A 206,323-nucleotide genomic window follows, 5' to 3' on the forward strand; every position below is an offset into this window, starting at 1 on the left:
AAATTTGGTATTGAAATATTTATGCAAGTTTTTCTTTTCCTGATGTGTGTAAACATTATTTTTGGCTGACTCTGTATAATGTGTTTCTGACAGGTCACCAGGCAACATCTTTTTATAATAATGACAAACATACCTGCATTCTACAGGAGTGATTTTCCTCGTGCAGGTAAAGATGTGTGAGGAGCTTAGAGATGACAGGAGCAGGAGTCATCCTCACTAATTCAGCTTCCACCTAGAAACAGAAAGACCACAAACAAACACAGTGATATACTCTCAAACGTTCAACCTCACAGCCTCAAAATATCTGTTTAGGAAGTGTTGTGTTTCTAAATTCTGCTGAAAGCATTGACAGACATTCTCTTACAAGGTTGTGTAAAAAGCAGCCTGTCCTCTGAGCTACTGAGAAATCTTCCTGAACAAAGTTTCTATGTGTAAATCAGCTCAACAAAAACTAAAGCCTCAGTCAGAGATAACAGGTATCACAAATTATAAACAACTTTCTTTGTTAATTCAGACTTTCTGCTTCAACCTCACAGAAAAAGGGGAGTTTAACTCGTCAGGTGACTGAAAATGAACGGCTTGTGCAGTTCTAGATCCAAAAGTAGGATGTTTCAACTCATGTTTTACTACAAATACATGCAGCAATAAATAAATACAATGGCTGGGTGTTAGTTTATTCACTATTAATGTCATTTTATATACTGGATTGAACTTGAGCAGTGGAAGAGAGAAGGAATTTAATGAAATTATGGAGATTCAGAGAGGTAATGTTGCGCAATGTTAAGTTAAGCGTGGTTTAATTCAAACCAGCTGAATGTTAAACTTCAGTGCAGCTCAACGGGTTTCAGTTAACCTTAAAGTAAAATAACTTTTTTAAAAGCTAAAATACACAGCAGAGAAATACAGGTTGAGAAGGTCATTCTAATAATGAGGACAGCTGTGGCAGCAACTAACACAGGTGTTCAGCGGTAAGTTAGCCACCTGTGTTTATTAGCCCGCTAGCTAACTTAGCCGCTTAGCTAGCTAACGCGTCCGGACCAACTGCTCAAACACGACAAAACACAACTCTTCACAAGTCGCTGACTTAACGTACAACAAAACAACGCTACGGGTTAGAAGTATTTATCTTCTTACCGTGTTTTACTCCAAAAACAAGATCAACAGCAGCCAGACATGCTACCAGACGTTCCGACCATAGATATACATAGACTAGATGCGCTAGCGCGCTGTCTTCTCTATTATCTATGGTCTGACCAATCGCTGCTCTCTGGCTCCGCCCTTTGAGAATCTTGTTGTCGTTTGGCTCCACACTTGCTGATGACCACTTCCGGTCTCAGAAAATGAAAAAACGGACATTTTTTCGTTTCTGTCTCTTACTGATTTTACTTTTTTGTTATTCTAAATATAAAACGATAATCAAAGCATTTAAAAAAATCGTATATCCCTTTTTGATCATGAAAAGGAAAAACGCCTTGTATTTCAATTTTAATTTTTGTATTTTAAAACGAAAATCAAATAACCACTCGTTTATTGTTTTTCAATACCCGTTGTTTCAGAACGCTCCGGGCCAGAGGCGCTCCCTACAGCTGGCTGGAAAACTGAGAAGGAACCTGACAGCTTACCTTCTCTGCCACATTTCCTGCCCAAAAGGAGGCCAGGTGTCCAGCCACCTCTGTCAGAATATGTGGACAGCCCTTCTCCATCAGACCTGTCCAAGTACTTGGACCAGGAGACCATCAAAATACTGTTTCTGATTCAACTCAGTAAAAACGATTTTCTTTTATTTTCAAATGCACTTTTTATGGTCTGACCATGGATTTGTACATAAAATATGTGTGTTCATAAGTATCTGGCACACTTAGAAATTTGACTGCACTATTGTAAATAATTTGTTTTGATATTGATGTTGTCTCTTTGCAAATTTTGCAGTTTTGTTTATTTTCGGTTTTTTTTACAGGTTACAAAGTTGACCATATCTCAAAAAGCAAATTATGTACAGACTACAAATAAATTTCCTGTGGTTCCAAAGGATATTGTGCAACTTTTTTACATTTACAAATTTGAGGGATACAACTATGTAGTTTCTGTATTTTGAAATATATGTGAAAAAAACAAAAACGATTTTCATTTTTTTAAGGTTTATTGCACTTTTAAGCAATTTTTTGTAGTAGTTAAGACATAAGTCAATACATATTATTAAAATTTGGGATATCAGGGTTATTTTGATGTAACGCAAATAAAAATACTCCAAAAAATGGCACTACAGCATGTAAAAATGTCAAAATATGTCCTGGCGGATTTGCACAATGGTGGGTCTTAAAGGGTTAACTGCTGATGATCACATGATTAAGATCCTACTACAAATTGACTGTGATTTATTAGTTGGAAATCATACAAGGAACAATTGATTAAACTGTGGGGTGTTTCTGAGTCCCATCAATTCCTGCTGTCCGCTACATATTTAGGTCATGTATGGAGCAAACCCCACCCAGACAATGGTGAAGCTCCTGATGTTTCACAAAGCCTTTATTTACGTTCAGCCGTCAGCATTATTTTGAACATAAATTCACCTTTCTGTCCTTCACTCCTTTCTTCAGGAAACAGCGTAAGAGCTTTTCCCCATTCCAGCTAGGTGCTTCTAAGTTTAGACACATCCTTTTTAGACAGCAACAGCGTGGAACCGTTTTCTTTCATCTTTACGTGAATTTTTGGACTTTTCGGCAGCGTGTTCGTCATGTCAAGAAACTGCTTCTTAGATAAACACTTCCTGTGCAGCTGGAATGGTTACAAAATAAAAGCCCATAGCATTAAAAATACGCCTTCAAAATAGAAGCCTGGAGGGAATGGTTATTTTAACACTAGCAAAACACAGGCTTGCCAAAAGTGATGAACTGATCAGCAGACCTTTATGAGTGATTTACACGTGATTCAGTATAAATACATAACATGCACATGCATAACACACGCCTGTGCTCAGCAAGGTCTTTTTGTATTAAAGAGTTCATCCATCTGAAATGATACGTCAACTGAGCAGCCTTGGTGGAGTACTGTGCTCCCTGAATGCTTTTCTAGTTGTGCATGGAACGTGTGTCCCACAACCATCCTGTTAGCATAACCTTTTTAGTTGGTAGAAGAAGAAGAAAACAGTGAATCACATGAAATGCTGGAATTAACATCATCAGTTTTCTAAAAGAATGTAGAGAAAAGCTATGTCCTCTTTTCTATTTTATTATTTTTATAACATTATCAGCCTTGATTGAATGTCTCACTCTACCTCATATTATCAGAATAAGACAAATTCTTTTACTTTTTTCCATCAGTCAGTTTGTCCTCTTAGTCAGCAGTAACATCTAAATATCTACCTTCTACTGCTGAGAAAAAGCTAACATTAGCATGGATTAACAATCCTGTTACTGTGATTAGAGTAGGGTTAGCAAACAATAAATAAAACATGGAATAAAAATGGTACCATTGATGTGTAAGCTGAGCCAATCAAGCCTTTGATAGTTTATTACCTATTATTGATGAATATAGAGCAGAAAATTGGAAAAGAGAAGGTTTATTTTTCAGAAAATTTGGAGCCCAAATGTCCTCTAATTCTGGAATTACTCTTAAACTAGCAATAATTTCTTTATTAACAGCAATTCAGATGCTGTTCGACAGTGTTTGATGGTTCGATTTAGTAGTTATTCTTGATTCAGCTGCATAAACAAACCCCCAGTGTGCTGCTTCTTGACTCGTAACAGCCTGTTATACCTTAATAATGGAGCTCCTTTGTCCTCCTCCTTGCTGCTTTCATCATGGCTTTGAAGGTGTGCGATCCCATCCCCAACAATCGAACTCAGTGAGGTAGCTTCAGGCTTAGCTTCAGGTCTAAGTCTGGGTTTTAACATCGCCATGGTAACTGATGCTCCAGACATTGAAACACCTCCTACTGTCCAGTCAGTTCAATCTGAAAACATCAACAGCATCACCGTTCCCGAAGAGCCCGTGAAGCTCAGACAGTGAGAGGAGAAGATATGAGTTTCTTGAGCTGCGAGCGATTTCACAGCCATTTAATTATTCTATCGGCCGCTGTAGAGTGATACAATCCTCAAACAGAAACTGATTAAAACACTAGAGCCTCACAGCAGAGTTGACTGTAAATGATTCGCAGTAGGTCAATCCTCCAGTTTGAATCATGCTTTTATATTTGTTCTCTACTTTCTCTGAAGAACACTGAACACCACCGAGGCCGCAGCTCAAAGAACAAGGCTGAAACTGTTTTACACACTATAAAAATGAGATTGAATGTGAGATTCCTAAGTTTATCCTCTACATCACCATGAAAATAGTTTTTATTAGACATTGCATCTATAAGTTTGTCATGCAATCTTGTGATGCATGGGGGAGAGTGGGGTAAAAGAAGACAGTTTTTACTTGAGGTGTCGTTACAGTGGAGGCATGACAGTAATGTCTACAAATAGAACATATACATATGCTTCAGGATGTGGGGCATCCCTGGGAACAATTGGTTTGGATCTAAAATACTTTTTCAAAAATCTGACTATGCAAAAAAAATTATTTTTTTTGGCTCAACATGCCGCCAACAAGGGACAAATTGAGCCTTTGGAATAAATATGTCCAGGTAAATTGTGCCATCAATTATGTTGTAGTCAAATTGAAAATTGTATACCTCATATAATGCTATATTCAAGACAAATTCAACACCAAATGATCCCTTAAAAATTGTATTTAAACACGAAATGTACAATTTTAAAGGGCAGTTTCCTTCAATAAGGCCCAAGGAGGAAAACTTTTGGAACAAATTCAGGTTCAAAATGAACAAAGGTGGGCAATTAATCAACATATAGCTGTAGAATTACAATAATGTAGTAATTTACCTGTAATCATAGGCGGGAGCCATTAACTCTACTAACCCCACTGCAATCATTTTGAATTTTCTAATTGTTTTTAAAATATGGCTTTCCAAAAAAAGTGTTTTCTTGTCTCAATGTGTCCCCAACAAGGGGTACATTGAGCCTTTGGAGAACGTATGTCAGGGTAAATTGTGCCATCAATTATGTTGAAGTAAAATTGAAAATTGTATACCTCACATAAATGCTATATTAAAGACAAATTCAACACCAGATGACCTCTTAAAAATTGTATTTAAAGATAAAATGTACAACTTTAAAAGGCAGTTTCCTTCAATAAGGCCCAAGGATGACGAATTTTGGAACAAAATCATGTTTACTGTCATTTTTACAAAAGTGGAGAATTAATCAACATATAGCTGTATAATTACAATAATGTAATTATTTACCAGTAATCATAGGTGGGAGCATTAACTCTACTAACCCCACTGCCAATATTTTGAATTTTCTAATTCTTTTGAAAACACGGCTTTCCAAAAAAAAGTGTTTTCTTGTCTCAATGTGTCTCCAAAAGGGGTAAATTGAGCCTTCGAAGAAAATATGTCAGGGTAAACTGTGCCATTGATTATGTCAAAGTAACTTTGAAAATTTTATACCTCATATAACGTAAGATCCGTCTCCATTTGTTCATCCAAGACCATGTGGGCATATCTTGTTCTCTCCAACTCTGTTCTGGTTACTTACCGTATTTTCGCGACCATAAGGCGCACCGTATTAAAAGGCGCAGTCTCAGTTCCGGGTGCTATTTCTGTATTTAACACATACATAAGACGCACCGGATCATAGAGCGCGTGCAGGTAAAACATACCTGTACTAGCTTAAAACATGCATGCTAGCGTGTGTTTTAAAAAAGGTAGCGGAAGCAAAACTGAGTTCAGTTGTACTTTATTGAAGTATTTAGCAATGTTTTCACGTTGTTTTTTGATCAATCCTCATTCACAAATCCATCAAAGTCCTCATCTTCTGTATCCGAAATGAACAGCTGGGCTAGTTCTCCATGGAACATGCCAGGTTCCCGCTCGTCATTGTCAGAGTCAGTCTCGTTGCCGTGCGGCTCCTCATAAATGATGCCGGCTTTTGCGAGAGCTCGAACAACAGTGCAAGCAGACACGTTAGCCCAAGCATCCGCAATCCATTCACAAATTGTGGCGTAACTCGCCCGGCGCTGCCTCCCAGTCTTAGTAAAACTGTGTTCGCCATCTGTCATCCATCGCTCCCACGCCGTTCGCAACTTCACTTTGAACGCCCTGTTTACACCGATGTCCAGCGGTTGGAGTTCCTTCGTCAAGCCTCCCGGAATGATAGCAAGCTCCGAGTTCATTTGCTGCACTTGGTTTTTCACAGCGGCTGTGAGATGGACGCGCATGGAGTCACAGATCAACAGGGACGGTGACGCCAAACCCATGTTGTTTTGCATAATGCACATACCGGCACTATATACCAACTGGGGGCGTGCCTTTAGCGTCTTCTTTCACGCCCACACTTCCCCCTTTAACGTTCTCATGCTGTCCTCTGTCACGTCCGCCTTTTCTCTATATAAGCAGCGTGTCGGCAGGAAATGCTCTCAGTCAGTCAAGCGGAGCTCATCAAAGTCACACAATAACATTTACAGATGTTGGAACTCGGTGCACACATAAGGCGCACCGCGTTATAAGGCGCTCCGTCCATTTTGGAGGAAATGTAAGACTTTTAAGTGCGCCTTATGGTCGCGAAAATACGGTATTGTTTTTTTTAATTAGTTTTTTTGTCCATGAATCCCTTTAAAGTTGTTCTGTCGATCTTCATCTGCCGTCTGACGTATGGACTTCCCATTCTTTTGTCTCCTACAGCTCTCTTCAAATCCCTAAGAGAAGCTGCCTCAGTCTGTCTTCCACTGGCCTCAAAATGTCACATCATTTTGGTTATAAAATGTAAAAATTTGATATAGAATTACAGTACTGTATTTTATTATTTACCAGTAATCAACTTAACCTCAACCTTCTGGCTCAACTAACCCCACTGTACCCGGAGAAAACTCACGCATGTACAGGGAGAACATGTAAACTCCATGCAGAAAGATCCCGGGAAAGCCGGGACGCGAACCAGGGATCTTCTCGCTGCAAGGCGAAAGTGCTAACCACTGAGCCACTGTGCAGCTCTTATTGGGAACTTACCAAATAGCCTAAATCTAAAATCAGAAAAATGCTGAAAAATTGTTCCAAACCCTAATTCAAATAGAGCCTTTGTGTTAATGGATCAGTGACTGAACGCTGAATGGATCCATGTTCTGCACCCAGGACGTCCACTTGTTGTGTTAATTGCTTTTCTGTCATGTTATTGCCACATTGTGATGAACACAGTTAACCAGTGAATCGAATGCTGTGTTTATTAGCTGCCGCTTCCTCAGAAGGGCGGCGCTTGACCTTTAGTGACCTCGATCCAGCTTGTTTACCCGGGAGGTGAAAGGTCAGAGGTCACAGGCTGTGAAAACACACACCTGCAGCTTCAAGATCTTCACACGACAGAAACGAGTTATATGACTGTTACCAAATGAACTCAGACCAGACTGAAGTTATTTTCACAACAAAATTTATTAGAAGAATAGTGGTTTTGAAAAGAAGGTTCTAGCATCCAGTGAATACTACCTTACACAACATTACAGCTGAAATGTGTGGCAAAAATGGCAATTTTCTTTTTTTAAATTTTTTACCAAATTGAATATAACATAACCAGTAAAATATTTTACACATGCACAAAGACAGATCTAATCAGCGTCGCCTGATGTTCAATGCAAAATGAAGTAAAAAAAAAAAAACTTTAGGAAATCAAGTCATCATCTTTCATCTTTTTGTCAAAAAAAAAAAAAATCACAGACATTATGAGACAATTCATTATTCATTAGCCCAAACAGAAAATCCGATTTTGCATTCAAAACAGGGAGAGAGAGAAAGGGAAAAATAAAACAGTGTCAATCAAACTAAAATCGATTATTGTGATCCTTGTTAAGTGCTCATTTACATGGACATCAATAATATAAGCCTAGAAGAATAAAAGTCCAACTCACAAGGTACAAAATAAGAACGAAAACAAAAAATATTGTACATAAATAAAACTACAATATGAGAAAAATATTTTTTAAATTATACAATTTTTTTGTCAAACTGTAAACAGTAGATATTGAAAAATGAGGTCCATTGGGGTATTTGGAGAACCTGTGTATAAGTGTGTACGCATGTGTGTGTGTGTGTGCGTGTGTTTATATGTGTTTGTGAGAGGTACAGTCCAAGTGGGACCAAACCATGAAAGGGGGCTTGAGCGTCCTGAGCATCGGCACAGCGCCCCCTAGGGCCCGCTGGACTGAAGGAATGAGGTATATCGTCAAACCCAAAAACAAAATCTCAGTGGAAACGAGGAAAAAGCCCAGCAGGCCCTGCCGCGGGGCGTCCAGCCACCCGTTAAGAACCGAGGTGAGATTACAAACGTTAGAAACCTCAGCAGGACAAAAACTGAGACCAAAGAAGAGGCTTGTTGTTCTATCCAAACTAGAGTCCAAACCCCTGAACAACACTTCCTGCATCTACCCAAGTATCGTAAGCTGTTTCCAAACCAGTCAGAGCTATCGCTATCACAACAAAATCAGGTTACTACCAAAACCAACATCAGGAATGTCAAAAGTAATCTTAAGAGCTCTTACAACATGAAATACAACTTATCTGTTTAACATAGTTCTCACCAAACATCACTGATGTGATTGTTGTAAGAGGTACAAAATGTAGGCAAAATTCATTAAACACTCCTGTCATCCAGACCAGCTCAATAAATAATTGCTTTTGCATGACTGTGAAAAAACAGACTCTAAAGTTTACAGGAGACGGCGTCGGCCAAGCTGCGTGCAACAACACAAACTCTGAGCAATGTACAGCAGAGGCTTCAGCCAATCACAGCAGAGAGAAGTGGCTGCCTAAAAAGTGAAAGAACAAATGAGAACAATCTGCTCCAGAGGTCTTTCAGCTCCGCTTCGACTCGCTTCGTTCCTCAACAGCTCTGCAGGCCTGCAGAGCAAAAGCCATGGCACTTTATACAAGTCAGAGAGAGAACCGTGGTCCTGAACTGAGAAGATCGACATTCATAGCATACCAAAAGTATCCAGAGATCAAAAGAACTGAGAAGAGACAGCTAAAGGATAGAAAACGTAATAGTAGTAATTCCATGAGTAGAACACCAAACTAAACTCTGAGGGTGAGAAAAACTGCTTCTGATTACTTAAAATTTTGGCTGTAATTGGTCTTTATAGGAACAGGTTAATGAAAAGAAACCATAGTTAAGGTTGATCACTGCTAGGCCTCGGTGTGGATTAAGTACCTGAATAAGAGTGAGAGCAGTGTTGAGGGTCCCTGAGGGTGTCTGGGTAATGAAATTTGGGTCTGTAAGGCGCCAGAGAAAGGCATGTTTTCTACAGACAGCCAGGATACGTTCAGAGATGCAGTTCTTCCAACTGTTCCGTTGAGTTACCATAAGAGCACAAGTAGATTAATGTTCCTAAAAGCAGGTCTGAGGCTAAAACATGGTAGAAGAACTGGAGAAAATCAAAAAAGAGCAAGCTTTTCACATTGTTTCTTACACAGCCACACACACACACACTCATACGCACTTTTTTTGTTTTTAGTTTACACAAGGAAAAAAATGATTGCAAAAGAGCTTTAGCCAAAAACCACTACGAAAGCTGCTGCAGTGACAAACAAACACCTTAGGTGCTCCTCCTTCTCAGGAAAGGGATTTTTTTCTTAGGGGCAATATTTTATATTCAAAACATCAGAATCTGTCCTGTGGACAACATCCAACAAAAGCGCTTTTGGATTAACCAGCCTCTTCAAACCAAAGGACTGATACAGGGGTATGTACACCAGCATGCAAAATATCAAGGGGGTCAACGTTCGTGAAACCGTCCGTCACTCCCGGCAAAGTACAAGGGAGATGCACTTTCTAACGACTTCACCGTTTGCCGGGTTCTACGGAGAACCTGGACAGGATCCATACTCCTCCATTTCCTTCATTTGAAACAGTCTTTACTTTTCTAGACATAAAAACACACAAAGCGTTCCTCCTCAGTGCCTTCAGCATACAGTTCCACCTCACCTGTGAAAAAGACAGGTGAGGGTTGATGGGTAAAGCGATTCTATATACAACCATCCTGAAGACACCCCTCCCAGCAGCCCTTAAACCCCCCCAAAATGTGACTTTCACGTCTGAGTCATCTTCATAAATATACTGTCTTTACAGTGTCCGCTTTAGAAAACAAAAACAAACACCCACCCAACCACCCCGACCCCCCAGTTTCACAGAATCAGGCTTGTAAAGACTACAATTACACAAGATCCTAGTTTCACTACTTCTTCTGTTAACGAAAAAACTTAAGTCGCCCTGCCCCCTTTGCCCTATGCTACATCATGGGGAAATAACAAGCAAGAACGGAGTAAGAAAACGAACACCAAAAGCGACAGAGTGGGAGTGATTTCACCTAACATACTGCACTGGACTTCTGTATTGTTTCCCTGAATCATCAATGGAAAAGGCTCATCCTCTTCCTTTTCAAGATAAAAGTATATGACATTAGAGATTTTTATATACATATGCATTTGTGTTTGTGTCTGTGTGGGGCTTGTATAGGTATATCTATGTGCACATATAGAGCATTTTTTTAAATTCTTAAATATGTATAGTTAAATTAGAGGTTTGTTGTGTTTGCGTTTTTTTTTACATTCAGTTTTCAACAAAGATAAAGAGTAGATAAGGAGATAGAGAGGTATGTAAAAGGAACGGGGAGGGGAATGTGTGGTTTCAAGTGTTCCACATGTTGGCCGTCATTCTTTCAGCAAACCCACTTTTGATGAACTTATGCAAAGAAAAATATTCCGTGAATCTTTCGCAAGCTGTTGAGAAATATGAAATATCAGTGTCGAGCTGTCTTTAAAAACAACCGAGGAATGCTGTGTGGGCTGCAGAAGCTTTGGGACCAAGAATGTTCACGAATCAAAAGACAGAACACATACGTAAAAAGCTATGGAACCTCCACTGCAGCTACGCACTGCATGGAAAAGAGGAAACAAAGCAAGAGGGGGAAACGAAGAGAGAAAGGGCAGGTGATGAGTGTCGATGGACATGATCTGACAATATATGGAAGTTGTCAAGGTTACATGGATTTCTTTTCTGAGGTATTCTGTGTTGTAAGTTTTTTTCTTCTTTACATTTTTGCACACCAAAAAACACCAAGATGGAAAATGTAATCAAAGACTGAAAGAAAGAACAAACACTTAGCGTCACTTTCCCATGCGCAGATTCAGTCAAAGCGCTCGACTCATTTTTTAAGCGAGCGGCTTTCCTTAATTTTGACATGTGGGAAGGCAACAGTCCAAGTCTTGTAGGTTAGATCTCCAGAGGACTAACGAGGTGGGTCATTAAGCGAGCTCTGCATGAGCCTCCCCTGCTAAGAGTTATTCAGATTTACAATCCTTGCTGTTTATAAAGCACTGAAAAAGTATTTGGCTGAAAATAATGTACAGAATCAGTCAAAAATAATAAAGAAGGCTTCTGAAATACCCTTTTAAGTGATGTTCTTGCTTTCATGAGTCAGCCAGGTGACTGCGAGGTCTTCCACAAAAAAGTTTGCTGTTTCTGCAGACAGAACTGTAATCTTCTGTACAGTTTAAGAACATTTATCTCACCTGCCAAACTTCCTGTCTGAGGACTGAACTCCAATATCCGCTCAGCAAGTGCCGGTCTGTCTGACCCGACTATCGATCACACTCATGAGCCGGTGTTGCTCTTCAGCTCGACTATAAATACACCGGCTGGTGTGGTTATCTGCAATGTAGTGTAGACTTCACAACTCAAAGGTAACAGAGAAGGTACGCGGTCGTCAAAGACACCATAATTCAGAAGACATCATAACTCATAAAGACGGAAAAACAGAAGCTACAAGAGAATCACAGAAATACACTGACAATTTCAACAAAAACACGACCCTGCTCATTAGCTGATTTTTTTCTTGTTTTTCTATTTTTTCAACACAGAAACCAAAAGTCAAGCCCGAGCCCGTTACTTTGAACCATCAACACAGGAGATCAGAGACATCATACAAAATTAATGGCCAAACCTATAAAATATTGAGCTTCTTTTGTGGGCAGAGTTCATGAAATTTATACCAAAAGCTGAAATATTAACCAACTCCCTAACATACTGTATGTGGTGAGTCGGTGTGTTTTTCTCCTTGTAGAAAGACTCAGTATTGCAGAGGATAATGTCCCTCCCTTGTTGCTGAAAGAACGCGAAGCCCTGCCTTAAATAATCTGCACGTTCCTCATCAGAGGAGAGCACGGCAAAGCCTCTGTGAAAAGATAACAGAAAGGTAAAAAAAAGAAGAGGGAGGATTCTGATGAGAGGTGAAGGACCTGGGGCTGCACAGGAGCACCCCATCTCTCCTGGGATAAATGAGGGCCTGCCAGCCCACGGTGCTCACGCTCCACTGACCAGAGACGCTGAGAGGATGACACATAGTTGAGGGGCAAAGGTGAAGGGAAGGGAAGCACGGGGTTTTATGACTTTTCATCTAAGAAAGGGACAATAAAATCAAACAGCGTTAAAAGAAGTGTGGAGAGGGATGCGAGGCCCCTACCCGGGCGGATGCTCCGGCATGTCCGGAAGCTCCACATTTTTGAGTGACAGAACAATCAAGATGTGACACATTTTCTGAGAGGAAAAACAAGAAGAAGAGACCGCAACAGTCAGCGCACAATCAGAGGGTACTGTCTTCGAGAACTGCCAGTGGGACTCCTGAGGCCTGATAAATCATCTCTGCAGCATTTAACTCTCATCAAAATGCCCAGGGATGGTACAAAATGATTCTAATGGTGGAAATAGAATATGCTTTAGTTTGTCGAACCAACATTGTGCAACTGAGTGACTTGTCAGCACATGAAAAGATCCCTACAGGCGAGTCCTCGTGACAGACTGAGGTAGCAGAAATAACAGAGACCGTGTCAGAGACAAGCAAAGAGAAGGACAAATATATGCTCTCAGATGCTCTTGTATGGATACAGAAGAGAGCAAGATGTAGAAAGAGGTACAAATCTGCTAGAAGTGTGTGGAGACGGGGGAAAAGGAGAGCAGACATTCTGTGGTAAATATTTGTTGTGAGTTTGGCCGTATTTCCTTTGAATCAGAAATATACCGGACAAAACCTGAAGAATTAGCAGCGGCGTCTGCACCTTAAGACTGATCTGAATCAGTTCTGTTGGGTTATCCGAACTGAACGCTTTGCTTTGTGCAAGCGCAGGAGATGAACCAGCGTTAGCAAGAGCTGGCTTTGAGTTCAGAGGAGCAGAGAGCAGCTGGTCCATGTAGGTGGCTCTAAAAGGCCAGACACACCTCCACATGGGAACAATGCTGCAAGATTGTCATGGCAACACACAAGGGCACCTCACGTTTCCTTCACGTCGTCCTCGCTTGGATCTTCAAAAGTTCTTTCTCCAACCTGCAATATTTTTGTCCCTAAAAATCTCTTTGTCTCTCTGAGCAGACGTTCAGATCTACAGCAGCACCTTTTAATCAGACGCTGCCTGCCAAGGTAACGCTCGGCGGTGAAGCGAATTTCAGCATTGTTCCATTAAAAGCCCGGTGTTTAACTGTGGCGTGGGGGTGGGGATGGCGACCTTCAGCGGCCTTTATTCTTCTCTACTTCAGTTAGATTTCATCCTCGCACTCCCATCCACCTCCTCAGACCGGCACGTCTATCCGACCGTCTGTCTGGCTGCCATCTGTAAGGAGGCTCTCTGACGAGGCGGAGGGGTGAGACGAACGCCGGCACCGCGGGCTTGTCGGAGGCGAGAACAGCCAGTGTGGGAAAATGTCTGCCTGCGAGCCTTTCACAGTGCAACATAATCACGGAAAGGTGGGGGGGGGGCTGGGGGAATTTAAGCTGACAAATTTGACCTGAATCTCGCAAGACATTTTGCTTTCGACGGAAGAATGCTCCATAGTTTCACCTGGGTGGTTAGATTAGACATGACTGAGAAACCCACCCTGAAAGATTCGATTTAAAGATTCTGATTAGAGGCTTCAAAAGGCACTCTTGATCCCCTGGTTGAGGAATAAATATGTAATCACTTATTGTTCAGTTTGAATGTAAGACGTTAGTTAAGAGCCAAGGCTGTGATTTGAAAACACATCCAGCTCTATGGAATTACGCAAAGTCCGGCTGTGAATATGCACATTATTTTCAGTACAGCGTTAGTGAAGAATGCCTTAACTCTTAGATGCATAAGTGGGTTGTTTTCTGAAAATATCTTTGTAATGAAAAATCTTTATCGTTTCATATTCCAGCTATTCCTATAAATACATGTTTTTGATATCATTCATATCATTCAATTTACATTTTTAAGTTACATTTTATACTTTTAAGGAAATTGTAATATTTGTATTAATACCCCAAGCTCTTTATCACTGATAGTATCATACAAGAGGGATGGAGAGCAGCAACAGCTGGAGGAAAAGAGTGGAAAAATGTCCACAAAATGGATGCTGACATTCTTCTATTGCAGTTCTGTATAATATTCTTCTTTTTCAATCATTAAAATGTTCAAAATCTGCTATAAAATGAAAAATAAACATATTTCAAACATGAAATCATCCTTATGTGGACATAAGTATAATATGAACAATAATACAAATTATTGTTCTTAACCACAATGACAATAATGGCATAAAACAACCCCTCGTGCATCTAGGGGTTAAAAGGCTATTTCAAGGTGCAATAATGAAAATCATCATCTAGTTTCTGCGCTCTCTCATCTTTCCTTATTGTGACGTAACATTATGGCTCAAACTGTCGACTGTTATCGAGGAAATGTTCCTTCTTGGAGTGTTAATTTTAGTAAATTAGTAGGTTTTGACTAAAAGGGAGTGCAGGTTGATTTGATTGCTGCAGATCGGCATCGTTCTGGAGGCGTGTCTGGCCAGTAAGGTTCCATACTCAGCTCTGCTCTCAAAGCCAGACTGCTACTGAGTGACTGCTTGTCACATCTTCACAAATGCTTTGACATTTATGAAACTTGTCATCGCACTCCACGACAGAGGAGATGCACATTTTAACAGATCCGTTAGCGCCGCTTTGACAAATGTGTGGAGAAAGAAAAACAAAACACAGTACAGCAAAGCTTTCCATACACAAGGAGAATTGTAACCGTAAGTCAACGTGCTGATAATTATTCTTTAAAACTGCACTTTAAGTCAGGTAGATGTTGTTGTAAGAGACAGACATGTTTCTTGGATATGTAGCTCGATATGCAGTTAAAAGAAAAATCCACCTTAAAACAAACCAGACAGTTTCTCAGGCACCACCTACTGAAAAAACTGATAACTGGTGATGTTCTTTGCATTCGTGCGGCTTGTTTTTTTTTTTTTTGTCGGCTTGTTGTGTTGATTGCATCTTTAAACGGAGAATCCAACCCTGACGCCACGATGGTCAATGTAGGAGCTATTCTTTCTTGCTTTTATTCTGTGTTTTCTCAAAAATCGAATGTGAGGCTTAATTTTTTAGAAAAATCTAGAAAAAAGTCCTTTAAAACATAAATATGAGTTACAGGATTTCTTGTCAAAAGGACACGGCATCCTTCGAGGTTGTGCTTTTTTATCAGGCAGACGAAATGCTTAACTACAGGTGTCCAACTTTTTCCCCATTTTGCTCAAAACACAGAGGCTTGTAACAGCATGTGCCACTTTTGATTTTCCACATCCAAACAAAAATGAAGGCTCATGATTGTGTTATGTTTGTGCGTCTCCGCCCACAGTTAACGCGGCTGAATACAATGAATTCATGCCCGTACCCCAGGGGTTGTCAAACGGAGGTCTGGGAACAGAGGGCAGTCACTTACAGCAGCAGAAAATAGACAAGGCAGTTTGAGGGAAAACTTCTAAAGAAAAAAAAAGGGAGAGAAACTTGAGGCAAGCAGGAATGCAAAGAGCATCACAGCCTGGTGGCTTACAACACAACAACAGTAGGGTGGATTTTTCCTTTAACAGAAAGATCAGGAGGTTGATATTAAAAAAAAGAAGAAGAAAAAGCCTGAGACAAAACAAAGTGGTTTTCACAGAGGCAGTGCCTGCAGTGTCCCAGTGTGCCAGATCAAAATCAGCCAGCAGGGCTGATGTTCTGCAGGCTGTGGACAAAACACACCCACCTGCTTCTAAAAGAGACACGGCAGACTCCAGCTTCATAATTATACATATAATCCGCCCACACAAAGCGTGGCTACCTGATGAGGAGGGAGAGTGTGTGTTGCTGTCGGTGTCTCTATCGGTGTGTGTGCGTTTCTGCTCTTCCACGGCTGTATGTGCTAGAGAGAATACAGCATTGTATTCATGGAAACCTGGCTTCTGGCTTTAAAGAATTTTTTTGTTTATACGAAAACAAAGAAAAATAAGATGCCATCAGAATAACAACAGTACGAACAACCACAACGAGAAACGACAATTATTCAAAATCTGCTTCTGTCAGTTAACATCTAAAAATCTGGAAACGAGCTGTACTAAAAATCCTGATTCTTCCTGTGTGTGTGTTTCTAATATACAATCAGCTGCTTTGAAGTGGTCGGACCTGAGGTATAAATGACAACCAGATATGCAGCGTGACAGAATAAGAAACAGAAGAAACCTCCCTGCAGAGAGGAGCATGGCAATCACATACATTATGGTTCTTTCTTTCCTGGCGAGCTCGCCGCATCACACGCCATCCTCTAACAAAATGGTGCATCATGCGGCGTCTACTAAATGAGGTTACAGTAGTTGCTGTTCGACATTTTTTTTCTTTTCATCACGTTTTTGACAGTCTTTCGCTCAGAAGAAAAACAAAAGAAAAAAAACAAATCAAATAGAAACCAACCTGAAAAGCAGAGAAATTGATTGGCTTACCTGAAGATGCAAAAAAAACAGTAAAATAAATACATACATATTCATATAGCTTTTTTCATTTTCATCATATTAAGGTACATTTTCCTGTGCGTGCCGTGTTTTTTGGGGAATGCAGTGTAAAAAGTTTCAGATAGAATATTTTTCTTTTAAAAGACGACTGATAAAGGAAGGTTAACTTGTCCACCTGTCCCCCAATCTCCCCTCTGGGTCTCTGATTTCTCTTGGTGTGAGAAATAAAAAAAATCCCCCTGTCAAGTTTCAAACTGGAGTTGTGTTACACTTAAAAGCAAACAATAAACCACGAAAAAGAAAGGAATAAAACCCCTCAGTGAACAAAACTCATTGTTCTTTCTCAGACCAGGGTGGGACCAACATGACTTAGTGCCTCCAGGGTGAAACCAGACGACTGAATCCTAAAATGTTTCGACTTTTAGAGGGAGAAATGAGAAGTTTTCAGTCCTTTCATGCAACCCCAACCACTGCTAAAACACACGGATCGCTGTGAGATCCCTGTGGCTCTTTCTTTTTTGTCAATCTGTCGCTCTAACACCTCTACAAGGTTTGGTTGCAAAAAAAAATACCTGAAAAGTGGTAGGGTGGCAAATATTGGTCAGTCAGACACTTGAAGCGTCTCCCACCTCCCTGTGCAAGAGGAAGGCAAAACAAAGAAAAGAAAAACAAAAACATAATAAAAGAAAAGAAACAGTAGAGGATACTATGTTTCCCAGAGTATCAGCTATCCCTTTGCCAAGCTCCCAGGTAAGGGATACATAAAAGTAGGAGGCACGGAAAGGAGTCAGAGTACTGAGAATGAGGTATAACACTTGGTCTCTGCCGACCAAGCTGACCTGTACTTCTTTTATATATATATATATATATATATATATATATATATATATATATATATATATATATATATATATATATATATATATATATATATATATATATAGTAAAGGTAGTTAAGTCTGCGCCATTTTCCGACTGACAAATATTGCTGCCCTCCCCATTGGCTCGATCCTGAGACATTTACAGTACTGAAGGCTACTGTTGCATGCCCGCGTCAGAAAGCGACTGCGTTTCCAATGCAAGCAGCATAAAGTGAAACTAAAATCAAAAGAATAAAAACAACAGTCTGTTAAAAACGATGCAACAGTGTCATCTTTTTTGCAGATCACTGTTCTGGTTTTGTGAGTTTGAGAGATTCATTTCATTTCACTACATTCATTACTTCAGTGTTTGTTATTTCATATATATATATATATGTATATGTATATGTATATAAATAGATATACGCTGTTCTCTTAAGTATATAATATAGTATGAGGTTGCTTTAGAAACAGCAGTGAGACTCAGTTGAAGGAGGAGGACTTTTTTGGACAGGGGGAGCCGTTAACCATATGAATAGAAACCATCAATAAAACCCAAGAAAAAATCAAATGAAATGAAATAAATATACACCTTAAATGGCATGCACCTCAGCAGATAAGAGCAGACTGAAAATGGGTCTTTTGAAAAATTTACTTGGATTTTTTTTCTTTTTTTTTCTTAGAAAGGAACAAGAAATATAGCTTACAGCAAAAGCCAAATGTGCAGTAAGGGTTAAAGAAAGAATGGAGAGAAAAGTTTTTCTAGATAATTTAGAGATCTGTGTACAATATTCACAAATTGTTTGGCCCTCGAGGAATGGCCCCTCTCAGGGGCATTCAGTGTAAGTGCTGTCGGAGTTTATCCATGCAAACCTGCGCATCAAATGCCAATTGCATTATTTCTCTACATATATTTTCTTTTTTTATTTATAGCACAAATCCATGCTTTACATGCATTACATGAAAGAAGCTAACAGGCAGATTGCCATAGGTTCGTTTTGTTGGTTTTCTTCAAGGAGGGGACACTGTGAATCGTGTGTTGTCCGACTCTTATTCACAGCAGGCTAAGTGAGCAGCTATCATGCCTTTTATCAGAGGCGTAACAAGTGCTTTACTCTCAACACTGGGACTTCGATCCTGTTTTAACTATCAGATCTGTGCATTGTCTTTCGCTGGGTCCTAATTGATGCACACAACAACCTCTTAGACACTTCAAATGCTCGGCATTGTCAAAGTGTTGGACGCATTTCATGCATATTGACTCCTGGTAATATCTTGTTCCACGAGTCTGTTCTAGAGCTTTTTCATTTGGCTGTGCATGCCAAAACAATCAAGGCAAGGGAGCTTCAAAGCTTAGACCAATAACCACAGTGGGGGGAAGATAAGATTGTATGCAACAGCCAGTCAGTGATTCTAATTTTAATTAGATTGTGATTAATTCATAACTTAGTGTGATATTTAGCATCTGTGGTGCAAGACTAGTGGTGTGGAAATATTCAACATTATATATCGTATTGGCCCAACCCCAAAATCAGCCAAATAAGTGGTGCATGCCATTTTTAACAGAATAATCCAAAATAAAAAAAAGAAAACAAATCAAATAAATAAAATGTACAATACATTTCAAAAGGAGTGAATCATCATCATTTCATCTGAGCAGAGAGTTACAATTCTTGTGTTAAAATCTCACAGACTGGGTGAGCACCAGGCAGTGTTAGGAGCGAAGAGCAACATTTAGCGGCGAGGGGAGGGAAAACAACGAGACGACACTACACAAAACTGAACTTGTTCAAGCTGTCAACCTTTTTTTTTTAAATCTTTTTTCTTTTTTTTTCTTTTTTTTAAATCGTGGAGGTAATTGAGAGGAAAAAAAAGAGTAGTTTGGGTCCAAGCTGCACCTTTCTGAAAGTCTTCACACACTAAAGCTTATTTATTCCATCTCTCTGCCCTCCTCGTCGCTCCATATCCCCCAGAGAAGAGCTACACTACAGGCGTAACCTCAAACTTTCTTTCTCTCTTGTTTTTTTTCTCTTATTTTTGAAAAGTGCTATTTTCAAAGTTTAGCGCCATAAGTTAAATCCACAAACCCAACTTCGGTGTTTTCTGGTCTTTTTCATGATTTTTTTAGCAGGTCTATCTGCCGTTTTAAATCATGTGGCCATCCCACAGACAAGCATTACTGAGAGGCGTGGCTGTCCTCTGCTCTGTTTACTATAGGTCCAACAGGAAATTACCATATTTGTAACCCACATCTTCTGTCTCAGTCACCCTGAGTTAATGAGGAGAAAAACAGAACACCCCGAATCATGAATTGGCTTTTACATAGTCAGTCATAATAACTTATAATATATTAAAATCTGCCTTTCCCTAACCTATCATCTACCCCACCCCACTGCATATTTCCCACCCGCCACCCTAAAATTAACACCCCACTATAAATGCACATCATTGTAGTAAACTGCCTTTGAAACTGTCTTTGAAGTTTGAGGGAGAAGAATATCTTTAAAACTCATCACCTAAGCCGCTTCTACTTAGCTTGATTAGAAAAGGAAAAGAAAAACTCATCAGCATTATGTTATTAGCTAAGACAAGCTAAAATTCATTAGCTCAGGCTAGCTAAAGCCTTTCATAGGAGCTAGATAATGAACTGGATAGCAGCACAGTTTCACATTCTGATCCTAAAAGGCCTTCATCCAGCAAAGATCACCGTGAGGGGAGCTCACTTCGGTCATCGTTCAGAGGTTAACCTGCAGGTGGCTCCGGCTTTCCAGGATCAGCAGTGAGAGAATGATGGAGGTCCATGAGGTAGCATTCTGCCCTAAAAACAGCTGATTCATAGTCAGATTACCCCTCAACTTGTCCCTTGGCAAAAAAGAGGGCTAATGAGCCTCCTGCGTCTGAATATGAATCAGCGTGTGCAGGCGATGTGCACCTCTGACCTGTTGCAAGGTTGTGACTGGGCTTCAGTGACAGACCATAATAAGTGCATGATGCATGGGCAACAATGCCGAGGTAACCTGGTCTGCGAGCGCCAGACCCAAAGTGTCGTGCAAAAGAAAGCAAAAACAAATCAAACGAAAAGATAGAGGAGAAGAAGTCGATTATAGAAGTCAGTAGTGTCCACGAAACTCACAAACATGCATCCCTGAATGACTTTTGTGTGTCTTTTCTCGTTCAAAAAAAGGACGGGTTAATGTTGCTTTCGTCCGCACAGAGATTAGCAGAGTACTTTAAGGAGGAAAGAAAAAGTTTGCAGTTAAAGCGTCATGGCTACCTGGCAATAAGAGAATGGGTTTGATTCAGAACCCTCGTGAGGAATATCAATGGTATGATTAAACCTTACAGTTGGTTTCAAATGTAATAGACAGTTCACTTACCAATTTTCAGCTAGTACTCCGCGAGAGAGGGGAGTGGTAAAGGGACGAATTTGTCAGTTTTTTTAGGGAGTTAATTTCTCAAACATTTTTTTCCCCAAATCAGAATTGTCCAAAGCCCAAACTGCATTCATAAGCAGCAACGCTTCTGGGTATCAAGTTCAGAAAAGAGGGGAGATTGGGTTTTTGGGCTGGGGATTATCAGCATGCTTAAGGTAATTTCATTAATTGTCATTTAACTAATGTCATTAGCTGCATTTGTTAAGCCCCTGGATATAAAAGCTGAACAAATGCTTGTACAGCGTCGCTCAAGTGACGCCCGTTAAAAAACGTCCGATTAGTTGTTTCTCTCCAGTTTGTTTAAAGAATCCTCCTCATATTATCCCTGCATTTGTGCTCACCCAGATACTGCAAAGTAAATTGGCACAAATAAAGCCCCATCCATTTTCAAATTACTTAAGTCATTTGACTGAGGTTTACATGTGTAAGCCGTTTAGTCGATCGGTTTGAAATTGTCTTCAATCTCTTCTTTTACATTGTCCTGGAGCTCAGCAGCTGCTAGCGGCGGGCCGTCATCTCGTGGAGTAGCAGTAGGCGTGTTCTCCGACTCGGTGGGAAAATCCTGGCCTCCTGCTTCCATCTTCATCATCAGCTTGAGCTTCTTCTTTGGGGGATTCTTCAGTGTTCCCATGCGCTCCTTGACCTTGTACTCCAGGGTGCTGTGAGGGATCCCATACATGTTCTGTGCCTTGGACACGCTCATCTTCCCACTCATCACTACAGCTATGGCCTCCTCCAGGATCTCGCTGTTGTACTGGCGATAGCGGCCCCTCTTCTTCCTGGGTTGCTTGGAATTTGGGTCCCCCTCCACGTCGGAGATGGAGTACGCTGGCCCGGAACTGGAGTGGTCCAAGTCGGAGCTCCAGTAGTCGGCTGCCCCGTCCAGCAGGCTTCCAAGGCTCCCCCCTCGGCGGTTCTGCTTGGGCAGGATGGCTCTCAGCTTCCGGCTCAGGGTGTTCTCCCCGTGGCCACCACCTCCAACCCCCATGGCCCCATAGCCGTACAGCTCAGAGGCATGGGAATCCCAGGAGAGATCCATGCCCCGAACCTGAGGGATCTTGAGGTCAACAGGAGGCGAGTGGCCCTGGTCTCTCTTGCCGTCATTGTGGTGATGTTGGACCTTTGAGACCTGATTGTGATGGTGATGGTGGAGGGAACTCTTATAGGAGAAGGCTCCGTGGTGGTTGTGGTGGTGATTCTCCAGGAATGTTGGCAGATCTTTGAGGTCGCTCAGAGCTCCACTGGCCTGCTTTAGCTTCATGAGGCTTTCAAGGTGGGCCTTGCTTCCCCAGAAAGAGGAAGAGCCCTTCTGGCCAAGCAAGGAGTGGGACTGCCCGTGGTTGAGCAAGCCAGCTGACTCGAGATTAGCCAATGAGAGGGCAGCGGGCTGGCTCAAAAGGCGGTGCTTCTGGCTGAGGAGCTCCTCCTTGATACGCAGCGAGCGGGCCAGTGGGGGCTTGAAGGAGTTGGAGTAGTTCTCTCTCAGTCCGTCCTGCAAACTTCTCTGCAGCAGGCCGTCCTCCTCCTCCACCTCTGACAGGTTGTGTTCCACTTTGAGGGAACGCCTGAGTGGAGAACAAAAAGACAATTGATGAAATTCTCTAAAAAAAACTCAGATTTTTGAGACAGAGGTCTGGTATATGAAGCATTTTCTGAACTGAGATTGGAGTCTGTAATACACTACCCTTCAAAAGTTTGGGGTCACCCAGACAATTTCATGTTTTCCATGAAAACTCACACTTTTATTCATGTGTTAACATAATTGCACAAGGGTTTTCTAATCATCAATTAGCCTTTCAACACCATTAGCTAACACAATGTAGCATTAGAACACAGGAGTGATGGTTGCTGGAAATGTTCCTCTGTACCTCTATGGAGATATTCCATTAAAAATCAGCTGTTTCCAGCTAGAATAGTCATTTACCACATTAACAGTGTCTAGACTGTATTTCTGATTCATTTAATGTTATCTTCACTGAAAAAAACTGCTTTTCTTTCAAAAACAAGAACATTTCTAAGTGACCTCAAACTTTTGAACAGCAGTGTATGTTGCTCAAAGGTAAGTGACTTTTTATTATCCTAGATGAGGAAGAAAAAATGCCAAATTATTAGTGATAGTCATGAAAAAAGACAAAAAACATAACCAAACAACAAGTACATTACATTTGTGAAATAGTCCGAGGGAAACTATAGACCTCCAGTCTGTCTTTTTATTACTATGTTTGGTTTTCAAATAAATGATTTTTTACAGTGATGTCTGAAAAACTGAGAGACTGCTTCTGGAAAGATGTGTAACCATTGCCCAAGATGTAAAACAATAAAACCATGTCCATTTTCCCTTTATCTGGGTAGTCTCAAAACTGTTGAGAACTAACAGATACAGTATGCCTGACACAATATGCAGTAAATGAGAGAATACTATAGTTTGCGACATGCATGAATTGATTTCCAACACACCCAGAGAGTAAATAAAGCTGTGAATTCCCACACAGACATGCTTAGTGAACCACATCTCAGAAGTATCTTGTGGATCAGCCTTTCCTTTTATGCAAGCAGAACATTTGTAACCTTACAGTTTCACAAAACAGCCCTTTGTTATAAACTTTGTTTGCAGCAACTCTTGTTACATTCAAATTGACGAAGTAGAAGGATGTCAGGAGTTACTGGGTTTTAAGGGGGAAAAAAATCTTGTATTAGCTGGCTTATTGTTGTTATACGCAGACAAAGCCAATTTCCTAAGTTTTCAACTTCTTCTTTTCTTTGAAAACAAAGGCTATATAAATGTTGAAGTCAAATTGATCAGCCAAAGATTCCCTTTCCATTCCAAAGTTGAGCTCGAAGTCGATTTCTTGTTTGATTTCTTCGTGAAGTTGGAAGAGTTGTTTGATATTGATGGTAGCGTCTTCCTCCTCTGGTGCAGTATATCTTGGCTACACTCTGTTTCTGTATTTATGCGATGGATAAAGGATGGAGCTAGCTACCCTTTGCAGAGACAACGCATCAAAACTCTCAGCTAGATCTTTGAAATATCAACTATGGACTGAAAAGGTCAACAAATCAGAAGCAAACATGCTAAATTGTTTTACACTGAGGTGATACTTTTGGCGTGAAGTGCTGCAGTGATCAGAAAACTCTTTGTTGCACAGTTTGCACACGACCACACTTTTATCCAAGCTGCTATCTGGAAGCTTTTTAAAAGAAAACTTTCCGTCCAACAAGCTCAATTCGGTCTCGTCTTTCATCACCAGACTTTCTTGTGTGCTGACATCACTCACTGCATCCTGTGAATCTTGTTCGTGTCTGGAAAACACACTTTAGGTGCATTACCGCCACCTACTGAGCTGGAGTGTGCATCAGTGTTACTGGTGGGCCAGAAATTAGGGAACTGAAAAAGGTACCATTAAATGTGCTATTTTTTTTAATGCTTTATTTTTTCTGTAATTAATTGAATTAGCGTGCCCTAGCTTTATTATAACTGGGAGAAATTCTGGCCAAATGTACAACACCTTACTGTCCCATATGTGAGGAACAAAATGCACTTTCAAATTACAATGTTCTTTTTAATGTTGACTTGTCTTTTTGTGTGTAATTGTGTGTCTTGCGTGGTTGTCCTTTCAAGCTGCTTGTATGCTCTTTTTAATTGCCCCTTGGGGACAAATAAAGTTTTTTGTATTGAATTGAATTGATTTGAATAAACTAATACCAAAATGAACAATCATTCTGAAAAGACACTCTAACCACAACAACATATTGTCTGCTGACGCGCTCCACAGGACGCAGCCCAGCAGGAAAACCTTGGTGAGACATTTCCACAGCAGGAATAAAGGCAAAATTAGAAACGGCACCTTTATCCCCTCAGGTTGGAACTCAGTCTCCTTCCGAAGGTCCCAAAGCCCCGAGGCCCCTAAGGCCCCGAGCCTCACTCCCAGTGAGGCTTCTACTGATCAGGTCATGTAATATTAACTACAGTTCCACCCCCACTAACACCAATTCATCTTCCACAACCAGACAATCCCCAAAGAACACCGCAGGTTGGTCTGCATTACAGGTTAGTGGCCTTCAATTTAAGAAATATTTCTTACTGGGTTTGTATGAAAACCTCAAAGAAAACTTTCCTTTAATATGTCCATCCAATTTAGAATCACCAATTAAAAAAACACTGAGAATGTTTTTAGATTGTGGGAGGAAGCCAGAGTACCCGGAGAAAATATGCAAACTCCATGCAGAAAAATCCTAAGAAGGCCGGGACACGAACCGAGGGTCTTCTAGCTACGAGGCAAAAGTGCTAACCACCAATCCACTGTGCAGCCCTCTTTAGTATATACGTTACTTGAAGATTTTTCTCTTTTACTGGGTTTTCTAATCATAAGTATTGCTTTCATTTATTCTGCTGTATATAAGACTGCAGCTGTGTATCAGAATATTATCTTCTGGTTTGAAGCAACAGTCTAAATGTTGTTTCCGAGGATTTTCCCAAAATAACAAGAATACAGCTTTTGACTAAATCCACTGAGGAAGTCAAAGCTAAACGGTCAAAATACAAAAATGAAACAAAATTCAATATTTCCCACAAAGCATCTGAGCGCAGACACTGTTGCTCAGGGATCAAACAGCCAGACGCTGAAACAATCTTTGAGTCTGTCTCATTGTGAATCCACGTCCGTCATGTACATTTCTTTGCTCTTTTTGTTGTAAAAAATCAACGCTCGCATCGACTCTTCAGATCCACCACTGCTGTCTGCTGCAGCCTCCCTGATGACGGTATGCTTACTGTAACAGAACGCTCTATCAGAGTGTCGACTCCAAAGCCTCTCATTAACCCTGTATTGTTTCAGTGAGCTCCAGACAGCCCACTGTGATAATCTGTCTTAAAGCTCCTACTGAGGACTCCCCATATCGCAGAGCCACTTGCACCATAGCTCAGTAGAGTACGTTACATTGGGGAGTCACGTTGTTTCCCTCCAGGTTCTTCTCCCATTTTCCATCCACCAACTTGACAAGCCATTTCATGTAATTATGAACCTATGAGAGCGTTTTCTTTAAAGAGCCTTACCTCTGTTGCTATAGTTACTTAGCAATAGCTATATTGACTGCAACAGTATGAGTGGAGGCATGTAAACGTATGTTTCCCGACCAGTGCTTGCTGGTGGGAAGATGTACTGTTTCTTTTCATTTCATTCAGTACAACCTAATCTAGCCAACGTGGCGCGATTAAAAAAATGCAATTTAAAAAAAAAAAACAAAAAACAAAACTACATTTATCTGAACCCCTCACTAGGTAAACAGATTAACAGTTGGCTTTATAAAAAATTCAATATGTTAAGATACAAACCGCAAGAGGAGCTCGGCCGGTGAATACCACACATTACTTTTGTTCAGTGTCTGAAATCTACAGTGTTGGTGATTTGATTATTTTTGGTACCAATTAAAGAATTAGGAAGTTTAGTTTTTTCCATGAATACTGGTCCTAAATAGTGACATGCAATATATGGAATTTCAAGTCTGATGACAACCGATATTTATGTTTGTTGTGGCAATTACTTACAATATTCATCTTACAAATGCAAAAATGTTTCCCCCCAACATCTGAATAGTCCATGGAATAAATAAATAAATTGGGCCGTAAAGATTTCAGGTTTTCACTACACAATTATTGTGGCCACAAGAAATTACAGTAAGAACATTATCATGATAATTAGAGAATTAAAAAAAAAAATAATAATAATAATAATAATAATGCTAGCAGTCAAATTCATCTTTAACTTTATTTATTGTGTGTCAAAATATGAGTTTAGAAAAGTGTAGACAGAGCCTATGACTGTGTTGGATTATTTATGATATTATCTTATGTATTATTAGTATTCACATGATATCTACACTACCGTTCAAAAGTTTGGGGTCACTTAGCAATGTCCTTATTTTTGAACGGAAAGCATTTTTTTCCAAAGAAGATAACATTAAATGAATCAGAAATCCAGTCTAGACATTGTTAATGTGGTAAATGACTATTCTAGCTGGAAACGGATGATTTTTAATGGAATATCTATATAGAGGTACAGAGGAACATTTCCAGCAACCAACCCTTAGAAAACCCTTGTGCAATTATGTTAGTGCATGAATAAAAGTGTGAGTTTTCATGGAAAACATGAAATTGTCTGGGTGACCTCAAACTTTTGAACGGTAGTGTATGTGTGCATTATGCAGTGCCGTGAAAAAGTATTTGCCCCCTTCTCAAATTAACAATTTTTTTTGCATATTTTTCCCTCTTTAAAGTTTAAATTCACCAAACACATGTAAATATCAGACAAAGATAACCCAAGTAAACACAAAATCAGTGTTTAAATGATGAAAACAAACTATTCAAATGTACCTGGCCCTGTGTGAAAAAGTAATTGCTCCCTAAACCTATTAACTGGTTGGGCCACCCTCAGCAGCAACAACTGATATCAAACATTTTCTATGAGTGGCAATGAGTCTTTCACGTCTCTGTGGAGAGATTCTGGCCTACTCTTCTTTCTTTGGAAAACATGAAATTGCTTGGGTGACCCCAAACTTTTGAACATTAGTGTTGATAATATTCAGGCTGAAGCCACAATGTTCCCGCTGTGCTATGCTCATCCAGTAGTAGCTATGGTGAGATATCCTTTGACATTCTTGTTTACCAGGTATTACTCAGTACTAAGGCTTTGACTATATTTCCTTGTGGACATGCACATGGACAGCTGTGGACACGTCGTTGTCTACCTTCTAGACACACATTTTACATTGTGTACAGATATCTAGAAAGAGTTATTAGTGGACCTGGGCAGATGATGAAAGATACATCATATGGACTCCAGTGGACCGTTGCATACTCACTTGCCACCACTGCTGCATAATATTCACTCTTTTAGTAATTTGGGGCTGAAAATTAGTGCTGTCAGTCCGTGAAATACTATCTACTGTGATTAAAAGTGGGGAGCTGTTCACAGTTAGACTACAGGCCATCACATTTTGTTCTGACTTCTTGTTGTATACAGTTCATGTAGCCGCCGTCACTAAGGATATCACCCTCTTTTGATTGTAAAGAGTGACTGAGAATCGGTGTTCATGAAAGACTCTCTGTGTAGCTGTGTGCTGCTTTGATGTGACGGTGAAGAACAAACTAGTGGAAATTAAAAAATATGAAAAGGAAAATCTAAATTAAATGGAATAAAGCTCATTTTTGCCGCTTCTCCATATTAAACAAGGTGTTCAGATGTATTATTAAAGACTCTCTCACAGCACATGAATGCATCAGAGCAATAAGGCTTCAAATCTAAAGCGGCAAATGTGAGAAAGCATGTGAATCCAGCAGTAAGATCCTTGAATGCTGTCATAAAACATGCATGAAGTAAAGATTAACAGTAAATCCACCGTAGAAGTTAAACGACTGCAGAGATGGATACACTACATTTGTCATCATTCTTACCTCTGCTTCATTTCACTTTAGGGTTGAACAATTTGGGAAAAATATCTAATTGAAGTTTCCTTTTTGGTATACATTTTAAAGTTAGGGTTAGAGTTAGGCTATTCACCGTGGGATAGATTCAAAACTTGTCAAAAGTGTTACTGTCACACAACTTTTAAAACCACTGACACAAGCGAGAGTTTAAACCCCGGGTCAGATGTGCATAAGATAGATCTTAAACTGCAGTGTTTGTGATTTGATAGTAACGGTTTCACTCAGTGAGCTGTTCAGGGATAGTTCATTAAGCTGTGTATAGATGCCAGAAAAGCGGTTCCAGATGTTTGTATTAATAATTTCTATGATTTTCATGTTAATGAAGTTTTATTTTCTGCACCCTGTCAGTGTAAAGGTTTTATAAGCTTTGTATGGATTTCATCACAACTGTGTGGAAGAGGTGATATAATGCAGCCAATGGAGATAGCGTGAGCACATCCAGTACTATATTTAGTGTTACAGTTCAAGTGTTGACTTACAGTGAATAGACTAAAGTAATGCAAAGGTCTGCAGGTCTTGAAGGGGCCGGGCCCATTCCCAGATCCTCATGGTTGTCCTCGAGCGAGGACTGCCGACGCCTCCTACCTCTCATATCGGAATTATTGGTTCCACTCTGCTGATCAATACCTGAGCTATCACGAGTCTCACGGCGAGGTCGTACATATGTTTGCGTACAGGTATTTATAACCCTCGTCTGCCCCTCGGTGAGGCTTCAACACACGACGGAGGCTTAGTCTTTTCAGAAAACCAATCTGTGTCAGTGCCTTTATTGACAATCTTCCGCGCTGCATCCCGTTAATTTATTGATGAACATACTCTGCCTTGAAGTCATGTTTGAATCAGTAGCCATCGTGCTCACTTCTCGCATCAAGAGGGAATAAAAAATCGACGCTAATTGCGCCTGCCATTTTCAGGAATTCTTTTGATCTGCAGGTCAGATATGGATTGGGAGAGGTTTGATTCACAGATCATATGTGGGCATAGAAACCTTCACCCACCATGTCAGCAGCGCCTCTTTGATCCTGCAGTGAATACACCTCCAACTGCTCCTGAACTGAGATTTGGCGTTGACATTATAGTTCGCAGAAGTCTCAAAGGGCCACAGTGTTCTTGGTGGAAGCTAATGATACCAGGAGACAAAGCTAGCAGTATTTACAACACTTAGTTGGACTGAAACAGCCAGAAAAAAAGAGTTATCGAAAGAGCAACAGCAGCCACATGGACCTGGCATTTACCCAGTGGCTTTAAAGGATATTTCTTGTTTATTGCACTTTGAGCTTTCCTTTTATTGTTTGGACCTATTTTAAAGATCAGGTTGCAATTTTTGGTCCAACTTTCTGCCGACATGCAATTTTCCTGTATAGTGAGAAATTGGTACCCACATTTAAGATGTAGTCACTTCAGTTTGCACTGCTTCCTTAAAAACTGTCTGTGTTTGTTTCTACCTTGTTGTTGGAAATTTGTTTAATTTAGTGGTGGGACGCAATTACAAAAAAATCTAATTTGTAGTTAATTAATTGCTGTTAATTGCATTTTTGTCAAATAGAAACATTTGACACGATAAGAATAGTTTTTCAATTCAAATAAATGTTGGTTAAAATTGATGAATAGACATATACGTGCACTTAAACAACAAAAATGTTTACGTTTCGTTTATATTTATCTGCATTTTTCGTCTGTCTACTACATTCACAGATTACTACAAACTCAATGTGTAATTATAGCGGTTATAATCAACACTTTAAGACTTTTTGTAAACTCAAGCACTTTCAATATCTTCAACAGTGGTTTATTATGGGATGGCTGCACCGTTAGCCAGTAAAAAGCATTGTCGCAGCTAACATTAGCTCTGGTGCTAACAGCATGAGCTTGACATTTCTAAGTGACCCCAAACTCCTGAACGGTGGCGAACATGTCAGAGTACATCCATCACACACTTCGAAGGTTTTTGTAAACAATCTCTTCAGCCGATTAAATCTGTCTGTGATGATTGTTGTCTCAGCCTGCGAAATCAGTGTTTGTTAGAATTTAAAAAGAGAAGTCTGACTGTGGTTTGGCATGAGGATACAGATCTGAATCTGTCATCTTCACCTCAAGGCCACATTTCTACACAGACTTTAGAGTCAATGCGCACCAACGAGTTCTCTCTGGGAAATGCACCACAGACACACAACACTGCTTCACCCCCTCCAGTGCCGCTCTGCTAACAGAGGTCAACTGGTCTAATCCTGTTTTCTTACCCTTTGACCCCCGGTGCAGCGGTATAACCGGGTTTAGGGCCGCCTGTGCTGTGGTTCTTCTTGGTGGAGAGGTCCAGGACGCCGTCTGAGGATAAATACGTAAGAAAAAAGACAAAACTTTAAGATTAGATAAGATTAACACAACACAATTAATATTCTAAAGGAATGGTGTCAAACATGTGGCCCGCGGGCCAAAACCGGCCCTCCAGAGGGTCCAATCCAGCCCTTGGGACGACTTTGTAAAGTGTAAAAATGACAGAGAAAACATTAACTGGAGGTTATATATTTGGAAAACTATAAATTTAAAACAATTTCTAGATCATGACAAGTTGTTTTGATCATGAAGTAAAATACGAGTTTGTTCATTGTTCTTTTGTTACTTTGTGTCTCATTTTTGTAATATTTTGTCTTTTTGTTTTGTTTTTTTGTCTGACTTGTCATTTGTCTCATGTTCTTGTCATTTGTGTTTCCTTTTTGTCTCACTTGTGTTTTTTGTCTTATTTTTGTCATTTTGTGTTCCCCTTTATTCGTTGTTTTGAGCATTGTTTTTGTCGTTTTGTGTCTTTTGTTCATTTTTTTGTCATTTTGTGTCTCGTTTTTGTCATATTTTGTCTTGTTTTTGTTATTTTTTGTCGCTTTGCAACTTTTTTGTCAAATTTTTGGCCTCTTTTTTGTTTTGTGTCATGTCTCATTTTTTGTCATTTTGTTTCTCTTTTTTGTCGCTTTGTGTCATGTTTTTGTAATATTTTGTCCTGTTTTTTGTCTTTTTTTGGTCTGACTTCTGTCATTTTGATCATACAGTAAAATACTATATCACCCAGTCCCAGATACCTGTGACTAAAAGTTTTGTGTCTTTGTAGGCACTTTGTGATCTGTAAGTCTTACATGCCAGTCAGCCACAACATGAAAACCATTGACAGGTGAAGTGAATTATATTGATCACCTTGTTAACATGCAAGGTGATGCTGGGAAACCTTGGGTCCTGACATTCATGTGGATGTTACTGTGACATGTACCATTCAAATAAACACTGTTTTAGACCCAACAACGGCAGCAGCCTCCCCCAGCAGGACAATGCACCCCGTCACACTGCAAAAACTGCTCCAGAATGACAAACAGGTCAAAGAGGGGACCCAGCCTCCAATCGCCCTCAGTCCTAATCGAATCGAGCATCTACAGGATGTGTCAGAAGAAGTCTCATCTAAGGAGGCCCCTTGCTGCAACCCACAGGACCTGAGAGATTTGCTGCCCACATCCTGGTGAACGACACCACAGGGTACCCCCACAGTCCTACGTCCACGCTCTGATGGTTCAGAGCAGATTTGGTGGCACAAAGAGGGCCTACACAACAATATGCAGGAGGCTTTCATGTTGCGGTGTACTGGTGCATTTCTGTGTTTGCATTTCATGGGAAGACAGGATGTTTGTATGTATCTTTAATGTCAAAAACAGATCCACATGCAAATGTTTCTGTAATATTTAGAGGAACCTGAATCCGTCGGGAATCTCTATCACACAGACAGAACAGCAGAAAATCAGAGAAAAACTGCTGATACTGACAAATTTCAAACTAGAAAACCATTCAGAGAATGCAGTGCTCCACCAAGGCTGCTCTTTCCCCCATATGGCATTGTCAGAAATGCAACATTTTATTATTATTTTTTTAAGAAATGCAGCATTTGTTTATTGTTTATTGATGATCAGAAATCACTGCAACATAGAATGTGACCATTTAATATAGATGTACCCACAAACTAAATGACCTTGCACTGAGCACAGGCGTGTTTTATGCATGTGTACGTTATGTACGGATACCGAATCCATGACCTAAATATGTAGCAGGCGGCGGCACTGATGGGACTCGGAAACACCTCCACAATTTAATCAATTGTTCCTTGTATCATTTCTGACTGATAAGTACCGAGGAAGTCCACAGTGGTGGATTTGTAGTAGGATCAGAATCATGTGATCATCAGCAGGCAGCTGATGTAGTGTTCACTTGTTGTCATGGTTACAGTGACGTCATGCTGCTATCTCCCAATGATACAGAAATCTTTAACAAATCCATGGATCCAGACTATAAGCTGCATCACTGCCAAAATCTAATCACTTAGTCCTTGTGTCATTTCTGACCTTCCCTGAAAATTTCATTCAAATCTGTTGGTCCATTTTTGAGTAATGTTGCTAACAGACACATAAATGCCGATCATCACGTAACTCCGCCGTTCCTTGGCAGAGTAGCAAATCTTAAATTCAGTGCAAAAAAGACAGTTTGTGTGTTTAGCTGAATGAAGCGCAGTCCGTTTTTGAGTAATATTGTGAACATACAGACATACAGACAGACAGACAAAAGTATGCTGGTCATCACATAACTCCTTCCTTGGCAGAGTAATTCATTTCCCAGTTATGTATCACTGCATCAACAGTTTTTCTGTTAACATCTTATCTCATTTTAGATGTCATTTAACTTTCAGGATGTTTTTGCTTTCAGCACATTATGCATCTTCAGTCCACCCGGACTCCTCTGATTTCCACCAGACATGTTTAATGCCTTCCTATACAATGTTCTGGATTGCAATCAAAATTTTATTCACATGAGGAGGAAGGTAGTTGCCCTGGCAACCATACCATATCCCTGAGTGAGTGCGACAAATCGCTCGGTTTAAATTTGGTTCAGTGTGTTGAGTATTCTGTTGATGCCGTACGTCAATTAATTTGCAAAGAAAGTTGCTGTTTGGAATAGTTTTTAATACTCCTCATTAGTGAGAAGTGTTTGTGTGAGTTACATGAGAGGCAGCTGATGCTCCGTCACTCAGACTGCTTTGTAAAATTTGCCTCCACAGACCACTGCTGTCAATCTGCTTGTGCTGCTTATTAGCAAAATCAATTGGACACTGTATAAACACCGTTGGAAAATGCTTATGCATGTGTGCTAATAAAATGACTTCTGTAGTTAGAGAAAAAAGAGATATTCTGCATGCTTCAAAACAGGTGGCCTCTCTGGGACATTTTGGCAACAAAGTCTTGAAAATATGGCAACACACTGTGTGGAAAAACACAGTTCGTTTGTGAATACGTTTATCTGGAAAATGAGGTCGCCACACAAACATAGAGAGAAAAAAAATCCATCATCTAAAGTGGGAACATTAAGTTGATGAACATTTGGGTAAACTGGTCTGTTTTGTATGTTTTCATGATTTTTCCATGACTAAAAATCTGCACGATTCCAGGTTTTTAGAACAAGCAGGAACATCGAGAGAGCAAGACACTGAGCGGGGCAAAATGAATGTCAATAAGAAAGAAAGAAAGAAAGAAAGAAAGAAAGAAAGAAAGAAAGAAAGAAAGAAAGAAAGAAATCGCTACAAATACAATTCAACAATTTCATTTAACAGACGGTTTTATCCAAAGCGATGGCCATCTGATGTTAGATACAAATCTCACTGAGCTGCCTCAAAAAGTTGCCAACTTTTAACGGCCAGCTAGTTTGATACTTAAATAACTGGTCTGAAACATGAAAGCCTGTTAAATGTGAATATCTTCTGGTTTATTTTTCCTCCTCTATGACAGTTAAACTGAATCTCAGACAAAACAAGACATTTGAGGACACTGTCTTTGGGAAGCACTGATCAACATTTTTTATTAAATTTTTTTTTAAACCATTTTCTAGCATTTTATTGACCAAGCAGCTTACCAGTTAAGAATAAATCTATTCTACAGCCTTGTCTTAAGGTTACATTTTAACACTGAAATACAGTGGACACGGACAAATTCACTAACAGCGCACATAATCCCTAAAGTACTGCTAACCTTTTGACCCCTCTAACCCTCCTAACCACATATAGACTCAGGGCGCGCTACCGCCTCGCTAATCTTCAGAGACTTTTTATTGTTTAATCGGACAAAAAAGGAAACATTAGGTGATATTAATAGGAAAACCAGAGTCCTTGTATGGTACATTGGATGCAGGAAAATGATTAATCTGGCCACGTGAATTGGAGTATTTGCATCTATATACAGTGCCATGAAAAACAATTTGCCCCCTTCTCAAATTCTTATTTCTTTTAGTATTTCCCCCATTTAAATGTTTAAGACCATCAAACAAAATTGAGTATTAGACAAAGATAACCAAAGTGAACACAAAATGCAGTTTTTAAATGATGATTTAATGTTTGAAGGGAAAAAAAGCTATCCAAACCTACCTGGCCTTTTGTGAAAAAGTAATTGCCCCCCTTGGTAAATCATGAACTAACTGTGGCTAATCACATTTTTTGGAAAGCCAGTTCAATTTAACTGACCACACCTAAGCCTGATTACCTCCAGACCTGTTCAATCAAGAAATCGCTTAAATAGAACCTGTCTGACTAAATGAAGTCAGCCAAAAGATCTCAGAAAGCTGCAACAAAATGATCCAAAGATATTCAAGAATACATGAGAAATAAAGTCGTTTACATCTATCAGTCTGGAAAGAGTTACAAATCCATTTCTGAAGCTTTAGGACTCCAGAGAACCACAGTGATAGCCAAATGGAGAAACCATGGAACAGTGGAGAACCTTCCCAGGAGTGGACCAACGACCAAAATTACCCCAAGAGCACAGCAATGACTCATCCAGGAGATCACAGAGGAACACAGGACAACATCTAAAGAACTGAAGGCCTCCTTTGTCTCCATGAAGGTCAGTGTTCATGACTCAACAATAAGGAAGGGACTTGGCAGAAATGGATCCATGGCAGAGTTCCAAGGCCAAAACCACTGCTGACCAAAAACAACATAAAGGCTCGTCAAACATCTGAATGATCCCCAAGACTTTTGAGAGAATATTCTACGGGCTGACGAGACGCAAGTTGAACTTTTTGGAAGGTGTGTATCTCATTACATCTGGATAAAGAACATCCTAGCAACAGTCCAACATGGTGGTGTTAGTGTGATGATCTGGGGCTGCTTTGCTGCTTCAGGACCTGGACGACTTGCTATGATTGATGGAACCATGAATTATGCTCTCTACCAGAAAATCCTAAAGGAGAACGTTCGACCATCAGTTCATGACCTCAATGTGAAGTGCACTTGGGTTCTGCAGCAGGACAACGATCCAAAACACACCAGCAAGTTGACTTCTGAACGGTTTTGGAGTGGCCTTGTCAAAGTCTGGACTTGAATCTAATTGAAATGCTGGCATGACCTTCAAAAGGCCATTGATGCTGGAAATCCCTCCAGTGTTGCTGAATTAAAACAATTCTGCAAAGAAGAGTGGACCAAAATATCTCCACAGAGATGTGAAAGACTCATTGCCACTTATAGAAAACACTTGATCTCAGTTGTTGCTGTTGAGGGTGGCCCAACCAGTTATTAGGCTTAGGGGGCAATCACTTTTTCACATAGGGTCAGGTAGCTTTGAATAGTTTTTTCCCCTTAATAAATAAAATCATCATTTAAAAAATGCATTTTGTGTTACTTGAATTATCTTCGTCTAATATTTACATTTGTTTGATGATCTTAAACCTTAAAGTGGAGAAATTTGCAAAAAAAATAAGAATTTTAGAAGGGGGCAAATACTTTTTTCAGCCCATATGTATGCATTTTAGTTCCAAAACAAAACGTACCCAAGTCACAAAATGCCCAGAGATAACAACCATGATCAATTACACACAACAAGTTCCACTAATGAGGTCCTTCTCTGAGCTAATTGACATTTTAATTATCATCCACATCTATGTTAGCACGCTTTGTTTTCACAGAATACACTGGAGCTGGTAATAAGAGCTCCCCACATTACTGCACTAAAAAAAATGTTCCCTCATCAACATGCATATTTATGCAGCAGCATGCCCTCAGTTCTAATCAAATCATGACCCGCAACTCATATTTGCACGATATCATTGGAGCGGTCAGTCAGGTCAAGTTGAGTTATTGTGTTCGCAGTAATATATGTGCACAGACAGACGCCGAAATCCTCCATAATACTGCATACTAAGACTGCAGTAAACCACTGGAAAACATGCTGCTGACTGCGGTCGTGACACATGTGGAACCTAAAAAAATGTAAAAACAACAACAACAAAACACTAAATCTGCCAAAAAAATGTTTAAAAAACCCATACTACCTCTATCTATATTTTCAGTTCAATTGTGTTTCTTGGCTGTTTTGTTGTAACCAGAGCACAGCAGAAGCAGACTGATTTGTTTCAGAGGATTCAAAATGTGAGCCCCTTTCTTTAAATCAGGGGTGTCAAACATGCAGCCTGCGGGCCAAAACCGGCCCTCCAGAGGGTCCAATCTGGGACGACTTTGTAAAGTGTAAAAATTACAGAGAAGACATTAACTGCAAATTGTAAATTTCTAAAACTATAAATTTAAAATAATTTCTAGGCCATGACAAGTTGTTCTGATCATAAAGTAAAATACTAGATTGCTCATTGTTGTTTTGTCATTTTGTCTTATTTTTCTATTTTGTCTCGTTTTTGTTGCTTTTTGTCATGTTTTTTGTTAGATTTTTGTCATTTATCTCATGTTTTTGTCATTTTGTGTTTCTTTTTTTTGCTTGTGTTTTTTGTCTTATTTTTGTCATTTTGTGTTTTGCTTTATTCATTGTTTTTTGTCTTGCTTGTGTCGTTTGTCTATTTTCTTGTTGCTTTGTGTCTCATTTTTGTAACATTTTGTCTTGTTTGTGTTGTTTTTGAATTTCCCTTGGGATTAGTATCTATCTATCTATCTATCTATCTATCTATCTATCTATCTATCTATCTATCTATCTATCTATCTATCTATCTATCTATCTATCTATCTATCTATCTATCTATCTATCTTTATTGTCTGACTTTTTGTCATTTGTCTCATGCTTTTTTTATTTTGTCTCATTTTTGTCATGTTTTTTGTTGTTTTTTTATAGTTTTTTGTCTGACTTTTGTTGTTTGTCTTATGTTTTTCTCATCATGTTTCTCATTTTTGTCATTTTGTGCTTTGTTTTTGTCTCGCTTGTGTTTTTGTCTTATTTTTGTCATTTTGTGTTTCACTTTATTCGCTGGCTTTTGTCTCATCTTTGTTGTTGTGTGTCTTTTTTCTCGTCTGACTTTTGTCGTTTTGATCATAAAGTAAAATACTATATTATTCAGTTCCAGATACCTGTAACTACATGTTTTGTGCCTTTGTAGACACTCTGTGATCTGTAGGCTGTAATGTGTAAATGATAAACTGAGGAATAATGTTGTTGAAATTGAATTTATTTTTCTTCAGAAACTTCAGGTTGTTCATAATGTTTTGTACAAAGATAATTCCTTAAATGTGAAAATGTTTTGCACTAAAATGAAGGGAAACATTTGGAGTTGTGGTTATGTATAGGTTATTATGTTCTCATTTTACTGGTCACTTGAGATCAAACTGGGCTGAATGTGGACCCTGAACTAAGATGAGTCTGACATCCCTGCTTTAAACTAAACAAACCCGTCATCTGCTTTGTAGAATGATCCTCGCTGCTAAGAGCTCGGGATGATGATCAGTAACCACACGGCTCTGGCAAAACATTGATTAGTGAAACAATAAGAATGCGCTTTTTTCCCTCCGCTGAAATTACATTTACTGTGTAATTTAAACAAGTGCAGTTGTGTGTATATTATCCAGCTTTGAGGATAATCTGAAACAGAATTCCACTAAAAGGTGTTCCTGTGTGTGTGTGTGTGTATGTGTGTGTGTGTGTGTGTGTGTGTGAGTGTGAGTGTGTGTGTGTGTGTGTGTGAGAGAGAGAGAGAGAGAGAGAGAGAGAGAGAGAGAGAGAGAGAGAGAGAGAGATAATGTGTGAGCATGAGGTGGATGTAAATGCCTACATCTTTTTTGTTAAAATTAAGGAGGCTTACTGTAAGCAGATTCCAAAAAGCTGGTATTAAAGCGGGCGAGTGGTCACACTGTGGTTGAGGGTTGAGCTGTGGCTTCAACCCTGCAGCCTGTTCAGTGATCACAAATGTAGACCCCCTGCTGGTTTGGTTTGATTAAGAGATACTTAGCCCAGAGCTACATGTCAGAGCTGCTCAGTCTGGGAGATGATGACTTTAGAATGATCTGTTCGTTAGAAAAATGAGGAGGAATTTGAGTCAGTGTTACAGTGAAATAGTTACACATAGGAGTTATATGTCTGTTAATAAAATGTCAAGGTCAACAAAATGAGATTTTTCTCATCTTATGTGTACACTACCGTTCAAAAGTTTGGGGTCACCCAGACAATTTCATGTTTTCTATAAAAACTTACACTTTTATTCATGTACTAACATAATTGCACAAGGGTTTTCTAATCATCAATTAGTCTTTCAACACCATTAGCTAACACAATGTAGCATTAGAACACAGGAGTGATGGTTGCTGGAAATGTTCCTCTGTACCTCTATGTAGATATTCCATTAAAAATCTGCTGTTTCCAGCTAGAATAGTCATTTACCACATTAACAATGTCTAGACTGGATTTCTGATTCATTTAATGTTATCTTCACTGAAAAATACTGCTTTTCTTTCAAAAATAAGAACATTTCTAAGTGACCCCAAACTTTTGAATGGTAGTGTAAGTTTGAATGTCGTTAATATTATCTGTTGTTTACTGTTTTTAATGTGACTATGCTGCTGCCCTCTTGGCCAGGTCTTCCTCATAAAGGAGATCCCTCATCTCAATGGGGCTAACCTGGTTAAATAAATGCTACATAAAATTAAAAAGCACCTCTTCATGTTGTGTCAACACTCGGAGTAGATTCATTTAAAGCTGTTTGTTTTTGTTGTTGTTGCTGTTTTTAAAACAAAAAATTCAGTTTGTGAAAGAGCAGGGTAAAATAAACGAGATAAAACTCAACTTACGAAACACTTACTGAGCCACTGTACATACTGGACACTTTACATTCTAAATGTTATCCGTTACATCTGCAAACTATCTGCTCCTATTTATATCATTGCGCATTAAAACACATCCTCATTTTCACATTATGTTCATCTGCACAATTCTATATCACTCTGTATATTATTGTTTATATTGTTATTTTTTTCTTTTCTATTTTATTTGAATCTATTTTATTTTATTTTATTTTATGTTACCTTCACTTTATACCTGACCCAATATTCTGTGTCGTCTTGTCGTTGTCCACCCCCTTGTTGTTAAATACCCAGATGCTGTAACAACAGAAGTGATTTCTGCCACAAACTGTTCAAGGTTTCATCCGTTGGAAACGATACAACGACTGAGCAGCCTTGTTGGAGTACTGCGCTCTCTGGGTGCTTTTCTTGTTATAAATGGCTGCATTGGCATTACGTCCTCTAACACGGATTTCATTTGCACAGTAGTTGCATTCACTGGAACAATAGTGTTTCAGACTATCAGAAATAAGGTGTTGAGGTTTCAAACGTAGCTGTGACCCCCCTTTGTCTTTACACTGTCTCACTGTGCAGAATGTCTGTGGGCATGAAAAGCTAGAGCCATGACATCCTTCAGTCACTTTAGAGCAGAGGTGTTGAACTCATTCTAGTTCAGGAGCCACATACGACACAATCTGATCTCAAGTGGGCCGACCAGTAAAACAGAGCATAATAACCCATAAATAACCACAACATAGAAACTTTCCCATTGTTTTAGTGCAAAAAAGTACATTCTGAAAATGTTCACATTTAATGAACAACCTGAAATTTCTTCAGAAGAATAAGTGCGATTTCAACAGCATGATGCCTCGGTTTATAATTTACACATTAAAACTTACAGATCACACAGGATCTATAAAGTAACAAAACATTCAGTCACAAAGGTTCAGTGCTGCAGTATATTGTCCACATCTGGAATGAAGAGGGGGTTGTAAATGCACACAGGGTATAAGAATGATACTAATCTACTGGGTAGGTTTTCTGTGGTGCAGATGAGGATGAATCTGGGTTGCCAATGAAATCACAATGTGAGAGATGACCTCATTTTTGACAGTTTGGTCAATATTTGTGCAAAACAGCTGTCCCTGAAACAGGAAATGCTCTTTTAAGATGCATTTTTACATAGAATTTTTTGCACAAAGTTACTTTTGTAATGTTGAATATGATCTTTTTTAAAAAATCCCCCTAAGGTATTTTAATTTATGATCAAAACCACTTGTCAAGATCTAGAAATTATTTTAAATTTACATTCATTTCCACATCTGTGTAGTAATCCTGACCACCTGTACAGTAAGAACATTAAATTATCCCCCTGCCTTGTAAACGTATAAAATTTATACATAAAAAATACATAAAAGTTGTGGCAGAGCAGCGGACAAACTTTATAAAGCAGCTACGTTTATTGAAACATTGCACTTAATGTCTTCTGCGTAATTTCTGCACTTTTACAAAGTCGTCCCTCGGGCTGGACTGGACCCTCTGGAGGGCCAGTTCTGACCCACGGGCCGCATGTTTAACAACCCTGCTTTAGAGTTATGACTGTGTGAAAGTTAGAAGTTTAGCTGAAGTTCAAAATAAAAGCTGGTTTTGATTAATGAGATTTTAGATTGAGAGACAGACAGTGTGTGTGTGTGTGTGTGTGTGCGTGCGTGTGTCTGTGTGTGTGTGTGTGTGTCTGTGTGTGTGTGTGTGTGTGTGTGTGTGTGTGCGTGCGTGTGTCTGTGTGTGTGTGTGTGTCTGTGTGTGTGTGCGTGTGTGTGTCTGTGTGTGTGTGTGTGTCTGTGTGTGTGTGCGTGTGTGTGTCTGTGTGTGTGATGCTGCTCTCACCCTGCTGGCTGGGCTCTGGATCAGCCTGGTTCTTTTTAACGGTGAGGTCCAGCGGGCCGTCCTGGTCGGCCATGAGAAGCTTGCTGAGGACAGGATTCTGTGCAGAGGCAGCAGCTGTGCCTCCTCCTCCTCCACCATTACTGGCTCCCGTACCGTTGCTGCTCTGGGTGCAGGGGGGTGCTGAGGCGGCAGCAGCGGAGGTGGGGCTGAAGCCGAGCCCCGGGATTGGGGATGGAGAGGAGGAGGCAGACGATGGAGGGGAGCTTGGCGCAGGCAGGGGCCCTGGCGAGGAGCTCGGGGCCGGGGCCAGAGCCACCGCTCTTGGCAGGCTTTGGTCCTTCATGGTGCCGTTGGGCAGGGGCGGGTCGTCCTGAGTAGTTTTTGAGGTATATTCGGCAGCGAACTGGCGGATCATTCGCTGCATGATCTCACGAGCCACTAGAGGAATGTGAGGGTCTGAGAAACTTGGGAGGTCTAGAGGGAAACAAAACAGAGGAGCAAACATATCAGTAACCCGTACTCCAGGAATTTGTTCCGATGTTGGCATGTTTAGCGGCTTATTTATCCCATTTCATCCTGAAAATGTAATCCTGATGCTATGCTGAAATAATCCAAAAATCGCCCAGAAGTGGCGCTTAATCCTGCCTATTGACCATGTTGAAAGCACCATGATATCAGCGTCTACAGCAGATTATTGCTGCCGTTCTTCAGCCGGGGCCACGGCCTTTCCTTCACATTCCCAGGACTCTTAATTTTTCCTTTCTTATACTGTTCAAAATGAGTTTACATCATTGTATGCACTTGAGTAGAGACAGCCCCTAGAACTGAAGGGGGAAATTTAACACACTGAGACTCCTGGTTCTTTTCTCCAAGTGTCATCTGTGTATCTCCAGCTGCACCAATGGCTCAAAGTTGGAGAAAGAGATGCTGCTGTATTCTCTGGATCAAGCTGAGTTGAAAGTGCTGTGTGATATCAGTTTTCACAATGTCATTTTTTTAAAGTAAACAAACAAACAAACAAACACATTTTGTCTGATCTTAATCACTCTCATCATCCTCAGACCAAATCTCACAGCAGCCATCAGGGAGTTTTAATTTTCCAAAGCAGAAGCCAACAGCTTATCGCGATGACCACATTCATGTGGTGGCTTTAATGCATTTGATGGGATTTGCAGTGGTTCTAAACACTGTTAAAAATGAAAGACACCTGCTCACCTGCAGTCCAAAGACGTGAACTCGATGTGTGTCAGGCAAACAGCCAAAAGTAAACATGACCTCATGTATTACTTACATGCAGTCTTTGCTCAGTTGACATACATCTTGCTGTTGGCGCTCACAGCCGTGATTTTAACATGATCAGATCAGGTTGCCATGGTGACAGGGCCCTGCTGAACTGCTTGACCCCTTGGCTGCTGCTTGTAGCTATTTCATAACTGCATACCTGTGACTTGTACAGACTAATACCCCCTGTTTTTAAATTTCTCCAAATAACTGTCTGAATATTAATAATTTAGATGATGAAAGTGATCACTTCTCTAAATAAAGTAACAATATGTTCAACACAGAAATAAAGGAATAAACAAGTGGAATGGAGAGAAAACAAGGCAGCAAGGAGGAAAAATAGTACAGTCAAAATAATTTCAGTCTCTAGACGTAGTTTAGTCGGGACTAAAGGTATGAGAACACTGGTGTTTTTACAATATTTTCACACAGTTACTGCAGAGCCGTCATTACTCCTTTAGTCGGAGCACAAAATGTAATGAAAAAAGAAACCAGGTCATGAAACCATCAGAACCGGTGCAAATTAGTTGACAAAACTAAGACACTATTTTAAACAAGTGGAAAAAAAATAGAGGTAGAAATGGTACAGAGTTTAGAACAGCTACACACCGAGAAAGCAGAAAATAGCGGCGTCTATCTGCTGTATATTCTATATTCTGGTGCCTTGACCTTGTTCAAAATGCAGGATAAAGGGACACACACAGGATACTGTAGAGGGCAGAATGTATGTGGTTTTGGATTATGTCAGCACAGCTTCAGGATTACATTTTTTGGGCTAATGTATTGTTTGAAGGATTTAGGGATTGCTTCAGTGACGTGCAATCAAAGTATCCAAATAATACAGCTACAGGTTCTAAAGAGATAAGTGCAGCTGACTTATCTGGGCCACTGCCAGATTAATGCATGAATAACAAATGAGTGTTGTCATTGTGGTTGTTTTGCTCAGGACGTATTAAACAATGAGATCAATGATCAGTGTTTGTTATGGGTTTGTTTTTCACAGCAGGGGATAAGAGAAACTTTGGTTATGACGTCTGGTTTTTTTTTTTTGCCTCCTGGTACTTGTTGCAATTTGAAGTTGTTATTTTTTGTAGTGTACATATTGTTGAATAGTACATGAAGCAGCATTTTAGGTTTAGTAAGATGCTATACATACCAAAACTATGTGGTATGACAAAAGGATATGGCAGTATCTTACAGTATAGTACAGTACAGTGTGGTATAGTGTAATACAATACGCAAATGTCAAATGCTGCAACTAAAAAAAAAAAACCCTTTCTGAAATACAAGAGATTTTAGGTGATGTCGAGGCTCCAGCTCATAGTTATCTTTATTATCAATTCATTTTCTGTTCAGGGTAATTGTTTAGTCTTTAAAATATCTGAAATGTGAAAAAAGTATACCAGAAGCCCCAGGCTGTGTCTTCAAACTGCTGACTTTGTCCAGCTAGCAGCACAAAATGTCAAGATTTTAAATTTAAGATGGTATTAGGCATTACTAAAGAAGCTGGAAACACAAAGGATTCGTAATTTTTGATTGATATTTACAATTATAACAAAATTGTCTATGATTTCTTTTTATCAATGGGCTGTTTGAATCGTTATGTATTAGCACTGCAGTGTGGTATTTTGCATATGGGGGGAGTGAGCTCTTTTAAATCACTGACATTTTAATCTTTTATCTGCACTGTTTGTTCTGTGGGCTGCACAGTAGCTGGGTGGTTAGCACTGTTGTCTTGCAGCTAGAAGATCCCCAGTTTGTGTCCCCGAACTTCTTGGGATCTTTCTGCATGGAGTTTGCATGTTCTCCCTTCAGCATCCAAAAACATACTGAGGTTAACTGGTGATTCTAAACTGTCAGTAGGTGAGAATGTGAGTGTGATTGTTTGTCTCTATATATGTAGCCCTGTGATAAACTGGTGACCTGTCCAGAGTGTCCCCTGTCTTCAGTCAGCTGGGATAGACTCCAGCTCCCGTGACCCTAATGAGGATTAAACTGTATAGATAATGGACGGATGGATGATTGTTTTGGTAATAATTTTAATGCAAATCAATCTTTTTGCTGCATTCATACTTTCTATTTTGTTGTTTTTATTGAATTCATACTCAGCTTTTATTTTATTCTAAATTGTATGTTTTAATTCTTTCCTTTTGTTTCTATGTAAAGCACACTAAGCTACTCCTGTGTATGAAATGCGCTACACAAATAAAAATGCCTTGTTTTCAGTTCTAGAGGCTGTCATAGACTTCGCTGCTTGGCTCACAGATATGTGTTTCTGATCATTTTTATTATACACTGAAAATAGCCAATGTTATTAAAACAAAATTAGAGGATTGAAACCGCCGTGACAATGAACACAAAAATGTCAAACATGAATAATAACCAGAATCATAAAAGGAAGAGAAACGGTGCTGTTTGTTCTATAAGGTGTTTTAAAGATGGCAGCTCCTTTGAACACTGATAGAATAAAATCCTGATATTCAATAACAACATGACACTGGTAAGAGTTTGTTTTAAGAGTGTTTAGGAACACGACTACTGAACAACAATATATATTTTGCACTTTTTGGAAGATAAAAATGTCAAACCTGCCATGTAGTCAAGTACATATAGTGATCAAAGAGGCTGAACAATGAACTCAGTGTGGAACCAGAACAGATAAACTTTTCATTTCTAGCTATGATATTCTCTATCATCAGTGTGACTCTGTGAGCCTCGGGCTGCTGTAAACCTGCGCCACAGCCCTGCATGTAGGCGTTGTTGTGATGTCGCCTAATCCTCTGTTAATGTTATTTGACTTCTGAGCACCTGAACATTGCACTGTGTAATCCCAGCTACTGATATGATCTTGTTGACATGGCATATCTGAGCTTACATCGAGTTATTCTAGCATGTAGACACACTGTGTGGCATTTTCCCCACCCAGCCAGAACCGAACAAACCTTCAATGCTCAGAAAACCCAGGAAGCACGTCAGTTAGCTGAAAATGTGACCTAATTATACGGCTCCGTGTTGACAGGTGCAGGCTGTCACTTTGGGATTTCTCCCGGGGAAATCCCAGCAGGCAGTGACAATATGCGCTGTTTTTGCCAGGAAACGGTGGTTGTGTAACACTACAGGCTCGTGCGGAGACACACAAAAGGTCTCGCTTTGCTGCAACAAAGCAGAGTAATCTGGCAGCTGTGTGTTATTTTAATTTTTGGGAAGGGGTGTGGGGGAGAGTTTCCTTGAGCAGTTTATGAAATATGTCATCCACTGTCAGAGAGGAAGCTTCCTGAGGCATGACGTTAGTGTGTTCTTATGTCTTTGTGCATGATTGTTGTGTATATAATGATGCGAAGAAGCTTTCCTTCAGATCAATGTTACTAAAACAAAGGAGATCTGCATTGATTTTAGATGGTCCCCCCCAGCTCCTCAGTGCAGTGTGCTCCATGACGAGCCAGTGGAACTGGTATCTAATTACACTACCCAGCAAAAAAAAACATCGCACACTCTAATATTTTGTTGGACTGCCTTTAGCTTTGAGTATGGCACACATTCACTGTGGCATCGTTTCCATGAGCTTCTGCAATGTCACAGCATTTATTTCTGTCCAGAGTTGCATTAGTTTTCGACCAAGATCATATATTGATGATGGGAGAGTCAGACAAAGTCTTCTCCGGCACATCCTAAAGATTGTCAGTGGGGCTGAGGTCTGGACTCTGTGGAGGACAATCCATGTGTGAAAATGACGTCTCATGATCCCTGATCCACTCATTCACAATGTGAGCCCCATGAATCCTGGCATCATCATCTTGGAACATGTCCATGTCATCAGGGAAGAAAAACTCCATTGATGGAAAGACCTGGTCATTCAGTATATTCAGGTAGTCAGCTGACCTCATTCTTTGGGAACATAACATTGCTGAACCTGACCAACCCCAGATCATAACCCTAAACCCCCACAGGCTGGTAGACACTAGCCATGATGAGTGCATCACTTCATCCTCCTCTCTTCTTACCCTGATGCCCCCATCACTTTGGAACAGGGTAAATCTGGACTCATCAGACCCCATGACCTTCTTTCATTGCTCCAGAGTCCAATCTTTATGCTACCTAACAAATTGAAGCCCTTTTTTCTGATTAGCCTCACTGATCAGTGGTTTTCTTAGAGCTACACAGCTGTTTAGTCCCAATCCTGTGAGTTCCCTTCACATTGTGTGTGTGGAAATGCTCTTACTTTCACTATTAAACATAGCTGTGAGTTCTACTGTGGTTTGTTCCGACTACATTTGTTCCTTGAAGATGATGGTTCACCACTATCCTTCAGGTTTTAAAATGCGTTGGACGGTTCTTAACCTGTTTTTAGTAGCTTCAGAAATCTCCTTAGTTGTTTTCTTTGCTTGATGCAGGCCAATAATTTGACCCTTCTGAGACAGATTAACATCCTTTCCATGACCACAGGACATGTCTTCCAACATGGCTGTTTAAGAAATGAGAAGCTCCTCACTGCATCAGCTAGGATTAAATAAGTTGTTCCAGCTGAAACATATTCATCAGGGCAGTAATTATCCAATGGAAGGCTCCTACCTATTTGCTTAGTTAAATCCAGGTGGCAAATTTTTTTTTTGGTCAGGCAGTGTGTAAGTATCTGGGTACTGTAAACGACAGTAAACTAAAGCTGGACATAAATAGTGAATTGCTGGTTAGAAAACGTCAGCAACGTTTATTCTGTCTGAGAAAACTTGCCAAGTTCCAGATTGATAGGGACCTGATGAAGCTCTTCTCCAGTTCCTTTATCCAGCCAATCATTTCCTTTTCCATCCTATGCTGGTATGGTTCCCTTAGCAACAAGAACTCCCTAGGGAGGATAGTAGAAGTACCCTTTAAAGTAGCTGGGGTGTGTTGTAACAATCTTAAAGACATTTTTAATACACAAGTTAAAAAGAAAGCTCAGTCTATTCTTATGGATGCTACTCGTCCTCTTCATCAGGAGTACAAGTTGCTCCCCTCCGGCCTTCGTTTGGCCGTACATCAGGCCACAAAAAACAGGTATAAGTTCTCCTTTGTGCCTACCTCCATCTGAGCTATAAACTCCGAGAAGAGGAGGAGGTAACATACTGTGATTTTGCTGCTGTACTTTATTCTGTCTTGCTGCTGCTGACTAAGCGACTGTTTGCACTGATCTAGACCTGACTGAATGACCAAGAATGCTGCTGATGTCCCTGTCTATCTTAGGTTTTGTGTGATATTTTATTGCTTTGATTGTGTTTTTACTGTTTTTTAAATTTTTTTTGAAACATTTTTTAAAACAGTTTTCATTTTTAGCTTATTTTGAATGCTTGTGTAACTGCTGCATAACAAATCACCCTCCAAGGGACAAATAATAAAGCTGAAGTTGAAATTGTATGGGTTCATATACAGATGCTCTCTCACACATCAGCCCAAAATCTCCCGTAGGTGTCCAGTTAGGTTCTAGTGACTATTTAGGACACAGCATGAGATCTACATCATTTTCATCCTCATCAGTGACCCTTCTGCCCTATGGATGATGTCATCCTGGAGGAGACCACTCCCATCAGAACAGAAATGCTCCATCACTAGGTAAAGTATTGATAAAGCCTGGATTATATCCCCTTGCACATGTGCAGACAGACACCATGGACGGCTAGTTGTTGCTATTATACTTTCTAGTTTGGTTCGAGTCTCCTGGAGGACTCTGTTCCATTTATGTGCAGTAGGTTGGGATCTACACTACTGTCAAACACTACTGTGCTTGCAGCATAGTCGCTGCGCAGACACAAATTTGGGACTGTGTTGTAGGCAGTTTCAAAAGTTATTTATTGGTGTCCTCAAGCAGGTGAAAAGAAATTAACTGTCAAATTTCTGAGGGACATTTTGTGACCTTCTAGCAGGGGAAAGAAGGTTCACTGTTACTGAAACTACAGATTTATACAAGCTGCTGGTGTGCTTAAAACTAATGATTACTTTCATTACTGATTAGTCCTGTGCAATCTATAGTCATTTAGCCTATAGATTGTCAGAAAATACTGTAAAAATATATCCTAGTACATGAGAGGATGACAGAAACTAAAAAAATATTTAGGTTAAAATGTATATATATATATATATATATATATATATATATATATATATATATATATATATATATATATATATATATATATATATATCTTCTTCTCCAGTTATCATTTTTATACTGATCAAATAACTGACAAATCAACTAATTGTTTCAGGTTCAACAAGCAATAGTTGCTGCCAGGGTATGACTGCTGAACCTTTTCCATTATTTTGGTGTAAATTAGACATGCTTGTATTATTAAACATGGCTGTATTGAATTTTGTGGCTATGAGTGCTTGATTTGAGTTTAATATATTTGAGTGAAAAGCAAGAAACACAAAAGGGCTCATCCATATTCAGGTCTCATCAAAGAAATGTCCACAAATCAAGAAGTTCACTCATTTCCTGTTGAGTGGAATCTGTGATAATAGACTGCTGACGTTACTTGATGACTCCGGCCTGCTGGTGGACATGCACTCCAGTGTTTGTGTGCCTGACCACCTGATGACAAGTCTGTTACTGTATGAACGGCTGTGTGAGTGCATGTTTGTGTAAGCGCGTGTGTGTCATCATGCCTCTGCCTGTGTGACTGTTTATCTGTCTATTTATAGCAGCTCTGCAGGCAGCACTGCCTGTGTGAGTGAAGCCAGATTGATTAGGGCCGGGCATTGATTGGACAAACATCTGCTTCCTTCCTCCTGGAAAAAACACAACAGTTACTCTCACCAGGCTCAGTTCAACTCTGGCACAAAATATGTGGCTGCATCAGAACAGATGACAACACATTCTCAGTTTAAAGAGGACTATGGCTACTCAGCAAATATTGGGACATTGAGTAGATATTGATTTGGTGTAAACTACCGGTCAAAAGTTTGGGGTCACTTAGAAATGTCCTTGTTTTCGAAAGAAAAGCATTTTTTTTTTCAAAGATAACATTAAATGAATCATAAATCCAGTCTAGACATTGTTAATGTGGTAAATGACTGTTCTAGCTGGAAACAATTGATTTTTAATGGAATATCTACATAGTGGTAACCTATCAATTCATTTTCTGTTTAGGGTAATTGTTTAGTCTTTAACACCATAAAATGTCAAGATATTTAATTTAAGGTGGTATTAGGCAGGGTAAAGAAGCTGGAAACACAAAGCATTTATAATTTTTGATTGATATTTATAATCATAACAAAACTGTCCATGATTTCTTTTTGTCAATGGACTGTTTGATGTGTTAAGTATCAGCACTGCAGTGTGGTATTTTGCATATGTAGACTATGGTGTGCAAATACACTAACGTTCAAAAGTTTGGGGTCACTTAGAAATGTCCTTATTTTTACCCATTTCCAGCAACCATTACTCCTGTGTTCTAATGCTACATTGTGTTAGCTAAAGGTGTTGAAAGGATGATTGATGATTAGAAAACCCTTATGCAATTATGTTAGTACATGAATAAAAGTGTGAGTTTTCATGGAAAACATGAAATTGTCTGGGTGACCCCAAACTTTTGAGCAGTAAAGTCAATAATATTAAGGCTGAAGCCACCATGTTCCCATTGTGCTACACTCATCTAGTGGTAGCTTTGGTGAGATAGCCTTTGACATTCTTGTTTATCAGGTATTACTCAGTACTAAGGCCTTGATTGTGTTCCCTTGAGGACATGCACATGGACAGCTGTGGACACGTACGTGAATACATGAATAGAAGTGTGAGTTTTCATGGAAAATATGAAATTGCCTGGGTGACCCCAAACTTTTGAACCGTAGTGCATGTACCTAAGCTGAGAGTTCAAGTTCACTTTATATTCTCTCGTGGGAGAAATTTGCCATGGAAAAAAGCAAGCTGCACTGCAACACATAGGCCAGAACACATACTACTAAAACGCATAAAATATGTAGACATATAAAAAAAAGAGAGCATGTAAATATAAGGGTCAGTATAAAAGTTAAAGGTACAGTTAGTGATCTGACCCAATATAGTTTAGCATGTGCACTGAAAAAAGAAAAGATGCATATTCATGGTCACATTTGAGGCATTATATCAATATTCTTGAGTTAAACTAAATCTGTGGGGAGAACTGTAAGTCAGATTCCACCCCAAAAGATTCTAAGATGATCGTACCACTCTGTTTCTGCTGCTGTTCCCACTTCATTACTGGTTAATGTAAAATGCAGTACTACCTGTGTACCAGTGTGGGAATGTCGCCACATACAACAGACTTAAAACTCTGGCATATTGTAAAATACGGAGATTTACCTGGTAGTGATAAACTTAATCAGCACATTCACTATTTTATCTGTGATAAATCTAATTGTTGTCTGACTGAGAATAAACATTATTTAGACTTTGAAATGTTAAATATTTGAGACCCGTCAATTGCATTTACTCCTCAAAAAGCTGTGTTCTCTCTGCAATTCAGTTTGTGCTACGACTCTTTTTAGAAAATGTCCATTTTTTTCGGAGGATAACTGAAACTTGTAAATTCATCACAGCGAGGCAGGCGCCTACACATGGACGGCTTACATTCCAATGCATCTGCCTCTGGCTCAAGGTCATTGAACTGACTCTAATATTTTAGCAAAGTCAACAGTCATGACCAGATCTCCAAAGAAGGATACACATAATGTACTGTGGCATAGGTGCTTCACCGTGAGTTAAATGTCGCTTGAGTCAGAGCACAAATGTGGATGAGGTCAACAACAAAAACTCTCATATAGATGATAAGTAGTGAGAAGATCTTGCAAAACTCCTTCACTCCAAAAAGATATGAAGTGTCACAATACATGGAAATGCATGACTAGTGACCAGTGCGTAACTAGTTAATGCTGCTGCTTTCATGTTTGTCTTGCCATGACTGGTATTGTGGTACTTTTGGTTAGGGCTTTCTGGATTTTTAAAGACTCCAATCTCCAAAAAATTAACTGTACTAGTTTTCCCTATCATGTAAAATAACCTTCTACAGAGTTTCCCACATGGCCTCTCATAGGAATCATGCCACTGTTAGTACGGGTCGGAAAAGTGGGTCGGCCTCTATGGCCCAGATCTCAACCAGTTTAGGGTCTACCTGCAAGGCAGAAATGTCTTTGTTCCAGTTGTGAAACTCTGCCAAAGTTACATGTTGTGTCTCTCAGGGTTCAATCCCTGGCCCCCTTTTTCTATCCCAACTGTAAAAGTTGCCTTATTATGCAGATGACACACAACTTCACACACCACTCCCTAATCCATCCTGTATAATTAATTTCATTGCAGTTATGGAGTTGTGCGTGATGAATGGTTTTCAACAAGGGAGTGAAGGTAAAACATTTATTTCAGTTCCCAAAATGGGCTACAATAAAGATACGTTTAGGTTGTTTAAAAAAGAGCAATAAGAAAGATTTCAACATGCACTACTGTTCAAAAGTTTGGTATCACCTAGACATGTCCTTATTTTTGAAAGAAAAGCATTTTTTCCCCTGAAGATAACATTAAAAGAATCAGAAATCCAGTCTAGCCATTGTTAATGTGGTAAATGACTTCTCTAGCTGGAAATTTTTAATGGAATATCTACATAGGGGTACAGAGGACCATTTCCAGCAACCATCACTCCTGTGTTCTAGGCTAATTGATGATTAGAAAACCCTCGTGCAATTATGTTAACACATGAATAAAAGTGTGAGTTTTCCTGGAAAACATGAAGTTGTCTGGGTGATGTTTGCATGTTGCATTACCAAACATTTCTGATTTTGAAATAGACCTCTGGAATGTGGTATGTTCTTCCCATTGTCAAAGAGCTGCTCAAATGTAATCTCTTCTGAATTTGTTGGGTTTCTCTCTATAATATCACCTGAACTTAACTGAATAAACGGAATTGAATTACCTTTTCTGTGGAAAACAGCATTGAGGAAGTCTTGGGCCTGTCTCTCCAGCCGGCTGATCCGAGACTGCTCCTGTTTGAAGTCTTCACACTCCGACAGCACGTGGCTGCCTCTACCGTTCTCTACACTGTGGTCCTGCACAGATAAACACAATGTGACTGAGTGGAGGTCTGGTATGTCAAAGAATGTCACTTTTCCACAATTATCACATAGCAGACAGCACCACTAGTTGTTTTTCACGATGATTGCCCAGCAGTAGATGTCCATGGTTCCCCCGCTGTTCTGTGAGTCAACAGATGTGTTGTGCCGACCTCTTTATTCATTGGCTTGAAAATGATAGACTCTGCCAAGTCTATAAATACGCAAAATAGATTTTTTTGGCACATGTTGTGGCAGTATTACACTCTCCTCTGTATCTTGGCAAGAATTAGGCCTAGATTTCACTGGCTTAAATCAAAATGAGTAAACTGTAGGGCTGCAAAGTTTTTGGAGATGACATTTCAACGGTCTAAAGCCAAAAAAATCCTAATTTAGTGTATTCTGTGCTGATTGGTGATCACAACTAAAATTTAAAGATGAATTGTAATTGTATTTATTATTTAGGAGTGTTGGGTGCGATTTCTGTGTGTTTTAGTTGTCAGTACCTTCATTTTCAGACCCTCAACATTACTGCCACTTAGCTTTGTCTGATCTCTAACCTCACAAACTGCTGTGACATCCCACTTCAGGAATGGGAAGGTATAAAAATGTGGCTGTGGTTAATAGCCAGCTGTGTGGAGAATCACATAAATTCTTGTTAAAGTATAACAAACCGGCCAAAACCAGTAAAATGGCAAATGAAACGCTACAATACTACAATTTCATTTAGCAGACGCTTGAATCCAAAGCGACATACATCTGAGAGTAGACACAACACAGGCAAGGATCTAGTCAGGAGAAAACAACCTGGATCAGAGTCAAAAAACAAGTTGAAGAGTCATAATAGGACCATGGTGTCTACAGGCAGTGCAGGCATAATAGGAATTTTAGAATATTAGAGAGCCTGGACCAGGAGTTGTGCTGAATGTTCAGACACAAAGGCTCTGATCCTCCTGATATTGTACAGGGAGAATCGACACGACCGACCAACAGAGGCCACGTGAGCCTTGAAGGTTAGTTGGTAGAAGGAATGTAAAAAGCATAAAATGGATGTATGCCTTCCCAATAAAGGCTAATTCTGATGAAACACTAAGTTGTAGCATTGATGGCAGACAAAGCTTCAAATGTGGATGTTGCTGCAAATTCTAAAACAAGATGCTTCATACAAACCTTCAACAAGGTTTGTACAATCAGTACAGTTTCAAACGGACAGTGTTTCACTCCAACCAAATGTGAAATATGGTCACATTTGCCCTTCTAGTGTTGAATAATGAGAAGCTGACCTTTGACCTTCTGGATATAAAATGTCATCACTTCATAATTTTATCCTTTTAGACATTTGTGTGAAATTTTCTCTGTAATAAAGTATGAATTCTTGACTTATGACCAAAAAGACCTTTGACTGCCAAAATCTAATCGGTGCGTCCTCGAGACCAAGCGAACGTGGGCACTTGATGTAATAAAATTCCCCTCAAGGCATTCTTGATATATCATTTTCATAAGAATACGATGGACATGAAGTCAAAGTGGCCTTGACATTTGACTGCCAAAATCTAATCACTTCATCCTCAAGTCCAACTGAACATTCATGACAAATTTAAAGACATTCCCTCAAGGCGTGTCTGAGATACAGAGCTCATGAGAATGGGAAGGACAACCTAAAAAGATGATCCGGAAGCAGAACCAACCAGAGCTACACTACCGGTCAAAGGCTTTACAACGCCCCAATTTGTCCAGTTTTTTATTGAAATGCAAGTAGTTTTAGTCCAATGAATAGCTTGAAATGGTACACAGGTAAGTGGTGAACTGCCAGAGGTTAAAAAAAGGTAAGGTTACCCAAAACTGAAAAATAATGTACATTTCAGGATTATACAAAAAGGCTTTTTTCAGGGAACAAGAAATGGGTTAACAACTTAAAGCTGTTCTGCAGCAATGGAAGTTGATCAAGCCTTGAAAGTTGGTGCTACCAAATCCTACAGGTGTCCCAACTTTTCATGATCACTTCCAACCCCTTCTGTCTGCATAAAGTAGTGTTGGAACACACCGTGACACCAAACCCTCCAGAGCATTATTTGAACAGTATTGTACTGCAGAAAGTAGTGTGTTGCAATAAAAATGGTGAGGAAAAGGCAATTAACAATACAAGAGAGACAGACCATCATAACACTTAAAAATGTAAGTCTTTCCTACAGAGAAATTAGAAAGTCAAGGTATCAGTGAGTACAGTTTTCTGCACCATCAAAAGGCTCAGAAACTGGAGGAAACTCTGACAGGAAGACGTCTGGAAGACCCAAAGCCACAACAGAATCAGAAGACAAGTTTCTGAGAGTCAACAGCTTGGTGATAGGAGGCTCACAGGACAACAGCTTCAAGCACAGCTTAATAGTGGTCATAGTGAGAAGTCTCAGTTTCAGCTGTGAAGAGAAGACTTGGAGTTGCAGGTTTGACAGGTGGAGTTGCCTGGCCCATGAAACACTGCCAATGGACTACTGAAGACTGGAAGAAGGTTTATGGACTGATGAATCAAAATCTGAAATCTTTGATTCATCACAGGATTTTTGTACATCGTCGAGTAGGAGAAAGGATGGTTCCTCAGTGTGTGACATCAACTGTCAAACATGGAGGAGGAAGTGTGATGGTCTGGGGCTGTTTTACTGGATCCAGGGTTGGTGATTGTACAGAGTGAGAGGAACCCTGAACCAAAACATCTACCACAGCATTCTGCAGCACCATGCAGTATCCTCTGGTATGTTCCTAGTTGGTGAGGGGTTCATCCTACAGCAAGATAATGACCCAAAACATAAGTCCAAGCTATGCCAGAACTACCTTAGGAAGAGAGAACAAGATGGTAAACTTGAAAACATGGAGTGTTCAGCACAGTCTCCAGACTTTAACCCCATGGAGCTGGTTTGGGATGAACTGGACAGAAGACTGAAAGCAAAGCATGAGAGTTGGGAAGAACTTTCTAAAGAATATTTGATTTCCATTGTGGAAAGAATGCCACAAGTGTGTTCAGCTGTTATATCTGTCAAAGGTGGCTACTTTGATGAGTCAAAAGTTTATGGATGTTGTTTTTAACATCATTTGTTTATTTGGTCTATGCTTTCATTTCAGAGTACAATGAGACATTAACATGCATGCATGTCAGCTGTAGCGAGTGCATTGCTGATGTCTTTACAACAGTAGGGCATCTGAGTGTGTGTTTATGAGTCTGGGTGGGACAAAGCAACACAGATAAGAGTGCATTTTTAAAGCCATCTCTCCCTCTTTCTGTCTTAACCTCTCAGTGCTCTCCTTCTGCTGGCGGTTTGCATGGCTTCAGATCAATGAATCAATGGTCTCCACCCACTGAAGCTCCTCTGGCATTTTACAAACAACAGTGAGTGGAGAGAGCATTCAAAACCTGAAAAGATTAACAAAAAGTGAAAGCTCGATTCAAGAGAGAAGAGGGCTCTAATTAAGGCCTCTGCAAATTTGAATGGGATTTTTTCACTCTCGACAAAATAGCTGACCATTCAGAAAAGGCTGCTGAAAAAAAAGATTTCCTGTAATCCCTGCTAAGATTTGATTGACCCAAAAATGTTCCTGGGTCATGTTTAATCGTACAAAAGTGTCAGAAAACAAAAAAACCCCAATAACCATTGTTTATATCTCATCGTTAACTCCATTATTAACAATTTCTATCAGTATTAAGTGCAGTGTTCTTTAGCTCTCGCAGATCATGGACCAGTGAGGATAATTCACTCATTTTTCATTAAAAAAAAGCATGTTAAAACTTATTTTACTGTGTATTGGTAAGACGTACATATAAAATACAATTGTTTCACATGGCATTGGTTTTTTAAAAATTTTATTTTACATTTTGAATGAGTTTCTTTTTATGGAGTTGTTAAATAACACCTCTTCTGTTCAGGGTGCAAACATGTGAAATGAACCAATTTTATTTCCTATGCTGATTACACTTATTAAGCCGAGCAGAAGAAGTTTCAATCCGCAAAAATACTTTGAATGCATTTTTTTTTTAGATTTTTTATTTTAAAATGAGTCAATTTGACCCGCAACATAACAGGAGGTTTAATTGATTTTGTGCTGTTCTCAATTTAGATTTTTGTTGTTGATTTTCTGTTCTGATCTGCGATTCCTGTATTACATGCACTAACGAGCTCTGACAAAAACCACTGTTAGCATGACTTTGTGAGCATGAGGAGGGGCAGACAGAGAGAAGCAGATGGGGGTTGATGGAGGAGGGTGGCGGTGAAGCGAGGATGTTTTTAGGAGACAGATGGCTGACCTCAGAGGTCCAACCGGGGTCAAGACGAAAAACAAGCGACAATCAATGACTGAGGGAAGGACACCCCCCTCCCAACTTCCTTCCCTACCTGCTTTCATACTGGTTTCACAAACTTGATGTTAAAATAGCTGTTAATGGTAAACATCCCCAAAACCATTTTACTCACCCAGTGACTTACAATTAGATAAAGCTGGGGTGCCAAACATGCGGCCCGCAGGCCAAAACAGGCCCTCCAGAGGGTCCAATCCGGCCCGTAGGACTATTTTTTAAAGTGTAAAAATTACACAGAAGACATTAACTGCAGATTGTAAATTTGCAAAGCTATAATTTTTAAATAATTTCTAGACCACGACAAGTTGTTTTGATCATAAAGTAAAATACTAGATTGCTCATTGTTCTTTTGTCGTTTTGTGCCTCATTTTTGTAATATTTTGTCTTTTTTGTTGGTTTCTTGTCTTTTTTTTTGTCTGACTTGTCGTTTTGTTTCTCGTTTTTTTCATTTTGTGTTTCCTTTTTGTCTTGCTTGTGTTTTTTGTCTTATTTGTCATTTTCTTTCACTTTTTCATTGTTTATTGTCTTGTTTTTGTCGTTTTGTGTCTTTTTTTGTCTCATATGTGCCCTTTGTCCATTTTTTTTGTCGCTTTGTGTCTCGTTTTTGTCATATTTTGGCCCGTTTTTGTTGGTTTTTTTGTCTGACTTGTCGTTTGTCTCATGTTTTAGTTGTTTTGTTTCTAGTTTTTGCCATTTTGTGTTTCCTCTTTGTCTCACTTGTGATTTTGGTCAATTTTCTGTCGCTTTGTGTCACATTTCTGTGATATTTTGTCTTGTTTTTGTTTTTTTTGGTCTCACCTTTGTCGTTCTGATCATAAAGTAAAATATTATATTGTTCGGTTCCAGATACCTGTGACTAAATGTTTTGTGCCTTTATAGACACACTGTGATCTGTAAGTTTTAATGTGTAAATGATAAACTGAGGCTTAATGTTGTTGAAATTGAAATTATTTTTCTCAATAAATTACAGGCTGTTCATGATGTTTTGTAAAAAGATAATTTCTTAAATGTAGATATTTTCTGAATGTACTTTTTTGCACTAAAACAAAAGAAAGTTGTGGTTATTTATAGGTTACTGTGCTGTGATTTTACTGGTCCCATCCACTTGAGATCAAATTGAGCTGAATGTGGCCTTTGAACTAAAATGATTTTGACACCACTGCTATAAACTACTATGCTGTGAAATTTCAACAATTTTAACTGAAGGAATGATGGGTTTGTTGGATCTCTATATATTTTTTTCCGACTGATTATTCTTATGGCATTTTTCTGCAAAAGGGAAAACTGATTGGAAGTTTGTCTTATAGGCATTTCCCCCAAACTTCAACACAGTAGGTGAGATATGGAACAATCAGAGAATTATAGAACATTTACAATGCTTTGTTATTCAACAAATCCTTTACTTTGTATAATACAGCAATTGTTGTATTACAACTCTGATCCATCCTTTATTACAGATTCCCGTTCAAAATAGCATTGGTGTTTTCTCTTGGCTTTCAAAGAAAGAATTTGTCTCCTGATCCACACAGTAGTGTTAAAACCGACCATTATGGGAATAGAGAGTGGGGGTGATGCCAACAAGTGACCCTGCCTGGAATCATATAGGGACCGTTAAACACCCCTCAATCTTTGTCTTCTTTATTTTTCAGTGAATTGAAGGCCTGTGACACTGAGGCATGAATGCTTTCTTTACAACAGAATAGGAAGAAGCAAGTACAATAGAAATCTATGTGCATATGTACAAATGGGTGACAAATTAAAGGAAACCCTGAATAGATGAGTAGAGAAACACATTGAATGCAGACGCTTACACAGGTAAACTGCACTTTAGCATTTAGCGATAACCAAACATGATCTGTGTATAAAAACGCTGCAGTTGATTCTGAATTTGTATCAAGGTGGTGGAAGCTTCTGTCACAAAGACTGCTCAACTGAGTAGAATAGGAGGGTCAGTCCAGAGTTGGAGGACATTTGGGCTTCAAACTCTTTGAAAAATAAACCTTCTCTTTTACAATTTTCTACTCCATATTCATCAATAATAGGTAATAAACTATCAAAGACTGGATTGGCTCAGCTTACACATCAGTGGCACCATTTTTATTCCATGGTTTATTTGTTGTTTGCTAACCCTACTCTAATCACATTAACAGGGTTGTTAATCCATGCTAATGTTAGCTTTTTCTCAGGAGTAGAAGCTAGATATTTAGCTGTTACTGCTGATAAAGAGGACAAACTTACTGATGGAAAACAGTCAAGAAAAAAGTAAAAAGAAATAGTCTTTTCCTGATAATATGAGGTAGAGTGAGACATTCAATCAAGGCTGACAATGTTATGGAAAATATGAAAAATAGAAGAGAGGACATAACTTTGCTCTACCCATTCTTTAGGAAAACTGATGATGTTAATTCCAGTGTATTATGTGATTCACTGTTTTCCTCTTCTTCTACCAGCTAAACAGTTTATACTAACAGGGTTGTTGTGGGACACATGTTCCATGCATAATAATTATTATTTAAAATATTATGTTAACAAAATGTTCCCACAATTATAAGAGACATCAATGAAAAAAATAATAGTAAAAAAAGAAGATTTAAATTTAATTTTAACAGTTTTATTTTAGATTCAGTTTGGTCATCTGGGGGGTGGGACAAGAGAAAAATGTCATTTTTAGAACTCCAGACTTATTTGGTATTTTTAAAAATATTTTCAAACATTCTTTTCTCCTAGTTATTTTTAGATTTGGTCTCAGGACCAGTACCTTTACACAACAACTGCATGTTTAAATATTAAGTACAGGGATTATTTGAAATTTGATGAGTGGGACATAAAATGTCCTCCAATTCTGAAATGACCCAGGAACAGTGACTAAAGTGAAATCTGCATCGGGTGTACGTACTGCAAAGATATCGGTAAGTAGGGTTGGTGCCAGAAGGCCTGAAGAAATCTGAACTCTTGACGTCTAAAGTGATTGGATCCATTGGCTCTGCAATGCTTTAGGGGGTATTTTGCTGACAAGGTTCGGAGCCACTTGTTCACACTGCAAATCAGTACAAAGCGGTTCTGTGTGATCACTTGGAGAGCACTGAATCTGTTCTGGCAGACTGTGGTAACACTTTATTAACCCTTAGATGCATCAGTGGGTCAAAAGTGACCCGGTGAGGTCGGTTTTTTGCAATATCTTTGCAATGAGAAGTTTTTATCATTTCATATTCCAGCTTTTCCTCAAAAACATGTTTTTGATATTCCATTTAAATTTTTAAGTTGCCTTTTATACTTTTAAAGAAATTGTAATGTTTGTACTACCACCCCAAGCTTGTTATCACTGATAATATCATATCAGAGAGTAGCATGGAGAGCTGGATGGAGAGCAGCAACAGCTGGAGGAAAAGAGTGGAAAAATGTCAACAAAATGGACGCTGACATTCTTCTGTTGCTGGTTTTGTGTAATATTCTTCTTTTTCAATTAACAAAATGTTCAAAATCTGTTATAAAGTGAAAAAATAAACATATTTCAACCATGAAATCATTCTTGTGTGGACAAAAATATCATACAAACAAATAATACAAATTATTATTCTCAACCAAAATGACAAAAATGGCAGAAAAACACATTGATTCTCATTTCTGACCCACTTGTATCTCAGGGTTATGGTACTTTGTGTTGGTTTCTCCTTTGTCATCCATCTTTAAACAGTAATCAGATAAACACATTATTATTCTTCTCTGAACACCTTTTAGCCGATGAGGAGCTGTGAGGAGGCACCGTCCGCTCTGCTGCTGTGGGAGTCTCACTAATTTACACTCATGTCACCATCCTTCTCCTCCTGCCACATACATGCACTCACTCACACACAAAGACTCACCTCCAAATCATTATGTCACGTTCCTTTCATAAGCTAAATTGGGGTCAAGACCATGATGGTTTTACAACACAAATAACATGCGGTGCAGCGGGAGGAGGACAGGTTACGATGCGACGCTTTCAATGGGAAGCTCAAAAATGGCAGCAGACAAAAACGGAGAACATGTGGACAAAGAAAAGGAGCTGATTCACAAAAGCAATGTAAGTACACATTAAAAGACCTAATGGAAACACACATTAAGCATATTTTCTTTAGCAATGTTTTAGAAAATTGGTGAAACGTTCTTATCGTGTCCTCGTTTAATCTAAAAGGCATACAGAGCACTGGAGTGCAAGCACTGAATATGTTTTTAGGCTTTAGGCATAGTACATGTTCATCTTTTTATTTTATTCAAGGTCTTTCTAATTGTAAGCCTTGATGAAAATGTCTTCCAAACGCTGCAGGGTTCATATTTAAACTCTACGTCTGAGAGGTTTGAAGGTGAAAACTTCTCATGGTCAGTCTTTGCAAAACTTTCATTTAGTTTGAAGTTTGACCATCTGAGAAATGTGTTTATTTGCTTTAGGAGAGTTAGATGAGAAAATGGACAGCTTGGCTTTAGCCTAGCTTAGCACACCAGAAGCATGTGGAATATATTAGCCCATGGTTTGGGTGCCTGTTCACATACAGTGCCAGCTTTGAGTACTGTCCAGTCTTTTCAGTGGAAATTGACAAGTGTTTTTGCTCCAACTTATATTTCTGAAGTAAATTTTGATTACACTACATCATGGCTATGGAATATTGACACCACTGGTTGTTTTGATGGCGTCTGTCAGCCTCGCTTTCACGATGCAATTGTATTTGCCACTGGGTATGAAATCTCCTGGGAAACTGAAGGCTCAATTCATAGTTAAACATGAACAAACAGCAACAGCAAAGACTCTATTCAAAGAAAGAAAAGACGTCCATTTGTCAGAGAAGGCAAAGACGGAGTGACGGAAACCAAGGTGAACATTGGACAGACATTCATTAATGGAGAAACTCGAGGAGATGATTATTTTGACTCAAAGAAGTTGTCAGTTGCCACTTTAACCTGAGCTAAATACCTGCCAGTTTGATCTCCAAAACATTTTTTTGACAAAATTTTACTTTATGTTTAAAGCATCTGATTTTCTAGACTAGACTAAAAACCACCATCATGTAAAACCATTCTTACTGTAAAAATAATAATAATAATAATAATAATAATAATAATAATAATAATAATAATAATAATAATAATAATAATAATAATAATAATAATAATAATAATAATAATAATAATAATAATAATAACTAGAAAAGCACTGAGAGAGCACAGTACTCCGCCAAGGCTGTTCATTCCCCCATATGACATTGTCAGAAATGCAGCTTTTTTGCTCCACCAAGGAACGCGCTGGAGTTATGTGATGATCGGTGTACGTTTGTCCTTCCGTCTGTTTGTCTGTCTATCAGCAACATTACTCAGAAACAGACTAACGGATTTGGATGAAATTTTCAGGGAAGGTCAGAAATGACACAAGGCCCAAGTGATTAGATTTTGGCAGTGATGTGGTTTATAGTCTCGATCCAAAGATTTGTTAAAGATTTCTGTATCATTGTGAGATAGTGACATGGCGTCACTGTAACTATGACAACAAGAGAACACTACGTCAGCTGCATGCTGGCGATCACATGATTGCGATCCTACTACAAATCCACCGCTGTGGACTTATCGGGACTTATCTGTCGGAAATGATACGACTGAGCAGCCTTGGTGGAATACTGCGCTCTCTGAGTGCTTTTCTTGTTTTTAGAAATGCAGCATTTGTTCTTTAGTTATTGATGATCAGAAATCACGGTAACATAGAATGTGTCCATTTAATATAGATGTACCCACAAACAAAATGACCTTGTGTTGAGTACAGGTGTGTGTTATGCATGTGTACGTTATGTACGGATACCGAATCGCATGAACTAAATATGTGGCAGGTAGTGGGAATTAATAGGACTCAGGAACACCCCCACAATTTAATCAATTGTTCCTTGTATCATATCAGATGGATAAGTCCCCATAAGTCCGCAGCGGTAGACTTGTAGTAGGATAACAATCATAATCATCATAATCGTCAGCAGGCAGCTGACGTAGTGTTTACTTGTTGTCATGGTTACAGTGACGCCATGCCGCTATCTCGCAATGATGCAGAAATCTTCAACACATCCGTGGATCCAGATTATAAGCCGCATCACTGCCAAAATATAATCAGTTGGTCCTTGTGTCATTTCTGACCTTCCCTGAAAATTTCATCCAAATCCGGTGGTCCATTTTTGAGTAATGTTGCGCACAGACAAACAGACGGAAGGACAAACATACGGCGATCGTAACATAACTCCGCCGTGTTCCTTGGTGGAATAATAATAATTATATTCAAAATAATATTTTTTTTCTTTGGCACCTTCCAAAACACATTTGGGGAAACAAAAACGTAGTTGAACTTGAGATTTAGCAAACTCCACATAAATGAGGTCCAGTGATTCAGGACTCAAAAGTGACAACACCCAACAGTTTCTGACTTCTGACAAAATAATCACACTGGCAAATGAAAAAAAAAATGTCGCAGTGCCTCCTACCTTGACTTTCTCACGTCTTAAGCAGCAGAAGAGACAGTTTTCATCAAAGGACCAGTCAGACACTTCTTCTGGCTCGCAGTCTGGATCAGAGAGGAAGAAAAAAAAAACCTATCAGGTTAAATAATGACAAACTTCTGCTCCCATAAACCTCAGTATCTCCCAACCTGATTCATTCACTCATTCTACCAGTCAACAGACATTTCAGGTCAGCTAAGTGGGAAGCAAACTTTTATCCAGATTTTTTCCTGTTGTTTTCTACTTGAGCTCACATATAGCCTTTTGTTTGCACTACGTGTTTGTTTTGCATTAATGTAGAATAAATATCCAGGTAAAGGGTGAATCTTCAAAACAGCTGTGCATGAGGAGTGCATGAATCAGTGGAGGAATCCCAGCACAGCGTCTGTTTTCATTCAACACCCAGCCAAGCCTGCAGAGACTGACAGCTGAGGGACCTCAACCCACAACAACGACAGCATAAAAATGATTCATTTTTAATTACAGCCAATGATTAAATTTCCACGATGACTGACTTCATATGTCAAGTATGCTGTGTAAAAACGAACCACACCTGTGATTGACAGATAAACTCAATCCGCTATCGAGTTTATCGTTGCCGAAACGCTGCGGGAACACCTGTGTGAGGGTGCATCTAAATATGTATGTTTCTGGGGTATTCATGCCCTAAAGCCCTATTTGCACAGAACTAATTACCATCTTTCAAGGCAACATTTTCTAAAACATGTTTAGTGAAGTTGTTCAGTGGCGTCTCCGTGGTTCATTTGGCTGCCCGTCATGAGGATCCAGCTCTTTTGACTCCAAAAAGCCCTGGCTTTAAAAGTATTTAACTCAACTCTGAATTCACATTTGAAAGTTATATGTGCAGAATGCAAGATTTTGAGCATGAATATAGCATTAATACAACAGCAAACAACTACCTGCAGTGTAGAGAGACAGTGGAGAATGAGTGTGTTATCAGAGTATCTATGTTCTATGTTTTGGCAGTGAGTCCAGTCGTGTGTGCATGTTAGTGCACGTGAGTTCCTCCCTTTAAAACTACTGTCTTTCCTTGAGCTGACAAACAGACTGATGGTGACCTCCCACGTCGCACTGGAAAAGCAAAAGTGAGGTCGGAAGGATTCAATCGACGCCCTAAAAGCCAAAGATTTTAAAAACTAATTCTTTTTTTAATCCACCAAGGAGCGCGGTGGAGTTATGTGATGATCGGTGTCGGTTTGTCCATCTGTCTGTCTGTCTGTTTGTCTGTTAGCAACATCAATCAAAAACGGACTAACAGATTTGGATGAAATTTTCAGGGAAGGCCAGAAATGACACAAGGACCAAGTGATTCGATTTTGCCAGTGATACGGCTTATAGTCTGGATCCATGGATTTGTTCAAGATGTCTGTATCATTATGGCATGGCATCACTGTAACTATGACAACAAGTGAACACTACATCTGCTGCCTGCTGACAACCACATGATTGTGATCCTCATACAATTCCACCACTGCAGACTTATCAGGACTTATTCGTCTGAAATGATACAAGGAACAATTGATTAAATTGTTTCCAAGTGCCAATTCCCATCGCCCGCTACATATTTAGGTCATGTGATTCGGTATCCGTACATAACGTACACATGCATAACACACGTCTGTGCTCAACACAAGCTCATTTTGTATGTGGGTACAGCAGGTCCTCAGTTTATGACCTCCTCAACCTACAGCATTTTGTGGTTATGTCGCCATCTCCCATAAATTTATTACGAATGTACGGCGTTTGTGATGTTAAAACTAATTTTGTGTGGGAACTAGTTGGCGAGCGGAGCAGACGAATATGTCATCATGGGCTGCTATATGAGGAAGATGGCTTTATGTACATTGCCATATGGTGCTACATTCGGTTTCTTTCATCTGTGTCGTTTTTTCGAAACTGGAAACTTGAATTGTACAGTGTTTTTATGTCCTAGATTATGATTTTCCCACTGTGTTAGCGTAGGTGAGCGACATAGGTACTTATGTCCATATGTGACTTATGGCGAAAATCGCGTAAATAATAAACAAATGCTGCATTTCTGACAATGCTATATGGGGGAATAACCAGCCTTGGCGGAGTATTGGACTCTGAGTGCTTTGCTTGTTTTTTATTATGTCATTCAACTAGCCTATGCACACTTGTTTCATTTCAGCTGAGTATGAGAGTCTCTGGTGCTGCTCTGTTACTCCTTCTCCAGCTGGTGCTCTAGTATATCCAGGTGGTTCTGAAAATGCACAGAGAACCTTTAATGAAAACTAACTTAAGTCTTCTGCATAATTTAGCAAACTACTGCCAAGCTAAACCATGTTTTCTAACAAGTTAAACCAGTTGAAAATATATTTAGATTAAATGTGTATAGCATCTCCACCCCTCCTTTACAAGATAAAGTGGTTTATAGACAATGGATGGAAGTAGATGGACCCGGTGTGATCTAAAGTATCCTTCTCTTATTGCTCCCAATCTTTTACCTTGGGGTCTGGATTCAAGCAGCTTAGCCGTCAGCTTTGATTGTGGCCATTTCTATCATCAGAATAGAAAACCTTAGACCACTGAGGACTACTTTTACTTAATGATTTTCTTTCAGATTACATAATGGACCAAAACTATGTCCAAAACCATCTTTTTTTTAGAGCTTATTAAAGACGGAATGCTTCTAGGCAACAAAGAGAATAGAAAAACACAATCTTAACTTGTGATTTTATGATTTAGTTACATTATTGTTTTGCGGTAGAGAAATGTTCTTTCTTCACACTTGATGTTGACAGTATAATCCATCACATGACCGTGACCCTGCTCCATCATATGACCATGATGGATTTCACAGCCCAAGGAAGTTTAAAAACTCTGCTAACTGATTTTCATATGGCACATCGACAAATAGGAACAATGACTGCTGGAATCTTTGAAGCATGCACTGAGCAAAATATGCAATTTGAAGTTAAAGAATAACCAACTACCAGGCTGAAAGAAACATGGTTGCAGGTTTTGAGTCTCTTTCACCTCCCAGCAGTCACCCTGAGTAAACATTTACATCACCGCAGCAAGGTTGGAAGTTAAACCACTAAAGGTCAGCAGTAAATACATGATAAGCCTATCATTAGGTTCTTATGGAACTTGACATGGAAACTAAGTCCCAAATCATGGGCCAGAGTCTAAGATTTGTTCAAATATCCAAAAAGCTTCTTTGAAGATCTTCAAAAAATCACCAGGAGTAGTCAGCATTCAAAGGCAGAAAATCCAGGAGTAGTTCTTAGCAGTGATGACATCACAAGAAGATACTGAAGACACTGAGCTGTGTATCATCTTTTACGCTGTAAGATTAGGTGGGTCATTCCAGAATTGGAGGACATTTTACATCCCACCCACCAAATTTGAAATAATCCATGTACAAAATACAGCAGAAAACTAAAACATGCAGTTGCTGTGTAAGTGTACTTGTCCTGAGACCCCCCCTAAAAAAAAACTAGGAGAAAAGAATGTTTGAAAATATTTTTTAAAATACCAAATAAGTCTGGAGTTCCCCCTAAAATGCCATTTTTCTCTTGTCCCACCCCCCTATTTTAATCTCAAATAAAACAGGGAATAAAAATGGTACCACTGATGTGTAAACTGAGCCAATCAAGCCTTTGATAGTTTACTACATATTATTGATGAATATGAAGCAGAAAATTGTTAAAAAGAAGGTTTATTTTTCAAAAAAATTTTGAAGCCCAAATGTCCTCCAGTTCTGGAATGACCCATGTCATGTTTTACAGAGAACATCCCCAGACATGCTTCTCTCTGCTTCAGCCCCTCTGCACATTGGACCCCTATTATTTTGTGACATATTCCATGCGTATTATACCATTATGTATTGTTAAGTTCCTTATGTTTACACCGTTATGTTTTGACTACTCTATATTTCATTTTTCTACAAAGCATGTGATTTGTCTTCACACTAAAAATACATGTCTTACTTTATGATCTTCCAGCTGTGTGTCCTCCACAGACACCATCCCTTCAAAACATCAGGCATGACTAGAATATTCATCACTATGTATTTTATACACGTTTTAACTCTATTCTTCAGTCTCATAGCATTTGCCAGAATTACATCAAGAATATTATATTTAACTAAAACTGAAAAAAACAACAGTATATTCCTGTGGGAACACTGTCATCTCTTTGCAATTATTATAAAGAAGGTCTGTTGGTGTCACTGGACTCCTGTTTTTCTTTGTGTGTGTGAGTGTGTGTGCAGGTCACATGCGTGGCTTTCCCAGTCACAGTTCAGTTTTGTCTCATTTTCCTGTGAGACACGGAAGCAGGCTTTGTTACCGCGCTCCCCTTTCTCATTCTATCTGTGCTTCCTGCAGTAATGAAAAAGCCAGAGGTGAGCTGTGCTTGAACCCTGTGGTTGTGTCACTAGCAATGTCCCCATGAAGGCGCCAATTAGCTGCCGTCCCACTGGGAGCCTGACCCCCCACCCTCACACCTGACAAGAGGTGTGTGTGTGTGTGTGTGTGTGTGTGTGTGTGTGTGTGTGTGTGTGTGTGTGTGTGCAAGTTTGTGAACGTGACGGAGACATCAACACCGTTTGTGTGTGTGGTCCTGCTTGACAATCAGTTTGTTTACATGCACTTAAATATGTATTAATCAGTGTACTGTTTCTGCTTTTTACAAAACATCATGAACAACCTGAAATTTCTTAAGAAAAATAAGTTCAATTTCAACAACATTATGCCTCAGTTCATCATTTACGCATTACGACTTCCAGATCAGAGTGTCTACAAAGACACACAACATTTAGTCACAGGTATCTGGAACTGAATGATATAGTATTTTACTTTATGATCAAAAGGACAAAAGTCAGAAAAAAAAGACAAAAAAATACAAAAACAAGACAAAAATTACAAAAGTGAGAAACAAAATGACAAAAAATGAAACAAAAAAGTTACAAAGCAACAAACAATGGACAAACGACAAAAACGAGACAAAAGATTACATAAATGACAAAAATGAGACAAAAAATGACAAAAGCCAGCAACAAAACGACAAAAAATCACCACCAGTGAGACAAAAAAAAACACAAAACAACAAACTGATACACAAAACAATGAAAAAATGAGACAAAAAAACAACAAAAATTAGACACAAAACGACAAAAGCACAATGAGCAATATAGTATTTTAATTTATGATAAAAACTTGTCATGGTCTAGAAATTATTTTAAATTTACAGTTTTACAAATTTGTAATTTGCAGTTAATGTCTTCTCTGTAATTTTTACACTTTACAAAGTCACCCCACGGACCATATTGGACCCTCTGGAGGGCCGGTTTTGGCCCGTGGGCCGCATGTTTGACACCCCTGCTGGATGCGCAGGGTGAAAACATGAAAAGTAAAACAGTGTATATCTGGCTTTGTACTGTACTTTGCATTCGGTATCACTAAAACCAGAGACCCCTCACACCCAGGACACTCTCTTTTCTCCCCTCTCCCCTCAGGAAGACGCTACAGGACACTTGGAGTCAAAACCAACACACTCAGAAACAGCTTTTATCCACAAGCTGTCAAATGTCTTCTCCCTCCCCCCGAATGTGCAATATTTATGCTTAATTACAATATTTATGGTTGTGTAGGGTATTCATATTATGTGCAATAATCATGTGCAAAGCAGGTCTCTAACCACACAGCTTCTTGTCCATATTTGCTCTTTTGTATATTTTTCGGCTGTATGTATTTTTAGTCTGTGTTTCATATTGCTTCATGTAGTTCATTTTTTAATGCTGCTAATACGGAGAGTGATAAACTGATTTTCACTGTTTTTGCAACAATTCTTAGACTTATTCTATTCTATTTAATTTTATAAGGAAGTGGTTCATTAATATAAGCGTTAATGATGTGTAGCTAACTAATGGACAGCTGTGTATGAGGGTCCCTGTAAATTTACACTACAAAAATTGTGACTTTACAATTTCTGACCTAATAGTTTAACCCTCCCATTACCTTCAAATTTACTAACCTCTTTTATCCTTGGGGTCAGTTTGACTCCAGCAGTTTAAACCTCCAGAAAATCATTATAATTAAAATTGTTCCCCAACTTTATGTGTCAGTGCAACCAAAGTTTCAATTTCAATAAAAAACCCCACCCACTCCCCTTATACATCCAGACTATCAGAAATCTGCAGATCACAATAAAATCAAACTGACTGACCTAAAATTGGAGAGAGAGATTTTTTTGGTGTTTCAATGGCTTTATATTATTGCAAAGAACAGACTTTTGTTCTCTATAACATATAATGAAAAACTATTTCTGTTCAATTTGACTCCAGGAAAAACGAACACAATTTCAAAATGTTTGTTGCATGTTTTAGTGACCTCAATATCATCCAAAACAACCAAAACTAAACTGTGTAAAATGTTGATATTTCTTCTATGTTTTCTAGCTAAAAGCCTCAAAGAACTCTGATGCTACAACATGTGTACAGGACACTGAAAACATATCATCACATTAATTTTATATTTACCCAGTTGTCCCCATTAAGTTAGGAAAAGTCATTAAATATGAAGAAAAAACAGATGTCAATTGTTTATTTAGAGATGTTAAACATTGACTGGGGTCAAACTGAGCCCAAAGATAATAGGAGGGTTAATAAAGACGGACTGACGGATAGCCAGCATATGTCCTTTCTCTAAACAGCATCACAAGGACTCTTGGGAATGCAGCTTATTGCTAAAGCAGGAGGACGACGGCCCTTTGAGGCAAAGTCATTTATGGGGTTTGTTTTTCCTTCAAAGCCCCAAATGTAACCTCTACGTTGCACTCTTATGAAATCTAGCGATTTAAGTGTGTGTTTTGTGAGTGAAGTTCATTGGGGCCAGCTCTACTTGAAGAGGGTTTATACGTGTGCGCCTATGGGAAAAAGTGTAATGCATGAGTGAAAATGACGTAGAAGGGCCTGAAATATTCTAAAAATGCCTTAAGTTGGTGGGGGATGGGTCACATGACTCCCGGCTGCCATGTTGACCTTGTTTCTCCGAGAGAGAGAGAGCGTTTGGTGACTTCCTTTGCACTGGGCTCTGGGGATCTTTGCTGCCTAAAGAACACATACTGTAATCCCTCTCAGTGCTGTGCGTTGCAAAATGACCTGCACACAAATACACTGGTGTTCAAAGGAAGCCCCTCAAAACTGTAAATGTGATCCATATGTAAATATGCGGCAATATTTTGCATCAGATGGCTCACAGAAGTGATGATGTAACATTGCATCAACACTCATCGCTTGCATCGGGGAATTTTCATTTAGATCTCTATTTAAATGACAAACTGGAATATCAGATAGCATTTCAGCCGCAAACTGTTAGACAAAGGTTGCAAATACTGAATTTGGAATGTCGTGTCAAATAGCTCAAATGTGCTGTATGATTCTGAACATTAATATAGCATACAAAAAGCATTAATTCAGCATGTATTGTACTCTGAGCTTCTCTGTTCTGTGTTAATGGCAGTGCAGGTAGTGCATGTGAGTCCCTCCATTTCAAACTGTTGGCTGTCCTTAAACAGAATTATCGTAATCGCAATGTGGAAGAAAAAAACAAATCTTAAAAACATTTTCTTAACCCGTATTTACAATTATGCTTTTTTCTTCAGACGAAAGAAATACATTTTTGAGTCCCTGAACAGCTTCGATCGGATTCTTGCAGCCTTGCTGGTCAGCAAATCCAAGCGTGTCCACCTGAGAGTGTATCTGGGCCTGTGGATGTGACGAGGACTGGGCTGTGATCGCATATGTAAAGTTGCAGCCAGATTGGAGCATGTACAGGCTAGTTAGACAACATTTCCTGTTTCATGACGAAACATCAAATTTCTGGGGCTGCCATTTCCACGTACTCGGACTTCCTGTTGGGTTTCGGCCATTTGTGCAAGAGGCTTTTTGTGCGTCCTGATGTGTTATGTACTCCCAAATTTCGTAGCTGTAGGTGAAACGTGGTTCGGGGGCTGAATTTTCATAATACTGCAGGGGCCACAAATGTGCAATTCCCCTATCTGTTTCACTCTACCTCATATGTTTTCACAGGACCAGACTGGAGCAGAACAGATTCGAGCAGATTAAAGGAGGGACAGGTCAAGTGGAGATCACGCTGAACTAGTGAGAACAAATTAATACGGCCAGTTAGTATGTTTTACAAATCAAAGGTGGGCCACTTAGTATACGGAGATGCAACATGCGTTTGTACAGAACTGCCTTAGTGAGGAATACTTTGAAAAACAAATTTTAATTGGTTATTCTACAGTTCAACCATCATAGCTTCATGGACGTCTTCGTATATGTCCTCGGTTGATCTACAGTTTATGCCAGGTTAAAGTGAGGCTTTTGTGATGTGAAAGTTAGAGACTCTTTAAACTTCTGTCTTTGTGTTACTGTCGGCTCAGCAGGGAAACACTGTAGCAACACAAAGAGAATGTTTTACTCAGTTAGCTCTAGTTTGAGATGATGCCAATTTTAATTGACTGACTCAGAATGCTGAGGCCTCACATTAAAACCACATCAACAATTAAATATAATTAATCTCTGACAGCTGTTATGAACATAAAGAGTGATTGCAGCACCTTTAAACTATTGTTTCAAGGCTTGAAAAACAGTGCGAACACATGCAGGTCCATGGTTCAGAAGCATCTAGATCAGGGGTGTCAAATTCATCTCAGTTCAGGGGCCACATTCAGCCCAATTTCATCTCAAGTGACCAGTAAAATCAGAGCACAATAACCTATAAATAACAACTACTTTTTTTTCCTTTGTTTTAGTGCAAAAAAGTACATTCTGAAAATGTTCACATTTAAGGAAATCATGAACAACCTGAAATTTCTTAAGGAAAATAAGTTCAATTTCAACAACATTACACCTCAGTTTATAATTTACACATTAAAACTTCTAGATCACAGAGTGTCTACAAAGACACAAAACATTTAGTCATCTGGAACTGAATGATATAATATTTTACTTTATGATCAAAACGACAAAAGTCAGACAAAAAACAACAAAAACAAGACACAAAGTGACAACAAAATGGACAAACAACACAAGTGAGACAAAAAAAACAATGAATAAAACAAAACACGAAATGATTAAAAAAAGACAAAAAAACTGAAAGGAAACACAAAACGACAAAAATGAGAAAAAACACAAAAAGGTGAGACAAACAAAAGTCAGTCAAAAAACAACAAAAACAAGACAAAATACTACAAAAATGAGACACAAAGCGGCAAAAAAATGGACAAACAACACAAGCGACACAAAAAAAGACACAAAATGACAAAAATGAGACAAAAAACAACGAATAAAGCGAAACAAAATGATAAGGCAAAAAACACAAGCGAGACAAAAAGGAAACACAAAATGACAAAAACATGAGACAAACAACAGAAGTCATACAAAAAGACAAAAAACAACAAAAAGAGAAAATATTACAAAAATGAGACAAAAGACAACAAAATGAGACAGAAAACAACAAAATGAGACAGAAAACAAAAATATGAGACAAACGACAAAAATCAGACAAGAGACAAAGAACAACAAAAACAAGGCAAAATATTACAAAAATGAGACACAAAACGATAAGAACGAGAAACAAAATGACAAAAACATGAGACAAACAACAATAGTCAGACAAAAAAACATGACAAAACACGTTTGACACCCCTGCTCTCCAGTATGCTGTTGACTTGTACCATTAGCTGACGTCGCCAGACAGACTGGTTGTACTGGAGGCCGGTTTCTGTTGGTCATGCTTTGACTGTGAATGCCGTTTATCACTTCAACAGAATCACTGCATCTCTGCTGATCGGTCAGAGAGGCAGTGAAAAAGACGCTCTGCTGCCGGTTTGCGTCCTTCTCCGGCTCTGTTTAGCGCCATCTGTCAGGTTTTGGCATTAATTAAAGATGACCACTGTATGAATTAAACATATTGTTTTGTATTGTAAGCAATTTTGCAGCTGTGACAATTCTGTAGGCAGAGAATGCCTTTAAATCAATGGGGAGATGCCGGCTTGCTCATTGTCATGCTGCTATTTCCATTGAAAATCAATACCGTCTCACACACTGAATAAACACCAAGCTAAAATGAGAACCGAGCTCTGGTTGTGTGTGTTTATTTTACACGCAGCAAAAGGCAATCCACAAAACAACATTTCAGACCTCATAAGCAACAGTATTAGCAAAAAAATGTTGCCTTGATATGGATTTGTCTAATTTAACTCGTGTTGTTTGTTTCATTTCAGTTTCATGTCGCTGCTGTTTAATTAACTGTAAATAACTTCGTAAATTTGTTGTGGGAGTAAAGATTTTTCTGTTCGTACACAATTGATTTGTTTGTTTGTGTGTTTCTGCGTGTTTACCTTGAAACAGAGTGATATCTTTGACTAGTCCCGGCCCAAACAAGCCTTCCAAGATGCTCTCAAAGCCTGCGAGAAAGAGAAGAGACGTGACGTTAACGCCAGCCCCCACGTTTTACCATCAAAACAACAAATGGCAGCAATTAAAACACTGACACACACGATGGAGTGGCCCCAACGTTTGTTTTCAAAATGCAATATTTGCACAAGGAGACCGTTTTCAATCATTTTTCAACCCTAATTTTATCTTTTGATTGGAGGAACATGATGACAAAGTGCTTTTCCCACAGGGTATGTCTCTGCTGATACACAGTCTCCGCTAGCAATAAAGAACAGAAAGCAAAAAAGCAGAAAAAAATCCCACAAAACAGCAAACATGTGGTATATTAATAATTGTAAACTTGCACGATTTTCTATTTTTTGCAAACTGCAAAAAATAACCAATAGCACAAGAAACAAAGGTGTGTTTTTTCAGCACAAAGAGGCTGAAAAAACACCAAAATATCTACAAAAGATGAGGTTCAGTGAGCACTTATTATATATGTACACACATTATGCACACACACACACACACACACACACACACACACACACACACACCGAGTCGTCTTTTTTCCCAGCCCTTAAAGCAAATGAGTGCTTTATGTCTAATACACCAAGCTAATGTTACTCACTTTTTATTAACTGTAAATACCCTCGATCTGCTGTTGCCTGGCAACAGCACACAGGGAAACATAAATACATATTGTAATTTTCAACCTGACCCCCTCCCTTCTTTCTTTCTTTCTCTCTCTCCCTCCCCACCCCTCCACCCATCCTCCATTAAATGGAAATGGAGGCAGACGGAGAGAAACGGAGACAAAGACGAGTGCACAAATACATAGTTACCAGAGTGCACGCACACACATATAGATATATGTATCGTTAATAGTCTAGTTAATAGGAAGGATGATATTTTACTGTTAATGTTCTTGTTTATAGAGAAGCTGTTGCTTCCTTCACATTATGCTGCAGTCTTGTGTTTTTATCATGATGTTTGAACGCATCATTTTGTTTGGTTTTTTTCATTTCAGTCCTCAAACATAACATTGTGCCAAGTTAAAAGTACTTGTTAATCACCATACACTCTTGAATTTATTAACACTACAACTTCTACGGTAAACCATCCAGCAGGTTTGCTAGTTTTAACCATTTTGCCGCCTGGGTTCCTGTGTTCTACTGGTATAGCCAATATTGTTCTTCTTTGTCAAATGGTATCCATATCCCTTATCCACCTTCTTGAAATGTTATTAGGTTATTTCTTCCAATTTTGGTTGTGATTTCTATGGGTTTTTAATTTAAAATTTTTTTTTTTGACAGGGATTGTGAGCAATGACAAACAAATTAAATCAAGAGCAAAGAAAATGGATACTAAAGCAGAATTGGAAGTGTGAAAATGCAGAGCAAAGGAGCCTTTAACACTCCCCCACCTTCACACCAGGAAATTTATCGCATAGGAAATAAATTTGAAAGCACAGGTTTGGTGGTTGATTTACCGAAAATCCCACCTATTAAGTGTAAGCCTAACCCTAAATATATATATATATATATATATATATATATATATATATATATATATATATATATATATATATATATATATATATCGCTGTATAAGTGGAGTCAGCACTGAAGGTGAATGTCTGAGAGCGCATACGTTCCATTGCAAGAGAGATTGATAAACTGTATGAAAGTTTATCTCTGGTGTAAAACCATTACAGTCAGTCTCATTTCAACAGCAAAACCACCAACATTACAAGCAACCGTGATAGTTATTCCAGGTTTCAGTCCCACAATTAGTTACTGAATAAATGTGGTCGGTGTGAATCTGTAGTATTTTGTTTTAATGTGACATTTATTATGTTTTGCTGTGATGGCTACAGGATATGAGACAATTAGGATCCATTAGAAGTAAGATGATGACACACGTTCTCATCTGTACTTGAGCACATTGTTTTGAAACTATGAATGCTAACTGTGAGCTTTAATCTGATGCTGTTTAACCTCATGGTTACATTCCATTCTACTCATTTGGCAGATGGTTTTTATTTTTATATCTAAAACAATTGACCACATTTGTTCAGTTTAGCATAAAAATTTGCTTCAGTGTGTTTGTTTCAAACATCACTGAGCACATTCCTGATTATGGGCTTAAACGTGCAGAAATGCCAGTATTTGTGTCACATTGCCTTGACAAAAAGTGTGTAAGATGGTGTGTGTGTGAGAGACAGAGAAATCCCTCATTAGCAGCCCTTTAGTCTTTTAGCTTGTGTTGGCCCAGCGCCAGAAATAAATGAAGTTGTTTTATCCTTTAAATTCCAGCATGGCCTGTCATGTGGTGATGGTATGATACGCACGTCAACACACACACTCACACACACACACACACACGCACTCACACACACACACACACACACACACACAGGGTGGGTTCATCACAGGCAAAATGCTGCTGGAGTCAATTTTTTGAAACAGTGGAGAAAACTGCCTGGTGAATATGGAGCTGTAGCACTGAATGATAAATCCTCCAAACGTTTAATGCAGGGGTGTCCAACATGTGACTGGTGGACCAAAACCGGCCCTCCAGAGGGTCTAATCCGGCCCAAGTGCCGACTTTGTAAAGAGTAAAAATTACAGAGAAGACGCTAACTGCAAATTGTAAATTTGTAAAACTATAAATTTTAATAAATTATTTGTGGACCATGACAAAGAAAAATACTAAAATGTTCATTGTTCTTTTGTTGTTTTGTGTCTTGTTTTGGTAATATTTTGTCTTGTTTTTGTTGTTTATTGTCTTTTTTGCGTGACTTTTGTCGTTTTGTTTCTCATTTTTGTCATTTTGTGTTTCCTTTTTCTCACTTGTGTTTTTGTCTTATTTTTGTCACTTTGTGTTTTGCTTTATTGGTTGTTTTTTGTCTCGTTTTTGTCGTTTTGTGTCTTTGTTGGCTCACTTCCGTCGTTTGTCCATTTTTTCATCACTAATTTGTTTTGTCTCTTTCTTGTTATGTTCTGTGTTGTTTGTCTCATTTTTTGTCATTTTGGTTCTCACTTTGCTGTTTTGTGTCTCATTCTTGTCACTTTGTGTTTGATTTTTGTAATATTTTGTCTTGTTTTTTGTCTTTTTTTGTCTGACTTTTATTGTTTTGATCATAAAGTAAAATACTATATCATTCAGTTCCAGATACATGTGACCAAATGTTGTGTCCCTTTGTAGACACTGTGATCTGGAAGTTGTAATGTGTAAATGATAAACTGAGGCACCATGCTGCTGAAATTGAGCTTATTTTTCTAAAGAAATTTCAGGTTGTACATGCTTTTTTGTAAAAAGATAGTTCCTTAAATGTGAACATTTTCAGAATGTACATTTGTTGCACTAAAACAAAGGAAAGATTTGGAGTTGTTGTTATTTCTAGGTTATTATGCTCTGATTTTACTGGTCCAGATCACTTGAGATCAAATGAATGTAACCCCTGAACTAAGATGAATTTGACACTCCTGATATGTTGCAAATAGACAATATTTAAAATTTAAAGATGAATCTATTTGTCACAGTTTTAAATGCTAACGAAAGTAGAGATGCACATCTCTTCTTTTTTGAAGCAGGTGAAAAAGAATCCATCACTCCTACATTAAACCCATTCCAACATTTTCCCTCCTCTTTTCTCACTTTCTCAAATTTAGTACTGCATATGGTGGAAAAACATCCCCCCACCACCCACCACCCACCACCACCCACAAACATCACTAAGTTCCCTTAAATCTGCACAAAATGCAAAATTCATGTGGCCTACAAAGGCGGCTTTGATAACAAAAAAAATGGAAGCTTCAAAGAATTTTCAAAAGGTTCATTTTTTTTCTTCCTCTCCAGCTGCCTGTATGCACAGAAATACAGCTCTGCTTTCAAGTCAGGGGGGGAAATAATTAGGGTTGGAGCGCTGCAGCGTGAGAAATCGTCCCTGGAAGTAGGAGTTACACGGAGCCGGCGCTATTTGGGCCATGAGATGGTGAGGGGTTTTACATTTTGAAGGGACCAATGCATGTCAAGCGGCGGCCTGTGGAAAGTAGACGATGACTCCCCCACAAGGCCGAAGCTGTGATTGGACAGATGAGATCGGGGGATGTGATTGGACAAATGAGATTAGGGAATGTGATTGGCTAGATGAGATAACGGCGACAAAGTCTCCTGAGCCACGGGCAAAAAGCTCCAGAAATGTAGGTCAGCTAGCGAGCACACTGTAGGCCCAAAAGCATTTACACATGACATGGTAGAGAGAGACCACACACACACACACACACACACACACACACACACACACAATATGGCATCTGGGATTTTGTCAGTGTGTAATGCAAAAACACATGTGAACATACACTCTCTTTCGCACACACAAACACACAGAATTGTCCCCAATCTCTGAAACCTCCATTGTGTCACTTCATTTCACTTCACAGAGTCCAGCAGCGCTGCCGAGAGCAGTGTGACACAAACTTAAGACACACACACACACACAAAAGTGCACAAGAAACACACACAAATACATGCATGGAGGGAATCACAAGACATCGAGCTAATCCATGTGCACCAGAAAGGAAAAAACGCCAACCAATAACTCCCAAGTATGTGAATGTATAAAAAGGCACAATGGAGCCTTGTTGATGGAGAAACCACTGCAGATGTGAGGATCTGACACAGGGATGGGATTCATGTTAACATCTATTATGTAGTTTTGAAACTATCGCTCTTATCTAACCACCTTCAGGCAATAAAAGTAACAATCAAGGTCAATTTTGACAGTCATGGCACCTGCCGGCAGTAAGTGCTCACAAGTCAGATCAATTTTACATCACAGAATAACTCATTTCGCTCGACATAAACTAAATGTACTCTCCATCATGGTAAACACAGACCATAACTTGTTGTCTTTAACTGAAATGTCAATCTACCTAACACATATGAAACATACACTACCGATCAAAAGTTTGGGGGTCACTTAAAAATTTCCTTATTTTTGAGAGAAAAGCATTTTTTTTTTCAATGAAAATAACATTAAATGAACCGGAAATACATTCTAGACATTGCTAATGTGGTGAATGACTATTCTAGCTGGAAACGGCTGAAAAGCGAGAATCAAAACGACAAAAAAACAGACTAACAACACAATCAAGACAAAAAAAGTACAAAAACGACAAAAACGACACGAAACAATGAATAAAACAAAACACAAAATGACAAAAATAAGACAAAAAACACAAGCCAGATGAAGAGGAAACACAAAACAACAAAAATTAGAAACAAAGTGACAAAAACATGAGACAAATGACAAAAAAAGGCAAAAAAAATAACAAAAACAAGACACACAAAGAGAAAAGAACAATGAGCAATCTAGGATTTTACTTTATGATAAAACAACTTGTCATGGTCTCGAAATTATTTTAAATTTATAGTTTTACAAATTTACAATCTGCGGTTTATGTCTTCTCTGTAATTTTTGCATTTTACGAAGTCGTCCTGTGGGCCGGATTGAACCCTGTGGAGGGCTGGTTTTGGCCCACGGGCCTCATGTTTGACACCCTTGATCTAGGGTTAGGACATTGTTAATGTGGTAAATGACTGTTCTAGCTGGAAACGGCTGATTTTTAATGGAATATCTACATAGAGGTACAGAGGAACATTTCCAGCAACCATCACTCCTGTGTTCTAATGCTACATTGTGTTAGCTAATGGTGTTGAAAGGCTAATTGATGATTAGAAAACCCTTGTGCAATTATGTTAGCACATGAATAAAAGTGTAGGTTTTCATGGAAAACATGAAAGTGTCTGGATGACCCCAAACTTAGTGTATATCAGTTCCAAATATTGGTTATTGACCTTTCTTGATTGGCAATTATCAATATCCACATCGGCTCTGTAACAAACATATCATTGATCCCCAGCCCGAACGAGATATTGGATTGATTGAATTCCTCTAGCTTTAGATAAGGGTTCTCTGTATCGATTTGCTGTAACCCTGAAACTGATACTCAGACTTCTGGACCCACTTCTCACGTCTCACTGGAGCCTCTGTTTCACTTTCACTCCTCCTTCCTCTGTGGCTGTTTGGATCAACTATAAGCACATTTGATTTTTCGTAATGGTCAGACCTTAAAATCTAGTTCTGACAGACTATAAGCCTGCCCTGCCCCAACCCCGTACCCCTGGTAGGGTTAATTAAGTATTGATTTGATCAGGACCGAGCAAGGGGCCCCGCTCTAAAGGCTTTGGTCATACTGAATTATTAATGCTCATGCAGCTCTATTTATAGCTGATGTCCAGTGGTCACAAGAAAGCCAAACATTGGTTCCTCTGTGCTGCTACTCTGGGTCCCTGTTTTCCTTCCCTCTCCCTCCTCCCTGCTCATTCTCAGATTGATTCCCTCAGCGTCGGGTTCCTGCTGGAAATGGGAGTGATGCTGCTTCTCGACAAGCATGCTCTCGATGAATTTTTGAGCAGCTCATTTGCTCTCAACAGACACCAAAGCGGCGCTGCAACATCACTGGGAGTGTTTTATTTTTTCATCCTTTAATGTTTCAGAGCTCAATTTCCCCAGTGCCGTGTTCACACTGAGACAGATAAGTCTAGCTTTCCCTGAACATTTCTGAAAAGCTCTCCTCCTTCCACACACACTGCAAGAAAACTAATAAATCTCTTCTGGTTAATATGCAGTCAAGTTGTCATCTTCTTTCAATCCAGTCAGAAAGCTGAATGAGGATGAAATTTAATCAGCATTTGGAAATCCCTCCTCTAGAAGGCAAATCAAAACAGTATATTTTGCTGCAACGCACAATGTTATAAGAGAAACTTTTGTCACATTCATTTGTCTGGTGCTAAACCTACAGCCAAACGACACACAAACACAGACCTCACACAAAAATAAATAAACAGAAAAAAAATCTTGCCTCATAAGCAGCAAACACCAAATAGTTACCAAGTAGTTAGCATTAGAGGTTAGCATTAGTAGTTAGCATTCCAAAACCGGCCCTCCAGAGGGTCCAGTCCGGCCCACAGGACGACTTTGTAAGGTGTAAAAATTACACAGAAGACATTAACCGTAAATTGTAAATTTGTAAAACTGTAAATTTAAAATAATTCCTAGACCCTGGCGAGTTGCTTTGATTATAAAGTAAAATACTACATTCCTCTTTTGTGTCTTGTTTTTGTCATTTGTTCTTTTTTGTCGCTTTGTAACTTTTTGTTCTAATTTTTTGTCGCTTTTTTGTTTTGTTTCATGTCGTTTGTCTCACTTTTTGTCATTTTGTGTCTCATTTTTGTCACTTTGTGTCTCATTTTTGTAATATTTTGTCTTGGTTTTGTTGTTTTTTTCTGTTTTTTTGTCTGCCTTTTGTCATTTTGATCATAAAGTAAAATATTAAAATCTAATTTTATGGTATCGCAGGTATTAGTTCCAGATACCTGCGACTAAATGTTTTGTGTCTTTATAGACACTCTGTGATCTGGAAGTTGTAATGCGCAAATGATAAACTGAGGCATAATGTTTTTGAAATTGATTTCATTTTTCTTAAGAAATTTCAGGTTGTTCATGATGTTTTGAAAACAGATAATTCCTTAAACGTGAAAATTTTTGCACTAAAACAAAGGAAAGATTTGGAGTTGTGGTTACTTAAAGGTTATTATGCTCTAATTTTACTGGTCCGGCCCACTTGACATCAAATGAATGTGGCCCCTGAACTAAAATCAGTTTGACACCCCTGATGTAGAGCATAAAAAAGAAAGCTGCAAGAACTACCAAGATGGAAGAAGCCTTGTACAAAAATCAGAACCTGAACTTTATCTGATCAATGCGGCAGCAGACCTCTGATCTCCGTGATATAGCAGCTCTAATTAACTGCAACAGTTTCCACAGAGGCTCGCGTTTGCACGTAAAAATAACATCCTGTGCGACATTATTCTGGGTAATTCTTTGCACTTTGACCTGATTGTAACGTCCACACAGCAAAACATATAATCCACTCCGGTGACAATGAGAGACACAGTGAGGGGACACGGAGACGTCACATGACAAGTCAACAAGCAGAAACACTGGGGCAGGAATCCACTGGCAGACAAATCTATTTTTTCCACATATGTTCCATATTTCCTGTGATTTGGATTCAGCTCACAGGGACTATACGGCATGCCTAATACAGCGATGTCTCAGAATGATATTTATAGTTAAACTTGTAGTGGATCTTTGTTGTGTCTCTGAGAATGTTTCTCTGCATGATTATCGTTATTGGGGGGCCATTTTGACACACCACTCACAGGAGGATAAAGAGTCCTGATATGTCCTAACATCCACATGATATGAAGTTTTAGATGTGTGTCTTTTCTTCATCTGCTCTTATGGATTAGTTATTCATACCGGCCACAAACCATAAAAACGAAGCGTCATTCATTGGGCGCTCAGACTGAAATGGTGGTCAAAGTAAACAAAAGTGAAACATGTGGGTCATTCCAGAACTGGAGGACATTTGGGCTTCAAAATTTTTGAAAAATAAACTTTCTCTTTACAGTTTTCTGCTCCATATTCATCAATAATAGGTAATAAACTATCAAAGGCTTGATTGGCTCAGCTTACACATCAATGGTACCATTTTTATTCCATGTTTTATTTATTGTTTGCTAACCCTACTCTAATCACAGTAACAGGGTTGCTAATCCATGCTAATGTGATCTTTTTCTCAGCAGTAGAAGCTAGATATTTAGCTGTTACTGCTGACCAAGAGGACAAACTGACTGATGGAAAACAGTCAAAAGAATTAGTCTGATCCTGATAATATGAGGTAGAGTGAAACATTCAATGAAGGCTGACAATGTGATGAAAATATGAAAAATAGAAGAGAGGACATAGCTTTGCTCTATCCATTCTTTTGGAAAATTAATAGATGATGTTAATTTCAGCATTTCCTGTGATTCTGTGTTTTCTTCTTCTTCTACCAGCTAAAAAAGTTATGCTAACAGGGCTCCATGCATAATAATTTTTATTTAAAATATTATGTTGATTAAAAAAATGCTTCCACAATTACAAGAGACATCAATGAACAAAATAATACCCCCCAAAAAGGAGATTTAAGTTTCATTTTAACAGTTTTTTTTTTTTTTTTTTGATTCAATTTGGTCATCAAGGGGGTGGGACAAGGGAAAAATGGCATTTTAGGGGGAACTCCAGACTTATTTGGTATTTTAAAAAGTATTTTCAAACATTCTTTCCTCTCAGTTTTTTTAGGTTTGTCTCAGGACAAGTACATTTACACAACAACTGCATGTTTTAGTATTTTGTACATGTATTAATGAAAAATTTGATGGTTGGGATGTAAAATGTCTTTTAATTCTGGAATGACCTAGATAGCACCCAAAGAGAACCAGATTTGGGGGAACAGATAGAAACATCTGGCAGAGTATTGGATTTAGGTTGACATTAAAACCAAATTGAAAGCATTGAAAGCATTGTGACTGATGTTGAATTGATTTTCATCTATAACTGACACTGAATCAATATTGATTCAACTATTAGACAGAAAGTAAATCTAACCTCCATTTCAACTGATTAAATCATAAAACTGTGGTAAATCTATATTAAATAGCCACATTCCATGTTGCCGTGATTTCTGATCATCAATAACTAATAAACAAATATGTTGCAGCTCAAATTATTGATGTTTTTCTTTATTTTCCAAAAAATACACAGATTACCAACTGTATATGAAAGATGGATGCAGCCTCCATGTCTGAAAAGTGAAGCCTTAAACCTGCATTCTTTCAAACAGGCAGCAGGAGGCGACTCCTCTGGTTCCAAATATATAGAAGTCTATGAGAAAACTACCCAACTTGTAACTAGATTTGTTGCCTCAATAAACATCTTCCCATTGAGTTTATGGTCTCTGTCACTAGTATGTCTATTTCGATACAGCATGATGTTTATTTGGTAAAGTATGGCGCCATTTAGAGCACAGTTATGCTCATAAGTTTACATACCCTGGCAAAATTTGTGAAATATGGTCAATTTTTTGTGGGAAATGTGTTTGCTCATGGAAAAACCTTCCTTTCATTTAGGTTTAAAGTTATTTACTGTCACACATCTGCTCTGATCGTTCATGTTTTCATTAAAGGATGGTACATATTTTACTAATTCTGCCAGGGTATGTAGACTTATGAGTAAAACTGTCTAATGCAGGCTGTTTTTAGGGCTACCTTATGATTGACAGGCAGCTAATGTATGTGTGGTATCCTCGAGTTCTCAGTCCGATCCACCCCTCACTCGCTCGTTAGCATCGGTTTCAAAAGAGCAAAATGGTGGCCGCCAAATGTCAAGCTTGAGGCTTCAAAGTGGTAGTCCACAAACCGGTGGGTGACGGTGCCACGCATCCGTCTATTACATACACTCCAAGCCTCAGAAGCAATTCTGTCCATTCTTTGTAATTGCCTGTTAAAGCCAATTCTAAAAGCTTCTCTCTCGTCTTCGAGGGACTTTTTAGTTTCCATGCAAGGTTCATGACAATGTTCTCATGTCGCCTCAAGGAACAGCTGTCTGGCTTGACTGGATGATGCCTGAATGACTGCTGCTGCAAAGAAATAAAATTCAGTTTGACCTTGCCCACAGTGCCTCGATGGAGATCGAGTGTCTGATTTCAAGGCTGCAGAGGACAGACGAGCAAAAAAGGATGCTTTAATGAGGCACTGCAGGAAGGGAATATCATAGTTTGCCTCTAAAAACATGTACGTTTGGTATCGCAGTCATCTGCATGTCTGACAATGTATCAGCTGTTCTGGTATCTCAGACTGTTTGGTTTTGATTATCTACATGAGTGTGAAAGCAAGGAACACCAGGCTAAAAAACTGTTTCTATCCACAGGCCATCAGGCTACTAACTCACTGACTCACCTGCAATATCTATAAAAAGCAATATTTCACACCTATCTCCTGCCTTTGCACATATCAACGCCTGCTCACATATGACAGTATTGTATTGTTTACATATGACAGTATTGCACATGATGCTAACATCTGCACAAAGAATTTATTTTTTACAATTTTTATTTATTTTATCTTATTTATATTATATTCTTTTTATTTTATTTGTTATTTCAGTTGTGTGAAGGGAGCTCACAAAATAAGAATCTCATTACTCAGGGTAACCACCATGTTCCTGCTGTGTTTATGACAATAAAGTTATTGAATCTTGAATCTATTGTGCATGCAGCATTTTGGATGACATTTAAAAAAAAAAAAAGTAAATCCTTGGAAGATGTGGAAACTTTAATGTAGGTTTACTGATAGTTGGAATATTAGAACGAAGGGCATTTTTTTCTTTAACAGTCTATCTTAGTATTCAGTTTTTTTTATACAGCACAGATTCACAACATATATCATCTCACAGCATTTAAAATAGTAAAGCACAGACCTGACCAGTATCTTGATAAGCTTAGTCTAAACCAGGCGTGTCAAACATGTGGACCGCGGGCCAAAACCGGCCCTCCAGAGGGTCCAATCCGGCCCGACTTTGTAAAGTGTAAAAATCACAGAGAAGACATTAACTGCAAATTGTAAATTTGTAAAACTATAAATTTAAAATAATTTCTAAATCATGACAAGCTGTTTTGATCATAAAGTAAAATACTAGATTGTTCACTGTTCTTTTGTCGTTTTGTGCCTTGTTCTTGTAATATTTTGTCGTTTTTGTTGTTTTTTGTCTTTTCTTGTCTGACTTGTTTTTACTCATGTTTTTGTCATTTTGTTTCTCGTTTTTGTCATTTTGTGTTTCCTTTTTGTCTTGCTTGTGTTGTTTGTCTATTTTTTGGTCGTTCTGTTTCTCGCTTTGGTCACTTTTTTCCTTGTTTGTGTCATTTATGTAATTTTTGTCTTGTTTTTGTCATTTGTCCATTTTCTTGTCGCTTCATAGCTTTTTTTGTCAAATTTTTTGTCTCTTTTTTGTTTTGTTTCATGCCATTTGTCTAATTTTTGTCATTTTGTTTCTCGTGTTTGTCATTTTGTGTCTCATTTTTGTAATATTTTGTCTTTTTTGTCTGACTAAGTTGTAATGTGTAAATGATGAACTGAGGAATAATGTTGTTGAAATTGAACTCATTTCAGGTTGTTCATGATGTTTTGTAAAAAGACAATTCCTTAAATGTGAAGTTTTTTGCACTAAAACAAAGGAAAAAATTGGAGTTGTGGTTATTTATAGGTTATTATGCTCTGGTGGGGCCCACTGGAGACCAAATTGCGCTGAATGTGGCCCCTAAACTAAAATGAGTTTGACACCCCTGATTTAAACCAAGGTTTGTGTAAACTTAAATCATCAAAAATGAGATTTTGAATGTGGAGGCAGGGATTGTTTGAAGGATTTAATGCAAGTTTGGACAATTTTGCTCTGTTCCAACTACTTCTATCTTTTCAAATCTTTCTTTTCTATTTGTTTTACACCATGAAGCTGCGGTTTAAAAAGAGCAGTGCTGCATTTTTGTACACACGTAAGATTCCTGGAAAGTGAGCAGTCATTTAAAAAACCTGAAAACACAAAGCCACGTAGAACAGAGAGTGAGCAGTGATTCACAAACATCACAGCGGAGGAAAGATCAACTAAATCCTTTTTTCTCTGCAGGAAAACAAACTTCAGTGAAACAGTTGAAACATTTTTTTGTGTGACTGTGCGAGAACAAAAACAAATATAAAAGCTTGTTTACGAAGAGTCACAACCACCTCTGGCATGGAATGTGTGCACATGCATATATGTATGTGCATGTGTGCATGTTTGCGTACGTGTGGGCGTTTGTCCTGGAGACTGAAGAGGAAAAATGAATAAAGCAAATATGTGCATGATTGGCCAAAGGCGTGGTAAAACACAGAGAGACTCAAACAAACAGCAGGAAACGAATCAAAAAAAAAAAACAAACGCACAACCTAAACACGCTGTGTCGATTCAATCTGATGGCTTCTCGGCAAACCAAATCCCTAATCTCATCTCATCTCTGAGTCTCTGAAGTATCCGCTGATGAGCTCAAAGGAGGCTGATGTGTGCTGGCAGCTATTCCTGTGACTAACACACCAGCGGTGCACTCGCATGGCGCACACACACGCCTGTTAATGCAGCAGAAACACTGGAAAAAGCAATCAAAATTGGGCGGCGTCTCGAAAGAAGGCAAATCAATACGACAACGGCCACCATCACGGCACGGATCGGACCGCCAGGTTTGGAGGGTTTACTTACTATCTCGCTGTAATTTCAACATCTGAACACACGCTCATGGCTTGGGGAAGGCATGGAGGAGGAAGAAAAACTAGGTCGAGCACTCTGATTGGTTGACAAATCAACCCTTAACCTCGAACAAGGAACGACTGGATGTGTGCAACACATTACTCTTTTCAGGCACGCAGGGCGCACAAGCAAGGCTGGAAATACAATCGATTGGTCAAGGCAAATTTGGGCCCGTTTCCCCCATAATGCACCGGGGCAGGCTTGGCTGGGTGTGGTGAGGCTGCTCTAAATCTGCACTCGCTCCTCTGTTTCTGCAGCCAAGCAAACGTCTCAGTGGGAGGAAAAGAAAAAAGAATCATCCCAATTACTCGTCCAACTATCTAATTATTTCATTATGTGATGGAGAGCAGGAAGGAGGATGAAGATGTGTCTCTGCGCTTCCTTTCACCCTCTGTGCTCCACTCCTGGTGACGACACCTGGAAATATTTAATATTACCTCTGAGCTCTGCTTCCAGTCAGAGCGGCGCAGAGGTTTACAGCTACTTTCTTCCACTTTAGCACTTCGTTTCACCTCCAATACAAACACCCCTCGCATTTCTGCCCTCCCAGTTTAGCAAGTTTTCCCTCTCGGCTCCCCGTTAGATTGAGGAGAAAGTGAGAGGAGAAGGTGGTGCAGGCATGTGGAAGTGCAAACAAGAAGCTAATTGGGAACAATTAAAAGGGAGATGGGGCTGTTTGTGTAAATGAAGGAGTACGTAGGGCAGGGGAGGGGCGGGTAGCGGTGGTTAGCCAAGTATTAAAGAATGGGAGTGGTACTGTTTGTATTCTTTTATTTTCTGCCAATTACCTTGCTTAAGTGCTAAACAGTAGGGGTGCGATGGAGCAAAAGAGAACAGATGGTTGAATGCAGGCCGGACTGATGCTGAACTGGAAAGCTGCCTTCCTTTCTGAGTTCCTGTGTGAAATAACAGCACTGAGGCGCCAACAAATGAGAATCTATCATTTAGTAAAATCATTCTGCTCAAACTGAGAGTTTAATGTGAAGACAAGTACAGTAGAAACACACTGGAGCCTCAACGCCCCGTCTGAAGGTGTTGCTGTGCAGAAAGTTCATGCAGAATTTCTTTAACTGATTCGTTCATTAATGCACTGACTTGAAAAGCGCAATTGTTCAGATTATTTTAAATAGACAATATCAATGAGTTCTTACTGTTAATACAGAACCTGGAAATACTCTCACTACCCAAGAAAAACCTGTTTCATTACGCTAAAGGCAGATGAAAAATCAAGCAAATTAAACTTCATTGTGTTTAGGAGCTGCACGTATAAGTTATCAGATAATTGTAGTGCTACAGAGGTCATCATGTTTTACTTAAAGACAGATGCTGGAGATCAGAATTGTTCTGACGACGGGTGGCTTAAAGCCTGTCCAGCGAAGGAACAATGGAGTCAAAGGAAAATCTGAACTTCTGAGTTAGAGCATCAAGCAACATCTCTCCTGCCACAGTTTTAGCCTCAAGTCTACAACAAATTCTCATGGATTTAAAAGAGGAATATGGAGTAAAGGCCAAGCAGTTATCAGCCTGCTCAACTATTACATAAAATATTCAACTTTTTTTTTCTGTATTTTTTTCAAATCTTATAAAAGAAATAAATTTAAAAACTCTGGCGGGACTTTGCATGACATAATTCTGTGGGGGTCATGCAAAGACCCGCCCACAGAGCTACCTCATTGGTTCCACATCACAACTAATAGCCAATCAACACGTGTGTGTGTGTGTGTGTGTGTATACTTTGGAATATATATATTTTAAATTATTTCAAAACTGTAATATAAATACATATTTTTTTTCGCTATTTTTTTCTATATTTAACCCCTGGGTTTTAATCGTTAAACAACATTAAAAAATGCATTTAAATTAAGTTTTGTGTTGCAGTTTGTGCGAAAATCTGACACCCAGATTTAACTTTTTGCTGTTGATCACTTCCAAACACCAGTAATCACTGTCTGCCCTGTAAATAATCCCATCGGTCCAGCCCTAATATGGAGCTCCTGCCTTTCAGCTGCTGTGTCATTAATGTATTCCCGTGTCCTTGTTTTGAGATGCACTTTGTGATGAAAAAAATTTAAAGAACTAAATAATTAAGAGTGACTTGTGACTTGACAAGACGAGGTGTAAAATGGGTCAGTGTCTCGGTTCTGTTTACTGTGGCTTCCTATAGGATGTCTGAACAAGAACAACACGCCGACGCATGAACTCTGTCACAACACACCCTGAAGATGAAATAATAATGAAAGCATGCACCACATTCCGCTTTAAAGAAAGTAATTACATTAAATGAAATTACATTTCTGAAGTAGATTTGGACCTTTGATCCAACTCAATGACAAACTATGCAGCCTTCTCTCCTTCCCCATTAAAAGGACAAGAGTCTCTCATTTCTATGGCCAACACATGCTCCTCTTCACGCAACTGTATAGATCTTTCACGACGCTACAAGGTCGCCAAAAAAAAAAGAACGGAGAAAATAAAAGGAAAAATTGCAGAAAATGGATGTCACAGAAAGCCAACAATAAAACAAGAAATGAATTGCAAATTTTTCAAGATGCCAGGAGAGCTTTGGAACATTTTATCTTGCTCATCAACCTCTCTTCAAATTCTTTTCAGACAAAACCACAAATTATTTACAGTTTAAATGAGAAAAATCTAAATTGTTAGCCAGCAGCAGAGGGGGCAGATAAAAGAAAGTTGTGAAGTTTTAAACTGGGACTGAGACCTTGCCTTTTAAACACCATCTTCCTCCAACAAGCACTCAGAATCATTTCTAAATGGCTGCGATTTGCATTTGAGTGGAAACAGAAGCCTTTCAGGTTGAAGAGGGTGACAAACAGCCCAGCCTCTGGCCTTGAAATTCCCTCTTTTGTTCTGTATTTGTCTGACATTGTTGCCCTCGTAATGAACGTCAACCAACCTTTAGCCGACCACAAACACATCACCCACATCCACCTGCTCATTCACCCACAGAATCCAGTAGGGACTTTTGTGACCCCAATGGTAATACAATTATATCTTTGAGCATCAATACCATCAGGTTCTGTTGTGTGATCATTTATTACATTTCCATCACATGTAGCATGAGAACAGCAGAAAGTAGGTAAGACTACTATGTTCTCCGAGAGTTGGCATAGCAACCGATGAAGACCAGCCTCAATCGACTTTTAAAGCCGAACAACAGAAAATGATTATGGCTCGTCTAATTTGCTCTAATTAATGATGATTAGTATCGGGTAAGATAACTGTTTACGTCAAGAACGTGCAGGAAAAAGATGAACTATTAGCTGAGATCTTTTAAAGATGGAGGCGTTCCCTGAGGTCTTTGTTAACGGGGCATTCAACGAGGGAGTCGATCAATCCTACAAGCAGGTGGTTGAGAGGACGTTGCTTAGGTTGCAGGTGTACACTATCAGTCAAAAGTTTAGGGTCACCCAGACAATTTCATGTTTTTCATGAAAACTCACTTATATTCATGTACTAACATAATTGCACAAGGGTTTTCTGATCATCAGTTAGTCTTTCAACACCATTAGCTAACACAATGTAGCATTAGAACACAGGAGTGATGGTTGCTGGAAATGTTCCTCTGTACCCCTATGGAGATATTCCATTAAAAATCAGCCGTTTCCAGCTAGAATAAAAATAAGGACATTTCGAAGTGACCCCAAACTACTGAAAGGGAGTGTATGTAGACTGTGAAGCCTGGAGAACTGCCTCACCTCCACCAGGGGAGGACTAATGTGCCTCAGAAGGTCTGCATGCAGAGGCTTCATTATCAAGGGATGTCTCAGGCTGTTTATGAACCAGAGAGGGATTACACTTGGGGTTTGTTCATGCAACCCAACTTTGAGTTTTTGTTGTGTGCTTACATGGTGGTTTATGTCCGATACATTGAATTGAAACTATTAAACATTCATTTTAGATCAGGTTCCACAATCAGTCCAATTTCATCTCAAGTGACCAGTAAAATCAGAGCACAATAACCTATAAATAACCACATCTCCAATTTTTTTCCTTTATTCTAGTGCAAAAAAGGTACATTCTGAAAAATTTTATGATCAAAATGGCAAAAGAGACAAAAAATGACAAAAAAACAACAAAAACAAGACAAAATATTACAAAATGAGGCACGAAGCAATAAAAAATGGATAAACAACACAAAAAATAATGAATAAAGGGAAAAACAAAATGATAAAAATGAGACAAAAAAATGCAAGTGAGACAAAAAGGAAGCACAAAATGCCAAAAATGGGAAACAAAACGACAAGAACATGAGACAAACGACAAAAATCTGACCAAAAAAGACAAGACAGAATATTATAAAAATGAGGCACAAAATGACAAAAGAACCTAGTATTTTACTTTATGATCAAAACAACTTGTCATGGTCTAGAAATTATTTTAAATTTATAGTTTTATAAGTTTATAATTTGCAGTTAATGTCTTCTCTGTAATTTTTACACTTTACTAAGCCGTCACATGGACCAGATTGGATCCTCTGGAGAGCCGGTTTTGGCCCACGGGTCACATGTTTGACTCCCCTGACGTACATGGTGGTTTATATCCGATGCAATTAAGGGAAACTATCAAACACTCTATCGAACTATTTTCTTATTCTTCATATGGTTGATATTTAATTGCCCAGGCCTATGATACCGCGTGCATCAGTTTCACAGACGCTCTCAGAGCAGATCACGGAAGTGTTTTAGCCTCAGATCTGATGAGGCGACCGTCTCAGGCTGTGAATCCTGGTTCATCACCGGAAGCTTTGTGTGAGCAGCGCTCATGCTGCCGCGTGGCAAAGTTTCAGCATCGAAAGCAACACGATGGGAAAGTTCTGCTGCCGTGGCACACGAGTCAACAATCACATGCTGAATCTCCTTGTTAACATCAAAGAGCTGTGAAACTGAGGTCTTTGTCTGCTTCATTATCTCCTCATACGGAGCCTCTGAGCCCAATCTTCCACTGGTAATTACTATCAAGTTCTTTGCGAGGGGAGGTGGAGATTTGATGATCTAAATTACCATTTTTTTTCAAGAGGGTAAAGCATAATGGCTCTACTGTTTAACAAAGAAAAAAGGCAAACATCCACAGCACAAATGAGGCGCTCTACCAAATGAGAAACATCCGGACTCAGATGGAAGGCAAACGAGGGTGACATCTAATCTTGTTAGCTGAGCTGGAGTCGGTGGAGTGTGCTGCTGTGTCCTGCAGCATTCTTAACTTCAACATCATTACGTGCTTCTCAAACACAGTCAGACATTTTCAGCGCTAACCTGGCTGTAGTTTATATGAAAACCGCAGTGGAACTAACTACTGTGCAACAGGTCAGAGATCATCCTTCACCTGTAGGTTTACAGGTTTCCCAGGTTTCCCAGGCTTACAGTGGGGTGGATTGAGACGAGAATGGAGGTTTTTCAAGGCTAAAATCACCTTCACCATCAGTTCCTTTGGTACTTTCTGTAACTAGAAAAGCACAGTACTCCCCCAAGGCTGCTCATTCCCCCATATGGCATCGTCAGAAATGCAGCATTTTTTAATTTATTAGTTATTGATGATGAGGAATCACAGCAACATAGAATGTGGCCATTTCACACAGATGTACGCACAAACAAAATGATGTTGCCCTGAGCACAGGTGTGTGTTATGCATGTGTACGTTATGAACGGATACCGAAGCATGTGACCTAAATATGTAGCAGGCGGTGGGAATTGATGGGACTCAGAAACACCCCCACAATTTAATCAACTGTTCCTTGTATCATTTCCAATGGATAAGTCCTGATAAGTCTGCAGCGGTGGATTTGTAGTAGGATCACAGTAATGTGATCATCAGCAGGCAGCTGATGTAGTGTTCACTTGTTGTCATGGTTACAGTGATGCTATCTTGCAATGAGACAGAAATCTTTCACAAATCCGTGGATACAGACTATAAGTCACATCACTGCCAATATCTAATCACTTGGTCCTTGTGTCATTTCTGACCTTCCCTGAAAATTTCATTGAATCTGTTTGTCCATTTTTGAATAATGCTGCTGACAGACAGACAGACAGACAAACCAGTGACGATCGTCACATAACTCTACCGCGTTCCTTGGCGGAATAATAATCAATGTTAAAAATGACATTATTCTTAAAGACGAATGGAACATCTTCGAATATTCAAACAATATTTGAAAACCTAAAGATAAAGACACACAGCAGCAAATTCTGACAAGTTAGAAGCTGAAATTATGAAATGTTTGGCATTCACACTTAAACTGTGGCCAACTGACTTTCTGCTCATCCATCAGGTGTTTCAGCTCTACGTTTATTGTCAAGCAGCTTTATGAAGTTCTCAGCATGCAGCCACAATTGATCTGTTGTTTTAGTTTCATTGTATTTGCCTGTAAAACCAACTATTGACCAGTTTTCATTCAATCTTGCTGTGTAGACTCCAATTTCTTTGACCCCACACCATGACTGGGCCCAGAAACATCACACTAAATGAAATATCATCACACTCAATTTTGCACACAGGACGCCTTCCAGTTTCAAACAAAGGTTGCAATTTCAAGGCGTGAGTATTACAACAACACTCATCCGTTAAATCTTTTGACTTTTCCCACTCGGACTTTTCCCAGAATTTCAAATCAGCGACGTTCTGGTCACATGTCTGCCGCTCTAAAAAAAATATTACGCTTGAAATCCTCATTAAACATGTGGATGTCATATTCCAGAGACTCATCAAAGATCTGGAACTAAAGAAGGAAACTGATTTTCACCACATGATACCATCCTAGGATCGTTTCTCACACATACTTATGTTTCCAAAGCAGCAAAAAGGGTTTCTGTTTTCTGCACAAAATCGCCCTATGGTGAAAACAGCACACAGCATATACAATATAAATAAGAAAAACAGAGGATAATAAGAACACAAATTTAAGAATATGTACATGATGGAATGAATTGCACTTGTTTTATTGCACCTGACAGTTGGCTACTTGCCATTATTTGAGTGATTACAGATCGCCTGAATGTTTAAGAGGTATTCCAGAAATAGAGAACATTTGGGCTTCAAAATTTTTTCGATTTGAAAAATACACATTCCCTTTTACAGTTTTCTGCTCCATATTCATCAATAATAGGTAATAAACTATCAAAGGCTTGATTGGCTCAGCTTACACATCAATGTTACCATTTTTATTCCATGTTTTATTTGTTGTTTGCTAACCCTGCTCTAATCACAGTAACAGGGTTGCTAATCCATGCTAATGTTAGCTTTTTCTCAGCAGTAGAAGCTAGATATTTAGCTGTTACTGCTGACCAAGAGGACAAACTGACTGATGGAAAACAGTCAGAAGAATTTGTCTTCTCCTGATAATATGAGGTAGAGTGAGACATTAAATTAAGGCTGAGAATGTTATGAAAATCTGAAAAATAGAAGAGAGTACATAGCTTTGCTCTATCCATTCTTTAGGAAAACTGATGATGTAAACGACAAAAACAAGACATAAAATGGTAAAAACAAGACAAAATGATAAAAAAAGATAGAAAATGACAAAAATGAGACAAAACGACAAAAACAAGACAAAGTGAAAAAAATACACAAAATGACAAAAACAAAATAAAACGACATAAATGAAACAGCTAACGACAAAAACAAGACACAAAAGACAAAAATAGGACATTTAAATTTAATTTTCACAGTTTTATTTGAGATTCAATTTGGTCATCAGGGGGGTGGGACAAAAGAAAAATGGCATTTTAGGAGGAACTCCAGACTTATTTGGTATTTTTAAAAAGATTTTCAACCATTCTTTTCTCCTAGTTTTTTTATTTTTTTTTTTTTAAATTTGGTCTCAGGATAAGTAAATTTACACAACAGCTGCATGTTTTAGTATTCTGTACATGGATTATTTGCAGTGTTGATGGGTGTAAAATGTCCTCCAGTTCTGGAATGAGCCTCATAATCTGCAGATCGGTTTCGGCGTCCACAGAGCTGCGACTCAAACACACGCTGCATTAAACACTGTTTGATTTGTTGTGATTTTGTGCAGCAGAAGCATCAGGCTGCATTACTGTGTTAAACAATCTCATCTGGTCCCGACTTGGCCTAGATTTCTCTTGAATTAAAACTCACTCTGACCAGAGGGAGGATGAGCGAGAGAGGGTGAGGAGGAGGAGGAAGGTGAAAGAGAGACAGATTTGGAGTGACATCATCGTGCTTAGCGAACAGCTGAGCTACTGGAGAGCAGAAAATCCAATTTGTGCAGGCAGGACCCCGGCCACCTACCGCACCGAGGGGGGCTTTTCAGCTCCGTCACCCTCCGCCACACCCTTCCCCTCCCCCTGCTCCACCCCTCTATCCAAACACAGCAGCGGAGGGGTGGGGTGGGGTTTTTTTTTTTTTTTTTTTTAAAGCTTTTAATGCTGGTGATTAAAGCCGGAGGCGAGGTTCGAGGTTCTAGGCTAAGCACCGAATAAATGTGTGTGTTTTTTTTCCAAAGGCAGAGCAGAGCTGAGGCGACAGATGTGGGACGACTGCTGTCCGGAGCAGCTGTGATCACTTTAATCTCTTCTGGATGCATCTTATTCCAGCCGTCCAAAAAAAAAAAAAAAAAAAAAAACCCTGAAGAATTTTTTACGGAGCTCTTCTGTTCTGTTGGGATGAAACAAAAGCTCCAGTTGAACCTGAACAAAGAAAACGACTCCATGCTGCTCATTTCTGCAATCATCTCACATCTTAGACCTCTTTTAATAGTTTAATAGACGTGTGACGCAATAATAAAACCTTCCTAAGACTGTATTACTTAAACCAGGGGTGTCAAACATGAGGCCCACGGTTTTGTGCTTTTGTCAGTTTTTGTCTCGTTTTTCTCATTTTTTTTGTTGCTTTGTAACTTTTTTGTCAAATTTCTTGTCTCTTTTTTGTTTTGTTTCATGTTGTTTGTCTCACTTTTTGTTGTTTTGCTTCTCATTTTTGTAATATTTCCTCTGGTTTTTGTTGTTTTTTGTCTTTTTTTGTCTGACTTGTCGTTTGTCTCATGTTTTGTTGTTTCGTCTGTCGTCGTTTTGTGTTTCCTTTTTGTCTCACTTGTGTTTTTTGTCTTATTTTTATCATTTTGTGTTTTGCTTTATTCGTTGTTTTTTGTCTCGTTTTTGTCATTTTGTGTCTTTTTGTCTTGCTTGTGTCGTTTGTCTAGTTTTTTTGTCGCATTGTAATTTTATTGTCTAATTTTTGTCTCTTTTTTCCTTTTATTTCGTGGTGTTTGTCTCCTTTTTTCTATTTTATTTCTCGCTTTTGTCATTTTGTGTCTCATTTTTGACATTTTTTGCCTCGTTTTTGTAATATTTTCTTTGGTGTTTGTTGTCTGACTTTTGTCGTTTGTCCATTTTTGTCGCTTAGTGTCTCGTTTTTGTAATATTTTGTCTTGTTTTTGTTGTTTTTTTGGTCTTTTTTGTCTGACTTTTGTCATTTGTCCATTTTTTGTCGCTTAGTGTCTCGTTTTTGTAATTTTTTGTCTTTTTTTTGTTGTTTTTTTTGTCTTTTTTGTCTGACTTTTGTCGTTTTGATCATAAAGTAAAATACTACATCATTCAGTTCCAGATACCTGTGACTAAACGTTTTGTGCCTTCATAGATACTCTGTGGTCTGTGAGTTGTAATGTGTAAATGATAAACTGAGGCAGAATGTTGTTGAAATGTGTTTTTCTTAAGAAATTTCAGGTTGTTTATGATGTTTTGTAAAATAATAATTCATTAAATATGAACATTTTCAGAACGTAGAGCCACGAACAGTTTGCTTTGGTGACGCGGCGGGGCATCGACAGCTTTTAGAACCAAACTGAAGCTGAATCTTAATGTGTGAACCCCCCATCCTGTGTCTCATTGTTCAACACCACTACAGCATTATTGTGTGGCCGACATTAACCCGCTGCACCTCCTCCTGTTTCCGTTTTTTTCCACATTCTTCTCTTCTTATTTGGTTTTATTATCACGTAAAAATCCAGGGCTCATTAAAAAAAAAACTTTAAAAATCCAGTTGTTTAGGGTGGTTTTGGCCTGCTTTCGGTCAGGTTTAAGGCCCGATAGCTCAATAAACCTCTTTAGTCGGCCCCCTCTTGACCCGCCAGGGCACGTGGGAAAATTCCTTCTGAGATTTAAAGGTTGGATGAGACAAAAGAAATCAAGAGGGCTCTGCACACACATTCAGATAGCCACTACCGCGGGGCTTATGTGATCACTGTGGTGTTATATTTACTGAGCATGTGTGAGGGTTAAAGAGAGAATCACACACCGAGGAGGATGAATTGAAGGCGACCTTCAGCTACCTGGACAATAACACAAGAAGCCGAGAAAAAACACACATTTCTTTCTCCTTCGATTGGCTCATATTTTCCTTCATTCCTACTATACCGTCTCTGTCCACATTCTTTGGCTATTTATTAATTTCACCGCCATTAATACTCTTAAGTCAACTTTATCCCCGTTTTAACTGTTTATTTCTTGCTTTTTAAGGCACACTTTCTTTTCTTTGCTTGATTTTGTTTATTTTGTTTAACACGATGCCTTCGATTGTCTCCCTCCTCCCTCTCGTAACACCCTTTTTATTTCCGTTGATTTATTTTAATTGCTTCCCATCTCTCCTGACTCAAACCTCCCTAATCCGTCTTCCTTTAATCTCCAGTTGGTTGACATCTACTTTTTTTGCTTTTATTAACCTTCCTGTTCGGTCAAATTGACCCATTTTAAAATAAAAAAAAATCTTTAAAAAATAGTTAAAAGTATTTTTTCAGAATGAAACTTCTTCTGCTCAGCTTAACAAATAATAAAACAGGACAGTTTTGAAGTTTCTTCGATCTCATACATATATCCAGTGTGTGTTTTCTATCTTGTTTTCTCTCTTATTAAGTTGACACCTCTGTGGCAGGAATAACTGGAACAATAGAAGACAGGGATAGGGACAAAACATGACTGAGCATTGTGTAAGAAAAAGACACATTTCCTCTGTTGACTGCATAATTCTGGCTGTTAAAAGACACAAATATATTGGTGTGAACTGGACATTTATCAGTGAAACGTCTGTCTGCAAAGCTTAACCACAAACAAATTAAGACGTTTAGTCAGAATATGTAGATATGCAGCAGTTTCCAGAACTATTTGGCTAATTTCATGACCTAATATCGCCTGAAAAGCTAAATACTGGACCTTAACCGTCCAAACTGACCCATTTGACAGTAAAAAAACCTTTTAAAAAAAGTTGAAAGTATTTTTTCCAAATGAAATTTCTTCTACTTGGCTTAACAAGTGTCATCAACATATAAAATGGTTAATTTTGCATATTTGCAGTCTGAACAGAGGAGGGGTCTTATGTTAATTTATCAACTCTAGAATAAAATACAAATTTTAAAAATATTGTGTAAAACTATTGTATTTTATATGTAGGTATTTCCAATGCACATTCAAAAAAATCTTTAACATGTTTTTTTAAAATGAAAAACGACTGAATTCTTCTCATTGAACCATGATCTATGAGAGGTAAAGAACTCCATTGCACTAAAAATTGATAGAAATGGTTAATAATGGTGTTAACAATGCAATGTTTATTGGGATTTTTTGGTATCTGGATAATTAAACATGACCCAGGAACATTTTTTACTGAACCTAACAGGAGGGTTTAATCTTCATTTGTTCACATTTTCACATTTCGCTCAGTTTAATTCCACTTAATTTGATGCTTCTCTCCAATATAACGAGTATTATTTGTATTTTTACACACAAACACCTACACACACACACACACACGCACGCACACGCACAGGGATGAACAGCTTGTTTAAGTAACAAAAGAATATTAGTCACAGCTCTTAAGGATCCACACCAACATCTCACTGAAGCTTTGCACGGTGGCAGAAGGTTTTCTCTGACATCTTCCTTAAAAATCATCAACAACCAACAGTTTTTTTTTCCTTCATATGCATCAACTATGAATTCGACAAAAGCTAAAAACTACCAAGACAAGGACTGCTGCATTATGTTTGCTTCTGTAACACATGAAAATTGTTGTGTGGATGAAAAAGTGACGAAGTGAAATCTTCATTTTTGGCCTTTGGTTTGTGAAAGCCCTCACTGTAAAAACAGAAAATACAACCGCAGCTGTTAAGACAAAAAGACTGACGACATATCTACACACTGGAGCAAATAGTTCTGGCCTATTGGGCATTGTAGAAAGAAGCTACATGAGAAAAAATACTTAAATGCATAATTAGCTCCAACAAAAGCAATTTGCATCTTTTCTAAGTTGTATTAAAATAATAGCAACTAAGACAGCCCATTAAAATACTTAAGAAAATGCATTCATTTATATGGATAATACAAAAACATGACTTATTGTGTCAATCTATTAACGGCTTCGTCCATAAAAATGCCTGAAAGTGGCAACTTCTAAAGCTTAAAATAGATAAAAAGTTGAAAGATGACCTGTAATAGAAAAGAAAAAGGAAACAACCGGAGGAAAACAGAGAATTTTTTATGTTTTTTTTTGTGCAGAAAAAAACAAATAAAGTGCACCTGTGCTGTACTTAAAAAGGTGAATTATTCCATTACATGCAGACGGTGCTGCCTCTATGTTTTTTAACCTAAATACCTCACCTAAGTCTAGTTTATTTTATGATCATTGGAATTTAATGTGATCATCACAGCTGATTAATGTTCTGCAAAGTGACTATTTGTTAGAGCTGTAAAAATACATAGTAATAATAGTATTTTGTAGTAAAATAAGACGATTTGTTGGATTATCGGATCTACAACACGCATTTTTTTTCACATTTCTCTTTTTATTCCAACAATAATTTCACACGACAACAATAAATTAGAGTTAAGGTACAAAGAAGGTCAGTAAATGAAAAGACGATCCATAGCTGGGTCAAGTTTAACATCGAAATTAAAATGATTCTAAGCTAATCTCATAATGGCAAATGTGAACTTGGGAAGACAGTGCTGAAGGCCGGCTTTTATTGCTTTTCATGTCACTCTATAAATGCCTCATTTCTGCTCTTGAATAGCCTCTGAAATGCCAACGTTGTGTTCTAACTCCTGTCTGACGTGGAGTTCTTTACCAGCTCAGTGTTTGCTGCAGCACGCTCACAATCTAATAAGTCCAACTGCCATTATATCACTTTATATTTGGAAAAAGAAGCCTTATTTCTTTATTAAGACACAAGCTGAAAAAGAGAAAACCGCCCCACTGTGACGTTTCCTCCCCCTCCTGCCATAAACACACAGTGTCGGCTTTTACTGGGCCTCATGCTGACTGGCTGATTATTGACTCTCTCGCTATCTCTAAATATATATATATATGTATATGTATATGTATATGTATATATATATATATATATATATATATATATATATATATATATATATATATATATATATATATATATATATATATACATATACATATACATATACATATACATATACATATGTATATGTATATGTATACGTATACGTATACGTATACGTATACGTATACGTATACGTATACGTATATATACATATACATATACATATACATATACATATACATATATATATATATATATATATATATATATAAAAATATAATTTTTTTTTTTTTTTTTTTTTAATTTATTTATTTATGAGAGTCTGTGAGAGCCACTTGCCTCAACTGACAAGCAGGGATAAGAGTGAAACCCACAGAAGCCATTATGGTGTTAACTCCAAAAAACCTGCCAAACATAAACGGAGGCAGATTAACGTAAAGAGTCATCAACATCCCACTAAGCCAGCCTTATCTGAAAAGTACACTTCTAAATAAAACACACAAATACACCATGCTCACACATTTGTTGCTCAGCTGATGTCGAATGTCAGAGACTCTCACGTAAAAGTAAAATAATAATAATAAATAATAATAAATAAAACCTTGCCTGTAAGCAATTAAAATGTAAGTGAAATCTGTTTTTTTTTTTTTAAATCAATGTTGTGTAAAACTATTGTATTTTATATGTAGGTCTTTCCAATGCACATCAAAAAAAAAGTTTTAACATGTATTTTTTATGAAAAACGAGTGAATTCTCCTCATTGAAACATGATCTATGAGAGGTAAAGAACTCCACTGCACTGAATATTGATAGAAATGGTTAATAATGGAGTTAACAATGACATATAAACAATGTTTATTGGGATTTTGATCTGTCCAACAAAGAGTTCAAGACCTAATTAGTGAAAAAATACTCTAATTACACTACAGGAACAAAGAAATGTTGATAATTTCTTTCAGAAACCTTTTTGTTGAACCCAGTAGGAGGGTTATTATTATTATTACTATTGTAATTATTATTAAATATATCCAGACAGTAGCATGAAATTACTAATTATTGCACTCAAGAAAACTGTTGAATCTTTGCAAAAGACCATCCATTCTTTATCTATACACCACTTAACCCTCTCAAGGCTACACATAGAGACAAACAATCACAATCACATTCACACCAACAGACAATTTTGAATTACCAATTAACCTCAGCATGTTTTTGGACTGTGGGAGGAGAAAACCCACGCATGCACAGGAAGAACAAACTCCAAATGGCATCTATGCTCAGAGTATTGACTGGTTGAATTACTGCACAGCTATGAGTGAAACTATTGTACTATTAAGTCATGTATTGCACAGTTGGAGATATAAATAATAAATGTTGAGGTTATGCAGCTGCAGACAGGGGCGAGGTAAATCTAGTGGACCAGACTATTAACTGGAGTGTCTGACGCTCAGGGAGGAGGAGAAAAGTTTGATGGCCGCAGGCAGAAATGACCTGCTGTGAGTCTGAATACACTCCTGAGCTCGACCAGAAATTTAACTGTTTAATTAACCAGCAGCTAGAAGATCCCTGGTTCACGTCCCGGCCTTCCCCGGATCTTTCTGCATTGAGTTTGCTTTCCTTGACCAGTGTATTTCTGGCGATGAGAGGAAGTTCAGTGTGAAGCTGTTTGGAAGAGCGTTTCTCGAGAAATGTAAAAGAAAGAAACATCCAATGACAGTCCTTGTTTGTATAGCGGTAAGTCATCCACGCTGAGGTAGCTCAACTGGTTGAGCAGGCAACCCATTAACAAGCGCTAGTGTCCCCGACGCAGTGGCCTGGGTTCGATTACCGCTCACTGCCCTTTGCTGCAAATCTTCCCTCCATTCTTCTCCCCTACTTTCCTGTCTGCCTCTCTACTAGCCCGTCAAATAAAGCCAAAAAAATTAGGCAAAAAAAAGTCATCTACGTATTATGATAATTAGTGGTTATGACAACAGCACAAAGATGAGAACATCCATTGTGTATGTTTGAACAACTGGCTAAAATCAGAGTTTATGCTGCCACTGCGCCCAAAGCCCAGCACTTTAAGTCAATTTGTTGCTACATGCTACCTTAGCACTACCCAATGTGAAGCTGTTCTAGATGCCATCATCACAGTGTAAAATCAGCGCATTATAAATGCAGTACTTTCTAAGAAACAAAGCCAAATGCAGTTCAAACTACTGAGTGGTCTTGAGTGATATTAATTGCTTGCTAATATTTGCATTCTTGTTACTGCACCAAGAACGTGGCAGAGTTATGTGATGATCGCCATTGGTTTGTCTGTCTGTCTGTCTGTCTGTCTGTCTGTCTGTCTGTCTGTCTGTCTGTCTGTCTGTCTGTCTGTCTGTCTGTCTGTCTGTTAGTAACATTACTCAAAAACAGACTAACAGATTTGGATGAAATTCTCAGGGAAGGTCAGAAATGACACAAGGACCAAGTGATTAGATTTTGGCAGTGATGCAGCTTATAGTCTGGATCCACAGATTTGTTAAAGATTTCTGTATCATTGCGAGATAGCGGCACGGCGTCACTGTAACCATGACAACAAGTGAACACTACGTCAGCTGTCTGCTAATGATCACATGATTATGATCCTACTACAAATCCACCGCTGCAGACTTATCAGGACTTATTCGTCAGAAATGATACAAGGGACAACTGATTAAATTGTGGGGGTGTTTCTGAGTCCCTTCAATTTCCACCACCAGCTCCATATTTAGGTCACACGATTCAGTATCTGTACATAACGTACACATGCATAACACACGCCTGTGCGTTGGATGGATTTCATCCATCGGAAATGCGCTCTCGGAATGCTTTTCTTGTTTATTTTTTGACAAGATATTGACTAATTAATAATTTTACCAAGCTAAAGCTGTATTTTATACTGTACTCAAGAATTTCAAACAATAAATTCATCTAAAATTCAACAAAACCACCTTGTCTACCTTGCCTGTCATACCAAATTTTGGACCCGATAACTGATAAATGCTTCAATGTCTGATATTCAGAACATTGAGTTTGTAAAGGAAATAAAGCATAGAAGTAATGACTCCATTTCATGGGATCTTTAAATATAGCACTGAAACCATCAGTTGGCTCAATGGTTAGCTCTAAAATCAATCTCTATTCATTTTTGTTTAACCCTTTGAGTTCACTACCTAAGTAACCCAAGAGAGATGTTGTAGTATCTTGCCAAAATACATGAATTGTACAATACACAAACATTTCTTACTTGGTCAAAACTTGCGTTGAGACAACTGTATTCACAACTAGCCATGTAAAATTTGTGCTTTAAACATTTTAAATGCTGTACAAAGCAAAAAAAAAAAAAAAAAACCCGCAATGATCTGTAAAATCAAATTTGTTGGCGCTGATTCGGCGTGTAGCAATCACCAGTGGAAATAAAAGAAGGTAACACGAGAAACACTCCTGTTCTGTGTGTGGATTGAATGTTTATCTGCAGTAATGTTGGGTTTTTTTGGCACAAAAAGGTTTCATCACATAATTTCATTTGAAATCGACTAAACAGATTAGACTCCTTGACTGCAGTTTGATATGATTACGTGTGAAACAGCAGTTTGTTATTCAGGAATTACAGAGCCCCGGCTGCACTCGTTCAACAAACACAATTAGATCTTCTCTGTGAGTTTGTGTACATTCTTGGCACAACCTTAAATCTTATTCAGTGCAATAATGTATTTGGTATTACTTCATTTGGGCCCATATGCGCTGCATTAATGGTATCTGCACCACTTTCAATGATGGATGCTACCTGCTAAGGTCATCATGGAATTATATTTCATACCTCTGCTTGTTAAAACCGTTCTGGATTGCAGGATTGCAAAAAAAATAAGCAACATATTCGACCTTATCAAAAAAAAATGCCTGCAAGAACTGAGTTTTTCATCCAGGGTTTCAAGTGCAAAGAGCATCTACTAAAATGTTAGAGAAAAACAAAGCTTCTAATGCAGGGGTGTCAAACTCATTTTAGTTCAGGGCAAGAGAAGAATATAGTGTTTCACTTTATGATCAAAACGACAAAAGTAAGACAAAAAAGACAAAAAAGAACAAAAACAGGACAAAATATGATAAAAATGAGACACATAATGACAAAAATAAGAGAAAAAATGACAAAAAATTAGACAAGACGAAACAAAACAAAAAAAGAGAAAAAAAATTAGACAAAAAAGCTAGAAAGCAACAAAAAATGGAAAAACAACACAAACGAGACAAAAAAGACACAAAATGCCAAAAACGAGACAAAAAATGACAAAAGAGAGAAATAAAACAACATTAAATAGACAAACAACACAAGTGAGACAAGAAAACCACAAAACTACAAAAACAATACACAAAACAACGAATAAAGCAAAACACAAACTGACAAAATAGAAACCCAAAACAACACAAACATGAGACAAACGGCAAAAGCCAGGCAAAAAAAAAGACAAAAAACAACAAAAACAAGACAAAATATTACAAAAATGAGACACAAAATGACAAAAGAACGATGAACAATCTAGTATTTCACTTTATGATAAAACAACTTGTCATGGTCTAGAAATTATTTTAAATTTACAGTTTTACCAATTTCCAATTTGCAGTTAATATCTTCTCTGTAATTTTTACACTTTACAAAGTTGTTGTTGGGCCAGACTGGACCCTCTGGAGTTCTGGTTTTGGCCTGCGGGCCGCATGTTTGACACCCCTATAAAATTCAAACACACACTTGTGCATGAGAGGAAATAAAACCAACAGCTGGCTGTGCTTGAATCAAAACGTGACAAGAAGCTTTTTCTTCACACAGAATCTGTCCTTGGCTTTTCTTTTTTTTTTTAACCCTTTACACAGTCGTGAGGTCAGAGGTTGAACACTTCACACCAACCTATCAGCCCCAAGAACCGAACCTATGGCACCATGTGAGCTCTAATGACTTCAGTTCGACCTTTACCGGAGCCTTTCCTAAAAGCGTTTCACAGCAGAAGAGAAGGCTGAATATCATCCGTACATCAGCATCAGTCAACAAGGACAAGTGGAAGGGAGAAGCAGAGCCAGAGTGACCAGAAAATATTACGAGGAAAAGACACAAGTAGCAGGAGTTAAAGGTTAGTTTGTCTGTTTCCACACCTCTACTGGTATCTGTCCACTGTGGCATGTTTACTGGTCAACATTTATGTCACCTTAACACTGAGCAACTTAAATGGAATTAGGTTTTGTGCTCCTCAAAGGAACTGTTTTTAAATGCATAAAACGCAACTTCACTGTCCGGACTCAGGGAGTTTCTTCCAAAACCTACAAAATTTGTTGACAGTAGGGGTATAACGGTACATGTACAGACACAACCGTTCGAAAGTTTAGGGTCACTTAGAAATTTCCTTATTTTTGACAGAAAAGCATTTTTTTTTTTCCAATGGAGATAACATTAAATGAATCAGAAAAGTGTATTTTAGCCCAAACCATGATCTTTCCCTTTTCCCTGAATCTATAAAGCAGGTTTGGTGCCTAAACCAAACCAGATGGTTTGAAGTAGTGGTGGGACGCAATGAAAAAAATTAATTAATTAGAGGCTTTTAAAATAATTATTAAAGATGAATAATTTTTCTGTTAAATAGAAATATTTGAAACAATACAGTTTTTCAATTCAAATAAATTTTGGTCGACGACTGAATCAATGAATAGACATACACACGACATTTTTTAAAAAATGATGATAACATTAAATTAGTCAGAAATTAGTCACAGGTATCTGTAACTGATTTTTGCTTTATGATTAAATCGACTAAAATTTTTCAAAAAAAGACAAAAAAACAACAAAAACAAGACACAAAATGACAAAAATGAGACAAAAAACACTGAGGAAAGTGAAATACAAAATGATAAAAACAAGAAAAAACACAAGCGAGACAAAGAGGGAACACAAAACGACCAAAACGAGAAACAAAACGACAAAAACATGAAGACAAAATTCAGACAAAAAAAAGACAAAAAAACTAAAACAGGACAAAATGTGACAAAAACAGGGCACAAGGCAACAAAAGAACAATGAACAATCTAGTATTTTACTTTATGATTGAAACAACTCGTCATGGTCTAGAAATTATTTTAAATTTATAGTTTTACAAATTTATAATTTGCAGTTAATGTCTTCTTTGTAATTTTTACACTATTCAAAGTCATCCCACAGGCCAGATTGGACCCTCTGGAGGCCGGTTTAGGCCCGCGGGCCGCATGTTTGACACCCCCGATTTAGATGGTGCCGAAGTGATAACAAACGTCTTCGAGGCTTAGGTGTTTTTATAGCAGCAAATGCTCTTTTGTCAAGAACAAAGGTTTTAAATACATGCGTAAAGTAACAGTCGAAAGAAAATATCTTTCATGCAAAGTGTCTCAAAAACTGGGTAAAAAAACGAGATGAAAAAAAGCATGGAGTCTAATGCTAACTCTGGGCCCGTCCATGATCAGCTCCCTTTAGTTAAGATCCCAAAGATTCTTTGCGCATGCTGACAGACAAAGAAACAGCCCTGAAAACACACCTTCTGGAGCTGGATGTTGATTAAATGTGTGTGAGGTGATGCACAAAACCTGTAGAAATATGTTCATTTGGTGGAATGGGGGAGTCCCGAGAATTCATAGATCAGTCAGATTAAACATTGCATAACTTCAAAGCAGACACTGGCAGATATAGAATCCATCTAGAATCTGTACGGCAGCTTCCTTAAAGAGATAAAGTACGACGCGGATGAGTTCAGGTGTCCACATTCAAAACGCTGAAATGTTTAAATGAAGCCAGAAAAGCAACTCGACTGATGAGTTTATAGCCGAGAACAGCTGTTTGCTCTTCTAAATGCACACAAACACACACGAATAAAGAGTTCAGCATCAGCCAGATGTTGGAATTAGTTGAAATCTGGGTGAGTTAAAGAGGTCAGGAGGCCTACAGCCCGTTGAACAAAGACGTGTTTTGGGCTTTGGCATATTTGTTTGTGCTAAACGTGTATTCTGTGTGTCTGCAGTGTGTGTGTGTGTGTGTGTGTGTGTGTGTGTGTGTGTGTGTGTGTGTGTGTGCGCGAGCTTCTTGTTATCATATGATTTCCACATGAAGTCGTGCTGCTTACAGTTTGACAGACAAAAGAAGCGATTCATAGACGGCTGGGCATATAAGGAAAAAGATGTATGGATTTAATAAGAGAAATTCCCCTAAAACACACACGAGGCTTGTATAACTGTTATAATTGGAACTTGTCTTTCCACGCATCATCGACCTTCTGCTTGAGAATTACCAAACAACCATACATACATAGCGGGAGTCCTGTTTTGTGCGCTTGGAGGTTTTTTTTTTTTTTCAAAGTAAGAAATCTCAGCAGCAAGTCTCCAGCGGTTTAACTTCTCACCTTGCTGCACAGGGTGTCAATACACCGATATCACGGTGGGGTGTGGTTACAAGTGCAACACAACACTCAGCCTGCTATCATGCTACACATTAAGCTTCACAGAAAAGGAATGTTAGGAAAATGCTTCCAGTCCCTTAAGGCACAGTTTGAAGTTGAGATGTAAGTTGGGAGCGTTGATTATACGACGACGCTGTTGGAACACTTCTACCTGCAGGAATCCAGCGGTAACACTCATGTTGGGAGTGGAACGGCTGCAGGAACCGAATGCGACATTTCAGAGCAGACAATGAGCTGAGAAACGTTAACGCACGGCTGGCTGTTTTCATGGATGAAATCAGATTTTTGTGCTTCAATGTGTCCAGAGGTGGAACAAAAAGCTGTCAGCTCACGATCACGCACAAGGACAAACAGATGTCTGTGTGTTTCAGAGCTTCAATTTTTGTTTTCAACCTTTCTTACAAAAATCTGTGACATCTTGTTGCATTTATTTACTTGGTATTTGTAGCAGTTGACAGATAAATGAACATTGAGAACATGGCGACGGATCTGTAATGCACACTTAATTAAGAACTAAAATTTACAGATTTATAATGAGTGAACTTAAGGGCATCCGTTACAAATTTAGCATCTAAAGTAGAGCTGCGACTTCAACAGCTTAATTTTGCTCAATGAATTTCAGAAAAAAATTAGAATTAGAAAAGCACTGAGAGCATAGTACTCCACCAAGGCTGTTCATTCCCCCATATGGCACTGTCAAAAATGCAGCATTTTTTTTGTAGAAATGTAGCATTTGTTTATTAGTTACTAATGATCAGAAATCATGGCAACATAGAATGTGTCCATTTAATATAGATGTACCCACAAACAAAATGACCTTGCGCTGAGCACAGGTGTGTGTAATGCATGTGTACGTTATGTACAGATACCGAATCGCGTGACCTAAATATGTAGCGGGCGGCGGGAATTGATGGGACTCAGAAACACCCCCACAATTTAATCAATTGTTCCTTGGCATGGTTACAGTGACGCTACCTCGCAATGATCTGTGGATCCAGACTATAAGCTGCATCGCTCCCAAAATCTAATCACTTGGTCCTTGTGTCATTTTTGACCTTCCCTGAAAATTTCATCCAAATCTGTTAGCTTGTTTTTGAGTAACGTTGCTAACAGACAGACAGACAGACAAAGCAGCACTGATCGTCACATAATTCTGCCACATTCCTTGGTGGAGTAATAAAGAGTAAAGACTTGTACATGAGAAAAAGCACTGTAAAGCTAAAAAGAAGGTCCAAAATAACATCAAAAAACTGCCAGAAAGATTACATATTTGCTGTTTGACCTAGAACCTAAAAATTGCATTTACAGAGATAGACATGATTCAACACTCGAATGAATTAATTGGACCATTTCAGAGTAATGTTCCTAAAAGACAGACAAACCAATGCCGATCGTCACATAACTCCGCCGCATTCCATGGAGGAGTAAAAAAGAGTCATTTTCGAGACGAGCACTAGGAGAAAATGTTCTACATTTTTCATGAGCGAATAAAAACCAAACAAAGTGTTGAAGACAGGGACAGGACTAATGAAGTAAGTTACATTCAGTGACCTGCAGCAACAGTGCAGCTTCTGATTAGCGAAGGTCTGCTCGGCCAAACAAAACATCTTTTGTTGAATGGATTTGTCCCAAGGACCTGCTGTTAATAAGAGGCACCTTACATTCACAGTGTGTCTGTCAGTAATGTGTCCTGATGTTCTTGGAAGAAACAGATTTTAATATGAAAAGAAGCAGCAACAAAACAGCCGAGACAAACTGTGCACTAGACGGTAAACAGCACTTCAGTGCACCATCGTCTGAAAGGCTCTGCAGTGGAGTGAACCGCAGTAACAGTAACTAATGCTAATTCATTGATTTTAAGTCAAACGCGCAATTTAACCCAATTTAATTACCATCTCACAAAAGCAGCAATTTAGAATGTATGTTAAGCAGCCCAGAGTTTATGTTGTATTCTGACTTTATTTAGCTTGATTGTTGAAGGTGGTCTTGTTAAAGATCCATCACGTGTAAGAAATCTCATTAACTATAATTCTTTTCCCTCCACAGATTAAATATGTCATTGTCGAAAGAAGAAAAAGTTGAACTGGTACTTCTCAGTGGACATGAAGGATGGACACATGGAAAGACGGTGTTAGGGTTAGTAGGGTTCGGGTTAGGGAAGTGATTTTCTTTAGGGCTAGCATGAATTTTAGCCACCACTAATCCTTTAGTTTCGGCTGATACACTTGGTTGTCCAGATCAGAGTTTGTCCATGACACTGCCCGTTTCTTTAAACTTTTCAATCACCTTCGCCACTGTGGAAAAGCCAAGTGGAATCCTCAAATTCATTGCTATCTTTCGACATGTCGATCTTTCACGTACACTGGTAAGTACCAGTTCAACTCTTTCTTCTTTCAAATTTAATGCACATCATCCAAGGAGGATTCCAACGGGCAGTGTCATGGACAAACCCCACTCTGGAGACCAAATGTATCAGAAGAAACTAAAGGATTGGTCATAGCTAAAATTCATGCTAGCCCCAAAAAATCTCTTCCCTAACCCTATCTTTGGATATGTCCATCATTCATGTCCACTGAGAAGTACCAGTTCAACTCTTCCTTCTTTCGACAAAGCCATATTTAATCTGTGGAGGCAAAAAAAAATTATAGTTAATGAGATTTCCTATACGTCCAGACTTTAGGGACACTCTGTACATCGCAAATAGTAATATCTGTCATAACACAATTTTCAGATAGCGATTCAGTTGAAACGGAGTTGGGAAATGATGATGTAAATCGGATTTACAGTCTGTTGTATCACCGCCAAGCAGAGAGGCATGGATACCGAGCCTTCTGCATTAGCCCTGCCACAGACCAGAATAATATCTGTAACCATGGTGTCCGTACACAAACATGGACACGGCTTTAGCCTGAAAAATGCTGAGAAGAAATAAAAACAAGACTTAAATGTCACTAAAGTGTCTTAGAATTGAAGACTGAAGAGCCGAGAATCTATAAAATAACAGGAATTAGTTGTCAGTGAGTGAAAATAGAGCGAAACTAATGGAAATCAAATGACAATCCGACTAAAACTAATAGACGTACTCATCAGACGACCAAACCTAATCAATGTCAGATGTCAAGTTTTACACCACCCCCAAGAAGCAGCCAAACACAACGTGATTTCCCTAAAAAGAGACAGCAAGAGAGAAAGATGGAAACTCTTCACTTGCACTGATAACACACACACACACCTATACACACACACACACACCTATACACACACACACACACACACACACACACACACACACACACACACACACACCATGTTAAGAGCCTGAATCCTGAAGCCATTTTGGAGCCGAGGCTAAGTGCTGCAGTGAGTTTAATAAGGGCCGATCACGTGACGTACATGTATAATTGCAGACACACACACATACATGCACAGAAGCGCATATATGGCCATATGTGTGCTTTTAAGTCATATTACTTCACACACACACACACACACACACACACACACACACACACACGCACACGCACACAGTGCTAACCTTCAATGAGCGCAGAAGCAGAGGAGGTGTTCAAATGGGAATATGTGTGTCACTGCTGGCACGTTGTCAACACACACACACACACACAAGCACACACATGTACGCACGCACACGCGCACACACACACACACACACACACACACACACACACACACACACACCACTGTACCCAGGAGGGCTTTAACAACTGGTCATAAATATTTCCCTTTTTGCAAATCAAAGGTCTGGTGAACTCTTTTAGTTTGCCTGCATGTGTGTGTGTGTGTGTGTGTGTGTGTGTGTGTGTGTGTGTGTGTGTGTGTGTGTGTGTGTGTGTGTGTGTGTGTGTGTGTGTGTGTGTGTGTGAGAGAGAGAGAGAGAGAGAGAGAGAGAGAGAGAGAGAGAGAGAGAGAGAGAGAGAGAGAGAGAGAGAGAGAGAGAGAGAGAGAGAGAGAGAGAGAGAGAGAGAGAGAGAGAGTGAGAGAGAGAGAGACAGAGAGAGAGAGAGTAAAGCAGTTCTGGAGTCCAATATTGACACAGCAGTCAAGGAGCCTCCTCACATTAATATTAGATGATATTATCACTGATATAGAGGAATGTTCTCTTGAGTTTGCTCCGCCTACAGTTGCAACACACACACACACACACACACACACACATACACAGACACACACACACACACACACGCACACACACAGGAAAGTCAATCTGTGTTTTTATAGTCGCATTTATCCTTGAACTCTTTCTTAAACAGCAGCCATCTGCCCAATTTGCCTGCACAGTCTAAAGGTGGCCGGTCCAAAGAGCCACTGATACGCAGTGACACACCTTAGTTCACAAAATACTCACAACTCATTAACCACATCCAAAACTGACACATTGCAAAACAATGTGACAGAGATAAACTCCAGTCCACTTATCTGATTTTCTGAACAGATGCTGTTTTTTTTTTTTTTAACCTCGCATAAAGTGAAAAACAGCAGAAAACCATCCCTTGCTCCCTGCTTGAGGCTCTTCTGTAATGAGTGTCAGGCTCTCTGCAGTAGATCTCATTACATTTCCTAAAATCACCAACCACTTTGATTCAATTTAATAAGATCTCTCAAACTGTCCAAAAATAACTTATCGTACCACTGACAAAAGCCACAATCAGTACAAATCTGGAAACGGTCAACATCTGGTTTAAGTGAGATGTGTTGTGACAGCTTTTAAATCCAAAACAGTGGATTCCTGCCAAGGATGGGTTTCACTGCTTTTCTGTTCAGCTAAACAACAACAGAATAAATCCATGAAATACACAGAGTTTGTGCAATGTGAGGCTTCCACTAGCAGTTGGTTGGATTAGCTTAGTCAAAAGAGTGGAATCGGGGGGAAACATGATGTAGCCCAGTTCTGTCTAAACCAGGGGTGTCAAACTCATTTTAGTTCAGGGGCCACATTCAGCCCAGTCTGATCTGAAGTGACCAGTAAAATCAGAACATAATAACCTATAAATAACCACAACTCCAATTATTTCCTTTGTTTTAGTGCAAAAAAAGTACATTCTGAAAATGTTCACATTTAAATAATTATCTTTTTACAAAACATCATGAACAACCTGAAATTTCTTTAGAAAAATAAACTTCAGCTACATTATGCCTCAGTTCATCATTTACACATTACAATTTCTTGATCACAGAGTGTCTACAAAGGCACAAAGCATTTAGTCACAGCTATCTGGAACTGAACAATATAGTATTTTACTTTATGATCAAAATGACAAAAGTCAGACAAAAAACAACAAAAACAAGACAACATATTACAAAAATGAGACACAAAGCGACATCAGCGAGAAATAAAATGACAAAAAATTAGACAAAACAGTTACAAAGCAACAAAAAATGGACAAATAACACAAACGAGACAAAAAATGACAAAAGCAAAAAAAAACAGGCTAACAACACAAGCGAGGCAAAAAAAAACACAAAACGACAAAAACAATACACAAAACAATGAATAAAGCAAAACAAAAAATGACAAAAATAAGACAAGACACAAGCAAGACAAAAAAGAAACACAAAACGACAAAAGAAACAAAATAAAAACATGAGACAAACGACCGAAGTCAGGCAAAAAAATACAAAAAAACAGAAATGAGACAAAGCGACAAAAATGAGAAACAAAATGGCAAAAGCGAGAAATAAAATGACATAAGATGAGACAAACGACACGAAACAAAAGAGACAAAAAAATTGACAAAAATTACAAAATGACAATAAAATCTGACAAAAAACACAAGTGAGACAAAGAGGAAAGACAAAACGACAAAAATGAGAAACAAAATGATAAAAGTATGAGACAAACGACAAAAGTCAGACAAAAAAACAGGACAAAATATTTCAAAAATGAGACACAAAATGACAAAAGAACAATGAACAATCTAGTATTTTACTTTATGATCAAAACAACTTGTCACTTGTCTAGAAATTATTTTAAATTTATAGTTTTACAAATTTACAATTTGCAGTTAATGTCTTCTCTGTAATTTTTACAATTTACAGCGTTGTCCTGCGGGCCGGATTGGACCCCCTGGAGGGCCGCTTTTGGACCACGGGTCACATGTTTGACACCTCCGGTCTAAAGGTAACAAAAGCACTCGGCTCCTTTAAAGCTCTCAATTTAACACATAATATAGCGGCCTCACAATGATGAAAACACTCCACAGAGTAACTGCTCCTGGGTAAGCAACAGTTCAGTAATCCTCCGGTAATAACAGCAGTTTCTCTCCTATTTTTCTTTTATATGATTCACATGAGTTTGTCCTTCAATGCACTGCTTTAATTTTTGTGGCAACACTCGCGGATAAAATGTGTATTTAGCCAAAGACAGTGGGTTCCGTACAGTTTTTAAAACAAGGAAGCAAAGTGAGTACATAGCAGGAGTATTTAAGTACAAATATTGAATTCAGCCGCACATGATGGAACTGAAAACTGATTCTGAAGAAGAATGAAACAGAAAGTTCCACCCTGCAGGACTGGTTCTTTAAGTTTGTTACACGTGAAACAGTGGAAGTCAGAATCAGAGTTTTTGAGATTGTCATCACTACACTGCGGCTTCACGGTGTTGACTCATTTAACAACATTCTTACTGTTAAGCAGCACACATACAATAAACACTGGCATCTCAGGCATGATTTATCAGGACAGCAAGATGAAGTGATGTCCACAATTCAGCTTTGAGGTCTGAGAAAATGTTTTTCTTTCTTCCACATTAGGGTTGACCACAAACACTGCAACATGTATATGCTTCATCAGTTGCATACAAATCGCCAAGAACAGTGATATATCTACTTTTCTTTGCCACAGAACTGAAAACAGATTCAAAATATATGAATTCACCAAGATAGATAACACAACAACAGAATTTTAAACCCACTAAATGGATATTTCTCACCACAGTGGTCCTTTTAAACAAATGTAGCTGACTTGTAGAACGTCATGTGCAACCGGTTTTTAGGAAAACCCAAATGGCCAGTCACCCTTCACTGACTTCTACCTTCAGACAAATATAACCCCACCCTCTTCACTGCCTTGTTGATGCCTCTGGCCCCCACTTTTACTACCGTTTCTTAGATGATATTTCAAAGGAATTTGTCCTTCTGGTTTTGACCCTTGTTTCAGCTTCTCAGTAATGACACAGAGCTTTCATTGTTGTGTCAGAAAACCGCTACACTGGAAGCTGAAACGTCTGGATTGTACGAGCATGTTGTGTTAATTAACCACAGAGAAAGAAAAAAGAACGTTAATTTCATTCGTATGCTCCAAACCTTCTAATACAGGGGTGTCAAACTCATCTTAGCTCAGGGGCCACATTCAGCCAATTTCATTTCAAGTGGGCCGGACAAGGAAAATCAGAGAATAATAACCTATAAATATTCACCACTCCAATTTTTTCCTTTGTTTTAGTGCCTTCAAAGTACGTTCTGAAATATTCACATATAGGAAATTATCTTTTTAAAAAACATCATGAACAACCTGAAATTTCTTAAGAAAAATAAGCGAAATTTCAACAACATTATGCCTCAGTTTATCATTTACACATTACAACACTCAGATCGCCTATAAAGACACAAAACATTTAGTTACAGGTATCTGGAACTGAATGATATAGTATTTTACTGTATGATCAAAATGACAAAAGTCAGACAAAAAAGACAAAAAAACAACAAAAACAAGACAAAATATTACAAAAATGAGACACAAAGTGACAAAAAGGGATCCAAAACGACAAAAACAAGACTAGAAAACAACAACATGCAACAAACAACAAAAGTCAAGACAAAAAAAGACAATAAAAACGAGACAAAATATTACAAAAACAAGACACAAAGTGACAAAAAATGAACAAACGACACAAGCAGACAAAAAAGACACAAAATGACAAAAACAAGAAACAAAACGACAAAAACATGAGACAAGTGACTAAAGTCAGACAAAAAATAACAAAAACAAGACAAAATATGACAAAAATGAGGTAAAAAATGACAAAAGAACAAGAAGTAATCTAGTATTTTGCTTTATGATCAAAACAACTTGTCAGGGTCTAGAAATTATTTTAAATTTATAGTTTTACAAATTTACAATCTGCAGTTCATGTCTTCTCTGTAATTTTTACAAAGTCGGCCGGATTGGACCCTCCGGAGGGCCTCTTTTGGCCTGTAGGCCGCATGTTTGACACCCCGTTCGAATATATCTTCTCTATTTTTTTAAGAGCAATTATTTTCTATCACTTTCTCCATAATTTGTCCCCCAGTTGGAGTATTAAAAGTCTTCTGTACAGTGCAGCTTCACCTCTACATAATAAAACGTCATGATCTGAGCACAGCGGCATGACATCTGCACATACATGTCATCAAAATTAACGCTTAAACTACCAACAAAGGGGAAATACGGAGAAAAAAAGCCTAGCTGGCTACGCCTTAATTAAGTCAGAGAAAAATATGTAGAGCTGCCGCTGCAGCACACTGCATGTGTGTTTGTGTCTAGACACACACACACACACGCACTCTGAGGGTGGATGTCATAAAATCTAGCAGAATAAAAAGTTTCAGAGAATAAGTGCCTCTTAGCGGAAACGAAATAGAACAGAATTCAAGTGATCCTTCACCAAGCTGCAGAGTGATTTCTTTATTCCTACCTCTGACAAAGTTAGACCCGCTGTGACAGCCGGTGACATAATCTTGATACTGAAGTGGAGAGTTGGACAACATTTACAGGAATATAAAGGAACGAGATTGAGATTGTGAAAAGGGCAAAGAGAGAGGTGGAAGAGTGAGCAGAGGCAAAAACAGAGAAACCAGAAGGAAGGTATGTGGTGTAAGAGAGAGAAGCGGTGGAGAAAAGGATGCAGCAGCGAGAGGAGGAGATAAAAATACAAGTGACATTTCTCTTGACGGTGATGGGAGCGATGGTGGTGGTGGTGGTGCTCGTTGCTTGACCTTCACTTTTATTGGAGTGTGTGTCTGTGTGTGTGTTTATACAGACTAGTGGGCTTGACACCTAACTGAGGGTGACACGGTCGCACACACCGTTGAGCCGAGAGCCCCCAGCCCTGCCAGCCAGTCCGGCCCTCACACTGCACAGCTGGCCCTGTCACCTCCACTTATCCTGCCGCCCTCCCACTCCACATGTACAGTAAGTCTGTGTGCACAAATACTGTCCTTATGGGGACCAGGAAGGAGCAGTTTGGAGCGAGGATGGCCATCCAAAGGACTGTTGGAGGGCTGGGACTGGTATGCAGAGCTGATGTTAGAGTTAGGTTTGGGGTGAGGCGTTAGGTTGAAAACAACACCATTTTAAGTTCTCTTGCTTACTTTTACATTGACATACTAATGTGTTTATCCAGAGCCTGTACAAAATAATAATTCATGTGTTTTTAAACAGCGTAAAACATTCATTGCACACTTCCATGCTTTTCACACATTGGTGGCTCAGGCAGTGACACTGTTACAGTACATCTCCCACTTTCAGGCCATTAACAAACACTGCTTATACTTATGCTCTCCTGGCAAAACGTCTGCACCTCCAAGACAACCATTAGCAGCGCCTGAGAATAATCAGCGCCCTCCACTCGGTCACTAAACATGCTAGAAATCAAATAAAACTAAATTAGATGATGTCTTTTCAAATGCTGCACTTGTTTCCTTTTGATTTATGTTCTTGTTTCTGGTGTTTAGAGGAAAAAAAGGATAATAATCAGGAACAGATAAGATCATTTTTGGCAAATTCAAGTCGCATCGAATAAGGTGGAGCAACATCATCTTCTTGCTGTGAGAGAATAAAAAACTTTATACAGATTCTGCCTTCTGTGGCTAAATAAATAAATGCATGGTAACAATCATAACAGTAATTGTACACAGAAACTATGGCTGGGACTTTAACACATTAGTTTTGATTAATTAATTACAGAAAGAATAACTCATTTAATCCCTAATATCTGGCACACCGGTAACACTGATGCACACTCCAGCCCAGTGGGTGGCGGTAATGAACCTTAAGTCTGTTTGCAGCCATGAAGAAGATACACAGGACGCACTGAGCGATGTCAGTCACAAGAAAGTTTGAAGATAGAAGACGAGGTCGCATTGAGCTTGTTGGGCGGAAAGTTTTCTTTAAAAAACTTCCCCATGGCAGCTTGGATAAAAGCCTGGTTGTGTGCAAACTGTGCAACAAAGAGTTTTCTGATCACCGCAGCACTTCAAGCCGACGGCATCACCTCAATGCAAAACATGTTGCTGTTAGCGCCTGAGTAAATGTTAGCTATAACAATCCTGGTACCGGCAAACGATGTAGCCATCCCATAATAAACCACTTTTGAAGACACTGAAAGTGCTTGAGTTTACAAAAAGCCTCAAAATGTTGAATATAATTGCTCTAGCTATGAGTTTGCAGATATCTGTGAATGTAGTAGACAGAGGAAAAATGTAGATAAATATAAATGAAACAAACATTTTTGTTACGTTTACGTATTTGTCTATTCATCCATTCAGACATCAACCAAAATTTATTTGAATTGAAAAACTTTGCTTATTGCGTCAAGTATTGCTTTTTGACAAAAATGCAATTGATCGAGATTCATTACTTACAAAGCCTCTAATTAATTAGATTAATTTCTTTAATCGCATCCCACGATCAGATAAAATATTTGAATTTCTCTTTTGGATTTTGCTTTAATTAGAGCATCTGTTTAAAATACAGCACGTCTTCCGTTTACAACGTCCTCGACCTATGGCGTGTCATGGTTACGTCTCCCATAAATTTATGAAGAAAGTCTTGTTCCATCATTCCGACATATGGCATTTGCAAAATTAAAACAAAATTCGCGCGGGAACTTAGTTGGCAAGTGGAGCGGATGAATATGTCCTCACGCAGCGCTATATGAGGAAGACGGCTTTGTTTACATTCACCGGTTGTATGCCTCATTGGATTCGCTTTCTTTCATTTGTGTTGTTTTTTTGGAAACTTTCTTCCCTTCAGCAGAGTCCTAGATTATGATTTTACCACTGTGTTAGCGTAGGTGAGTGACATAGGTACTTATGTAGATATGCAAGTTCCGACTTATGGCTAAAATCGCGTTAAGTAGAGACTCCCTTGTATTATGTGACATAAAAAGTTTTTTTAAAAAAAACCCTGTTGGTGCACATATGTATGCACTGAAACAATTTCAAAATTTCAAGGGGTTACGAGGTGCCCAGGTAGCTCAACAGGTTGAGCGGACAACCCATGAACAAGGGCTATAGTCCCCAATGCAGCAACCTGGGTTTGATTTCAGCTCACGGCCCTTTGCTGCTGGTCTCCCCCTCCCTAACTTAAAAAACGGTTACAAGGAAAAAATGTTTAAGAAACAAGCTTTTCAGTTTCTTTCCATCATAAAAAATCTTTCTAAATTAGAATGAGAGACACTTGATTGAGAGTTCCTCACATTTAAGAGGAGATAAGTATAAGTAAAATTAAAAATAACAGAATGGTTTTCTAAAAAAATGCAAAAATACTCCATGTAGAAATATTAGTGAAAAGCACACAGACTTAATACGCTGGCTATCGGAGTATAGACTGGTGGAATAATTGCGATTAATTAATTACGAAGCCTCAAATTAATTAGATTCATCATTTTAATCGCATCCCACCACTAATATAAACAGAAAATTGCACTGATGCATGTGATAATATTTTAATCTAACAGCATCTTTAACACTACTTAGAAAACAGCAGCTCTTTTATGCACAAACTAGCCACTGACAGCTCTGTGTTATCTCCATTCAAGGTGATGACTTGAGAACATGAAGGAGTGTACAAGGATAATCTAAATTTCTCCCATGTTTTTTATCAACCTCGGTTCATTTATCAGCCGCTTTTATGACGGCGTTTGTGCTTGCAGACAATGGAATATACATGTAGAAGAAGCGAGTTCAACGAACATGTCAAAAACTCTGAAAAAAACAACGAGGAACGTATGTGACTGCACACCTACACATGTGAGCAACCATGAGAGCGGCGGCTGGGAAACGCTGGGTGAATGACAGACAGCAGGACTGTAGACAAAGAAATGAAAATGGCTGATGAGGTGGGAGTTAAGGTAGGCTGTAGGCGGTGCTGAAGGAACCGCTCAAGGCTCGGATAGAAAATCTGCATTGCTGCTCGTCAGTTTGAGGGAATATTTACCACTCCCTGAATCTACTGTAGAGTAGAAACAGAGCCTAATTCTGTGGAGACAACAGGATCAGAGGCTAATCAGACAGACAACGACTGATCAGTAAGGAACAGTCATCCTTTTCTCACTTTTTAAAGCATATATGTGGAAATTTTAACAATCAATAAAATACAATATAAATACAATTAAAAGGCCAGAGTGAAAAGGCCCTTGTGTGTATCTAAAGCCTAGTTTAGAAACAATTAGAAACACATCAGTGATGCTGGTTATATGTCAGTTCATTACCATAAACACACACACAGACGCTGTGGTTTACTTTAACTCGTCCTGCTGGTAGAAATACTCACTACAGCACCGATGTATTAATCCCCAGCTGGAAATAATCCCCAGCAGAAGCAGTGTTTCCCTCTGTTTTAATAATATTTGCTAAGAAGTACATAGGCCAGCTGTTTTGGGGGATTACTGGGCCTTTAAAAAAAAAAAATGTTCTTGGAGCATGAAGAGGTCAGCTTATACCCATGGGCAGACTACAGCACTGCTGGTTTACATCGTTTACTGGCAATTTATAAATCAAAAAATGAACAAGAAACAAAAAGCAACATTATGCCTCAAGTGTCCACAAAGACACAAAACATTTAGTCACAGGTATCTGGAACTAAACGATATAGTATTTTACTTTATGATCAAAACGACCAAAGTCAGACAAAAAAAAAGACAAAAAACTACAAAAACAAGACAAAATACTACAAAAATGAGGCACAAAATGACAAAAACAAGACACAAAATGACAAAAAAATGAGAAATGACACAAAACAAAACAAAAAACAGAGCAAAAATTAGACAACGAAGTTACAAAGTGACAAAAAATGGAAAAGCGAGACAAAAAAGACAAAAACGAGACAAAAACAATGAATAAAGCAAAACACAAAATAATAAAAATAAGACAAAAACACAAGCGGGAAAAAAGGAAACACAAAATGACAAAAACGAGAAACAAAGCGACAAAAACATGAGACAAACAACAAAAATCAGACAAAAAACAACAAAGACTAGACAAAATATAACAAAAACGAGGCACAAAACAGCAAAACAACAATGAGGAATCTAGTATTTTACCTTATGATCAAAACAACTTGTCATGGTCGAGAAATTATTTTAAATTTATAGTTTTATAAATTTACAAAGTCGTCCCACGGGCCGGATTGGACCCTCTGGAGGGCCGGTTTTGGCCCGTGGGCTGCATGTTTGACACCCCTGTTCTATATTATATAGAACTGGTTTGTCTATCTGCTGTTGGCGGTTTCCTTCAAGCTGGGTTTCTGATTAAAAACTGTTTTTCTGTTTTGGGTCTTACAGAAATTGCTGAAGAAAGAATCGCCCTCTCATTGGCTGCCATGAATCACCTACGGTGGCAGCTTTTTTTGAAGCTATCAGGGTATTTAGTCTGCATTTATTTTAATGACTTTGTTGTTTGATGAATTTTAAAAAGACCTTCACCTCCAGACCAAATTCAAACGTTCCCTTGATATGGTGACTCTTTATGCTTCACCTGCTCTCATTTACTATGAGAAATAAAAAGACCTCGCTAGCTGCTCGTATAGGCTGAAATTCCTGACAAAACGCAGGTTTGTAACAGAAAATACTAATACTTTCTTTTTCCGTAGAGCCTGGCCAGCAGGTTAAAAATGATCTGCAAATGGAGTGTCCCTTTAAGAGTCATTCGTTTCAGAAAGGTTTATCACCCAGCATGAATAAGCTTTGCAAATTTAAAGCTATTCTGGCAGTTACTGTCCATTACCAAATAAATTGCTTGCAAGTTTATTATTTTGACCTAAATGGCCCAATGTGCTGTGGAATGTGCTGTTCATAATGTAAATTTAATTCAATAGAGGAGCATGAATGTAAAAGCAAAAAGTTCAAAGCATTTCGTTAGTCCTTCAGCGATACATTTGATAACATTTCTTGGTTTTGCACTGTTAAGAAAAAGAAAAGCACTCTATTGGAAAAATTTTACATGTATTCTTTATATAAAATATATACGGGTCAGACTCAAAAATCAAGTCATTGTGGTGCTGATTTGGTTTAGAAGTGGAAGTTTCAGTGCAGGAAAGATCAGGAGCTTGAATATAAAAATCCACAGTAAATTTTATAGGAACCTTCAAGCCCTAGAAGTTTTACAAATTTTAGTTGTATAGTGAAACTGGAGCGAATATTATGGCATCACTAAACTCTGCAGAGATGCTGCTGCTTACTACCATCTTCAATGGATTAAACTAGAAAAGCACTCAGAGAGCGCAGTACTCCAAGGCTGTTCATTCCCCCATATGACATTGTCAGAAATGCAGCATTTGTTTATTTATTAGTTACTGATGATCAGGAATCACGGCACTATAGAATGCGTTCATTTACAGTTTTTCTCAATTGATAAGACACTAAATTCCATTCACTGCACACAGCCACCAACTGACTGCACACATTTCTCAAAAACAGGACTCTGCTGTCAAAATTTTGAACACTAGTCATGGTTTGCACAGTTTCCAAAACTCTCGCACTCTTTTTGCAAAGCAGTGAACACATTTTTTGCTCATTTGAACACACTTTTCACTCATAGGACACATTTTTCAAAAAGTGAACACTAGGAAGCAGAATGGGGACACTGTTCCAACACTGCTGTCACAATTAAGACACAACAGGTTAAAAGTGAAAACACTTTTACCAATGAACTGCACACTATAAAACCTGCTGGGAAACAGCATTAGCTGTTCAGAATGGATGTCAGAGGGGCAAGAGGTTATGTTGGAAGAAGAGGACGTGGACAACCCAGACCACGGCCAGAACCAGAACTAGAACCTGGATCTCCCCATGGACCTGATCCTGGACCACTTTACATGTATGTAAATGTTGTTTGTCACTTCAGTGACATGTCCATACTGGAACAATACAAGCAGTCAGAAATGTTCTGAGAATACTGTAAAAAAAATCTAATGCATAATTCTGCTTCACAAGTGCTAGTAAAATTACAGAAAGTGTACATGACTGACTTTTTCTCTGTTTGGTGTACGTTTGTTCCAGAGAGTTTTTCAGGTGGATTCTGATGATACACATGAATACATCTAAGTGGATGAGGCTGGTTTCAACCTGGCCAAGAGGAGGAGAAGAGGGAGAAACATCATTGGACAACGGGCTATAGTCAACATCCCAGGTCAGTGTGGGGCAACGTAAACTTCTGTGCTGCAATAAGCAATCTTGGAGTAATTAACCATCATGCAGTTCTGGGCCCACAGAACACTCAGCATTTGTTGACTTTCCTAGATGGACTTAGAGGGCCGACTGACAGCAGGGCGTTTGGCAAGAAGACACGGTTTTTGTTGTTGTCTGGGACAATGTTAGTTTTCACAGAGGACTATTGATTCAGTAACAGTTCAATATGAACCTCAAGTTATTGTATTTTTTCTGCCGCCATATTCTCCCTTTCTGAATCCTATAGAAGAATTCTTCTCTACATGGAGGTGGAAGGTATATGAGCAGCAGCCATACTTTGGGAAAATCTCTTCAATCAGTGGTCTTGACATGTGGTGATGTTTCTGTTGATGCATGTCAGACACATTAGGTCTTTCTTTGCAGAGAAAACACAGCTTGTGATGCTGATGAGGTCCTGTGTCCTGACCAGGCTGAAAGAATTGATGCAGACGTGGTGTAAATATCTGCATACTGTATTGTGTACAATACAGTGCTGTATTTTTTGTCTAACATTATTTTTATTTTGTATTGTACAGCCAAGCACTGCAGTGGCCCCTCTGATTTATTTATAGGATGCATTTACGTTTAAGTTGTCATTTTTGAGGACTGTATCATTTTTTTACACTTCATGTGAAAACACAGTGAGAGAAGAGTGTTTTGTATTTAGCAGTGCAGTGTCCTACTTTTGCTTTGTGTGTCTTAATTTTGAAAACAAAGTTCAACATTTGGCAATAAAGTGCGCTTTTGACACAAGTGTACAGTGCTTTGTGAATTGTGTTCAAATAAAGAAAATAGTGTGCAGCGTGTTGGGAAATGTGTGCTATTTTTCAGGAACAGTGTCTTATCAATTGAGAAAAACTGCAATATAGATGTACCCACAAACAAAATGACCTTGTGCTGAGCACAAGCATGTTTTATACATGTGTACGTTATGTACGGATACCGAATTGCGTGACCTAAATATGTAGCGGGCAGCGGGACTTGATGGGACTCAGAAACACCCCCATAATTTAATCAATTGTTCCTTGTATCATTTCTGATGGATAATCCCGCTAAGTCTGCAGCAGTGGATTTGTAGTAAGATTTGCGATCATGTGATCATCAGCAGGCAGCTGACATAGTGTTCACTTGTTGTCATAGTTACAGTGACGTCGTGCCCCTATCTCACAATGATACTGAAATCTTTAACAAATTCGTGGATCCAGACTATAAACTGCATCACTGCTAAAATCTAATCACTTGATACTTGTGTCATTTCTGACTTTCCCTGAAAATTTCATCCAAATCTTAGTCCATTTTTGAGTAACGTTGCTAACAGACAGACAGACAGACAGACAGACAGACAGACAGACAGACAAACCAACGCAGATCATCACATAACTTAAAAGATTTTATCATCTTAAACAAGCTGCTTGGCTATATGTGTAAAAGCTTCTTCAATGCTCTTAAAATGACAGTGGGATGGTAAAACAAAGGAGATTCCCAACTGTTGATGGTTTTTGAAAGGTTCTTGCATAAAATTGTTGCTCTGATTTTTAAAACTGAGGGGGAAAAAGTGCTGAAATATTTTTTCGTTGATTACTTTGTTAATTTATCCATGTCAGGCCAAAGTGAGTCAAGACTCTAGTGAGAAAGTGTAATTATTTAATCGTCAAAGGGATTGTCTTGATTCAAAACATACTTAGACTTTATTTACCATTAAAATGTCATTTCGAAGTATAACTCCACCGCGTTCCTTGGTGGAGTTATGAGTGATAATCACAGACACCGAAGTAATATTGTGTCACTGCAACACTGTGAGTTCAACACTGACACCAGAAGTCTTGGTCCAAACAGTCAGTGGCCTGAACAAGGAGCCTTGACCCATTGACAAAGAGGTCAGTCTTCCTCTGGCGATGTGAGTCAGGACCCAACACCGCCTGCAGCTTCAGAAACCGTTGTATGCGATGATCTTCTGTTGTGTTCTTCACACAAAGACTGCTGTGTGTTTTCAATGGCATCATCAAGACCCCTTCTGTAGCTGCTCAGTGTGTCCTGAAAAGTCAGGGTTTGTAACACCACTCGATGACAGCATTCAGGTTAAGGTTATTTTCAGAGATAATTAACCACTGAGAAGAAAGAAGGAACCGTGCAGAGAGGGAAAAAGCCAAAGAACACCATGAACCCACAATGAAATTACACACAAAGTGAGAAATCGGTGCTGCGAGGGAACGTCGGTGCTTCTTCTCAGTCTTTTTTCAGTCTCTTTCTCTCAAGCCTTTACTCTCTATGTTCGCCTTGACAGGTTGTCAGACTTAGGAAGACCAAAAAAGCGCTCAAACGAAAGGTTTGCAGTATAAAAGCACGTAAAGGAGCATACGGTACCAGGCCTGTCACACTTGTTTTGATTTTTACACTCCGAGACATTTAGCGAATGTTCTTATTCACAGAGACTCAGATCAGGAGGTGAGTCTGACTGGAGCAAACACACATCCATGGAGGGGAAACGAGATCGAACACATGACGATTTGTGTTTTCACAAGGTGACCGTGATGCATATTTCTGTGTCACTCTTTGGGTTTCTCCCCTGAATCTCAGACACGTCCGTACATCTCAGCTTTTTACTCTTATCTAGGCATTTTTAGGGGACTGCACTTTGAAAGGCTTTAGAACAGTATCTCTTTTGAACACGGTTGTTAATAATTCTCCTGTTGAATTTGTTTACGTGAGGACTAATACACACAGAGACCTCCTTCTACCTGTAAAATTTACAGTCTGAGTTGTTGATTAAAGGGCAATCACAGCAGGTTATATGGTGACTGAATGGGTTTATGAGGGTTCTGGTGCAAAGGGTTTACAGTATCTCTGGAGCAGACTGAACACCAGCACTTTAGGTGCTACCTCCTTTCAGCAGGTTGTATTTCCATACTGTTTGACTTATGTGACGATTGCCATTGGTTTGTCTGTCTGTCTGTCTGTCTGTCTGTCTGCCTGTTCACAATATTGCTCAAAAACGGACCAACCGATTTGGATAAAATTTTCAGGGAAGGCCAGAAATGACACAAGGACCAACTGATTACATTTTGACAGTGATGCGGCTTATGGTCTGGATAAACAGATTTGTTAAAGATTTCTGGATCATTGCAAGATAGCAGCCTTGGCAGAGTACTGCAGTCTCTAAGTGCTTTTCTAGTTAGTTTTCTTTAGCTACTTGAACTGTTAAAGACTATAGAGTTCATCAAAACCTGGATGGAATCTGGATGAATAACCAGAAATGTACAGAGTTTAGCCAGACATCACTGATCCCCAATAAATACATTTTCTGCACTGCTTTGCTCATTTGTTGCAGTGCAATTTACTGTGAGACAGTGGTCGACGTCTTTCTAGTGAAATTACATGCACCAAATATGATCTTCATTTAAACTGCATTGATGCAGGTATCTGGACATTTAAATTATTTTTTTTAAATGTTTATATTTGAAAGCTTGTCATTGCACTAAAGTAGGGATCTACCAATTATTGGTGATCTGATCGGATGATTTTTTTGTTATTTAATCATCTGTGTTGTTTTTTGGGGTTTTTTTAAACCCATTTCTACTTAAATAAATTAGTTTGAAGATGTGTTACTGTGGCTCTGATGCAGCCGCCTCTTTCTATCTGTAGTCACTCTGTGATCTTGAGCGATGTCCATCTATCTGATTGGTTGTACTTCATGAGTAATAGTCCATCAACACCGAAGGATAAATGTTGAAAAGATCTCTTTTAATTAAACGGATGTAACACAAACAAAATGAAGCTCAATGCTGAAGATTGCTATATTCTAAATTTTGACACTAAGGCTTTACTTTTACTGTAAATGTATATTTATTCAAAATATCAGTTATCAGTCCACTTAATCAGTATTGGCTCTGAGAAAATCTGTATCTGTCAACCCCAGTAATGAAGCTCATTTATCATCTCAGCACTAGTATTAAAGCTACCCAACTGCACTCAGCCTCAACATGCTCAGTGTTTTTATATAGAAATCTGTGAGTTCAGTTACAGAAAAGGTTAAATGACTTTGATTCCTCCACAGATTAATGTAGATCTACTGAAAATAAAAGATACTGCTTTAAAGCCCACAGTGGTTCCAAAACACTGTTTTCCTCTTTGAGTCAGCAGTGGAGGTTTTACCGGAGTCTTCGAGAGCAATCTCATGTCCAAGGCCAAATCATAATGAAGTCCCTTTCAGTCTTTGAATTGCAAATAATTTCCCATTGTTTCCGTGTCATTTGTTGTGCAAACCTCATCCGTCATGTGTCCTCTCAGGATTTGTTGTATGAAAGCAGCATACCTTACTGAACACTCCCTCCTTCTACCCTCTCCGTCACTTTATTGTTCCAACCATCTGTCTCTCTCTGTGAGGAACTGCATTTCCCAGGATGCACCTGTGGGCGGCGGCAGCGGCGGCCTGGCGTGCTGCCAAGCCTGGTAGGTATAGAGTCTTTAAACAAACACGGCCACAATAAAAAGCACTTGAACATGCACACGTAAACTACACTCTTACCTCAAGGCGCTGCTCATCAACAACTGCTACACAGAACGCACAATCTAAGCAGGGTAGCTGAGATTAACGCGCTGTTAATTTGCATTTAATACTATGCCAAGGAACATGGCAGAGATATTTGAAGATTAGCATTGGTTTGTCTGTCTGTCTGTCTGTCTGTTAGCAACATTATTCAAAAACAGACTAACGGATTTGGATGAAATTATCAGGGAAGGTCAGAAATGACACAAGGACCAAATGATTAGATTTTGGCTGTGATGCAGCTTATAGTCTGGATCCACGGGTTTGTTAAATGTTTCTGCATCATTGCGAGATAGTGGCACGGCGTCACTGTAACTATGACAACAAGTGAACACAACGTCAGCTGCCTGCTGTCAATCACATGGTTGCGATCCTACTATAAATCTACCACTGCGGACTTATCTGGACTTCTACCTCGGAAATGATACAAGGACTGAACAGCCTTGGTGGACTACTGCGCTCTCTGAGTGCTTTTCTTGTTTTTAACCTTTGACTCTTCAGAGAAGTAAAAAATGAGCCAAAGACGATTGATTTAGGAGTAAGATTAGAGTTGCGACTAACTATTCACTTTAGTAACAATCCCATCATAGTCATACTTTTACAGATATTTGATTAATTGTTTAGGCTATAAATGTGGAAAATTGAATGACATTACCTTATATTTATTATTCTCTTACGTAGTATTTCTGTTTTAGTGTTTTATGTCTGAGTAACATCAGTGATGTTAATGCAATGCAGTATTGGTCAAATTCAGTGAGTACGATCTACCAGGACGTCCTTTTCTGGAAAAAAAAAACTGGAGTTGGTACACAGTCGTGGCTCTGTAAATTGGAAGCAGAAGTTGAATCTCGCGCACTGGATGAGGGAGGGAAAGGGAGATGAGGAGGATGAAGGAGTCTGAGTAGAAGCTCAAAAGCTTCGGAACCGCCTCCTCCAGTGACACTTGTTTTCAATGGCTTTTGATTGCCCTTGATAGTATCCATATTTTTTATACCTCACAAATTGATTTTACAAGCTGGCCTGTCTGTCTTGTTCTTGTGTGTTGTATCTTTCGTGATTTTACTGATTGCTTTTCTGCACATATTTTTCTCGCTGCCTGTCTTACAACATGTAACGGCTGGTTTATTTTTTCTCTTCCTTACTCTTCTCCACTTGCATTGCTGATATATTTACCATTTTACACTGAATACTGAAATCAGCATTACTGTCACTCGCAGCCGCAGAAGCTACTGTTCCAGCAGAAATTCATCTAGTCTGGCATTAAGTTAAATAATTACTATTGTTTATTATCAAATTGAATGATAAGATTACCAATATTACCATCGAATTGTTATCATTAGTAGAAGCAGCAATACCAGTAGTGTTATTGTCTAGAATGCCATGAGAAGCAACAGTTCATTCCAACTTATATCTGATTTGATAAGTGCAGTAAATCCAATTCCCTTCGATCAATTTAAAAACTAATATGCAGGATTTTGCTGTATGTGAATAATTCTTTTAACACTCGAATATATTTTCTTGATTAATACACCTCCACATTTTAAAGACACTGGCAAATAAAATTAAGTTAAAGTGATACTTCCAAGGATTTTCAATTAATCTGATCGTGATTACATCTTTAATAACAAGCAGTAATTTAAAAGTATAATTAAAAATTCTGTCAGCTTCTTTGTCTCGCATAAAATACTTTCCGTTGTGCCTGTAAACATCCTTTCCTACCGCAGTAGAGGAGTCTGATTTGGAACTAATTTAGACGTCAGGAAAAAATCTGCAAATTATTCCTTCAGTGACTCAGAACAGACACGTGCAGACTGTCCCTTTAACTGTGAACCATGACAGCTTACCACTGCTTAGCCCCATTATTATCTCATTAGCTGGTTCCTCTTGTTCACGAATGCTGAGGTGCTACTTAATATTAATTAATTGTTAACGACAGTCAGAATGACACACTTTAATTCCATTAATGCTGAATTCTCAGGGAGAACATGAGATTTGAGACTCGGCTCATTAAAATAATAAGGCATTCCTGAGGCTTAATCATCGCTGCTACGTGATTAACCCCAAGCCTTAACCCTCGCACGGCTCTTATAGGAGGTGAAGAATGAACAAAATGCCCTCACTTTCCAAAAATGTCCTTAATTTCAAGGTTTAAGTTTGCTGAAAAGAAGGCAGAAGTGCAGCGGTGCACACACTTCGGCTCCTCCGTGCCATTAATCAAATACCCTGAAAGGCAGATTGCTCAAATATGACCTTCTGCACAAAAGCGTTGAAGAACCAAGAGGAGTTCACTAAAGGCGGGTCCAAGTAAACATTCCTGCTGCTCTAAAGTCTCAACACCTCTCCCAAGTCCTGTGTGTGTGTGTGTGTGTGTGTGTGTGTGTGTGTGTGTGTGTGTGTGTGTGTGTGTAGGTGTGTGTGTGTGTGTGTTGTGTGTGTTGTGTGTACTTCAAACACAAACTCCAAACCGTGCATGAGCCCACATGGCGTCAGTGTCCAAAGAACTGTACCGAGGAAGTCAGGTAGCTCACATAACAAAAGCAACACACACACACACACACACACACACACACACACACACACACACACACAATGGAACACTTACATAAATTTTTGGTTGTGTCAGGGACGCTGTGTACAAAGTTTAAGGAAATAGAGGACTTTGGTCGCTGGTGAGACCAAAAGGAAGAAAAGACACAAAGACAGGGAGCTTCTACACGACCATACTAGCAGCATGGATATTCAATAAAGGGGTAAACAATACCACAACACAGGGGAAGTGAAGGTAAAATAAAACAACAAAAGCATTCAGAGAGCGCAAAACTTCACCAAGGTTGTTCATTCCCCCATATGGCATTGTCAGAAATGCAGCTTTTTTTATAATAAAGAAAAAAGTCCTTATTTTTGAAATAAAAGCATTTTTTTTTCAATGAAGACAACATTAAATGAATGATAAATCCAGTCTAGACATTGTTAACATGGTAAATGACTATTCTAGCTGGAAACAGCTGATTTTTAATGGAATATCTCCATAGAGGTACAGAGGAACATTTCCAGCAACCATCACTCCTGTGTTCTAATGCTACATTGTGTTAGCTAATGGTGTTGAAAGGCTAATTGATGATTAGAAAACCCTTGTGCAATTATGTTAGTGCATGAATAAAAGTGTGAGTTTTCATGAAAAGCATGAAATTATCTGGGTGACCCCAAACTTTGAGCGGTAGTGTTATTATCTAACTTCAGGTTGAAGATTCTTCTAAACATTCATTAGCACATTATAAACCCCGTATTTATCGTTCCTGTCTTTTTAAAATTAGCCTATTGATGTAAAGAGAATTTAAAAAATAAGGGCAAAGAATCAAAGAAAATGTTTTTCCTACTACAGGATTCAGACGTTTAGAGACTTTCTTAACGGTAATGAAGGCCACAGGACTGAACTGCATCGAGCTGTTTTTCGTAATGAACCAACAAATGGAATCTTAAACTATCTGATCCTTGGGTGTCTGAATGCAGTGTTGATGAACGTGACCGTGAACGGTGGAACCGGAGCTGCAGCCTGCAGGTATTTTCATTTATGATTCATCTGCATCAAAAAGCTCCAAGGTGACATTTTCAAACTGCTTGTTTGAAAAAAAAAAAAACTAAGAAAAATCTGTGAAAATTAACTTTTCAGAAACTGGAATCAGATAAATCACCGATTGCTCAAAACGTGGATGGAACAATTAACCGAATTAAGCAAAATTGACAAATTGAGGATTTTAGCTCTGAATGAATCAACTTAAACAACAGAAAAGGACTGTTTAAGAGTTAATCCGATAGGCTGCACAGTTTTATCTAATTACCCACAGAGTGCCCATAACAACAAGCCTTTCAGCCTCCTGTGCTGTTTTTAAGGAACAAACATTTCTGCTGAAGGTGGTCCAATGCAGATAATAATTAGCCTCTCCAGCATTATTTTATATTTTCATGCATACAATCTCAGGGGAGCAAAACAACAAAGCAGTGATTTTATCTTTAAGATTAAAAAAAAAATACAACAACATTCACACAAAATATGTTTGTTTGGTTTTTTGGAAGCCAGCTGTCTTCCTCCTCTCCAGAGATTAAAAAATAGTTTAAAGCTGTCACATTTTCTAAACGGCGAAACAACGACAAGATGAATAGTTTTGTCTTTAGAAACAAATTCGGGCTGTAGGATAAAAAGAAGAAACCAGAATGATGGCAGTTTGAATCCTGCTGGCACTTCAGATTAATGTGCTTGAATGTGATGCTGGACGTCACTGTAAAAGAGCACATCGCTCAGTGGATGTCTTCTGGATAAATAAAGGATCTCACACATACACACACACACGCACACGCACACACACACACACACACACACACACACACACACACACACACACACACACACACACACACACACGCCTTCTGTCGACGTTCGCTTAGTGCCAGTGGTGTATTTTGCTTTTCCACAGATTGCAGTCAACCCCCCACCCCAAAGAGAGGCTCCTGATTGGCATGGATCGCCCCCCGAGACAGCTTCACACACACATTTTACTGCGGCAAAAGGTGTGTGTGTGTGTGTGTGCATGCATGTGTAATGAAGAGTGTATGGAGAGATTTACAGTGTTGGCATCCGGTCTGGTCAAACGGGTGGATCGCTGCCACGCTCCACCACCAGCTCCAGATAAATGTGCCATGTTTTGTTTTCCTTTTCAGAAAGCCCATGAAAAGAATTAGCAAGATGAGAAAGTAGCAGGCAGATCTCTCGGGGCGTCCATCTGTCCATTACTGAAATAAAAGCTGTCTGCTCAGAGAGGGAGGCGTGATGGAGGCATGGAGGGATTTTGTCGACTTGATAAGACAAGGATTTGACACTGAGTACAGTGAGTAATCGAGGGACCGGATAGACAAGCAGGCAGATAAATAGACGGATAAATGGAAAGAAATCAGGAGGACCTGTTCATTTATTGACATATCAAACCAAATTTAACTAGAAAAGCACTCAGAGAGCACAGTACTCCGCCAAGGCTGATCATTCTCCCATATGGCATTGTCAGAAATACAGCATTTTTAAATCAAAATGCAGAATTTATTTATTAGTTATTGATGATCAGAAATCACAGCAACATAGACAGTGGCCATTGAATATAGATGTACCCACAAACAAAATGACCTAACACTGAGCACAGGCATGTGTTATGCATGTGCACGTTATACCAAATCACGTGCACTAAATATGTAGCGGGCGGCGGGAATTGATGGGGCTCAGAAACACCCCCACAATTTAATCAACTGTTCCTTGTATGATTTCTGACGGATAAGTCCCGATAAGTCTGCAGCAGTAGATTTGTAGTAGGAAGGCAATCATGTGATCATCAGCAGGCAGCCGACATCGTGTTCACTTGTTGTCATAGTTACAGTGACGCCATGCTGCTACCTCGTAATAATACCGAAATCCCCCCACCCAACTCTTTCATTCATTAATCAGCAATAAACAAAAGGAAAGCGACTGGAAATGCACAGATCAAAGCACCAGCGCAACTAATCTTGTGACAGAGATAAGACTTGCTAATTATAGAGCCGAAACAATTAGTCCTTTATTGAATTAGTCAATCCACAGAATATTAATCAGCAACTACTTCACAAATGGATTCATTAAGAAAAAATGTTGTCAATGCAAATGTAAATATTTCTTCTTCTCTCATTTTTGTCACACCTATACCTGCTTTTTCCATAATACTGACAGTTATTCTGCAACCTATCACCTTGTTTTGGTTGTGTTTTATTTGGGCTCCTGATGCTGTGTTGGCGTGGATTTTGGGTAAAGCTGTCAGCCTGACCAGGTCATTCTTGAAAAAGAGGTTACTACCCTCAGTGGGATTTACCTGGTGAAATAAAGGTTGAACTAATGTTCTTTCGTATTTCGTATAACATATTTCTGAAACTAGTTTCGCAACAAGACAAAGCTAGACTCCACACCACTGCTCAGCTACATGTGCTGCTCTGCTGGACAAACTATTTGATGACACTCTTTCTAAATGACCCTATTTTCTGTAACATGCTCTGTAAAATCATTTGTCCATGTTTGTACATGTCAGACCAATATACCTGATATTGCAAAATCAATGACTGTTGACCAGTTTCTATTGTCTCACTGCACAGTACATGTCATGCAGCCCAACCCTGCCTGGGATCATTCTTAACCAGTGACTAACAATTTCAGATTAACAGGGCACCATGTGCTTTATTTGCAGCTCTCTAGATGAGCGTTGTATTCAAAACTTTGCACGATGAAGCTGCAGCTGACGTACTCAGGCAACAGCATTAGCGCTGCGTTTAGAGCAGTGCTGGAAGTAAAAAAGCAATCTGCTGCTCAGACTCACACCTCTTCCTCTGTCTCCATCGCAGTCTGTCTCTCTCCAGCACTGCCACAACCTTTCAGCAATCAAATTAGCTCCACTCTCTTGCCCAGAATATGTGCCAAAGGAATCAGCAGTTGGGCTATAATTGCTACCAACTAATAATGTTAACCTTTCTCTGGCATATAGGCCCTACTTTATTATCAGTGCAGCACAGGCCAAGAGGATGAGGCTCGCTGGGTCCACAAGCTGCATGCATGCACATCACTGTGAACTGTAATAAAGCGGAAAATGTCCATCTTTTTCACTCAACCTTCTTAAACTAAATGTCACAAACACGGGTAACGATATGCTCTAAATAACAGATTGCCTGGTAAAGGCGCAAATTTTCACGCCAGCACACATTTGTTCTTATACTGTTGTTCTTTTTTTGGAGTTTGGACGTTCTTTTCCGTTGTATAATTAGAACTTGACCTTTCCAACTTTCACACACTAACGTTACCTAGCAACCTGAGCCATAGCTTGCCATACAGTCAGAAACAAAAGACAGATATAGTTTTTGACATTGTGGCTGAACACTGGAGGAGGCACTGACATGAAGAGACTGCTCTACCAAGTCAACAAGATTAACCCAGTCTGAGCTTACCGGTGGTCAACTCATCCTTGGTAAGTTATCTCAGAACTCGGGGCAGGTGCTGGACAACACAAACATTTACAGGAATGGCCCCCTAATCTGCCCGTTTCAGTCTTTTTTCATTGTAGTGCAGGATCCAAAGATTACCTCCGAGTGCACCAAAACAACAACACATCGTAGTTACTGGACTTAACCCTAGTTGTATCGCAAATTAAATAGAACAATGGAAGGTTTGTTGTGTTTGCCTTTGTGGTAAATTTGACATTGTTGATTGTGATGACACAGAGGAGAAGACTGCTACTGGATGAGGACATCAAGAGGCCTTCTCGCTATTTGTCTTCTCTGAGTTTAACCAATCAGCGCCAAGACCTGCTGAGTCAATCTGAAGTACCTACCCTGGTAGAATCCTTTGTTCCCTCCAAAGGACAACCCAGAAAGCAGTTCTACAAGGGCGGTTCTTGCAATCAAAGCATGCACAAAGATTCAGACCGGAAGCAAGTTCATGCAGCCAAAAATGTTTAAAAGACACTTGATTATTGGATAGACTATAACAAATCCTGGTGTGTCACACCGTCCACAAAGTCTGTACAGTCTGTTACTGTGTGCCACTCAGGGCGACTATCGGAATCCACTGAACAACTTCCGCGCCCTTAATAATATCTGCCATTTAACAAAAGTAACAAAAATATAATAATGCTAAATCTTTTAACAGCCTTATCAATCGTGGCCCAAGTCTCTGTGTGGGTCAGTCAAGTCTTTCCAAAACAAATTGGGTAAACTATGTCTTTATGAACCTTCTTTTTCGCACTTACTTTCCCAAACTGTTGGCACAAGAAAAAACTGTGGTATTGCTGTATGTAGTGGTAAGATTTATTCTAAGTGGAAGTGTGTGGATGATGTGTTGCGAAGATCAGCCACAACATTAAAACCATCCATCCATTATCTATACACCGCTTAATCCTCATTAGGGTCGCAGGGGGCTGGAGTCTATCCCAGCTGACTTAGGGTGAAGGCAGGAGACACCTGGACAGGTCACCAGTCTATCACGGGACTACATATGGAGACAAACAATCACACTCACATTCACACCTACGGACAATTTAGAATCACCAATTAACCTCAGCATGTTTTTGGACCAGAGAACCCAGAAAAAACCCATGCAGAAAGATCCTGGGAAGGCCGGGATGCGAAGCGGGGGTCTTCAAGCTGCAAGGCGAAAGTGCTAACCACCAAGCCAGTGTGCAGCCAAATCATCAAAATATTTGTTTGTTTTTTTCTTTTAGGACTCAGTAATTTGGAAGCAATTCTCCAGCTTCAAATGTCTCAATTCTCACAGTTTCTGCCTTCAAACACACAAACATGTCAGACTTCAATCTGAGTGCTGCTGCACTCGGCCCTAAAACTCGTCAAGCATTGCAAACCAATGAATGTCAACAACCAGTAATGAAGAAATATGCTGAACTAAAGACACACACACACACACACACACACACACACACACACACACACACACACACACACACACACACACACACACACACACACACACACACACACACACAGAGCACCCCACGCAGCGCTAAAGCAAGCTACAGCATCCAAATATGAGAGTTCATTGTTAGGCTTTCTGGTGTTTGTATCCACCATGGTTTCACTGTGAGCTCGCTACGTGGATTCTAGGCGCATGTTAGCGTGCTCACGTTGTGTTTATCATGCTTAGGCTATCTCTGGCTAATGTACTATCATTATTGTATCCCAGCAGGGACTTACGGTCTCTGTGAATGATCCCAATAATGTTTTTTTCCAGCTGCATTACAGGTACCCTCCAAACTGTGTTACGTTTTCAGGGAGGGGCGAATATCATCCTCTGCTGCTTTTAACTCGAACCCAGTGACCCACTAAATCATTTATACAGCACTAATTATACTATAAATATGGATAGAGGCAGAACCCAAGGCAGTGGCGCTATCATTATTAACATGTAAAACTAGAGAACAGATCAAAGCTCACAAACATATTTTTGAGTAAAAAGAAAAAGATAATAACATGTAGAACAAATGAAGGAAGGGGAGGATAAGCCGTGCCTTCTTTTGTGATGGTTTTATGCTCATCACATCAGCTGAAGGTCAGAGATGACCCAACCTGTTCATTTCCATCCCTTCTCTCTCTCTCTTTTTTTTTTTTTTACTTTTTGCTTCACTAAAAAGCTCCGCTGGCTCTCTGGGAATCAGGCCATGTGAGTTATTATAATGCGGACGGATGGGCAAGTAGGTGACAGGTCAACACGCAACATCTGGACGCATCCAAAAACAAGTGGAGCAGCAACACCCTGACCGACCAGTGCTGCTGCTGCTGCTTCATACCGACGATTAAAGGCAGATTAGGAGCTCGGGCAGAGAGCCGAGGAAACCCGGGGAGGTTAGGAGATCAGAGGCGAAGAGTGGATGATAATCTTGCCATAACATCAGGATAGGTCGATGTAACCGGATTAAACTGAGCTAATGAAATACACCACAAATGGAGGGTTGTGGAGAGGGAGGGGATGAAACAGATATATGGATGAGAAATCCAAAATAAAAACACTAAGTAAATCAGGAAGCGGTGAACAGCTGATCCAGCCAGACAAAGACTGACACATGCCGCTGCAGATAACTGTCCCTGCAGTGCTGGATGCTTTCATGTCATTTTATTATAATTTTTTTTAAAAATCTGAAATATGTCTTTAAATGCAAACAGCGCCCGGGCAAATCTCAAGAGTTCTCCGCAGCATCCTGGGGCGCAGTTTCAACAAGTACCCAACAGGATCTGGAGGCGAGCGATGAGGCTTTTCTCTCCCTGCCGACCCCCCGCCTGCAGCCTACCTTCCCCCTAAAATACAAAAATTATTTCCACTGACATTTCCCCCAATGCAGCAAAGCGCGCTCCCAAAAGCCGATTTCCAGGGCAGAGGGAGGAGGGGGAGGAAGGGGAGATGGGGGCGTCACGTTTGGAGACAGAGCGCGCGCACTGCCCGCCCCCCCCCATTTAAAAAAAAAACTCAATCCGGAGGCGCGCACACGGGCACGGGCCGGCCTATAGCGGGGAAGCCGATTGGCCGAGGCGCAGCTCCATCTGCACACGTGACCTGCCCTGCTTACAATAAATAAACAGCTATGGAATAATGTATAAAACAGCCCCGGTGGCAACAAACCACCGACCTTGTGGATAAAACACCCCTCAACAGTCACACAGCTCACAAACAAAAGTGCCCGGGTGAGAAACATTCCCGACACCGGAGCAGAAACTTGGAGCAGGAATGATTTTGGTTATGTCCGGTGGGAGGCGGGCAGCGCCAGGCAACAGCCGTGCGCAACAACAAAAAAAAATGACAGCTTCACGGAGACCCTATAGGCGCTCCGGTGGACATTACAACCTCGGCTCTTTACACTTCCCCAAAAACTGAGCGAAAACACGACCTTACCGGCACTCACCGGGCCCCCACGCCACGCCACACACACGCACACACACAATGCCAAGCGAGCTTACCTACACAGTGAATGAGTTTGTGCCTCCAAGAGTCAAGTTCCTGCCGAAAGCCGCGCCTCTCTATCGTGCATTGCTGCCTTTTGCACAGACTCGCCATTTTCTATCGGCCCCTCCCGTGGGCGCGCACATACTGCTGGGTGCTTCCCTGCGCGCACGTCACCGGTGGTTTTTATTCTAGGGCTGGGTGGAGAGCGATATGAAGGGGACGGGGCTGCAGCATCCCCCTTTCTATAGCGCTCGGTTCGTCCCACCCACCAGAAGCAGCCCCCTCCCCTGCATTTCTCCCAGCATCTCCGAGGATGAGCCGTCATTGGTCGATTAATGGGATGTTTGTGTGTTTTAATGTTGTGTAGAAGTGCAGGACACATGGCGCCTGTGCTCCAAATTTACCATGGCTTAAAGCTATGTGTGTCAAAGGGCGAGGGTGTGCCGGGGATTTAAAAATGCGCATAAAGACACTGCATTGTTTAAATCAACAGATGTGTTACAGTCTAGCTCTGAACTGGGGCCTGTATGTAAAGACGCACTGGGTCGTTCCAGAACTGGAGGACATTCTATCCATCAAATTTCCAATAATCCATGTACAAAATACTAAAACATGCAGTTGTTGCGCAAGTTTACTTGTCCTGAGACCAATTCTTCAGAAAACTAGGAGGAAACAATGTTTGAAGATGTTTTTAAAAATACCCAATAAGTCTGGAGTTCCTCCTAAAATGCCATTTTTCTCTTGTCCCACCCCCCTGATGACCACATTGAATCTCAAAACAGTTAAAATGAAATTTAAATCTCCTTTTTTGGGGATTATTTTTTCATTAATGTCTTGCAATTGTGGGAGCATTTTTTTAAATCAGCGTAATATTTTAAATAATTATTATGCATGAACTCTCTTAGCATAACCTTTTAGCTGGTAGAAGAAGAAGAAAACAGTGAATCACATGAAACGCTGGAATGAACATCATCAGTTTTCCTAAAGAAAGGGTAGAGCAAAGCTATGTCCTGTCTTCTCCTCTGCCAATCAAGCCTTTGATAGTTTATTACCTATTACTGATGAATATGAAGCAGAAAACTGTAAAAGGTTTATTTTTCTAACATTTTGAAACCCAAATGTCCTCCATTTCTGGAATGTTGTTAATGAAAACTGCTGGAGTATCATGTCCTGAGAATAAAAGCAGAGACTTGAGCTGAAAAATCCTCAGAATCAGAATCAGCTTTAATGGCCACACAACACACAAGGAATTTGGATTCGGCTGTTGGTGTCACTGTAGGAATAAGGAAAGAGAATAATAAAATAACTATAGAAAGAAGAAAATAAGAAGGGAAAAAAAATACTAACAATAGTAGTCATAAATGTAAATAAAGATAGATATTTACACTTGAAAAATATATAAACACGGTAGTGCAGAATGATAATTGCTACAGTGATGATACAGTGCAAAAAGCAGAGAATGCTTTTCTTAGTGCAAAAATAATGCACATATACACTGGTATACTGTACAGGTGTGGAGGAATGGCTCAGCTGTCTATTAGGGAAGAAACTGTTTCTGTGAAAAGCAATCAACTCTGACCCCAGTAATGTGCATGTATTCTTATTTTTTTTTAATTTAACCTTTATTTAACCAGGTCAGTTAGTTGAGGACTGATTCTCATTTTCATTATCGACCTGGCCAAGAGGCGGCACGCAAACAAGATAAACAACAAAACAGATCACATGTGCAGCAAATCACACAATATTACAAAACAAATTATGCAATGACTTGTAAAACAGAAAGGCTAAAAACAGGTGCGGCGGTCCTGAAGTGTACTGACTTCACTTCTGCTTCTTCGCTGTTCCGACTGGATTCTCCTCTAAAATATTAGGTTGACTCTTATAATAATTACTTTATTTATACAGCACCCTTAAGAACAACGTTCACAAAGTGCTTTGACAGTTTAAATATGCAAACACAGATAATCAAGCAAGGCATAAGGAGACAAGGCAGAGCAGTCAATTAAAATAAATAGTAAAAATGATAATAAATTAAATGAATAATTAGTTTTAAAAATAAAAGGAAATTAGAGAATTAAAGAATTAGTGAGATGACATCACATCAAAGAACCAGGCGGCTAAAATTAAAATAAAACAAGAGAGAACATCTAAAATAAACAGGACATAACGTAGAATGTAACACTGAAACTAATTAAAATTAAAAGTAAACTTAGCATAAAAGCAAGTCTATGAAAGTGGGTTTTAAGCAGTGATTTAAAAGAAGTTCCTGACTCTGCAAGCCTTATCTCCTCAGGCAGGTCATTCCAAAGTCGAGGTCCTGATGGAGAATGCTCAGTCACCATTAGGTTTAAGCCAGAGAAGGGATCCAGCAATTTTTGTTACGGAGTGGTCTTAAATGAATAAACGCTCAACTATCAGGCTGTTTCCATCCATCCATTGTACCTTGAATCATTTGAACAGTCGCGTAGGTTCAGGGCTTCATTGTCCTGTTTCAATTGTGTTAGCGTAGAAAAGTGTGTGAAACAAGAATCACCTCGTAACGTAGTGTGAAGGAAAACGCTGGTCATTTAAAGAATGCTTTAAACACATAATTATCTGGATATGGTGTGAACTATTTGTCGTGGGAAATGTCAGGGCAAGTAGGTTGCATGTGGAGAGTTTGGATTAAAGACCAGTGTTTGTAGAGGCTTTTCCTCCATTGTTTACACACTGGCCACACTTGTTTTATGTTCCCCTTTAAACAAAACGTTAATTACTCAGTTCACAGTCTTTTCATTAGGCCAATCTCTTGACTCCATCTCGGCTCCTTAATGTGAAATGTAATACTTCACTGAAAATATACATAAAAACACAAACGAAGGAAACAAATGGTCTTCTTTCCTGACTGATCACAGTCTAGTCTGGTGAGGCTTTAAAGCAGGGGTGTTAAACTTATCTTAGTTCAGGGGCCACAGTCTGCCCAATTTGGTCTCGAGTGACCAGTAAAATCATATTATAATAACCAATAAATTTCCTCAGTTTATCATTTACACATTACAATTTACAGATCACACTGTGTCCACAAAGGCACAAAACATTTAGGTATCTGGAAATGAACAATATAGCACTTTACAACTTGTCAAGATCTAGAAATTTCTTCATCTGTGTAGTAATCCTGACCAACTGAACTGACCCACCACACAAACTAAAGTGGGAACTCTTAAAAAAGAAGGTTAATTTATTCCCCTGCCTTGTAAATGTATAAAACCTATACATAAAAAAAATGCAGAAAAGTTGTGGCAGTGCATCAACAATAGGGTTCCACCAAATCAAACTCTGTCCCACTGAAGCTGCTGACTGACATTATAGTTTGTGATCCAGTCAAGTTTCATTATGAAATGCAAATGGTAGCCACACTATCTATGAATCCACTCTCTATCTGACCACTATCATTTCCAATATAGTCGTCCTTGGTTGTTTCCTGATGTCTTCTCCGTTGTAGAGATGCCCTGTGTTAGAAATAACGCATGCGTATGGGTTTTTCCAGAATTGGAGGACATATGGGCTTTATCCATCCATCCATCCATCCATCCATCCATCCATCCATCCATCGTCTATACACTGCTTAATCCTCATTAGGGTCGCAGGGGTGCTGGAGTCTATCCCATCTGACTTAGGGTGAAGGCAGGGGACACCTGGACAGGTCACCAGTCTATCACAGGACTACATATAGAGACAAACAATCACACTCACACCTATGGGCAATTTAGAATAATAAGTTAACCTCAGCATATTTTTGGACTGTGGGAAGCCGGAGTACCCGGAGAGAACCCACGCATGCACAGGGAGAACATGCAAACTCCATGCACAAAGATCCTGGAAAGGCCGGGACACGAACCGGGGATCTTCTAGCTGCAAGGTGAAAGCACTAACCACCATGCCACTGTGCAGCATTTGGGCTTCCGAATTATTGAAAAATATACTTTCTTTTTTACAGTTTTCTGCTCCATATTCATCAATAATAGGTAATAAACTAAAGGCTTGATTGGCTCAGCTTACACATCAATGGTACCATTTTTATTCCATGTTTTACTTGTTGTTTGCTAATTTTACTCTAATCACAGTAGCAGGGTTGCTAATCCATGCTAATGTTAGCTTTTTCTCAGGAGTAGAAGCTAGATATTTAGCTAGATGTTACTGCTGACCAAGAGAGCAAACTGATTGATGGAAAAAAGTCAAAAGAATTGGTCTTGTCTTGATAATATACATAACACGGTTGCATGAGGTGGAATGAGACATTCAATCAAGGCTGACAATGTTATGAAAATATGAAAACTAGAAGAGAGGACATAGCTTTGGTCTACCCATTGTTTTGGAAAACTGATGATGTTAATTCCAGCGTTTCATGTGATTCACTGTTTTCTTCTTCTTCTACCAGCTAAAAGGGTCATGGGGTTAATCGTTATTATTTAAAATATTATGCTGATTTTGAAAACTGTTCCCGCAATTACAAGAGACATTAATGAAAAAATAATCACAAAAAAAGAGATTTAAATTTCATTTTAACTGTTTTATTTGAGATTCAATTTGGTCATCAGGGGGCTGGGACAAGAGAAAAATGGCATTTTAGGGGGAACTCCAGACTTATTTGGTATTTTTAAAAATACTTTCAAATATTCTTTACTCGTTTTTTTTTTTTTTGTTTTTTTTTTAGATTTGATCTCAGGACAAGTGAATTTACACAACAACTGCATGTTTTGGTATTTTGTACATGTTTGAAATTTGATGAATGGGATATACAATGTCCTCCAATTCTGGAATGACCCTTACTCCCCTACCTGAAGGAGAACAGATAGACTTAATGAAATATTGCAAGCTGCCTTTATATTTTTTTGTTCAGTCTCTTCAAGGATTAAAGTTTGTAGGCCTATTCTTGCATTCTGTTGACCAATAACTGATCCTCAGTTTTATTTGCAACACTTGAGTTCATTGCTGGCCATGGGTTTAATAATATTCAAAGTTAGCTAGGCTATAGGTTAATCCCAGTCCCAGATTCCCCCCAGAGGAACAAAAATGAGGACAGCTGAGTTTTGTTTCATTTGGGTGACCTTGACAGTTTTCCCCCTCTTCTTAGCTTTTTACTGAATTAAAGCCTTATTGGCTCTGAATCCATATCACCTCATTTAACAAACCCTCACCACCTCAGTGCAGCTGTTTTAGCTCATAAATCAAGTTCCATAAAACTCACCAAAACGCGGGTCTAATCACCAAATTGAAACATGAAATGACACAGAATCATTAAAAGGAACCCCGCTGCCATTTTATAATCCTACAGAGACGGTGGGCAGCACATTAAAAAAAGGCAAGGGCAAACGCTTTAACGGAGGAGCACTCCGGCTAATTAAGTCGTTGAACCCGTTGCCCTCGACAAAGATGTCTCCTGCGGGAGGGCAGGACAGCCAATAGGAGGACGCGTTGAGCCGAGGTGGTGGAATTTGAGCCAATCGCGTTGCGGCGCTTTGGAGAGACGCTGAGGCAGCTCTGCCAGGATACTAACAGCTACGGAAAAGGGCTAAATAGTCGCTGAGAGAAGAAGAAATCCTCCAACAGCCGCGTTGTTTTCAGCGATGTAGAGAAAAGGGACTGTAAGAAAGCAGGTAAAGCGTTTCTTTTGTTCCTCTGGGCCTGCTCTCCGGGTGTACGAGTGTGTTTTGGAGGCTGGCAGCGTCATGCCGGCAGGATGAAAGGGATTAGGGCGCCGTTACTGTGGCAACATTAGATGGAGGGATACACACTCCTCCTCCCGTCTAATCTGACAGTGTGCCTGATGGCATTTGAGCAATTATTCAGCCTGCTGAACGGGCCTTGGATGTTTTCTGTCTTACTCAGTAGCCTAAATGCGTCTTTGATGCTTCTGTCGGTGGCTGTTTGTCTACAACCTCATTCTGAAACGAAAGAAGAAGACACACGACAGAGAGCCACAGTAAACACAGCTGTTTAATATATAGTATAATTGGAAGGGTGATAACATTGCTATGATAAGCACAGTCTGGAGGGAAATTACACTTGTCATCACAACAAAGAAGCCAAAATAATAATAATGAAAAACAAGGAAACACTGGATTGCAATTAGCAAAAGGTGAGGAGCCAAACAAACAGGCACTAATTAGTCGTCTGTCTTCTCCAGTTTATGGTTAGAAGTATGTTGACACCATTAGTGTTGGCTAACAATAAATAAAAAGGTCACGGCCTAATATATTTTTGGTGCAGCGGAGAACAAAAGAAATGCATAAAATACCATCTTTTTCTTTTATTTTGAAAAAACAATGTGGACCTTAGAGCTGCAACAGTCAGTCGGTTCGCTGTCAGTAAGTTAATTACATACGATACTGAAAATCGAAAAGTCAATTTTTAGTGTGGTAGTGTACGTCTGCTTCTCACCTGAATAGGAGAAAATCCCTGCGGCCAAATTCCAAAATCTGATGGAAATTCTGACTCCGCGAAAGTGAGAGCTCAGATTGACACCCTTAGGTTTGGAATGAGACGTTCAACAATCACATGAGTGTAAAATTAGGGTGTCTACATGCTTTATGCCTTGTAGTGTATTTCAGCTATCATCAGAGGCTGGTAGTGTGACGTTTCACTGAAGCTCCTGGCTGCATAATCTGAGCTTGATTGCTTTTCAGGCCAAAAGGGGTATTTAAAAACTAGTAATTAGCCCACAGTGGACTGAAAGGTGGACGTTATTTAATGAACTCCTACCTCTGTGTATGTGTGTTTCAGAATGTCAAAGCTACAGTTGAAAAGCTCTAGGTTGTGATGATGGTTTTCATTCTGCAGGACCCATGACCCTGACACGAGGATCCTTCACCTACTCCAACGGCGAGGAGTACCACGGGGAATGGAAAGAAGGCAAGACTCACCTGCTCAGTTACCTGCCCATCCTCCATCACTGGCCACATTTGCATGAACAGCAGACGTGTTGTAATGTGATTAAGGCAATAATGCACAGGCGTAGCAGAGACAAAGCAAATGCCGCATAATAATAGAATAATGCTCTTAAATGTAGGAAGTGTAATCTGCAGTAACATATGTGGGGGACTCAGACCTCATTTGAATCAGCAGATACCAATTTGGATATTTGTACAGCTTAGTGCAGGCATTTTTTGTTCTGAGGTTATTAGTCCACAGAGGAACGTGGCGGAGTTGTGTGACAATCAGTGTTGGTTTGTCTGTTTATCTGTCTCTTCACAACATTACTCAAAAACGGATTTGGATGAAATTTTCAGGGAAGGTCAGAAATGACACAAGTCCAAATGAGTAGATTTTGGCAGTGATGCAGCTTATAGTTTGGATCCATGGATTTGTTAAAGATTTCATCCGTCGGAAATCATACAGTGACTGAGCAGCCTTGGCAGAGTACTGCGCTCTCTATGCGCTTTTTTTGTATTAAGTACACTACCTTTCAAAAGTTTGGGGTCAACCATACAATTTCATGTTTTCCATGAAAACTCACACTTTTATTCATGTGCTAACATAATTACACAGGGGTTTTCTAATCATCAATTAGCCTTTCAACACCATTAGCTAACACAATGTAGCATTAGAACACAGGAGTGATGGTTGCTGGAAATGTTCCTCTGTACCCCTATGTAGATATTCCATTAAAAATCAGCCGTTTCCGGGTGACCTCAAACTTTCGAACAGTCGTGTAAATGTAAATCTGATGCAGCATTCCTCTGTGGAAAAAGTAAGTGCTAAAAGTGACTGCAAAAGCTAGCATTGCACCCTTTAGCAAGACTAAACTCTCCGAGCCACTGTGCATTGTTGTCTACCAGCCTCCAACATTGGCTTGCTAAAATCTTTGATCACTCTTCAGGCAAAATTTCTTTGCCTGCAAGGTGTGTGAAGGTTTTCTTCCATGTACTGTTTCATATCCCCCTCCCCACATCATTTCAATGGGATTCAAACCTGAATATTTGAATCCATGCCATTTTTCTTTATGATTTATTTCAAAGCATTTGGAGATCTTTTAAAATCCTTTGCCAGACTCATGGGCATCCACAACCTTTTTACTGAAGACCTTGGAGAGTTCATTAGATTTTGGCATGATGACACCCCGCACTTCAATAGCAAAGACAGCAGACCCTAGATGTTGGCTGTTTGAATAAGACAGACTCCACCTGTCACTCCCTAACAAGGGTTTAATCTTTGGCACCTAATGTGGAACCCCTGCTTCTATCTTTATCTATTTTAAGCTGTGATCAGTGTAGGGATGGACTTATTTTTCCCACGTGACCTTTATTATTTTGTAATGAAAATTTAAAAATTGACTAAGAAATTTTTCATCTCACCTTGTTTGCTTGGAAGTGTTTAAAAGAAGATCAGATGTTTGCTTGCTCAAATACATTACTGTTCAAAAGTTTGGGGTCACCCAGACAATTTCATGTTTTCCATGAAAACTCACACTTTTATTCATGTGCTAACATAACTGCACAAGGGTTTTATAATCATCAATTAGCCTTTCAACACCATTAGCTAACACAATGTATGTAACCTATATTACCACAATGAGGAGTAGTGAAGTAGCGATGGGGAAATTTAGTTTCATTCTCACTACTTTGCAGGGACATTGTCACTACATCCTGAGCGTAGCACCGACCAACATGATTGTAATTGGGTTGTGAGTTAGACCACTTTGCCACTAAAATCACACATTTAACAACATGATTCTGACAGAACTCCTGCCTCCAGGTGTGAACTGGAGGAACTCCAATAACCAATGGCATGGATGCCATTGGTTATTGATGATGATACCAAATTTTTGTGTCTATGCGAGAAACTACAGAAAAGCACAATAGGTCCCCTTATATGTTCTCAAACATTAGATGTTTGGGGAAGGTTCCTGTAGTTCCTATAATGGAAAAGGCTCATTCTGGTAAGTGTTGATTCATGCCAGGCTTTTAAAAGACTGGTGCTGGAGCACAAGGGTTTTCTAATCATCAATTAGCCTTTCAACACCATTAGCTAACACAATGTAGCATTAGAACACAGGAGTGATGGTTACTGGAAATGTTCCTCTGTACCTCTATGTAGATATTCCATTAAAAATCCATCGTTTCCAGCTAGAATAGTCATTTACCACATTAGCAATGTCTAGACTGGATTTCTGATTCATTTCATGTTTTCTTCATTGAAAAATACTGCTTTTCTTTCAAAAATAAGCACATTTCTAAGTGACCCCAAACTTTTCAGCGGTAGTGTATGTTGATAAAGCCAACAGTTTCCATATGGTGCACTTTATTATGCATGTCCAAGCTTAATGCAAATGCAGGCAGGGTGTATTTTTCAGAACATTTCATTTTTGGGTCAGCTGAATAATTAATACTTGGCTATAACATAAATAAATCTGCATTAAATAATTAAGGGAAAGGTCAGCTACAGAATACACATGCAAAAGAAAGACTTAGAAACGATGCTTTTCTTGGTGATGCACAGACTTGGATTTTTTTTTTTTTTCAAACATCACTAATGGTGAGCTATGATTGTCAGTAAAAACAACCAGCCTGCTGTACATGTCCAGAGTTTAATGGTGTGTTGGAGCTTTATCTCCAGCCAGCAGGCCTTCCCAGGAAAGTTGAGCAGTGTGATACCTAAATAATTGGAGAACACCCTCAGTTTTATGGTTTAAACTATAAACTACTGCAGCATCCCTGGGCAACTCTCCACCCCTGTTGCTTTGAATTATCTCTGTGATGTCCTGCAGAGATACAGTACTGTGCTATTGTTTTAGAAGTTTCTAGAAGTTTAGATTCTTTTCCATCACACGGTTAAAAATGTATAAAGCTTTCACCCAGTTCACCTGTCTATGTCCATCATCATTGTAGTTCACTGGGAAACTGTAGTGTTCCTGAACAGCAGACTTCAGTGACAGTCAAGAATCTTTAAGCTTGAGCTGATCTGTTGCAGACACATGAGAAAGTTCCACGCATGCAGTGGCTGCCTCTGGTTGGTGTGTATGAATCCAAATACCAAAACTTTTCATTACAAATATGTGTACTGTTAGACCTATAACTGCTAAGTATGTTACAAAGATATGTTCAAATGTATATAAGGAATCTGGTTTTGTTTCAGGGGCAGGAACAAATAATTATTTAGGTTTTTTGTGTGTGTTTGCTACACTGTATTATTTCACATTTGCACAGGGCTGCAAGTGTTTATCAGATTTTACCATTACACATCTTTGAGCTAAACCCGAAGCCCCGTGGTCTAAACTCCTCTTCCTGGCCTGCTTTTCTGTAGTTTCTGGCATAGACACAAAAGTTTGGTATCATCCAGGCAATTTCAGGTTTTCCATTAAAACTCACACTTTTATTCATGTGCTGACATAATTGCACAAGGGTTTTCTAATCATCAATTAGCCTTTCAACACCATTATCTAACACAATGTAGCATTAGAACACAGGAGTGATGGTTGCTGGAAATGTTCCTCTGTGCCCCTATGTAGATATTCCATTAAAAATCAGCTGTTTCCAGCTAGAATAGTCATTTACCACATTAACAATGTCTAGACTGGATTTCTCATTCATTTCATGTTGTCTTCAAATAATTATTTAGGTTTTTTGTGTTTGTTTGCTACACTGTATTGTTTCACATTTGCACAGGGCTGCAAGTGTTTATCAGATTTTACCATTACACATCTTTGAGCTGAACCGAAAGCCCCGTGGTCTAAACTCCTCTTCCTGGCCTGTATCCACTCACTCCCACAGATGTCGGTCCACCGAAGGCTGTGAATCTCTCCATAATGATGGGGCTAGCTTTAGGTGCTTTTCAGATATGGATGTGAGCACAGTTGTTCTCACAGCAGGACAGCAATTTGTTTGTCAGACATTTCTCTGAAACCCGTCTGATGCTAGTCCTATCATGCGGTGGGTGTTTGGCTTTAAAGTGGCTGATGGTGGTGATCGGTTGTTTCATTCACTTGAACGTAGACAGTCTGGTGGCACAGCAGGGGTGCTAACACACAAGGCAAAAAATGTGCTGTGTCGTCCAACTAAAAAGCTCTTGGTGGATTACTTTGTGAACATCATATTAATGCAGTTACTTTGCAATCAGTTCATGAGAACAATAAAACAAGAAAAGCACTCAGAGAGAGCAGTACTTCACCAAGGCTGTTCATTCCCCCATACGGCATTATCAGAAATGCAGCATTTCTTTAGAAAAGTTCAGTAGTTATTGATGATCAGAAATCACAACACCATAGAATGTGGCAATTCAATATAGATGTACCCATAAATGAAATGACCTTGCGCTGAGCACGGCCGAGTCTTATGCATGTGTACATTATGTACGGATACTGAATCACGTGACCTAAATATGTAGCGGACAGCGTGAATTGATGAGACTCGGAAACATCCCCACAATTTAATCACTTGTTCCTTGTATCATGTCCAACGGCTAAGTCCTGGTAAGTCCACAGAGGTGGATTTTTAATAGGATCACAATCATGTGATCGTCAGCAGGCAGCTGACGTAGTGTTCACTTGTTGTCATAGTTACAGTGACGCCGTGCTGCTATCTCGCTATGATACAGAAATCTTTAACAAATCTGTGGATCCAGACTATAAGCTGCATCACTGCCAAAATCTAATCACTTGGTCCCTCGTGTCATTTCTGACCTTCCCTGAAAATTCCATCCAAATCCGTTTTTAAGTAATGTTGCTCACAGACAGACAGATGGACAAACCAACACCGATCTTCACATAACTCCACCGTGTTCCTTGGCAGAGTAATAATGGTCTTGTGATAACTTTTCAGAATTATCTCTCTGAGTAATACCAACTATTATGCACATGTTCTGGTGTGCGATACGCCTTTAAACACATTATTCTGTTGCTCCTTCTGGATTTCCTGGACTGTATTTGATTGTCTCACTGGCACCTTTAACAACACCCCACCACCACCGCTGCTGCAGTACGCTATCTTGCTTTTATGCATGGCTGTTTGCAAACTGAATCCTCGCTTGAGGATACCTAGTCGGATAAATGGATAATGGGAATGCCGGTAAATATGATAAAAGAAAGTTAACTCCAGCAGCTTTTAATTAATGTGAGATTTCATGTCAGGAGAGAGGTGGGTGTACTGTAAATGAGTTACAGCAGCAAAAGTAGCTTTTAAATGAACATGCACTCTCACACAAACAGATTGTATTTAATAGGCAAATAAATTAATTAATTAAACACAGAAAAAGGTGTCAAACTGAAGTCGGTAACTACTCTAGACACGCATATGCGCACACAGACCATCTGGTGCCAGTGAGCCTGCTGAGACAGGATATCACACTACCTAAACCAGTATTTGCACTTTGACAAAAACACTTAGACAACCTTTAGGGCAAGGTTAAACAAAGAACAAAAGTTTGGCACAGAAGGGGGCGCGAGGCTGCGGGGAGAGGCATATGGTCTCTGTATGATTAGCAAAAAACTGTTAAACTGGTTTGGCTGTGATGCACTGATATGCTCAGGTTTTACAACACAGCAGCATGGGGAATTTTTTTTTCTCAGTGAAGAAAAATTAGTCTATTACAATTTTTCTCAGTCGCTTTGGTACATTTCTCAGATCAGAATTGAAATTCTCAAAACTATTTGTTCAGTCTTCATATCATTGTGTTACTTGTGCACATCAAAAAAGCAGTTTGTCATTTCTTTGAACAAGTTGCAAATGCTTTGGTACATCCATGCAAATGATTATGTACAATTCTCTGCTGTTTCCTACATTATCAGTTGCTTCTGTCATGTTGATTAAAATGTATTATAATGGGTCTGTGTTGAATAGTCTCACCCTCCACAACATTTAGGCATTAGTTCATCGCATAAGTCCTTACATACACAATAGCTGAACAAGTTGTCATAATATGTTAAGGATGTTTCTATACATTTCCATTAATTTTTTTTTCTAAATCTGTCCTGAACTGGTAAATTGCTCCCAAGTGAATCTTGACTTTCTCTAACAAAGGAAAATGTGTGAAAGGTTAGGGCTTTCTGAAATTGCTCAAAGATGCAGGAGAAGATATTCGTGATGTGTAGGAGGTGTAGGAAGACTGCACTGTAATTCCTACAGCACTGCATGTGCAGTTTTCCCTAAGGAGACTGTCCTATGTTCACATTTCTACTTTTGTTTTTTTCTTTGTGCTATGCACCACTGTTTTCCTTTCTGTATCGCAGTGGCGTGGTCTGTCAACAAATTACAATACAAACAGTAAAAGCGTAAATGCGAATCTTGTCCAGTCTCTTGCAATCAATCTCCCACATAGACTAAAGTGTAACTTACTATTTACAATAGCTATCATCAAAACTTTAGCCATAGTTTACATCAGAACATCCCTCCAGAGTACACTGTTGTAATGACAACATGTCAGTGCCATCAGAATGACAAGTCCTTGTGTCATTGTGTGTGGATAAGACAGTCAAATTGCTTAGTCATGTTGTTCATTGATACAGATATTTACTTTTGAGAGATGAACTAAGGATTTTGAGCATGAGACTGGCTTTTGCAATTAATCCATGGTGTTTTGCTATTTTTACAAATTGTTTTGAGAGATGCACTTACTGTTTTGCAAATGTCGAGGATGATTCGAAAAATGTACCAAAGCGACTGAGAAAAACTGTAATACATGCAGCTTTGTGTTGGCTATTTGGAACTGCCAGCCTTTTTTTCTTGCAATTTATTGTTTTTATCAAACTTATTTGCATTATCTTTTAAAATTTATTTAAAAGATACACACACACTACCGTTCAAAAAGTTTGGAGTCACTTTGAAATGTCCTTGTTATTGAAAGAAAAACTGTTTTTTTCAATGAAGATAACATTAAATTAATCAGAACTACAGTCTAGACATTGTTAATGTGGTAAATGACTATTCTAGCTGGAAACAGCTGATTTTTAATGGAATATCTCCATAGGGGTACAGAGGAACATTTCCAGCAACCATCACTCCTGTGTTCTAATGCTACATTGTATTAGCTAATGGTGTTGAAAGGATAATTGATGATTAGAAAACCCTTGTGCAATTATGTTAGTGCATGAATAAAAATGTGATTTCCATGGAAAACATGAAATTGCCTGGATGACCCCAGACTTTTGAATGGCAGTGTATTCAACATAAATCTTCACAGCAGAGTAGATGTTGTGGATGTTTTGATCACATCAGACAATCTTCAAACAGACGGTGCAAAGTTAAATTGTATACAGAATTGCTGTTCTTCAAAATTCCATTTCCTCTGAGCACTTCTCATCACTGTTAGTTTAACCATCTGAACCCCAGAACCTGGCAGTGGGTTTGACAGGCATGCTGTCTTTACAAATTACACCATTTATCATCGACAGAAACTATCAAAACAGAGAATTGTTAACCCTTTCCAACAAGTGCTTAAACTAATCATGCGTGGTATGCAATTTTGTCGGAAAAAATAATCCGGTTTGAGCTTAAAGTCACAATATTTCATCCAAATCACTTTATTTTGTCTTATTTAAAGATTTGCTAAATATAAACATAAAGCCAATTATTTTTCACTCGTCCCTGCAACTAAGAGGCCATGAGCGACTCGACCGAGGCCTGAACTGCAGACTGTGTTTACACAGAGCAGAGAGGAGGCAGGTGTAACCGCTGGCTTCTCTTTTCTGACTTGTATTAACTCAGTCGACCTCCGTTTATTACAGCCCTTTACAGTCCATAAAAAAGACGCACAAAATCTGCCGTCGCACAAGACTTGCGCTCCTACAGAAATTAAATAATGCATAACCATATTAGAATGGGAAAGTGAACTTATAAGTAGAATTAGAATGATATTAAAAACAAAAGGAGAGATGTAAGGTGGGAGAAACTCTTTTATAAGACAGCGTGGGGCGGCTAAAAGTGTACATAGAGGTACAGGGACCCCCCAGCAAAGGTTCCACACAACAACCCAGAGGCAGACCAAACTTTTTGAAATTGTGTATTTCTTGAGGTCAAAATGACCCTGAACATAATACATGTTACTATTCCTCATAACAGAAATTGGTTTTCATTATATGTTACAGAGAACAAAAATATGTACTTTGAAATAGTATAAAGCTATTAAAGCAAAAAGATTTCTCTCTCCATTCTTAGGTCAGTCAGTGAGATTTCATTGTGATCTGCCACTTTCTGGTATTCTGGATGTATTAGGGGAGTGGGTGGGAGTTTTTTTTTTTTTTTTTTTTATTGAAAGGGCTATTTAGGTAGTCAACAAAAAGACATAAAGTACCTGACACATAAACTTTGGGCACAATTTTAATTATGCTAATTTTCTGGAGGTTTAAATTGCTGGAGTCAAATTGACCCCATGGTTAAAAGACGTTCGGAAATTTGAATTTAATAGGAGGGTTAAAATGTGCTAGCTTTTACCACAGCAAAGATTCGTTTGGGCATCCACTGCATCTTCATATTAGATCTGTTCAGATGCATTTTGATTATCTTTCCCCACCTTTTACACTTTGATGATTCCATATCCAAACAGAGCTAAAGTACTGCAAGGAGTTGTTGTGTAACACCTTTTTCAAAGACACCATTATTTTTTCCAAAATATGTGTGATTACACATTCTGTTGAAGATTTGAGGTAACAGCTGCTGATTTGGTGAAGTAATGTGTAACTGTGAGTGAGCGTGTTGTCATGAACACAGACTGATGCACGTCGTGCTTCGGGCCTCTGCGTCCACGCATGCAAAGTCACTGTTTGCACACAAACATGTAGGTGTGTGTCAGACAGAGGTCTACACTGTCACATGAATAATTCAGCGGATCGCTGGTTGAAGACAGGCCCGGGGGCTATCATGTTACAGGAAGTAGGTTGGGTACATCCACAACAGCCCAAGGAACAGCCAGAAGCCATTTACTACTGTACTTTGCCTGTGCGGTCATTTAACATCTATGCATTACCACTATTGATTGACATAAAAGCCGGACAAATTCAGCTAAACCGTAATTAGTCAGAGACCGTGACCCGACACGTGACTGGAGAGAGGCGTTACAAAGAAGCTGAACGACAGATTAGAGTCTGTCTGGAGGGATCAAACCCAAGAGGATGGAGAGGAAATGACTGTCCCTAGCTGCAGCAGTCTGTTGATAATCTGTACCTTCAGTAAAAAATACACTTAGCTTTACAACCATCTGTAAAATTCTTCCACAACTACCTCTTGATTTAATTGTGTTGAGTAACACTTTTAATACACTGAAAAAAAGCTGTTGTGGGTCATTCCAGAATAGGAGGACATTTGGGCATCAAGTTTTTTGAAAAATAAACCTTCCTTTTTACAATTTTCTGATCCATATTCATCAATAATAGGCAATAAACTACCAAAGGCTTGATTGGCTCAGTTTACACATCAATGGTACGATTTTTATTCCATGTTTTATTTGTTGTTTGCTAACCCTACTCTAATCACAGGAACAGGGTTGCTAATCCATGCTAATGTTAGCTTTTTCTCAGGAGTATAAGCTAGATATTTAGCTAGCTGTTACTGCTGACCAAGAGCACAAACTGACTGATTGAAAAAAGGAAATGAATTTGTCTTTTCCTGATATCATGCATAACAGGGTTTACACATTCTTTAGGATAACTGTTTGATGATGTTAATTGCAGCATTTGATGTGATTCACTGTTTTCTTCTTCTTCTACCAGCTAAAAGGTTATACTAACAGGGTTAAAACAAAATAAAAGGAGATTTAAATTTCATTTTAGCTGTTTTATTTGAGATTCATTTTGGTCATTGGGGGGTGGGACAAGAGAAAAATGACATTTTAGCTGGAACTCCGGACTTATTTAGTATTTTTAAAAATGTCTCCAAACATTCTTTTCTCTTAGTTCTTTAGATGTGTTGTCAGGACAAGTAAATTTACACAAAAACTGCATGCTTTAGTATTTTGTACATGTATTATTTGAAATTTGATGGGTGGGACGTAAAATGTCCTTCAGTTCCGGAGTGGCTTGTAAAGTTTGGTGGAAGACGCTGCTTTTGGCCTTCGTTGCCTCTTTGACACTTAACAGATTGCTACAGTTCAGAGGCTAGTCCATGAAATTTCTGCCTCAAGCTGTTGCTTCCTTGTCAAGGCTGCTGCAGGCTAAAGAGTTGGATTTAAGCTGCCGTTGGCCCTCTTTTTTTTTTTTCTTTTTTACTCCTACACACTTACTCGAGCTTGCACACATAAACACACATCAGCACATGTGGATGTTTCAGTAAAGAAACGACTTTGAAAATGGAATGCAGAGCTCCAGATTTAGTTTCGGCCAAATCTCCTCTCCAAATCTCATGTGAAAACCCTGCTGAGATTAGGCAGAGAGCAGCACTTTAAGCAGCCCTGACAGATGGACTGCCTAATTTACTTTGCCATTAGCTGGGAGCGAGGGACAACACTCAGTAGCCCCACCCCTGCCTCACCCCCTACCAAGCAACCCGTTTCCCCTCCAGTACATCCTCGTCTGCAAATCTTCCACTCTTCTCTCCACTCCAACAGTTTCATGGCACTTGGTGAGCATCCAGTAAATCCCATTCCTCTGCCACAAGGATAGCGGGACCTCTTCAGCCCGTGTCCAACTGTGCTTCACATCCACTTATTTTCCAATTTCCTGCCGGGCGTGCTAATAGAGGCTGGCAAGAAGAAGCGCTCACTTCTTTCCCTCCCTGTTTGTGTCGACTCGCATCCTCCTAATGCTAGAAATTAGTCTCAGAATTAGAGGGAAAATTGGGTCTCACCTCTCTGGCAGCGTTTGAAGAGGTGCAAAAAGAAAGAGAGCAGCACACGTTTTGTTTCAGCACTAATTATGAGTTACATCTGAATGAATCCAGTGTTTTACTGGCTTGTTTTTGGATTAATTGTAGGTATCTTAACCCTAACCAAGTACATTATGAACAACAGAAAACCATGAACACAGTATTTCCTTCACACATGCCTGAAAGCACATTATAGCGTTTGTAGTTTACCTTTTCCCAACATCTTGTCAGTTGTTTTGAGCCCGAATATCCAACGTGACTGATTGAGACAATAATAATAATGTAATAGTACATTTGCACATTTCCGTATCACTCTGTGGATTTTTTTCAATATTATATTTTATACACTACCATTCAAAAGTTTGGGGTCACTTAGAAATGTCCTTATTTCTGAAAGAAAAGCATTTTTTTTTCAATGAGGATAACATTAAATGAATCAGAAATTCAGTCTATACATTGTTAATGTGGTAAATGACTATTCTAGCTGGAAACAGCTGATTTTTAATGGAATATCTACATAGAGGTACAGAGGAACATTTCCAGCAACCATCTGTGTGCATGAGTGCTGCTCTCTTTTTTATTCAAACTGTTCTATTTGCAGCTGTTACACTGTAAATTTCCCCACTGTGGGATCAATAAAGGTTTAATCTATCTATCTATCTATCTATCCATCCATCCATCCATCCATCCATCCATCCATCCATCCATCCATCCATCTATCTATCTATCTATCTAACTAATGCTAAATTGTGTTAGCTAATGGTGTTGAAAGGCTAATTGATGACTAGAAAACTCTTGTGCAATTATGTTAGCACATGAATAAAAGTGTGAGTTTTGGTGGAAAACATGAATTGTCTGGGTGACCACAAACTTTTAAACAGTATTGTGTATTTGTGTCTTGTTTTATTTTATTTTACCTTCACTTCCCTTGTATTGCCGTATTGTTTACCCCTTTATTGAAAATCCATGCTGCTGTAACAACTTAATTTTCCTCTGGGGATTAATAAAGTCATCTAAGTAGTAGTTATAAGTAGTAGTACATTTAGTGAATAAAAAATACATAGATTTATACAACATTGTTTTTACTTTTTGGTGTTTATACAAAGTGTTGAATCTTCAGAGGTTCAGGCTATCTGGCAAAGGGAAGTCCAAAGGAAACCTTGGAACTGTTGGATTTCTCTATAGCATCAATAATTGATCTCTATGAAATTGATTTGAACACAGCCAGAGCTCTCTTTAGATGAGCTTCTTCACCTCTAGTCCTTGTGCTGAGGAATTTTATTCATCTTCTCAACTATCTCTCAGCAAGAAAGCAAATTCCCAAAATGTTGATTTCCCCCTACTGCCACACGTCGTGCCATTAACTTTATCGTTTTTGAAACAAATGTCTTTGCATTTAAAATGGTGATCTACCTCATCTAGAAAATTTTCTTGTGATTTTCATGTGAACATTCTAGATTCCTAAATTGGATGAAGGTTCTAGGCTATCCATCATTAGCATGAGGAAATGCGTACATCATCATATAAGAAAACAGGAAGCTTCGGATGCTGATATGGGGGCTCTGCTATGAACTAATGTTGATGTGGATAAATATCTAGTTACACTGAGAGAGTCCCATTGCAGATGTAAAGCATTAACCCTCCTGTTAGGTTCATTTATCAGAAATGTGTCTGTGGCATGCTTAATTATCCAAAAGTGTCAGAAACCAAAAAATCCCAATAAACATTGTTTATATCTCATTGTTAACTCCATTATTAACTATTTCTATCATAGATCTTGGTTCAATGAGGATAATTCACTCGTTTTTTTCATAAAAAAAAGCACATTAAAACATTTTTATGTACATTGGAAAGACTTACAGAATATACAATAGTTTTAGATGACATTAGTTTTAAAAAAAATATTTTACATTAAAAAAAGATTTTTAACAATTTTTTTATTTTATTTTTTTGACTTTGAAATGGATGAATTTGACCCACAGCATAACAGGAGGATTAAAATCAAGCATGAAGCTTTTCAGGCAATATTAAGTCATGAAATTAGCCAAAAAGTTCTGAAAACTGCTGCATATCTACATAATCTGACTAAAAGTCTTGATTTGTTTGTGGTTAAGCTTTGCAGACAGACGTTTCACTGATAAATGCCCTGTTGACACCAATATATTTGCGTCTTTTAACAGCCAGAATTATGCAGTCAATAGAGGAAATGTGTGTTTTTGTTACACAAAGCTGACATCATGTTTTGTCCCTATCTCTGTCTTCTATTGTTCCAGTTATTCCTGCCACAGAGGTGTCAACTTAATAAGAGAGAAAACAAGATAGCAAACACACATTGGATATAATCGCTTCATGCAAACTGTATGAGATAGAAGAAACTCAGCTTCAAAATTGTCCTGTTTTCAAGGATTGAATTAACTGTGCTTTAATATGTTGATGGATTTCACAAAGCATTTTATTCTAGCTCAGACGGTAACCTCTCATTTCTTACATTGAAGCAGTACAACAGTGGGAGCCCAGTCTCTGAGCATATCAGTTGACATGATATTGAATGCAACATCCTCATTTATCCAAGTTGATAGTGTGTCCTTGGGAAGTAAAACCGCTGGCTGAAGCCTTGTGTGGAACATAAAAACAGGATATTTTCATACATCGTATCATCCATTCATATACAAACTGTAAGTTCTTAAAAGACCATAAAGACTTATTTATTACCAAAGTTTGGATTATCCATTCGTATCATTGTTTTTCAACATAACTGCTAAGTGGAGATTCCATTTAGCCTTCTTTAATACACGTTTGAGTCTTGAGATTCAGCACGGTAGCTGTTTGGCTCTTTTTAATTCAGGAACAGGCCAACGGCAACTGATGTACAACAGATTACAGCATAGATCTGCTTCATGCGCCTTCTGACAGTATGAAGTAGATGATCCTCACATCGGAAACCTTTACCAACAACCAGAGAAGATTTAAGACCCAATGCATTAGGACCAACACAAACTAAAAAGCTTCACAACAGGTAGCATTAAACTATCAAAGTCCACAAGTATTGGGTTTGTGAGGTTTGACGCTGCTGTTAACGACTAAGTTTTAAAAGCAATATATCATTTTTCAACAGCTGTGAGGTGACACCAACAGGAACAGCAGTAGGCCCTTTTACCCTTTCTGTTTCCAGAAAGGAAACAGAAAGTAGGATCCAACAGCTTCAACATAAGTGCAACAAAAAAAAAAAAAAAAAAATTGTTGTTATTGGACAAGTTCTGTTAGCAAGGAAATGGAACAATGTAGGTTTGTTATGGTTGGTTATATGGTGATTTTTACGTTGAAAATAGCAGAGAGGAGAAGTCTGCTATTGGATAAGAACATTAAGATACCGGAAAGACTGCATTTCTTGTCCAAGTTTAACCTATCAGTAGGGGAGGACAATAATTGTCCAGTAATGAGTTCAAATTAACCACATATCCATAAAAACAAAATTTTTCACCATTATTTTGTATCTAGAGTCAGCTTCCCTTGGCTACTGGCATATATGTGAAAAACACAGATATGTGCATTTAGGCCTAAATAACAATTCAGTTAAATTCAATTTTATTTATATAGCGCCATTTACAGGTCAAATTATCTCAAGAAGCTTTACAGAACCCATATGCCTGAAACCCCAGAGCAAGCCTTAAGGCGACAGTGGCAAGGAAAACACCCTTTTAGCAGGGAAGAAAACCTGAGCAGAACCCAGCTCTTTATGGGGGGACCCATCTGCCTGCTGGCCGGGCGGGTTGAGAGGGACAGAAGAGGTAGAAGGTAGAGATAGAGGGTTAGAGGTAGAGGGGTAGATAGGTAGAAGGGTAGCGGTAGAGGGGTGGAGAGGGGGTGGGGAACAAGGAACATATAACACACAGTTGGATACATGTAAAATAAGATAGATGATACATACAAAGTACAAGCTAACATTGAAACTCATTCATAGTTTACTGCTATGGTGTACGGCTCTGGCATTAAATATACTACAGATATAGCTGGTAGTAAGATGCAAACAATGTGTAGATGAGCATATCAAGTACAGTGAGGGTGATGCAGAATAGATTGGTGGAAATGGGCAGCTGGAAGCAGTGGGCTGGAGGAAGGTCAGCAGCAGCATCCCACAGATGGAGATTAGGCCAGTTGGTGGGAGAACATCCACAGATCTGATGCATCCAGCACTGGGACCAGGGACACTCTGAGAAAGGACACAGGGAGAAACAGAAACATAACACACTGAGACTGTATCATCGAAATCATGGAGGCCGTTATGTGGCCAAACTGAATACATGCAATCAATTACTCACCTGACTGATGAGTGTCTATAAGATTTTAAGGAAAACTTGCCCCTTGATAGACCATAAACAGTAATAAGATACTACTCACATAAGATACTACTCACAAACCACTCACAAAACCCATAATTCTCCATGTATTATCGAGGCTGAAGAAGAAGTCCAGTTTAGACACTGTCTCTCTTGGCAATGTGCTGAAACGAACTAAAGATTTGAATAAGAAAGATGCCTCAAGTGATTTCTGTAAAATGGGCCCAGTGGTCAAGATCATACAGTATCACTGCAGACTGGAATAAACGCCAGGAAGATCCTGGAGCTGCTGGTCTTTGTAAGAAGGAGGCTAATCTGCTGCATGTTGAGAACAGAAACTCAGTATTTTGGATAGACTGAAGGCCCAAGGTGGACCATTCACAGCAGCTGAGCTGATGTTGATAAGTAGCTACAAAATACAACAGATGACCTCAAGACAAAGACCCGGAGAATGAGATGAAGTGATGTATGCCAGAGATACCTCAGTATCACTACCCAGAACAAGCCATGTCTTCAGACTGTTCAACACTGAAGAACGAAAGTGGAAGATGCTTCCTCCTGAACAGTTTGGTGACAACCTTAAAATTCTATTAGGCAGGACCGAGGACAGGTCTACAGGGACACTGAGAGACTTTTGTTTGACCATGGAGCAACTCCCCTTACATTAGGTTTTGGCTGAATGAGTCTAGTCTTTATTGCCTCTTGGTGATCATTTTGTATCTATTTGTTTATTGTTTTGTGTTTTTTTGTGGTTGTTTTGTATCTTTTAGTGGTTGTTTTGTGTCTAAAAGTGGTTGTTTTGTGTCTATTAGTGGAAGAAAGCAGATGATGCTTACTCTTGAATAGTTTGATGACAACCTTAAGGTTCTGTTAGGCAGGACCAAGGACAGGTCTACAGGGACACTGAGAGACTTTTGTTTGACCATGAAACAACTCCCCTTACATTAGGTTTTGGCTGAATGAGTCTAGTCTTTATTGCCTCTTGGTGATCATTTTGTATCTATTTGTTTATTGTTTTGTGTTTTTTTGTGGTTGTTTTGTATCTTTTAGTGGTTGTTTTGTGTCTAAAAGTGGTTGTTTTGTGTCTATTAGTGGACGAAAGCAGATGATGCTTACTCTTGAATAGTTTGATGACAACCTTAAGGTTCTGTTAGGCAGGACCAAGGACAGGTCTACAGGGACACTGAGAGACTTTTGTTTGACCATGAAACAACTCCCCTTACATTAGGTTTTGGCTGAATGAGTCTAGTCTTTATTGCCTCTTGGTGATCATTTTGTATCTATTTGTTTATTGTTTTGTGTTTTTTTGTGGTTGTTTTGTATCTTTTAGTGGTTGTTTTGTGTCTAAAAGTGGTTGTTTTGTGTCTATTAGTGGACGAAAGCAGGTGATGCTTACTCTTGAATAGTTTGATGACAACCTTAAGGTTCTGTTAGGCAGGACCAAGGACAGGTCTACAGGGACACTGAGAGACTTTTGTTTGACCATGAAACAACTCCCCTTACATTAGGTCTTGGCTGAATGAGCATAGCCTTTAGTGTGCCAGACATACAAGGATGCATATTGAATGTTTTCTGGAAAAATAACAATTTTGAGTATAATTGTGGTATTTCATAAAATGTCAGTAGCTGCAAGAAGCAAAATCACACAGAAAAATAAAGCTAGGATATCTCCTGGTTCTACGATAAAGATTGATTTAAACTCATTACTGGGTGTTTTTCCTCCCAAAAGGCATCTGTAGTCTCCCCCTATTAGAAGCGTCAACACCTAAACAGTAATGTTTCAGGGCTGGTCAAAAGTATCTACACTAGAGTAGGTCTTCTCTGAAAACGGCCCTGAAGGAGGTTCTACAGGGGCAGTTCTTGAACCCCTGTCTTCTCAGCCAAATATTTTATGTTGTACAAAAATTCAAGACTGAGTTTTAAACATGCGTAACTAAAAATTAATCTGTTAAACCAATCAATACATAAAATCTAAAACTAAAATTGAAGTGACATAAAGATCAGTTTGATGCAAATTTGGTGGAAATCAATGGAAATTTCAAATACTTTGTACCTGTTAGTGACAGACATGTTCAATTTATACTTCTGTGTATTTTTTTTTAAATGTGTGTGATTTATTTAGTTTTGCTGGGATTAACAGAACCTACACTTTGACTATAATATCAGAATGACCACATGAATAGAGAGAAGTTAGAGATGGTGATGGTTAATGTTTTGTCTTCTAATAATTTCGTAACCATCGGTATCACATAAACTCACAACTTGCTTTCTGTGCTCTCATCTTTTTGTTTTGGAGCTTTTAATTCCATCAGAATTTTATGACATCATCAGGATGCTTGTTCCATTTTTCTTGTGTCTTAGCTTTTAATCTCTCTGGAGTTGTTTAGATGATTTTATGAGCCTCTTGCTGCCGTTGCAGGTCTGCGTCATGGCCTAGGTCAGCTGACCTTCAGCGACGGGACGTGCTACACCGGACAGTTTGAGAACGGCCTCTTCAATGGCTGTGGGGTGCTGGTGTTTCCTGATGGCTCCAGGTTTGTACCTCCTTTCCTGCGTACTTCAACTTTGATTTTGTTGAAAGTAAATCAGCTTTTTATTCATCAGAAAGTTTGGCCAGTTTGGAGACGTGTTGTTGCATTGGTTAATCTGCAGATTACTTTTCGTAGACGTCCCAAATCAATTTATTTTTGCTCCAATCAAACCCAAGTCATTTAATATTTACTTTCTCCCACAACCGAGTCCTAATCTGATTTTCTAGATAATACACACTTCAAATACATTAAAGTTTTTACAGATATGCTTAACAAAATACATACAGTACCATTCAAAAGTTTGGGGTCACTTAGAAATGTCCTTATTTTTGAAAGAAAAGCAGTTTTTTCCCCCCAATGAAGACAACATTAACCCGTTGACACCTAAATTTATTTACAATTAAATAAAAAATTTGTGTGTTTTTGCTTTCCAGCTGATGCTTAAATAAGTGGAGATTGTTAATTTGTCTATTACACATAGAACAGACATATAATAATAATAGCAGATATACAATAATTAGGTCCCACTCCGACTGGTCCTACGAGAAACCAGTGCTTGCAAAAGGTTCTGAGGTACGTATTGAATATGAGCAAACTGACATTAGGGGAATGGATACACTATCTCGGCTGCAGTCTGAACGAAAGTGGTATGATGCGAATTCGTGACAATAGGCGTCAAGGGGTTAAATGAATCAGAAATACAGTCTAGACATTGTTAATGTGTCTCATCCAGTCTCCTTGACTGCTGTAGTTCAACATTTTTGTTCTTTTACATCTACGCTACCATTCAAAAGGGTTAGGGTCACTTAGAAATGTCCTTATTTTTGAAAGAATGAATGAGGATAACATTAAATGAATCATAAATCCAGTCTAGTCATTGTTAATGTGGTAAATGACTATTCTAGCTGGAAACAGCTGATTTTTAATGGAATATCTACATAGAGGTACAGAGGAACATTTCCAGCAACCATCAGTCCTGTGTTCTAATGCAACATTGTCTTAGCTAATGGTCTTGAAAGGCTAATTGATGATTAGAAAACCCTTGTGCAATTATGTTAGCACATGAATAAAAGTGTGAGTTTTCATGGAAAACATGAAATTGTCTTGGTGACCCCAAACTTTTGAACAGTAGCGTATGTAATGTTATCAGTGGTGCAACTAAATTCACTTTATTCATGTCATAGATAGAAATAAGCAATAAATATATAGATCAAAATGTCATAGAGTGCAAAAAATGTATACATATACACACATATAAACCCCACAACGGATAATATTTACTCTTTTAAAAACACAGGAGGAAACAATGCAGAGATTTGGAGGCAAACAGGCAGTAAGGCGAGGACTGAAGGAGAAACAGCGAGATAGGCTCATCTCATTTCTCTATTCTGAGCCTCCTCGTCTCCTCTGTCCTCCTGCCTGTGACCCTAGAATCCGATCTTAGCGAATCCAGAAGGATGTCTCATTTCAAGGAAATGCTACTTGAGAAGAGAAGAGGGCTGCTGGAGGAGCAATCAGCGAGGATGCACAGATGTACATGAGATGTGATGTAGAAAAGAGGCATCCAGTTGGAACATATAACCATGTCAAGAGCAGGCCTGACAGATTTGTGTATAAAATATACAGTATACTGTATGTTACTCTATCATAATATACAGTGCAGTGAAAAAAGTATTTGCCCCCTTCTCAAATTCTTATATTTTTTTGCATATTTTCCCCACTTTAATGTATAAGACCATCAAAAAATGTAAATGTCAGACAACGATAACCCAAGTAAACACAAAATGCAGATTTTAAATGATGATTTCATTTATTAAGGACAATAAACCTATTTAAACCTACTTGGCCCTGTGTGAAAAAGTAATTGCCCCCTAAACCTAATAACTGGTTGGGCCACCCTCAGCAGCAACAACTGAAATCAAGCGTTTTCTAGAACTGGCAATGAGTCTTCAACATCTCTGTGGAGATATTTTGGTCCACTCTTCTTTGTTGAATTGTTTTAATTCAGCAACACTGGAGGGATTTCCAGCTTGAACATCCTTTTAAGGTCATGCCACAGCATTTCAATCGAATTCAAGTCACTGACCGATCTTCATTTAGTTTTTTTTTAAGCCGTTCAGAAGTCAACTAGCAGGTGTGTTTTGGATCATTGTCCTGCTGCAGAACCCAAGTCAGCTTCAGATTGAGGTCATGAACTGATGGTCGAACGTTTTCCTTCAGGATTTTCTGGTAGAAAGCAGAATTCATGGTTCCATCAATCACAGCAAGTCGTCCAGGTCCTGAAGCAGCAAAGCAGCCCCAGATCATCACACTAACACCACCATGTTAAACTGTTGGTAGGATGTTCTTTTTCTGAAATGCTCTGTTACTTTTACGCCAACACACACCTTCCAAAAAGTTCAACTTTGGTCTCATCAGTACGTAGAATATTCTCCCAAAAGTCTTGGGGATCATTCCGATGTTTGACGAGCCTTTATGTTGTTTTTGGTCAGCAGTGGTTTTGGCCTTGGAACTCTGCCATGGATCCATTTCTGCCCAGTTTCCTCGTTATTGTTGAATCATGAACACTGACCTTCATGGATACAAAGGAGGCCTGCAGTTCTTTAGATGTAGTGATTTCTTGACTGAACAGGTCTGGAGCTAATCAGGCTTGGGTGTGGTCAGTGAAATTGAATTCACTTTCCAAAAAGTATGATTAAGTTAATTCATGATTTAACACGGGGGGCAATTACTTTTTCACATAGGGCCAGGTAGGTTTGGATAGCTTTTTCCCTTAAAACATTAAATCATCATTTAAAAACTGCATTTTGTGTTTACTTTGGTTATCTTTGTCTAACATTTAAATTTGTTTAATGGTCTTAAACATTTAGGTGGGGAAATATTCAAGAAAATAAGACTTGAGAAGGGGGCAAACATTTTTTCATGGCACTGTATTTGAAATCTCTGCACAAGAGTTTTCTCTTTCTTGCTCAGCCTTTTGTTAATTTGTGGCCATTTGACACGAAAGTAATGGCGCTAATGCTGTGTGTTAAGAAGGCTGACATTCTGCACTTTGATTCACACCGAGCTCTTAACAAAGCTGTGAATACAACACAGTGCAGGTCTGTTTTCTGCTCTCTCAGTGAAATATTGTCTGGTTTTCTCACACATATATCGCCTGTATTGTACTGTTGTTATCACTGCATTATATCTTCGTCTGGTTTTAATTTCTGTCTAAACATTTGTCTTGCCCACCGTTTCTTTCAACTCAGTTTTTTTAATGGGTGATATCTGTGATTCCAAAAACACAGAAAATAAAAACATGCATTTTTGATTCTTAGAAGAGACCGGTGTGAAACTATGCACTGAATTTTTCTACCACCTCTCTGACTTTTAGATGATAGATGCTGAAGGAAAGCTTTTATCCTTTCCACATTTAAATGTAAAGGTTTTGCCATCTGTCACGTCTACACCCAAAGTTCCTAATCTTTAAGGCCCATTTTTCTACATTGTTGCAGTCAAACATTGGTTTGTGTAACAAAAGAAGTATTCTTCTTCACTCTTTTTTCTGTCAATTGTTGCATTTTTTACATGAATTGCTGCAGAGCTCTGTTATTGCAAAGTAAGAATGCACTTTTTCATGCTTGTAAATGTGTTTTTTTGTGAATGGTTTTTAGGTATGAAGGTAACTTTGTGCAGGGAAAGTTCCAAGGTGCCGGCGTCTTCACTCGCTTCGATGGCATGAGGTTTGAAGGCGAGTTTAAAGGCGGATGTGTGGACGGCTACGGTAAGACTTCAACTATTCAACACAATCACGGAGTTTGGACTGAGCTGGGATGGATGTTTTAGTATTGCAATATTTAAAAATGACTAGTGGTGGGACACCATTAAAAAATAATCAAATTAATTAGAGGCTTTGTAATTAATAAATCGTGATTAATCACATTTTTGTCAAATAGCAATATTACTTATATATGTTTCTCACATTTTTTTTCAGAGTTTGTGACACATTCATTGAACTCGCTTCTTCTACATGTATATTCCATTTTCTGCAAGCACAAACGCCGTCGTAAAAGCACCTGATAAATGAACCGAGGTTGGTAAAAACATGAAGAAAATTTAGATGAAGAGAAGACAGATTTTCCCTGTACACGCTTTTATGTTCTCAAGAGTCATCACCTTCAACAGAGAAAACAAAGAGTTGTTAACAGCCAGTTTGTGCATAAAAGAGTAACTGTTTTCTAAATAGTGTTGACGATGCTGTTAGATTAAGATATTATAACACAAATCAGTGCAGTTTTCTGTTTATATTAGTGGTGGGACGCGATTAAAAAAAATCTAATCAATTAGAGACTTTGATATAATTAATTGCGACTAATTACATTTTTGTCAATATTTGACACAATAAGTAACGTTTTTTAACTCAAATAAATGTTGGTAGACGACTGAATGGATGAATAGGCATATAATGAACTTAAACAACAAAAATGTTTGTTTCATTTCTATTTATCTGCATTTTTCATCTGTCTGCTACATTCACATATTTCTGCAAACTCAAAGTGCAATTATCGAGATTTTATTCAATATTTTAAGACTTTTTGTAAGTAAGTAAAATTGGTTTATATAGCACCTTTCACAGATACAAAATCACAAAGTGCTTTCCAACAATAACAAAAGAAGGATGAAAAGAAAAAATGATGATAAAGGTAATAAATTGTTAAAACAGAGGTGCAAGAGCTAAAGTACAGTGCATCAAAAACAATAAATAAAAAATTAAATTAAATTAAAAAATAAAGCGGCTACAGGTCAACCAAAAGCGTGTTCAGGTGCCTCATGAAAGCTTCACAGGAGTCGACCGATCTCAGCTGTAGAGGAAGAACATTCCACAGTTTTGGTGCGAGAGCTTGGAAAGCACAATAACACAAAATGACTTGTTGCCGAGGGACAACAAGTCATTTTTGTTGGTCTGACCTGAGAGCTTTTTTCGGGGTGTAAGGGTGAAGCCTTTAAAGTTAGCAGCAGTATTTTAAAATGAACACAAGAATTGATTGGCAGCCAGTGAAGAGAGGGCAGGACTGGGGTGATGTGGGATCATGAGTTGTAAAGTCATGCACTTCCAATGTCTTCTAAAGTGGTCTATTATGGGATGGCTACACCATTTGCTGTTACCAGGACTAACGTAGCTAACGTTAGCTCTGGTGCTAACAGCAACATGTTTTGCATTGAGGTGATACCGTCGGCTTGAAGTGATGCAGTGATCAGAGAACTCTGTTGCACAGTTTGCACACAACCAGGCTTTTATCCAAGCTGCCATCAGTAAGAATTTACAAGAAAACTTTCCGCCCAACAAGCTCAATTCTTCACACCAGGGAAGAAACCTTTGAGAAGTTCTTGCCTCAATAGTGTTTGAACGGAACTCCTTACTTTGCCCCTTCGTTTTTGTCAATTTATGTTTCATTTTTGCCATATTTTGTCTTGTTTTTGTTATTTTTTTATTTTTTTCTTCAACTAGTCTACATTCTGGACACAAAGAAAACCTTCTTTACTTGAACACTACTGATGAAGTCGACGTAAAACTCTGTTTTTGTACCGTTTTGTTAAGAAGCACAAGAAGCACCAGCTTTTTGTCTTGTTTGTGTTTTGTCTTATTTTTGTCATTTTGTGTTTTGCTTTATTCATTGTTTTGTAGATGGTTTTTGTTGTTTCGTGTTTTTTGTCTCATTTACGTTTTGTCTATTTTTTTGTTCTTTTGTTTCTCGCTTTAGTCATTTTTTGTCTGCTTTGTGTCGTTTGTTAAAATTTTGCCCCGTTTTTGTCATTTCTCCATTTTTTTGTCACTTTGTCACTTTTTTGTCCAATTTTTGGTCTCTTTTTTTGTTTGGTTTGGGTCGTTTGTCTCATTTTTTGCCATTTTGTGTCTCATTTTTGTCCTTTTGTGTCTCATTTTTGTAATATTTTGTCTTGTTTTTGCTGTTTTTTGTCTTTTTTTCTCAGCTAGTCTACATTCCGGACATGAAGAAAACCTTCTTTATTTGAACAGTACTGATAAAGTCGACGTAAAACTCTATTTTTGTACCATTTTGCTAAGAAAAATCATCAGAAACGCTAGCCAAAATGCCAAAAACTACCACCGCGACTGCGAGGCCACCATCAACTGGATGGTCAACATGGAGATGTTTGCATCTTCCATCACCAAACTTACTTGTGCACTGACAGTGCATCCTGTGCATCTTCTTCACGCTGGCAAACAGACTTTAGGTTCATTACCGCCACCTACTGGGCTGGAGTGTGCATCAGTTTTACCAGTGTGGCAGAAATCAGGAAACTGAGAAAGGTGCGATTAAATGCGTGATTTTTTTCACGTGTTATTTTTTCTGAAATCAATTCATTGAAATTAACACGTTAAAGTCCCAGCCCTAAAAGTTACATTAATCATCTATAATCCAGTTACTGAAAGTAAACATTCAAAACATTAAAAGGTTTAACATTGTGATGTGACTTGTGTTACTTGCTAAACTTCCTGCTGTAAAGCCTGTTTTTGGTATAGTAAGTCTAACCTGCAATTTTTATTTTTACAGAAGAGTAAATGCTCAACTGGTTAACTACTGTATCTCTCTGCGCTCTTTGTTCTGTTTCCAAAAGTAGTTTTTAATGATATTAAACTGTGAAATGTGCTAATTGTCTGGTCTGAAGCTCCTGTGCGTCCGGCCTCAGAGTCTCTGGAGGCAATCAACACATTTTTTATTTGAAGGCTGCTGGGTGGCGAGGGCGGATCAATGTGTCGCCGTGACAACTGGCTGATTTTTGTGCTCATAAAAATAGAGATGGAACATAAAGATTAACCAGAGCTCAGGTAACGTTTAACCTTAAAATGGGAATGAGAACTCAGAAGACAAAGATAATGAAAGGCAAACATGATTCTGAGTTAAAGCCTGAATAGAATAGAATAGAATAGAATTGAATTGAATTGAACTGAATTGAATAGAGCAGACTATTAAACTGGTTCAAGGTTTGAACATTCTTAAAATCCCTCTTTAAACACATCATGGCTTTGCTCCCAGTTACATTAGCATCAGATCACAGACCAGCGCTCTTCCGACTGTTCCTAAGATCTGGTTTGACTGAGTTTTTGCCTGAAGAACAGAGGCGTGCAGAATCACTAACATCTTTTAAGTCACTTTAAAAAAATCTCTTGCTTTTTGCAGCTTTGAAAACTGTTAGATCCATTTTACAAAAGGCAAAGCACTCGCTCTTGTGCTCGCAGACATTTTAAATCCTCAATCAAGGAATAATTCAGCTTTTTTGGAAACACAGTCTCTTGTTGAGCCACTGAGAGTGTAAAGAGAGGAAAACTCAGGCTTCTACCAAAGGAAACAAAAATCTACCCACCAACACTTTTAAGAGCACAAGCTAACTCTTTCTATCTTGTTTATTAAATCTGTACAAAACACTGAAGTGTAAAAATGACAGTTCATTGTTTTAAGGAGCGTTATGGCAGAGGAACCTGTTGATTATGTCCCTCTTGTTTCCATGCAACTTGTCCTAAAGATGTGTCACTTTGTACATCAGGGGTGTCAAATATGCGGCCCACGGGCCAAAACCAGCCTCCAGAGAGTCCAATCCAGCCCGTGGGACAACTTTGTAAAGTGTAAAAATTACAGAGAAGACATTAACTGTAAATTGTAAATTGTACTTGTAAAATTGTAAATTTAAAATAATTTCTAGACCATGACAAGTTGTTTTGATCAAAGAGTGAAATATTAGAATCCTCATTGTTCTTTTATCATTTTGTGTCTCGTTTTTGCAATATTTTGTCTTGTTTTTTGTCCTTTTTTGGTCTGATTGTGCATTTGTCTCATGTTTTTCTCGCTTTGTAACTTTTTTGTCTAATTTTTGGTCTCTTTTTTGTTTTGTGTCATGTTGTTTCTCTCGTTTTTGCAATATTTTGTCTTGTTTTTGTAGTTTTTTGTCTGACTTTTGTCATTTGTCTCATGTTTCTGTTTTGTTTCCTTTTTGTCTCACTTGTGTTTTTTGTCTTATTTTTGTCATTTTGTGTCTTTTTTTTGCCTTGCTTGTGTCGTTTGTCTATTTTTTGTCATTTTTGTAACATTTTGTCTTGTTTTTGTTGTTTTTTTGTCTTTCTTTGTCTGACTTTTGTCATTTTGATCATACAGTAAAATACGACATCATTCACTTCCAGATATCTGTGACTAAATGTTTTGTGTCTTTACAGACACTCTGCGATCTGTAATTTGTAATGTGTAAATGATAAACTGAGGCATAATGTTGAAATTTACCTTACTTTTCTTAAGAAATTTCAGGTTGTTCATGATGTTTTGTAAAAAGATAATTCCTGAAATGTGAACATTTTCAGAACGTACTTTTTTGCACTAAAACAAAGGAAATATTTGGAATTGCAGTTATTTATAGTTTATTATGCTCTGATTTTTGTGGTCCCTGAACTAAGATGAGTTTGACACCCCTGGTGTAAATGAACCATCCAGCCTTTGTCCCTCTGTCTTCTGCGAACAACATCACACATTTCCAGTGAACACAATACAGACAGCAATTACAGTTATTTTCAGGGCGAGAAAATTCAGGTAACTCGGTTATGAACCATCAATAACTGCAGCCCTCCGTTGCACGACACAATATGTGTCCTTGTGTTTGATGAAGTGTGTCGCGGTTTGAACGTGTCTTTTAGTCACGTTACTGTGTCCCTGCTTTCTTTGATGAAACCCGTGATGAGCCGTCTGTCTGGTGCAGGAGTGCTGATGTTTGTGGACGGCGGCCCCGGCGGAGGAGGAGGCGGCAGCCACGAGGGCCTGTTTGAGACCAACCAGCTGATGAGGAGAGAGAGCAGCCAGGGAGCCGTGCAGAGGGCCCAGGCAGCAGCCGCCAAAGCCCGAGCCCTGGCCATGTGACCTGGACTTCATCACCCCCAGAGCTCCAGCACCAGGATCATCCTCCCACCATCCTGCTCTTGGTTTGAGCTGCTGACAATGTTATCTTCTCATCCAGTCTCCTTGACTGCTGTAGTTCAACATTTTTGTTCTTTTACATCTACGCTACCATTCAAAAGGGTTAGGGTCACTTAGAAATGTCCTTATTTTTGAAAGAATGAATGAGGATAACATTAAATGAATCATAAATCCAGTCTAGTCATTGTTAATGTGGTAAATGACTATTCTAGCTGGAAACAACTGATTTTTAATGGAATATCTCCATAGGGGTACAGAGGAACATTTCCAGCAACCATCACTCCTGTGTTCTAATGCTACATTGTGTTAGCTAATGGTGTTGAAAGGCTAATTGATGATTAGAAAACCCTTGTGTTATTATGTTAGTACATGAATAAAAGTGTGAGTTTTCATGGAAAACATGAAATAGCCTCGGTGACCCCAAACTTTTGAACGGTAGTGTACATATCCCTTTTCTTTTATTTCTCATACCTGCAATTTGCCGTGTTCTACAGTAAGCTAATGTGCGCTAACACGACCACTGATTCAGGATTGGCTGAGCCAAACACAGATTTTAGTCAATGAACTGGTGCTTAATCTGCTTCAGGTTCAGATAACTTGATGAAACTCTGGATTCAAAAGTGCATCTGGAAAACACTGATTTGGTGATTTTCATGTCAAAGAACAACTGGACTAGATGTGGATTTCAACTGGGATAGATTTAGTTTAAAAGTTTTTTAGAAATCTAGGTGACTGTTTTTATAAATTCAGACTCTTGTTATTGCTGCTCATCAATTCCAGTCAAACTCCTCATTGGATCCTTTAGTGAGTCTGATCCATTTCAGTTCAAAGCAGCTAAAAGCTAAAAGAACTGAATTACAGAAAAGAGTAAAGCAGAGAACACAAACCAATGAGGGTCTTATTGGACCACAAAATCAGTCCAGTGGTGACTGTGCAGTGATGCTGGGTAGCTTCTCTCTGGCCTACAGAGAGCATATTAAGCAGACAAAGTTACATTTTGGGCCTTTATTGACAATTTATTTCTCCACCAAGGAGGAGTTATGTGATGATCGGCATTAGTTTGTCTGTCTGTCTGTCTGTTAGCAACTTTACTCAAAAACGGACTAACGGATTTGAACGAAATTTTCAGGGAAGGTCAGAAATGACACAAGGACCAACTGATTAGATTTTAACAGTGATGCGGCTTATAGTCTGGATCCACAGATTTGTTAAAGATTTCTGTGTCATTGTGAGATAGCGGCACGGCGTCACTGTAACTGTGACAACAAGTGAACACTACGTCAGCTGCCTGCTGCGATCACATGATTGTGATCCTACTACAAATCCACCACTGTGGACTTATGTGGACTTATCCGTCAGAAATGATACGACTGAGCAGCCTTGGCGGAGTACTGCTCCCTCTACGTGCTTTTCTAGTTAAATTAATGTTTTAGCTCAGTGCTGGCAATGAATGATACAACAGCTAATGTCGCCTGAATGATTTGTACACACAAAAGAGAATATAGTGGATATTATAATTCATATAGTAAATGAAATGCAGGCAGGAAGCGGCCTACAAAATGGGACCAACATTCAGTATCCAACTCTGGACATGGGCGTTTCATGTTAAAATATATTCTTTAAAATGCTGCTAAAACAAAATGTACAAGAACTGTTGGAAACAATTTACAGGTCTGTAATAAGATCCTGATAATTTCTGAGGTAGGTTTCCACAAAGAACTATGTCATTTGGTACTAATTATATAGAATATGGAGACCGTGCTGAAGTGGAACACCTTCAGTTAATTAATTCCAATGAACTAGTTAATTGCTTTAGACAGTGCAGCAGAGGTCAGCTGATACTGCAGAAATGTAAAATTTGTCCACATGCAAGTGTACAATTCAACATATGGTCTGTGGCAATTACATTTTCACTAATTACTGAATAATGAAAAAATGTAGTTGTCCTGTTTTTTTGAGAAGAATCCACCAGAAATCTGCTTAAAAACTCGGCACAGTTTAGCTCTAACTAAAATACCTGAAATAGCAAAGGTTTGCCCTCGTTGTTCCTGTATTTTGGAGCAATAAATATAGGAATAACACCTACTTTCCACTACATTTGAACTAAATCCGGTTTTAATTTACACATCAACACATACTTTGATCATCAAATCACCAAATCAGGGTTTCCAGCCTTCCCTTTAAGAGATGCGTTTGTTCTGACTTCTTAGTGGTGCTCTAATCAGAATATAAATTGTTTACTGTAAGTTAGAAATGTAAGAAGGATGTACTGTCGGTCTTGGCTGAAGAAAATGTGAGCAATTTTATCTTTTCACTCAGTGCCGTTACAGCTCAGTCTGATTTCCAATCAGCGGGAACATCCTCCTCAGTGCCAACCACACAGTGCCAACAGGCTGCAGCTGATCCAGAGTCAGTGGCTCTTCATCACAGAAGGGTGGAGGGTGGGGGATGAGCAGCAGAGGGGAATGGAAGTGGCCGTCATTGTGGCAGGCGGCAGTAATGAGTGCAATTTCTGTTTTGGAGGTGCAATTTGATAATAGCGTGCAATTTCTGCCTGAAAGCAAGATTTCCCTTCCACCGGCTTTTACGTTACGAGACAGAGAGTGGGCTGTTTTGTCTACAAAAGAGCCCAGAGAGAGGCTCATCTGATGAAGTAGAGGCTGCATGTCAAACGACTGAACACGACGGGTTTCATTACAGAAATACATGCATGCTTCCTGACATGAAATTTGAGATGTTTCAGAGCCCGTCTCGTAAGCAAAGACGTTTATAGCAGGAGTGTCAAACTGATTTTGGTTCAGGGGCCACATTCAGCCCAGTTTGATCACCAGTGGGCTGAACCAGTAAAATCAAAGCATAATAACCTATAAATAATGACAACTCCAAATGTTTCCTTTGTTTTAGTGCAAAAAAGGTTCACATTTAAGGAATTATCTTTTTACAAAACATCATGAGCAACCTGAAATTTCTTAAGAAAAGTAAGATCAATTTCAACAACATTATGCCTCAGTTTGTCATTTATACATTACAACTTACAGATCACAGAGTGTCTACAAAAACACAAAAGATTTAATCACAGATATCTGGAACTGAACAATGTTGTATTTTACTGTATGATCAAGGACAAGTCAGACAAAAAAAGGCAACAAAACAAGACAAAATTTTACAAAAATCAGACACAAAATGACCAAAAATTTGACAAAAGAAATTGCAAAGTGACAAAAAAACGACATGAAACAAAACAAAAAGGCAAAAAATGAGACAAAACAGTTACAAAGTGACAAAAAAATACACAAATGACACAAACAAGACAAGAAATGGCAAAAGCAAGAAACAATACGACAAAAAATAAGTTAAAAAAAACACAAGCAAGACAAAAAGGAAACAAAATGACAAAAATATGAGGCAAACGACACAACTCTGAAAAAAAAGACCAAAAACAAGACAAAATATTACAAAAACAAGGCACAAAATGACAACAGAACAATGAACGATTTAGTATTTTACTTTATGATCAAAACAATTTGTCATGGTCTAGAAAATATTTTAAATTTATAATTTTCCAAATTTACAATTTACAGTTAATGTCTTCCCTGTAATTTTTACATTTTACAAAGTCGGCCCACAGGCCGGATTGGACCCTCTGGAGGGCTGGTTTTGGCCGGCGGGCCACTTGTTTGACACCCCTGGTTTAGATCATTTGTCTCTTTTATCATAAATATCGCGTTGTTCATCTGTGAAGATTTATTTACCAGATGACACTTATTTCTGATGGTTTTTGTGTGTTTTTAAAATGAAACTCTTCACTCAGTGCATTTCTTTCCAGGGAGGTAAAAGATTCTCGGCTGCCGTCTGCAGCTTTTTTTTCTACTCTTCACAACCCCTAATCAAGGATGTCACTTTTGATGTTTACTGTTTGTGTGTAATTCATCAACTCCCCCTCCTATCCCAAAAGAGAAAAAAGAAAGAGGAAAAAAAGCACCATTGTTGTGAATTTAACAGCGCTTGTGATAAGCTCTAACACATACTTCACGTGTGCGTCGTGCCTGCTGGGAATCAGCGTCTGTCCATGTAATGAGACTGCTGTAGATGTGTGCCGTCACACTGCTGGGGGGTGGGGTATTAAATGAGAAAAGGACTTAATTGTCAGTTATGTGAATATCTCAGAGTGCTATTAATTTTGGTTGTGGATTTGGGGGCTGATGCCTTCCCTGCTGACCCGTTTGACAGCGACATCAAAAACAACTGAACTGGCATCTCACACCTTTTAATTGGCTCTGGGATGTGAACAGACACTGTTAAATGACTGCTGCCTTTAGCAGAGCTGGTGTTCAAGGGGAGAGCATCCACTGAAATCATCTGTCTATCTTAGACACTGTGTTTTTCTTGGTGAAAATCTTGTGATCTGTGCTTTAAGTGATTTTATTTTTTACGTTGTCGTGTACAATGGTGGAAAAAAGTTTTCAGACACCCTTAAAATTTGACCCAATCTCAAATATTATCGTGAAATATTTGTGGAAAAATCTTATTTGTGTTTCAAAAGGTGTGGCTGTATTAGACAAACACAAATGATATTTTTTTTTAGCTGTCGGACACGATTTAAGAAGTTAATCTAATTAATTTGAGCCATTGTAATTAATTAATCTCAATAATCACGTATTTGTCAAATAGCAACATTTGACACGATTAGCAAAATTTTTCACTTCATATAAATTTTGGTTGATGACTGAATCGATGAATGTTAACTTAAACAACAGAAATGTTTGTGTTTCATTGATCTTTATCTGCATTTTTCATCTGTCTACTACATTCACAGATTACTGCAAACTCAAAGTGCAATTATAGCGATTATGTTCAACATTTTTACCCTGTAAAACCCAAATATAGAAAAAAAATAGCAAAAATTATATATATATTTACAGGGTTAAGACTGTTTGTAAACTCAAACACTTTTAGCGTGTTGAAAAGTGGTCTATTATGGGATGGCTACACTGGACTGTTGTAGTTAACGTTGGTGCGTCGACTCAGAGCTCATTTGCATAAAGTAGTTTCATTTATGCAAATGTGGCTCGGGGAGCGGAGGTCCGACGCATCGTGAAACTTTCATTAAACGTCTGAACCAGTCGTCAAACTAAAACGAGGAACGATTCAGCAGATTATTTCTCACTTCAAATGCTTTCAGAAATACTTTTTGCTGAAAGTTTGCAACTGATGTTGAAAACAGACTTTAGGTTCATTACTACCACCTACTGGGCTGGAGTGTTCATCAGTGTTCCCAGTGTGCCAGAAATTAGGGAACTGAGAAAGGTGCAATTAAATGCATATTTTTAGCACGTTATTTTGTCTGTAATTAATTAATCGAAATTAACGCGTTAAAGTCCCAGCCCTTTTTTGTTTTTTTGTTTATTGTTTACAAGAAAAACTAACAAAACTAAATTCTTGACAGTTTCAGTATGTCAGTTTTCAACATTGTCGGTATCAAAGTCAACAAATAACAGAGAATGTGTTCAAAACTGAACAGAAAATAGATAAACATCACCCTATCAAATTATTATTTAGTAGTTCTGCCATTAGCAGCAGTAGAGCTCTAATCCTGGCTGGCATGTTCCCCACAAGCATTTCACACTGTTGAGGGCTAATCTTGTCCTATTCTTCTTGAATTACTGCTTTTAATTCTTCTATATTCTTTGGGTGATGCTTTGAAATGGCGTCAACCAAAGAATTTCGTATTTTGACTGTGACTATACTAAAATAAATTGCACTTGAAGACCTAAGAGTGATTCTTAATGCAATATTTCACAAATGCATGGGGTGTCCAAACTTTTTCCCACCACCATATTTAACTGAATGATCCCATGTTCCTTCAACATGAAACCCTTTAAAATGCACCTTAAAAGCTCAACTTGAAAAGTTGCCATTTGATATTAACGTAAACTGTTGTTATGAGTTATTCTGTCCCACGTTGATGTGACTGAATTCACTATTTCACTGTGATGAGTGTCCATGAGGAAGGCAAAATCCACCCTAAAACTAAACTCGCAGGTTTCCTTCCACCTCAGATAGGTGATGAAAAGTCCAAACAGGATCTCAAGAGATCTGCAGTGAAAGAAAAGATTGCTTAAACTAAATGTCAGGTATTGATTTTCTTTTCTGAAATGTGGAAAGAAACTATGTGAGTTTAGTTTTAGAGGAGATATCAATATAAGGAGACTTGATGCCATTTAAATGAGTTACTTTAGCAAAACACGTCAGTGTCGAAGTTGTTCTGATCTACCGTTATCACCTGAGGCTCTATGACTGTTTCATTTGCATCTAAACTCTGTTGTTGTTGTTGTTGTCTTCAGTTGAATGGAATTTTTTTATGTACACTACCAGTCAAAAGTTTGGACACGTCTTCTCATTTAATATTTTTTCTTTATTTTCGTGACTGTTTACATTGTAGATTCTTACTGAAGGCAACAAAACTATGAATGAACACATATGGAATTATGTAGGAAACAAGAAACGTGCGAAATAAGTCAAAACATGTTTTAGATTTTAGATTCTTCAACATAGCCACCCTTTGCTTTGATTACTGCTTTGCACATTCTTACCATTCTCTGCATGAGCTTCATGAAGTAGTCACCTGAAATGGTTTTCCAACAGTCTTGAAGGAGTTCCCAGAGATGCTGAGCACTTGTTGGACCTTTTTCCTTCACTCTGTGGTCCGTCTCATCCCAAACCATCTGGATTGGGTTTAGGTCAGGTGACTGTGGAGGCCAGGTCATCTGACCTAAGCAGCACTCCATCACTCTCCTTCTTGGTCAGATAGTCCTTCCACAGCCTGGAGGTGTGTTTGGGGTCATTGTCCTGTTGAAAAATAAATGATGGTCCAACTAAACGCAAACCGGATGGGATGGCATGTAGCTGCAGGATGCTGGGGTAGCCATGCTGGTTCAGTGTTCCTTCAGTTTGGAATAAATCCCCAACAGTGTCACCAGCAAAGCACCCCCACACCATCACACCTCCTCCTCCATGCTTCATGGTGGGAACCATGCATGTAGAGACCATCCATTCACCTTTTCTGCGTCAGAAAGACACGGCGGGTGGAACCAAAGATCTGAAATTTGGACTCATCAGACCAAAGCACAGATTTCCACTGGTCTAATGTCTATTCCTTGTGTTTCTTGGTCCAAACAAATCACTTCTGCTTGTTGCTTTTCCTTAGTAGTGGTTTCTTAGCAGCTATTTGACCATAAAGGCCTGATTGGTTCAGTCTCCTCTGAACAGTTGATGTAGAGATGTGTCTGCTGCTAGAACTCTGTGTGGCATTTATCTGGACTCTAATCTGAGGTGCTGTTAACTTTCCATTTCTGAGGCTGGTGACTTGCATGAACTTATCCTCAGCAGCAGAGGAGACTCTTGGTCTTCCTTTCCTGAGCGTAGAGCTTGATGGTTTTTGCGACTGCACTTGGGGATACGTTCAACGTTTTTGAAATTTTCCAGACTGACGGACCTTCAGTTCTTCAAGTAATGATGAACTGTTGTTTCCCTTTACGTAGCTGATTGGTTGTTGCCATAATATGGATTCTAACAGTTGTCAAATAGGGCTGTCAACTGTGTACCAACCTGACTTCTGCACAACACAACTGATGGTCCCAACCCCATTAAGAAGACAAGAAATTCCACAAATGAACCTTGTCAAAGCACACCTGTGAGGTGAAAACCATTTCAGGTGACTACCTCATGAAGCTCATGGAGAGAATGTTAAGAGTGTGTAAAGCAGTAATCAAAGCAAAGGGTGGCTGCTTTGAAGAATCTAAAATATAAAACACATTTAGACCCATTTCACACTTTTTGTTTACTCCATAATTCCATATGTGTTCATTCATAGTTTTGATGCCTTCAGTGAGAATCTACAATGTAAATAGTCATGAAAATAAAGAGGCAAAGCCTGTATCTGTATTATGAAACTGTCACTTAATTCATCCTCGTACGACGACTGAAGATGTAATCAATGTCTTTAATGTCATTAATTCCACAATCTTCACTCCTCACACTCTTTCACACACTCAAGCTTGTGCTGTCCTCCTGTGTGGCACAAAAATCAAGTCTGAATCTCAAAAAAAAAAAAAAAAAATACAAGCGTTTATTGAGTGCCTGAACAAAAACGTTCTTCTACTGTGCTTTGAATACTTTGAATATTGCCTGACTGTTTTACTAACTTTTTCTTAAGCGTCACTGCTTTTTTTAACGCTCTTTGTCTTTTCAGTGGAGAAAAGTTTAAACATTTGTTTTGGGCTCAGTTTTAGGCACAACAGACAGTTTCAAAAAGCTTGAAGATGAAGAGTCAGGCAGTAGATGTAACTGTGTTTATATAATAAAATAATAAAGGGATTCAGGAAATATGATTTTGAACTTTCAAAGGGAAACTAATCAAATGTCTGGGGTCCCACATTATCTAGCTGTTATTTTATTTTATTTTTTTGAGTTTTTGCTCAAATAAAACAGTATACTCTAACAATTTAACATTTTAAAATGAGGTAAATTTAGTTTCTACATTGTAATAAAAGATTCTACTGAGTTGCATTATGGGAAATGTAGGATTCATGGAGTTGTGACATGTCTACGTGGGTCATTTCAGAATTGGAGGACATTTGGGCTTCAAAATATTAGTGTATGTTGAAGTAGTGTATGTTTGAAATGAAATAAAGAATAAAAATCCAGGTCTACTTTCTAGCTTTTCTCTCAGCCGTGATCCTTATTCTAAAATTATTTTTGATCTGTTCTGTTTTTTACAGACTTAATTTGATTTTCCTCAACCAGAATCCTTCAGTTGTGAAATCAATTCACAATATGGTAAAGACAATCTCAGATCCACTTCAGAGCTGTGTAACAATGCAAACGGTATTTCAGAGCTTTATGAAAATGAAGAGAAAAAAATACAAAATGTTAGGTTGACCAAAGGGTTAGGGTTGTAAGGATGCATTCTGGTCTGAAACACCAAAATGCATCCTTACAATCTTTATTTACTCATATTTGTGAATCATGTGTAGATAATGTGGGACCTCGTGAGAAATCCTCTGACATGTGTTGTATGTTTCACACGGGGGTTTTGTCCCTGTTTTTCGGCACCTTTAAACACTGAAAAGTCATCTGAGAACCTGAGGCCCGTTGTTTTCGTCACGAAGCCATAGCTGTCACTTTTGTCGTTTTGCGGTGAATCTGTTGCAAGACGATGATGTCATGAAGAAATGTTTGGTATTTTTGAATCCACAGATGAAACAATAAATGAAAAAATAAAATGCACGAAGCTCAACCGGATCATGAGCTGTTTGTGTGTTTTCGCCGAGCAGAGGTGTGACAGGCCGCCAGCAGAAACAGAAACACTGAAACATCTGAACAATGAGCTGCACACACACACACACACACACACACACACACACACACACACACACACACACACACACACACACGCACACACAAAGGCAGGGAGGGATTTTGAACTCTGATCACACATCTCAGCAGGTCTAACGATTATTTGTGGAGCTCGGCTGTCAGAAGCCCACCACCTCCTCCTTTTCCTCCTCCTCCTCCTCCCCTCCCCCTCACCTCACCCACTCTCCCTCCGCTCTGCTGTCACTAAAATAGCTTTAAGGTGTGTTTAGGTTGGACTCTAACCCCTCCGCCTGTTCCGTCTCCCTGGCAACCGTCCAGAGTTCCCTTAATTTGTACCATCTCAATCCCAAGTGCAGCAGCAGTTTCGCCTGTTTGCCCCTAATCATAGAGCCTGTTGCCATGGCGAAGTATTTAAATGTGCTCTGCGGATCATCTTCACCTAACGCAACCAGAAAAGGCAGCTGTGTCTGTTTTCTTTTGTTCCTGCGCTAAAAGTGAATCCCTTCGTCCCCCTAACCTCATATCTGATTTGTTTTGTTTTTTTGAATTTCATTTTCCCAACATGTGCTTTCTCACCGCTCCACTCTGTCCCTGTAATTCCAGGGGGAGGGATCTCCTATTTTCTATTTCATGCATTCCTTAAAGAGAGAAGGCTTTGTCTCTTATCTTATCAGTGAAGCTTCACGGCTCCCAAAAGCTTTGGCCATGTTTAGAGAGGAAGTTGCACACGGCATACTGATAAGAGGGGCCTGGCACTGCAGGGACGCACGCCATCGCTGCACATACGGCTGCAAGAAATAAAAACCCAGAGTGGGAAGAAGAAAAAGCAAAAAACGCCTGTCGTGGATTTTTGCCCGGTTTTAATTGCTCTGGGTTCCCACCGCTCACCACGGCACATTTGGGAGTTTCTGCGTGTGTGTGTTTGAGTAAAGACATGCATGTGTGAGTGCGCTGGGGGAGGTATATAAGAGGTGTATTCATCTGCCAAATCTAAATTTCAGCAGCTCTTATTCTTCCAGATCAAGGAAAAGAGGACAAAAAAGACAGAAAGGTTGGACAGACACGGCCCATGTCTTCTTATTGAAAATCATATATCAGCTGCTGAAATTAAAAAAAAAAAAAAAAAACACAAGTCTGAGAGGATTCCGAGAGGAAACTTGTCATTTGTCGCCGGATAATGTGAAATCACTGAAGGGAGGCAAGAAACATCCCATCCCACACACCTCCATTCACATCAAACACATAAAGCAGCTAGATTTTATACTACTGCTATCAGGTCTATCAGAATCAAGTGACTTCACAACAGAACAACAAACAACCTATTTAGCTCTAAAGATCCCCGTTATTGATTACACCTAGAGGTAAGTTAGCTAAAATAAATAAATAAATACACATCAAGAAATTCATTAATTATAATTCTTTGTCTGGAGATCTTCTGGGTCATTCTCATCCATCAAATTTCAAATAATCCATGTACAAAACACTAAAACATGCAGTTGTTGTGTAAATGTCCTTGTCCTGAGACCAAATCTAATACAAAAAATTAAAAATAAGAGAAAAGAATGTTTGAAGATATTCTTTTAAATACCAAATAAGGAGTTCCCCCTAAAATGTCATTTTTCTCTTGTTCCACCCCCCGATGACCAAACTGAATCTAAAAAAAAACTGCTAAAATGAAATTTAAATCTCCTTTTTTGGGTATTATTTTTTTCATTGATGTCTCTTGAACATTTTTTTGTAAATCAACATAATATAAATAATAATCATTATGCATGGAACCCTGTTAGTATAACCTTTTTATCTGGTAGAAGAAGAAGAAAACAGTGAATCACATGAAACGCTGGAATCAACATCATCAAACAGTTTTTCAAAAGAATGTGTAGAGCAAAGTTATGTCCTCTCTTCTATTTTTTATATTTTCAGAACATTGTCGGCCTTCATTGAATGTCTCACTCTGCCTCATATTATCAGGATCAGACTAATTATTTCTATTGTTTTCCATCAGTCAGTTTGTCCTCTTGGTCAGCAGTAACAGCTAAATATCTAGTTTCTACTCCTGAGAAAAAGCTAACATTAGCATGGATTAGCAACCCTGTTCCTGTGATTAGAGTAGGGTTAGCAAACAATAAATAAAACAAGGAATAAAAATGGTACCATTGATGTGTAAGCTGAGCCAATCAAGCCTTTGATAGTTTATTACCTATTATTGATGAATATGAAGCAGAAAACTGTAAAAGAGAAGGTTTATTTTTCAAACATTTTGAAGCCCAAATGTCCTCCAATTCTGGACTGACCATTCTAGGTTATTGATTATTGAAAGAATTTGGGGTTTGGGACTGGTGATCAGACAAGACGAGGACGTAATTTGGGCTCTTGGATCTTATGATGTTTCACCATTTTTGGCTGTTTTATAGATTCAGCAATTAAATGGCAGTTTTTAAAAAAATGCCTATTTTTCACAAAATTTTCACAAAACACTGCTTCATCCTCATTAGAGTCGTGAGACGACATATAAACAAACAACCACACTCACATTCAAACACATGGACAATTTAGAATCACCAATTGACCTCAGCATGTTTTTAGGAGGAAGCTGGAGAAAACCCACGCATACACAGGGAGAACATGCAAACTCCATGCAAAAAGATCCCAGGAAGGCCGGGACATGAACCAAGGATCTTCTAATTACAAGACAACAGTGCTAGCCACCACACTGCTGTGCAGCCCTGCATGTCTGGTATTGATAGGAAATAAAAGTTTAAATTAGGTGACTGAAAATTAGAAGAACGACCTGAACGGTGTCTGAAATTGATGCATATTTCGCAGTCTGACACTGTTGACTCTTTTTTTTCCCCGCACATTGACATTTTAAACTATGTTTGAATGACAACATCTCAGGAACTTTTTGGATAAAAGCCTGACATATTCAGTTATTCTTCTTTTCCTCCAATAAACACATGAATTCAATAAGTATAATTTGTCATTTAAAAGTTCACTCTGTTTCTCCAGCCAACAAATTGAGGACAGAATATAAAAAAATATGTCCATAATAAATTAAATCTTTAGTTCTATATGGACAACCATTGGATTAGACTATCTGCCAATATTTTAGATTTCTATCAGGCAGAAAACCGAAGTGCTGTGCAGACGAATTCCTAAAATCCTGACCATTCTGCCTCCGTTCATTTTGTTCTCTACATGATGAAGTCAAGTCTTTATTATAGTTCTCCTCCGGGCTACTCATCACCGCACATCTTGATTGTAAGACCAGGACACATTAATTTTATGGTTATATTTTCACTCTGAACACCGCCTTCTCCCTGCAGGTGCTTCAGGCACAAGAAGAAGAAAAAAAGAAAAAAACAGAAGAGCAGAAGCAGACTGAAGGAGGGAAGGAGAGGATGAATAACACTTGGGCTCAGCTGAGACACCAGAGGAAAGTTGAGAAGGGGGTGGGGGGGTTGACGTACCAAGGGACATGAAGACATGATATACATATTCAACATTTGAGTCTCATCAAGGAAAAATCTACACTTTGTGGCTCAGATTCATCCGTAGTGGAGAGCACATTTCAGCAGCGATTTTACAACTTTAGTAGAAGAAGAAGATGAGGAAGATGCCTGAACTTCAGCATTCAGACTGAAGGTGCTGTGTAGCAAGAGATCGGAATGTGTGTCTTGATGGATTCACTCAAGAAAAAGTGAGAGCAGAAATAAAAGTCCAGCTTGTATTGCAACTGCTTTCAATTCTGAGTTCTCTAATGTCCATCTTTATGCTTTATTGTCCAAGCGCTAGAGAAGAGTCTGACTGCATCTCATTATCATCCTCAATAAAGGAGGGGATTAGAAGCAGAAAAAAAAATCTGAACTGACCTTTATATCATTTCTGTAATATTTTACTGTCTAGATTTTAGTGGCAAAGTGGTCTAACCTTAAACCCAAATACAGCGTTACAGTGGATGTTAGACCATTCTTGAAAACACAAAACTCTGAGCCCATTTTTCTCAAAAACTACAGAAAGTGGGTTAGACCACTCTGCTTCCAAACCCTTTAAATCAGGGGTGTCAGACTCATCTTAGTTCAGGGGCCACAATCAGCCCAATTTGATCTCCAGTGACCAGTAAAATCAAAGCATAATAACCTGTAAATAACCACAACTCAAAATCTTTCCTTTGTTTTAGTGCAAAAAAGTATGTTCTGAAAATGTTCACATTCAAGGAATTATCAAGGAACACAACATTCTCTATTTTTTATATTTTCAGAACATTGTCGGCCTTCATTGAATGTCTCACTCTGCCTCATATTATCAGGATCAGACTAATTATTTCTATTGTTTTCCATCAGTCAGTTTGTCCTCTTGGTCAGCAGTAACATCTAGCTAAATATCTAGTTTCTACTCCTGAGAAAAAGCTAACATTAGCATGGATTAGCAACCCTGTTCCTGTGATTAGAGTAGGGTTAGCAAACAATAAATAAAACAAGGAATAACAATGGTACCATTGATGTGTAAGCTGAGCCAATCAAGCCTTTGATAGTTTATTACCTATTGTTGATGAATATGAAGCAGAAAACTGTAAAAGAGAAGGTTTATTTTTCAAACATTTTGAAGCCCAAATGTCCTCCAATTCTGGACTGACCATTCTAGGTTATTGATTATTGAAAGAATTTGGGGTTTGGGACTGGTGATCAGACAAGACGAGGACGTAATTTGGGCTCTTGGATCTTATGATGTTTCACCATTTTTGGCTGTTTTATAGATTCAGCAATTAAATGGCAGTTTTTAAAAAAATGCCTATTTTTCACAAAATTTTCACAAAACACTGCTTCATCCTCATTAGAGTCGTGAGACGACATATAAACAAACAACCACACTCACATTCAAACACATGGACAATTTAGAATCACCAATTGACCTCAGCATGTTTTTAGGAGGAAGCTGGAGAAAACCCACACATGCACAGGGAGAACATGCAAACTCCATGCAAAAAGATCCCAGGAAGGCCGGGACATGAACCAAGGATCTTCTAATTACAAGACAACAGTGCTAGCCACCACACTGCTGTGCAGCCCTGCATGTCTGGTATTGATAGGAAATAAAAGTTTAAATTAGGTGACTGAAAATTAGAAGAACGACCTGAACGGTGTCTGAAATTGATGCATATTTCGCAGTCTGACACTGTTGACTCTTTTTTTTCCCCGCACATTGACATTTTAAACTATGTTTGAATGACAACATCTCAGGAACTTTTTGGATAAAAGCCTGACATGTTCAGTTATTCTTCTTTTCCTCCAATAAACACATGAATTCAATAAGTATAATTTGTCATTTAAAAGTTCACTCTGTTTCTCCAGCCAACAAATTGAGGACAGAATATAAAAAAATATGTCCATAATAAATTAAATCTTTAGTTCTATATGGACAACCATTGGATTAGACTATCTGCCAATATTTTAGATTTCTATCAGGCAGAAAACCGAAGTGCTGTGCAGACGAATTCCTAAAATCCTGACCATTCTGCCTCCGTTCATTTTGTTCTCTACATGATGAAGTCAAGTCTTTATTATAGTTCTCCCCCGGGCTACTCATCACCGCACATCTTGATTGTAAGACCAGGACACATTAATTTTATGGTTATATTTTCACTCTGAACACCGCCTTCTCCCTGCAGGTGCTTCAGGCACAAGAAGAAGAAAAAAAGAAAAAAACAGAAGAGCAGAAGCAGACTGAAGGAGGGAAGGAGAGGATGAATAACACTTGGGCTCAGCTGAGACACCAGAGGAAAGTTGAGAAGGGGGTGGGGGGGTTGACGTACCAAGGGACATGAAGACATGATATACATATTCAACATTTGAGTCTCATCAAGGAAAAATCTACACTTTGTGGCTCAGATTCATCCGTAGTGGAGAGCACATTTCAGCAGCGATTTTACAACTTTAGTAGAAGAAGAAGATGAGGAAGATGCCTGAACTTCAGCATTCAGACTGAAGGTGCTGTGTAGCAAGAGATCGGAATGTGTGTCTTGATGGATTCACTCAAGAAAAAGTGAGAGCAGAAATAAAAGTCCAGCTTGTATTGCAACTGCTTTCAATTCTGAGTTCTCTAATGTCCATCTTTATGCTTTATTGTCCAAGCGCTAGAGAAGAGTCTGACTGCATCTCATTATCATCCTCAATAAAGGAGGGGATTAGAAGCAGAAAAAAAAATCTGAACTGACCTTTATATCATTTCTGTAATATTTTACTGTCTAGATTTTAGTGGCAAAGTGGTCTAACCTTAAACCCAAATACAGCGTTACAGTGGATGTTAGACCATTCTTGAAAACACAAAACTCTGAGCCCATTTTTCTCAAAAACTACAGAAAGTGGGTTAGACCACTCTGCTTCCAAACCCTTTAAATCAGGGGTGTCAGACTCATCTTAGTTCAGGGGCCACAATCAGCCCAATTTGATCTCCAGTGACCAGTAAAATCAAAGCATAATAACCTGTAAATAACCACAACTCAAAATCTTTCCTTTGTTTTAGTGCAAAAAAGTATGTTCTGAAAATGTTCACATTCAAGGAATTATCTTTTGACAAAACATTATGAACAACATGAAATTTCTTACGAAAAATAAGATCAATTTCAACAACATTATGCCTCAGTTTATCATTTACACATTACAACTTACAGATCACAGAGTCTCTACAAAGGAACACAACATTTAGTCATCTAGAACTTAACGATATAGTATTTTACTTCATATACCTACTTAAGTCAGACAAAAAAGACAAAATATTACAATAATGAGACACAAAGCGACAAAAAGATGGACGAACGACACAAGTGAAATGAAAAACAATGAAAAAAGCAAAATAAAATGATGAAAATGAGACAAAAAAAACACAAGGGAGACAAGAAGGGAACACAAAACGACAAAAGCGAGAAACAAAACAAATACATCAGACACGACAGAAGTCAGACAAAAAGCATGACAAAACAACAAACACAAGACAAAATATTACAAAAAAAATTGACAAATGTAAAAGTGTGGATGAAGATCTTTCTCAGAACAACCTGGAAACGCTGCCATGAAAACATTTGTACACATAAACGATATTTACACATTTAGCTAGCGTAGCGTAGACATGGCCTTATTATTTTATCTCTGTTTCCTCCCTCCAGTCCAGCGTCGCTCCGTCGCTGAGCCACATAGATACAAGAGAGGGACAGAAGGAACGAAAGCATGAGTGGGAAGATAAACACAGAGGAGTCAGGGGGGAGAAAAAACATGCAGCAGATGGAAGGAGATCAAAGATGATGAGACCTATGTGTCGGTCAAAGAGAGAAAAAAAAGGAGTTTTTTATCAAAAGGCATTGAGCTGGAAGAGTATCGGTGGACGTGGTATATGGACAACAGAAAGAGATATTTAAAAGAACAGAATATGTTGAGAAACAGATTAATGTGGTGCACAAACTGATCTCAGCTCAGTTGTTACAGTTCCAGATTTTAGTGTGGATTGGGTTTAGAAACTGGATCTAATCAGGGATCGGCAGCCTGATTAACAACTAGTTAAACTGGGCGTTGTAGATCTAAAATTAAGCATAATTGAGCAGCTGCATGACCTATTTCTTGCCTCAGATGGAGACTGTCCTCAGCCGAGCAACGATAAAGCAGCAGCGACTGCTCAAACGCTTCAAACAACCTGCAGCTTTCATGAAAAATAACCTTCTCTTTAGCAAGCAAAAGCTGCAGCAGTGTGACATTGTCACAGGAGTATCAATTATTCACCAGACTTGGCGTGTTAAGTGGCTCGGAAAATTTCCTGGTTTGCTCCTTCGTAAACATAATTGTGAAATGTGTAACAAACGTCACCCCAAGGAACTTTAGGATCAAGTCAAAGAACGAGGTGACAAATAAAGCAGCATGTTTCTCTGAATGGTGATGTTGGCATGTCAGACAGTCAGTCCACCACTCTGAGGTGTCACTTACTAGACCGCAGGTAAAAGCCTGACATTTCACACGTTCTCTGGAAGCTACTGGTCTCAAAACTCCCTTCGCTACAGGAAACAACGACCTCCAAGCGCCAGACGACACAGTGGAAGATTTATCATGGAAAAAGGCTTGGTTCTTCCAGTGAATGAACAATAGAATGCTTAGCTCTGTATGTGAAAAATTAATTTCCCCATCGTTACTTTGCAGGATTGTTGTCACTACATCCTGGGCAACATGACTGTGACGGATCATAAAGACTTAAAAACAAGATTGGAGCATTTGAAGAGTTTGGAAGCAGAGTGGGCTAAGAGGAGAAGAGTCTAAGAAAAATAAATTCAATTTCAACAAAATTATGCCTCAGTTCATCATTTACACTTACAACTCACAGATCACAGTGTCTGCAAAGGAACAAAACATCTAGTTACAGGTATCTGGAACTGAATGATGTAGTATTTTATTTTATGATCAAAATGACAAAAGTCAGACAAACAAAAGACAAAAAACAAGACACAATATTGCAAAAATGAGACACAAAACGACAAAAAATACGCAAAATGACAAAAACAAGACAAAAAACAATGAATAAAGCAAAGCACGAAATGTTAAAAAATAAGACAAAAAACACAACTGAGACAAAAAGGAAACACAAAACAACAAAAATGAGAAACAAAATGACAAAAACATGAGACAAACGACAAAAGTCAGACAAAAATAAGGCTAAAATAAGACAAAATCTTACAAAACCGAGGCACAAAATGACAAAAGAACAATGAGCAATCTAATATTTTACTTTATGATCAAAACAACTTGTCATGGTCTAGGAATTATTTGAAATTTTTATTTTTCCAAATTTACAATTTGCAGGTAATGTGTTCTCTGTATTCTTTGCACTTTACAAAGTCATCCCACGGGCTGGACTGGACCCTCTGGAAGGCCGCTTTTGGCCCGCAGGCCGCATGTTTGACACCCCTGCCTTACATGCTCGCTACATGCGCAAACTTGTAGCTTGTAAAATGACTCATACATGCATGAAAGTCTTTGGTACTCATGACTTTTCCAAAGAAGTGATTGATATGGTGACGGCTTCGTTTACATTTTCGCTGGAGTTCCGACTGTCGTTGATCCATAGGAACAGAACTCCAGGAATACAGGACCGTCTGTATTCCATTAAAAATCAACCGTTTACAGCTAGAACAGTCATTTTAACAATGTCCAGACTGGATTTCTGATTCATTTAACGTTGTCTTCATTGAATAAAAACTGCTTTTCCTTCAACAATAAGGACATTTCTAAGTGAGCCCAAACTTTTGAACGATAGTGTACATCCTGAAAGCAGGTTTTAACCTTAATGCAGACCGATTGATCCCAGTGTGGGTTTGAGAGAACAGAAGGTTTAGTGGCCGGTGATCTCAGACGTGAGGAAGACCAAAACGAAGAGTGTTGGATATTTCCTGGGAAGCCGTCTTAGTGGCAGCGAAGGAGAGAGTGTGGTGTGAGTCAGACAGCAGCTAACCACGGGGAAGGAAAGACGAGAGGATGGGGGAGGAGGGAAAGATGGGAAAAGGGAAAAGAGGGGAGGGGGAGGAGGAGGAGGGTGGTGGTGGTGTTCGGGAGTCTTTTAAGCTTGGTTTTAATCTGGGGCGCTGCCAGGATGGGAGAGAGATGGGAAAGAGGCAGAGAGGGACCGGGCATTACATGGTACGCTACACAGGGAGGTCAGCACACCGCCTGGAGGGCTGGGAGGGAGGCAGGGAGGGAGGCAGGGAGGGAGGCAGGGAGGGAGGCAGGGACGGAGGCAGGGAGGGAGGCAGGGAGGGAGGCAGGGAGGGAGGCAGGGAGGGAGGGGGGAGAAAGTGAGAGCGCAGAGAGACGGAGGAGGGAGGGAGGAGGCGGACGACAAACTGTCAGGTGTGGAGGGCTGACAGGAAGCAGGAGGGGGGACATTTGGACGTGATGTCCTCCCGTGTCATCCTCAGCCTCCTCCTGGTGACGCTGCAGCGCCAAGGGCAGCTTTTGCTGACTCGCCGCTCACTCGCCCCGGGAGCAGGAGTGAGATACAGCCTGCCCTCCCCCCCTACTGTGTGGCCACCGGGAGAGCAGCCATCACAGGCCTCTCGGGTCCAAGATCCTCTAATTGAGATCAAAGGGATGCCCTTGACGCAGAGCAGGTGGTGCAGCAGCAGCACGGTGGGACGCATCGCCTCTGTGTGGTCGCCTAACGCCACTGCAGCTCACACAGAGACAGAGGAAGACATTAACTGACTTAATAAAGCCCATAGAGCAGGGGTGTAAAACTCACCTTAGCTCAGGGGCCACATTCAGCCCAGTTTGATCTCAAGTGACCAGTAAAATCAGAGCATAATAACCTATAAATAACCACCCTCTTGTTTTTTTTTCTTTTTGGGAAGTTGCTGCTCTCTTTTTTATTCAAACTGTTCTATTTGCTGCTGTTACACTGTAAATTTCCCCGCTATGGGAGCAATAAAGGTTTAATATATCTATCTAATCTATCTATCTATCTAACTGCAATTATTTCCTTTGTTTTAGTGCAAAAAAATACATTCTGAAAATGTTCACATTTAAGGAATTATCTTTTTAAAAAACATCATGAACAACCTGAAATTTCTTAAGAAAAATAAGATCAATTTCAACAACATTATGTCTCAATTCATCATTTACACATTGAAACCTACAGATGATAGAACAAAGGAACAAAACATTTAGTCTCAGTTATCTGGAACTGAACGATATAGTATTTTACTGTATGATCAAAATGACAAAAGTCATACAAAAAAAGACAAAAAACAACAAAAACAAAACAAAATGTTACAAAAACGAGACAGAAAATGACCAAAAAAATGAACTAACGACAAAAGTCACACAAAAAACAACAAAAAGAAGACAAACTATTCCAAAAACAAAACACAAAAGAACATTGATCAATCTAGTATTTTACTTGTCATAGTCTAGAAATTATTTTAAATTTAGTTTTACAAATTTACAATTTACAGTTAATGTCTTCTCTGTGGGCTGCACAGTGGCGTAGTGGTTAGCACTTTCTGCCTTGCAGCGAGAAGGTCCCTGGTTCGCGTCCCGGCTTTCCCGGGATCTTTCTGCATGGAGTTTGCATGTTCTCCCTGTGCATGCGTGGGTTTTCTCCGGGTACTCCGGCTTCCTCCCACAGTCCAAAAATATGCTGAGGTTAATTGATTACTCTAAATTGCCCGTAGGTGTGAATGTGAGAGTGATTGTTTGTCTATATATGTAGCCCTGTGATAGACTGGCAACCTGTCTAGGGTGTCCCCTGCCTTCGCCCGAGTCAGCTGGGATAGACTCCAGCCCCCCCCATGACCCTAATGAGGATTAAGCGGTGTATAGATAATGGATGGATGGATGTCTTCTCTGTAATTTTTACACTCTACAAAGTCGTCCCACAGACCAGGTTGGACCCGCTGGAGGGCCGGTTTTGGCCCGCGGGCCGCATGTTTGACACCACTGCTTTCGATAACTAGTGATTGGTCCTTACATTCTTCCATAAGTGGGTCAAAAATGACCCGGTGAGGTAATTTTCTTGCAATGTCTTTGGAATGAAAAGTTTTTATCATTTAATTTCCCAGCTGTTCCTCAAAAAACATGCTTTGATATCATTCCATTTAAATTTTTAAGTTCCCCGTTACACTTTTAAAGAAGTTGTAATATTTGTATTACTACCCCAAGCTCTTTATCACTGATAATATCATACAAGAGGTGATGCACAAACTTGGAGGAAAAGAGTAGAAAAATGTCAACAAAATGGATGTTGACGTTCTTCCATTGCTGTTCTGTGTAATATTCTTCTTTTTCAGTTATCAAAATCTGCTATAAAGTGAAAAATAAACATATTTCAAACATGAAATCAGTATTGTGTGGCCAAAGTATAATACAAACACATAATAGAAATGATTATTCTCAACCAAAATGGTATAAAAAGACATTGATTTCTCGTAAACTTATTCACTTATGGAAGAGTGTCAGGTCCAATCACTGGAGCATCTAAGGGTTAAAGAGCAAAACGCTTTAAATAAGGACTCTGTAGAAGGTTGGACAGTAAAATTATATCAATTAAGGCTTCATGGTGTCGAATGGACCACCTGTTATAAAGACACTAATTAGGAAATTTGTCCAGATTCAGTTCTATAGTGTGTTAGTCTCTGAAAAGAATGAAAGGTTAAAACCTCAGAGTCATGCAGGAACGTCTCGAGTATTTAGAATCCTGTTGGAGGTTCTTCTTTATTTAGTTAAATCTGCTGCACTTTTATAGAAAAGAATTCACCTCATAGTGTCAGAATTACGGAGCCCCTCTGGTGACGGTAAAAAAAATAAATAAAAATCGTGGCCACAATATAGCTAAAACGTGCGCACGAAATACTAATTTGTGGCCACGAAGTAGGTATAATGTGCGCACGAAATAGTACCTAATACTATTAATATCATTCCTGGACAGCTGGGTGAGCAAATCGAACGCACCGTCTCTACAACCTGCAATAATCTGTGTACGGGGCTCCGCACCCTACGTGATGTTCCTAAAGTGAGTATCTTTTCTTAGCTGTTTTAGTCAATATGTTGTTATCCCGCATTTAGGCAGTTATTTATTTAGGCCTGTGTTTGATACTTTGTTGCAACGGGTAGCTATCTGCTGACGTGTCACTCCATTTACAAACTTTTATCCTCATCCTGTTACGACACGTTGTTTTGTTGTGCTAATATGTAGCCGTAAACTCATTGGTGTCTGTAGGAGCTGCAGCCCTGCACACATATCAGGACACTTTTCAAGAACAGCTGAGAGGTGTAGGCTACTACTAAGCGAGGTATGTTGAGCATAAAACCAGAGTTTTCTGTGTCAGGAAGGTGTGTCTGTTTTAACCTGGCTGGATCACCGTGCTAACTTATGCTGCAGACCTAACCTGGTCCGGACCACATTCTGTTCAGAGCTTCAGCTTGAAATCATCTTAAAAAGTGCCTTTTTCACTGATCATCGCCTTTGAAAGTAGCATCACGTGTGTCAGACTCTCAGCTGAGGGAATACAGAGGCGATAAGAACCGCAGCGTTTAATGATGCTACCGGACGAAACCGTGCAGTTACGGTAGCGTTCACTATACGTTCCCAAGGGAACCTGTAGCCTCAGTGATAACAATCTAATTTGTATTACTTTGCAGGTTGTTGTTGCTCTGATTGAACTACATGAATGTGTCTGTAGTGTCCTCTGGACATTTGTCCTTCAATAAAATCACAGAAACCAATTAAACCATTATGTTAACATTTTCTCTAACATATTCCACTTCGATTTGACAAAGACTAAAGTGATTTCACAGGACAGTGTCAGAGCTTGAGTATAATGTTTAAATCAGCTCTACAATGTGTAGCTGTCACCAGAAATAAACAGGAGGCATTGAGAGTGCACCGAGTGGTAAAATAAATATATTAATTTACACTGTATTTGCAGAAACAGTGTTGCTTTTTGCAACATAATAGCAGGGACATGGGGCAATATGGGATTTGGAATTATAGATCCAGAATCTGGAAAATCTACTGCTTGGTAAGGCTACTTGTTAATTAATTTTGCTTTCCTGTGGTTTAGAGGTCAGCTATGGATACTCGGCTGTGAGAATTTTTGATGGAGCGAAACTTGAAGATGAGAATGTAAGTCACTGCACCTGCCGTCTTTGCTTGCCTTGTGTGTGTGTGTGTGTGTGTGTGTGTGTGTGTGTGTGTGTGTGTGTGTGTGTGTGTGTGTGTGTATTTTTTTCCAAACAGAAGATTAATATTTACTGAAAGTTTGCGTAGAACATGATCACACCAGAACAGATAGGCTCAATGCACAAATCCAGATGCACAATCTTAAAATGTTATGTTTTAATTTTTAATGTAATCAAATACATCAACTGTGTTTACAGAATAATTTTAAATAATTCTTGGTCATTTTAAGTTGGAAAAATATTTGCATCATATTTGCACCAAAAGTAAATGTTATCAAAAGTAGGCTGCATAAAATGAAAAACTAATGATGTGAATAACTCCACCCTTATACCATCAATATAGCTATATTCTTAACTTCCTTTAGATATCCATTGGCATTCTATTTTATGCATTTGTACGTATCAATTCATTTATTTATTGACTTGGGGTGTCTTTTATTTTTTCAGATTGATGAAACTGTCATTCCGTTAATGACAGACAGTGACCTGGCAAAGTACATCCCCAAAGTTGGAGATAGATTCTCCACTGTGGCTTTCTGCTGACAAGAATCACTTACACAAAACTCACAATCCAGGAAAGAATCCATACTCTCAAGGCTACGACAAAGACTGTCTGGAGCTGAGGGGATGCCACCAAAAAAGAGAACATCTAAGTGGGCAGGAAATACAAATGCCAAACGGAAGGTGAGACGAACTGAGGTTGGCTGGATGGATTTTTATGAGGAGGAGCAGAGGTTCAAACAGGTGAAGTCTGTAAGTGGTGGAGGGACGAGGCATCTCTCGATTGACAAAGACGAAACAGTGGCAAATATCAAACTTATGGCTGAAAATCTTTTTTTCCCCAAAGGCCTTTCAAAAAAAAGCAGAAGTCTTTCACACTTCAACTCATATTGAGAGCTCACAGATACATGTTGATATGTCCAATACAGTAGACCAGTTGTATAATCAAAGCAAGGTCAAAATTCTGCGACTTTATCTGTGCACCAAAAAGAAAACAGGACAGCAGCCCTCAGGAGTTGAGGTGATCACACATCAAGCCAGCCTTCAGTGGTAGATCTCACTAACAATGAACAGAATCAGGCTGGTGAGGATCTGTTGGTAGAAAACAGAAATTCAGAATCATCAAACCACTATGGAATTAATGATGGAGCTTCCAGAAGTGAAGATTTGGAACTGAACGACATATTACCATGGGATGGTCTGCCAACTGTGGGCGAAAGTGAAGATTCTGAAGTTTTTATTATAAGTGGGGATGACAGGCTGGATGTAAGTGTGGATGAACCAAACCTTGAAACACTCTTTCCAGAAAAAGAGGATGATGCACCTCATCAAACTGTGGATCTGTCAGCGGTGCATGCAGGGGAGGCCAATGTTCCAGCCCAAGCACTTCCTGAACCACAATCTTGTCCTGTAACGCTGATTGTAAGAAGAGGACACTGTCTCGCTGACTTGATCAGTGCCTTCAAGGACCTAAACATTATTGCATCTGAGGTCAACATCAAAATGCGTTTACCAAATGGAGAGCTTGAAAAGGGGGAAGGAAGTGGTGTTTTGCGAGACTGCCTGACAGAATTTTGGATGGATTTCTATGACAGCTGCACACTGGGAGTTGAGGTGAAAGTCCCCTTCATCAGGCATGACTTTCAGTGTGAAGAATGGCAGGCTGTAGCTCGAGTGTTTGTAGTAGGGTGGAAACAAGCTGGTTACTTCCCAGTGAAGCTTGCAGTGCCATTTCTGGAAGAGGTGCTGTATGGCTCGACAGCCAGTAGTTTCAAGGATTCCTTTTTGCTGTACGTATCACAAGAAGAAAGATCTGTCCTTCAGAAGGCTTTGGAGGACTTCAATTCAGTGGACACAGATGAATTGCTGGATGTACTCGATGCACATGAATGCAAGCAAGTCCCTACCAAGGACACACTGCTCCCTGTTTTGTCACAGATTGGACACAAAGTAATCGTTCAGGCCCCAATGTTTGTAATTAAGTGCTGGCGTCCTGTTGTGGGTTCTATGACTGGTTTACTACCACCAGAAGGACTGCATCATTTCATTACACAAAAAAAAACCCAACTGCAAAAACAGTGAAGGAGCTTCTAAACTTTCCAGAGGAGATGACAGCAGCCCAGTCAACAGTTTCTCATTACCTGAAAAGGTACATTGGGGAAATTGATAGCAACAAGCTTCAGCTTTTCCTGCGGTTTTGTACAGGATCTGATCTGTTGGATAAGGCTATACTAATTGAGTTCATAGAAACCACAGATTTTCTCCGTAGACCACAATACCACACATGTGGATGTGTACTAAAGCTGCCCATTGGTTACTACAGCTATCCAGATTTCCACAGCGAATTTAACAGCATTCTCACAAGCTCAATGTAGGTAATGGATGTGGTGTAGGTAATAATACAAACAATAGCATGAAGGATGTGACAGCTCCTTGCTAGACTGGATGTTTTTGTTATGTAGCCCGTTGTTCCTTTTGTATGTGCAGCATTTTAATTCATCTGCTTTTAAAGTGGTCGATTTGTTCTTTCCCAGTCAAATGGTAAGCTTAAAGGGATAGTTCAGTGGGGCTGTAGGAGATACGTTTGCTTAGTCAGTGTATTACCTGTAGTAGACAGCACTCAGCACTCTCCAGGTTTGTAGAAGCAGGGGGGAGTGCTGGGACAGAAGCAGAGCAATACATTGCTGGGCATGGGGACAGCAACACAGCAACAAACATATTTTAGTCACCTAAAACAAGTCCCACCTCAAAAGAATACACCAGGTTACCTGTACACTGTATTAGGAATATTTTCAGTGCTTCACCTGGTGGGAAAACTGTTGTTTCCTTTGACACTAACCATAAAACTCCCATATGTCTACGCCTAAAGTGCATCTGTGCCTGATGCACACTGTATTACTCCGGTTAGTGCCAAAAGAAACGACTACTTTATGAGCAGTCGTACAGCTCCACTTCAAATACCAAAAGCCAATTGATTAAGCATGTTTTATATTATTATTACAGTTGCTTGTAGCAACCCCAGTAGAAACAAGAATGTGAGCCTTAGCTGATGTTTCAAAGGTGTTGAAAAATAATTCAGTTGTTTACAGAAGTTGTTTACACTTTAAAGAAGTTTAAATAACATTATTTTGTACCTATCACTATGATACTGGCTAACGGGGGGTTTGAAAACTGTTCTTATCCTGTTATGTGCAAAATACAACCTGTTATATTTTTGACTAGGGTGTATTTTTTTTTTTAAAAAGACCAGTAAACCATTCAAGTTTGTACAAAATGTTGATGTCCTGTCTCGCTTATATTTTATACATCTTTACTTATTTTACACCTCACTCTCTAGTGTTATAAATGTGCTGTGATTTGTTATGAAAGACACAGTTCTTTATCAAACATTGGATTCTTATAATCTCTTCCACAAAAACAAAAACAGGCTCAGGAAACATACGGAGCATTGATGATACACTATACAGTAGCCTACTTGGTCTTCTTGTCTAATTGATCATAACGTTAGGTTTATGATATCATTGCCAGTCTGTGTTGTTGCTGCTCAGTGTGCTACTGTCCTTGTTAGAGATGGATACGTTTTTTGTGTTACCATTTAGGTGATGCCAATAAGAGATCTTTTTTTTTTTTTGTTAGAACTTTACCCTAAAGCAAAATACCAAAAACATGTAACAACCAAACTTTGTTATGAATGACTTTTGAAGCCTTTACAGTTTGGCAAGTTGAATATTAATTGAAGGATAATAACTCTAGCCCAAAAAGATTCATTTTGTCTAACTATTAGGCTACAACTATTTGAGTGAAACATTTCTTACCACTTATTTGTTACTCTTACTCTCTAAACACACAAACGTGAAAAGTAAAATGTGCATTATGCTGTAAAAACATGTACTAAAGTACCAAATGTACTACATGATTTGTATGCTTGTGTCCATTTAAATAGCTTCAAATAACTGGACGAACTGTGTCCCTCAGATGAAAATACAAATCAAGTGCCTGGGACATGGTAGATGGGAACTCCAAGCTTGATTCTTCCATTATTATTGTGCACAAATCAAACACATCCACATCACATGGGACTGAACTGACAAACGTGCAGCTGTCTTTACATGTGGTTAAATCATCAGTCAGTGGAACAAGACAGTCTTCTGCACCCCAAAGGTGAGGGACCATGTACATGACATCAGGTATCCCACTGGGCACGTTGGTGTTCTTAGACGGTCTTATACGTGAGCATTCCAAACACCCCAGATGTCATTTAATACCTCCTGTTGAAGAAACAACAACAATTCAGTCACAGCTGGCATGCAGTGCATTTTTGAACAGTGATTAGGGCCTATAATAAGTGAAATATAGTCCTCTTTCTTCTCTGCCTTTGCAGTGAGTAAGAAAAACAAAAGTTTGTGTTAAGCAAATAAAAGTAGCTTAAATTACATTGTGATTACTTTCACAACAGTCTAAAGAATCAATACATCACGCAGATTAAATAAACTCAGTGGCTTAAATCTCTTAAGATTACATGAAGGTAATGTAGAGTTGATGGTACAGTTCCTGGATTTCTTGCTGTGATCAAGATATAGGCTATTTACCTGAATGATTGGCATGAAACAGAACTGTGACAGAGCTTTGTCAATGAAATCCCCAGCGAAGAATCCCTCATCCTTCAGTTCTGCCAGCAGCATGATCCAGGGTTCGATTCCTTCTTTTCTCATCACTCACCCCCAGCTCTCAATTCTCTGGTTCACGGTACTTGCTCCTGTGACGTAGCTTCTCTCCATTGCTCTGTCATCCACGTCATTTCTCCGTAAATACCACATTCTCAGTGCCCATGTCAGTTCGTACGAGCCTTGGGCAGCCCCCACAGCGCTCCACTGCTTCCATGAAGTACCCTCCGATAACTTTCGGGTCGCTGTTAGTGAAGGCGGCCCGCAGCCAAATGATGTTGCGTGAAAACCCGTCGATGCAGCCATTAATACATATCCCATATGGCTTCAGTTTGTCATATGAGTCAATGTGCCACACAAAGTTGGGTCCCTGAGCAAAATATTGCCTCCTTCTGAGACGTCTGGTCTGACGAACTTGGGAACTGATGGGGTCCAGTAGAGAGAGGAGGATCCTGACGTCTTCTTTTCTGATAGAAATACCGTGTTGTTTACACTTTGTGAACATCCACCGGTAACCGTGATCCTTTCCAGGGCCTTGCAGTTGGTCAACAATGAAATCTATCCCGGTGTCCAAGTCGTACCTTCGCCGGTAAAGCAACCTGGCTCTCAATTAGGGTTGCCACCTTTCAGAAATGAAAATAAAGGATGCCCAGCACGGCTCCTTGGAGCCACAGTTCAGTAAAATCGGAAAGATATTCACAGATTCAGAATTCCACCATCAATAACTCATTATAAACGATGCCTCTTTTCAATCGTTGTAAGGTAGACAATATGCTACAAGCCTAGTTTTATCAACAGTAGCTGTCTTTCAAGCTGCAGAAATAACATTGGTGTCAACAGGAGCCAGTTGAAGGCTGCAGTGATTTTGGTGACACTACAGTGTATCAGAGAGAAGCTATTGAATATTTGTGTCTCTCTTTGCTGTTGCAGCACTTTTGCAATTTGCAGACGGTCCCTGTTCACTCCATAGACATCAATGTTATTCGTGCAGCTTGAAAGACAGCCACCTCTACCCCTCTATCTCTACCTCTACCTCTCTACCTCTTCTGTCCCTCTCAACCTACCCGGCCAGCAGGCAGATGGGTCCCCCCACATTAGAGCCGGGTTCTGCTCGAGGTTTTTTTCCCTGTTAAAAGGGTGTTTTCCTGCCACTGTCGCCTTTTGGCTTGCTCTGGGGGTCAGGCATATGGGTTCTGTAAAGCGTCTCGAGACAATTTGACTGTAATTGCCGCTATGTAAATGAAATTGAATTGAAACCAACCTTTTAGGTCAACATTCAAAGATTTAAGGTGGAATATTCCTTTAAACCAACCTAAATTTCATGTTTTAATCATTATCAAGTGAGAAACCTCAATCCAGACTCCTAATAATGACACTTGAGATTTATGCTGCTGTTATTTGTTTAGTCCAGCTTAAATGACAGAAATCCACAACTGTAAATTTATTTCAGGATTCGGTTATTAAATGTCAAAACAATCCACGTGACTCTAAAAACTCAACAGCTGACAAACTCTAAGATTAAACTCTCCACAAGGATCCAAAATAAGTTGGACTTCTACATGAGAGCTTTAATTATTCTTCATCTACTTCCTGAAAAGTTTGGTCAATAAAAAAGACAAAAACTAATATTTTCAGCTGAACTAAAGACAGACTTTGTGATTTTTCTGCTCACATGTGTTGTTGTAAACTTACTCTTTCAAATAAATAGCTGCCTAACCCCCTGGAAACCAGCATTTGTCCTGTTTTTGTGTTGCTCCTCAGTGACCCTAGACAGCCGGGTCCTAATGTTTTTTGAGCAACACACCATACTATGATGTTTTTACAATGATGGTTCTACTATGAAACCAGTTTGACATGTTCAGGCGTTCTTTTTGTGAAAACTCAGAGATTTCAGGTATCAGAAGGTGGTTTTCAACTTTCTTTGTTAACTTTCTGCTTCAACTTTAAACTAAATTTCCTTCACTAACCCAGCCCTCTGGACTTCCAGTAAGCTGTGTTCCTATTGGCTGTCCAGGTGGCTGCTTGGTGTTATCAGGAACACCTGAGCAGCTCAGTGTCTTCCTGCTCTATTTAGCTGCAGCCAAACATTTCCTCTGCTTCTCTTCACCACAGAACCGGGTTTGGCTCTGTTGCTTTTGTTTGTTCTTTAGGCGTTGGCTTGCAGCTTCCAGCAGTAAAATCGTCTTTAATGTGTTTCTTGGTGTGTTTTAGGGCTTTGTACTGGATAGTTGTCTTGGTAAATGTGGTTCTTTAGCCACAGTTACCACATGGTGCTACTGTGTACATTGATTAGTGGATTTGGTGCAGCTGAGTTGTGTCTTTATCTTGGCTGTAGTGAGTCTTTAGAGGTTTTTGGTCAGATACATTCTGTATTCTTGTTTGAGAACCATCGTTGGTTGTCCAGAAGGTAAGAGTTCCTGTCCTGATTCTCTGTTCTCAGAGGTTCTCTGGTAGGCTGCAGGAGACTTTAGCGTTTGGGTTGTGCTAGTTTGGTTTTTGTATGGTTTCATTTGGACGACTATCTTGAGGCTCCTCCATGTGGTTTAGTGAGGTTTTCTGCAAGTTCCACAAAGCAGCCTGCAGCAGAAGAGACTTTGAGAGTTTTTAGGAAGTTCTGGAGACCAGACTTTAGAGCAGCAGAAACATTTGTCAGCAATTTGAGCAGGAGAAGGTGAGCTTCAGAGTAGAAATGAGATGGAAACCTTCTTGACCCGTGTGGTGAGGTCCTGTACCAAGAGTTTGAGCAGGTTGTGAAGAGTCTGTAGTTCTTTGGTCTGAAAGCACAAGAAGAGTCGACTCATTAAAGGAGAAAACAGGAGATATTGTTGGTTTTTCTGTTGCTCTGCAGTTTCCAGTTTCCTTAGACTGAATGTCAAGTTTATATTTTAAATTATTTCCCATGTGAGCCCAAGAAGACTTCAATAAACTCCCTCCATCCCCTGGACACAACATACTTTATTACCATGTTAAATCTTTTTTTAAAAAAATATGTTTTTGACTTTTAATCATAGTTTTAGCATCGTTTTTTTCTCTTTGCTTGTTTAGTTTTGTCATCTGTGTGAAAGGTGCTAAACAAATAAAGTTGAATTGATAAACTGAATAATTGACTAACTCATGATTGTGACAACAGAAGTATTTTCATTGTGATTTAAGGGTTTGTTTCATTTTTAAGGTTGGGGTTAAAATCTTGACTGAAAAAAAGATTAAAGAAATAAGCTACATTTTAAAAAAGCAATTAAATCAAAGGAAAAAAAACATTTAATACAATAAAACTTTTAAAAAGAAAATTAAACATTAAATAAAGTTAAATTATATTAAACAGACAAAATATTCAATTAGATCATGAAACAAGATACAAAACATGTCATTATGAAATTAAACAATTTTTAAAAACAAATATTAAACATTAAAGATGAAATATTTTAGATAATTAAACATTTAAAAAATACAATTAAATAAGAATATTAAACATTTAAAAAAATACAAAACATTTAATTCGATTATTAAACCTTTAAAAAGACAAAACATTTAATTCAAAAATTAAATGTTTAATTAGAAAATTAAACCTTAAAGACAATAAAACTTTAAATAGGAATTAAACAGAAAACACAATGAAGCATTTAAAAAGAAAATGAAACATTAAAAGGTGGTAAAACATTTAAAAAGAAAAACCTTAACAAAGATTTAATCAAAAAAGTAAACATTGGGAAAGAAAAGGAAATTTTTCAAACAAGCCGATAAAACATTTGAAAAAACAACAATTAAACATTAAAAAGACAAAACATTTCGAAATCAAATTAGAGAGTAGAAAAGAATAAAAGGTGAGAAAAAAGCAAAACTAAACATTTAAGAAGAATCAAACTAAAGACAAAACATTTGAAAAGACACCAGTTAAACTTTAGAAGATCAAATTAAACAGAAGAGACAATATAACCACCAAAAAGAGCAAAACAGATAAAGGGCTTAAAGCATTTTCTAGTCTGAAATGAAAAGATCAAGTTGTTTCTTCAAACATTTCCTCTTTCTATGTTCTTGGTTTGATTGTGGACAGATTTACTAAGAACTCCTTTCAGAAAACTGCTTTCCAGATAAAGTCTACTAGTAGTTGAAGGCATTGATCAAACTAATGTTACCTTCTGATCTCCACAAACTTTACTGTTCAGTGAAGAGAATCAAAGTTTGTTGAGGATTTCTAAAAATCCACAGGTGAAGGTCTGAGAAGAACTCAGATGGATGGTCTAAATGTGAAATCAAGACTCATGGTCACAAGTTTTAAGGCTTCTGTTAACCAGAAAGTTCAAACTAACAGAGAAGTACTGAGAAACTTTTAAAACTTCAGTCGTCAGACTGTCTGAAGGTTCAAACTAAAAGAGAACTACTCAAGAACTTTTAGGTTTTCAGTCCTCAGACTGTCTGAAGGTTCAAACTAACAGAGAACTACTCAGGAACTGAGAAGATATCAGTCCTTGGAGTGTCTGAAATTTAAATCTATCAGAGAACTACTGTGGGACTTAGAAAATTTCAGCTCTCAGACTGTCTGAAAGTTCAGGTCCTGAGGACTCCGGAGGTCTGGAGGCTTTGGAAAGTCTTGGAACTGAGGGTTCAACCCTCTGGCCAAAGGCTGAAGTCCAACCTCCTGAGAACAACGGTCGAGATGGGACACAAGTCAAAAAAAAAAAAAAATGTGAAAACAACAAAAAATAGATGATAAATGCGCAAAAACCAGAAGATTTGGTATCTGAGCAAATAGCTCAGGGGGATAAGAAGAGAGACTACAGAGTGGAAGGTCGCAGGTTCAAGACCCACCACTGGCCTTTTTCTTTGTTTGTCTTTGTCAGAATTTTGAGAAAATTTAAGAAGTGTCTGGTCTTGAACCAGCGACCTGCAGCTCCATAGGCAAATCCTTAACTCACTGAGCTACAGATCAGATAAAATGAAATAATTTCGTCGTCCCTTTGGCATCGTAGTTTCTGAGGTGACGACATGGGTGGAGCCAAGGCGGAGTCTGGGTGGAGTCAGGGCGGAGAGTAGGCGGGGAGGTGGGTGGTGGCCTCCCCCCTCTACTCTCCCACTTCCCCCCACCACCCACCACACCTTCCCCCGCCCGACGAGTTCTTCGAGTCTCCACGAGTTCTTCGAGTCTCCATGGGTTTTCCCGAGTTTCTGGAGTTTCCACGAGGTCAGAGGTAGAACAAGTTGTCATGAAGAGGTGTTGAAGTCGGTCAGGATGGACTGACTTTTTACAGTGACTAGAAGGAAGACGACTAGAAGAGCAGGTCTTTAACCACTATCCATAAAATCCATGGAGTCAACTCCAGAGAAATCAACGGAGGTCAGCTTTTATCAACCTCCATCCAGATGTTCAACTTGATATCTTTACTTTGACATTTTTAGCACCACAAACCTTTAGTATCACACTTTATTATCATTCATTAGGACTTTAATGGAATCCACCAGCAGATTTAGTTTTTGTTGACAAACTTTATTCTTGTCGTCGTGGGACTGCAGTATTTAAAACTGTTCCTTCTATTTGACCTCATGTTTATTAGTTTTAGTGGAGAAACTTATTTTAGTTGTCGATTAGTCTCTTAAAAACCAAATAATAAATTGGATTAGTCAAGAGGTTTAAATTTCTTACTTTGTCATATTTTAAATATGACAAAATATATAAAGTTTCTTGAGACAATTTGACCTTTAACTGGCGTTATATAAAAAAAATTGAATTCAAATTGTATGTATCTTGTAATGTTGGAGTAATTCAGCCATATATGTTGGAAAACACATTTTCATTGTCCATTAATCTGTTGAGTGTTTTCTCCACTAATTCATTTCTTGTTTTGGTTTATAAAATGTCAAACCCAAATATATTCAGTTTACTGTCATAAAAACCAAAAAGATTTACATTCATGATGCAGGAATCGGGCAGTTTTTCACTTTTTTTTCTAAATCTTAGTTTAGTCAGAAAGATAATTGATAATGTGTGAATTGTTGCAGCTTGCAACCTGTAAAAGGTTTTAATCTTTGGGACCAAGTGTCAAAAAACATTTAGAAACCACATCAACAAAACACTCAACAAAGATTTGAACTTCATTAAAGGGAAATCCAATTTTTGTATGACAATGTCTAATTTAAGGACATTTATTTAAAAATGTAAATGTGTGATATTCATCCTCTGGAGCTTTCTCTTCACATCAT

General features: G+C 38.9%; 2 protein-coding genes and 1 long non-coding RNA gene across 4 annotated transcripts; 2 read left to right on the plus strand and 1 right to left on the minus strand.

Annotated features, from left to right (window-relative positions):
• Positions 1-18,641: 18,641 nt before the first annotated feature.
• lcor (ligand dependent nuclear receptor corepressor) lies at positions 18,642-138,999 on the minus strand. Its single transcript, XM_055009589.1, has 7 exons — positions 138,799-138,999; positions 74,166-74,231; positions 63,753-63,832; positions 52,784-52,916; positions 41,592-42,065; positions 30,886-30,970; positions 18,642-22,727 (listed from the first exon to the last, which is right to left on the minus strand). Exons 1-7 carry the CDS (start codon positions 138,893-138,895, stop codon positions 21,596-21,598), a joined length of 2,067 nt encoding a protein of 688 aa, XP_054865564.1. The 5' UTR covers positions 138,896-138,999; the 3' UTR covers positions 18,642-21,595.
• A 5,264-nt stretch (positions 139,000-144,263) lies between these two features.
• LOC111578849 (MORN repeat-containing protein 4-like) lies at positions 144,264-181,680 on the plus strand. 2 transcript variants are annotated; one of them, XM_023285823.3, is made up of 6 exons: positions 144,264-144,420; positions 145,604-145,675; positions 163,306-163,420; positions 167,074-167,183; positions 167,394-167,492; positions 172,163-172,301. In XM_023285823.3, the coding sequence occupies exons 2-5, from the start codon at positions 145,609-145,611 to the stop codon at positions 167,477-167,479; spliced, it is 378 nt and encodes a 125-aa protein (XP_023141591.1). In that variant the 5' UTR covers positions 144,264-144,420; positions 145,604-145,608; the 3' UTR covers positions 167,480-167,492; positions 172,163-172,301. The 2 variants fall into 2 exon arrangements, with proteins under 2 accessions (XP_023141591.1, XP_023141589.1); XM_023285821.3 differs by lacking the exon at positions 167,394-167,492 and having other exon boundaries at positions 144,266-144,420; positions 172,163-181,680.
• Positions 181,681-194,178: 12,498 nt separating this feature from the next.
• Positions 194,179-198,696, plus strand: LOC118471321 (uncharacterized). Its single transcript, XR_008601299.1, has 3 exons — positions 194,179-194,575; positions 195,347-195,408; positions 195,912-198,696. It is a non-coding gene; the product is annotated as an uncharacterized LOC118471321 (long non-coding RNA).
• Positions 198,697-206,323: the final 7,627 nt, after the last annotated feature.

Source organism: Amphiprion ocellaris, chromosome 4, assembly GCF_022539595.1.
Source record: "Amphiprion ocellaris isolate individual 3 ecotype Okinawa chromosome 4, ASM2253959v1, whole genome shotgun sequence".
NCBI classification, from domain to species: Eukaryota; Metazoa; Chordata; class Actinopteri; family Pomacentridae; genus Amphiprion; species Amphiprion ocellaris.

Excerpts from the sequence above, each read along its gene's own strand:
- lcor (XM_055009589.1), bottom strand. The coding sequence starts at position 138,895 with ATGGCGAGTCTGTGCAAAAGGCAGCAATGCACGATAGAGAGGCGCGGC. Across the intron at positions 74,232-138,798 it reads CAAACTCATTCACTGTGTAG|GCTTTGAGAGCATCTTGGAA; the intron begins GTAAGCTCGCTT and ends TCTTTCTCGCAG. Across the intron at positions 22,728-30,885 it reads GCTGCACCGGGGGTCAAAGG|GCGTTCCCTCAAAGTGGAAC; the intron begins GTAAGAAAACAG and ends TTCTCCACTCAG.
- LOC111578849 (XM_023285821.3), top strand. The coding sequence starts at position 145,609 with ATGACCCTGACACGAGGATCCTTCACCTACTCCAACGGCGAGGAGTAC. Across the intron at positions 163,421-167,073 it reads GTGTTTCCTGATGGCTCCAG|GTATGAAGGTAACTTTGTGC; the intron begins GTTTGTACCTCC and ends AATGGTTTTTAG. Across the intron at positions 167,184-172,162 it reads CGGATGTGTGGACGGCTACG|GAGTGCTGATGTTTGTGGAC; the intron begins GTAAGACTTCAA and ends TGTCTGGTGCAG.